This window comes from Rhamphochromis longiceps, linkage group LG9, assembly GCF_057381845.1.
Source record: "Rhamphochromis longiceps isolate RC_006_pf linkage group LG9, R_longiceps_female_GT1.1, whole genome shotgun sequence".
Lineage (NCBI taxonomy): Eukaryota > Metazoa > Chordata > Actinopteri > Cichliformes > Cichlidae > Rhamphochromis > Rhamphochromis longiceps.
Genome location: NC_140565.1, coordinates 4,249,849 through 4,538,206, shown reverse-complemented (window position 1 = coordinate 4,538,206; position 288,358 = coordinate 4,249,849). Strand labels below are relative to the sequence as shown.

The 288,358-nt window shown below is 41.9% G+C and overlaps 2 protein-coding genes and 1 pseudogene across 2 annotated transcripts; 2 read left to right on the top strand and 1 right to left on the bottom strand.

Moving 5' to 3' along the window:
• The first annotated feature begins 78,143 nt into the window (after positions 1-78,143).
• LOC146661563 (serine protease FAM111A-like) lies at positions 78,144-79,151 on the top strand (annotated as a pseudogene).
• A 196,123-nt stretch (positions 79,152-275,274) lies between these two features.
• LOC146661562 (uncharacterized) lies at positions 275,275-276,031 on the top strand. The gene has a single exon (XM_085417733.1). The coding sequence runs from the start codon at positions 275,275-275,277 to the stop codon at positions 275,881-275,883; it is 609 nt and encodes a 202-aa protein (XP_085273859.1). The 3' UTR covers positions 275,884-276,031.
• A 513-nt stretch (positions 276,032-276,544) lies between these two features.
• On the bottom strand, positions 276,545-278,123 carry LOC146661561 (uncharacterized). Its single transcript, XM_085419481.1, has 5 exons — positions 277,677-278,123; positions 277,391-277,535; positions 277,049-277,280; positions 276,814-276,951; positions 276,545-276,691 (listed from the first exon to the last, which is right to left on the bottom strand). The coding sequence occupies exons 1-5, from the start codon at positions 278,020-278,022 to the stop codon at positions 276,545-276,547; spliced, it is 1,008 nt and encodes a 335-aa protein (XP_085275607.1). The 5' UTR covers positions 278,023-278,123.
• Positions 278,124-288,358: the final 10,235 nt, after the last annotated feature.

Here is a 288,358-nt window from a genome sequence, read left to right as displayed (position 1 = left end):
ATGATAATAAAGACAACTGGGACTAAACTGGGGTCTCAGTGCAAAGAACAAAATATCCTCATCAGTTGGTTTTTGGCCAAAATCCTAACCTGTGTTTTGCGCTAACTGATAAACCACCTGCCCTGGAGGGCACAGCATGCAATGCATGGGCAGCAAGACACATGTTAGATCCATCTGGAAAAGTTTTTACAGAAAAAGCATTTTCAGAATGAACATGAAGAGCACAGAGACTTGTCGCACAGATGAGAAATACAAGGCTGGAGACAATGTGTATAACAAGCATGTGGACTCCTTAGAGTGGAAGGGTCCAGGGGTTATTGTTGGCCAAGATGCATCAGTACTGTTTGTCAGACCTGGAGGAACACACATTAGAGTGCATCATCTAAAAGTGAGAAAAGTGAAGACAGACAATGTAGCACATGTCATAGATGATGATATGGAAAATGACACATGCACTGAACAAAGGCAACCTGATGAAACACAGAGCACAGAAAAGATTACAACTGAAGTATCACAGGGGTTGGGGGAAGCTGAGCCCACAGGAAGGACTACAAGAGGGGAGAATCTAACATCTCCCCAAATGCAACGTAGACACTCACACTGAGAAAGAGCAAGAAACAGATGTCATAGTAAGAACAGGAACAATTGTGAAACACAAAAATAGAGAATAAATAATAAATAGCAGTGTCTCACTGCCCAAGGGCACAACGACCAGGACAGCGAGAGCTGGGGAATCGAACCGGCAACCTTCCGGTTACAGATGAGCTTCCCAACCCCCTGAACCACGGTCTGCTACGCTCAGCCCCATTGATGGGAATAACAGCGTTACAAGTAACGTGTTCAGCTTACCGCATCTTATATCAGTTGCACGGAAGTAGCTGTCTATGTAAGTAATCTGGGCGCTACAGCATTTAGCAGCTGCGCGCGTTCTGCGGGCAGCAATCACTTTCTGACTTCACTTTTTGGCACAACACCTGGAGCTAGGGGAGCAAAACAATTGCATGAGTGCTGCTGTTTGACTGAGGAAGAATAAAGTAGTCGTGGTAAGCCAATCACATGACCACTTCAAGATGATAAAGCAACAAGGTGATATATACCAGTTTTAATATTGTGTTGATAAGCCACGTAAAAGCAGAGTCATGATTCCTCCCACCGTCCAAAGACATGCACTTAGTGGGGATAGGTTAATTGGATAACCCAAATTGTCACTAGGTGTGAATGTGCGAATGAAAGTGAGTGCGAATGGTTGTCTGTCCCTGTATGTTGGCCCTGCGACAGACTGGCGACCTGTACAGGGTGTACCCCGCCTCTCGCCCTATGACAGCTGGGATAGGCTCCAGCGCCCCCCGCGACCCTGAAAAAGGATAAGCGGAAGCGAATGGATGGATGGATGGATGGATGATAAACAATATATACGCGGCGTTTTTTCCTGAATAGTTTTGTCACGTTTACTGCAAGCACTCTCTGCTTATGACCAAAAAACAAGAAACAAAACAAAACTCAACCCGTTCGTGTTGGTGGAAAAATGCACCATGTTGACCAATCAAAAAATGATATGGAAACATGACATTTGGTTGTTTAGGAAGAGGGGAAGTTTTAGGAGAGAGAGAGAGTTTTGAGATGTGAGAGATTTGTGACATTTAGCGTGTTTGGAGTGTGTAGTTAATGTGTTGTCTTGTGTAGTTAGTGTGTAGTGTTGTGGATAGTTTTGTGTTGTGTTCTTGCTCATTGTGTCAGATGTTTAGTTACTCCTTGGCCTCCTTTAGCAGTCATGATATCTGTAACAAATGTAGCATATTTGCAGCTCTGGAGGCCAGGATTACTGAATTGGAGACTCGGCTTCGCACCCTTCATTCACCCATAGCTAGCCAGGCCCCTGTAGCTGGTGCAGCCGAAGATAGCGTAGGCCCCGCTAGCTGTTCCCCGGCAGACCCCAAGCAGCTGGGGAAAGAGGGCGGCTGGGTCACGGTGAGGAGGAAGCATAGTCCTAAACAGAAGCCCCAGGTACACCACCAACCCGTTCATGTGTCTAACCGTTTTTCCCCACTCGGCGACACACCCGCCGGGGGTCAAACTCTGGTAATTGGTGATTCTGTTCTCAGACATGTGAAGCTAGAGACACCGGCAACCATAGTCAATTGTCTTCCAGGGGCCAGAGCAGGCGACATTGAAGGAAATTTAAAACTGCTGGCTAAGGGTAAACGTAAATTCAGTAAGATCATAATTCACGTCGGCAGTAATGACACCCGGTTACGCCAATCGGAGGTCACTAAAATCAATATTGAATCGGTGTGCAACTTTGCCAAAACAATGTCGGACTCTCTGGTCCCCTCCCCAATCAGACCAGGAGTGACATGTTTAGCCGCATGTTCTCCTTAAATTGCTGGCTGTCTGAGTGGTGTCCCAGAAATGATGTGGGCTTCATAGATAATTGGCAAACCTTCTGGAGGAAACCTGGTCTTGTGAGGAGAGACGGCATCCATCCCACTTTGGATGGAGCAGCTCTCATTTCCAGAAACATGGACAAATTTATTAAACCCCCCAAAATATGACTATCCAGAGTTGGGACCAGGAAGCAGAGTTGCAGTCTTACACGCCTCTCTGCAGCTTCTCTCCTCCTGCTACCCCCCCAAAAACCCATCTCCATAGAGACTGTGTCAGCTCCCAAACAGACAAAAAACAAACTAAAAACCAGCAACAAACAACTTACACATAAACAATTACAAAGAAAGAACAATACAGTATCCACATCTGAACCAAAGAGTAAAACAGTGAAATGTGCATTATTAAATATTAGGTCTCTCTCCTCCAAGTCTCTGTTAGTACATGACTTAATAATTGATCAACAAATTGATCTACTATGCCTTACAGAAACCTGGTTGCAGCAGGATGATTATGTTAGTTTAAATGAATCAACACCCCCGAGTCATTCTAACTACCAGAAATCTCGAAGCACAGGCCGAGGGGGCGGTGTGGCAGCAATTTTTCACACCAGCCTATTAATTAATGAAAGACCAAAACAGACTTTTAATTCATTTGAAAGCCTGATGCTTAGGCTCGTCCACCCCAGCTGTAAAACTCAGAAACCAGTCTTACTTGTTATCATCTATCGTCCACCTGGGCCTTGCACAGAGTTTCTGTCTGATTTCTCAGACTTTATATCTAATTTAGTTCTGAGCTCAGATAAAATAATTATTGTGGGTGATTTTAACGTCCATGTAGATGCTAAAATGACAGCCTCAACATGGCCTTTAATCTGTTATTAGACTCAATTGGTTTCTCTCAAAATGTAAAAGAACCCACCCACCACTTTAATCACACTCTAGATCTCGTTTTAACATATGGCATAGAAACTGAACATTTAACAGTGTTTCCTGAAAGCCCTCTCCTGTCTGATCATTTCCTGATAACATTTACATTTACAATAATTGATTACACAGCAGTGGAGAGTAGACTTTATCAAAGTAGATGTCTTTCTGAAAGCGCTGTAACTAAGTTTAAGAATATAATCCACCCACTGTTATGATCTTCAATGCCCTGTACCAACATAGAGCAGAGCAACTATCTGAATGCTACCCCAACAGAGGTCGATTATCTTGTTAATAATTTCACCTCCTCCCTACGTACGACTCTGGATACTGTAGCTCCTGTGAAAACTAAGGTCTCTAATCAGAAGTACCTGACTCCGTGGTATAATTCTCAAACACGTACCCTAAAGCAGATGACTCGTAATCTGGAGAGGAAACGGCGTGTCACAAATTTAGAGGATCATCATTTAGCCTGGAGAAATAGTTTGCTGCTTTATAAGAAAGCTCTCCGCAAAGCCAGAACATCTTACTATTCATCACTGATTGAAGAAAATAAGAACAACCCCAGGTTTCTCTTCAGCACTGTAGCCAGGCTGACAAACAGTCAGAGCTCTGTTGAGCCAACAATCCCTTTAACGTTAACTAGTAATGACTTCATGAACTTCTTCACAAATAAAATTTTTATCATTAGAGAAAAAATTACCAGTAATCATCCCACAGATGTAATATTATCTACAGCTACTCTTAGTACCATTGATGTTAAGTTAGACTCTTTTTCTCTAATTGATCTTTCTGAGTTAACTTCAATAATTACTTCCTCCAAACCATCAACGTGTCTTTTAGACCCCATTCCTACAAAACTGCTCAAAGAAGTCCTGCCATTAATTCATTCTTTGATCTTAAATATGATCAACCTATCTCTAATGATCGGCTATGTACCACAGGCCTTCAAGCTGGCTGTAGTTAAACCTTTACTCAAAAAGCCATCTCTAGACCCAGCAGTCTTAGCTAATTATAGGCCAATCTCCAACCTTCCTTTCATATCAAACATCCTTGAAAGAGTAGTTGTCAAACAGCTAACAGATCATCTGCAGAGGAATGACTTATTTGAAGAGTTTCAGTCAGATTTCAGAGCTCATCACAGCACAGAAACAGCTTTAGTGAAGGTTACAAATGATCTTCTTATGGCCTCTGACAGTGGACTCATCTCTGTGCTTGTCCTGCTAGACCTCAGTGCAGCGTTCGATACTGTCGACCATAATATCCTATTAGAGCGATTAGAACATGCTGTAGGTATTACAGGTACTGCACTGCAGTGGTTTGTATCATATCTATCTAATAGACTCCAATTTGTTCATGTAAATGGAGAGTCCTCTTCACACACTGAGGTTAATTATGGAGTTCCACAGGGTTCAGTGCTAGGACCAATTCTGTTTACATTATACATGCTTCCCTTAGGCAGCATCATTAGAAGACATAGCATACATTTTCACTGCTATGCAGATGACACCCAACTCTATCTGTCCATGAAGCCAGATAACACACACCAATTAGTTAAACTGCAGGAATGTCTTAAAGACCTGGATGGCCGCTAACTTTCTGCTTCTTAATTCAGATAAAACTGAGGTTATTGTACTCGGCCCTGAAAAGCTTAGAAATATGGTATCTAACCAGATTCTTACTCTGGATGGCATTACCTTGGCCTCCAGTAACACTGTGAGGAACCTTGGAGTCATTTTTGACCAGGACATGTCCTTCAATGCACATATTAAACAAATATGTAAGACTGCGTTCTTCCATTTGTGCAACATCTCTAAAATTAGAAATATCCTGTCTCAGAGTGACGCTGAAAAACTAGTTCATGCATTTATTACTTCCAGGCTGGACTACTGTAATTCATTATTATCAGGATGTCCAAAAAACTCACTGAAAAGCCTTCAGCTAATCCAAAATGCTGCAGCAAGAGTACTGACAGGGACTAGAAAGAGAGAGCATATTTCTCCTGTTTTGGCTTCCCTTCATTGGCTTCCTGTTAAATCCAGAATTGAATTCAAAATCCTGCTCCTCACATACAAGGTCTTAAATAATCAGGCCCCATCTTATCTTAACCCTTGTGTGGTGTTCGTATTTTTGTTACTCAGCCAGTGTTCATGGGTCTGGTGGACCCGCTAGAGTTTTGGCTTTCCAAATTAACACTATCAAACAATTTTATGTTAAATTACTCAACAGATGTTTACTTCATCCCAATTACAAGCCATATGAACAGCAAACATGGTTAATTTTTTCCCTTTACCTTTGTTAGATCACATTTATGAATTAATGTGCTTCTCGTTTTTCTTTTATATAAAATGTTATAAAAAAATCAGTTATAATCAAGTGGAGTGAGTGGAAAGACACAACACATTTACACATGAAGCAATATGTTTCACAACTAAATGGGATCAGCTGCTCATCAATGGTGACATTAGGCCTGGGGTTGTAAAACAGGGGAGGTGGTGCACACACTTATCCCACACTGTCCTGATGGCAGCCAGCTTGTCTCTCTGCCGTCGAGCTGGTCTGTCGTCTCGGTTATCAAAACGGATAATCCTGGAAATTTTGTTGAAGTTTTCCAGAAACATTGATGCACGGAAAGGTTCTTGCCGGTTTCTGCATCCCACATGGATTCTGTGGATTCCCCTTTGGACCTGAAAGCTCCTGCAAGGATAAGAAGCCCAAAGTAGGCCTTTGGGGTTCTTAGATGAATTTGGTCCATCTCCTTCCACCTCTCTCCAAAAAAAACACCTTCCTTCTAGATTACTGCAATCCAGAACAATTTTCTGGATGGAATCTGGGATGAAAAGCTCAAATGAAGACTTGATGTCCTGTCAGCCGTGTTGGCCCTGGCTTATCACAGTAGCAGCTCTGCAGGGTGGCTCATTTCTTGGGCAAGAAGACCATTCAATTTCACCAGTTATTGACATCCATATTTCTTCACTTGCTGTCTGGTGGGCTTGTTCTGGTCCTGGAGCTGGCTGCAGATGGGGTGCTCGTCTTCGTTTTGTTACTAAATGGTGCTCAACCTCATCCTCTTCTTCAAAGTCACTGTCAGACTCTGAATTTTCAGAAATGTGAAATATTCTGAAACCTCTTTCTCAACATCATCATCCGAAGCCCCTCTCTCTTCCAAAATCAATTGGATGGCCCTCGCAGCAGATAATCTTTTGCCATCTTGATCAGTTGTGATAAGGAACCACACTGGCAAAGTCTTATTTATAGTATTATGCCCCTAATTTGCAGGTGGGACAGGGTATGAGAAAATAAAATTTGGATCCCTCAAGAAAGAGGGTAAAATGTGCGGGAATGTAAGAGCAGACGTGTTGATAGTTGAATTTTCAACAATGTTGCAACTTTGTGCGGAGCAGGAGGAGAAGAAAACACTATCAGCAGCACCAGAAAGGAGGAAGACAGAGTGTGGGAACACAGGACCTTCACTTTCAACACTTTTATTAGACCTGGGTCCAGTGGACCCGAGCACCTTGTATGTAATGTAAATGCGTGGGGGGAGGTACAGTATGAGGTCATTGAAAATTTGTTCAGATTCATGTTCTTCACAGAAAATAAGCCAAAGCCAATGAATTTCAGGTTGAAAAAATAATTAATTGTTTAATTTTTCTTTTGAGAAAAACTGAAAACGGGTCTCACAGACCCGAACACTGTTAATGACCTTGTAGTACCATATCACCCTATTAGAGCACTTCGCTCTCCCTCTGCAGACTTACTTGTTGTTCCTAGAGTATTTAAAAGTAGAATGGGAGGGAGAGCCTTCAGTTTTCAGGCCCCTCTTCTGTGGAACCAGCTTCCAGTTTGGATTCAGGAGACAGACACTATCTCTACTTTCAAGATTAGGCTTAAAACTTTCCTTTTTGCTAAAGCATATAGTTAGGGCTGGACCAGGTGACCCTGAATCCTCCCTTAGTTATGCTGCAATAGACGTAGGCTGCCGGGGGATTCCCATGATGCATTGAGTTTTTCCTTTCCAGTCACCTTTCTCACTCACTATGTGTTAATAGACCTCTCTGCATTGAATCATATCTGTTATTAACCTCTGTCTCTCTTCCACAGCATGTCTTTATCCTGTCTTCCTTCGCTCACCCCAACCGGTCGCAGCAGATGGCCGCCCCTCCCTGAGCCTGGTTCTGCCGGAGGTTTCTTCCTGTTAAAAGGGAGTTTTTCCTTCCCACTGTCGCCAAAGTGCTTGCTCATAGGGGGTCATATGATTGTTGGGTTTTTCTCTGTATCTATGAAGCGCCTTGAGGCGACTTATGTTGTGATTTGGCGCTATATAAATAAAATTGAATTGAATAGAACAATGAGGTGGCACGGTGGTTAGCACTGTTGCCGCACAGCAAGAAGGTCCTGAGTTCAATTCCACCATCAGGCCGGGATCTTTCTGTGTGGAGTTTGCATGTTCTCCCCGTGTTTGCGTTCTCTCCGGGTACTCCGGCTTCCTCCCACCGTCCAAAGACATGCAGTTTGTGGGGATAGGTTAATTGGATGATCCAAATTACCACTAGGTGTGAATGTGCGAGTGAATGTGAGTGCGAATGGTTGTCTGTCCCTGTGTGTTAGCCCTGCGACAGACTGGCGACCTGTCCAGGGTGTACCCCGCCTCTCGCCCTATGACAGCTGGGATAGGCTCCAGCGCCCCCCGCGACCCTGAAAAGGATAAGCGGAAGCGAATGGATGGATGGATAGAACAATGAGGCGGCTGCTGAATGCAAACAGGAGCAGTGACACACCTGCTGCTGTCAGACCTGCAGGTATCAGGCTGTGATGTTCTCCTTTATAGTGGACAGAAATGATTTTTTGGAGTAGCACAAATAATTTGTGTGGCATCTTATTGAATGCAGAACAGCTGATTGTTATGTAAACAGTTTGAAATGGTTATTAAAAAAAAGAGGTAAAAGGTAAATGGCTGCAAATGACTTGTCAAAAAAGCAGTTAAAAACGTATCTGTTTAAACTTGCTTTTGGTTGATTTTGTTTTGTTTTAGATTTTAATGTCTGTTTTCTGTCTTTGCAAAGCACTTTCTGATTTTATCTTGAAAGGTTCTATATAAATAAAATTTTACTTTACATGTTTGCAAAACTTGTGCATAGGATTTTTAAAATTCACAGTTTATATTTGCATTTAAAGTTATGAAATATGATTCAATAAACATGTTTGTGGTTGTTACAGTAAAAAATATAACTTTTTCTACTTGGATTTTATATTTTTTGTCTGATTTTAAATCAATTGTGTTAATACAGTATGTCAAAATGAAAACATAACTGTAAATTCAGACACGTGAGGTTGTGCTGAAAACAATGATACCAAACAAGGCAAAGTAAATAGTTTTTACAGGTGAAATCTAAAGGAAACATCAAAAGTAGTTAAAAATGGCCAATTATACCCTAGACCCCATGGTTAAACTTTTTTTTTTAAAGTAACGCAATAGTTACTTTTCAAGTAATTAATTACTTTTAGAATCTTGTTACTCAGTTACTAACTCAGTTACTTTTTTTGAAGAAGTAACTAGTAACTATAATTAATTACTTTTTCAAAGTAATTTGCCCAACACTGCTCATCCCATACATGTGGGTCCATCACTCCTTTGTAAGAAGGACCTGCTTAAATTTTCTGGTTAGCAAGACAGACCAGAACAGATGTGATATTTGAAACAAGCAACTTGGCATCAGACATAAAAATGCAGCTGTGCTGACTTTGCATAAAGCTAACCGCATAGTGTGCAAACTAAAATCTAATAAGGTCATTTTAAATATTCAGCACTTAGCAGTGACAGTGCTTTGAAGTTGATTGTGTTCAGTGATGCCTCATTAAGAAACCTGTCCAACAGAAGCACTCAGGGCGGAGATCTTATTATTATAACACAGAAGTATGGAAACACTAGCAGGTGAAACACAGGAAATGGGATCAACAGTGCCAACGTTCTGTCTATGCAATAATCTCAACTGACCACTGGTAATGTAAAATGTCTTGCACCTTTAACCTGTGTCACGGATAATGGTTGATGCAATCAAGTCTACAAAGCTGGTCAGTAAAAAAGACTACATTTTAAGATGAGTAGCATCAAAGAACTTATGCAAACCAGTAAATAATTTTGACAGCAAGTATTGATTGTTTTAGGCATAAATATCATTTAGTTTTAGTCAAATTCAGGCATCTACATTTTTTTAGTTTTTGTCTAATTTTAGTAGATTACAGCAGATTATGTTACAGACTCAGTAGGAGTGTTGTTTTTGTTGGCCTCACAAGATATTGACGTTCACCAATAGAGAGAAATGAAAAAAGATTGTGTTTTATTGTTAATTAACATGAGTAATATGAACACGCTGTGGTGCTGACCATGACATTTACCTTAAAAATAGGAAAGAAGAGTCATTTTAATTAGCTTGAGGCTGCAATGTTATCTTCAAAGACAATAAAAGTTTGATATCAAATATATATAGGGTCAACTTGAATTTTCATTAGCTGGAAATTTAATTTTAGATCTCATTTTAAATCTAATTATTCAGCTGTAATCTGACAAAATGGGACAGAAACTGAAGATAAAAATACAGAGAAGTAGATAAGATGCAGCTTACTGATGGACCTTTGATATTCATTACTTAGACAGCAAAAGACTCTGGGCTTGATCTGTCCTTAGGTCAGTGATTTATTAAATGAAAAAATGTTCTTGTAATATTTTTTGATCATTTTCCTTTTGTTCATGATGGTTTTCATGATCATGTCCAGTAAACATTTAATGTATTGATATTATTATTATTATCATAATTTTAACAAAGAATTGTATTATTTCTGTCATTGCTGGTTAAAAATGCTTAAAGGCATTTGCAGCTTTAATTTACCCAATTGTAACCATTTATCATAAAATGGTAAATGGCCTGCATTTGTATAGCGCTTTTCTAGTCCCTAAGGACCCCAAAGCGCTTCACACTACATTCAGTCATTCACCCATTCACACACACATTCACACACATCATCTGATATGATATCAGGCTTCATTGATAGATGATGGGTGTCTTCGAGCCAACACTGTACAGGCCAGCTTTCCAAGTCATTAAACGCACTCACGTCATAAGATATGATGATTTTATAGATTCTTATGATTTTTAAATATTTCACTATATTTTCTGGACGATGAGTCAATTTAAATAAGGAACATAAATTGTGTTGTGATAAAAATAAGCTGCTATGAACAAATCCAAAATCAGATAAACTGGGAATAATCAAAGCTACTGGATCCAGTCCTGAATCTGTGATCTGTTGTTGATGTGATCAAACTGGACATGGTTTGTTGACACTCTTTGGAGCCCCTTGTTACTCAGAATGGGTAAACACACTGAGACTGATTTAAATGATTTTCAGTGGAAACAAGTCCAGATTCCGACTTTAAATTTCAGATACAAAATAATCAGAATACTTTATTGATCCCTAGGGGAAATTATTTTGGTTACAGTGCTCCAGTAGCAAGGCTGCCATATTGTGCCCTCTGGCCAACACCAGTACGGTAAAGTGTCTTGCACAAGGACCCAACGACCAGGACAGAGAGCCCGGGAATTGAACTGGCGACCTTCCAATTACAGATGCGCTTCCCAACCCCCTGAGCCACGGTCGCCCCGAATGACAAGGTCGAGATCACAATGAAGGCACTCGGGTGCTGAATCTGTAACCGGGCTATGGCAGAGTGGACAGTGTCACATGCAATATTTCTGTGAAGGTTCTCATGCAATATTGTTTGACATCATTTAATAACTGAATCTCAATCTGTGAACAAATTTCAACTGGAAATGTTCAGAACACATTCAGACTTCCTGATTTGAAGAGTCATTTTAAAATACATTCACTTCAGTTTTAGAGTCTGGTCTTGCATAGGCTTTGTCCATATGTTCTCCTTGTTTCCTTATTCATTCATGCTAATAATGATCAACTTTAACAAAAAAAAAAAATGAGCAATCTCAGTTACTGTCTGTGAAGGTTCTCAGTCATCCAGGTCATCGTAGTCAAAGGAGCTTGCAAAGAAAAGCGTCTGGACTTCTTTAAGTTGCTTGAAGACGTTTCACCTCTCATCCGAGAAGCTTCTTCAGTTCTAAGGTCAAATGGTGGAGAGTCCCAGATATAAACCTAGTGGGAGTGACCCCCCACAGAGGGACAAAAGGACCCCTGATGATCCTCTAATCGCCTGAGCCAAGGTGTGAAACTGGGTGTGGGTCCCAATCAGCCAGAGTTTCGGGTGAGTTCATTGTGAAACCTGGCCCCACCTTATCATGCGAATTCGTGAGGTCAGATGGCCCAGGATGTGAGTGGGCGTTAAGGCGTCTGGGAAGGGATCTCAAAACTGGATTATAGATGGCAGAGAGTTGGTGTCGTAAACCCCTGCCTCTGTTCAAAGATGGTCGCTCACAGTGGACATAGATGGCTTCTTTCACTCCTCTTTCAAACCATCTGTCCTCTCTGTCCAAAATGTGAACATTGGCATCCTCGAAAGAGTGACCTTTATCCTTTAGATGCAGATGGACTGCTGAGTCTTGTCCTGTGGAGGTGGCTCTTCTGTGTTGTGCCATGCGCTTGTGAAGTGGCTGTTTGGTTTCTCCAATGTAGAGGTCTGGGCATTCCTCGCTACACTGTACAGCATACACCACATTGTTAAGTCTGTGTTTTGGCGTTTTGTCTTTCGGGTGAACCAGTTTGTGTCTGAGCGTGTTGCTGGGTCTGAAATGCACCGGGATGTCATGCTTGGAGAAAACTCTCCTGAGTTTCTCTGATACACCGGCTACATAGGGGATGACAATGTTTGACAACATTTGTCTTTCTTATCCTCCCTCGCTGGTGTCTGGTCTTCTTTTCTGTGCCTCTTTGCTGACTTTAAGAACGCCCATTTAGGATAGCCGCACGTTTTGAGTGCTTCCTTTACATGTGTGTGTTCCTTCTTTTTTCCTTCAGGCTTAGAGGGAACATGTTCTGCCCGGTGGTGTAGGGTCCTAATTACTCCAAGTTTGTGTTCCAGAGGGTGATGGGAGTCGAACAGGAGGTACTGGTCCGTGTGTGTGGGCTTCCGGTAAACTTCGATGTTGAGGTTGCCGTTCTCTTCAATGTGCACAGCGCTGTCCAGGTAAGGCAAACAGTTGTCCACTGTCTCAGCTGAACTATGGACACACACACATACACTTACACTGATAGGCACTCACTCATCCCCCCTCCCTTTCCAACGCCTTCGATGCTTGTTTCCTGCGAGGGAACACGGCGGGTCTGTGTGCTGCGCTGGAATGGTAGCGCTGTGCAGGGCGGCTGCTGCGTTCGCTTCGGATTACTCCTCACCCCCCACCCACCCCTGTGGCTTGTCATGTCTTCATAATGTTGTGCTGTGGACATTTATGTGCTTTTTTGTGCAGAGGAGTTTTTTTGTTTCCTGTTCTCATGCTGTCCTACCATGGAAGCATAGCATGAGTAGGGGTCTCTTTTTTTCCTCTTGTACTTTCCCCATTGTAGTGTACATTTCAATGTTTTTTCTCTGATTCTACCAATCTCCAACCTGTATCCCCATGTAATGTTTGTGCTATATGTGTAAGGTCGGGGGGTCCCATTTCACTGCAGGGCAACCTGCATGTGACGAATAAAGCTTTGATTGATTGATTTGTGTCTTCCCTGGTGAACTTGATGTTTTTATCCACAGCGTTAATGTGCGCAGTGAAGGATTCCACTTCTTGTGTCTTGACTTTGACCCAGGTGTCGTCTACATATCTGTACCAGTGGCTGGGTACTCTTCCTTTGAAAGAGCCAAGAGCCTTCCTTTCCACTTCCTCCATGTAAAGGTTGGCTACAATAGGTGACACGGGGGAGCCCATGGCACAGCCATGTTTTTGTCTGTAAAAGCCTTCGTTGTATTTGAAATATGTAGTGGTGAGGCAGAGGTCTAACAGTGTGCAAATATGATCGGGTGTGAAGTTGGTCTCAGTTACTGTTATTCTGTTATGGTATAATAAGAGGAAATCAGTATTTTTGTATAAACTGCATAAAAAGCCTTAACAAAATAGAATTAACCAATTCCTCTAGTCTGTGACATGCAAGTAAAAGCCTGCCTTATAATGGAAATATGCTTCAAATATATGATTGCAAGAAAATACTCAAGAACTCATAAAATTAAATCCAAGCAACAGATAAAGAAAATACAACAACTGTATGTATCTTTTTTGCATCATAGCTGCTGTAATATTAGTGTTTTGGTTTTTGTTAGGAATTATCCTGCTAGATTATCCCTTGTCCAAAGGTGCTTAAGATATTACAAATGTAATAGATAATAAGGGAAAAAACGAAAACTACCATCAGAAACTCTAAATTTATAAACAAAGACTTGATAGATTAGTCAGACGTACTGAACGTTATGCTTAGTCAGGAACCTTGAATATTTTTTAGGAGAGGTAAATTAGAAAGTGATCTTTAGGTATTGACATTTTACAGTCATCTATCCATTCTCAAATGAGCATGCCTGGGCCAGAAGGCCTAAAGGTCTTGTTAGGTCCACTTTCCCAGGCATGCTTAGTTTGTCTAGCTTGGATTAGTTTGGATTTAGCAGATACCATGTCTGCAAATGAAGTACCCAAGACTAAATATGCCAGGGAGAATAAAAGTGGTCATGAAAGTCACATTTCAGACAGAAAAGTGCAGAATTTCGGATTTTAAAGAAAAAGGCTTAAGACTCTTTATTCACCTCTCCACTGCTCATGTTGTATTCCTGATACTCATGGCTGAATATTCAAAATGTGTGACCCAGCCTCTTTGTACTCTTACTAAGCTCTCTTTTGTTTTCTGCTACCAAGAAAAATGTAAATGGTAGACTTGTAAAACAATTACAGACTTTAATGGATCTGTGCATTAAGACTCAACAGTGAAGTTTCTGTTGGCTGAAACTGTTGACTGCAGTAAAAAATGGTGAATATTTACGCTTTCCAACAGTAAACATAATGCCATCCCTTAGCACCCTTAGTGATAGGGACATTTAGATGAGTACACTCCTTTTCATAGAAATGTCCCAAAGGATAAAGCCCAGAGGCTCTGCACTGCATGAGTGGATTTTGTTAAGCGCCTCGAAGCCTTTCTCTGACACCTGTCTATCATGTTTACTTGTGTCTGCAGAAATGTGAAGGTCAAAAAGCAGAGCTTTAGTGAAAACAGGAGAAAATACCTTTTCTGGATGAAAGGATAAAAGCAGAATATTTGTCTTAACTATAAAATGCTCCCTGGAAGAACTGCCTCAAAATTGGGGTTTTAACATCACTTGCAAAGCTATCAGGCTGCCCTTAATCAGAATCAGAATCAGAAAGGGTTTTATTGCCAAATGTTGAGCGGGTTTACAACATTAGGAAATTTCTGCGGTGCTTCAGTGCAAACATACTGTTATAAATACTGTTATAAATTACGCTTAAATAGACATTAAAATAAAAATAAGAATAAAAATTAAAAGTGCTAAGTAGATAGATAGATATATACACATGATATATACATGAGTGCAGGTGGTGATCAGTGCCAAACATGGAATGATGCAGTGACACAGCGTAGGGTCATGTGTTAGTGGTGGGAACAGTCATACGGTTATTGTTCATGTGTTCAACAGCAGAGGGGAAGAAACTGTTCTTATGGCGAGAGGTTCTGGTGCGAATGGACCGGAGCCTCCTGCCTGAGGGGAGCAGGATGATGGGGGGGAGTGGAGCTGTGTGCTTCCTGAAGTCCACAATAATCTCCACTGTCTTCTGGGCATTCAGCACCAGGTTGTTGTGGCTGCACCAGGACACCAGACGTTCAACCTCCCTCTTGTAGGCAGACTCATCCCCGTCCGAGATGAGTCCAATAACGGTGGTGTCATCTGCAAACTTGATTAGCTTGACAGACTGGTGGGTGGAGGTGCAGCAGTTGGTGTACAGGGAGAAGAGCAGAGGAGAAAGAACACAGCCCTGAGGGGAGCCGGTGCTGATGGTCTGGGAGTCCGAGACATTCTTTCCCAGCCTGTATGCAAACTGCAGGGGGTCCAGGAGGGGGGCCGTGAGGGTCTTGAGGTAGGAGAGAACCAGGCGCTCAAATGACTTCATGACCACAGATGTCAGAGCCACAGGTCTGTAGTCATTTAGTCCAGTGATCCTAGGTTTCTTGGGGACAGGGATTATGGTAGAGGACTTGAAGCAGGCAGGCACATGACATGCCTGCAGTGAGGAGTTGAAAATGCCAGAAAACACTGGGGCCAGCTCGTTTGCACAGTGTCTGAGGGTGGCAGGAGACACACCGTCTGGGCCGGGAGCTTTCCGAGCATTCAGGTTCTTAAACTGCTTCCTCACATCTGCTTCATGAATATGAAGAGTTGTGGTGGGAAGAGGTGGTGTGAAATCCTCTTTTGTGTGGGGTGAGGAGGGGGGTGTTGTAGGTGAAGTGTTTGAAGGTGGTGATGGCTCTATGGAGGGGGGAGAGGTGGGGGAATGAGTGTCCAAAGTGTCTCTATTGTTGGGGCCGTTGGAGGTGTGAAGGCTGCCTGATGGCTCGTCAAAACGGCAGTAAAAGTCGTTGAGGGTGTTGGCCAAGAGCAAGTCATCAGTGGAGTGGGGGGTTTTAGGCTTGTAGTTGGTGATATTCCTAAAACCTTTCCACACAGAGGCCGAGTCATTCTCTGAGATCTGCTGCTGCATCTTCTCAGAGTGCTGGTGTTTAGCAATGTCCACTTCTTTAGTGAACCTGTACTTGGCCTCTCTGTAGCAGTCCCTGTCTCCGCTTCTGAACGCCTTTCTCTTTTCCAGCCACAGCTTTTTGAGTTTAGGAGTAAACCAGGGTTTGTCATTGTTATAACTCACCCTGGTGTGTGATGGCACAATGCTGTCCTCACAGAAGTGGATATAGGAGGTGACAGTGTCCATAAACTCGTCCAAGCTGTTAGAAGCAGCCTTGATTGTGTCCCAGTCTGTAGACTCCAAACACGTGCGAAGCTCCTCCACAGCCTCATTGCTGCACAGTTTTTTGGTCCTCACGACAGGTTTGGAGAGCTTCAGCCTCTGTCTGTACGCGGGGATTAGGTGGATCATGACGTGGTCAGAAAGTCCGAGTGAAGCGCGGGGCACCGCACGATAGGCCCCGCTGATCGTGCTGTAACAGTGGTCTAATGTCCTCTCCTCTCTGGTCGGGCATTTAATATACTGCTTATATTTTGGAAGCTCATGGCTCAGATTGGCTTTGTTAAAGTCCCCAAGAGTAACAATGAGAGAGTCATAATGTCAAGAAGGGGATGTCTTCCCGCTCCACCACAACCACCCACACATGCAGGGCCTTGGAGTAGGGGTATGTCACCAGAGGCTACCCCCCCCCCCCGTCCCCTTCTGGCTGCCTCTGCCTCAATTTTATCCCACAATTTAGACATTCACATTACTCACACTCTGATTACACATACATATAGGATCTTGGGGGTGGGCACGATACACGGAGTCCAAATTACCATCAGGGTGTACACCCCACCCCTGGCGTCGTTGCCCACCTCTCAATTTTAAATACACGTAGACATTGAGGGCTAGCAGGAGGGACTATGTGCTTACCTGCTGCTCTCTGGCAGGTAGCTCCATGCCCTCCTGGGTTTTAATTGCACCTTAGAACACACATGCATCAACACTACAATGAGCGGGTGGAGGGAGGTTTGGAGTCTTCTCTCACCCCCATTCTCTGCGGCCTGCTGGAGCGGGGGGGCTAGGAGGAGGAGTTGGCCGTCCGACTGCGGTCTGGAGTGTGGGGCCTCCCTGCTGCTATGGAGTCGGGGCGGTCTGCCTCCCCCCACCGCAGGGTAACACCACCTGGGTCTGGGTGCAGTTCCCCCCTCCAGGGGCAAGGGTACCTAGACCCGGTTCGTAGAGTACGCTTGGGGAGTGTGATCGTGTGTACAGCGTCTCTTTATGTCTGTCTCCACGTTGGTTGAGTGTGGAGTAAGTGCATATGAGAGCATGAGGGTGGGAATGGATGTTTGTATCTGTGTGTGCCTGTATGTCTGTGTCTATATGTCAGGTTGGGTATCAGACGCCACCTCTCTGGGGACATCTCAGGCCCTCCAAGGTTTGGAGGCCTATCTCCACCCACCACCATTTCCCCTGCCAGTGGCGGACTCCCTCAGGTGTCGGTGCGTTGGTGGTTCTTTGTGTCTGGGGGTGGGCGTCCAGGTACACACCGGCTCACTCCTTGGCGGCCGCTTATCGGGGCCTGGAGCCTGGGGCTCGCTCGGGCCACTTCGGAGGTGGGGTGCCCCCGGCCTCTCGGCCTGGGGCTTGGTCACTCAGGCACAGCTGGCTGCCGGCGGAGCTCACGGGCGCGTCACTGCAACTCCCCCTGGCTTCTGCTCCTTGGCTGCTGAGTGAGCCCTCATCTGGGACTCTCCTCAGCTCTTTCTGGGACAGTGGCGCGGCTGCCCCTCTGTTGGTTTTCCTTGGTCTCTTGTGTTCTGGGGGCCTCTGGATGCCTGGAGTTTTGATCTCCTCCATACCTGCTTCATATCCTGGAGGACGGGGCTGAGGCTCCCCACACTCCCTAGCAGATCGTCACATGGAGAAACCTTTGGAATGCAAGCATGCTGATCCACACAGGTATGCACACAGGTGTACACACGGATATTCACAGACGCGGACTACAGCTTTCTTGGCTGCTGCCTCAAAGCACATTGTGCGCTGTCTATCTTGCGTGCTGCACAATATCGTTTATTATTTAGTATCTACTGATATCTACTGCTAGCTAGTTTATTGTGATGGTGCTGTTTTTTTTATTATGTTGCTCTTTGTTGTTTGCTTTCTCTTCTGTTTTTTTTCTCCATACAGGTGACCCAGGTGTTTTGTTTTTTTGTTTGTTTGTTTTTTTCTTTCTTCCCCCCCTTCTCACCGTCTCTTCTCCCCTTTGGTTTTCTTTCTCTCCCTCTCTTTCTTTCATTCTTTCTCCCTGTCCTATCCCCCAGTCATGTCTGTCCCGTTTGTAGCAACTGAAAATAAAATAAATTCATAATTATAATAAAGGTCAATCAAATGGACCAATATGGCAAGGCCATGATGATCCACTTGGTAAAATAAATCCGCTTGGCATCTTTCTTGGCCTTAAGACAACAATTCTGATGGCTAAAGATCCAAACGGGACACAGAAAAAAAAAAAAAAACCAAACAGGCTACTCCTTTGGTTGCCAAGACACAGCTCCCTCCGCCGAGAAGTGGGCCATGAACTTCTCCCTCACCAGGACAGCCTCTCTGGAGGAGTTGTTCGCTACTACACGACCCAGGCCTTGCAACGGCTCCACCACAGCAGGACGGAGCTCCATGGAGCACAGATACAACCTCCACTGTGAGGGAGAGAGGGAAGTTCCAGCGCTCCTGGAATCCCTCTGTGATGGACCGCCAGTCTGCAGTTGAAGGCAAAGCCATGAAATCATCCACTAGACAGTCCTAGATGGCCGTCGCTACCTGGGGGATGATATGGCTCACTGTGGACACACCGACTCGAAAACTGAATGCGATGGTCCTGAAGGAGTCCCCGGTGGCAAGGAACCTGGACAAAATTGTTTAAAATTAGTATTGTGTGTACTGCAGTTACAAAATACATTATTCCAATTCCAAAATACTTTTGAATCAGAATCAGAATCAGAACACTTTATTAATCCCGAAGGAAATTAGGGTAATGTCAGATTGAAATTACAAAACATAAATCTTACATAAAATATTTTATAATTATAAGGATAATTACATAATGTATATTAGATTTAATATAAAACAGTCTGCGGGGATTATATACAAATATTCAACTATCCCAGAATTAAACCAGGTTTAAATTTAAAAAATAAAAGGAGTGAGTATCTCTACAAAGATTAACCCACAGTGGTCCTCATGCCACAGTTTGATATCAGCAAACACCGAGAGCATACACTGATATGACACCACAGCCATGCTATCATTGCAAACACTGAGAACAGCATAAATCGAATTAAATCGGGACTTGATGAGACCTTTCGAGTATCACTAGAAATATTATAAACAGTCGTCTCCATACATCCATCCTAACATCCATGTTAGCAGTGTATAAACGATAGTTTAGCATATATTAGCACAGGTATCAATAAAGGACTACCGTATTAAACACTTTTACTAACCTCAGGCAGATGGACAGGCGCTCTGCAGGTGGGATTGAGCGTCTGTAGTTGGTGTCTAGGTGGGCAATGCTTGGACCAACACGGGACAGCAGCTCCTGGAGCAAGTGGTGAAACTCACCAAACTGCTCACGTGTCTGGAGGACCTGATGGACCCAGGTATGGCGAGGACGTCCTTAACGCCGCTGCTCTGCTCTCCACAGTACATAGAGAAGGGAGACTCTCTCTTCAAATGCTAGCTCAACAGCTGCCATCTAGCAAAGATACCGTCTGGCACAACTTCCTCCCACATCCCTCCCACACTGTAGAGCCGGCTCTTTGAAGTGAACGACGCAAGCCGGCTCCTTATTGGGAACCGTGTTTTTTTTTTTTGTTTTTTTTTTTTTTTTCTTTCTCTCACCCTCTCTCTCGCACTTTTTGCGCTTCACTCCGCACGTGAGCCTTGTGCTTTGCACTGAGATGAGGGGGCAGGGGCGGTAGTTACACTCGCAGTAGCACAGGAACAGAGCGGGAGGGTATAGTAATCATCCACAACTATTTTCAGTTGTGGATGATAAAGGATTCAGAAAGTTCATTCATGCAGGTCCTTCTTTTTGTTTTCATATTTTTTCATATTTATATTTAATTGTGTTGTGGTTTGCAGTGTTTTGTGTTGTTTCACTTAAAATTTGTTTAAAAGGAAAAAGCTGAAAATTTAAATAGTTAAAAGTTGAAATGTGAATAGTTGTTTTTTGTATTATATGATTTATTTATTACATTTTATGTGGAGTGAATAAATAAAAGTATATTTACGGTGGCCCCTACAGACAAAACATGTACAAACTCCAAAACACGTACAAAACACAACAGAAGTGCTCCAGGATGCTAGGGCGCAGTGTTGAGCTTTTGTTACCTAGAGGCTACACAAGCCAGCAAGTACCAACGACCGGATTTGGTGTGTGGTAGTAACAGGTGATCCAGGAAAAGAGGGGGGAAAAAAAAGGTGATGAAGCAGATTTTCATTGTCTTTTCTCTCTATCTCTTTTCTCCTTTTTCTTCCCCTCTCCTTCTGTTAACTTTCTTCTGAACTTTTCTCCTTGTTTTTCTTTCCCGTCCCCGAGTCCAGTCTGGCCTGATTACAATAACTTAGAATAAAAATAACTAATAAAGATCAAATAAACTATGACAATCAAGTGGACCAGTATAGCAAAAGGCCCACTTGGGAAAGTAAATCTGTTGAGCATTTTTCTTGGCCTTCAGACAATAATTCTGATTGCTACAGTGCCAGACAGGACACACAAAAAAAAAATGTCAAGAGGATAGTAAATGTTCCTAAATCTTCCATCTGAGTCTCCTGAGAATTCTTTCTGTGTAAAAGAACCTTGTTCATCAAAAATTACAATCCCCTGCATGCCTTTTGCAGGAACATTTTGTTTTCACCCCATCTATAGACCATTTAAATAGTCAACATCTCTTCAGTGTCAACTGTGGATCGAGTGTCTTGTGTCGTGTCTTGCCCTCTAAAGTTTTGACAATCTGCTGTTGAATAACAAATCTGCTTTGAATAAGAAACTTGTTTCAGCTCCAATATGTACATATGGTTATTGATTATTATGTGTCAAATAATCAGGACCACACACAGCATTCAGATGACAGTTTTCAGCGTTTTTATTTATATCGTATTATATTATATTTTTATTTATAATGTTCTTTCATCGTTCGGCACCGATGTCTTGTCAGGTCAGTCGGCTTTTCAGCTGCTTCCCCATTCCACGCTCCTCTCTCTTCCCCGATCCCCAGCTTCACTAAAAATGAAGGAGACCTCATCAGCACAATCACTTTCACCTGCCCCATCAGCCTCCCTGGCACCACCCCTCCACTGCCGCAGACCACACCCTCGCCACTGACTCACCCAGTTATCCTAACCCTACCTCTGTTAATTTTCTTGTTTTAGGACAATCTCTATTACAGTCCCAAGAGAGCACTTGTGGCAAATATAAATATAAATGGCAAACCATCATCCCACCTTTGTTCACAACAGAAATGACAGCAGGAATACAACGAAATGTACTGCGAGTTATCATCACCAACCAACTCTTGGCCTTACCAAAAGAGGATGGAACATTTTTGAGTTAAAAGGTTTTGGAAACAATGTTTGATTTATTTGTAGGACTAGTTATTTTGAAGTTTTAATGCCTGTTGCTCGGTCAAAGTAATTTCATCATCACTCTTTCAGGCATCTGCAGGAAAGGTTGACTTCACAGAAGCCAAAAGGCAAAGACAAGAAAAGGACTTCTAAAAGAATTTTTCACACTCTCCAACTATTAGTCCGTGTCTTTCTGAATGACAGGCATTTTTACCACGCTCACTACCTTCTATTATTTTTAGCCCATGCATCATTTAATTATAAAATGATAATTGCAAAGACATTGACCCATGTGCTCATCCAGTAAAGCCAAACAAACATGACAGTCATTCAGATCTTCAGGGAGTTTAGACTTTTTATTGTGCATTTATTTTTTATGTTATCTGATTTTTGGCTTTTTTATTTAGGGATTTTAAAGAAAAAAAGAAGAGAAAAAGAAAGCTTATCACCCCTGAAAGCTAAATCTTTATGTAACATTAAGATTAAGGATGGACTAAAAATAGGAAGGGGAAAATACAAAATGGTAAATGGCCTGTATTTGTATAGCGCTTTCCTAGTCCCTAAGGACCCCAAAGCGCTTTACACATCCAGTCATCCACCCATTCACACACACATTCACACACTGGTGATGGCAGCTACATTGTAGCCACAGCCACCCTGGGGCGCACTGACAGAGGCGAGGCTGCCGGACACTGGCGCCACCGGGCCCTCCGACCACCACCAGTAGGCAACGGGTGAAGTGTCTTGCCCAAGGACTCAACGACCGAGACTATCCGAGCCAGGGCTCAAACCGGCAACCTTCCGATTACAAGGCGAACTCCCAACTCTTGAGCCACGATCGCCCCAAAAGAATGAAATCTCAGAGGACGGGTGTCAAGTTCACCTGCCAGTGGAAGTGGAGAGCCTTGTCTACTATGTCCATCAAGGTGAGATGTAACACACCGTCAGGTGGCTGAGCTCAGGACACTACAGGATTGAACACATTTGAAGCCTTTTCTGTAAAAATACAGTATGTAAAGCAAGAGAGAGGAGGTTTTTGAAAATAAAAATAAACATGCAGGCAAGAGCCAGCTATTGGCAAACACAATAACTTAAACTAATTTAGTCTTTAAAATGGATATCAATCAATCAATCAATCAATCAATCAAAATTTATTTATATAGCACATATTAAAACAACAGTGTTGACCATAGTGCTTCACAGTCAATAAAAACATGAGACAGTTAAAACAAACAATAAAAGAGGACAACAAACAATAGGTAACAACGCAACAAGCTAAAACAGCCAACTAGACAGAATCAAAAGCCAAAGTAAAAAAATAAGTTTTAAGACATAATTTAAAAGACTGGATAGACTCGGCAATGCGAATATGAATGGGGAGGTTATTCCAGAGTCTAGGTGCCACGGATGCAAAGGCCCGGTCGCCTCTCGACTTCATTCGAGTCCTAGGTTGTGCTAGGAGCCTGTGGTTGGACGATCTAAGTGCTCTGTTGGGATTGTATGAATGGAGTAAATCAGAAAGATAACTGGGCGCTAAATTATTCAAAATATTAAAAGTGAACATAAGAATTTTAAAATCTATACGATATTTAACAGGGAGCCAATGTAATTTGGCTAAAATTGGAGTTATGTGTTCATGAATTCTCGTACCTGTTAAAAGACGCGCAACTGCATTTTGAATTAACTGGAGCCGGCAAAGAGAGGAGTGTTGGAGGCCCGAGTAGAGGGAGTTACAGTAGTCCAATCTGGATGTAATAAATGCGTGGATAAGCTTTTCAAGGTCCTTTAAAGGAAGGAACGGCTTTGCTTTGGAAATCTGACGCAACTGGTAAAAGCTGTTTTTTACCACAGTGGACACCTGTTTCTCGAGTTTAAAAGAGCCATCCAGGAACACTCCGAGGTTTCTTACAGTGGACGAAAGATGGCTAGCGAGAGGGCCTAGGGCATCAGCTAACTGGTCTAGCAGAGTGTGACTACCAAAGACTATGATTTCGGTCTTATTCTCGTTCAATGTAAGAAAATTATGTGATAACCAAATTTTAACTTCATGCAAACAGTTGAACAGAGGTTGCAAAGAAGCAGTCACATCGGATTTCAAAGGTAAATAAATCTGGATATCATCGGCATAACAGTGAAAGGAGATGTTGTATTTACTAAAAATTAATCCCAAGGGCAACATGTACAAAGAGAAGAGAGCAGGACCGAGCACGGACCCTTGAGGCACACCACAGTAAATAGGGGCAGAAGCCGAGGAGTGTTGCCCCATAGCAACAGAGAACGACCTCTCTGAGAGGTAGGATTTAAACCAAGATAAAACCGTACCTTGGAGACCAACAACATGTTCCAGTCTTGATAGAAGAATGTTGTGGTTAACCGTGTCAAAAGCAGCAGTCAAGTCAAGTAAAACTAAGACCACAGAATATCCAGAGTCAACCGTTAAAAGAAGATCATTAAAAACTCTAAGTAAGGCTGTCTCTGTGCTGTGGCGACGTTTCAAACCAGACTGAAACTTTTCATTAATACCATTTGCATCTAAAAAGGCCTGAAGTTGTTTTAGAACTACCTTTTCCAATATTTTGGAAATAAAAGGGAGTTTGGAGATCGGCCTGTAGTTGGTGAGACCAATTAGGTCAAGATTTTTCTTTTTCATAATAGGTTGCACAACAGCATGCTTAAAGACAGACGGTACACAACCTGATGACAATGATGCATTCAGCAGAGATAAGATACAAGGATCAATAACATGTAAAGCTTCCTTAAAGAAACGAGAAGGAAGAATATCGTGCGGGGAACCAGAGATTTTGAGATGATCAATTATATCTTTTAAAGCAGAATAAGACACTGGCTCAAACTGTTGAAAGACAGTCAAGCATTCAGAAGCTGGAACTGGGTCTAAAACTGATGATGGGTGAGATGGATGAGAAGCCCTTAGAGCTGAGATTTTATCAGAGAAATACTTTAAGAATTTATCACAAAGAGCAGGGGAAGCATCCCTATAAGTGGTAGTGCGAGGGTTTATCACAGAATGAAAAGTATTAAAAAGTGCTCGGGGGTTGTGGCTATTAGTCATAATAATGCTAGACAAAAAGGCAGATTTGGCAGATTTAACAGACTTTTGATACTTAGATAGACAATTATGGAGGATGTCCAGAGAGACGTGGAGTTTGTCTTTCCTCCATTTTCTTTCAGCACGACGACATTCACGCCTAAGGGCGCGAGTAGTATCATTTAGCCAGGGTTGTGAGGATTTGGCCCGTTTAATCCTCAGAGGTGCCACAGAGTTAAGGATGTCAGCGCATGTAGTATAAAAGAGGTTAGCAAGCTCATCCGCTGATAAAACCCCATTACAGTTAGCATCAGAGAGGGGAGAGTCAAGGAAAGCATCAATGAAGTGGGCGATTGACTGGGAGTTAATTGTGTGCGATTGCCGCACAGGACCATCACTGTTCAAGTCCACAGCGCTTGCTACAGTATTAAACAAAACCGGGAAGTGATCTGAAATCCCAGAGTCCTCTATGTCCGTGATGCAAATATCCAGACCATAAGATAGTACCAAATCAAGTATATGACCTTTAGTGTGAGTTGGTTCACTTACCCACTGGGTGAAATTGAGGGTGCTAATAAGAGCGAGGAAATCCTTAGCTAGCGAACTGTCCTCACAGCAAACATGAATGTTGAAGTCACCAACAATTAATATACGGTCATAACGTGGCACTAGGCTCCCCAGTAGATCAGCAAATTCTGGAAGAAAATCCTTAATAAGTTTCGGGGAACGATACACCACAGCGCAGAGGATGGAGGGGATGCAGTTCATTTCCAATAACTGCACCTCGAAACTGCGGTACAGAACAGGGCCCTGTGCTTCGTACGTCGCTTACTACATCCAAGATCAAATGAAACATCCAAGACCAAACCATCGCGCTAACCGTGAGCGCGCTAATCCGGTTCCCCGAACACACCTGCTGTTGACGATTAGTACAGCTGGACGCAGGAATGTGACATCACTGGGTGTCGTAAAAGGGGCTACGCATCGATAGTAGAAACATTGATCGGCAACCCGCTGATTGGTCGGCGAAAATGTCGAAGGGGCGTGCTCGGTATTTTCCGGCAGCAGAGCAAGAACTCATGAGTGAGGGATTTCAGGAGTTTCAGAGTTTAATTAAAACGCAAGAGAACACTGCAAAGGCTGCAAAAGCAAGGAGAGAGGGCTGGCAGAAAGTTGCTGACAAATCAAACTCGTAGGTAATTTAATAATAATAATAATAATGGATTGGATTTATATAGCGCTTTCCAAGGCACCCAAAGCGCTTTACGATACCACTATTCATTCACTCCCACATTCACACACTGGTGGAGGCAGCTACGGTTGTAGCCAGGCTGCCATATCGCGCCATCGGCCCCTCTGGCCAACACCAGTAGGCGGTAGGGTAGATCTATCATATGACACTATATTGTCCAATATCATATGGCATTATATTATATTATAATATGTTATATTATATCCCCTTTCACATTAGAGCCACAACAGGACCCACAAGAACATGGGAACAATTAAAAGTGGAATACAGGAGTATTCTACAGAATGGTAATATTTATCTCTTAGATTGCTTTGCGTCTCTTGGCAAGGTAATACTGGCCTGTAATACTCTGTTAGTTTGTTCATAACAGCAACCAAGAAAAGGGCAGAGCAAAAAAAAGACAGGTGGTGGTCCTGCACCCCCTCGTCAACAAGTTGGTTAAGTAAATAATATCCTCACGGGAAAATCGATATCTCTCTATGAGCACACTGTCGCGCTGAGCTAAAGGATCCTGTCTGTCCCGCAATATACGCTGAATTCTGAAAACTCTCCTTATCAATCTTGCACCTTCCGCAATGGGTGGCTCGCGTATACGGACAGGACATGGCTGCGACAGGCTTCCCAAATCCACCTTCGCTTTTATAGCCGTGGTCTCTCATCTTGATTACACAAAGTAATTTGCAATTGCTACTCTGAAATATGAATTACATCTGTAATAATCACATACATGTAATAGAATGTTAATAGTACATTTCCCTTTTTAAGGAAATGACCTGTATCTATCTGTGTGAAATCAATAAATGGATCAGGTGCTGCATTGTCTTTAGTTACATTGATGTTATTTATTTATGGTGAAACAGTGGTGGAATATCGCTGTTGCTTTCGTATGAATGACGCGGGCATACCTGCGTGGCCGCGATCTAATCCTGTTTACATAAAGTAAACCTGCTCCCCAGCAGGTTTACGCTTACGGCTCTGTTGCTATGACAGCAAGTCCCGGATGGGCTTCGGGGAACCGAACGATCCAGGATCACGCGAAATCGTCAACAATCTCATCCAGCTAACTCACTTAGCGCGGTACGAAGAACAGGCCCCAGGTGGCAGCTGCCGACATTGAAATTTGTTTTTAAAAACTGAAGCTAGCCCTCCACCTCTTCCAGTGGTCCGGGGTGAGCTAATAAAAGCATAGTCAGGTGGGAGCAGTTCCGAGAAGGGAAAAAGTTCACCGGGGCGAAGCCAAGTTTCCGTCAGGAATAAGAAATCCAGTCCCGACGATAGAATAAGGTCATTTAAAATAAAAGTCTTATTCGTCAGTGACCTTGTATTTAATAAGGCCATACGGAGAGTGGTCACACTGTTACTGGTAGGAGAACGCCGCAGCAGGCGAAGGTTGCAGAGATTCGCGCCTCCTCTGGAGGACTGCACCCAGCACCGACCGGGTGGAAGATCAGCTGGGAGGTCCAGGTAACCATAAGGTCCAACAGGGCGAATCCAGCGATGACAGAACAGTCTGAAGTTAGCATGGTCTCGGAGGGCAGAAATAGATGACAAAATTTTTGTAGAATAGCGATCATTTGTTGCAACATAGGACTTTAAAAGGGCCTTGATACGAACACGGATGCCGCCACGTTTACCCCGTCTCCGTGAACGTTTCCTTTGAAAGAAGGTAGATGGTAAGTGGCGGAGGTAATCAGGAAAGTCCTTCGAAAGCGGAGGAGGATTGTCAGATCTCCATTTAAAATCTTGTGTCTGGTAGTCCAGACCGGAGATTCAAAAGAGTTTGGCGATCATAGGCAAGTAGCGTGGAGACATCAGGGCAGCACATAGAGAGAAGGACAATAAACAACAAACAAAAGCGGAGGAGACGGCTTGCCGTGAACACTGGCGCCATCTTGGCTCGGATATATTATATTATAAATCTTTCTGGTTGAGTGTTTTTTAAATAAAGGCATTGTTCCTGTGGACATAAATTTCTCCATGCCAATAATAATAAAAAGAAAACGAAGACAAAAAATAAAAAATCTTTAGGGTTAGCCAACATGTCACAGGAAATAACAAAACGTCCATCGGTTTGTGAGGAAGTAAAGACAAAATAATTTACCATAATTTCACATAAACATGATTTTATATTCACAATTTGTCAAATAACGATGATGCAGAAGCTGTTGTTTGTGGATGTGTAATAAAAGCCAATAACAGGCACTTGCATAAGTGTCTTTCTGTTCGTTACTAAGACCGGGCTATATGGGGAGCCTATAGGGACATTAGTTAAATTCTTACTCGACTGAAAATAAGAGAAAACGTAGCTAACTATGTCTGCTCTAAAGCAAAGTCGGAAGAATCACTATGTGCCACTGCCACCACAGGTGCTTCTGTCTGATAAGATATCCCAGATGATTTACCTGAAACTGTTTAGGAGGGAGGAGCTCCTTTACACAAAAACGTTTTCACACATCTTGAAAACAATAAGTATCTAATTTGCATGGTATTAAACACAGCGATTATTGTTGTCCTTACAGTTTACATGAGTTCGTTCACTAGCTAAATGAGCAATCCTGGATTTTACACATTGTCAGCTGCTGATGGCAACTTTTCATGTGTCAGCATAGCTCGTTAAGCTTTATGGCTTATGAAGTATAACGGCCTACCAGCAATATTATATTTATAATGTTTGTATTTGTATATTTATTTCACACACACACACACACACGCACACACACACATGCACGCACGCACACACACACACAAATTATTCCAAGAGTAACAGTTTATTTTTACAATAGCAGCTTTTTTGTTTCATGATATAATTTTTGTTTTTGTTGATTTGTTTAAATATTAAGAGGCAATTAATTAAATGTTGCAGCTACAGATAACTGACCAAAAGGACTCAGAAGTAAATGAAAAATTCCCATATATACACCAAGTTAAAAAAACAAATACAGTTCTGGAATACAGAACATCGTTTCTCAAAATGTAATTTGAGTAAATATAAATAATAAACACAGTTATTTATATTTTTATCAGTGTATAAAAAAATGAAAAACATTCTGAACAAATATATATGTGGATATTCAGGTTAATGAAGTAATGAAAGGCCATTGTTTTACAGAGCCACCAAAGCCTTGCACTGGTAAATAAGGGCCTTTTATTACTTTTTCAAGCCTGAAGGTTTTTTTGTTTAATGACATTTTTTAATTTTTATTTCTTTAGTTTTGTTCCTTTCCATGAGTGTCAGAGATTTCAGGGACACCAGCCAAATAAGAATATTTATTGGCGTTATGTGTGCAGCATTTCCTCTTGGACCCAAAGTTTTGAGTTTTCTGAATTGTGGTCATTTCATTTTGGGTTTAGATATTTATGAATTTATTTCATTGTTTCTTTCACATGTTAGTTATTTCACAGTTCACATTTTCTTCATCATGTTTGCTTTGTTTAGAGCTGTTGCCTTCATATGAGATTTTCAAGTCTTGTTATGTTTTGTGTGTGTTCTTCATACAGCAGTTTACTTTGTCTTGTTATTAGCACTCTGTGTACTTGCTTGCTACCTGGTTTCTATTTAACGTTACTGGTAAATCCTATTTAATCCCTTGTTTTCATTTTATTCCTGGTTAACCTGTGTTCATTTTGTCCTGTTGGAAATTCTGTCTGATATTTTCATATTTTGGTTGCTTCCTGTTTTATTTTGGTAGTCCCAAAGTTTTACTTCCCTCTTGTTTTTTTTATTCTGTTTGTCTGTGCCTTGTGTTCTCTGTCCCTAATTATGTCATGTGTCTATTTAAAGCCTCTGCCTGCTTACTTTGGTTGTTGGGTTGTCTCACTGTGTGGCTGGATTTCCGTCTTTGTTCCTGGTGGTTTCTCTGGATATTCATTCAGTTTTATTTTAACTTATAGACATCATCATTATAATGGCCACTTGAGAAGTTAATTCCTTTAGATTCTTATATGAAATTTCAAAGTTTGTCAGCATTAAAATGCAATTAAAATGCATTGCACCTGTACAGTTTCTGGATGCAGGTACCTAACCGATCTTACGAGTGTCAGTTAATAACTTGCCACTCCACCCTCCACATGTTTTCACTTCTACCTCCAAAGATCCAACATAGTTTGGCCACAACTTAGGAATACATTTTAAAATGCTAAAAGAGCATGTCCCAGAACAAATTTTATGGTAATATAGGTATTTTTAAATTATATAATTTTTTTCTCCTGTGCCAAATAATTGTACCATGTATCACCAGTACCTCACAGCCTAAAGTTAAATCAGTCTATTTGGTATTCTTATTAACAGCTGAACACAGCAGGCTTCAAAGAGGTCCAGTATTTGAAGGGATATTAGATCGTGTTGTTTATTGGATTATATTTTCCAGTTTATGATTTTATTGTGTACAGGCCTGTACACAACTGTGCATTTCCTGCAGCTGTGTACTGTCTGCAGCGTTTCTTTGTTAGATGATTTGTTTGGCCAGGGGATGTCTGTTCAATTAAATGTCTTCTCTGTCATTCTCACAGTTGCACTATTGTCAAAGTTAGCAAACAATGTCTGTTTTGCCTTGGAGTTCAAGTACAAAAGGTGGACATAGGTAATAGTCCAGTGATTGCATTTGACTTTCATAATTGTACAGGAGGGATAGCGTGTGCTGTACTTTCTTTGTAGAATATTGATTTTGTGTTATATGTGCTGAGCACAAACAGAATAAATTGGTTTGCCTGGCTTTCTCCCTGCTCTCTTGTTGGAGAATAAAGGCCATTCACTGTTTTCATTAAGTTTTCTTTTTCTCACGCACCAATCTCATCTGAGCAGTACCAAGGTTAACATGCAGCCACCACAGCAGCAGGAATCTGCATGGTGAGTGTTTTTAATCTGTTAGAAAAAGTGTTGCTAAAGCACTGTGTGAGGGACCAAGCACCCAAAGCATAGAGGACACAGGCAAAAAAAATATCTTCAAAGGGTTTTCTTTATTTTAACCCTCAAAAAGTTCAAAAATGACAAAATTCAAAAACATAATTAGCAGGCCCATAAAAGAGGTCAACTAAATATAACTCTACAAAAAGTAATTTCCTGAAACTTAAACAAAGTGGACACAACTTATTTCAAAAACTGACCTAATTATAAAGACACATGTGTCATGGTCCTGGGCCATGTTGGCCCAGTATTCTTAGTTTTTGTGTGTTTTGTATTTTGTTTCCTATTTATGCCTTGGTTCCTAGGTTATTTAGTTAAGATGTTCCTTATTTGGTTACCTCCTGTGTGCCCCTGTGTATCTGTGAGCCCTTGTCTCTCCTTGTGTTTTATTCCATGTTTTCCCCAGCCCGTTATGTCTGTTCTCCCCGTGCTCTCTCTCCTCCTGTCTGAACCTCTGTGTACTTTCTGTTTTACTTTGACAGTCTCTCGTCAGTATGCGTCATGTTGTGTTCACTCCTGCCCTGTCTCGTTATGGTTCTCTGTGTCAGCTGTGTTCCCGTGTGTTCCCACTTCCCTCGTTAACCCTCTGTGTATTTATGTCTGCGTCTCCCTCAGTTTGGTGTCGCGTTCTCCCTCATGACTGTGTGCCCCTCCGTGTGTTTCCTCGTAAGTTCGTTCCTTAGTACTTCCCAGTTTAGTTTCATGTTATTTTGTATCGCTGTTATCTTTTGTCATCTTTTGTCAGCAATAAAGCTGTATTTTGAGTTCAGTCTTGTTTTCCCGTGAGTTTGCGTTTGGGTCCTATTTCCTGCCTGCCACACAGCCAGTCCATGACAACATGAGGGTAGCTCTTATAGTGGTTTGGCCAAACCATTTATACACAATAGGGGGGAAACAGTATGGGCAGAAATCTGTGCCATCAGAAACTGAATTTGAATAAGTTAAATTTGAATTTGAATTGCTCAGATTGAATCTGAATTGTAACTTGAATAAATGCTTTTGAAAACTGAATTTGAATTAGTCTAATTTGAAATTGAATTTATGGTTTGAAAATGATCATCACTAAATTGAAATTGCATTTTATATTTTGAAAATGAATTGATTTGCTTTGAAACTGCATTTTATCCTTTAAAAATTCAGCTCTCGAATAATTTCAGTTTCACTTCTCACCATTCAATTTCAGTTCCAAAATTCAGTTTTTTGGAACTTACATCCGGTTCCGGTTCAAGCGCAGATTAATAGAACTACGTTTTACTAGCGGACCGAAAGTGTTACTGACGGGAATCTACAGCGTCTTGAGCTGAATTAAGACTTCAGAAGTCATTCGTCATGTCGAATGACCAGCGGCCAAACTCTCAGGTTGGTAAAAAATGTATTACATGTATAAGAACAAGCGTCATGTTAACAAATGATAGCCGTAAGGCAGGGCTCTAGACTAACTTTTTGACATGGGCGCACCGGTACGCCTAACTTTAAAAATTTAGGCGTACCGGCACAAAAGTTAGGCGCACTCAAATTTTTCAACCGCATCGCTTAACACCGCAGTTTTACATGTGCACTTTCTTTGGGGGGGAAAGTCCATACAGACAATATTAATTTCTAAATTATTAACTAACAAACTTGTGCTTAAAGTGCTTTGTCAATATTGTAGAAAATGTTAAAAACTTAATCATCATCTTGGCCTCCTCTGACGACCTGTTTGCTGCTGTCTGCTGCTGAAAGGCCGTGGGGAGAGGGGACACTTGGGCAGTGCATTTACTGCAGCATATAATGTGTTTTCTGGATACACTGTGCTTTTTCAGCATTCAAATATTGATGGCACCGTGTCAGAGCACTGGCTATGAATTTCAGACAGATCAGGCCTTAACTTAACAAAAAAGTTATCAATAGTTCTTTTCATCTTTTCTTATTACCCACAGCTACAGTACATCCACTTCTCTCAGGCCTAGGCTGCTCACTAGGGCTGAGTATCATCACTGATTTCTATAATCCATTCAATTCCGGTTCTCAAAGTCCTGATTTGATTCAATTTAGCCTCAGACAGTCAGAAATATTATAATTCTGATCATTTATCAGTACTGATACACATGAGACTTCATCAGAATTGTGAAAATCACAGCAGATGCCTTTGTGTGAAAGTAACTGAGAATAAAACACAGGAAAACATGAAGGAGATTTTCCTGGTCTGGCTTTTTATAGCAGATAACCTTAAAAATATTCTGCAATTTTGCATAATTTTAAGAAATTTAAATTTCTTCAGTATTGAACAGCAGAAATTAGGCTTTCTTGTCCGAGGTCATTTAAGTGAAAAAAGAAAAAGCGCTGTAAACAACGCTAGACTGGTGGGTAATAAGCGAATGAATAATGCAGAAAACAGATTTGAGACGGGAAACTGTTCCTGAAGTACAGAGAGAGAGAGAGCTGTGCAGGAAGTGTGATTTTTATCGTGGTGGAAGCAAAACAGCAAAAGTCAGAGGGAATTCATGACGACATTGATCAAATGTGAAGCGCAGTTTGCTGCTTCTTTTGCTGCAGGCTCGGTGAATTTTGGTTGGAGAGAGACAAAACCTGCAGCTCAGAATCAGCGCAAAAAGACGTAAACACAGCGCGGACCCGAAGAATCGCTAAGCTCCGACAGCGTGTCCGTGTTCAGGCCGTCGGGTGAGAAAGCCGAGAAAGACGAAGCTGATTCTGATGTGTTGGGTCCGCTCCGTGTTTAGGTCTTTGTGTGGAATCCGTTAATGAATTGATATCGCTTTATTCAAGCTACTCACCTCTCTCTTCCACCTGCACTTTCAACTGGACCACGGCCAATCAGAGAGGTCCCGCCCCTGACTATCTCTGATTGGTTTAGTCCACAATAGGGGCATAATGTGTGTCTGTTGTTGACCACACGGAGACTTTCAGAGATTTTTTTTTTGTTACCGGAACAGTTGGTCGCACCTGTGCGACCAAATATTTATTTTTAGTCGCACCACTGAAAAATTTGGTCGCATTTGCGACCAAATTGGTCGCACTCTAGAGCCCTGCCGTAAGGTAACTTTTATGCTTATTGTAGCTGTTAGCTAAAAACGCTAATTTAGCATAGTTTGCCCTGAATTCAGCTTTGACAAACAAATATGATCGACTGTTTCTAGTAGAATTCCAAAGTTGTCATCTTGGACCCTCTCAGAGTACCCCCTCTGTATGCTTGCAGAGACCCCTACAGTAGGGAAACATGCAAAACGGTGTCCAAACCTTTGTATTTTAGCTTTATTTATGTCTTACACAGCATCCCAACTCTTTAGCTAACTTAATAATGTATTTTTCAACTCCAGCTTCAAGAAAAACAAGACACATTAATAAATAGAAATAAGGCATAACTTCTTGTAAATCCATCCTGTGAGAAGGAAAGGGTGAGGAGAGTTTTTTCACTTTTGTTGACCTGTAGCTAAGGCAATCTGAGAGAGGAATAAACACACAACATGATACCAGAACTTTACACTGAAACCTGAACTGAAAGCAGTGATAGAATGACCAGTGCGGCCACAGTAAATACAGTCTTTACCTGCAAATCTCCTCTGTCATTCCTCCTGGGTTAAGCAGGCTCTCCCTACCCTCATTGGCTTTCTGACATTCTTGCCGGAAGAGCTTTTTAAACAGAACCAAAGACGGAGAAGACTGGGAAGAGGAAGTAGGAGGTATGCTGCGAGATATGGTCATCTTGTGTGGCTAACTTATCTTTTATTTGCTCATTTAATGCATGAAGAAACAAACATACCATAGCTTCAGCATCTCAACCTCCCTCTACAGCCAGCGTGTGGAACTAAATTGCAATCGTTACATTGTCATTAGTTGAGCAAACATTTAGCCGCTAAGAACAAAAAACGTTATTCACATTGGCAAAAGTTATTCCTGGAAGCAGATCACAACTGTGAAATAGCAATGTGTATAGTGTTGCCTGCAAGCATCCAGCTCTTTTTGCCCCACATAGCCAAACACAATAAAAGCTGCATTTAAACAAAAACAGTTATGTGTTAAACAACGTCTTCTTTAGTACAGCTAAATTTAACCAAGAATGATGTAAAACTTCTGACGTATCTACCAAATGAAAGAAAATGTATCTCAAAACTTCTTGCTCATTGTCTCACAGTCTAAACCGTAACAAAATAGCTGTTACATCCCCACATGAAAGCTGGGCAAGGTGGGTGGGGAAAAGTTACAATTGGATCCAGGTTGGAATGAAAAGGACGCCAGGCAGAGGTCTTTAACTTATAATCAGGCTTTATCGTAACCAATTAAACCAATAACCATATAAAAAGTCACAACAGAAAGAGACAGCAATGCTGCTTTAACAGTAACTCAGACAGGCCAACCCAAAGAAATGAAGGCCACTTCAACTAAGAAAACAATTATAAGGAGTCAACAGAAAGAGACAGCAACGCTGCTTTAGCAATAAACCAGGCAGGGCAATCCAATGAAATGGAGGCCGCTTCACCTAAGAAAAACAACCACTCAGTTGAGAGCTACTCAAAAAAGTAGTACTCCCTAGGCCAGACCTAGCCCCCCCCCCCCCCCTTACATTCACACTACGCTTTGGAGTTGACGTAACGCCGCAATGCATTGTGGGAGCGCGGCACCATGTTTCTGGGCCATGAATCAAAACAAACACTGTGTTGGAAGGACGGTTGCTAGAAACATGCTTAAAAGCAACTCAAAAGAAAAAGGACGATATAGAGACAGATTGCGTCTGGATGCAAAGAGACCGTACTTGCAAAAAATAGCGTGCATTGGAAATGTGGACCCGTAAAAAATACGGCAGTGGAGTAGAAATCCTGAAGACCAACCGCTATTGACGTAGCCTGATATATTTTCGTACCTTGTCTGTGGAGTCAGCGCGTACAAGGTGAACCAGTTTCACAATTATAAATCTCTGGAGGCGCACATCCAATTCACCAATGTTTGGGTACAAGATTTGGCTATTTTTAAGCCTCCACGTTGTGAGTACGTCGTCATTCAAACAAAATTAAGTCAGCTTGAGTAATGCGAGTACAACGCGTTTGATTTCCCTCCGAACATTCAGATTAGTGCAAGCATAAATTCCAGTGGCGGCTCCTGAAAAAAATCTCAGGGGGGGCAATTTTTATGATATCGACTAAAATGACCCATTTAATGAGTACATCAAACAACACAATTTTAATTTAAATTTAAAATGAACAACCATATTCTGGCCATTTGGATCTCGTTCTGGACTGTTTTCGAGGTGCCTTTAAATACAGTAGCATTTTCAAGGTGTTGCCTCAAGTCGTGATCAATTGATGCCATCAAGTCGACTAAACCTCTAAAAATCCCTGGATTGTCTGAGGAATCACTTTCATCATGTCCCCGCATTGCTAGCTCAAAAGCACCACAAAACTTAATACAATCGATGATTTTAGATAAAATATGACGGTTTTTATCTACCTCTTCGTTGTGCCTTCTTAAAGCAATCTGATGTCCATCATCTAGCTGCGCCGCTATGCTAGTTTTCCCTAGCACAGCTAGCTTTACACTGTTGTCCATATGAACTCGTGAGCTTTCATGTTTCTTGATTCGTTCGGAGAGGTGCTTTAAGTCGGTTTGTCCAGATTGTGTCCACGTCAAATCACACTTGTCACTTTTGAACAGTATGCACGGGAAACAAAAAAGTGCATTAGCTGTTCCACAGCCTGTCAGCCACGACTTGCGCTGGAACCAACTCCGACAAAAAGTCCTGTTGTATGCTTTTGACTTCTCCTTCGTTGCCTGGGTTAGTTGAATTTCGGGCTTGTCAGGTCCCAACTCTTTAACTTGCAGTTTTTCTGCCATTGTCCTTCTGGCAAAAGGGTAGGTTAGAAGCGATCTAACCGAATTTGGGGGAGGCTGTGCCTCAACCGTTAACAATACCGCTGCCATCGTCTCTCTCTGACCTTATAGCTCACTTAGGCTACTGACTGAGGTAAAATTCTAGAACAGCAAATCTTCGCGCGTTTTCTGCAGGGGCGCAATTTTAAGCGCCCCCAAACCATTTAATTCAGCGACGCTGATAGGTCAAATATTTATTATTTTCCCCTGGCAACCATTTAATGATAGGCTATTTCGCTGCATATCAAGGGCGCTTTGACGAGCGCCCCAGAAGAAGAAAAACACCGTTTGTTGGTTGAACTTTAATGAGTCAGCTGGTGAAAATGTTAAAATACGCCTGGCTGTATATGGGCACACACATAGTAAAACTATCATTGATGAATTTTTTAAAAATATATATTTTTACTCCTCCACATTTGGGGGGGCGGAGCCCGAGCGCCCCCTATGGGCCAGCCGCCACTGATAAATTCATTCAGGAGGGGGAAATTACAGTGAGAACATGTGGAGGCTCTGTTAGATGGATAACATAGTGAGTTCAGTGCACTGATGTGACATTGTCCTGAAGGATTTAGTTATTCTCTGTGGTTAAAGAAATTGCAATTATTTATTCATATTTATTATAAATAATCCTAATTTTAAATCTTGCTTGCTTGTTTGTGTCCTGTGTCACTGAAAATACATTCTATTTTAGTTTTATAACGAGTGTCTGAAGGAAGAGCAAGTGCTAGCAGGGGAGAGCAGCAACAAGTCAAATGACCCACACACAACCAGTGTTGGGACTAACGCGTTATTAAGTAACGAGTTACAGTAACTACGTTATTATTGTGGTAACGAGCACGGTAGCTAGTTATTATGCCAAAATCAGGAACGTGTTAATCATTACTGGGATTTAGATAGGGTCGTTATTCGTTACTTCGTTTGTTGCGTTCAACTTACCTCAGAAATCGTATCACGGACCTGGGAATAATGTCACACTTGAGTAAATGGTGCTTTGGTTAGCCTCGTCGGACAAGTTGGGATTCCAATATGGCAATGCTCTGGAAATCGGTTGTTTGGTGGCAATGGTGGAGCTTCCACAGAGGCCAGCAGGTGAATGAGGGAAAGGGGAGGCAGGAAGAGGAGAGACCCGAGGCGGCCGCCGGTCCGAGTGTCAGGTGAACTGAACTTCAGGTAAGAAGTTATGACCTGCAGTCTATCTGGGTCAGATATAATCCAAGTTCAGGTGTAGGTTATTTTCGTTGTGCTGACATTTTACAGTCAGTTACAATAACTTGTACTGCGTACTAGCTAGCATGACGGAGTTTATATACTGCTGTGCTATGATGTTACTGTTGTTGAACTTTATTTTGTTCATAAGGTTAGTTAGTAGCCCAGCCATCCTGTAAAAAACGGAATCGTCCTGTATTCAGAGAAAATATTACGCGTTTCGTATTGAGGTGAAAAGGAACACAGTTTGGCCCATACTTCAGCTAGAATGGAAAAAGACACAAAGCTGAAGTTATTCGGTGTCTTTACGCTGCACAGCTGCCTCTTCTTCTCTCATTCTCTGTCAGGGCTCTGTGTGCGGGGAGGTGGAGATGTGGATCCAAGTGCAGGACTCTGAGACGGAAATATAACTGAAAACCACAGCTTTATTGCTGGCACCAACAAAACAGAAACCAAACATGAAAACACTAACTGGAACACACAGGCAGGATCTGAGGGTACGACGCAACACAGAGCATGGGAAAACACAGGGCTTAAATACACAGGGTAGTAATGAGGGAATGGGCAACAGAAGGGAGACACAGCTGGGGGAGATCAGGGCTAACGAGACGGGGGAGCTAAGCTGCACACACTAACATAAGACAAAGACTTTCACAATAAGACAGGAAACAAGAATCACTAAACAAGATGCAGACATGACACTGAGAGACAGACTAGACACTGAACAGAAACTGCAATACACATGAGAACCCAAAACCTAAGAACTGATCCCTCACCAAGAATAACAGAAACAGATCTATAATGATAATAATAAACAAAGCACCAGAACATCAGAAAACAATCCATAATGCAAAAATAAACCAAAACATAATAAACTCAAAATACCGGGTCCAACGGACCCAGAACCGTGACATTCTCTCCCCTTCCTCTCCTGTTGCTACTTCAGTCACGAAACTGATCAGTGATCAGCAATCGGCTTTTCTGTCGCAAGTCCAGTCTCTCTAGTTTGTTTATCGCCCACTTTGCACCAGAAAGACGAACCCAGCGGAGGTCACGTTAAACAACAGCAGCACGTTTAAGGTTGATCAGATCTGTTAGAATTTATTTAATATTACCTTCTAGTATCAGCTGATGTTTGCTGGAGCCACAGCTATAAAAGCTGCTGGTCATGATATCGGTTTGGATATCCTGGTGAGAGGGAAACATGACGATGAAACCATGAGATGTCATCAGAGCTGAACAGGTGAAGGGGAAACAGGTTTACCTTTTAGGTGGCACGAATGAGTTGAAGGGAAGCTATGAACTGTTTCTGAGAGACAAATAACACCAGGATCCTTTTTTTACGTAGCTGACAGCTGGTAACCGTGCAGGGGCGGGTCTAGCAAAGTTTTGCCAGGGGGCCGCATTAACAGGGAAAAGGGAGCACAAAGAAATACTTTTCTTTCCTATTCTCATTTAAAATATTTAGCTTTTAACAAATAATTATCTGAATCTTACAACAAACGTTTGATAGATTAATACATATATACCATATACCATATATTTCATCTCCTGTGTGCTTCCCGTCACCTCTTAATGGTCTTCACTGTGAGTTCATCTATATCACCTTCCTGTGGGTCTCTTTACAAAAACAGTGCCATCTTTAGCTTTTTCTAGCTTGCATTGTCTGCTATGTTCCCCATCTGCAGCCCCTTTGCATTTTTTAAAAATAGCTCTATGTTGGACTTCTGTGCTGATATCAAAAGCCTACCTTTTTGGTAGTTGGTCTTTTTGTATTCTGCTTTTGTGTGATCCGCATTAAATTCCACACATTGTGACACAGTTAGGGCGAAACGCTTTGTTTTGTTTTACTCTCTTTCTGCATTTCATCTAGAATATTCATGCATAAATCAGAATACACTTTACATGCTTGTTGTGCACAGACCTGTTTGGAAGACGTGGATGCAGATTTTTCTTGTTTTGGCAAAATATTACCAGGAATTGTTTTGAAAAATTGTTTTTGTTGCTTCCAGCTTTTTAAGTTTATTGAATTCCTGCTGATCCACATGATCCATAGGAGACTGCATACATTCAAACAACACAAATAATTATCATCACTATCAGTTCATAGCTATAGCTGCTCACAGTAAAGATACAGGACACTAACTATAAAACATGCGTTGTTTATTTAGATACTGGGGCATAAACCACTCCAACTCTGCTGCTGGCCCTTGCAAAGCAATCCCAGTAAACACTGAGCTTAAAATATAATGAAGTGCAACAACAACAAAAAACACATTGTATAGAAAGTAATCATGTAATCGAGGCACCTTTAAACATTCCTTGGTTTCAGGTACGCATACGACACAAAATTAACATAGTAGGACTACTAGGAAACTGTAGCTGAAAAGCTAGTGATTCGTTTTCATCACTTTGCATGAAGGAGTGCGCTGCTAACAAGCAGAGATGTAGCCCAACACTGCAGCAGATATTTCCAAATGAAAAATTAAGACAAACTCCTAAGTAAATGAACATTCTAACAAACGCAACATACACATAGTTTGACTGGAAAATCGCCATCTTACAAAGTATAATATTTATTTTTAAACAAAACCCATGCGGGATGCCACTGATGGTGCTTACCTTGCAAAGCAATCACAGTAAACATTGAGCCAAGATGGCGCCCGTGCGAGCAAGAAACTTGAGCTATGGTGTCCTGTAGAGGACAAATCATCATAATTGTGCAAATCTATATCGACATACCTTACATCATCTAACTTGCTGATCTTTGTTGGCAAGAATGCTTAAATAAAAAGAAATCCCAAAATAATCCAATATGATATAAACATTGATATATAAGATAACTATACACAAACCCCTATCCCATATCATGTTATGCTAATTGATGGTTACATTTGTGGAAGGTGACCGTTCTTTTATCGTATCTCGTTTCTTTAGTGGAAGCTTCCGTGAGTGCTGCTACGGGCAGGACGTTATTATCATTTTATTTGCTATGTCCATTAATGTATTTTTTCACTGAACTTTTTTTAAAAAAAAAGGGTGAGTGGAAACATAACTTGTGATTATATCTTCCAGCCAACACAAGATGATGGCACAGAGGAGCGTTTCATTTTGACTCTAGATAAGCTGAATGAGAAAGGTGATGGATGGCTGGACTCTTGTTCATAAATAGGATGTATAACCACCTAATAGAACACAAACAGGTATTTAAAGGGTACTGAAGGACAGCTTCATCATGATAAACTAAAAGGTCATTTAGAGGCATGACAAGAAAGACACGAGTGCAGAAAAACCAAAGTAATTCAAAGCAGGATAATTACTCTCTCAACACGGGCATCAACATAACCTAATTTTGCTTCATGTCCTAGCCATGAGATTTATATTTTAATGCTATTAAGGGAATATGTAATTCTGTGATGTTTGCAGCCATCTTGTAAAGTAAAAACAAATACACAGGGACTGGGGTCTTAATTGGCCAGCTCCAGTGTTTAGAGTCATTATTTTGTCCATCTGCTTTTCACCCAAACTAAACTCCCAACCACATGAATCATTAATCACTACTTATGTGTCATGTTTTGTCCCTAAATGCTTCAGCAAAACATCAAATTTTCAAAATGTTTAATGGAATTTAGAGTGAGTCAGCAGTTGGAGCAAACTGGAGGGGAGGAAGGAAAGAGAAGAAAACAGGATGGCTAAAAACACATCCCTAATGATTTCTGGGGTCTTAGCTTGCTGGTATTGACAAACCCCTATTTCTGTGATTAGAGGGCAGACAGCATTAGACTGAGAGGATTGTTGAGACTGATGGCCAGTGAATATGCATGACAGAAGATGGTTTGTCTCAGTGAGTTAGTCACAGACATATGAGGAGTGGGCCTGGTTGGGTACCACCACCATGTATTTGAACTGAACTCTGTAATGATCTATTTCCCCTTTTTCTGTAGACAATTCATTGCAAGTCAGACAAACAGGGAGACTAAGGGATCTCACCAGTGAAATGTCATTTCTGATTCTCTCCTGTTTTCTCCAAAAGCATGGTCTGTCCATATTCTGCTTTGTACTTTATTTAATTAGTTTGTCAAAGAGAGAAACACACACTGACAGCAAACACCTTGCTGGCTGTCAGTGCATTCCAAGCCAATGTATATCGCTGTTTTCCCATCGACTGAATTAACTACACTGCCACAGTCATCTGATTCAGGATAGGAAGAAAACAAAAGCCTTTTCTTATATTTTATTAAACTCATGCATGTAAACTTGATAAGAAGCCAAAGCATCAGCTTAAACCGAGCAGTACTTTGCTAACACTGCAGCAGTTAGACTCAAGAATAACACTTTTATTGCCTCCCATAATATTATACAGCCCTAAAATATATTTTAAGGAAGAACCCAGTAGTTTTTCAAAGTTAACTTGAACTGCAGTCAAAATAAATATTTTGAATCAAGATTACTGGATTAGAATTTCTTTTCTAAGCTCGTTAATCTTATCCCGCTGCACTTATAAGCCTTTCTTTACTCACAGAGTATATCTGGAGGGCGGTGCCAGGTTTAGTTCAGGAGCTGACTCGATTATGAGCTTCTGCTTTAAGTCAGCTGCTTATGCGTGAATGTTGCTACCTCAGCTTTAACGAATAACCCTGTGCCCAGTTGGTATTTTCTTTATAGAGAAAAAAAAATATCAATCAGAAGTTTTGTAACACTTTTTGTAGCAACATCAATTCTTGGAAGCTCATATCAGCATGCTAACATGCTCACAACCACACAAAAGTGACCTTTGCTGCTATGATTTGGCACTATATACATGAAATTAAAACAGTAGTCACCTCAAGTCATTTTGTAATGAATATTTTAAGGTAAAGACCCAACAATAATACAGAAAAAAACAATTATAAGATGACTCCCTGTCACCAAATCCAACCTGGAAGCTGGTTTGATATCCTTGGAATGAGGAGAATAATTTTTATCTGATTCTAGATTTAACAGCAAGCAAATGAAGAGAAGCCAATGTGGGAAAAATGCTTTTTCTTTCTAGTGCCAATACTCTCACATTAATACTGGAGGCCAAGGTAATGCCATTCAGATCTACTCTTTAAGTCAATACAATTCAATTTTATTTATATGGCCATATATCACAACAACAGTTGCCTCAATGTGCTTTATATTGTAAGGTAAAGACCCTACAATAATACAGAGAAAACCCCAACAATCAGATGACTCCCTGTGACCAAATACTTTAGTGACAGTGGGAAGGAAAAACTCCATTTTAACAGGAAACAATCTCCGTCAGAACCAGGCTTAAGGGGGGGCGGGGCCATCTGCCACGAGCAGTCGGGGTGAGGGCAGAGAAACAAAACAAAGACATGCTGTGGAAGAGCCAGAGATTAAAGATAACTAATGATTAAATGCAGAGAGGTGTATAAATGCATAGTGAGTGTCATGGTCCTGGGTCGTTGACCCAGCGTTTTGTGTTTATTCTGATTTGTATTAGTTTAGGGTTGAACCTGTAGTTTGGTGTATTGTCAGCCCTACCTGTGTCTGTCCTTGGTGATCTGTTCATGTCCCTGTGTTGTGCTGTAAAACAGTCTGGGTGTTTCCTGTTTTACTTTGTAGGTCTGTGTCTCGTTATGCCCATTAGTTCCAGCTGTGTCCCCTCCTGTGTGCCATTTCCTCATTACCTGGTGTATGTATTTATAATTGGTGTCTGCCTGTGCTCCTCGTCGGCTTGTCTGCATTCATCCGTGTGTCTCTGCATTAATCTGCATTCCTCCGCGTTCCATGGTGTCCTGTCTCTGCGTCTCTGCCCCGCACCCCTTTTGTATGGTCTCAGGTTTGCTTTTTAGTTTCTCCCAGTTTAAGTTTCTGTTTGTAATTGCTCATGCTGAGTTGCCTGTTTTTGCCACCACCACCACCTGGTAAATAAAACATCACTCGTATCATCAGTTTGCTGTATCTTGGGTCCTCCTTTTCCTCCACACCACACGGCTCCCTCCGCCAGCCGTGACAGTACAAGCCGACCAAACATGGACCCAGCAGCATCCGCACCTACCCAGGAGTTTCGGGAGGAGGTAACCGACACAGTCGCAAGGTTGGTAAACCTGTGGCTCGAGCAGGAGGGAGAAGTGTTCCACCGCGCTGTAGAAGCCAGGCTACAGCAGCTACTCTCTGCACACTCCTGGCTGCTGGACTCTCTTCACCCGCTGGCACAGGACTTCCTCCTTCATGAGCTGCACCTTCGCCCTCCAGCCGCTACCGCTTCCCAACCCAGCCCGGCGGTGAAGATTTTGCCCGGCCCGCCGGAGGTTTTGCCCGGGAGGAAACGACGATCGCGCCGTCGACGCGTCGCCCCACAGCCGGAGATTAGGACTTCGGAACTGCCGGCTGTGGTGAGTGGAAAAGACACTCCGTCTGTTTCGCCAGCTCGCATGACTGTTTATTCCGGGGCTGTGTTTGTTGAGCCAGCTGCCCAGCCGGTAGCTCGGTTAGCTGCCCTGCAGCCGCTACCTCAGTTAGCCACTCAATCGCCACCTCCATTACAGTCACAGCCAGACCTATTAGACACCTTGTTACAATCCATAGCTCAGTCAATAGCTCAGTTGGCAAGAGACTCATCAGCTTTATCAGCTCAGCCACCTATTCAGCCACCATCTTCACCAGCTCCGCCTGTACTACAAGTCCAGTCCATCCAACCGGAAAAGCACTGTTTTTCACCTGTTCATGTCAAGCAGAGAGACACACCACATAACGCAGTAGTCAGTCCGCAACAGCTGGCCAGCCCAGAGACTGTGACGCACTCCAGGGCCTCCCCAGAGGCTGGGTCCCAGCCCCCGACTGACTCTGGACCCCTGCAGGTTAAGAAGCCAGCTGAGGACTGCATCCGGCTGTCGCTGCCTGAGCTGAGTCGATGCTCTGTGCAGCTGCAGTCTGCTTTGTGTTTGCCAGAGGCCCGTGCGCCTGCTGGTTCTGATCTGTTCCTGCCAGAGGCCCGTGCGCCTGCTGGTTCTGACCCGTACCTGCCAGAGGCCCGTGCGCCTACTGGCTCTGTTCTGTTCCTGCCAGAGGCCCGTGTGCCTGCTGGTCCTGTTCTGTTCCTGCCAGAGGCCCGTGTGCCTACTGGTTCTGAACTGTGCCTGCCAGAGGCCCGTGTGCCTACTGGTTCTGAACTGTCCCCGCCAGAGGTCCCCGCGCCTGCTGGTTTTGTCCTGTGTGTTCCAGGGGCCCCTGTGCCCACTGGTTCTGAGCCTGTCTCGTCAGCTGGGGGGCCCGAGGAGCCCGTCCAGCCTCAAGACTCGTCAGCTGGAGGTTCAGGAGAACCTAGCCAGCCTCCTGCCTCGTCAGCTGGGGGGCCCGAGGAGCCCGACCAGCTTTCTGCCTCATCAGCTGGGGGGCCCGAGGAGCCCGTCCAGCTTTCTGCCTCGTCAGCTGGGGGCCCGAGGAGCCCGTCCAGCCCCAAGACCCATCATCTCCGCCAGCTGCAGCCTCTGTGTCTCCATCCTCGCCAGCTGCAGCCTCTGTGTCTTCACCCACGCCGTCGCCTGGTCCAGCTACTGCTTCACCCACGCCGTCGCCTGGTCCAGCTACTGCTTCACCCACGCCGTCGCCAGCTCCAGCTTCAGCCTCCGCTTCCGCTTCAGTCTCGTCTGGTCCAGCCTCCGCTTCCGCTTCAGTCTCGTCTGGTCCAGCCTCCGCTTCAGCTTCAGCCTCGTCTGGTCCAGCCTCCGCTTCAGCTTCAGCTTCGGCTTCGCCTGGTCCAGCCTCTGCTTCAGCCGCGCCTGGTCAAGCCTCTGCTTCGGTCTTGTCTGGTGCTGCGAAGGCCACGCCACCTTCGGGTCCCGAACTGCCGCCTCGACATCGGCAGTCATCTGCCAGGCCGCTGGTGGAGCGTCATCGTCAACATGGACGACCTCCTAGACGCCGCCGCTGCCTTCCGCGCGGTCGGCCTCCAGACTTGTGTCATCGCCGCCGTTGCTGTCCGCACGGTCGGCCTCCAGACTTGTGTCATCGCCGCCGTTGCTGTCCGCACGGTCGGCCGCCTGAACGGTTTCCTCGTCGCCGCCGTTGCTGTCCGCACGGTCGGCCGCCTGAACGGTTTTCCCGTCGCCGCCGCTGCCGTGTGCACGGTCGGCCCCCTCAACTGCCTCCACTCCGCCACCGCTGCCTCCCGCTCGGTCGGCTTTCGGATCTGTGTCGCCGACGTGGCCGGCCTCAGAAGATGAACTGTCCTGGACTTCTGAGTTGTCGGCCTCCAGGCCGGCCTCCTGAACTGTGTTTTTTGTTCTCGTCCTCCGGCATGTGTGTTTTTGTTTTGGACAATTCTCGCGGTTCGCTGGAGCTTGTTTTGTTCGGGGTTGGTTTGTAATTGCTCATGCTGAGTTGCCTGTTTTTGCCACCACCACCACCTGGTAAATAAAACATCACTCGTATCATCAGTTTGCTGTATCTTGGGTCCTCCTTTTCCTCCACACCACACGGCTCCCTCCGCCAGCCGTGACAGTGAGTGAAAAAAATGAATGAAGAAGAAACACTATGCATCATGGGAAGCCCCCAGCAACCTAGACCTATTACAGCTTAACTAGGGTCATCTGATCCAGCCCTAACTATATGCTTTGCCAAAAAGGAGTCTTAAGTGTAATATTAAAAGTAGAGAGGGTGTTTGTCTCACAAATCCAGAATAAGAAAATGCTGAAGGCTCTGCCTCCTGTTTTCCATTTAAGTATCCTAAGAACTACAAGTAAGCCACCAGTCTGAGAGTGAAGTGCTCTATTGGGTGATACGTTACTATAAGGTCTTTAAAATAAGACAGGGACAGGGACTTATTATTGAAATGACCTGTTTCTAAAATTTTTAGTCCAAAGTACAATTACCTCAGTTTTTTCTGAATTTAGAAGTAGGAAATCAGATTGGTTTAAATGTATCAAGTTTAATTAGTCCCAAGTCCAGATAAATGGGGTGGGTTGTACCAGGAAGAGTATCTAGTGTTAAATCTTGGCTAAATTTCACCATCAAGAATGAAATTTCCACTCAGGGCAAGAATGAAATTGGATGTTCTATTAATCTAGGCCCGGTCTAGATTAATAGAACATCCAATTTCATTTTTGCTGGCCAACAGGAGGTTGGTGGTAACAGCAGAGACTTTAAATGTAGAAGAGATGCCAGTAAAGGGGCAAGGCTAGCTGATACAATGGAGAGAAGGAAAGTAGGTATACTGTGTGTGCAAGCAGAAGGGAAGCAAGGCCAGGGGCATTGGAGGTGGATTGAAAATATTCTAGCATGGTGTAGATAGGCAGAGAAATGGAGGCGTATTCTTGAAGGACGACGAGTATTGTGCAGGTGAAGAGAGTGTCACACAGAACATGAATTTGAAGCTGGAAATCGAAGGAGTGATATTAAATATTGTCAGTGCATATGCCCAAAGGTTTGGATGACAGAAGAGATGAGGAAATCCTGGAGTAAGTTTCATATTAGTGATGGGTCGGTCGCGAACGAAATGGCTCTTAGAGCCGGATCTTTGAAGTGAACGATGCGAGCCAGCTCGTGTTTTTTCTTTCTTTCTCCTGCCCTCTCTCTATGAAAATGGGGGAAAAACCCAAAATGCTTGGACACTGCTAGCACGGGGCTCCCAGACAAACGCAAAGCAGGAGATGAAGCATCGCTGAATATGTTTCCAAACCAACTTCATTACAAGCCAAAGACTAGAAAATATGGTGAAGCATATCTTCCCTTTGGTTTCACCTGCAAGTGCCAAGGAAGGTCTCCCCTGCAGAATTGGTTTTCCCTGCGTCGAGAGCGGCGCTGGGCTCTTCAAATCACAGACAAACAGTATCCCACATTCTTGATTTTTAGTTCACAAACACTAGTTGTAGTGACTAACTACTCCTGACATTTTGGAGATATTAGCTCTTTATACACTAAAGTTACAGCGGGATACAAATAATATCAGGCTGAGCCTGCTGCGATTTGTTTCCCCGGTTCAAATCACAGACAAACAGTATCCTACAGCTGTTTATGTTTTTAAACCCATTTTGCACAGAGAGGCATTTTTTGAAAAATGTATTGACAGCAATGTTGAATATTATTAAAATGGCCTGCATTTGTATAGCGCTTTACTCAGTCCCTAAGGACCCCAAAGCGCTTAACACTACATTCAGTCATTCACCCATTCACACACACATTCACACACTGGCAATGGCAAGCTACATTGTAGCCACAGCTGCCCTGGGGCGCACTGACAGAGGCGAGCAATGTTGAATATTATTACACAGGAAAAAAACAACTACACGTAAAATAATTACACCATGACGCCTCTGCCTTTGTAAATGGAGGGACAGTAACTGCGTGTGTAAATGTAAGCGTGTAAAACCTGAAGATAGTCAGATTAACAGTAACAGTATTTTGTCACTATCTGCCATTCTGCAATTCATCTCATGTTACAGTAACTACGTTATTATTGTGGTAACGAGCACGGTATCTAGTTATTATGCCGAAATCAGGAACGAGTTAATTGTTACTGGGATTTAGATAGGGTCGTTATTCGTTACTTCGTATGTTGGGTTCGACTTACCTCGGAAATCGGAACACGGACCTGGGAATAATGTCACACTCGAGTAAACGAATGTTAGCCTCCTCAGAGAAATCGGGATTCCAATGTGGCAATACCCTCAAAAACGTTTTTTTTGCTAGCCCTCTACAAAAAGAAAATACTACTAAACACTATGCAGCCATAGCTGGACTCGATGGTGATTTTTCGTTTTTATGGGCCGATGTTTTTTTTTCTTTTTTTTCCCGTAATGGTATAAACAGTGAAAGGTGGTGGATTGGTCAGAGGCTGGCATATGTGTAAAAATAACTCAGTTGTTTGGTGGTGGCTATCACGGAGCTCCCACAGATTCAGTAACATTAGCAAGTGGTGAAGGCCAGCAGGTGGATGAGGGAAAGAGGAGGCAGGAGAAGGAGAGAACCGAGGCGGCCGCCGGTCCGAGTGTCAGGTGAACTGAACTTGAGGTAAGAAGTTATGACCTGCAGTCTATCTGGGTCAGAAATAAACCAAGTTCAGGTGGAGTTTATTTTCGTTGTGCTGACTTTTTACAGTCAGTTACAATAACTCGTACTGCGTAATAGCTAATATGACGGAGGTTATATACAGCTGGGTGGGTGCTATGATGTTACTGATAGTGAACTAATTCATAAGGTTAGTTAGTAGAGTTGCCAACCGTCCTGTAAAAAACGGAATTGTCTCATATTCAGAGAAAATATTACGCGTTTCATATTGAGGCGAAAAGGAACACAGTTTGTCCTGGACTTCAGGTAGAATGAAAAAGACACAAAGCTGAAGTTATTCTGCGTCTTTATGCTGCAGCTGCCTCTTCTTCTCTCATCCTCTCCCCCTCCCTCTCCTGTTGCTACTTCAATCATGAAACTGATCAATGATCAGCTGATCACCTCTCTAGTTTGTTTATCGCTCACTATCGCCCAAGGAAGAGACCAGCGGAGGTCGCACTAAACAACACCAGCACGTTTAAGCTGGTCAGCTGTTGTTAGAATTTATTTAATATTACTTTCTAGTATCAGCTGATGTTTGCTGGAGCCACAGCTGTAAAAGCTGCTGGTCATGATATCGGTTTGGATATGTGATGAGAGGGAAATATAAGAAAAGATAAGATAACCTTTATTAGTTCCACATGTGGGAAATTTGTTTTGTCACAGCAGGAAGTGGACAGTGCACAAGTTATATAGCAAAAATTAGAATACAATAAGAATAAAATATTGTACACAACTGTACAAAATAGAATAAAATACTATATACACTCAACAAAAATATAAACGCAACACCTTTGTTACTGCTCCCATTCCCCATGGGATGGATGTAGAGACCTAAAATTCATTCCAGATACACAATATAACCATCCCTCCCAAACAGTGGTCACAAATCAGTCCAAATGTGTGGTAGTGGGCACATCTGCTATATTGAGATAATCCATCCCACCTCACAGGTGTGCCACATCAGGATGCTGATCTGACATCATGAGTAGTGCACAGGTGTACCTCAGACTGCCCACAACAAAAGGCCACCCTGGAATGTGCAGTTTTGTCTCACAGCAAAATGCCACAGATGCCACAAGCAATGAGGGAGCGTGCAATTGGCATGCTGACAGCAGGAATGTCAACCAGATCTGTCGCCCGTGCATTGAATGTTCATTTCTCAACCATAAGCCGTCTCCACAGGAGTTTCAGAGAATATGGCAGCACATCCAACCGGCCTCACAACTGCAGACCTCGTGTAACCACACCAGCCCAGGACTTCCACATCCAGCAGGTTCACCTCCAAGATCGTCTGAGACCAGCCACCCAGACAGCTGCTGGAACAATTGGTTTGCACAACCAAACAATTTCTGCACAAACTGTCAGAAACCGTCTCAGGGACGCTCAACTGCATGCCTGTCGTCCTCATCGGGGTCTTGACCTGACTCCAGCTCGTTGCCGTAACAGACTTGTGTGGGCAAATGCTCACATTCGATGGCGTCTGGCACGTTGGAGAGGTGTGCGCTTCACGGATGAATCATGGTTCACATTGTTCAGGGCAGATGGCAGCTGAGAATGTCCCAGTTCTTGCATGGCCAGCATACTCACCGGACATGTCACCCATTGAGCATGTTCGGGATGTGCTTGACCGGCGTATACGACAGCGTGTACCAGTTCCCACGAATATCCAACAACCTCGCACAGCCATTGAAGTGGAGTGGACCAACATTCCACAGGCCACAATTGACAATCTGATAGACTCCATGCGACGATGTGTTGCACTGCATGAGGCAAATGGTGGTCACACCAGATACTGACCGGTTCTGGGTCCCCAGACCCCCAATAGCGCAAAAAACTGCACATTCCAGGGTGGCCTTTTGTTGTGGGCAGTCTGAGGTACACCTGTGCACTACTCATGATGTCAGATCAGCATCCTGATGTGGCACACCTGTGAGGTGGGATGGATTATCTCAATATAGCAGATGTGCCCACTACCACACATTTGGACTGATTTGTGACCACTGTTTGGGAGGGATGGTTATATTGTGTATCTGGAATGAATTTTAGGTCTCTACGTCCATCCCATGGGGAATGGGAGCAGTAACAAAGGTGTTGCATTTATATTTTTGTTGAGTGTACAATAGAATAAATAGAAAATATACAATAGGATAAAAATAGAATACAAATGCTTTATACAACTGAGTAAAAATACAACTTTGGCAGAAAAATACAACTTGAACAACACGAAGATGAAACCAGGAGATGTCCTTACTGAATCATCAGAGCTGAACAGGTGATGGAGAAACAGGTTTACCTTTTAGGTGACATGAATGAGTTGAAGGGAACTCATTCATGTTGTATGAACTGTTTCTGAGAGACAAATAACACCAGGATCCTTTTTTTACGTAGCTGACAGCTGGTAACTGTGCAAGGGCGGGTCTAGTGAAGTTCTGCCAGGGGGCCAGGCATAGCTGGACTGGCCATCGGGCATACCGGGCATTTGCCCGGTGGGCCGCTGGTGATTTTTTGTTTTTATGGGCCGATGGGTTTTTTTTTTTTTTTTTTAGGAAGGGTATATATAATGAAAGGTGTTGGATTGGCCAATTGGTCATGATCGACTCTGGGCTGGACCAATTACAGCCGAGGAGGCTGAATGCACCCGCCCCCTTGTTTAGCAATCACGTGATTTTCGCGCATTGCATGCCGGGAACTCGTGGCAAAACAATCCAAGTACCGCATCAAATGCAAGCATTTGCAGCACCGCAAAACGTCCATTCTTCGATTCCAATAAATTCTTGTTTTTTCTTTGCCGCACAAAAAAGGAATGTACAAAACAAAAGGAGAACAATGCCGGTCCGTACAAAGACAGACTTGACGAAAAGACAAAGAAAAGATACGAGGAAAAAATCAAAGGTGTGAAAGGGTCAGACCCTTAAAAGCACGCAGAGGGACAAAAGACGTTAGCGTGCTGCCCAACTTTCACCACGCTCAGATTTATAATTACACGGTTCTTTGAGTGAGTGCATACACTCATGAAGTTTAGTAACTTCAGGTCACTGCAACAAGCCCAGGTACAGTTTACCGACGGATGGGTGCAGGACCTTGAAATGCACCGTGTAGAACGAAAGACCATCATACGAACACAGGTAAGTTTACCAGTCTCACAAATCGTCGTCATAAATACACATTCGTTAACAGTTTATAAATATAACCTTTGAGCTCAAGGGTAATTAATTAGTAGTGGAAATAATTTCTGGTTCATCACAGAAATGTAGCAGTGACAATAATATTGTATTCTGTAATCGCACTGGACAATTAGTGATACAAACCAACTGTTTTATCCTGTGAATAAAAGTATATGTTTTTGTCAATGTACCATGGTAATAACAGGAGTGAAACGCAATATTGTGTCAGGACAATTCACTATTTATGCACAATAAATAAAGGAGCATAGCGCAACAATTTCTGTTCAGCGCCAGACTTGCTTGTAACCTATATCACCAATTATGTTAAGAAAAATAACGCATTAACTACTACAAAACTCTGACCTTTGTGGGAATGCTTGGAGCAGACTAACATGTGAGCTGGAGTGTTCTGAGACGTTATATTTGGTATATCCAGACCATCCGTCGGCTCTTACTTCGGAAACATGGCTTAAAAAAATTTCTCTTCAACGACGTAATCCGATAAAAAAAAAAACGATCGGCTTCCCGTGGCTGTCATGCGACCGGCTGTTGCAGTTAATAATACAACAGCTTCTTGCCATTTTTTGTGTTTCTTTTTATCGCTGTGTAACTGAGTTCAATTGAAAGCCTGCGTGCGCTAGTACCTCTTGCCACAAGTTCCCAGAATCCTTTGCGGTTTTACCCCTGAATGACGTCACATTTTCAATCTTTATCCTGGTGGGCCGGTCTCTAGTCAAAATGCCCGGGCCGATTTTTAGTCCCAGTCCAGCCTTGGGGCCAGGTAGGGCGTTAACAGGGAAAAGGGGCACAAAGAAATACTTTTCCTTCTTATTCTCATTTAAAATGTCTAGTTTTTAATAAATAATTATCTGAATCTTACAACAAACATTTTCATCTCGTGTCAAATGTATAGAAATCCATTATTGTACATAGTAATTTTTTATCAGGGTCCCATCATAATTTCTTCAGAAATAAGTATTGTATATGATGCCAGTATTTTCCCACATTTTCTAGATACTGTACCAGTACTGTGTGTAAAATGCCATCAAAAAGTCAATTAGGTTTTATTCTTTCTCACCTCTCTTTCTGTCTCCTTTCACTTTTTAAAGGTTGCCATGTTAGAAAAAATATTTTGCCCTGTCATGCTGTTAATGTATGTGGTAAATAAATATCACTAAATCTGTCATTTATTATTTTTAATATTCAGTAATGATCATGTCTAACCTCTAGTCTTCTCTGTCTTAATTTCACGTTTCCACCATATGTTGTAGATAGTTCAGGAGGCTAAATCGACCAAGCAGTCTTTGTACTGACATCTAAAGTACTGTTTAGAATACCAGAATAGGGAGGATGGTGTAGGTTTAAGTTTATTAGATTGATACATATCGTTAGCTTCATAGCATAAGTGCCTAAGTCATTGACTTAGTCAAATGACTTAGGCAATTATGCTATGAAGCTAACGATATATAACAACAAGACAGTGTGCATCACTGTCACAACAGTGTTTATTTTCATTCAAAGGCTTTATGATTTTTCCCCATAATGGTGGGCCGGTCTCTAGTTAAAATGCCTGAGCCGATTTTTTGTCCCAGTCCAGCCCTGTATGCAGATAATCTGCAGTCTGGAGTCGTCCACATCTTCCTACTCGGAAGGCAGAATTTCCAAGTTCTGAGTACAATCGAAAGCACCACGACTGCAGTTTCCCTGTTGGATGTAAATAGCGCACGTGACGCTGTGACGTAGGCTAGAATCATGGCAGCAGTTGACGATGGTCCAGGCGTGGGATTTCTCTCGTGGAAATGTGCACATTATTTTTTCCTTTCTGTTGGTAGGTGGCACAGTGCACTTGTGGCAAGATCGTGCTAACATGCAAGCAAGCTAGAAGACTGGCATCCTTGCTGGGTATCCAGTTAGGGAAGCAACACATTAATAAGAGAATTCTGAGTAAAATCAAAGTTACTTTCCCTAGTAACTAGTTACTTTGAAAGTAACGAGTAACTTGAAGTAACTGAGTTACTTTTGATAGAAGTAACTAGTAATGTAACTATGTTACTAATTTAAAGTAACTTACCCAACACTGGCAACCACACAAAACACCTGTATGCAACTTGTTGCATGTGTCTGCTAGTTAATTTTACAAACTGAAAAGCTAAATCTTAACCGTAATCCAAAACTTCAGAGTCAATTTTGAGTCATAAATTTCAAGTTGTTATACATCGATACAACTATATATCCTAAATTTTAATAATATGTATGCATTAATTCCATAGTAACTACATAAATTCCAAAATAATTTAAAAAACTACATAAATTCCAACAAACTACAAAAAAATAATAGAAAATTGTTCTATGTTTTTTTTTGTTTTTTTTTTAAAGAGGTGTGTCCCTCAAAACTGTATTTGCAAGAAAGTTGCACAAAATAGTTTCCAGCCATTGGAAATTTATTTTGAGTGTCTTCATAGTTTTATTTTTGAGATTTTTTATATACTGAAGGAAAACCAAAAATAAATATTACAGTGCAAATTTGCAAAAAAACGGCATGTGCATGAAAATAACCAATGAGGAGGGGTCATTCTGGCACGGCTCACTGTGCAGCTTTACCTTGTCAGCTCTCCTGCTCAGGCCTGAAACACATTTGGGGAGATTGTTGTGGTCTGAATTAGATTTTTTTTTTTTTTTTGCTTGGATTAGTTAGCCACACTCAGGGACTCTCTTCTCAGTTTAACTATGGGTCAGAAAAGCTAGGAACCTGCCCATTTCTCCATGTGTTCAGTCACATACTCCCCACTCTGACCTGCCCTATTGCAGCTCAAAATCCCATTCTCAGCTCAGCAGTAATTGTTCATCTAGCTAGCACTGGCTTGTGATATAGCCTTCATGCCAAAATATGTGTGCAAATGACCCATTTTACTGTAGCAGAGAAGCTACATTAATTTCTATGGGTTCAAAATTATGTCCCCAGCAAGTCGAGGTGCAAGTGGTTTCATAACTTACTTTATTATTCTTAACAATAAGGTAATCCAGTCCCAATATGGGTTGCCCACAGGACTGTCCACTTTCAGCAGTGACTCAAAAACCTGTTTTTGGGTTATCAAAATTTTTATTGAAGTAAGGACTTTAAATATATACTCTAAAAAACAGTGTTTGTAGCTACAGCTGACTGGTACGTAAACTGATGATACAGAGAAGTGGATCGCTGGATTTTTTTTCCATTTTTATCCTCTCTTGTCCTTACCTGGGAATGTCCCTTTCCAATACTTCACTGACACTTCAAATTGAGTGTCACTCAGAATGTAAGTGTAATGTAAGCTCTAACAGGATAGAGGAGGGAGTAGTGAATACTTAGGATTGCTATTTTTTTTTTAATCACATCTGTAATTCCTCACATGAATGAAGTCTGTTTCCATATTGCTCTCTGGTGAAGGTGGTATAACCTGAAAACACATGCAGACATTTACAATAAGGACATTGGAAAACAAGCTATATCTAATAAAAATGAAAGTTTGGGTTCCAGCAGGAAATGCTGGGCCTATCTTGAATCTAACAGTTGGACTGTTTTGGACCACATGAAGAGAAATACTGAGTTAAAATGACCTTTGTTCCTTTAGAGATGTGACTTTTATTTATTTGCTTCAGATCAACTTCCATCACCTTTAGTAAATTTAGTAGGATGCAGTGCTTAAGCCAGACCTTCCCAAAGTGTGGGGCCCGCCCCCTAGGGGGGATGCAGAGCCATTGCAGGGGGGCGCGATATGAAAAGGGGGGAAAAAAACCAAAACGCTTGGACACTGCTAGCACGGGGCTCCCAGACAAACGCAAAGCAGGAGATGAAGCATCGCTGAATATGTTTCCAAACCAACTTCATTCTAAGCCAAAGACTAGAAAATATGGTGAAGCCTATCTTCCCTTTGGTTTCACCTGCACCAGTGCCGATGTAGGTCTCCCCTGCAGAATTGGTTTTCCCTGCGTCGGGAGCAGTGCTGGGCTCTTCAAATCACGGGCAAACAGAATCCTACTTTCTTGATTTTTAGTTCACAAACACTTCTCATAATGACTAACTACCGTAATTGTCGGGCTATAAGCCGCTACTTTTTGCACAAGCTTTGAACCCTGCGGCTTTTAGTCAGGTGCGGCTTTTCTATGGATTGTCCATGATTTTTGTCATATCGTAAGACGATTTGTTTTGTGTGTTCCGCTGTTGTACGGCACTACGTTGCCTGGCGGAAGGATCGGGGTTCAAGAGTGGTATGTTAGTCACATGTCCGTCCGCCAGGCAACGTAGTGCCGTACGAAGTAGCGCGAAAAACAAACTTCAAAGTAGCGCTACGCGTTCAGCGGGAGTCGTGGATGATGATGATCATGATGAGCGGCGATAAACTTGCAAGTTATGCCCAAAAAGCAAGTTATGCCCAACTCCACCGGTGGATTCTGACAGCGTGGAAAAGTGTGAAAACATCCACGATCACCAACGGATTTTGAAGGGCTGGACTGCTGCATGATGGAGAGGAGGACACCGCCACGGCCCTTCTGAGGGTGTTCGACTCTGACACTGACAACGAGGATTTCTTTGGTTTTGAAAGTGACAACGAAGGAGAGAAGCGGAGAGTGGATGACGAAGCCATCCTGAGCCTGTTTGTATCCGACACTGGAGAAGAGGACTTTGGTGGTTTCAGTGTGCAGGAAGAAGAGAAAGATGGTGGTGAATGACTGACTTTTCTTCTTGTTAAAGCTGTGTCACTGCACCTGAGCCTAAAAGGTAGTCCGAATCTATTGTTCTGGTGTGCTGTAGGCTACTGTTATGTACTACATGTGCAAATATGTACCCATAACTTGTTTTTCAAAATATTAATAAAAGTGATGTCTCCAAACAGCCATCTCTTTCCTGACAATTCCCTTTGTGCATATTCTCTTACATATGATAAGTCAACATTGAAACACCTGCGGCTTTTAGTCAGGTGCGGCTAATGTATGTACAAAACAGGATTTTCCCCTGATTTTAGCTTGTGCGGCTAATATTTAGGTGCGCTTTGTAGTCCGGGAAATACGGTACTCCTGACATTTTGGAGATGTTAGCTCTTTATACACGATTTGTTCCCCCTGTCTAAATCCCGGTCAAACAATATCCCACAGCTGTTTGTTTTTAAACCCATTTTGCACAGAGAGGCATTTTTTGAAAAATGCATTGACAGCAATGTTGAATATTATTAAACAGGAAAAAAACAACTACATGTAAAATAATCACACCGTGACGCCTCTGCCTTTGTAAATGGAGGGACAGTAACTGCGTGTGTATGTAAGCCTGTAAAACCTGAAGATACTCAGATCAACAGTATTTTGTCTCTATCTGCCATTCTGCAATTCATCTCATGTAAACAATAACGTGGCGCACAGTGTGACGTGTAAAAAGGCACATACCTTTGACGTTGCGTGACGAACTCTGTATTCCTCGTCCACACGTAAACGCAAAAAAGGAGTGATTCTGTGATTTGAAACGCCGTTTACGTGTGGACGAAACAGCTGCGTTTTCAAAAATACCCGTGTAGGTGCGGACGTAGCGTAAAAGAGTTAGTAGTTTATTTTATTACTACCTGTAATTTATTGCAGATTACTTGTATTTGCTTAAATGTTTACTAAATGTTTGAGGTGTGAAAAAAAAACGCAATGGAGCAAAATGGGGGGGGGGGGGGGGGGGCAGCATTTATCTTGTAAAACAAAGGGGGGCCTAGCAAAAAAAGTTTGGGAACCACTGGCTTAAACTAGGTTCTTGGATTATTTCCCAGCATGCCACAAACTCAACAACCCAGTATCACAGCAAAACATGTAATAGACACGCCGGTCCACCATATCCATTTCATGCTTTGCCTCTCCAAAGCATGAAAAAAAAACATTGGCCGACAGCCTGTAAACAACGTTAGACTTGTGCGTAACAAGCAAGCGAATAATGCAGAAAACAGATTTCGGGGATAGATGGGAAACTGTTCTTGAAGTACACTGAGAAAGAGAGAGAGCTGTGCATGACGTGTGATTTTATCGCGTTGGAAGCAAAACAGCAAAAGTCAGAGTGAATTCATGACGATGTTTATGTGAAGCGTAGTTTGGATCTTCTTTTGCTGCTGGTTCGGTCAATATTGTTTGGAGAGAGATCAAACTAACAGCTTTAGAATCAGCGCAAAAAGGGCGTGAACACAAAGCGCGGACCCGCCGAAACATCAGAATCAGCGAGCTGTGAGAAAGGCGACATCTCACTGATTCTGATCCGCGGGTCCGCGCTTTGTGTTTACGTCTTTGTGCAGAAGCCGTGTACCTGCTCTCATTTACTGTTTTAAATGTTTGGTGGTTGTTGACATTTTGTGACCTTTCACCTGAGATTCTGGAATTTTGGGCAAAATACATTTATATAAAAAAATTAATGAATTGATATCACGTTATCCAAGCCAGAATCGATTTTAATCGATGAATCGATCATTAAAACCCACCCCTACTCCCACAGCAGTTTTCACTTATTTCAGTGTGACAGTATGTTGAAAAGGCCGTCCTTGCAAACTTTTACATTATACTTTGCATGATGTTTGGAAACCACCTAAGGTAATAATGCCATGCTTAACTTCCAACGACAGCAGACTCTAATCATTCAGAAATTTAATATTTAATAATTTGCGTGTCAAAAATGGCTTAATAAGTGACACTGAAGTTCCACCCTGGCTGTACAGTATAGGATATCCAGTATGTCATGATTTATTCAAGCTAGCCACCAGTAAGCAGGATGATGAACCAATCATGAAGGCACAAGTGCACTGCACACTCCCACTATGTGTTTTCTGATGGGCTTGCTTTGATCTCATTTTATACTGCCACATTCTCACATCACAAGTTAAAAGTTTACTGAGCATTTTAGAGTAGAGAAAGGAGTTCTTCCATATGATGAAAGTCCATCAGTCATTTTCATTGAGCCTCCAGCCACAGTGACAGCACTTCGTTTCCCTGTTTTATCTTGCATTTAATAACTTCCCAGCATCAGCATGTGGTGCTTGGTAGAGACACAGATACTAGAGTAGAGGTAGGTAGAGGGATGAAGAGGACTCTAGAGGAATGCTCAGCAGCTCTGTTCTCCTGTGTGGCGTAGGCAAGGAGGGAAGGACTCAAATGTATGTTTTTCTCTTTGAAAATTATAATTATAATAAAAAATACCTATTGATCTTCACTGCTAGAATTTCAGAAAGGATTTCAGAGGGGATGGGCGAGACACAGGCACTGGCTTCAGAGAATCATACTCCTGCTATTGAAACCTGAAGGCCCTTTTTTTGCTCTGGTCATGTGATTGAAGTCTGATCCTCTGTAGGCTAAGACTAACAATAACATTTTACCAAGTGTCCAGTTCCTCCGTTTGTTTCCGGCTGACAACAGTGGCTGTAGAGGTCGTTCATCAGTTTTCTTAAGCATCTGATGGATGGAGGCCATCCCAGCTTTTATAATGTGAGGTGTATGTGAGTATTTTGTTTTGCCTGGTTTTGTCCAGAATGCATAACAAAATGTCTCTAATCTACAGTAAGTAAGTACATTTGTTTATATATAATGCTTTAAGTGCTTTTACAGGGAAAACAATAACAACCTGCAAAAAAAAAAAAAATCCTCAGTAGAATAATTACTCGATGGTGTTTGACTGCTAGAAATTCAAAAAACATATACTGGGATTTCCTTTGTAAAGAACTACAGTAAAATCTAATTTAAGGTTAATTTAAATATCAGTTTCCTGGGAAAACACTGGCTTGGTATGTCTTTTACCACGCCTTTACTTTTTTATGAATTATCAATAAATCATTTATATTCAGTATTCTCATTTTAATAATATTGTGAATAGAAAGGATGAAACAAATATAGACAGAAATAGCCAAATTTAACAAAATATTTGTGAGGTCAAACTAAAAAGGTTTAAAGAACAAAGCTTTTTAAATATCCAAGTCTTTCAATCAGGCCTGTCCATCTTATTGGATAGCTGCTATTTTTCCAGGGTTGCTTCTTTGAAAGTCCCATTCTGCCAACTTGCATAGAGCACTATACATAGTCCAATTTCCAAGCCCAAAGGTAATTCATTAGGTGTGGACCAAAACTTGGTCATTTGTGGAGTCTGAGTATGTGAAGATTGCTTTCAAGTCTTTTTGGACCAGTTTCAAACTTTTCTTTGTGTTGTCAGCTTTGGGTTCATATGTAAATATTAAATAGGCTACTGTGTTTCTGTCTGGGGGTTGGGACTTGTGTCATTGTTAACTGGTGATTATGAGACAGTGCATTTCAGCTCATGCTAATGCAAAAATAATATATTCGTTATAGTCTAACAAATTACTTTCTCCAGCAAGTAATGCAGCATATTGCATTTAACAGTAATATCTCATGTGTAATGCACTGGTTTTCATGAGTAACCCCAACACTGGTGATCACTTATTGCTAATTGCTTATTTTAAAATGAAATAAAGTTTAACCTTTTCATGCATTTTCCACCAGTCATTTTCATTGTGCTTTGTTTGGAATATAATAACTACGATCTTGTCACTTGACAATTTAGTCTCCATGTTTCTGCTCATTGTTATACATGTCTGCTAACCTGTTTCCTCTGTCTGATGTTTCTCCAGTCTTTTGTGTTTTGCTCTGTTGGAATGTAGTAAAAACATTTGCAGAAAATTCTTTTGTAATTAAAGTCATTAAATTTCTTTGTGGATATTTTTGTGGGCAAATGTGATTTTGGAATATTTTACAGTACAGTACAGTATTTTACAGAGTCCCTTGGTAACTGTTTTTATTTCCTTTGATAAAGCTGGAGTTCTTTGTGTTAACAGCATTGTTACTTATGTCTTCTATCTGAGGTCACACATCCATGTTACATTCCCTCTGCAGTTTTCACTTACTTGTCAGCATGACAGTACATTGTGCAGGCCATGCTTACAAACCTTTACATCACCCTTCCTGCTTTGCATGAAGTGGGTTTCCATGGTGTGATGTATGTGCATTGAAAATACAGATTTCTTGCAATTTGGTTTTGTTTACATGCTGAAATAAAAAATATGACGTTAAAGAATCACCATTTTGACACACTGTATGAGATGTAGCACACAATGCAGAGGCACAAACACAAAGGGACAACATGTGCAAAAGATTTTAACCAAAGTTGAGTTAAAGTTCTCATTTGTAGGTCATTCACAGAACTTTTTAATTCGACCTCTTACAATGAAATTAAATATCTGATAATTTCAAAGAACGTGTGGGAGAAACTATGCTTTCCTTCATGAGTTTGCAGGTTTCCCTGTTCAGTTCTCTTAGAGGCATGGAACTCATGGATTTCACTTGATCTCTGGTTAGAAAATCTTCTAATCACTGGCCTGCAGTAGTTATGGACCTAGTCTCCTCCAGGTTGTTAAAAGGTTGTTCAGGCACTGGCACATTCCGGCTCACTGTTGTATTTTGTTTTGTGTATTGTTCCTAGTACAGTAACAATTCCTGTTTCTCAGATCCTCATTTCCTGCCAGCCATTCCTGCAGAAACTCATCAGCCTCCTCACACTCCATCAGTCCACCAGACCACCTCAGGCTCCAACTCCTCTGCCTCGAACTTTTCTCATTAAGTTAAAGATAAACTAAGATTGATTTACCAAGCTTAATTAATTTAACTTTAATACATATAGTGCAGAAAGACACAGTCAGCCAGGTGGGAATCGACCTGCCATGCCAAATTTGTGCCCATGTGGTATGTTCCTTAGCCCGTCAGCTTGTAGCACTGTAAATGCTTCTGCTGGCTGCAAGTTGTGTTTAACTTTTAATTATAATTAGGTTAATTTACATGTTATATTATCCTGTTTTTGCAGCCCTACTTCAATATTTAGTTTGTTCTTGCTGACAAAATCAGCAGTGTTGCTGCACTGGAAACAGACATGACTCTGAGACACCGAAATATATTATAAATGACTTGTAATTAAAAAGTAATTTCAAATTCAAATTTTACTCTCATATTTCATTCATATTCACCATAAATTTTTGAATGAGAGAGTTGGGCCACTTGTTGGTTCCGTTTCTCAGGGTTTCAGGCGATGCATCGCCCGGTCCTTCAATTAAACCAAACAGAAGCCAAAACACTGAAGGCTTCTGTCTGTCCCAGTCCATCTGTGCTTCTGTCCCGATCCTTCTCTCTCTGTTTTGGCTTTCATTCTTGTTCTCTCATCAATATAATTTGTGTTGGTAATTGCTAGAGTTGGATGTCTCGAGGCCACTTTTACGTGGTCTTGGTCTCGTCTTGGTCTCAACGGACTTTTGTCTTGGTCTTGTCTTGGTCTCGACTGACTTTGGTCTCGCTGTCTCGGTCTCGCTGTCTCGGTCTTGCGTTCTCAAATCGACATAGTGTTTGGGAGATTTGGAGTCAACCATCAGCGGAGCGGGGGGGTGGCTTACTGGGCTTAAGCCTGGGTCATTTTTTCAGAAGCATGGGGTCTTTTGGAGTGTAATTTGTTAGTTACATGCCTGACTGACAACTGTATAAAACAAAAACGACACAAGAAGCACAGAGCGCACCGTTGTAAATTCCCCCTATTTTGGTATGATCTGAGCCCAGGCACTAGGCGACTGAGCGAGGGGGGAGAAGCTGCTGCCTGCAAGTTTGCTGCAGGCAGAGGAGAGCTTAAGTTTGACCAGGTACCAAAGCAAATCATTCGTACTGTACAAATAATGTAAATATGACGGTGTATCACAAAAGATTGATATCAAACTGGTCACTTGGTTGCGTTACTTGCTCTTCGAGTGAATCAACAAATGGATAAATAAAAAGCCGAACAGCAATGCTGATTTTTAGAGAGTATTAGCTTACATTTCATATTTTCAGTTGTTTCCCTCCACGGTTAAACAAAATCTCTAAATCGGTTTCAGTTGTGTACTGATGAACACAACAATGGACATAAGGAGCTTCTTTTAAAGAAAAAACTCAGGTAGATGTTATTTTATATATTATGCTTTGGATGTTGTTCAGTATATTTCTGTGCAAAACAAGAGAAATTTCAATACACAGCAGTATATTCACAGTTTAAACCAGATATTTACATACACTTTAGGGAGAAAACATAAAAAAAACCTTTTTTTTACTGTTAAACATCAATTTAGAGTAAACTTGTTTTGATTTGGATAAATAAATATTGAAATATCTTTTGAATTAGTTAAATGTCAGAATAAAAAGAGGGAGCTGTCTATTTTAATCACTTTTATCAAATTTAGGAGTACATAAGATAAGATAGAACTTTATTAATCCCTCGGGTGGGTTCCTCTGGGAAATTCGATTTCCAAAAAAGCACAGCACCGACAGAAGTTACAGTTACAGAACTGTTATATATATATATACACACACACACACACACACACATATAAATACAGAGACAAATATAAATAAAATATACGAAGGGGATAAATAGAATAAATAGGAATAAAAAATAAAAATACAAGTGAATTGCACATTTCAAGTATTGAGTCTATTGCACTGTTGACTATTTACAAAAAGTATTGCACAAGGTATTGTACAGTGAGGTGAAGAGGCACTACAGCTTAGTTGTTCCCCTCCTTTCTCCTCCCTCTCCCCTCCAGAGAGGAGTTAAACAGTTTGATGGCGTGTGGGACAAAGGAGTTTTTAAGTCTGTTATTCTTGTCTTGGGGAGAAGCAACCTGTCACTGAACAGACTCTTCTGATTGTTTATGGCCGTGTGCAGAGGATGCCCAGCATTGTTCATAATGTCCAGCAGTTTCTTTAGTGTCCTTTTCTCTGCCACTGTCACCAGAGTGTCCAGCTTCATGCCGACCACAGAGCTAGCCTTCCTGATCAGTTTCTCCAGCCTGGATGAGTCCTTCTTTGCTGTGCTGCTCCCCCAGCACACCACAGCATAGAAAAGTACTCCAGCAACCACCAACTGGTAAAACATCCTCAGGAGCTTCCTGCAGATGTTAAAAGACCTCAGCCTCCTGAGGAAGTACAGTCGGCTTTGGGCTTTTTTATACAGGTGCTCTGTGTTGCATGACCAGTCCAGTTTGTTGTCCACCCACAGCCCGAGGTACTTGTACTTGTTGACCACCTCCACCTCCTCCCCCTCTATCTGAACCGGCAGTGGACCTTCTCTGGACCTCCCGAAGTCCACAACCAGTTCCTTAGTCTTTGAGGTTGAGTTGCAGGTGGTTTGTGTGACTCCATGCGACAAAGTTCCTCACCAGACTTCTGTACTCCTCTTCCTGATCATCCCAGATACACCCCATGATGGCCGTGTCATCTGCAAACTTCTGAATATGGCATAATTCAGAGTTGTAGCAGAAGTCAGAGGTGTACAGGGTGAGCAGAAGAGGGGACAGCACAGTTCCCTGTGGTGCTCCTGTGCTGCTGACCACAGTGTCAGACGTGATGTCCTTCAGCCTGACGTACTGTGGTCTGTCGGTGAGGTAGTCGGAGATCCAAGCCACCAGGCAGGGGTCCACCTCCATCCTGTTCAGTTTTTCCTGAAGCATACAGGGCCGGATGGTATTAAAGGCACTGGAAAAGTCAAGAAACAGGATCCTGACCGTGCCTTTTCCCCCATCCAGGTGTGAGTGGGCTCTATGTAGGAGGTACAGGAGGTACATGTACACTAAGTTTATTGTTAATTAATAAGAAAACTCCAGACGATTCCATTCTGAGCTGAAGAAGCTTCTGATAGGTTAGTAGAGTCCATGTGAGTAAATTGGTGGCACAGCTGTGGATGCATATAAGGCAAAACACACTGTCTGTTTCTTTGAAATGGGAAAAATCCAGAGATGTCAACCAAAACACCAGGAAAAGAACTGTGGAGCTCCATAAGTGTGGCTCAATTTTGAATACAATTTGGTGCCATTTACAATTAAGAAATACAGATAGTTTCTGTCTTTACTCTTAAAGTTAACAAATATGTTTTTTAAATTTATAAATCTAAAAAAATAAACATTTAGTCTGATTTGATGTTACAATTAAAAAAGTGTTTGTGTTTTTATCTGAAGAGTTTGTAAATATCTGGTTTCAACTGTATATTTGATGATTGTCAGCACAAAGAGGGAGAGAGAGGAACAGAGAGGGAGAGAGAGCAGGTGAGACACACATGTTAGTCAAACGGTTGTTTACCAAAACTCATCAGAACATGTATCTAGTGCCTAGTGTAACTTTTTAGATACCATTTGTTACTTTTCAAATTCTATATTTATTAAGTTTTGCAGGCTTGTTTGCACAACAAGGCTAAATAATTATATAAACTTTTCTCAATCTAAATAGTGGACTTTGGTAGAATTAAAAAAATAAGTGTAGTGCAGGTTTATGATGATTTTTAGTGCTGCTATCATCTAGTTCTGATTCTGGTTCTGTTTTGGTTAAGTCCTCAGTAGTCCTGATTTTGAACTGTTGTAGTCCTGTTTTAATTCTGGATCAGTTCTGGGTCTGGTTGAATTGGGGTTTAGTCCTCGTGTGTTGATACAGGCTCGACTTTGTTCTGCCTTGCTGCTTAATTAAAAAAATAGTTTAAGGTGTCCTGCATATGTGATATTTATTTTTTTCCTATATGAAGTCATTCTTTTTTGAACAAAACTCAAAACAGAGCCAAATAATCTTTCAGTCATTTCTACCCTCACTTAATTCCCCTTTGCTGCTCAGCTCTCACACAGTGGCTCAGCTATGCTCCAATCCCTCCATATTGGATAATATCATTATGTGAAAAACAGAGACGGTGAGAGACGCGACAGTCAAGTGGAGCGTGCGTCTGTCCTCTCAGTAAGTGAGTGAGACAGTAGACAGCGGTGAGGAGGGCTGTGCAAAAGCAAAAACACATAAATATGCCTGACACCCGTAAACGAAGCAGCATCTGGCTGCAGTTTAAAGACTTTTTTTGGCTCGGTCTTGGTCTCGTCTCGACTTGGTCTTGGTCTTGTCTTGGTCTCGATACCCTCTGGTCTTGGTCTTGTCTTGGTGTTGGATTAGGCGGTCTTGACTACAAGTCTAGTAATTGCATATAAATAACAATCAGCAAAACAGGTAATTTAGAAAATGTGTCCGCATGACATTTCAGAACATTTTAGCCCCTTGATAATAAAAAAAAATTCATTTAAGAAACTCAAACGAGGCTTGTAGTGTTATAGTCATAGAACTTGACCTTTGGCCTCGATTTACTTCTCCCTAAACCCAGGTTATGGTGAATACCTAATAATCTAATAACTTACTGTTGGAACTCCACAAAGATAACACTTTTCAAAGATAGCAATAAAAACTTGTCACAATGTGAAACAACAACAGTGCCCAGATTTGGTCCATGGTACATAAAATATAAACTAGGGTTACACAACTAATCACATTTTATTCCTCATCTCAACTTTAGCATCTCACACTTAAATGAACATGATCGAGAACTGTTTTAAATGCCAGTAGATAACAAAGAAACCACAAATTAAGACTATTCTTGATGAAATTATCTGTGTTTTTTCTAAACAAGTGTGGACAGAAATGTCTGATGTTGTTCCTGGGATCTGCTGGAGCCACTTGCCTAGCCTAGCCAGAACAGCAGTGGGGACGAGCCATCTTCTTGGTAAAACATGCACTTGATGGTGACTTGTGGAACTGGCTTGAAGTTGGCCTCTAGTGTTATACGCCACATTACCATGGAGTTCCTAATGAAGGCTCTTAGGGTCGATCTTTTATATTTTTAGGCCTAACATAGCAATTGTGTTGTTCCTCGTAATGATAGAGTTTTATTTTAATAGAACTACATTATATTTTCAAATGCATTCCAGTATCCTTATAATCAAAAGATAAAGATTTTGACTTTGAACATCTCTCATAATCTACAAATTTGTCAGGTTTGGGATTGACTGATTGACTTTTTTTTTATTGTTTACACAGAATTCAAGTTGGAGGTGCCACATGTTTGCTTTATGGCATGGTTGGCCTTAGTTGTAGAGGTTTCAATTATATCCTTCTATTTCTTGTCTTTTAACTAAGGTGCCACTGTAACAGGGTCATAAATCACATTGTTATAATTACACAAAATGTATTCTAAACCCCCAAACTGCTCCTATCATACCTGACTTTTAGGACCTCCAAGCCTGTAGTTATGTTCATTATCAGTTAGAGCCCCTCCTTATTCTTTTCTTCTTCTTCTTTGGTGCAATCCTATAAATACAGTGTACCCCTTTTGCCTCTCCCCTTTTCTACAATTCCCCTATGGGAGAGGTGGGTGTCATTTCTTTCCAACACTTTAACCCTTGTATGGTGTTCGGGTCTGTGAGACCCGTGTTCAGTTTTTTTCAAAAGAAAAATTAAACAATTAATTATTTTTTCACGTGTAAATGTGTTGTGTCTTTCCACTCACTCCACTTGATTATAACTGATTTATTTATAACATTTTATATAAAAGAAAAACGAGAAGCACATTAATTCATAAATGTGATCTAACAAAGGTAAAGGGAAAAAATTAACCATGTTTGCTGTTCATATGTCTTGTAATTGGGATGAAGTAAACATCTGTTGAGTAATTTAACATAGAATTGTTTGATAGTGTTAATTTGGAAAGCCAAAACTCTAGCGGGTCCACCAGACCCATGAACACTGGCTGAGTAACAAAAATACGAACACCACACAAGGGTTAAAACACACATATAATTCATATTTAGCCACCCTGATGTTTCTGATTGCGATTTTAGTTCAATTATTATCATTATTAAACCTGTTTTTGTTAGATGTTATAAGTGTGTAGTATGTGTGTATCATAAATGTGTTTTAGGCGCCATAAATGCTAGCATGAATATATACTCCTTGCTAGCTTGGAAGTTGTGGTGGGTTGAGCTAACCCTCTTCCCCACTGTTTGTATTTGGCCGTAGTAGCTGGAGTGGGCAAATTCTTTACTTGAAGGTCTTTCTTTCTTTTACCTTTTTTATCAGGTATGTCAGATTTCATGTTGATGTTTTTGTTTTATCTTATGTCAAATATGTTACGTGTAAATGCATATTTTATGTTTAATGTAAAAATAAATGCCCTTTTCTACAATTTTTTTTACAACCTTTTTTATCAGACACAATGCAGAATCACACCGGTTACACCACTTCAATACCATGGGAGTTGTTGAGTACAGGATGTATTTATAAGATATAAATTGCACTCGTACATTGTGTTGAGTGGATCTCAGGGCAGAATTAACAGGTTGCTGTGAAAAACATATGGTGGTACTTGTAGACTTCAGATGTCTGGGAATTAATGACTCATCAGTGGAAATCCCTGGAGAGGAGGTTTTTTATAGAGTTGGATATGACGTTGTCAGTGTGTGTGTGTGAGAGAGAGAGCAAAACAGCATAACTCATTGGTTCTTGTGCGCACTGGGTTGATGGTAACATGCATGCTTCACCTCAAGAGAACATCATCTAGTTCTATTATATTGTGCCCTTAAAACATAAACCTCTGCTGCCTGATCTGACTCCTGCTTGTGCTTTGAAGAGGCTGGCACTACTCAATGGAGACCAGATGAAACATTGATACTGAGATGAAACACCAGCTCTTGTGTGTGGCAGACCAGGAGAGTCACACACATTGAAATAAAGCATTTCATAATTCACTGATGAATGCATTAAAAAATACAATAATAAATTCATTTACAAATTACTTTTTATTTTACTCTTACTTGATATATTAATAAAGTAATTCATTATTTGATAATTCCATGGGCAATAAAAAAGGAATTATAGATAAACATTTCTAAATCCATTAGTAAATACTTGAAATCGAAAAGGTATTTACAGAAAAACAAACATTATCAATAACAATCTACAGGGAGTGCAGAATTATTAGGCAAGTTGTATTTTTGAGGAATAATTTTATTATTGAACAACAACCATGTTTTCAATGAACCCAAAAAACTCATTAATATCAAAGCTGAATGTTTGTGGAAGTAGTTTTTAGTTTGTTTTTAGTTTTAGCTATTTTAGGGGGATATCTGTGTGTGCAGGTGACTATTACTGTGCATAATTATTAGGCAACTTAACAAAAAACAAATTTCAATTCAATCCATTTCAATTATTTATTTTTACCAGTGACACCAATATAACATCTCCACATTCACAAATATACATTTCTGACATTCAAAAACAAAACAAAAACAAATCAGCGACCAATATAGCCACCTTTCTTTGCAAGGACACTCAAAAGCCTGCCATCCATGGATTCTGTCAGTGTTTTGATCTGTTCACCATCAACATTGCGTGCAGCAGCAACCACAGCCTCCCAGACACTGTTCAGAGAGGTGTACTGTTTTCCCTCCTTGTAAATCTCACATTTGATGATGGACCACAGGTTCTCAATGGGGTTCAGATCAGGTGAACAAGGTGGCCATGTCATTAGTTTTTCTTCTTTTATACCCTTTCTTGCCAGCCACGCTGTGGAGTACTTGGACGCGTGTGATGGAGCATTGTCCTGCATGAAAATCATGTTTTTCTTGAAGGATGCAGACTTCTTCCTGTACCACTGCTTGAAGAAGGTGTCTTCCCCAGTCCCCCAAACCCCTGACAGGCCATCACCCCCATCACCCTCCTCCCCCTCCCTTTCTCCCTCCTTCCCACACCTGAAATTCACTGAGGAGATGATGGAGCGGGTCAATGCTGGGCTCAGATCTACCCCCCGGCCCAATCCCTTTTTGTCCCCCATAAACCCCCCACCAGAGCGGCCAAAGGTTCGCCATCGAGCCCCACCCTCAACAGAGCAATCGAAGTCACATTGCCCAGCCTCGCCCCCCTTAGTTCCTCCTTACCACCTTCATGCCCTGTCTCCGCAGTCTGATGTGTGATGTGTGGAGGGTCCGGGCTGCGAGGATTATGGCAGTGGTGACTTTTCCCAGGAGAAGCTGGGACCCTGTTTACTAGAAGGTTTTAAAATCTCTGTACTTTCAGGTGACAGAAGGAGACATGTGGCCTGGTCAAAACACAGAGAGCTGCACTCTAAAAGATCTTTAAACATAGTAAACATACCTTGTGTGCCACAGACTGCTCCCAAACACGAGGGGACAAGTAATACCTCTAAAACACTTAAGTTGGCTTTATTAAACGTTAGATCTTTAGCTGGGAAAACATTTTTAATTAATGATTTAATCACTGAGCACAGCCTTGATTTTATGTTTCTAACTGAAACTTGGTTGGACCAAAGTAACAGTGGAGCTGTTCTCATCGAGACGACCCCTCCTAACTACAGTTTTATCAGTGAGGCCAGGGTGAGCAGGAGAGGAGGGGGGGGTTGCTGTCTTATTTAATGAATCATTTCAATGTAAGCAGCTATCTCCTGGAAGTTTTCAGGCTTTTGAATATGTGGCTTTACAGCTGAAGGCCCCATCCAAAGTTGTGTTTCTTAATGTTTACAGGCCTCCCAAATACTGCACATACTTTTTTAATGACCTCAGTGAACTGCTGTCTGTGATCTGTGTTGATTTCGACTGTGTAATTATTGTTGGGGATTTTAACATCCATGTGGACAACCCTCAGGACAAAGGGACTAAAGACCTGAGTAACACTCTGGGCAACTTTGGGCTGACTCAGCATGTAACAGAGGCCACACATAATAGAGGACACACTCTTGACCTACTGATCTCCAAGGGCCTGAGCATTTCAAAGGTTACTGTGTCTGATGTGGGCTTGTCTGATCATTACTGTGTTTTCTTTGAAAGTAAAATCTCAGCCCACATAAATATATCAACAACAGTGATCACAAAACGGTGTGTAACTGAACACAGTAGTGCGATTTTTAACCAGGTCTTCCCATTAACACCTGACCTGCCCAGAGGTTCAGTCAATGAGCTCGTCAATAGCTTCAATGCTAATATGTTAAATGTAATGGACACTATTGCTCCCATTAAGGTGAAGGTTATCTCTGGAAGGAAAAAGTCTCCATGGAGAAACTCCACACTAGTGAAAAATGAAAAAAGAGAGTGTAGGAAAGCTGAGCGCAGATGGAGAAAAACAAACCTCCAGGTTTATTATGACATTTATAAAGAGAAACTTCACAATTATAATTTACAACTGAAGAGTGCAAGGAGGTCTTACTTCTCTGACATCATCACTAAAAACAGCCATAATGCTTGGGTCTTATTTTCTACAGTTGACAGGCTAACAAACCCTCCTGTGTCAGTGGCAGCTGAACTTCAACCATGGCCTGCAATGACTTTGCCAAATTCTTCACAGAAAAAATCCAAAAAATTAGACAAGCAATTGGTACATCAACAGCAGATCCAGAATATGTACTGTGTCCACCAAAAAACTGTTTAAACACCATGAAACAGTTTCAACCTATTAACAGCAAAGACCTGGAGGACATCTTAGGTCAACTGAACTCCTCCTCTTGCTGTTTAGATGTCCTGCCAACAAGTTTTTTCAAAAAGGTCTCAAAGACTTTAGAGTCAGACCTGTTACAGATCGTCAACTTTTCTTTATTATCAGGTGTGTTTCCAGAACCACTAAAAACTGCTGTAATAAAACCTATACTGAAAAAGGACAATCTTGACAAGACACAAATGAACAACTACAGGCCGATCTCAAATCTCCCATTTTTAAGTAAGATCATTGAAAAAGCAGTTTCTCAACAGCTCAATTACTTCTTAACACAGAATAGCTGCTATGATGCCTTCCAGTCAGGTTTTAGACAGAACCACAGCACTGAAACCGCTCTGACCAAAGTGTTTAATGACATATGTCTGAATACAGACAGTGGAAAAATGTCAGTCTTAGTTTTGCTGGATCAGCATTTGATACAGTTGACCACAACATATTACTCAAACGACTGGAGAACTGGGCAGGTCTTTCAGGAACTGTACTAAACTGGTTCAAGACATACTTAGAAAACAGGAAATACTTTGTATCAATAGGTAACTTCACATCTGAGCAGACAAGTATCACATGTGGAGTTCCCCAAGGTTCCATCTTGGGACCCCTTCTGTTTAACATCTACATGCTCCCACTGGCACAGATTATAAAGAACAACAAAATAAACTACCACAGCTATGCAGATGACACACAAATATATATCACAATGTCACCAGGAGACATAGGCCCTGTATAGGCTCTTGGTAAATGCATTGAGGAAATTAATGACTGGCTGTGACACAATTTTCTCCAACTAAACAAAAACAAGCTAAACAAAAACAAAACTGAGGTAATAGTCTTTGGCGCCAAAGAAAAACGATTACAGGTCACCAGAGAACTTCAATCTATACACCTAAAAACCACAAACCAGGCAAGAAATTTGGGTGTAGTGATGGATGCAGACCTAAACTTAGAAAAACACATTAAGACAATAACAAAGTCAGCTTACTATCACCTCAAGAATTTCAAGGATAAAAGATCTGATGTCCCAACAGGACCTGGAAAAACTAGTCCATGCATTCATCTTTAGTAGGCTTGATTACTGTAACAGCATCTTTACAGGTCTACCTAAAAAAGCTCATTCAGAGCTCTGCTGCTCGAGTCCTCACTAAGACCAAAAAAGTGGACCACATCAGTCCAGCTCTGAGGTCTTTACACTGGCTGCCTGTCCGTCAGAGGATAGACTTTAAAGTTCTGATGCTGGTCTATAAAGCTCTGAATGGTTTAGGACCAAAATACATCAGTGACCTCCTGACCCAGTATGAACCTTCCAGATCCCTCAGGTCATCTGGATCCGGTCTTTTATCAGTTCCCAGAGTCAGAACCAGACACGGAGAAGCTGCATTCAGCTTTTATGCTCCATATATCTGGAACAAACTCCCAGAAAGCCTCAGGTCAGCTGAAACACTCAGTTTATTTAAATCCAGGTTGAAGACTCACCTGTTCTCAGCTGCATTTGAATAAAGCACCAAATCCACACTTTTAAGCTTAAATTTCAAAACTTACATTTAAGTACTGATTTTATCTACTGTTCTGATTTTATCTGTTTTGATTTTATATACTGTTTTTCTTTGTTTGTTAATTAGTTTGTTTGTTTGCTTGTTTTAATCAATTTTAAATCATGCTTTTTATTTGTTTTTGTTTCTAATGTCTCTGTAAAGCACTTTGAATCACATTGTTGTTGAATTGTGCTATACAAATAAACTTGCCTTGCCTTGCCTCTTCCAGAAACTGGCAGTAGGACTGAGAGTTGAGCTTGACTCCATCCTCAACCCGAAAAGGCCCCACAAGCTCATCTTTGATGATACCAGCCCAAACCAGTACTCCACCTCCACCTTGCTGGCGTCTGAGTCGGACTGGAGCTCTCTGCCCTTTACCAATCCAGCCACGGGCCCATCCATCTGTCCCATCAAGACTCACTCTCATTTCATCAGTCCATAAAACCTTAGAAAAACCAGTCTTGAGATATTTCTTGGCCCAGTCTTGACGTTTCAACTTGTGTGTCTTGTTCAGTGGTGGTCGTCTTTCAGCCTTTCTTACCTTGGCCATGTCTCTGAGTATTGCACACCTTGTGCTTTTGGGCACTCCAGTGATGTTGCAGCTCTGAAATATGGCCAAACTGGTGGCAAGTGGCATCTTGGCAGCTGCACGCTTGACTTTTCTCAGTTCATGGAAAGGATGTTGCCTAATAATTATGCACACCTGATATACGGTGTTGATGTCATTAGACCACACCCCTTATTACAGAGATGCACATCACCTAATATGCTTAATTGGTAGTAGGCTTTCGAGCCTATACAACTTGGAGTAAGACAACATGCATGAAGAGGATGATGTGGACAAAATACTCATTTGCCTAATAATTCTGCACTCCCTGTATTTGAAAAAAACATCTTTGAATGGCTAAAACGAGCATCACTGCATGTAGTCCCACTCGTTTAAGCTCATTTTAGCTTGTGAAAATATCACATCCCAGCAGTACTAGCTAGCTCCAGTCTTTACTAAGCTTTATTTGCTTTTCACAAGTAAAGCTTGCAGCAGCTAAAGAATTGTATTTATACACAGCCTTAAAGCAATGACTGTAAGCTAAAACCTTAAAATAATTATTAAAATGATGCCCAAACACAATCTCACCAGACCATGTTACCACATTCTTCCTGATTAGGGATGGGTACCGGTATCCGGTTCTGACATAAACGGTAGTAACCAGACCGAAAAGCAGCACACATTTCAGTGCTTTTTTTTTCCTGAGACGTCATACACTTTGGATTCTAGCCAATCATTTTACCTTTCCGAGGATAGTAGGCGGACCCAGGTTCTTCTAGAGCAGAGCTACAGAATAAAAAGTCTGGCTGTACTTCACAGCAAAAGATGCAAACTCAGCAGCCTGCAACAAGTGCTTTAAGGTGATACTGTGTAAAGGAGGTAACTCTTCGAATCTGATGAAACACCTGGCGACACATAGCGTTTTTTTAAAAGCCAAGAAATGCGCCGTATTTGATAGCTTGCTGCGAGACCTCACACCGTGCACATCTACTGCGGGTGTGGTGCCTGTTATCGGACCCGGAGTTAGCAACATCCCCCAAAAACCCGAAGAGGAGAGTCTTGGCCCCTAGCCCTGCCAGTGTAGCAGAAATGATGAGGATGATGATGCAGCAGCAGCCGTTCTTCTCTGAGTGAGTAGCTTAATGTTGTTCGTGTGTAATTTACGTTGAGTAGGCTAACCACGTTATTACATTAATGCATGTAAGGTGAACTAGCAAACATCATCATAGCTACATGCAGCTGTCTTCTTGTTTGATGGCAGATACTCCCTTCACCCTGGCCAAAAAGGCTGAAATGACCAAAGAAAAAGTGGGAAACAGCTAAACATGAGAGGTTTTTAGACAAAATTGGTGTTTTTTCCATTGATTAAGCACTGCTTCCAGCCAAGAGTGATACCATATATGCCCCATAGCTGCGGAAAAGGCTAACATTGTTATCTTTTTACAAAAAAACAGCTAAACATGAGAGGTTTTTGGACAAAGTGTGTGTTCTCCATTCTTTAAGCACTGGTTCGAGCACCGTTTAAGCACCGGCACCATTTCAAAAGTACCGGTTTGGTATCGGATAAAACCTAAACGATACCCTTCCCTATTCCTGATACTTAAACGCTGCGGCGGAGGTGTGGTCCCGGGCGCGACTGCAGGGGAGGAGTGGTGCAGTGAGCTCAACGGGGCGGTGCTGGAGAGGCAGGTGAGAACAGCTGATGGTGTTTGGGCTGATGACGGTTTCCTTCCCCATTTTTAGAGAGACGGGAGAGGAGCGGAGGGGAAGCTGGGATCAGCTGAGACTTGAGCTGTCCAGACTACGGACTGTCACAACAAATGAAAACTAAAAATAAACGTGGCATCTGGCAATAAAGAACTGTGTGTGTGTGTGTGTGTGTGTGTGTGTGTGTGTGTGTGTGTGTGTGTGTACACGTGTGTGAAGTGCATCTCACAAGCGTTAAACAAATTTTACAAAGTAGCTATGACAGCTGTCATACCTTTCGACATGTTACTGACCCCTGCCAAGGCAAATACTAGAGATAATACTATTGATTTAAGTTCATTTGTATTAAATGAGCAAGATACTAACCCCATGTTGCTCTCCGATGCATCCATCAGAGTGTGAATGTGCATGAATGGTAGACTACTTAGCACTTAGGTCAGAAAAAAGTGCTTGTGTGAATGGGTGTGATTGGGTGAATGAATTAGTTGTATATAGCGCTTTGAGTGCTCAGACAGAGTAGAAAAACACTGTATAAGAACAAGTCCATTTACCAAATACATGAGTTCACACATTTAAGTTGTAGAACTGTAGAGTTCACTAGGGTCAAGTTAAAAATCACATAAGTTTCATACTACATATGATTTAATTACATTTTATATAATGCACTAAAATAAAAAAACTCCAGTTATGGTTACTTGGGAGTTTGTTAATATATTTTTTAATGATGAAAAAAAAAAAGAGGATTCCTGTTCTTTGAATTCACGAGCACTGCAGAGGGATGTCCTTGAATATTTCCTTGGATGTCTTCTATGCTATTTTACATCACTTGGAACCTCCTTTAAAATCCGTACAAAAAGACAGACCTCAGTGTTTTATGTCCTTCTGTTCAAGAATTCCAGAAAGACAGAGAAACATCGACTCATCAAGTTCAGTCTGTTCCTTTCTACAGCTGTGGTTGACCGGAGCACAACTGTTTGTTTGACAGTCTGCTGTTCGAAATTCAAAACATCTAAACAGCAAAACCTGAAACAGTAGGCTGGGGCATGAATCGGAAAATGCAGTTTTAATTACATGTCCATGATCTGTTTTGTCATTTTTTTAATCGTTTTAATCAGTGGTCTATCACTATCAATTATGATACACATTTTCTCCTCTCTTTTTATAACTGATGGTCCCAGTGTATCTTATGCTGAAGAAGGGAATAGAGGAAGTATTAAACCTCCTTTCTGTAGTATCTGAAGAACTGGAAAAGCTCTGATTATGGTCGTTATGCAGATACTTTGTAACTAACTGTCAGGGTGCAGGCTGGAGTGGTTATGGTTTTTTCTTCCTAATTCTCAGATGGATGACTGGTCCGGCTGAGCTTGCTTTACACCTTTGCGGTGGAGCTGTGCCTTCCCTGTACTCCAGGGTCTAATCTACTTAACTGAGGGCTATGTATTTTGGTTAGTTGCCAGAAAAAAAATAACAACCCACCTTGTGTCATCAATTTGATTGATGGCCCTAGCCTTGACCTTTTGACCCTACCGGAAGTACTCCGGAAGTGACTAATCGATTCCAGATGTATGTAATATGATCCATAAGCGTGACGAATTGCATCCGGTGAGGGGAGGGGGGTACTCCGGAAGTGTCTAATCGATTCCATATGTGTGACTAATCGCATCCGGTGGGAAAAAAAGGAGGGGTGGTTCCTGGAGAGTTCATGAGTTCAACAGCAGATTTCTGTTCAGTCAGTGCTGTATAGAGAGACAGAGCGGCAGTTAGTTTTCCACAGACAAACTCATAGTTTGAATTCTGTTTAAATATTATGACAATGTGATCTTGACAACCATTTTCTCAGTAAAGAGCTATTTCTTTTTACAATAGCGGCTTTATTTTGCTATCTTACGTTAATCTTATTACAGGTGCAATAAAATAAAAACCTTTAAGATTATCTGACTAGTAACGGATTGCATTTATATATAGTGCCGGGTGGAGGCAAGCTACACCATTGCTTGTATGTGTTAAAAAAAAAAAAAGTGAAAAGAGCTCAAACAGACTCTTGAGCATATTCATATAGCAAATCCACATAACCAGTGTGCACTCTAATGTACATCTTTGAACTGTATGTTAATCAGTACATGAAGCGTACCTCTGAAAAGAGTCCATCATTTGTGAATTTACTGATTTGTTTTTTAACTGCAGTTTTCACAAACTGCGGATGATGAAATCCTCTGTATTGTAGAAAATGTCTTTAAACTATCGCTGTTCCTACTTACTGAGTTCCCGAACTACTTCTTTACTATGTGAATAAACAATTTGAACAAGAAAGGATTTAAAGACACATTGAAGCAAAGGCAAGGAGGTCAGGAGGTGTCCGGCATGAGTGCGCGTGCGGCCTGGCGTTCCATTTGGGACATCTGACAGACACATTAGTGCAACTCAGACTGTGAGCAGCAACTCCTGTATACTGAACATAAGAAAAGTAATATGTAGTGCTTCTTTTTTTTTAACCGAGATTCCAAGGCTCATGCTTATATGGTTTTATTTTATCCAAAAATAGGTTAGTTTAGCGATTGTGTAACTGTGTCCTTGACCTTTTTACCGGTTTGAGGAGTTGGTTCCCTAGTCCAAATATTTGGGATGGTTCAAATGCCGAGTCTCTATATGGAAACAACAGGATATTTTCCACGTTTTTTCTTAAATGTGTATAAATGGGATCGGATGATGTCCGATAAAAGTAATAAACATAGATCTGTTTTTTTTAAACTTTGCAGACTCATTTACCCACTCCAGTGAAAGCGATAAAAAAAGATTGTGGCTTTAAAGAGATTATGAACAAAATGCAAGACGTTTGGTTTTTTGCTACATTAACAACTTTTCCAACTCTGATTCTCTGCAGGACCAACACGGACATCAGTTCAGACGGCACAGGCAACATGTTCAAGCTTGCACGGAGGCCTTTCAGTAAATATAAGAAGATGGTTAAGGCGAGAGATTGCTATTCTGTCTTTTACATCGGTACAAAGGGAGGACTAAATGTCAAAAAAGAGAAAAGTTTTTTTAAAAATGACGCTTTAAAACAGTTCAAGTATCTTTGTGTTTACGGGGAGAAGGGAATAACTGCGGCCGAGGCTCTGAAAAGAGACGGTCACTTCACCGATGACCTGGGCTACTTTGAGCTGGTTAACATCAACGACGAATGTAAGACTGAGTGCACAGACATAATTGATTGTCTGGACAATAAGAAATTCCAGATATGTTTTCCACAGGGAGCAGATAGGGAAATAAAAGATGTAGCCATCCCAGGGCAGCAGAAACCTCCACACGCATCAAATAATGCAAAGCGCAGCGGTGGAGTGACATCAGTCTTAGATGTAGCACGGCAGAACTGATTGAGTCTAAAAACGGCAATCAAAGAAACGGGCAGCAGTACTGACCGTAAGGAGGTTTACGATCTACTTTGTCAGCAGTATCCGCGTCTGAAACGATGGATGGAGTGTAGATTCCCTAAACATTCTTTTCAGGAAGCACTGAAATACAGGAAGGAGACCTTTGGAAAGTTGCTGCTTGAACTGAGCGAGTCAGTTTGCCTCATAACTGGTTCCTTCTTAAAGCAAGGCACAGGCTTTGTGCTATTTGACAACTTTGTCTTGACCAACACCCACTTATTCGACTACTGGGTTAAATCAAACTCACCTAACTGGCGTGAATTTGTAAACGTTACCGTGGTCTTTAACTTTGAAGACCAAGAATCAGACAAGAACAACCTCAGCACTAAGGTGTTCGTCGGCAACGATAAGTTAGATTATGTCATACTTAAGCTGGAAACAGAGAAAGTGCCGCCAGGGCTCCTTAAGAGATTTGGACCTGTGCCTTCAGACGGCGAGGCCTGTGTCGTCGGACACCCAGGAGGAGTGAAAAAAATGAGTCCTACATTCATCTGACCACATGACATTCTCCCAATCCTCTGCTGTATCATCCATGTGCTCTCTGGCAAACTTCAGACGGGCCTGGACATGCACTGGCTTCAGCAGCGCAACACGTCTGGCACTGCGGGATTTGATTCCCTGCCGTTGTAGTGTGTTACTGATGGTGACCTTTGTTACTTTGGTCCCAGCTCTCTGCAGGTCATTCACCAGGTCCCCCCGTGTGGTTCTGGGATCTTTGCTCACCGTTCTCATGATCATTTTGACCCCACGGGATGAGATCTTGCGTGGAGCCCTAGATCGAGGGAGATTATCAGTGGTCTTGTATGTCTTCCATTTTCTGATGATTGCTCCCACAGTTGATTTTTTCACACCAAGCTGCTTGCCTATTGTAGATTCACTCTTCCCAGTCTGGTGCAGGTCTACAATACTTTTCCTGGTGTCCTTCGAAAGGTCTTTGGCCTTGGCCATGGCGGAGTTTGGAGTCTGACTGTTTGAGGCTGTGGACAGGTGTCTTTTATACAGATGATGAGTTCAAACAGGTACCATTCATACAGGTAACGAGTGAGGGACAGAAAAGCTTCTTACAGAAGACGTTACAGGTCTGTGAGAGCCAGAGATTTTCCTTGTTTGAGGTGACCAAATACTTATTTTCCACCCTGATTTACGAATAAATTCTTTACAAATCCTACCATGTGAATTCATGGATTTTTTTTTCACATTCTGTCTCTCACAGTTGAAGTGTACCTCTGGTGCAAATTACTGACCTCTGTCATCATTTTAAGTGGGGGAACTTGCACAATCGGTGGCTGACTAAATACTTTTTTGCCCCACTGTACAACTGATCATAGAAATTTTAGAACCAAAAAAACTTCACAAACTGACTTGTTACAATGGTGGCACTTATTTTACATTTAATTTGGTCAAGAAAATTCCTCCCAATGTCCAATCAGTTAGGCAATCAACAATAGTACTTGCTATTGTTATTATATTTCTATTGTGCACATGATTACCCTTCTGCTTTCACTACTTTCTGTCAGGTTTCGTAGATCGGACTCACGCGCAGACCACTAGTGTCTTCAAAAGGTGCATTTATTTACAGTGTTCCTCTACAGTGGAATTCATATATACATATAATGGTGTCAAGGAAAAGGGGCCGGGGTTCCAGGGTCCAGGAGCGAAAAAGGCAGGAGTCCAGGAAGGGAAGGTTTTCATTCAGCCCTCACATATCTCCTCTCCTTTCCTCTATCTCTCTTGCTTCCATTCAGTCGCCAGGCACAGGGAAAGAACAGGTCCAGAGGCGATGCTGATGGCTCAACGATCCAGCGACGAGTAGAGCAGACTCGCCCTCTTAAGAAGGGTTCCAATCTCTTCTGATCAGCAACAGAGTGCTGATCACCTCCAGGTGTGTAGGCCAGGAGCAGGAGCCCATACTGAGCTCCGCCCCGGCAGGAGAAAGAGAGAAAGGAAGAGGGCGAGAGAGAAAGGAAAACAAAAACAAATCACCTGACAGCTGTCAGCTGTCGAGGAGCGGAGACCATGACAGTACCCCCCCCTCAACGGGAGCCTCCCAGCGACCCACCAGGCTTGTCCGGATGCAGGCGGTGAAACTCCCGGAGCATGGGCACGTCCAGAACGGCCGCCCGAGGGACCCAGGAACGCTCCTCCACGCCATAGCCCTCCCAGTCAACCAGGTACTGACAGCCACGTCCCCGGCGCCGAGAGTCCATAATGCGAGAGATGGAGTAAGCCGGCAACCCATCCACGAGCCGGGCGGGAGGAGGGGGCCTGGAAGGAGGGCACAGAGGACTGGACCGGACAGGTTTGAGTTGTGAAACATGGAAAACGTCATGAATCCTCATATTGCGAGGAAGTTTCAACTTCACAGAAACTGGGTTGACCAAGGCGGAGATTTCAAAAGGGCCAATGAAGGTGGGTGTAAGTTTCTTAGATTCAGTCCTGACCGGAACAAAGCGGGTAGAGAGCCATACCTTCTGGCCGACAGAGTACTCGGGTGCTGGAGTCCGGTGCCGGTCTGCGATGCGTTTGTTGTTCTCCTTCGTGCGTAGCAGGGCCGCTCGAGTTGCCCGCCAAACTCTGCGGCACCTGCGCAGATGAGCCTGGACGGAAGGTACAGAGTGCTCACCTTCCACAGCAGGAAAAAGAGGGGGCTGATATCCCAAGGAGGCTTCGAATGGAGACCGGCCGGTGGCAGAGGCAGTCAAGCTGTTATGGGCGTACTCGATCCACGGCAACTCCTCACTCCAGATGGTTTGATTGGTGGAGGCGACACAGCGCAGGGCGGTCTCCAGTTCTTGGTTGGCCCGCTCGGACTGGCCGTTGCTCTGAGGATGATAACCCGAGGATAGACTGACCTTTGCGCCCAGGGAGTTGCAGAACTCTTTCCAGACCCGAGAAGTGAATTGAGGCCCTCTGTCGGACACTATATCTTCCGGGATCCCATGCAGGCGGAAGACGTGAGTGGCGAGCAGGCATGCGGTCTCTAGAGCTGTGGGAAGCTTAGGCAGAGCAATGAAGTGAGCCGCTTTAGAGAAACGATCGATTATGGTGAGAACGACAGTGTTACCTGCTGATGGAGGTAGTCCGGTGATGAAGTCCAGTGCTATGTGAGACCAGGGCCTGGAAGGAGTGGATAACGGATGTAGCTGACACGCCGGGGAACGGTTCGATGGTTTGTTTCGGGCACAGACCGTACAAGCAGTGACGTAATCCCGAGTGTCTTGGGTGAGTGAGGGCCACCAGAAGCACCGCTGGAGAAACTTAATGGTGCGATGTATCCCTGGGTGGCATGAGAATCGGGCCGTGTGAGCCCATTGTAAAACCTGGGATCTGACAGAGCGCGGAACATAGAGTCGGTGGGCGGGCCCCCCTCCCGGATCCGGTTCGGCTACCTGAGCCGCCCGGACGGCCGCCTCGATCTCCCAGGTGATGGCCCCGATAGTACAGGTTGCTGGCAGGATGGAATCCGGATCCGCCTTTTCATCAGCAGCGGAGAACTGACGGGAGAGAGCGTCCGGCTTGACGTTTCGGGAACCGGGTCTGTAGGTGATGGAGAAGTGGAAACGGGTGAAAAACAGGGCCCATCTGGCCTGTCGAGCGTTAAGACGTTTCGCCGTTTGAAGGTAGGCCAGGTTTTTGTGATCGGTCCAGACCACGAAGGGTTGAGTGGTGCCCTCCAGCCAATGCCGCCATTCTTCCAGGGCGAGCTTAATCGCCAAGAGCTCCCGATCGCCCACGTCGTAGTTACGTTCTGCAGGGGTGAGACGACGGGAAAAATAGGCACAAGGATGCATCTTACCCTCCCTCTGTTGGGAAAGGACGGCCCCCACCCCTGAGTCGGATGCGTCGACCTCCACCACGAACTGAAGAGTGGTGTCAGGTTGGACCAGGATGGGCGCTGAAGCAAACCGTTTCTTGAGCTCCTGAAAGGCTGATTGGGCAGCGTCACTCCACTGAAAAGCAAGCTTGGGAGAGGTTAACTGGGTTAATGGTAAGGCAATCCTGCTGAAGTCCCGTATGAATCTCCTGTAGAAGTTAGCGAAGCCAAGGAAGCGTTGCAACTGGCGACGATTGTTTGGTTCGGGCCAGTTCACTACGGCCTTGACTTTCACAGGGTCGGGTCGGAGATCTCCACGCTCGATTATGTACCCTAGGAAGGCAACTGAGGGCACATGAAACTCACATTTCTCGCTTTTGACGAACAGCCGGTTCTCCAGAAGGCGTTGCAGTACCAGCCGGACCTGGGTCTCGTGTTCAGCCTGGGAGGAAGAGAAGATCAGAATGTCGTCTAGGTAGACAAACACAAATCGGTTAATAAAGTCCCTTAGAACATCGTTGACCAGAGCCTGGAATACTGCAGGTGCGTTAGTGAGGCCGAATGGCATTACCAGATACTCGAAATGTCCAAGGTGGGTATTGAACGCCGTCTTCCATTCATCGCCATCCCGAATCCGAACCAGGTGGTAAGCGTTTCTCAAGTCCAGCTTGCTGAATATGACGGCTCCCTGGAGAAGTTCGAAAGCGGAGGTGAGCAGGGGCAGTGGATATTTATTCTTGACCGTAATGTTATTGAGTCCCCGAAAGTCAATACAGGGTCGGAGGGTCTTATCCTTCTTTTCCACAAAGAAGAAACCTGCTGCGACGGGTGAGGAGGAGGCACGGATGATGCCGGCAGCGAGGGATTCAGTTATATATTTCTCCATGGCCTCCCGCTCCGGCAGCGAGAGGCTATAGAGGCGGCTGGTCGGCAAGGGAGCTCCAGGCAGCAGGTCTATGGCGCAGTCATAGGGCCGATGGGGTGGCAGCAACTGGGCTCGGTCTTTCCGAAACACCTCAGCGAGATCGTGGTAAACAGATGGCACATCTGCCAGGTCGGAAGACCGCGGTGGCTCTGGGCCGGTGACCGATTTGTTAGGAGGAACAGCAGCCTTAAGGCAAGTCATATGACACTCCTCCCCCCAGCCCGTGATGCCTCCCTTCTGCCAATTAATCGTGGGGTTGTGTTGCTGGAGCCAGGGATGACTGAGAACTAACGGCGTCTGAGTGGAGTGAAAAACAAAAAAGCTAATCTCCTCCGAATGATTACCAGACAGTGTGAGGGTGAGCGGCTCAGTGATGTGTGTGATGTCGGGGAGGCGCTGCCCTGATAAAGCCGTGACGCGTAAGGCGTGGGGTAGTGACTCCACAGTCACACAGAGTTGTTTTGCTAGTTCAGAGTCAATGAAATTTTGTTCTGCTCCTGAATCAATAAGCACAGAAAGTGAATGACACTCGGAGTGGACCAAAAGCTTAGCCGGCAGGGCTAAACGTGGAGGAGATTTATCCTGATTCAAACCGCCCACCAGTACTCCTACCATCACTGGCGGGCACGGCCTTTTGCTCGCGACGGACAGGAGGCAATCATGTGTCCCTTATTACCACAATACAGACACTCACCGGCCGTGATGCGTCGCTGACGTTCTGCAGCAGTTAGGTGAGAGCTGCCGATTTGCATGGGCTGTACCTCTCCGTCGGCGCCCCCTGATGTCCGGGAGGACCGGTAATCGGCCGAAGCCTCCGCCCCTCGTGGCCCTGCGGCTTCCTGGGAACTAGAGTTCCGTGCTTGCCGACGAGCTCGTAGCCGCTCATCCACCTTAATACATAACGACATCAATTCGTCAAAAGCAGTGGGTAGGTCCCGCATAATCAGTTCATCTTTCAAATCTTCCCGGATGTTATTTAACAAGGTGCTCCTGAGCGCATCCGGTCCCCAGCCGGTTTCTTCTGCCAAAATCCAAAAGTCAATTGAATAGTCTGCCATACTCCGCTTACCTTGCTTAAAGTTAAGGAGGCGGAGCGCCGCAGCCTCGACTCCAGAGCCCTGATTAAACACAGTTTTAAAGTTAATCACAAACCTCTCAAAAGAGATCTCCGGGTTGGAGTTTAACACGACCTGGGCCCATTTCAAAGCCCGGTCACGAAGCACCTGTACCAAAAAAGCAATCTTTGCCCCGTCATTGTTATGAAAACGCCGCTGTTCGCGGAAAATCAATGAACACTGGGCCAGAAAGCCAGGGCACTTCTCTGTCTCCCCCGAAAAGGGCTCAGGCGAAGGCAGGGGACCGTCAGAGGATGGGGTGACTGCCGATGAGTGACCTGCCGTAGCCGCCGCGAGTGTCTCCTGCGGGGCAGGGTGAGCCGGCTGGGGAGTCCCTGGCTGTACTCCTCCTGGCGTAGTCAAACCGGAAACAGCTTGAGTTAGTGCGGCGATCTCACCTCGCAGCTGATGCAGCATTTGTTCGTGGCGAGTCAGCGCCGCTTCTTGGGCAGCCAGTGCCTGACCGATGGTATTCTGATCTGCTGAGTCCATGTTGTGGCTGGATCGTTCTGTCAGGTTTCGTAGATCGGACTCACGCGCAGACCACTAGTGTCTTCAAAAGGTGCATTTATTTACAGTGTTCCTCTACAGTGGAATTCATATATACATATAATGGTGTCAAGGAAAAGGGGCCGGGGTTCCAGGGTCCAGGAGCGAAAAAGGCAGGAGTCCAGGAAGGGAAGGTTTTCATTCAGCCCTCACATATCTCCTCTCCTTTCCTCTATCTCTCTTGCTTCCATTCAGTCGCCAGGCACAGGGAAAGAACAGGTCCAGAGGCGATGCTGATGGCTCAACGATCCAGCGACGAGTAGAGCAGACTCGCCCTCTTAAGAAGGGTTCCAATCTCTTCTGATCAGCAACAGATGTGCTGATCACCTCCAGGTGTGTAGGCCAGGAGCAGGAGCCCATACTGAGCTCCGCCCCGGCAGGAGAAAGAGAGAAAGGAAGAGGGCGAGAGAGAAAGGAAAACAAAAACAAATCACCTGACAGCTGTCAGCTGTCGAGGAGCGGAGACCATGACACTTTCCCTGTGACTTCAGAGATGAACAGGCACTACTCGTCTTGGCAGGAAAATTCACAAATGCAGCAGTTTTCATGACAATGACAATACTCTACTACTCTAATACAAATAGACACCGATGTGGCTAAACCACCATTTTCATGATTTCTTGCATTCATTTGAATCTCAAGTCACGATATCTAATCTAAATGATCCCAATAATACTCTTTCAACCGTACCATAAAAGAAAAACGGGAGCCATGGCTGCACTGAACAGGTCACCTGCACTGAGCAGATGAGCGGTGGAGCAAGCAAGAAATATCTGACACGAAGATTACAGTATGATGCAACACCCCCCACCCCACTGTGGTGGTCCCTAAGATATCAGACCAGTGCAGCTGGGGAAATAACCTCATAGCATTGCAGGAAAATGGCAGCTTACCAGTGTAACACTGCATTTAGCACCCTGTGCAACAAACAACAAACACTATGTTACCTCAAATAACCCATCAGTTATTATCAGACCAAACCTTTTTTTGTGGATTTTTATCACTGACAAAACACACAGTCCAGAAAGTACAAACTCCAGATAAACCATAAGCTTAAACAGGCATAAAGCAGGGAGTAACAAAGTTCTCTAAAGAAAGTTGAAGGAGCTCACAAGAGAAGCCAAACTGATGCCATGACAAACACTAGGTGTACGGGTTGTTCTTCAGCATATATGCAAGGTAATCAGAGGATTGCACGCAGTAAGGTTCACAGGAGAGGACACAATGGAACAGCACAGCACTGGGAATAGTACATTTCAGGTTGGCAGTATTTCCACTGTAGCACATACAGTAGGCAAGCCTGTGCATCAACATATAGAAAGAAGACTAAGTTCACTAGGTTGCCATCACTATGCCAACATTAATAAATGAGGCCCAATGTTTTTTATTGTCTAAAAAGCTCTCTTCTTGCATATTTAAAAGAAATTCCATCTTATAATATTAATAAGATTCACAGCTTTTGAGCAAAATTTCAGCACTTCAAACTAGAGATGGCACGATACCACTTTTTTATGTCCGATACCGATACCGATATCATAAATTTGGATATCTGCCGATACCGATATGAATCCGATATAGTGTTTTTTAATCAACAAAACTGTTTTTTTTAAATATCTTGCTGCATTTTGTATAAGTTCATACTCAAGTTTAAAACAACAACTACACTAAAGCTATTCTGTTATACCTGTATGCAAAAAAAAATATTTCATAGTTCAGCAATACTGATCAATCTAATAAACTTAAACCTACACCATCCTCCCTATTCTGGTATTTTAAAGAGTACTTAGCGTAAATATTAAGCAACCTAACTAATAGGGTTCCAACTCCCAGCAACAACAAAAATAAATAAATAAAAAATAGGGAACCACCCCTCACACTCCACCTCATGATGCTTAATCAACGTAATCAACCTTAATTTGATGCAGTGTGAAAAAAAATGCACAGAAATCAATTATTTTTCAAGAAATATTAAATAGATTCAACATCTTTCTTCAACAAAATTGCAGACTGCACAGATGGTACCTTCCCAAAGGAAAAAGTACTATAGCTTACTAGGGTATATATATTAGACTTAATAGTTACTATATACAGTAATTGACTTCTATTCATTTTACATCAAATTAAAACTTTGGGTGTAAGATTTGGATAATTATTTATTAAAAGTTAGACATGTTAAATGAGAATAAGAAAGAAAAGTATGTCTTTGTGCCCCCTTTTCCCTGTTCATGCCCTATCGGCCCCCCTGGCTAAACTTTGCTAGATCCGCCCCTGCACAGTTACCAGCCGTCAGCTACGTAGAAAAAGATCCTCGAGTAGAAAGTAATAATAAATAAATTCTAACAACAGCTGATCAAGCTTAAACGTGCTGCTGTTGTTCAGCCGCTGGTTTCCTCTTTCTGGTGCAAAGTGGGCCAAAAACAAACCAGAGACACGGACTCGCGACAGAAAAGCCGATCAGCTGATCATTAAGCAGTTTCATGATTGAAGTAGCAGCCAGAAGAGGCAGTCGCTCCATATATCGTTTGGTAAGCTTAACGCAGGAATGCTTTACAAACATTCAGAGATGGACTTACACACTTGCTTTACTTCTCTCGGGGATAACTTTGTCAGAGATGAAATGCCGGGTTGCCATCGAAGCTCCAAATGCTATCCAGACCACCGACAGGTCCCGCATGCCACAGCCGCTCTATCACGTGATGCATACGGCTCCGACGTGCTAACGTTCTGAGGTGAGTTACGGCGTGTTGCAAGTTTTGTGAGGTGCTTTCGTGATATTTAATGGATCGGATTACATTTTTTATTTTTCTCTGATATCCGATCCAGTAATTTAGGTCAGTATCGGACCGATACCGATACGTAATATCGGATCGGTCCATCTCTACTTCAAACCCATAGTCTCTGTTTGTTTTTTAATTGACTGCGCAGACCCTTAATAAAAAATGTCTCTGTGCTGGTACACACTACAGAAAAGAAACTGTGTTTGGAAATAAGTCTGACTTTTCCTTTCTGGGATGTTCTTCACAACAAGTGTTTGTTGGTTCCAGAAGAGTAATGCTTTTTGTCATTACTAAATGATAAATATTATGAAATGAAGGCAAAGCAATGCATACAGAGTAGGGATTAGAAGCAGTTTGTACATAAGACTGAAGTGTATTTTTGTGCTAATTGTCTCAGCCACTTCAGGGCTCTGATTACCAACTGGTCCTTCTGAGGGAGCCAAGTGCATCTTCAGGCTGATTGCATCTCGCAAGAGGTGACTGTGTCCTAAGATCATGAGACTGCTCTGAAAGTGATTTATTTGAAGGTGTTTTACTAAAAACATCAAAGGAATGGTATGCATACCTACGATCAAAACTTACCAAAGTCCCCTTTAAGATGAAAGTAAGTGAAAGTGAAAGTGACCATGGAAGAGGGCACTTCTTCAGTCAGCTACATGCCTGGGCATTTAGACGCTAAATACATGTTTGCACAGTGAGGACATTTGTACATGTGCATATCAACAGGACTGCAGTGAATATTCAGTTGTATAGCATTTTATCCGTACCTGCTACCTGTAGAGTCTGACAGTTCTAAATATCCCCTTATTGCTATAAAACAATGTGTGTTTTCATCACTGGAACAAATCAGATCAACCAATAATGCTGAGACCTAATCAACCTGAGTAGTAGTAGGGACTTTTTCCCATTTTTTATGTCCACGGTGGTTTCATCCATTTACACTTATTCTGATTCCAAACATTATCAAGTGGCCTCTGGATTTTATTTTTCTGGATTGTAGTTAGCTTTTCATTATGAATCTTTAGGATTCTATTATGCTAATCTTGTTTGATTACATTAGTTATTAATATTCAGCCTTATTTAGTGTCAGGGAGCTGGGTCTTGTCACCCAGCAATTTGAGTTTATAGTGTTTTTGTGACTTTTATTTTATAAAGATGGTTTAAGTTTAAGTTGTATAGTTTGGCCTTAAGTGTCATTCTTTCTATGTTTTGAGTTTTTCTTGTCTTTGCAGTTTATCATTTGTTCTCCATCAGGTTTCCTTTGTGTCCTTATGTCCCTCGCTCTACAGGTCCTAGTCTCCCTTTTCTCTTCCCATGTTCCCTTCATGTTTCAGTCATGTCTCCCCTGTCTGTCATGTGCATTCATGTATGTTCTCCCCAGCCCGTGATGTCTCCCTCTCTCTCTCTCCTTGTTCCTCATGCCCCAGGTCCTAGTCCTGTCGTTGTCTTTTGTCTCCTGTTTCTGATGCCATGCTTCCATGCCTGTTCCCCCCCGCCCCCCGTCCCCCAGTCCCAGTGTTGAGCTGTGTGTCTAGTCTGTTTCCTGTTTTATGTTGACAGTCTCACGTCCTGTGTTCAGTTTTGCTTCCTCCTGTGTCATAACGTTTATTCTCCCCAGCTGGGTCCCCCGTTTATTTCCACTTCCCTCGTCACCCTCATGTGTATTTATTGTGTGACATTCCTTGTGTTCATCGTCAGATCATCTCTTCATGTCCCAGTTCCGAGGTTCCATGTCTCTCGGTTCCACGTTCCATGTATAATGTTCTTAGTGTTTACTTTCTTCCCAGTTTAGTTAGCTCTCATGTTCACCTTCTGCCTTTGTTTTGTGTCTGCTCTTTAGCCTAAATAAAGCAGCTCACCCTTGCTTATATTTCACTTTGTTTCCACGGTTTGTTTCATCCTCACTTAGAAACACACGATCTGCCGCCTGCGATTGTGACAGTTTAGCCTCCCTAATGTGATAGAAGAACTTTCTTGTGATTAAGTTGCCATGTCGGTGGTAGATGTTCTATCACTTCCTGTTTTTCTCTGGTGGATTTGGTGTGACTTGTTTTGTTATTGTCTTAATTAGTTTCAGTTTTTTCCTGCTACCCTGATGTTTACACTTCAGAGACGACATGTATTCGACAGCAGTTCTCTCCATATTTAATATACACTCATATACTCAGTCATTAGGGTGCACCAGGTTGTGGCCTAGCATGTTTTGGGGCTTGAAACCATAGATTTGGTCTTTAGGGAAAATGCATCTCAGCTGTTTTAATACTCCTGACACTTAAGTGATCTCTAAAAGGATTTTGCTTTGGCAGCGGTTTCTCTCTTGGAATGCCTGGAGCATTATTTGGTGCCTTCCTAGCTTTGACAAATGTCATATTTACTCAGGGTCTCACTGATATGATGTTATTCTGCTTCGTGGCCTCTGTGTCAGTGGGGATGTGGTATGCTGTGTTTTGTAGTGTCCTGATAACACTGGATCACACTAGGTGTCATCAAGATGCTACAACACAGAGCAAACACCATCCCCACAGACAGTGTTGATATTTGAACTGTTTGAAATATTATATATAAGGGCACATGCCACTCAGAAACTAACTCAATTTATGTTTGTTCCACGCGGTGCTAAAAAGTACCACATTTTTTAATTTCATGTTTTCTTCAGTCTATGGTGGTGACTTTACTTTCAGACTTGTTGAGCAAACATCTCTGTGTTTCCTGTTCATATTGTTTTGAACTCCCTCAGCAAGTGAAGCTGCCAGAATGCAATTCTGGATGGTTCTGTGAATCGCATCATTCACAGAACAATATAATCAATACAATAGTCATAAATATCTAACTCAATTCAATTTTATTTTTATACAATCACAAGAACTGTTGCCTCAAGGTGCTTTTTATTGTAAGGTGAAGACAATAATACATAGAAAACAACAACAATTAAACAAACCCACCTGATAACAACTTAAAGGAGTGAAGAAAGACACTCAGCACATTATGTGAAGCCCACAGCAGTCCAGGCCTATTGCAGCACAACTAGGTGAGGGTTCAGAGACACCTGATCCAGCTGTAACTATATGCTTTATCAAAAAGGAAATTTTTAATCCTGATCTTAAAAGTAAAGAAGGTGTCTGTCACCTGAATCCAAACTGGGAGCTGGTTCCACAGAAGAGGGGCCTGGGAACACCGTAGGAAGTCTATGAGCAAAGTGCTCTATTGATATGATACTATGAGGTCTTTAAGAAAAGATAGGACCTGATTACTCAAGACCTTGTATGTGAGGAGCTGGTTTTCAATTCAATTCTGGGTTTAACAGGGAGCCAATGAAGGGAAGCCAGTGTTGGAGAAACTTGCTCTCTCTTTCTAGTTCCTCTCAGTTCTCTCACGGCAGCATTTTTGTTCAACTGAAGGCTTTTCAGGGAATTTTTAGAAAAGCCTGATAATAACGAATTACAGTAGTCCAGCCTAGAAGTAATAAATGCATGAACTAGTTTTTCAGCATCACTCTGAGACAGGATATTTCTAATTTTAGCCATACTGTGCAAGAAAGCAGTGTTACGTATTTGTATAATATGCATACTGAAGGACGAGTCTCCTTTCCAAGCATTAACCAGGCCCGACCCTGCTTAATTTCCGAGCTCAGACAAGGTGTGTTGAGCCTGTTATGGCCACAAGCCATACCGTACGTTAATATAAGGAATAAACTTCACTATTAAACTTAAAACATGATGATTTATTTACTTCTATCAGCACTTATTTATTTGGAAGAGCATTGCATGTTTTTTTTTCCAAAATATGAACCAATCATTTATAATCAGTTGCTAGGCTTACCCACAGTTAAATAAAGTTTGGAACTTGCAGTTATGTGTTTGCTGTTTGAGAAACAGACATGTCTGTGAAAAAATGGTTGTTGCTGTTCTTACATTAGGAATAATGAATATATCAACAGAAGAGAGGCCTAGGACTTTATCTCAGTGTGTGTGTACCTTGTTTAACTTTGATGACTGCACAGAGCGCTTCCATTTGCAAATTGGATAAGGTTATACAAAGTCTGAAATGGAGGGAAAATAATAGGAGTAAAATGAAAAGCAAGCTGATACAAGTCTCCATTTGCTTCAAGGTCGCACCTTGCTTAGACTCCACTCGAAGGGGAAGGTAAATATAACCTATAATTTCTGCTTTTTGTTCTGTTTCCCATTTCTGGTGCCATCCATCTTCAGCCAGAAATGATTCATTACAGCTTTGAGTTAAAATTGCATCTCTTCTAACTTGTTTAGGGTTAATCAGTCATTCGAGTTTTATTCCATATTCATCCCACTTTTTTTGCTTAGAGTGAGCAAAGACATTTATAATCAGTGAACAACTTGTTATCATTAGTTGCATCTTGATAATTTTTTACAAACACATCATTCTTTTTAGGGGTTTTGCTCATCAATTTGCCGTCTGTTTTCCACCACAGAGATTATGTGTGTTGCCACCACAAGGACAACCCTGGGAGAACCTATTTCAGAGCTGTTTTGGGGGTAAGTATCTACTCTGTCGGCATAAACCAGTGATGGTAATGACAATGAATTTCTTATTTGACTAAATAAGAAAGAAATTAAACTGACTAGTCTAAAATTGAGAAACACTCAGATATCAAATTAAATTTGAGAGCTGTTTAAGGTCAAAAACTCTCTAAATGAAAGCATTAATCACATTACTCAGTAACACATCATGCACTGAACTGTGCAGCACCTCACATACTGCACTGTCAACACTGCACATTATACTCCAGCAAAGAAAAAAAACACTGTTACTACAAAAATCTGTTCACATATTATTAAAACGTGACAAATTAAGATCTGAAAAACGAATAAACTGCAGCTAAAAAGTGCCATGCATCATGGAACGGTGCGTGCTGTTTGAAAATTCATGGCAACCTGTCAAGACTTCACCAAACTATCCGATAGCTATAAGCTCTCCAATGTGTCCGGGAAACTGCAGCTGAAACTGAACAACGAAAGTGGAATTTGAAAATTTATACCTGAATCAGAGAAATCAAAACAGAGATGATAACATAGGGCTACAGGTTAAAGCGTTTTGTTTTTGTGTATGTGCAATAACTAGATCACCATTGGTTCATCTTCCTGCCTTCGTTGGGGATGAGGCTGCTAGTATATTCTTTACGTCACTTCTGATTTCCCATTCAGTCAGTCAGTCTGTACAGCATACACTACCTTGTTAAATTTGTGTTTAGGAGTTTTGTCTTTGGGATGAACCAGTTTGTGTCTGAGTGTGTTGCTGGGTCTGAAGTAAACTGGGATGTCATGCTTGGAGAAGACTCTCCGGAGTATTTCCGATACACCGGCTACATAGGAGATGACAATGTTGTTGCGTTTGTCCTTCTGATCCTCCCTAGTTGGTGTCTGATCTTCTTTTCTGTGCATGTCTTGACCATTTGACCCTAGAACTGAAGAAGCTTCTCGGATGAGAGGTGAATCATCTTCAAGCAATTCAAAGAAGTCCAGATGCTTTTCTTTCCAAGCTCCTTAGACTGTCTGCTGTTCTTCTGTCATTCTGCCTTTCAGACTTTCATTCATGGAACCTGTTTCTTCCCCACCTCTTTGTGGTCACTCTGAGATCCTGATCCAAGTCCCCATCTGCTTTGTCTCTACCAGCACCAGTGTTTTGACTGGGGGTCCGGTCCTATTTCCTACCATTTTTGGGAGTCCAATCTGATATAGAGCTTTGTCTAACTCTTGTCACTAAAATATTTCTTACTCAAACTCTTTATTTCAAAGGTTTATTTTTGTTGTGGGGTTACGTTCCAGCTATATGTTAGATTAATTATCTCTACTCTTAACTCTAGACGGTTTGCCAGATCCCTGTTAGATCTGAAACAGGTTTGATTTCATGAGATTTAAAACAGCATCCTGAGTTTTACACTGAATGACTGAGGTGATTAGTGTTCACCAAAACTTTAGCAAAACTAGAGATGGACCGATCCGATATTACGTATCGGTATCGGTCCGATACTGACCTAAATTACTGGATCGGATATCGGAGAGAAATAAAAAATGTAATCCGATCCATTAAATTTCAGAAAAGCACCTCACAAAACTTGCAACACGCCGTAACTCGGCTCATAACCGTAGCATGTCGGAGCAGTTTGCTCACGTGATAGAGCGGCTGTGTCTATTTGTAGCTTCGCTACCAAACCAGCATTTCATCTCTGAAGTGATCCCCGAGAGAAGTAAAGCAAGTGTGTAAGTTCATCTCTGAATGTTTGTAAAGCATTCCAGCGTTAAGCTTAACAACCGATATATGGAGCGACTGCCTCTTCTTGCTGCTACTTCAATCATGAAACTGATCAATGATCAGCTGATCGGCTTTTCTGTCGCGAGTCCTTCTGTCTTCTTTGTTTTTGGCCCACTTTGCACCAGAAAGAGGAAACCAGCGGCTGAACAACAGCAGCACGTTTAAGCTTGATCAGCTGTTGTTAGAATTTATTTAATATTACTTTCTACACCAGGATCTTTTTCTACGTAGCTGACGGCTGTAACTGTGCAGGGGCGGATCTAGCAAAGTGTAGCCAGGGGGGCCGATAGGGCATGAACAGGGAAAAGGGGGCACAAAGACATACTTTTCTTTCTTATTCTCATTTAAAATGTCGAGCTTTTAATAAATAATTATCTGAATCTTACACCCAGAGTTTTAATCTGATGTAAAATGTATAGAAGTCCATTACTGTATATAGTAAACCCCCTGGAGGGTCTTAAGGACATTTATTGTCTTTTGAATTTTTAGTTTTAAACCATTTTCACTGTGTTGAGTGGATTAAAGCCAAATTTGTCAAAGAATCTTTTTTTAACTTTTTTTTTTTAATTGTGGTGTAAATTCATTAAATTAGCCTAAAATGGCTAAGCTACAGCGATGCATCCACCTTTATGCCTTTGGACAAAAATTGTCCCATTGAAACCCATTATAAACGCTATTTTTCACGCCAGAAAAATTAAGGTTTAAGGGATCGTCAGGTTTCCACCTTAGGTTTCGTTTTTAACTAGAGACCTTAGAGTTGTAATTTTTTTATTTGTCCACCGAGTGGCGCCCTTGCTTCACATTTGACCTCTGCTCGAAAACAGCGGGCTGCAGAACTGAACTGCGGGAAAGGAAGTCTGATTTCCGGCTTGCATCACCGGCTATGCCCGCTGATCGGGCGAGACCAATCCACCCTCTCACCGACGTGAGAGGGTGGATTTTTTTTTTTCAATCAACAGGAAATGACGTATTTGTTGTCACGTGGTATGGATGTGTCTGCTGGAGAAAGGAGTCCCACGCAACATGCCCCGGTTCTTCGTCGCAACTTACCCCGGGAAGAGGCACTAATTTCGGCCTAGAGGACCAGCATTGACCGCCTGGAGACTATTTTCGGTTCCGGAAAATTTTTTTTAAAGTAGATCGAAATTAATTTTGGTGCCGATCTTTGGACCATCTAAAGGCCTAATTATATTAACTATCAAATATTACTTCAAATGTTTTTTTTGGAAAATATTTAGTTTTTTAGGTTTTTTTTTAGTTTTTTTGTAATACAACTGGGATTTAAAGGGTTAAAACAACGAAAATATAATTAAAACTTTATATGAATATTTCAGGGAGAAGTAGTTTTAAAAGACTGACCAATTTAAAGTGAAAAAAAAAATTTAATATTTAATATTTTTATTGCACTTTTGGGGAATTTGCATTTTTCATGGATTTTTTAATGTGCTCCTGCAAAAAAAATAATGGCAGGTCAAAATTCATTTTGGTGCCAATCTTTTGTCCATCTGAAGGCCTAATTATAATAACAATCAAATATTACTTCAAATGGTTTTTTTTGAAAATATTTAGTTTTTTTGTTTTTTGGGGCTAAAAAAACAGGGTGCTCATGTAATGAAACTGGTATTTAAAGGGTTAAAACAACGAAAATATAATTAAAACTTTATATAAATATTTCAGGGAGAAATAGTTTTAAAAGACTGACCAATTTAAAGTGAAAAAAAATATGAATATATAAAGTTTTTATAGCACTTTTTGGGGAATGGACATTTATTGTCGTTAAGCACAAAGGTGGATGCATTTTTAAGACGCCTCCAGGTGGTAACTGTTAAGTCTAATATACCCTAGTAAGCTATAGTACTTTTTCCTTTGGGAAGGTACCATCTGTGCAGTCTGCAGTTCTGTTGAAGGAAGATGTTGAATCTATTTAATTATTCTTGAAAAATAATTGATTTCTGTGCATTTTTTTTTCACACTGCATCAAATTAAAGTTGATTACGTTGATTAAGCATCATGAGGTGGAGGGTGGGGGGGGTTCCCTATTTTTTTTGCTGGGAGTTTGCAACCCTATTAGTTAGGTTGCTTAATATTTCTGCTAAGTACTCTTTAAAATACCAGAATAGGGAGGATGGAGCAGGTTCAAGTTTATTAGATTGATCAGTGTTGCTGAACTATGAAATATTTTGTTGTACTTTTTACATACAGGTGTAACAGAATAGCTTTAGTGTTGTTGTTTATTTAAACTTGAGTATGAACTTATACAAAATGCAGCAAGATATTAAAAAAAACAGTTTTGTTGATTAAAAAACACTATATCGGATTCATATCGGTATCGGCAGATATCCAAATTTATGATATCGGTATCGGATATAAAAAAGTGGTATCGTGTCATTTCTAAGCAAAACTATCATTATTTATTTACACCTGACATTTGACTGTTACACCAAGGATCACTCCAAACATTGGAGTACGACTGACATAAAGATATAAATGTAGGCTGGCAATGTGCATTAAGGATGAGTGTGGGGTGTATTCCATAATAAATGAACATGAATACCTCATCAAATGCCAGGGAATCTCTTTCTTTATTTAAGAGATATCTGGTGTGCAGAGAATGTATTTCAGCCAACTGAGGAACTGGAAAAATATGTAACCCGGCCAGTTGTTTGGCAAGAGTGTCACCAGTTAAAATCCCCTGATATCTGATAGTTGAAGAAGTATTTCACAATTGTTATTCAGTTCAGTTTTGTAACCGTTGCTTTCTTGGTTAGAGCAAAACTGCAGTTGATGGGTGGCTGTGGAAATCTCTTACGCGTTAAAGCAAGCTGCAGATTATTACATAATTGGCAAGAGAAAATTAGCAGCAGAGACGAAGCACATTGAGGTTTCATGTGCTTTTGCAGTTATCAGCTTCTAGCAAATGGCAGCTGGATATTAGGTGTACATGCCAAGAATGCATTTATTTTTAATAATCAGATATAAATCCATGCAGGGATTGTTTCGAGACATATTCACTGCAGCTACAATATTATTTAATACCCCAAATCTTCTATCAAAGGCACCGTTTTTGTGTGTGTTTTCGCACAGAGGAAATCTGATAACAACGTCTGTAAATTACTCTTTTTAAAATGCTTTTCTTAATGCATTTTGTCAGCTGTATCTTTCCTGCTTTAAATTTCTTTTTCCTTTGAAAACTTGCAACTTATTTCTCTTTGGAATAGTAAAAACAACATAAAATATAGAAATTGCTATAGGAATACAGGCGACAGCACTAGTATTAATAAAAAATGTGTTTTATTACTTTTTATTACTCTGGTTTCTTTAGTGTTGCACTACAATGCCGAGGAAACCAAAACAAGGAATTAACCACATGGAAATTTGCAGGAAGCAGGAAAAGTCTTCAACTGGAATGTAGTGAATGATGCAATCAAACTAAAAAAAAGTGATCACAACTGCAGTAAACCGTTTGGACCCGACTAATAAATAATTGTAGGACAGCAGCTGATTTCTGCACTGTCATATATTTGTAGTAGGTTAGTGAAAAATGTTTTCCTTTTTCTCTGAAACTCTATAATAGTGTTAGAACGCGTCAAAAAATGAAGCATTTTTTATGAAGTACCGTATTTTCACGACCATAAGGCGCACTGTGCTAAAAGGCGCAGTCTCAGTTATGTGTGCCCTTACTGTATTTAACACACACATAAGGCGCACTGGACCATAGGGCGCATACAAGTACCGTATGCGTATTTAAAAATAAAGCGGGAGCAAACGTGAATTCGGTACCTTACTCACATTTCTATTGCCGGTAATCGTCATCATCAACAACACACAAGCATACAAGTGTGCATATTTAAAAATAAAGCAGGAGCAAAACTGAGTTTGGTACTCACATTTTTATTACCAATAATCGTCATCATCAACAACACACAAGCATACAAGTGTGCGTATTTAAAAATAAAGCAGGAGCAAAACAAAGTTTAGTACTCACATTTTTATCATCAATTAAACCCATCGAAGTCCTCATCCTCTGTGTCTGAATTGAACAGCTGCGCTAAATCTCCATCACACATGCCAGGTTCACTGTCTTCACCGTCAGAGTCACTTTCCGTGCCGTGCGGCTCCTCGGAAACGATGCCGGCTTTTGCGAAAGCTCGAACAACAGTGCCAGCAGACATGTTAGCCCAAGCATCTACAATCCATTGGCAAATTGTGGCGTAACTCGCCCGGCGCTGCCTTCCACTCTTAGTGAAACTGTGGTCTCCACCGGTCATCCATCGCTCCCAGGCCGCTCGCAGCCTTACTTTGAACGGGCGGTTCACACCGATGTCCAGCGGTTGGAGTTCCTTTGTCAGGCCTCCCGGAATGACAGCAAGCTCACAGTTCATTTGTTTCACTAGTTTTTTCACATCGGCTGTGAGATGGGCAACGCATAGAGTCACAGATTAAGAGCGATGGTGATGCGTGGAAAAAACCACCTGGTCTCCTTACATACACCTCCCTCAGCCACTCTTTCATCATTTCCTCATCCATCCAGCCCTTTTCATTTGCCTTAATGATGATTTCTGCTGGAAACTTCTCTTTAGGCAAAGTCTTTCTCTTAAAAATCACCATAGGCGGCAGTTTCTGTCCATTAGCATGGCAGCCAAGCACAACAGTAAAAGACGACTTTTCATACCCCGTTGTGCGTATCGCTACCGTGCTGGTCCCCTTCTTCTCCACAGTGTGACTCACCGGGATGTCAAAAGTGAGCGGGACCTCGTCCATGTTTGTGATGTGGCTGGGCTGGATGTGTTTGTCGCCGATGTGTTTGCTGCAGTAGGAGCGGAAGATGGCCAGCTTTTCCTTATAATCCGCTGGAAGTTGCTGCGCTACCGTAGTCCTGGTCCGGATGGAAAAATGGCACCGTTTCATAAAACGAAAGCACCAAGACGGACCTCCTTGGAAATGTTCAATGTTCATCTCTTCAGCAAGTGAAACCGCTTTTAGCCGAATGGTGACCGTCGAAACGCTTCTCCCGCTCGCTCTTTGCTCGATGATCCACCGCTCGAGTCTTTCCTCCAACTCGGGCCACCTCGCCTTATGTCCGCGGAAACTCAGCTGCGTTTTCTTGACCTGCCGGAGCTTGTTTTCCAGCTTCCTCCATTTGCGAACCATCGATTCGTTTATCTTAAATTCTCTCGCCGCTGCTCGATTTCCATGTTCCTCCGCGTAGCTGATGGCCTTCAGTTTAAACTGTGCTTCGTAAGCGTGTCTCTTTGCCATTTTCAGGGTTGTTAAAACAACGATGTCCTGCATAATGCACATACCTGTTCTTTTATACAGGTATGTGCGATTGTCCCGGTATATACGATCAACGCCCACACTTCACCCTTTAACGTTCTCATGGTGTTCTCTACTACGTCCTCCTTACAACACATAGGGCGCACTGCGCTATAGGGCGCGCCGCACTTTTTGAAGAAAATCTAAGCCTTTTAAGTGCGCCTTATGGTCGTGAAAATACGGTAGGTCCAAATCCTCTTACTGTGGTACATCAGTGGGCCAAGGTCTCAATTTATTTGCTTTAAATGACTCTGACTTTATTTTTGTAAAACACTAAAACTGACATTGAACTGTTCTGTGAGCAACAATATTTCAAGTGGAACAAACCACAATGCAGTTTCTTTGTAAAACTGACCAATGGAAATGTTTTCACTTGTCTTCTTTGTACTTATTTTTTCTGTATCTTTTAGGAAATGAGGAAATATCTAATCTGAAATAATTGTAGTAAACAAAACAGTGTGTGCAACCGGTGGTTTCCAGGTCATACAGTAATGCTTGAGAAGTGGCACTGTGCAAGAGTTTATACATCATTTTGTCATGAATGACTCTATAACAAATGGAGAGAGATGCATTCTGATTAAGCCGTCATCATGATTAACCTGATAAAACAATTAACACATCCGGAGTGCAGAATGACTCAAAATCCTTGAAATGTTTCTGTCAACACATTTCGGGCAGTTTGTCCAGCTAGAGTTACCTTCGCACATGCGCAAATGGGCAGTTGATCTGGTAGTGACGGGCAGCTGAGCCAATCAACTCAATATGGAAGATGACAACCACACATTGGCCCTCTCAATGGGAAATGTGAGTATTAAAAGAATAACAAGATGGAACAGTCGACCGACATAAAGTCTTATGCACATTGTGCAAGAAGGAATTTTCTTTTCACCGAAGCACTTCCAGCTTAAAATATCACATTGATGCGAAGCATACGTTAGTCGGGGATGCTGCTAGCACTTTGGCTACCGCGTCACCCAGCTTGCGACAAACCACTCACGGAGCATCGGGTACTCAGTAAGTCTACCTCGGACATATTGACACAATTGCCAAGTGGAATGCAACAAACTGCAGAGCTATTAATATCGTTTTTTGCTAACATGAATATTCAAGATGTTAAATGGCCTGTATTTGTATAGCACATTACTCAGTCCCTAAGGACCCCAAAGCGCTTTACACTACATTCAGTCATTCACCCATTCACTCACACACATTCACACAAACATGTTCAGTAAACATGTTAATTGTGTATGTTTTCCCTTTTTTCTCAAGTCTGTTTGCTCAGGTTAAATGAAATGTGATTAATATAGAATAAAAATGAATGATATTTAATCGTGATTAATCAAAATTAATCCACAGTAACCCTGTGATGAATCTGATTAAAAATTGTAATTGTTTGAGAGTGTATACTTACCTACTAATATATAGGTTTTTTAAAAAGATGTATTTCACAGGAGAGAACATGTGCCTAAAGACTGAAGAAAATGATTCAAATTCTCTTTGAATTTAAGCATTTAACATTCTTTGTATTTATTCTGCATTTACTTCATTATATTGCATGAATGTCTGTTACAAGCTTAAATATAAAGTTGAAAAAATGTAATTGCAGTCAGGCAATTGTGCGATTAATTAGCTAATTTTTTCTATTGACAGCACTAACTCTGACTCTTAATGTCTTAAGTTTTAGCATCAAATATATTTAAAGTACCAGTGTAAAGTGTACGTGCTCATTTTACAGAATCATATACATGACATAATTTGATCAAAATAATTCATTAATGTTAGTTTTTTTTAATGACTTAAATATTGCTGGGTAGCTTCAACTCGAATAATAATATATTTATAGATTCATAACTTTAAAACAAAATATTTCAAATTAATAGTGTGAAGCAGAATATTCCACAACTGCTCCTTGCTGCCATCCATGGTCTGAGATTATTAGTACATTTACACTGATTAACAAACAAAGCAAAGTTCCAACTATTATTATTTTTTATTATCATTTTACTTTTGCAGTTTTTATTTGATTTATTTTAATTTCTTTGGAACTTTACAGTCCATAAATGTCTCTCTTGAAAATGTGACATGCAGGCTCTTCAAGTAGCACGTCCTGTCAATGAGCCAACTCAGGCCCTTGAATGATTAAGAGATCTGGAGCTTAATACTGCATTACTTACTACATCAAAATATCTCTAAAAGAAGCTTTTTTTCTCATCTTTAGTGACACGTGCTGTTAACAGCTTTCCTCTTCCATGTTACAGCTTCACAAATGGTGGCTCTTAAGATGCCCCATTAGACTCAGGAGTGTATGGGTGTGTACAGAGTATGTCTGACTGACATCTCCCTCACGCTCCTGCAAGCTTCGCTGCATCTGTCAGGCTGGCACAAATTACACCTTTTATCATTCTTACTGGTACAAGGAGCATGGGTGTAATTAGCCAGAAAAACTAAATTCACCGGTGAGAACACCTGTGCTTTAACACGGAGGCACACTGAACAACAATCCACCTGCATGCATTTTTTATTCAGGTTAATCTTATAATTAAAGCCTAATGTCAGCAATATTTCTGCTGAAATCAGGATTAAACATTCTTTATTTATTCATTTGTGTATCATGCTGTTCGTTTCCACAGCTTTCAGCTCAGCAGGATTATGACACGGTCAGTGGTCTATAGACTATAACATTTGAATGTGCTTTACTTAAAGACATGTCCACTCAGAATCTGTCAGACTGGGGAAGAAAGGTGATTTAAATTACTTTGAACATGGCATGATTGTTAGTGTCACACGAGCTGGTCTGAGCATTTTAAAAAATGCTGATCTGCTGGGATTTTTACACAAAACTATTTCTAGTTTTTCCCAAGAATGATCATAAAAAGAAACAATTGTTAGCAGCTTTTCTCGAAAAGGCAAAAGTAGCTTATTAATGCCAGAAGTCAGACATGCCAGACTGCTTCAAGCTGACAGGAAAGTGACAGTAACTGAAATAACCGCTTGTTATAACCAAGTTATGCAAAAGAGCGTCTCTGAATGCACAACTTATTGAACCATGTAGCAGATGAGCTACGACAACAGAACAGCTGGCCTGCTCGATTTCTGCTGTGCATTTGGATGGTAGGGTCAGAATTTAGCAGAAACAACATGACACATGGATCCATCCTGTCTCGTATCAGAGGTTTAGGTTACTGGTGGTGACGTAAAACGTTGTTGGGGATAATTTCTTGACAAACTTTGGGACCCTTCATACCAGTTAAAGATTGTTTAAATTGTTGCTCAGTTTCAATCCCAGCTGACAAATCTGCAACAGCTAAGTACTGCTTTTACCTCACTGTGGGACTAAACCTCCGAGAAATGTTTCCAGCACCTTGTTGAATCTGTGCCATGAAGAATTATGGATGTTCAACAGGCAAAAGGAGGTCAGGTACTAACAAGTTTGAACTAATTAAGTGGCTGGTAAATATAAATGCATTCAAAAAACCCTCTTTGAAAATGTCAGTGTAATTTTTTTTTCAGAATTTGAAATATCAGTGCAAGCCCCATGAATTTAGATAGTTTGCTAAAAATAAAATAACTGTACTTTGACTTGAGTTTTCCTGTAATTTAGCTATTTTTATAGTAAATAAAGTTGTTTTTGCCTTCTTGGGTAGTACAAAAATGGGTTCTCAGTGTTTTCATTGCTAAGTCCTGGCAGGGACTAGAAAGAGAGAGCAGATTTCTCCTGTTTTGGCTTCCCTTCATTGTCTTCCTGTTGAATCCAGAATTGAATTCAAAATCCTGCTCCTCACATACAAGGTCTTAAATAATCAGGCCCCATCTTATCTCAATGACCTTGTAGTACCATATCACCCTATTAGAGCACTTCGCTCTGCAGGCCTACTTGTTGTTCCTAGAGTATTTATAAGTAGAATGGGAGGCAGAGCCTTCAGTTTTCAGGCCCCTCTTCTGTGGAACCAGCTTCCAGTTTGGATTCAGGAGACAGACACTATCTCTACTTTCAAGATTAGGCTTAAAACTTTCCTTTTTGCTAAAGCATATAGTTAGGGCTGGACCAGGTGACCCTGAATCCTCCCTTAGTTATGCTGCAATAGACGTAGGCTGCCGGGGATTCCCATGATGCATTGAGTTTTTCCTTTCCAGTCACCTTTCTCACTCACTATGTATTAACAGACCTCTCTGCATTGAATCATATCTGTTATTAACCTCTGTCTCTCTTCCACAGCATGTCTTTTATCCTGTCTTCCTTCTCTCACCCCAAACGGTCGCAGCAGATGGCCCCGCCCCTCCCTGAGCCTGGTTCTGCCGGAGGTTCCTTCCTGTTAAAAGGGAGTTTTTCCTTCCCACTAGTGGTGTGCGGATCGATACTGAAATATCGATTCTTCCGATACCAGCAATTTATGTTCTAGAATCGATTCTCATATTATAATATCGATATTTTAGTACTCTGGGGTAAATTTGTAGTTTTTCCATTAAAATGAACGCAGTGGAAAGAAACTATACAATTCGGATCGTCTAATTTGGAAGGAACTACTTCCTCTTACGCCTTTCATAGTCATATGCGGAATACGGCTGTATAAATGTGTCGCAGCCCCTGGCGCACACTCACAACAATGGCTGAGCGCAAACAGAGTCCTGTGTGGACACGTTGTTGTGGCAACACTACTGACCTCGTCAAACACCTCGGAGTAAATCACATCACAGAATATGATAAGCTTATGTTGAGGCGAACTGAAGAGGAGGACAGGGACAGGTGCTGCTAGGGCGAGACAGACGTCTCTCGCACAGTCCTTTAGTGCTGCAGGCAGGCAACATGCTCAAATAGCGCACGTCAGTTTTTTTATTTCTATATGAATATTCTGCATTATTAAACAATAAAAACAAGTTGTCTGTCCTCTAATCATTATGAAGCAATATGGTTATGTTATTATTACAATTACATAATACAATTATATATTGTATTATGAAATGCAATGAAACATTACGTTTTTGTACAGAGTATCGGTATCGGATCAGTATCGCCGATACCACCCTGAATTTTACTTGGTATCGGATCGGAAAGGAAATCAGTAGTATCGCACATCACTACTTCCCACTGTTGCCAAAGTGCTTGCTCACAGGGGGTCATATGATTGTTGGGTTTTTCTCTGTATCTATGAAGCTCCTTGAGGCGACTTTTGTTGTGATTTGGCGCTATATAAATAAAATTGAATTGAATTGAATTGAAGTAACGTACACTTACGAGAACTGGTTTTATTAACATGTAAACAGTTCAGAACCTATGGGCTCAAATTGTGGTCATAAATATTTTGTAAATCAGGATTTGTATGTGTAAAAAGAATTTCTGTGTGTGTAAAAAAGATTTGTGTGTGGACTTAGCCAAAAAATACGTGAGAAAGTCTGCACTCAAGTGTCAAGTTACAGTGGGGCAAAAAAGTATTTAGTCAGCCACCGATTGTGCAAGTTCCCCCACTTAAAATGATGACAGAGGTCAGTAATTTGCACCAGAGGTACACTTCAACTGTGAGAGACAGAATGTGAAAAAAAAATCCATGAATCCACATGGTAGGATTTGTAAAGAATTTATTCGTGAATCAGGGTGGAAAATAAGTATTTGGTCACCTCAAACAAGGAAAATCTCTGGCTCTCACAGACCTGTAACGTCTTCTGTAAGAAGCTTTTCTGTCCCTCACTCGTTACCTGTATGAATGGTACCTGTTTGAACTCATCATCTGTATAAAAGACACCTGTCCACAGCCTCAAACAGTCAGACTCCAAACTCCGCCATGGCCAAGGCCAAAGACCTTTCGAAGGACACCAGGAAAAGTATTGTAGACCTGCACCAGACTGGGAAGAGTGAATCTACAATAGGCAAGCAGCTTGGTGTGAAAAAATCAACTGTGGGAGCAATCATCAGAAAATGGAAGACATACAAGACCACTGATAATCTCCCTCGATCTAGGGCTCCACGCAAGATCTCATCCCGTGGGGTCAAAATGATCATGAGAACGGTGAGCAAAGATCCCAGGACCACACGGGGGGACCTGGTGAATGACCTGCAGAGAGCTGGGACCAAAGTAACAAAGGTCACCATCAGTAACACACTACAACGGCAGGGAATCAAATCCCGCAGTGCCAGACGTGTTCCGCTGCTGAAGCCAGTGCATGTCCAGGCCCGTCTGAAGTTTGCCAGAGAGCACATGGATGATACAGCAGAGGATTGGGAGAATGTCATGTGGTCAGATGAAACCAAAGTAGAACTTTTTGCTATAAACTCAACTCATCGTGTTTGGAGGAAGAAGAATACTGAGTTGCATCCCAAGAACACCATACCTACTGTGAAGCATGGGGGTGGAAACATCATGCTATGGGGCTGTTTTTCTGCCAAGGGGACAGGACGACTGATCCGTGTTAAGGACAGAATGAATGGGGCCATGTATCGTGAGATTTTGAGCCAAAACCTCCTTCCATCAGTGAGAACTTTGAAGATGAAACGAGGCTGGGTCTTCCAACATGACAATGATCCAAAACACACCGCCCGGGCAACAAAGGAGTGGCTCCGTAAGAAGCATTTGAAAGTCCTGGAGTGGCCTAGCCAGTCTCCAGACCTCAACCCCATAGAAAATCTGTGGCGGGAGTTGAAAGTCCGTGTTGCTCGGCGACAGCCCCAAAACATCACTGCTCTCGAGAAGATCTGCATGGAGGAATGAGCCAAAATACCAGCTACTGTGTGTGCAAACCTGGTAAAGACCTATAGTAAACGTTTGACCTCTGTTATTGCCAACAAAGGTTATGTTACAAAGTATTGAGTTGTATTTTTGTTATTGACCAAATACTTATTTTCCACCCTGATTCACGAATAAATTCTTTACAAATCCTACCATGTGGATTCATGGATTTTTTTTTCACATTCTGTCTCTCACAGTTGAAGTGTACCTCTGGTGCAAATTACTGACCTCTGTCATCATTTTAGGTGGGGGAACTTGCACAATCGGTGGCTGACTAAATACTTTTTTGCCCCACTGTACAAGTACGAATTTTGACCCTATTTTTCTTCCTTTCATCTGATTGGCCAATGTCATGTCAATCACAAATTTAACTATCCAATCAGAGAACAGACGGGTTTGGCTGTCGGAGGGGTGATGCCCAACAATATTTTCACGGATCGGCCTTTAAGGTGTCGCAGATAAATACAACAAAATAAAACTAGTACCGGTACCAAAAAAAAGAAGATTTATTCATAACACACGTGAAAAGACCCAGGAAAACAGAGTCAACAATAAAAACAGAACAAAATAACGCTGAAAACCGATAAAAACCCTGAAAACTATACATTTCACACCTGAGCCTCAACTCTCGCTGCCCGGTACCAAACGACTCACGAACCGGTACCGGTCCGAGGCCCGGGGGTTGGGGACCGCTGATTAAGAGGACCGGTTCCCAGTAGTGCAGTTACTTTGAATTGTGAGTCTGCTTGCCTCCCGATCCCACTCACCAGTTCCACTTGCAGCCGATTTCAGTTCTTGTGTCACAGAAAGAAAATGGCAGCACAGTCAAAGCCATGCTGTCAGCTTTGTGTTCCTACATGAATACTAAGAGAAGAATCACATGTGAGTCCTCATTAGATTAGGGATTTATGCTGGTGTGTAGGACTGTAGGTTTATATTGTTAATTAACACACAATGACTTTCAGGTCACTTTAAAGAGTAACAAGAAGGCAATGCAACAAGTAATTAAGTACTTTTAAGAAACAAGTTCTGTGTAATAGATTACTTTTTTTGAGTAACGACCCCAAATTGATCACAAAGAGAGGAAAACCAGCATGCATGAACATTTCACCACACAGCTTGAAATTAATTTGAATAAATATAAAGTCTTTGATATGCTGCTTGGAGATGGTGGCGAGTCTCAAAGCGGGGCCAATGAGAATCGATAATGGAATCAGAATCATTAAATTCTTATCAATTCCCATCCCTACTTACTATGTATACAAACAGTACAGATAATCCAGTTTATGTGAGTGAACTTCCAAAGCGGGTATAAATTAAGCAGTGCCCTTTCCAAAGCCCTTTTTCTTGTTTACTTGATAAAATAGGCACTTGTATTGCTTGTTTTTATTTTATTTTTAGTTACGTAAAATAAAGCAATCAATGTATTTATATTATTATATTTGCAGAGATGCGCCATTTAATTCCAAAAAACACTTTACAATGTGTTTCTAGTTTAGCCATTCAGAGCAAACATGGTGATGATGAAGCTGCCCTGCAAGGTGCTTGATTGACATTAGAAGCAACTTAAGGTGCCCTGCCTATCCCAAGGATTTGATTTAGGATGCGGACGGGCTCGGGGTTGATAGCCAATTAATCAGGCATAATTTAAACCAGTTTTTATTACAATATTATAAAGTTTAGGTATAAAAATGAGTGCAAAACTTAATAAAAAAGATTTGGACACTGTGTTCCCTCAGTTTGCTCGTTAAGTCAGTACAGGCTTTCCAAACCTTTAACTCCCATCAATTTACTTTAATTCCAGTTCTAACAGAGTTGCCATGTTGCTTTAACACTCTCCACCTATAACAGCCTCAGCCACCCAGCAAGCTTCTACAATTGTTTAAATAAACAAACATATTTGTACACACCATATTTTAACTTATTTGACGTATTTGCATTCCTGATTTTTTTCACATTTTAATCGTGTTCCATGTGTTTCAGTTAAATATTTTGCAATATTTTACCTTTTTGCCTCCAGGTGCTTGCAAATACTACTGATGAATTCCGGCAAGTGCAGGCTGCCAAGTGTAGCTGTTTGCCTCAGCTATAAACATGCCAGGTGAGAAGCGTCCACATCTATTTACTGTGGAGGAGGCTGTAAAACCTTGTGAAAGGAATTCAATACAGGTCGATGAGTCAATGAAGCTCATTCTGACCGTCAGTGATGCTGAGGTGAGCTGTTGAAGATACCTTGAACATTTCTATCGGTAAGCACTGTTGTTTTTTCCTGCTGTTAGCTGCCAGTTGGCAAATAAGCTCCCGTACCATGTGAGGATGTAATCAAACTTTTTATCAATGGGAAGTGTGATTTTTAGGAACTCAGAAAAACTTTAGCTGGCATAATGCTAACTTATTACTAGCTGTTGTTGTTATAGCTGTCTCACAGTACTGAGAATAAATAAGAGCCCTGATTTCAGTTCCGGTGAAGAACAAGAGGCTGAGGTGAATACGAGGGAGGTGAGATCATTTAAAGCCAACCTATAATTAACCTTTTTATATATTTTTCAAAGTTAAATTTGGGTGTTGTAGATTATTCATCACATTTCCCACAATATCGCAAAAATGCTGCTCTATTAGAGTGCAGAGAATAACCCTATTAATAAATGAATGATGCTGTTTGTAGCACTGTTTGATATTGTAAAAGTGTGTGTTAACTGCACCAGACTTGCACTCGAGAAACTAAAATCCTGGGGTGATGAGCTGACCCTCGGACAACAACAGACCCGAGTTCACTGAGGTTCATCCTCTCTTCGAGATCACAGTGAAGATTCCTCACTGGAGCATATCATTTTGAAACCCAGGCTGCAGCAAAAGAGAGCACAGCCATCATTAGTCATCTGTTCTTTCTTTATTTTCATGTTTTGTAGGTCTGTTTACGTTTGATGGCAGATTGGATCCCTGTGGGCTCCAATGTCTGTCAAATATGTCGAGAGCTGTTTCTTCTAACTGGAAGACTTCTTTTTGGTTACACCTGTAAATGTCATCAGCTCCCCATCTGCTCTCATGCAGCATCATATTTCTCACATCTGTAACAGCCAGCATTATGCAGGCATTTAATAGTTTTGGTCATGTGATGCAAAATGCTATATTTATTAAACAAAGTTCACACTGTCCATGAAGACTGATTGCCATCCTAATTAGATAAGACACCATCTTTCAAAGATAATCACAATGATAACAACAAACAACATATGCTTAAATTTGCCACTTCCTGTACATTTCCTGTGTCTGTGTACACATTTTCTAATTTAGACAAAACACACACACTCAAACACGAACAAAAGTAATGCTGTTTGGATAACCAATATCAGGGCTGGGCTATATGGAAATAGAATCTCATCACAATGTTTTTTTATTATTATATTATTATTATTATTATTATATTATTAATTCAATCACAGCTTAATGTTCCTTTTTTGTCCTATAATTTTAAGTATCGTTCATTTCTGTCAGCACCTGCACAACATGATACAACTGCTTTTAAAGGAAATAACAGCGGAATATGTAATGAACTTAAATCCTAATTGTGACCATTCAAAGGCTTCACATGTTACAGACAAACACAAGTAAAACGGAAAACCAAATGATTTGTCAGTTCCAGATCAATAACACATACATGTGTTGTATTTGATACAACACACACTAAAACCAAGCAAGCTGTTTATTCTTTTATCATTTTACTCACGAGATCAGCCTTCATTGAAAATTACATCTGTTGTCACTTTAGCTGAAGTGGTTACAGCTAAACTGAGACAAGGTGATTCCAGAACATGTGGTTTATTTGCATAGCTTTTCCAGCACAATATGTGATTTTAGACACAAACACTACTTAGCCGTGTGCTGCTAAGACTAAACAAAATCTGACTTAGGAATAACAACAGGCCTGGCCAGAGTATGGACAGTAACAACAGCAACCACCACTGTGAAAGGGTCCTCATTTCTGGATCAGGTAATAGGACAGGTTATTACAGCACTTGGTAATATAGCCAAAGGTTGCCTACTCTACATCAACCCAGTGTTGCCAACTCCTCAGTAAGGAAAATCGCTATTGGCTGTCCTAAAAGTCGCTAGAAGTCGCTAAATGACGTCATCACCTAATTTGCATAATTGGCCATGCTAATATAATTGTAACCTACGTTGTTGGAGAGAGAAATAACATCGTGGAAGACACATAAAGTGAGTAAAAAACGTCCTAAATGCATTTAGAGTTTATTTAGAACTACGAATTAAATTTATTTTAGCAATTATTGTTTTTTGTAATATCACAATTCCAACCCTGCACCTTTATCCAGGCTTGGACCGGCAAAAGTGACCCGAAATAGGCACTCTGGTGGAGTTACTTTGTGTGTGTGTTTGTTTATAAGTAGTTTTAAACCTGATCCACAAAACAGCATAAGAGTAAAAGAAGAACTGACTGTTTTACAGTCAGTGCGGGAGCAGCGGCTTCGCTCATGCGCGATTCATTTACAGTTTGGATGCATAGGTGTGAACGTCTCCTGCAGCTGGGGGAGGACTATCCTCCGCCTGTGAGCGCTTTGGCACGGGTGAGGTGCCCACGGCAGCACCGCTGCTTGTTGAGAGTAAAAGCGATACGCGCTTTCATGTCAAAAAGTCGTCATAAATAAGGCTCCAATTATACCAGAAAAAGTCGCCAGATTTGTTGCTAGTCGCTTTTTAGAAAAAAAGTCGCTAAGGGGGTCTGAAAACTCACTAAATACAGTGACAAAGTCGCTAAGTTGCCAACACTGCATCAACCTCTGAGGGCACGGGCTTTACTTCATCGCACAGGGATTTGATATTGGTCCCTTCACCTCCACCACATAACCAGCAAAGAATTGTCAATTTCTGCATTTCATGCAGTTTTGGACCTACAGCACTGACAGCACCTCTTCTTCAACAGGCATGACCACCAGTTTTACAGGGTTGTGCTTGCCTTGCTTCTTGAACGCGTAGAGTTCCTTAGCAGTTCCTTCGAGTGATAGAAATGGGTATTTAAATTAAATCCGATGTGCTCTCCTTAATGCTGTATGCCGGCAGTGATACAGTGTGCAGGTAGAATGCTGACTGGTTAAGAGCCAAAAAGCTAATTGGTTGAAAAAGGAGTGAAAGGAGGAAGACGTGTGATGCAGTAACGGGAGATCCAAGATGCTGTTGGTTTGTTATGATTCTGGTCTAGGCTAAAGGAACAGCAACAGCACAAACACAAGCAAGAGTAGCCAAAAGACTGGTTGGTCCACATATTTTGTGACAGTGCCCCTGGTGGTAGCACATAGCAGCAACATCTAGATGATTATCTGCAAAACTTTGCGTGGAACATCTCACTAGCAATACAGAACCATACCAGTTCCTTTTATGAAATCCTTGGATCCTTTACATAACAAAGTTTTGCGTCTGACGCTCTTTGGGATTTTGCATTTTTGTTTGAGCTCAACGTCATATTTTATAAAAAATACACAAAAACCTTAATAATAATTAGGATTATTTGACAGGTAATATAAACATCATAAATGCTTCATGAGGTCAGTTTACAATAAGAACCCGTGACATGGAAGAATGATGAATTAGAAAAAGGAAAGCAGAGTCACGTTTGCATGAAATGTATGCTCCAAATAATTTCAGATATGTATTTTTTTAATGGCACATAAAAAATGGCAGGCTAATTTGAAAATTATACATTTTTTGTCAGCTGGATTATTATCCAGCTGAGATATGATTACGGTGCCTCAGCGTAATTGTTTTATTCTTTGTGAAGAGTGCTGTAATGACAGGAAATGCAAGTGGGGTGGGGAGGTGAGTGTGCTTGCAAATACACTATACAGTAGAGTTCTATTAATCACTGTGGATTATGTGAAAATGAATTATACTGTGTTGTCTCTGTGCTTGGCAGCAATCAAACCCTGGGAGTTTCCTTGCCACCTGCATTGGTACACTTGAATGGCAAGCCCACTGCCGCCATCAATAACACAATAGTTTAGCCTCAGATAAAAATGATAAATGCAGTTGCTCTCCTTCAGACCCTGATTCAGCCGGCCATTTATTTTAATATTTCAGCAACTACCAGGCTCTATCGTTAATCACTGCTAGACTGCAGATAGGCAGGGAGGAATCGGAGAGTGGAGGAGCTGAGATGGGGTGACAGACGAGGGAGGCGGAGGGCGGATGAGGAGGAATGGGTTCGGGGAATGCCACTTCTCATTGGGGAAGCTGTTGCTCATCTGTCCCCGGCTTGTTGGGGCATGGCTAAAGGCTTCTGCTCAGTCAAACTCCTCTCCTGTACGCATGACATTTCAATTACACAGTGAGCTCTCATAGCTCTCTCTTCAGCCAGATAAGCCAAGACACCAAATGCCACACACAGCATGGACACACACACTTGCACACATGGTGCGAGCACATCCTGCAGAGCTTGCTTGAATGGATGTCATTCACACTTGTGACAGGTGAGTGTACTGTATGAAGACATTACCTCACAGCTGCCTCAAATAGATCTTTGAATAACGACTTCATTTATTTCAATTACTTTTTATGTGAAATCTATGCATAGCCGAACAAATAGAGCAGTCAGACTAATAATAGGTATAGTCTGCAGGAAAGGATGGATGTCCGCATAATGAGGCTGTAGGAAAAGACAGGGCAGGACAGATTATGATGGTGGGGTGAAGTTCAGAGAATACAAGTGTTGAGATGAGTGTATCGCTGCTTCCGGATCCAATTTAATCTGTTTCATAACCTGCTAGTATTACACAAGCAAGCAATAATGCATGATGAGATGTGCAGATAGAAGACGACGATGTGTGCGTGGGAAGCTTAGGTGAAAACTGTCACAAAATGAAGCTAACCATTTCTGTGCGGTTAATGGTAGGTGCAGTGTGTTCACACACAAAACAATCCCCATCCAGATGATATTCGCTTTAATTCTGTTCAGTTTCTTTTAACCTGACTTTTACCTGAAGGCATGGACTCTTCATCAGGCACCATTTTTGATTTAATGGCCAAGTCATCACATCACCGTTATCAGGGAATGCTGCTACCATCACTGCTTGCCAAAGTAGCATGCTTATGAATGCCAGGACACAAGCTTTCTGAGCAGAATATTCACTGGAGCGCTGGGTTTCTTTTTGTGCCCAAGGCAGACTAAAGGCAATAAACAAAACCAATAAAATATTATTTCTTTTCTTGGTATTAAACAGCTTGCTGTCAATCAGGTCTTCTGATCTGAGCCTATGAACGAAGGGGGGAAATGTGGGTTTTTAAAGTTAACAGTTCATTCATAACTTTTATGTAGTTTGGACATTGTTACAAAGTTCCACGTTGTTTCATCATAAACCAGTTGGTCTCATGGCAGGATACACTTGGTTCCCATATGGCATAAAAATGTTATCGACACCAATACAGGGACGGATATAACTGCAAAGAAAAATTGATTCTACTATTGCTCTTTGATCTATTTCTGATGCTCACATGCGGACTGTCTGCAGCTAAACTGACATGATGCCTCTTTGTCATAACCATGTTCTGTTTCGTACTAATTTGTGCGACAGCAGCGCTTTCATTGATCAGACAAGATGAGTCAGCCTGGAAATTGCTACATTTTAACAATCTAAGTTTATATATCTATAATTAAGTTTGCATAGAATGTATGGAAGAAGAAAAAGACATTCATGGCCTTCAGGCTCATCCTGAGCTTGGGAATTAGTTACATACAACTATATATATTTATTCTTTTTGTTTTTTATTTGCTTTGCTTTTTTAGGTGTTCATAATTTTCTTGAATCAATTCATGATGTTTGGCTACAGTCAGCTCACATGTATTAATGTCCAATTTAAACACATTTGCTATGCAAGACAAAGATTTAACAATGTTAATATTAGATGTACACTCTTTGCATTTTACTTTAGCAACAAGCTACTTTAAAAGCATAACACATACTTGACCCCTTAATTGACCTCTAACTCCTTCAATTATCTATGATAATTGAATATGTCACACAGTGGAAATCTGTATTTATCTCGTAGATTGGTTTTATTCTAATTTTTAGTGTCTATTTATGAGTGCATTTTTTATTTGCATGATTTTATTGTTTCTATTGCATGTTTGTATGCTGATATTTATATTGCATGGTTTTAATCCACTGTGGACTGGCTGCACATGGGACAAATTAGCTAATAGGGATCACCTGCTGAGGCATGGGTGTGTCCAGAGGTGGCCTATCAGCTGTGCAAAGACCTTTCAAAAGCAGGCTAGCTGAGCACTGGGAGGGGAAAGGCCCCAGATATGAGGAGGAATGTGCGGAGGCCACGTGAAAAGAGGGACCCACAGCCTGATTGTGGGGGTGTGACGCCTAACCTGGAGACAGATCGGCCGACGTGACGTGACGTGACGTGACGTGACGTGGCGACCCAGTCCTGACAGCAAGGAACGGCGACAGTAGGAGACAACTCGTGTGATTGGCAACAGAGGTGGGGTATACCTCTGCCTGCATTTGTGAGTAGGGTCTCCACTGTCGTTTACTGGGTGCAGCCAGGTTGGCAGAGGGTCGCCATGGCTATGAGCCAGGGCCGCTTCTGGGACCATTGTTCTGGCCCCTATTTGTTATTTTACAGGGCACCAACGCAAGGGGAGCTGTGGTGGCATCGCATGAGGGACTCGGGTGCAGAACGCAAGCTGGGCAGGGATGTAATGGGACCAGTGGAAGGACAAGAGGATAGGAGGCTCCTCCTCATCTGCCGAAGACGAGGCTGGCATGGACTCCACTCTAAAGAAGGAATTCCTGGCCTGTTGGTGGACCCATAATGAACATGTGGTATACTTACATTAGGGGGATTTTAGTGAATGTAGAAAATAGTATTTTTACTAGTTTTAGCATTGGGTTTGTTTATTCCTGGGGGGTTTTAGCTATTGATAACATTTTTATCGAGTACGTTTTTAAGGGTGGTTTTTATTTGTGCTCCCTGGCCTGGAGCGAGAACATCACCACAGCCTGGCAGCACCTGGAAATTGGAGTAATGGCAGGCTGCACAATTTCCCCTCTGGCATTTATCATGGCAATGCAGTTGGTCATGCGGGCATCCCGGTGGGTAGTGGGAGGTGAGAGACTCAAGAGTGACCGTCATCTTCCTCCCATTAGGGCCTACATGGATGACATGACCATCATTACAACAACAAAACCATGTACTAGGCGATTGCTACAGAAGCTCCAGGAAAACATAGAATGGGCAAGAATGGAGTTTAAGCCAAGTAAATCTCGCAGCATCTCCATCATAGAAGGAAAACTTACAGCCGAGCAATTCTATATCAGTGGAGAACCAATTCCAACAGTCTTAGAGAAGCCCATAAAGAGCCTGGGATGGTGGTATAATGCAGACCTCAATGATACTTGGCAACTAGAACAACTAAGGCAGAACTTGGCTGATGACCTTCAGCGGATTAACAACATTGCACTCCCAGGGAAACTGAAGGTCTGGTGCTTCCAGTTTGGGTTATTACCCAGACTACTGTGGCCGTTGACAATGTACGAGGTCTCACTCAATCATGCCAATCGACTAGATAAGATAAGATAAGATAAGATAGAACTTTATTAATCCCTCGGGTGGGTTCCTCTGGGAAATTCGGTTTCCAAATAGCACAGCACCAACAGAAGTTACAGAATGTGAGCAGAATACCATATATACACATATATAAATACAGAGACATATATAAATACAGAGTATACAAAAGGGATAAATAGAATAAATAGGAATAAGAATACAAGGGAATTGCACATTTCAAGTATTGAAGTCTATTGCACCGTTGGATATTAACAAAAGTATTGACAAATGTATTGCACAGTGAAAGGCACTACAGCTTAGTTGTTCCCCCCTCCTTTGTCCTTCTGTTTCCCCTCCCTCTCCCCTCCAGAGAGGAGTTAAACAGTCTGATGGCGTGTGGGACAAAGGAGTTTTTAAGTCTGTTAGTTCTTGTCTTTGGGAGAAGCAACCTGTCACTGAACAGACTCTTCTGGTTGTTAATGGCCGTGTGCAGAGGATGCCCAGCATTGTTCATAATGTCCATCAGTTTCTTTAGTGTCCTTTTCTCTGCCACTGTCACCAGAGTGTCCAGCTTCATGCCGACCACAGAGCTAGCCTTCCTGATCAGTTTCTCCAGCCTGGATGAGTCCTTCTTTGCTGTGCTGCTCCCCCAGCACACCACAGCATAGAAAAGTACTCCAGCAACCACCAACTGGTAAAACATCCTCAGGAGCTTCCTGCAGATGTTAAAAGACCTCAGCCTCCTGAGGAAGTACAGTCGGCTTTGGGCTTTTTTATACAGGTGCTCTGTGTTGCATGACCAGTCCAGTTTGTTGTCCACCCACAGCCCGAGGTACTTGTACTTGTTGACCACCTCCACCTCCTCCCCCTCTATCTGAACCGGCAGTGGACCTGCTCTGGACCTCCCGAAGTCCACAACCAGTTCCTTAGTCTTTGAGGTGTTGAGTTGCAGGTGGTTTGTGTGACTCCATGCGACAAAGTTCCTCACCAGACTTCAGATACACCCCATGATGGCCGTGTCATCTGCAAACTTCTGAATATGGCATAATTCAGAGTTGTAGCAGAAGTCAGAGGTGTACAGGGTGAGCAGAAGAGGGGACAGCACAGTTCCCTGTGGTGCTCCTTCAGCCTGACGTACTGTGGTCTGTCGGTGAGGTAGTCGGAGATCCAAGCCACCAGGCAGGGGTCCACCGGCATCCTGTTTAGTTTTTCCTGAAGCATACAGGGCCAGATGGTATTAAAGGCACTGGAAAAGTCAAGAAACAGGATCCTGACCGTGCCTTTTCCCCTGTCCAGGTGTGGGTGGGCTCTATGTAGGAGGTACAGGATGGCATCCTCCACTCCGACATCTGCCTTGTAGGCGAACTGTAGTGGGTCCTGAGCATGTTGTACCTGTGGTCGGAGGAGGTTCAGGAAGAGCCGCTCTAGAGTCTTCATAAGATGTGACTTCAGTGCCACCGGTCGGAAGTCATTCAGCTCATTGGGCCGAGAATGTGTGTGCGTGTGTAGGTGCCCGTGAGTGTGTGTGTTTGGGGGTGCATTTGTGTGATCTCCTGCTCACCAAAGGGTCATAAAGGCAGGAAGTTTACTAAGCAAGAAAACAGAACCACATAGGATATGTCCCTATAATAAAACACTATAGCCTCCCCCAACATTCAACAGGCTGGGGAGGGGGTCAGAAACAAAGGAATGTCTTTGATCACATAGTTTGAATCAAGACTTACAAATTTAAGTACAATAATGTCAACATTTAACAATTTGACTCCAACATATATGATGTAGCAGTAAGACATGGGACCGCTTGTTTTTATAGATCTTAAACATACTACACGTTTGAATGTCTGTTCAGAAGCTCTTTACGTTACAAATTGAATCTGTTCAATTGCGGTGTATGTGATGGATTACCTCACACTTTTCTAACCCTTTGTTTCTAAGTAGCATCATCTCCTGTGTCCAAATACAATTTAGAAAATATGCTATTGTAAAGGGATCCATTTGAAATCAAACTATGATTTTCTCTAAAGCAAATCAAGTTTCTTGCTGTGTCTAAATCAAACTAGCAAATAGGAGTAAAATCCAAGTGAAAAGTATAAAAACAACAAGTGTAAAAGAGTGAGATAACCACAGTCATGTTGCTGACAAAACTGAAACGGCAATCTGGTCTTTAAGTGATCATGTATAGACCCCCGCTTCCGGGTCCTCATCTGAGTATGGGCTTTGTAGTTTTCTAAAACACAGCTAGCTGTACTCAGTACACTGTCACTGGAAGCAAAGGTGAGGACCCAAATGCAGGATGTAAGAAACAAAATGAGTCTCTGATGGAAAACTTTCATACACAAAATCAGAAATTAATTGAAACGTAAAAATCAAAACACTCAAGAGACTGTGAAACATAGAAAACACTTGGAATAATGACAGCAATGAGATAAACCCGGTATAAACAACACATGGGATTAGAAACATTGAGATTACCCTAAAATTTGTTTCATATGAAAGGCAAAGGCACATGGAAGCAAAAGAGGGAGCACAAACAGGAAAACTACAGCGGCCACAAAATTAAACCAGGAAATGAGCGCAACTTATCACAGAAACTTCTCATTGCTGCAATATGAAAAATGAAATATGACCAGAAACTCAAAAATATACTAAATCAGAAGCACAACATAATAAACCCAAGACTATGACATGGCACAACAATTCCATGATGTGTGACATGCATTTTCATGTGAAACGGAATTGAATTAGTAAAAAACTGTATTATATTTTGCCTCTGGGATGTGTCAGTAAATGCCATCTCTGAGTCATTCTCTTTAGGTAATGCATTGGGATAGATAGATCTCTTTTTTTCTTCACTTCTTTTACTGTGGTTACTTTCAATTTAAGCTATTTTAGGCCACTTGGTAACAGTTTCTGGGTTTTTACCCGAATGTTCCAGCTCTCCCTTTGCCTTCCATATCGTGACGCCATCCTGGCATGCGATATGTACTTTGTCTGAATGGAACTGTGAAAGGAAATGTTTGTACAGAGTGCTCCAATGCTGTACAATCATGCCAAGTGATCCACCTACTTATGCTATGCATCCAGAGCAGAAGCCAGTTTGTCAGTCATTTTTTTGTTTATCCTGCATTGTGGTTGTCAAAATGATTTATCCCAGAGAAAATATAGAATGTTTCCAGTGGCAGAGCTCCACTAAAAAGGAAAGCTGTCATTCACTGAATCTCACTGCAGTGGCTTTGATTGTGGTTCTGCAGACTGCTGCTACAGTCATCACTCTCATAAATTCGACTTGTAGAATCATCTACTGTCTCCAACCATACCACTGTACCGCAATCAGCTTCACCTCTGAGTTGGAATTCCCAGTATTGTTTTCTCAAGTTGTAATTTGTTTGATAGAATCTAAAGCATCAGTGGCGCTACAAAATCGTTAAAATGTAATTACTCTGAAAAGTGAGTTTGATCTTTGGGGTGAAGTTAGAGAACATTTTGTGTTACCTCATGGAATAGAAAATTCATCTCCAAGACTTCAGGTAATGTGTTGTTATAGAAGCTGTAATGGAGTGGCATTTTTATGGGGATTTTTTAGCGCTACTAACCACTCAAGGTGCTCTAGACTACAGGCCATGTGTAACCATACATTCGTACAGTGCTTTATATACACTTTAAGACTTTATCACACCCATTTTAGAATAATAAATTAAAATAACATGCTTCCTTCCTGCATGCAAGTCCTAACCTACATTATCGTTTCACCCGAGCCACTAATCACTACACCGAAATGCTGCTCAAGCCACTAATCACTGTGCTGCAGGAACAGGCAAAACAAATAAAAGGAGGCATCACATCGTCTTAGTTTTCTGTCCTTTTTCTTTTTTGTCAAAACAAAAACACTGAAAATGTAGTTCAATAAGATGTTTCTATAAAACCATACGTCCTGGGGCTGCCTTATTAAGACTGCATTATATCCCAGCCCAGGTGAAATCCTTAGAAGATCTTGAGCCATGATTAATTTCAACACTTAGATCCACCATTTTCCACAAAGAAACACATCAACTTTACCTGAATACATGAGTAGCTTCTGGGCTGTAAATTGAGGGGAGACACCAGATTAAACAACACAGCATGAAAGAGCATGAAAACCCACACAGAAAGACACCACCCAGGGCATGAATCAGGAACCTTCTTAAAAGCAGTGTTAACCTGCATTACCATGCTGTAACCTGTAACAGTTACCGGCTGGTACATGTTGGCGTACATAAATATACTCCAAAGAGCTAATTATTAAACATTAAGGTAAGTTCGAAAGCAATAAAAGTTACATATTCACACAATTTCTTCTACACTTTAAGGTTCAGTGTTCAGTATCAGGAAACACTGTATCCCTGCGAGTTAGCGGTCGTGATTTAACCTCCTAAGACCCGAACTCTTCCACGGTGTGCATCTTTAATTTCTCTTTGATATTTGGGCTGATTGGGGCCCGATGAATGTAAAAACAAAGAATTACCAGATTCTTTTTTTTTTTACCTTATTTTTGTTTTTAAGAACGAACAATAAGAGCCAAATATGACGATATTCATTTAACATTTTGATAGAACAGTAGCAGTGTAATGTCCTCATAAGTGGATATCAGGCCCTTGTAGAGCAAAATTGAGTATTTTGGTCTAAATAACCCAAACTGTGATGTCCACATATGTGGACGCCAGGTCCTAGGAGGTTAAAGCTGGGATAGGATAGTCATAAAATAGCCCTTAGATATACTTAACTGTGCTGTAATATATGTATTAAGTGGTTTTACCTGCAATGCTCTAAAAAACATCTGTTGCTGGCTGAATTATGCTTCATGGTTCCCCCTTTTCTGGACAGTTAAGATAGTGACCATTTACAGTTTTTCTTGATTGCTTTGACCTGCCTAAAGAAACTGGCATCCACTCAGTTTTCAACACCACTATCTCTGCAGAGCAGAAGAAACTTCTTGCAAATGTGTTAACCCTTTCTCATTGGATTGACACATTTCCCCACCTTTTTGCAAAATAGTTAACACAGATGACATTCAAGCAGTCCAAACCTCACTGTTTTAGCTCTGGTAACCAAACAGAAATCACCTATTCCTAACTATTAGAAACTGCGTAGATCAGTATTAAATCACTGAGAAACCAGTTTGACACTCCCTCACAATAATCTTCACTAGCAATCAGTCTGCAGGCTGAAGGTGCCCCGTCTATCTTCTTCTTTACCAGCATGGATGGAGGAGGTCTAAGGCATATAAGAGTGACAGTAAGAGCTAGAGGGGTCCGAGGAAGAGGAGTCCATGTGCGAGGTGGAGGTGTAGTTGGAAAGGCTCAAGTTTCAGAAGAAATTCGGGCAAAGAGTGCCACCTGTTCTAAACAGAAACACTGTCAATTTTATCATCAGCATTCTTCAACAGGAGAACAGGTAATGTTGCTGTGCAGTACATACAGAAATATCTTCAATGATACACTTTATGTAATTGTTTCCTCATTCCCATTACATGTGTTCTTTATAGAATCCAAAGGCTGCCATTCTCTGGGGTAGAGGGAAAATGTTTAGTGCTGAGCAGGAGGCAGCTGTTGTGAACATCGTTGTTGCAAACAATGCCGTAAGGGTGCGTGAAATCAGGCCATCTTTAGCAACATCAACAACTTGAGTCTGGCCACCACTGGCTGTGTCTTAAGAAGTAACCATATGGCCATGAAGCAGCTCTACAGAGTTCCATTTCAAAGGAACTCTGATGTTGTGAAGGAGGCCAGATGCCAATATGTGGAAACATTACTATACTGTAATGCCTTGTCATATTATACAGTTAGAGTCAACTGGATACACTTTTCATTGTAATTTTACCCTTTTTTACTTAGAGAATAATGGAGCTTGAAGCTCAGGGGGCACATAATGTCTTCATTTATGTTGATGAAGCCAGCCTCGCTCTCTGTAAAAGCAGAGACGTGGAAAGAATCTCATTGGGTACAGGGCCACTTTCACAGTTTCAAGACAGACGTGCACCAACATAACCATGTGTACTGCCATCTCAAATGATGGTGTCTTATGCCATATCCCCACTATTGGCCCATACAACAGCGAACGCCTCATAACCTTCCTGAACACACTTCACGAAAGGCTGATCCCACCTGAGGAGAGACGGCTGTCGAGGCCTAGCATGCCACTCTTTTCATTATCTGGGATAATGTGGCGTCGCATCACTCTTGCCTTGTCAATAAGTGGTTTGCAGTACTCCCTCATATGATGGTGCAGTTCCTCCCAGCATATTTCCCATTTTTGAATCAAAGCATTTCTGATTCTGGATCCAGTTCCTTGTAAGAAGGCAGATTTGATCCACCCTATGTAGAAAGATAACAAATGGCATACGTATGAAGGCTATGTAATGAGCTACAGTGCCAAGGAATGGTGCACTGATTCACACTGAGGACTGTATTTTTTTGTCCATTGTGTAATGATTGATTGGAAGAGCTCATACAAGTTGTAGTGTTTGAAGGCAAAATTTGCTTTTGTTTCATATTTTAAATGTTTTGGGAAAAAAAATGTGTCACTCTATTTTTGTCTAAAATTAATATTGTTGTTAACAAACTTGCGAAAAAACACCCAATGTATTAAATGTGATACAAAAATAAATAATAAATGTTTAATAAAAATATATCATACACAACATGATATAGCAAAAAAAATGTGGATTTTGTTATAATGGTGTATGAATGTCTCAGTTGCAAAACTGAATTTTCTGGCTATTTTTTGATGGGTTGGGTCTGTCAGGGTTAAGACTCCTCCTTACCTATGATGATAGTCACATGCCGTGATGCCCTTTAAGGTGTTTTTCAATAAGCAACTTTAGACCTGGATCACCTGATCCAGTTACCTACTCTTTTCCAGATGGCAGGTTTTATATGAGCTAACTGCCTTCCCTTAAAGGCCACTGTTACTATTTAACATACTGCCTTACCCTTTTTTAGTTTTTGAGACTTCATGCACAACATATTTTTAAGGAATGAACCAGAAAAAAGCCCGATGTAGCAAAAACCCATACATACAAATTGATATTAATTCTTTTTTTTTTTTTAATTTGCCAGCTTAACTAAATACTAAATTTAAAAAAAAATGTTATGGCAATTTTTCAGGCTTTAAAGAGTTAAAAACAAGCACACTCCTACTCTGCAAGACTGTTTTCTGTGTAAGAACTCCTGTTAAAACATAGATGTCCAATTATTACAATGTCAACACAACACCTAAAAGGACAAAAAAAGCATGCAACAAAAACATACCACCGTCATTAAATATCTAGACGTAAAATGGAAAGCCTGGCTAAATACTGAAAATGAACACAGTCTATTCTTTTTCTATACAATCTAACTATTGTGAATGTTTTCCCAGATTTCAGACAGCATCTTTACCATAATGTTGTTTAGAAGCTGTTATCATCATGTTCTAGCAATAACCTGCCCTACAGGTGGTTTTTACCAGGCACATTTTCACTTTGCTTATGTATGGCACAGACATGTATGATTAATTTAAATTGATATTTAAACAAGGAGATAGAGTACATACAGACATTCCTACTTATATACACTATGAGATTACTATTTGTGTATATTTTGGACATGCACTGCTCTACAAGATATCCTGTCTTTCTTTTTTCTTTGAGTCCTTTGGGCCATCACCCAGAAATTCAGCAAGGTCTGGCATGACTGTGAATATCTCAATCATTGAAATGCAGGGCAAGAGATGAGTAGAGAAGCTCCCACAGGAAAGCAGAGTGAGGAACCACATCTTCAATCTAAGGATACCAAGTGGTCGTTTTTACTGGACAGCAGCTTCCTGCAAATAACCCCCTTATTGATTGGCCAGTTAATCTAATGGGAAATTCAAGCTAAGATTGGCTGCTGTGAAATGAGAGAATGATTAATAACACTGTAGGAAAATTACCTGTATAAACGGACACCTACTGCTTCTCTACAGTATATCTATTCATGACACAAAAACACTGTGTAGAATCAGAATCTTAAACCACTCATTACAATGTGTTCATTTTTGTTACAAATCAAAAGGTGTTCATATTTTTTCACTATGTTACTATGTTCTTTCTTGGTTCATATTGAGGAAACATACAGCTGCATTCCTACAAAGAGCACATTCCCAGTTACCACCATTAGGCCCATAATACCACCTATACCAGAGTGTGACAAGGACAGGAGGCTGAGTATATCTTTGCTTTCACACACACTAATAGGCCACAGTTTTTATTTACAGTAAATGTTTTGCTCAGTACTTCCTATTACCATGTTATTCATCCCTCGTGAAAAATACATATTAAAGGCTACCTGATCTGTTGACAGAAAAAAAACACAGTTGCTAATACTGGACGGCGCTCAGGAGAGCGAATTGGCTGCCAATTGGAATATTGGTGGTTTGATCCCTGGCTTCTCCAGTCCACATGCTGAGGTGTCCTAGGGGAAGATAAGGCACCCAGTATTGCCCCATATGAATCCATTGGAGTGTGACGGTGTGTATGACAGGTGGAAAACAGTGTATGAATGTGTGTGAGAATGGGTCAATGTTTTTTGTAGAAGTGGGAAAGCGGAATACAGTGTAAATATCACTCGGCTTAATTGTCTTAAAGGTTAAAGTGGCTGTCTTGTGTGATTGTTTGAATTACAGGAAACTATGATGCTACCTGGGGTGGCTGTAGATAGAGCAGGTTGAGCCCACACTGCTTCAGTCATGGCAGATATCATTGGGCAAGATACTAACCCCAAGTTGCTCTGTAATGCAGCCATCACAGTGTGAATGTCAGATAGAAAGCACCTAAGCTTAAAGCATGTTGTATAAAGTGCTTTGCATGCTCAGGTAGAGTAGAAAAGCAAAACAAAGAGTGAGGACATTTAAAAAATAAAACAACCTTGCAAAAACGACAAACTCCCATGTCCTTGCTAAAGTTCTAGTGATAAATGTAACCAAGATCCTTACACCATCATACTCACCCATCCTTTATTTTTGTCTTTATTGGTGTTTCTCATGTGAGATCATGTGCACATTACTTGTAGGATGCGATAAAACTGTTGGTTGAAGGGAAGGCTCTGTATTCCCGAGCTGGCTGGCAGTGGTTCCTCGAGGTTGTTGGCTTTTCCTTGGTTAAATCAGATGCCAAGAAGGTGCTACACCGAAAAACCTTCTAGTAATGTCTTTTGGTTGGTAGCTGATTGTTACCTGCCGATTTTTGGCTTTTTCACCAATCACGAAAAACTGACAAGCAGTTATACAACTTGAAAGAATGCAATGCAAATGGGAAATGGAGATGGTTCACTTTCAAAGTAAAAGTTGTTCTTTATGAAATTTGTTGACTGCAGCACTAAGGCCCAAATTTTTCAGTTTGTGCCAGTTTCACTGCAGCTTGGAGAATAGCTGGCCAGTGTTTGTAGACAAGTCCATCTTTTCCACACCAATACCAATATGGAAGGGGAATACTCATTTTTCCCTCACAAATAGCAGTTGCCAGATGGTTGTGGGCTGGTCTGTAGGCCTGGGTGACTGGCAGATGTCCAAAATAGGGGACTAGTTAATGTCATGTGGTTAATGGTCATGTGTCTACAAAACATGTTAGTATCAAGTATCTTCCTTTAACACTATCATGTAATTATAGCTAAACATCTGAAACAATGTGCATTTTAAATAGTTGCTCCCTTCTCAAAATAAGGACAATATCTCATCTGGTACACGACCAACTATGCCTCACATCCTAGTTTAAAGGAATTATGATTCAGAGGCTCAGTAATCAAGTTTCACTTTATTCTGTTTCCATATATTGTTTTAAAGAGAAAGAGCTGTGCTATTACTCAGGTTCTCAACAATTATGTTATACCTAATCTCTGTGTGGGACCATACTGAGACCCTGTGCTTCAGCGGTAGGGCGAGCAGGGTGGGGATACCTTTCCCCTTAAGCATTTCCGCTGTACAACAGGAGTGTCATTCTTTTTATGATTCATATTGTGTTAAATCGTGTCGGCAGTGTCCTCTGTTTCATATCATGTTTCCTTATAATAGCCTCACAGGCAGTTTTCTGTGCACATGGAAATATGCACTGAAAATACTGAGCTCTTTGTACTATGGCAACACTAGAGATGGGAATTAATAAAAACTTATTGATTCCATTGTTGATATCATTTATTGATTTGATTCCTACCTCTAGGCAACATTCTGGTTTGTGCTGTCAGTTATGCTACCCTCAATGCCAGTCAATCATTTGACCCTTAAGGCCAATTTGTCCTCAAAGGCACAAATCCGAACTCCTTGGCATTTTTTTACACAGAAACCCAGCAATTAAAAAAAGATCAAGGCAAGCTGTTAGACAAAGCTGAATATTTCTAAATGTATTTTTAAAGTTTTTTTTTTTTTTTTTACTAAAGATGCTTTCACATTCATTGTTCATTGTTCATCTGTCTATAGTAGCATAGATGCACTTATTTTTCTAAAGAAACATAATTTTTCTTATCTTTGTAAGCTTTAAACTGCATTTTACGTCTCCAGTTTGATTAAAATTGGTTACACTTTATTCTAGACAGATTAAAGGAGATACAGTATCTTGTCTTTCCATTTGCAAACAAAACATTTGTGAAAGCGAAAGAAGTTCTGAAAAAATCATATACAGTGTTTTTTTTTCTTTGCATATAAAAGAACAACTAGAAAGTACAATAGAGGTAAAATGATTTACTTTTTTTCATATAGATCATATAGGAATCCACCAGCCTGCACATTAATGCAAACTGCTATTAATATCACCAGAAATCCACCCTCCAAAAAATAAAATAAAAACTTTAGTCTGACACCATGTGTTGGATGTAACCTCTTCCCTTTTATTACACTGGCCATAAAATCATCAAATGCCAATGCCAAATGCCACCAGACAAGGTGATGGTGCTGTGATGACTGATAAAAAGAGCAAAAATGCAGTGGCTGCATTGTTTTAAGTCTTTTTGAACTGATTTCATAAAAAACAGTTCTCACATCTTCAAAATTAGTCTTAAAATTGTGCAACATGGCTTGTGTAAACAGACCACACCATCCTTCTAAAAGGATAGTCAATTTATTGCATGCAGGTACATTCTGAATACTAGTCTGCATACAAACACACACACAAATATTATATTGTCCTGTGTCATATTCCTGCCATTTTCTGTTTATGTATACTTGGAAAGTATTCTATCAGCAGCGCATAAAGCAATATTGAAAGAGCATTTAGCTGATGCTCGAGAGGTTTCAATGCAGCAACTCAACAATGGAATACTGATTTGCTTTCCTTCTCCTTAATAATCAGATGATGTTGAGATGTGTGAATTGCTTGAACTCTGGGGAAGCATCAGTGTGGGCTTTAATCTGCAGATCTATGAGCTGCCCCATACGGTAAAACAATATATTTTAAAATGTATTTCGAAATATATTTCAAAATATACAAAAAATGGCCAAAAATATATGCGCTAAAATACATTTTAAAATATATTTACCACCCACTACAATGCATCATCACCTACTTGTGCATTTTTTTTAGTGGTTGCAAAGTAAGTTTGTGCTGTATGCAATTTTAGATACACAGAAAGTCTTCACTTACCAGTTCATCACTCTGCGCTGATCTCAGTTTTGCTCTGTCCTCCTATAAAAAGCATGAACATTTGAGTATCTGACTAGTTTTAGATTTCCAAAAATTTGATATTTGTACAACTAAACATTTGAACTACAATGATATGCTATTGAGAGATACTTTTATGGGTACTTTTTGGTAAAGAAACTGGTGACAGAGAAGTAGGCTTTTTAGAATACTATTAGCTAACCGTTTGAACTTACTTTCAAAGCTGTTTACCTTTTAAATTGCTGTGGATCAAAACCTCCAGTGGGGAGGCAGCCATTGGAAGAACACACACCACTGAACCTGAAAATAACAAAAACAAACAAACAAACAAAAAACAGAACAATATATAAGAGGGTAATAAATCTCTTCTGAAGCAATATAGTTCATTTTGGGTGAAAAACAAAACATTCCTCTAAAATATATATACTGACATCAGCAATCCACATCATGATTGTAATTATTTCCGTCCTAGTCCATCTACTGCTCTGTGCATGTGTCAAGCACTACGACTGTATCTATGCATATAAATTCACCATATATATCCTGCAAAAATGTCTTGTTATGGTCAAAAAAGGCCAACGAAAAAGGCATTCAAAATAAATAAATAATAATAAAAATAACATGATGTAATTAAAATGCACAACTTACATTAAGGACATCTGCATTTGTATCCACAGGCTAAAAGTAAAACAGTAAATGTGTTAGTAATAGTCCGGGTGTTTGTAAAAAACAAAAAAACAAAAACGAGGCAGTAACTGTGACTCTTCTAGTCGGATGCAAAATGCAGAGATTTAAATTTACATTACAGTACTGCATGTACAGGTAGCTGTGTTGTGAACTGTAACTGAATATCAGAGAATCTCAGAGAAATTAAATGTATTTATTTTTTGAATTTATCAATCATAAAATGTTTTGTAGACCTGTTACGATAACAACTTTTTGTTGGTCTGTATATTGCCCCATAAACAATTGCAACAAGTTATGTCATTGTCATTTTAAGATGATTTTATGTCTTTGAATGTACAATCATAATATAACACCATAATAATGCAAGATCTACACACTTTCAATTGACAAACCAAAATCTAATTCTTAAAGTATTTAGATCATTGAAATTAGGAATCAAAATATTAGATACCTTAAAAACTTGTATAAATAGTAAATTTTCTAACAAATAGAAAACAATGTTATTTGATATTATGGTTTTGTTATTATTATATTTCATTTTTGTAACAAATACTTACTTTAGGAGGATGGGAGAGGGCAGCATGTGCTGACTGATGTTTGCTAGGTTTATATGATTGTAAACTGCACAAAAACAACAACAGCAACAACATTAATGATAACGACAAACAAAATTACTTAGATTTATGTAAATCTCACATCAGGAAAATCTGCATTCGATTTCATGGGCTGAAATAAATAGGCAGGAACATTACTGCTAAACAACCAAAAAAACTCCAAAAAGCCTAAAAATGATTAAAAAAGGGAGGAAATGTGGAACATTGTAATTAGTGAATATTAATAAAGCATAACTGTGCTTTGTTTCTAACCTTGGTAAGTACTCTGTAGCCAGAAGGAGAGGTGGGATTTCTGTGAAAGTCAAATTAAATGTGAATAGGTTTTGACAGTTATTGTATATAACAAGTGTAAACAGTTTTATTTGTAATTTTTTTCCCTTTCTGAGAAGGCAGAATAATAAGAAAAGGCAAAAGTACATCACTATATAATTAATTAAGTTACATATTTTGATTACCAAATTATGGAAGCGTGGAGCTGCCACCCAGGCAAAAGAAAAATAGAGCTATATCACGTTATAACGTGAAATGTTTATTATCCTTTTCATGTCTGTGAAGGTTCTCAGTCATCCAGGTCATCGTAGTCAAAGGAGCTTGCAAAGAAAAGCGTCTGGACTTCTTTAAGTTGCTTGAAGACTAAAGCAACTTAAAAAACAAATTCTCAGAACTGAAGAAGCTTCTCAGATGAGAGGTGAAACGTCTTCAAGCAACTTAAAGAAGTCCAGACGCTTTTCTTTGCAAGCTCCTTTGATTATCCTTTTCATGTTTGTATAATATAATATCACGGTATTACAATATACATAATTATCACGTTCGCACAATATTGTACGAACGTGAAAATTATGTATATTGTAATAACGTGATATTACATTGTTCAAACGTGAAAAGTATATTGTACAAACATGATATTATATTGTTAGCACGATATACTTTTCACGTTATAACGTGATATACTTATATTTCTCTTTTGCCTGGGTGGCAGCTCTACGCTTCCGTGCCAAATAAGCGAGAAAAAGTAATATTACATTTGAGAAAAGGCACCTGCTATCTTGATGATGGAGGCTTCGTAGACCGGCCACCCGCCTTTTGGCTCCTTTTCGCCACTCCACGAAATAAAGGTCCGTTTCCTCCATGCCGGCTAATGTTACAAAAAACATCTTAAAAAAACGGTAATATTCTGGCAGCTGGGGCGCCAAAATACTACCGTAAAATAACAGAAAATAACTTCCTCATAAAAATACAGTTATTTCCAGTAATGAAAATACAGTTTGTTGCCCTAATTTGACATGGGATTCTGCCTTTTCCAAGTGCTTTTAGACATTAAATTAGGAACATTTTAACGTGATCAAACAATGAAATTACCTATAAACAAGGTCAATGAATGTGGCAATATGAATCATAATACGTAAATGTACAGCAATATACAGTTAACAGTTGGTTTAAATAATAAGGGATTGCATGCCCTGGGACAGACTGACAGAGGCAAGGCTGCCATATCGCACCATCTGCCCCTCACCAGTAGGTGAAGAGTCTTGACCACGGACACAATACCGAGAGTGTCCGAGCCGGGGCTCGAACCGGCAACCTTCTGATCACAAGGCGAACTGCCAACTCTTGAGCCACGATCGCCCTAACTAGCAATGATAATAATACTTATGTGATGTAACACAAGCTTATAGGAATCATGTTATATATTTTTCCATAGTATTACATTTGGATTTAACAGATCATTCTCTCACATAACAGACAAATATTTGTGAAATCATGATACATTTCTGAATGTATTTTTACAATCTAAATATGCATATGCACCAAAAAATATATTTAAAAACAAGTAAATTGTGTTTTACTATATTTACAGTGATGTTATGTTATTTTACCTTTGACATGTAAAATCACAGTCTACTTATGTACATTTAATGATACTCTAGAAAGACGGTACAAAACTGTATACTTTGACATTACTATTTTTTGGAACAGTGCAGTGCTTCAGTGCTTGAGAATCTTTCAAAATATATGTGAATGGTTTTCGTTCTGTCACTTGTCTTCTTTCCTCTGCAGGAACTTTAAACTTCATAAAGTCTAAATGCATTTGTTCTTTCAAAATCACTGAAAGGTATCTAGCATTGTCATAGGTGGCAGCCACATTTAGACAAGCGTTATGTTGTAGCACTGCTGAAATTGTAATGGAAATGTCTCCACCAGACAACCTCAGTTAGACCATTCACAGTTGAACCTACGATAATCCCATGAGAGTGATGCTCAACATGAGATACAAAAGAGGTTTGGCTTTAGAAGGTGATCGTTGAAATGTTTGTAAAACTGTTTGTAACTTTGTTTAAATGTGTTTTTATATAAGCATCTCCTATAGTTATGTGGCCCAAAAATGCTGGAAAAAAGTATGAAATTTCAATCCACATCTATGTAAGTATATAGCATACATGTTCGAAATAAACTCTTTTATCTTATATATCTTTTATCTTTATCTTATCTTTTCATCTTGAAATGATATTTAGACCATCTGTTATTTCAGCCTTGCTTTTTTTTTTTTAAACACTTTGGAAAGCTATGATCTTTCTGTCTTCCTCCTCAGACACTACTGTTTCAATTTATTTATGTGATTTCCTTCTTCTTTCTAGCGTTAGAGGAAGTTTCTCTCTTACAACACTGTCAGCTTCATCTGGGGATAAACACGTTTGCTTACTGTATATATAGGAATGTACATGGTAGAATGCAAATAATATTAATAATAATACATTTTATTTGAGGGTGCCTTTTTAAAACCCAAAGTCACCTTACAAAGAAAAAAAGATATCAATAAAACAATAGATTAAAATACAAAACAAAAAACAAATACAAAAAATAAAACAAACAAATAAATAAACAAGATTTGACAGCAAGCCAGTTTTGTATGTACAATGTATATTGGTTGCACAAGACTGTTGGTTTAGATTGAGTTAGATTCAAGAACATTGTGGTAAGAGCAGAATAGGCTGGTCCTCATCTGTTTCCAATTTTGCACATACAGTGGTTTTTTGCACAGGGTAACAAAATTTCTGCTCAAATATTAGTAAATCCAGGTGCCTATAATATTTTTCTACTATAAATTACAAATAGGTTTGTCTGTTTCAGTATATGAAAATGTAGCTGTTAAAGCTGAAGTATGTAACACAATGTCAGAACTGTCAGCAAAAGTCTATCATTTTTACAGTGACATTTACCGTACACACAATCACTGTCAAACAAAGCAGTCATTCACATCCGTGCATTGCCTATGTTTTTTCACAGTGGCTTTAAAATTTCCATTTGCTGGAGGAAAATATACATTATCACTGCTTGAATTAGCTGCCAGGGGGTAAGTGGGTACCACAGTGGTGATGGAGGTCAGCACTGAGGCATAAATTACATATGGATTTCTTGGGTTTGCCCATAAACTTTTCGCATCCAGTGCCCCAGGGGGAAGAATGTATGGATAAAACTAATTGTACTGTGCTCCTTCCTGTCAGCTGATGAATTAATTTCCACCTGCTGATGCTCAGCTAGAACAGCTAAACACTTGAGCAACTCATTATGTTGCCATGCACCCTGGGGACAGAATCATTTTGCATCCAGTCAAAATAAAGCTAATGCGATAAAATGAAAGACAGCTATGAAAATCTTGCATGTTAGTACGGAGGATCTTCTGAAGTACCAGAAATTTCCAAGTATTTAGTTTGTTGTCTCAAAGTTAATGAACCAAACGCAGGATTAGAATTAGAAGATCAAAAGAGTGAGTGAGCAAATGATATATAGACATTAGTATGAGTTAATAACAAGGCCTAGGATATCTTTGACAGGATGTGAACAGATCATTTTGTAGTCAGTGAGTGAGGTGGAAGAAAACTGCAATCTGACCTGATTGAGAGTAGATCTGAACAGTGTTTAGAACAGCGAGGTTTGTGGGGTCATCAAGAGTGATTGAAGGACAGTAAAACCATCAACCACCACTAATGGTGACTGTCTTTGTCATCGACTGAAAGGAGCCTTGTTGCAGAACAATAGATTTTAATATTTTCACTGAAAAGAGGCAAATGTTTGTCTCCACTGCTGATCCACTGATGGTAGTTCAACCACATTGACTTTAACAGTAACTTGAACTTAATTTGCATTTGGTGCTAAAGCATCCCTCTGTGCTCTCTGCTATGTGTCTGAATACGTTTCTGCAAAGCCCACAGCTACCACTTAGCCTGTCCAGAGGAGCCGAATATCTATCAGCATTATGAAACCAAACGTTTGATCAAAGGATTTGGGATTATCAAGAACTTGCAATTTAGAGTGTAAAAGAAGCAGCTGATAGGTTGAACTGCTAAAACTGTTTCGGCTGACAAAGTAGATAAGACTCAAGAAGAGTGCAGGGGAGAAACCCACAATACCATTTCCATAGTATTAGAGTGTGTGTGGGTGTGTTTGCATGCACGAATATCTTTGTGAATGCCTTGAGCATTTTCTGCAATAAGACAGACTATCTCTGCCCCATTTAACATTCCGATGTTTTCAAGCAAACAGGTAAAATGACTAATTTCCTTGAAGCAAAGTGTAATTTGTTGGAAACCTTATTAAGATCCAAATGATTTGTCTTTTTTTATTTAGTTATTGCCCAAACTTAACCTCTTGATGAGCTTTTATAAATATCCACAGAGATCAAAGCAACAGCCTGAAGAGCTCTGTGCGACTTGCGCTGCACTCTCACTTTTCTGAAAGCCAAATTTTAAAGAGTGTCAGTGGAGAAGAGCTTGACACCTTTTGTCAAAGGGGAATAGAAGCGTGAAGAAGTGGTAATTTTACTAAATGATTGTTTCAAAGTGTTCAATCTTAGAGGGAAAAAATGCACAATGTGAAGCAGGTGAAGCAGGGATGTCATCCAGAATGTTAAATGGGACCTTTTGTTGCTCATTTCCTACTCCATGTTTTTATTCAAGGACTCTGCTGGAGTAGTTTTGAATAAAAACTAAAATATCCCTATGTATCTTATGCTGGGTTTTGCTGCTCTTTAGCTCATCCACTGTGTAGCCTCATATATATGAGGGGATCTGCTGGAGCCACTCGCCAAGCTTGGGGGTCACTGCAACAAATGCTTCGATTACCACTGGGACCACTGTTACCTTCACCCTCCACATCTTCTCGAGCTCTTCTCTGAGCACTTGGTACTTCTCCAGCTTCTAGTGTTGCTGTCACTCATTATGGCTACATCGATCACTACGGCCGTCTTCTTCTGTTTATCTACCACCACTATGTCCGGTTTGTTAGCCATCATCATTTTGTCCGTCTGTATCTGGAAGTCCCACAGGATCTTAGCTCGGTCATTCTCCACCATCCTGGGGGCATCTCCCATTTTGACTTCGGGACTTCCAGGTTATACTCGGCACAGATCCTTCTGTATGCTATGCCGGCCACTTGGTTATGGCAAGTGGTTATGCTATGGTTATGCTAGCATCTTGCACCCTGCTGTTATGTGCTGGATTGTCTCAGGGGCATCTTTACACAGCCTGCACCTGGGGTCTTGCCTGGTGTGATTGCTCCTCCTTCTTGGGTTTCTGCTGCCTGAGGTATTCACAGAGCATGCGGTTGGTCGTGGCCTGATGTTCCTGATATATTCATGAATGTTTGGTGTCTCATCCTACTGACCCGCCCTCCTTCCTTCCACTTAGCGTACAGTCTCAGTGTGCTGAACTTGGGGTGAAACCCTCCATGCATGGTCAGGAGCTTCCTGGTCTTGATGTCAGTGGCTTCTGTCTCCTGTGGCCAGCTTATTATCCCAGCAGGGTACCTGATCACAGGCAGGGTGTAGGTGTTGATAGCCTGAATCTTGTTCTCACTATTCCGCTGACTCCTCAGGACTTGTCTGACCCTCTGCAGGTACTTGGTGGTTGTAGCTTTCCTAGCGGCCTCTTCCTGGTTCCCATTTGCACTTGCTCATGATACTTGTATATATGGCAGATATGGTTCTAAGGCTTACATGTACATACCCAGTTTTCACTGAAAATCACCTTTGTAACATCCATCCATCTGCTTATCAAATTTGGGGTGTTGGTGGCGCTTCTATAAATTATTATATGCCAAAAATAATGAGATAATAACACTCAACTAAAAAAATTGATTGTATGATGCTGTAATACTTTTATCTTCAATGACCTTTTATAAAGCAATAAGAGCTGGTGTACAGTTGTTAACACTATAACATAACTGTCATCATATTTAATGATCTACAGTATAACTTCAATGTGATGTGACACAACTGGTCAAACAGCGATAAGTGGAAGAGCGATTTCATCCTGACTTCTTAAATGTTTAAGAGCATCTTAAGTGCATATTAATTTAATTCAAAAAAAATTTAATTATTATTTTAAGTGCTGTGATTATATTTTAAGCTCTGAACTCAGTTAAAGTTCATTAATGTTATACTGACAGCAGTACAGGCTTCAAAGTATATTGAATCTCTGGTTCTTTCGTTATTTTTATGGATACAATAAAATTGTACCATGTGTATAATAATAAATGCTTTACAGAAAATATGTGCTCAGCTATATTAAGATATTTATGGGATATGGATGAGGAAAAGTCATGGCCACCTTAGGTTTGGGTGAAAGTGGCCCGAAGCACACACATGAATCAAATGCAAAATGATTGAAAAAGAAGAAAAGTTTTGTTTTTGAATGACAAAGGGTCTGACAATCTAACCAAGATACAGTGGAAGGACCTGAGGAATCATCCAGTCGGGTGATGGATACTGATGGAGCAAAACTAGTTTTGGACAGAAGAATAGTTCAGTTGTCTTCATCGTCATGCAGATCACATGAGCACCTGGTGAGAATTTCTGATAGAGATTGCTGCTGCAGAAGGAGGCCTTACAAGTTCATTCATTTTTTTCACACCTGCAGTCTGAGTAATTATGGACAGGAACAGCACAGGTGTTATAAGTTCAGTTTTTTTATCTTTAGTGCAAAATCACAACAAAAATCACTTCAAGACATTTTATATTGTAAGGTAAAGACCTCCAACAGTAAAGGCTCATAGAGCGACCCCCTATATCACCCGATGAGCAAGCACTTGGCGACACTGGGAAGGGAAGACTCCCTTTTAACAGGAAGAAATGTGAGAGCAACGCTCAGGGATAGGCAGCCAACTGCCACGCGTAGATCAGACCTCATTGGGTGAGTAATAATTTACTGAGTAACCCCAGAGACTTAATAAGTATCCTTGGCGAGTCTAAATGGACTGCTTCTTATATTTTATACATCATGCCTCTTTCATACAATGACTTCTTACTACTCAGAAGTGCTTTCTATCTAGCATTCACATTCTGACAAAAGCATTGGAGATCAACATGTGGTTCAGAATGGCATGCAGACTACAGCAGCCAGGGACTGAACCACCAACCTTCCAAATACTAGAGGACTCAGCACCAACTCCTGAGCCACAGCCACAGATACAGATACAGTCATCACTGAGGCAGAAATGATATTTCAACAATTAGAGCAGGCTAGATGGACCGCGTTTGTTTACTTCATGCACTCAGCTACAGCATCCCGATATCATCACAGGAAAGTGAGAGCATCAACTCCTTCCTTGGCTCCCCAGTGGAGCATGGTAATGAAAACCATAATGCAGAACCTTAAAACACAGGATACGGCAGTTGAACCTGCAACAGCCACATATGCCTCTGGCTGGGATCTCTTTCCAAGATGTGTACACTGATGATCAAGCTTTGAATGTGTACATGATGAAGCCTGTTTCAACATAGAGCAAGGAATGCCTGTTGTCTTTTAGCCAGACTAGTGATGATATGGATTAGCTGTCCCTGTGTCTATGCCCAGTGTTCTCTTTCTTCCTATCTTCTTGCTCGCCCAAACATACACACACACAAAACTCTGTTTCTGCTGCTTGCTTTCTTCACAGCGCATGCAGCCCTCTGGCTCAGCTCGCCAGTGTGGATTATGGCCCTCTCACGGCTATCATGATCTTACACAAACAACATTTGTCAGCTCATTTATCACTGTTCCCCCCCAGTTGTCCACTCTTGTCTATTCATCTATGCTCTATTTCTGCATCCCTGCCTCCAGGGTGAAAATGCACGCTACCTCCACAACTGAAAATAACCCCCAAAAGTCCCCTTTGATATTTACGCAAATCTGCAAACGTCAACAGGGATAAGTGATGCTTGAGTGACTTGCTAACACCCATTGTGTTTTTTGTAACAAGACATGATGCAAGCACCTAGTGGAAATTTGCCATCATATCATCATTTGCATTGTCACTTTAGGGAAGGATTATCCATCTCTGAGTAAAAGTTATTCCAGGGATTTTGCACTCAGAGATGGGCTGTCTGAGGCTCACTGGGTCAGGTGCTGAGGTGTGAGCTATATACTCACACTTTGATAAACGTCAGTGCTCACAATGGAATGAAAAATCTCTTACTGTCAGCCAGCAAGTGCAGACTTTGCAGCTTTAAAAGGTAAGGTTGGTTACTTTCAATAAATGACCTGACTGACCTTGGGGTTGCACCCTCTCTGATCCTCTGACAGCTGGACATGAATGTAAGGTGGGGGAGTGTAGCCTCCAAGTCAAAGTCTTGGCTGAATACCCTTTATCATACTAACAGACCTGGTAAGCACTTTCTACTGTTATGAATGAGTGCATGCATTCTCTATAACCAAACCCCTGGTTATAGAGAATGCATGCACTCATTCATAACAGTAGAAATATACATGGACCTAAAGTGCCTTTAGGTCCATGTATGGCTGTGTAGCCATACATGGACCTAAAGACACTTTGTTGTCGGAAAGCAGGGGGATAATTCATGTAATCCAATTAGTAATTGCTGATATATCTGCATGGACATCAAGCATGTTACTTTAACCAATGATAATATATAATGAAGGGAAAAGGCAATTCAACTGTAAATAGAAACCTAGGATAAAATTGTGCTGATTGTGTAAATGGTGTAATTTGTGGTGGCTGTAGCTCGGGGTGTAGAGCAGGGCTTCTACTAATTGGAAGGTTGGCCTTTGGATCCCTGGCTGCTCCAGTCTTGAGCAAGATATTGAACCCTAAGTTGCTCTCTGAATACACCCACAGAGTTTGAGTTAGACAGAAAGCACTTAGGAGTGGAACCAAATGCACGTATGAAAGAGTGAATGAGGCATGTTGTATAAAGTGTTTTAAGTGTTCCAGTTGAGTAGAGAACCAGTTCCTTTACTTGTGGAGGACAAAGAGCAAGAACTAATCTTGGTACAGTTTGCCAAACTTTAAATCCCTCTTCCCAGTGTTTTTATTAGAATTGACTGACTATTCTACAGATATGTTTCTTTTTCTTTTATCCCTTTGGTCACTGAGATTAGAGTTATGGCTGCCTTCCCGTTCAGAGGCTTCTAAGATTGCTGCCGCTGTTAGGATACCTGCTTCTTGAAGGACTTTGCATCAGCTCATGGATTAACCAATTAACCTCTGCACCATCTTTTTGCCTTTTTTTTATTCCAAAAGCATTGAAAGTGGTGATTTGTAGCTCACTATTTTATAAATAGTGTTGCAACTGGAAAGGAAGCTTAGACTGTTCTATTATTTGTTTATGAAGTTCTTGAAGAATTTTATGTTAATATTTGAGTCACTGCAAATCAGTCTGAGGGTCACTTGAGCCAGAATCTGGAATATAGGAAGCATCCAAAGTTTCAGAGCAGAACAAAGACTATGTTGAGAGCTGTGCTCCAAGGCACCTGGATTTACCTCACTGAAGAGGCACTGCCACTGAGGGCTGCCATAATAATGATCTGTTCCTTTTAAAGGAAATAATCAGTTATTTTATAGATACAATTTATTTGCTAAAATGACAAACCAAACCTCTTTTTCTAAATTATTTATTTGTTAACCTTTAGCATATTATTGGTGTAATCACACACCAACCAAAATAAAACATTTTAAAAATGTTTTGGTTTTTATAATAACTTTGCTCTCTCAATCAGCTTCGCGAGGTTGTCTCATGGACAAGACTTTTTCCAGTCCTGCTCATAGACTTCCCATGTGGCTGCTGTCCTCTTACTTGTTTAGTTTCTGTCCTAATTTTTCTTTGTTTTTGTTATAAAAACAAAACAAAAAACAATCAACTTAATGTTTCCTTCTTTAGCAGGTATATATGTATATGTAATACATTCATCTTACTGAATTATAAACCTTCACCTGTACCTCCCTGTGGTTGGTTTATTTCAGCCCAATTTAAATAGCCTCTTCCATATGGTTGATAATGAGATGCGTCTGCTTCTTAAACTCTGGAAAGCATTGATGTGGGCTTCAATTTGAGGTGCCATTAATGTTTGATTTCTGTGACTGGTAATTCTAATGAACTCTTCCTCTGCAGCAGAGGGACCGCTGGGTCTCAGGTGGTCCTCACAAGAGCCTTTTTCATCAGTCTTTGATGGTTTTCTGAAGAAACTTTGACAAGTTCTTGAACTTTTCCGGACTGACTGACCTTCTTGTCAGGGTTCTCAAAGTGTAGCGTGACAGTCTTTGGTAACTTTTTAAGTAGCCCATGGGTGTGGCGAAGCAAAGGATGTACGACGGTACATTGCTTCCATCCATAGATGAGCTCAGAAGAAGTGAACCTTTTCTTCCTCTCAGTTATTCTGTCCTTGTCAACATAGTAGATTTTTACCTTACTACCACTGAAAATCATGAAATGCCACCTCACTGTCACAAATTGGCTTTGACTGTACTAATTTTTACATATCTATATAAGGACCATTTCAAACTGATCAGCCACGTGCTTCAAAAACCACATTGTATTTTAAATATCACCAAAATGACAGCAGTAATTAATTGCATACTCAATGGCATGCAGAGATTACTATTGTAGTGCATTTTTCCCAAAACTAGCAAACAGTCAGTCAAAGCTTAAAGAATTTCAGCCTCAGAGAAATGCTGCTGTTTCTCTTGCTTCGTTAAGAAGTTCCTCAAACAATATGGAGTGCAACAGTGACAATAGTCACTTCAAGGTACTTTACATGGTAAGACCCTACCATAACAGAGAGAATAACACAGCCTGCACAGTGGTACAGCCTGAACAACTAGTTTATTAATTCAATACATTGCACTAATTAGCAGAGAAGTGTGTCATGCATTACATGAGTTTAAGGATTCAGCTTTCTAACCAAGCTCGTTAACATTAGTTGATAACCTAACACACTACCCCTTGACTAAATATGATTGTTCCAAGCTCACAACAATGATGCTGAGGTTCTGAAATCTGATGACTGTGGCTCAGGAGATAGAGCAGGTCATCTGCTAATCGGAAGGATAGCTGATTGATCCCTGGCTGCTCCAGTCTGCATGCCAAAGTCTGCTTGGGCAAGATACTGAAGCTCAAATTGTTGTGTTCAGGAGAGTGTAGATGTGTTTTGATGGTTAGACAGAAAAAAGTGCTCGTGTGAACGGGTCCAAAACCAATTTGTAATGGCATGCTTGCTATTCCCCGCATACATGAGCCTTTATTAGCTCATATTTTGTTTTGAACATACATTTTGTAATTTTGTAATGTGTTACAAAATTTAAGTCTAGTCAGGATTTCTTACACTGTAATAACACTTGTGGAAGCCAAATGTGAACATTTGGATTTCATGATTTAAATAACACACAACACACAGTATGAATCTTCAGCTCAAAGTGACAATGCTTTTTCAACATGTACTCGTGTTCTCATACTGATATCAACAAAACCTGAGCATTCTCACACTGGAAGAAAGTGAAAAGGCTACTATTTCAGAGACCACTGGTCTAATCTCCTGAAAGAAGGTTTAATAGCTCTTTCACACATCAAACTGACGCAGTGGTTTATAGATGGGGTGCATCTCATTTGTCCTTCCCACCTGAAGCGATCAAACAAATATTACAGTTCCCTTTAGAGAATTTCTGTCCTGCATTGTGAGACAGCTGCTAAGATGACCGAACACTCTTGATACCTAGATAGGAGAGATGAAACTTTATTGATCCCTGTGGGGAAATTGGATCATCACAGCAGCAAAACAGGGTTAGGATGCAGCATGGGAATAAGATAAGTGGACTTCAGCACACAGACAGAATACAGAAGAGGCAGTACCAAAGTAGAATTCCTCTCTCTCTGCTTCTATAGATAAATAGATAGATAGAATGTATTGATTGAAAAAAGACAAAAATAGAACATGAACTGACTTTTATTTTTGGGCTGCTGTATACTGCAGTGGAATTCAATTCAACTCTGTCGCTAACACTACCTTTATATACCTACCTACATAACATATATACTACAGTATAGTACTTTAAATATGGTTGCTTTCTCCTACTTATATTTGAAAATATGATTAATGCAGTTAAACCACTTTCAGAAAAGAAAGCGACTATAGCTTTGGTGGTGTGTGAGTGCTGTGTGCATGCTCCTTTGCTTGCAGTTCGACTTGCCACTGTGCAGCGAAGCAGTTGAGAGTCACTGGGCAGACACTGCTGGTCCAAATCTCAGTGGTGAAGCTGAAGACCAAAATATCCTGAAACAGGCTGTCAGTGTGCTTTCTCACAAAGTCAAACACCCTTGGGATGACAGCCTCTGTGATGGTAACGGTTGGGAATCTCATATTCAGCCCCTAGCACACTGAAAGGGAATGAAATCTTGTATTATAAACAACCTACTACTCCTGGCCGTTATTTTTACAGCTTTGGACATTTTCCTCAGTATTCAGCTTTCAATTTGACAGTTCATTTGACAAAAAATGAGTGTTTCTTACGGCTGAGCAGAGCAGAACTTGCAGTTTGCCTCACTTTAATTGGTGTTGCTTATCTTAGGCCTGTGAAGTGTCACTACCCATAGCCCTTACCATGTAATATAATAATATATAATAAATAATAATAACATAGTTTGTTGAACCATATACTATAATAATATGTAGTTCTTAGTTGCTTTCCCAATCCTAGCCATCAGGGAAGATGAGGTCTTGTAACAGAAACAGATGAGGAATACATATATTAAAACATTTTGTTTTTCCTCAAACCTTAGAGTTATTTCTCATAACTGAGGGAAATGTGTCACAGAACTAACCTCCTGACAGTAACATGGAACAGAAAGCTCCAGTACATGTCTTAAACATAAATATCGTTTAGTTTCTGAAACTATGACTGTTTAGCCTGACTGTGTTTCTGACACTGAAAGGAAAAAAGAGAATAGAGAGTGTGAGAGACATGCTTGGTGATAGCGATCTATGTGTGTGAAGGACAGCAAAAGGTCCCCACATAGTAGCAGTGATGGCACGTTACAACATGGAGCAGAGTAGACACACAGGCTAAGAACAGCAGAGCTGAGATTCTGTCAGGCTTCGACTTCTATACAGACAAGCAGCTGGTGGCTAGCCAACCAGAAATAGTGATGGCTGACAAGGAGCAGAAGAGGGCAGCTGTGATAGATGTGGCAATCTGAGCTGACAGTTACATCGGGAAGCAGGAGCATGTCCGATAGAGAAGGAGTAGTGGCTGATGGAACAAATGTCTTTGGGTTTCCGTTTAATCAGACCGCTGCAACTCGCCACATCATCGTTCAAGGGTTCAAGGTTCTTTATTTGTCACATGCATAGTTATACAAGTGTAACACACAGTGAAATGTAGCCTGACACGCTCCTCGACTTGTGCAAAAATGGGGGGGGGATAGAAGCTCCTCTTGGAATTAACTCAGTACTGTGCTGAGCTCAGTTAATGGTGCTGGGGTTTTTTTTTGTTTTTTTGGGGGGGGTTTTGCCTGTCCCGTTTGGCTCTTGTTGTCTAAAGGCGAAGAAAGATGCCCAACGGATTTACTTTACCAAATGGACCATCCCAGCCTTGCCGTAATGGTCTATTGGATTCACCCTTTATTGTTTATTTTATTTTCATTTGCTGAACACGGGACAGACATGACTGGGGAAAAGAAAAGGGAGAAAGAAAGAGGGAAAGGAAAAGAGCGGGGAAGAGGGACGGTGATGAAGGGCAAAAACCAACAAAACAAACAGACAACAAAATCCATATATCAATCACCTGGATCACCTGTTGAGAAAGAAAAAAGAGGAAAACAAGCAAAGAAAGAGAGCAATATAATAAACAACATCATGGCGATGATCTATGGGAATATAACAGTAAATACTAAATATTAAATATTATTGTGCAGCACGTAAGATCGACAGGTAGGAGCCAAAAAGGGTGTAGTTTGTGTGTGTGAGCACCCGTGTGTACACCTGTAAGCATGGACGCGCTTGTATTTTAAAGGTTCCTTCATGTAATGATCTGCTAGAGGGTGTGTGGGGGGGGGGGGGGGGGGGGGGGGGGCACAGCCCCGTCCACCAGGGTATGAAGCAGGTATGGAGGAGATCAAAACTCCAGACATCCAGAGGCCCCCAGAACACAAGAGACCAAGGAAGACCAACAGAGGGGCAGCCGCACCCCTGTCCCAGAAAGAGCTGAGGAGAGTCCCAGATGAGGGCTCACTCAGCAGCCGCGGAGCAGAAGCCAGGGGGGGTTGCAGTGCCGCGCCCGTGAGCTCCGCCGGCAGCCAGCCGTGCCTGAGTGACCGAGCCCCAGGCCGAGAGGCCGGGGGCACCCCACCCCCGAAGTGGCCCGAGCGAGCCCCAGGCTCCAGGCCCCGATAAGCGGCCGCCAAGGAGTGAGCCGGTGTGTACCTGGACGCCCATCCCCGGACACAAAGAACCACCAATGCACCGATGTCTGAGGACGTCTGCCACTGGCAGGGGAAGTGGTGGTGGGTGGAGATAGGCCTCCAAACCTTGGAGGGCCTGAGATGTCCCCAGAGAGGTGGCGTCTGATACCCAACCTGACATATAGACACAGACACCCATTCCCACCCTCATGCTCTCATATGCAATTACTCAGCACTCACCCAACGTGGAGACAGACATAAAGAGACGCTGTACACACGATCACACTCCCCAAGCATACTCTAAGCCCCAGGTCTAAGTACCCTTGCCCCTGGAGGGGGGAACTGCACCCAGACCTAGGTGGTGTTGCCCTTTTCCTTGGCGTGGGGAGAAGCAGACCGCCCCGACTCCGCAGCAGCAGGGAGGCCCCACACTCCTGACCCCAATCGGATGGCCAACTCCTCCTCCCAGCCCCATGCCCCAACAGGCAACAGAGATTGAACTAACCCGACCCCACCACAGAGAAAACTGCACCCACCCCGTCATCCACTCATCTTCCAGACTACATAAGACAATAGACGCCCAGGCTGAGATCTTCGTCGTCCTCTCCCCACCTGCAGAGTGAGTTCCTGAAGAGACCTCCTGCAAGATGTAACAATCTTTAGGATGTCAGAGGATGAATAATATAGCAGGAAGATAGATATCATGCATCCTAATCACTGGCCAGGCCTACTGGCAAGAGTACTTAAGTTTCTGAAGCGCCCCGCGATATTAAGAAGTCACAGATGGAATAATTTCATTTGCAATGCCCGCTCCAAGTTTGGAAGCTTTTTCATTACAGAGTGGCTAAGTGTTGTGGGAGACCAATTCATTTTCACACTGTTAAATTACTCTGAAGTTTAAAGGTATGCCAGAGCTAAACTAAAACAAACAAACAAACAAACAAAAAACTATTCTCCCTTGTGTGGCTGTGTGTGTGTGTGTGTGTGTGTGTGTGTGTGTGTGTGTGTGTGTGTGTGTGTGTGTGTGTGTGTGTGTGTGTGTGTGTGTGTGTGTGTGTGTATAACATGCATATATTGCTATTTCACCTCTATTCCTTCTTTTCTTCTGTGTTAGTATAAAAGAGAACAACTATAGGATCGACCCCCACACATTCAGTGAGAGTACACTCATTCTGTGTGTGTCTCGTCCTTTATGTTCTACACATAGTTGCTATAAAAGAGGACACCTATAGGAGCTATCCTGTGTGTGTGTCCCAGTTCAAATAGGCAAACAGTAGGTTGCAGCTGTCTGTAGAGGTACTGTTCCTCCAATGAGTGAATGAGAAGCACGCAAGTAATTCAAATCAAATAAAAATAAGCCCAAGCAATAAAATAAAGAAATAAAATAAATTAAAACAATAAAGAAATTAAAACATGTCCACCTGGACCGTGGAACATCAGAGTAATAAGAATGTTGTCAAAGTCGGGATTTTGTGCTTGTCTCACTTTTCCACACTTCGTCAATGGTTTCTTTGAGGGTTCAAATTTAGTTTTAAGGTTAAAGCTTGAATCAGGTTTAGGTTTATAGCCCTGTTCATACACAGAGTGTAGTAGGTAGCAGATCACTGTAGCGGGAACAGTGGCAACCAAGAACAACTTTCAGCTAGCATGTGTGAACCAGCATCCCGACAACTTTCTTATAAACCGGCCCCAGACTGTAAGACTCGGCCCTCATCTCTCCTCCACTCGCACACTGAGCACCGGCTCCCCAGGGGGCTACATTCTGAGCCCCCTCCTGTATTCTCTCTATACCACGACTGCAGTTCAACCAACAACAACAATCTCATCATCAAGTTTGCTGACGACACCATAGTAGTTGGACTCATCTGAAAGGGAGACGAGGCAGCCTACAGAGAGGAAGTCCTGAAGCAGGCAGCATGGCAGAGAACAACCTGGCACTGAACACTAAGAAAACCAAAGAGGTCATTGTCGACTTCAGGAGGCACAGCACTGACTTAGCCCCCCTATACATAAACAGGGAGTGAGTGGAGAGGGTCCACACCTTCCGTTTTCTTGGTGTCCTCATCTCTGCTGACATCTCCTGGACAGACAACACCACAGTGGTCATCAAGAAGGTCCAACAGCGGCGGCAGCAGGTTGGAGTACAACCTGAACTCCAACCTGCTGCTGACCTTCTACTGCTCCATTGAGAGCCTGCTGACATACTGCATCACAGTATGGTACAGCAGTTAGACTAAGGCGGACAGAGAGAGACTTTAGAGTGTAGTCAAGGCAGCACAGAAGGTCATTGGCTGCCCCCCCCTGCGCACGTGCTTGCACACACTCACACACACACACACACACACACACACACACACACAGAGCATCTCCTATTCAGTGCAAACATGTGTGTATCTCATTGTACATCTATATAGTGACGATAAAGGCTTTCTATTCTATTCTACTCTACTCTATTCTATTCTATTCTATTCTATTCTATTCTATTCTATTCTATTCTAACAATATACTGCACTTCTTCAGTCCCCAGCAATAGCTACGTCAACTTTAAAACAGCTTGGATGAATGATTGTTGGGATGAGTATTTGTGAGTATACCACAGATATAGACATAGTTGAAGTATAGAAGACAGGATGCACCAGTCTGTGTTATGCTGTGTTATATTAGGAAATAGTAGTAACTTGTCAATCGCAAGATAGGCCTCCTCTAAAGCACATCTTCCTTTCACTCGAACTTAAGAAATTAGCTTAACATTAGTTTTACAAAGATTTCACCTTTCAGACCCAGAAAGTATTTCATTGTTATATATATATATATATATATATATATATATATATATATATATATATATATTTACATACATATTCTATGAGTCAAATGCAGTATGACTCTATGAGTTCAATCATCAAACAAGCAGTTAAGTGGGCAAAAGTCTTCTATCCACATGAACACAAATGTTTACCAAACTGCCTGCCCACTGTGGGTAAGCACACTCTAAACACCATCTCTGGTTTGTTCTTCCTCTTGCTGAACAGCCTCCCGTGGCTACCTTGTCTGTGGCTCCAGGTGTAGATGCTACTGCTAAAATCTGAGAAACCCTTCCTCCTCCAGCTGAGCAAAAACCTCAGTTCACTGCCACAACCTGATATTTTATGAATGATGAATGATTGATTGATTGAATCTTTATTTTGAACATGTTGAAAAAGTATAAAAAAAAAAAAATAGAATTAAAAGAGACAAATGAACAAAGCAAACAAAAGGAAAACGAGCAACCACAACTCCAAATAACGTCCATGTTCAAAAAGGAGCAGGAAGAAGCATAAGCTTATTTAATCCCACCCCTTTTCCACTATCTAGTATCAATAGACTACAGAAATACCTCCTTGTAATTACATTATATGTTATGTGTATTTTTTTTTTTTTTTTTTTTAATATATACACATATATGTTTCTATCTATCCATACCTACGTATATACACACATACGCACATATACACATTTTCAATAACCCCATTAACACCTGAAGGATACACAACCTACAATTTTATATATATTTAATATATATATATATATATATATATATACACATATACACACATACATACACACACATACACACATATATATATATATATATATATATATATATAGCAGCTGGATAGCGTAGTGGTTAAACTACACGCCTTTGGAACAGAGGATCGCAAGTTCGATTCCTGCCTGGGGCGTCTGTATCCAGTAAGGGTCCTAAGGCTAGACCCCCTATGCTAAGCAAGCCTACCGCAGACATGAGCGAGACAGATAAATATGAAGGCATGCCGGCTCGGACGTCGCCCGGATCAACAAGGTCCGCGTCAGGTGTTGAGGAACCAGGGCACCCTGACGAAAAGTGGGCTACTGGAACAAGAAGGCATCGGTGGGCAAGGGATGAAAACAGGGCGTTGTTGGAATGCTACTACGCAAGTAACCCCGGCGGAAGGGGCTACATGAATAGGATGAGGGACCTATGGATTCTTCGATACCCAACATCCACAATGACGGCGAAACAACTAGTAGCTCAGTGTTCCAACATTCGAAAGAAGGGACTGCTCTCACAGCTAGAGATTGACGAGGTACAACACAAATGCTACGGCAAGGAGGAGTCAGGACGCCAGGTCAGGGGGGAGATATCATCACCCCCACCCGAGATTGGGTACATAGCCCCAAGTGCGATAGGAGAGTTGAGTGCGAGAGGAACTGACCTGAAAAATAGGATCATGGCCAAGCTTGAAACCTGGATCCCCCGTAGCCGGTTACCAAGATTACGTGAAGTACCCTCAGAAGGTCTGCTAGATGATGTTAATGCAGCACTACGGGCAATACCTACAACCACGATTACCGACACTAACAAGCTGATCTACAATACGGCAGCAGTGATCAGTGAGATGCTTGGCTACAAGTTGAACAGCCACAAGGGGCAGTACCCTCCATGGAGAAGGAGGCTAGAGGGCAAGATCAAAGTAGCACGGAAGGAGGTTAGCCAACTAACAGAGTTGCAGAAAGGTGCGACAAATAAGGTGCCTAAGAAATACAGCAAGCTGTCCATACCTGAGGCCTTGGAAACTGCCAAGCAAAGACTCACAGCCTTGGCCAGCCGCTTGAGGAGGTACACCAGAGAGATAGAAGGCAGGAGAATAAACCAGCTGTTCTCCACAGAACCAGCAAAGGTGTACTCTCAGTGGCAAGGGAACAATAAGAGAACAGCACCACCAAGGCTGGAGACGGAGCAATACTGGAAGAGCATATGGGAGAAGGATGCAACCCATAACGGCAATGCTCAGTGGCTAGTGGATCTGAGGGCAGACCACAGCGACCTCCCTGAACAGGGTCCAGTAACCATCACAGTGGCAGATATCCAAGAAAGGGTCTCCAGTATGAAGAGTTGGACAGCACCAGGGCCCGACATGGTTCACGCCTACTGGCTGAAGAAGCTGACTGCACTCCACGAGCGTCTGGCAGCACAAATGAACCAGCTGCTAGTTAACGAGAGACACCCGGAATGGCTAACCGAAGGTCGGACGGTCCTGATCCCCAAGGACCCCAAGAAGGGAGCGGTCCCCTCCAACTACCGACCAATAACCTGCCTCAGTACTACATGGAAGCTCCTGTCAGGCATCATATCGGCTAAGATGAACAGGCACATGGGTCAATACATGAGCGGGACACAGAAAGGAATTGGCAAGAATACCAGAGGTGCAAAACACCAGCTACTGGTAGACAGAACAGTCAGCCGAGACTGCAAGACCAGACTGACCAACCTGTGCACTGCCTGGATTGATTACAAGAAGGCCTATGACTCAATGCCCCACAGCTGGATACTGGAATGCCTAGAATTGTACAAGATCAATGGGACCCTAAGAGCCTTCATCAGGAACTCAATGGGGATGTGGCGTACAACACTAGAGGCCAACTCCAAGCCCATAGCACAAGTTACCATCAAGTGCGGGATCTACCAAGGAGATGCTCTGTCCCCACTGCTGTTCTGCATAGGCCTGAACCCCCTCAGTGAGATCATTAACAAGACTGGCTACGGATACCGACTACGGAACGGAGCAGTTGTCAGCCACCTCCTGTACATGGATGACATCAAGCTGTATGCCAAGAGTGAACGAGACATCGATTCACTGATCCACACTACCAGGCTATACAGCAATGACATTGGAATGTCGTTCGGACTGGAGAAGTGTAGTCGGATGGTAACAAAGAGAGGGAAGGTAGTCAGAACTGAGGGGATTGAACTACCAGAAGGCAACATTGCAGACATAGAGGACAGTTACAAGTACCTGGGGATCCCGCAGGCAAATGGGAACCATGAAGAGGCCGCTAGAAAGGCTGCAACCACCAAGTACCTGCAGAGGGTCAGGCAAGTCCTGAGGAGTCAGCTGAATGGTAAGAACAAGATCCGGGCCATCAACACATACGCCCTGCCCGTGATCAGGTACCCTGCTGGGGTAATAGGCTGGCCAAAGGAGGAGATAGAAGCCACTGACATAAAGACAAGAAAGCTCCTTACCATGCATGGAGGGTTTCACCCCAAGTCCAGCACCCTGAGGCTGTACGCTAAGCGGAAGGAAGGGGGCCGGGGACTGGTGAGTGTCAGCACCACAGTCCAGGATGAGACAAGGAACATCCAAGAATACATTGGGAAGATGGCCCCAACTGACCGAGTGCTCAGTGAATACCTCAGGCAGCAGAAACCCAAGAAAGAGGAGGGAGACGAGGAACCATCATGGAAGGACAGGCCCCTGCACGGTATGTACCACCGGCAGATAGAGGAGGTGGCTGATATCCAGAAATCCTACCAGTGGCTGGACAAAGCTGGACTGAAAGACAGCACAGAGGCACTAATCATGGCAGCACAAGAACAAGCTCTGAGTACAAGATCCATAGAGGCTGGGGTCTATCACACCAGGCAAGACCCCAGGTGCAGGCTGTGTAAAGATGCCCCAGAGACAATCCAGCACATAACAGCAGGGTGCAAGATGCTAGCAGGCAAGGCATACATGGAACGCCATAACCAAGTGGCCGGCATAGTGTACAGGAACATCTGTGCCGAGTATAACCTAGAAGTCCCGAGGTCAAAATGGGAGATGCCCCCAAGGGTGGTGGAGAATGACCGAGCTAAGATCCTGTGGGACTTCCAGATACAGACGGACAAAATGGTGGTGGCTAACCAACCGGACATAGTGGTGGTAGACAAACAGAAGAAGACGGCCGTAGTGATCGATGTAGCGGTTCCCAATGACAGCAATATCAGGAAGAAGGAACACGAGAAGCTGGAGAAATACCAAGGGCTCAGAGAAGAGCTCGAGAGGATGTGGAGGGTGAAGGTAACGGTGGTCCCCGTGGTAATCGGAGCACTAGGTGCGGTGACTCCCAAGCTAGGCGAGTGGCTCCAGCAGATCCCGGGAATAACATCGGAGATCTCTGTCCAGAAGAGCGCAGTCCTGGGAACAGCTAAGATACTGCGCAGGACCCTCAAGCTCCCAGGCCTCTGGTAGAGGACCCGAGCTTGAAGGATAAACCGCCCGCAGGGGCGTGCTGGGTGTTTATATATATATATACACATATATATACACATATACACATATACATATACACACATATATATATACATACATACATACATACACATACACATACATATATACCCATACCAACAAACCCGTGCATGCGCACACACATGAAAATATTAGACAAGAACACCCTATCAAATCTCTACCTTTTCCCTGTACCCTGTAAAAACCATATCCTTAAACCGCTTTTTAAACTGCGCCATGCTTGGACATTGCTTCATATCTTTACTTAGTCTGTTCCACAGCTTCACTCCACACACAGAGATGCAAAAACTTTTTAATGTTGTACGGATACGAGGATGTTTTAAATTTAATTCCCCCCTCAAATTGTATCCCCGTTCCCTTTTAGAAAACATTTTTAGAATATTGTCAGGAAGCAGGTTATTTATTGCTTTATATATAATTTGTGCTGTGAGAAAATGAACCAGATCTGTGAATTTTAGAATTTTTGATTTTAAGAATAGTGGATTTGTATGATCTCTGTAACCAGTTTTATGGATTATCCTTATGGCCCTTTTTTGTAATATAAAGATTGATGATAGCGAATATTTGTAAGTATTGCCCCAAACCTCTGCACAGTAATTCAAATACGGTGCAATCAGGGAACAATAGAGAATGTGGAATGATTTGTGGTCCAGAATGTGTTTTACTTTACTCAAGATTGAGACACTTCTTGAAATTTTGTTATGTATATGATTTATATGAGACTTCCAGTTTAATTTATCATCTATAATCACACCAAGAAACTTATGTTCAAGTACTCTTTCAATTTCCACACCATCTACATGAATCTGCACTTGTGCATTTCTAAGGGAATTCCCAAATAAGATAATTTTAGTTTTACTTAGATTTAGCGATAGTTTGTTCCTGTTAAACCATTTTTTAATTTTGCACATTTCTGAAGTAATTGTATCCAGCAGCTCCTTTAGATTCCCCCCAGAACAAAACATATTTGTGTCATCTGCAAATAATACTAATTTTAATATATCAGATGCCTTACAAATATCATTTATATAAATAATAAATAATTTTGGACCCAGTACAGAGCCTTGTGGAACACCACAAGCAATGTCCAAGCATGATGAGGAATGGACACCCAGCTTCACAAATTGTTTCCGGTCACTTAAATAATTTTTCACCCATTGCAGTACAACCCCCCTAATCCCATACCGTTCCAGTTTATTAATTAATATGTCATGATTGATTGTGTCGAATGCTTTCTTGAGATCCAGAAATACTCCAGCTGCATACTGTTTCTGATCTATAGCATTCGTAATCTCCTCAATTGATTCGATTAATGCCAGAGATGTTGATCTTTTTGATCTGAATCCATATTGACTGTCAGAGAGTAATTTATATTTATCTAAGAATTTGTCTAATCGTTTATTAAACAGGTTTTCTAGGATTTTGGAGAATTGTGGTAGTAAAGAAACAGGCCTGTAATTTGTGAAGTGGCGTCTATCCCCGGTTTTATACAGCGGCACAACTTTAGCTATTTTCATTTTGTTTGGCACTTTTCCCGTCTGAAATGATAAGTTGCAAATATATGTTAGAGGTCCTACAATTCCTTCAATGACCTTCTTGACGATTTTCATGTCAATATCATTACAATCAGTGGATGTTTTATATTTACACATGTGTACAATGTCAATTATTTCTTTTTCCTCCACTGATGTGAGGAACATTGAGTTAGGGTTCCTATCAATCAGGTTTTCACTACATTCTACTGATGGCAGTGACTCAGGAATTTGTTCTGCCAGTTTTGGTCCAATATTTACAAAATAATGATTAAAGCTGTTGACCTTATCAGCAGTGTTTTCCATAATATTGCCATTATCGATAAAGTATTGTGGATAACTTTGTTGTCCAGAATTATTTTTAATGATACCGTTTAAAACATCCCATATTCCTTTCATATTATGTTTATTGTTGTTCAATATTTTACTATAATACTCCTTTCTACATACACGTATAATATTGGTCAATAATATTGGTCACAATGAAATTATTAGATATGGTGTTAGCTCTCTTTAAACTTAAGGACTGGGACCTTTCTGAACATGTTGCACAGGAGAAGAAAAGCACACAAATCTTCAGTCTTCATCTGCAGTCAACAGTGGTCCGCCTTCTTGGATCCATTCCACCTGTCCGTGGACTCAAACTGTTCAGTTCAGTTGTATCAAGTCGTGGTGGGTTTTGCTTTACTAACATGCACCTTGGGTATAGGTAAATGGGCTCCTTGGCTATAATTTCTGACTAAGTATTACAGCAAAATGACCTGGGAAGAAGAATTGGACAGAAGAGCGGTAATAAGACTTTTAATTAATTTGAAACATGTAAACACATTTTTTAAAATGACTATTATGGTTATTGGTATTAATCTTATTTTGTAGCTCTTCCCCAGTGGGGTTGATTGTTAATTGAGTCAATTAACTGATAGCACATTATGCTGCTGTCGGTGTTTCTGTTGTTTTCATGCTCAGGTCACATTTCATATCTGCCTATTTTTGTATTGGGTGTCTGTTATTTTTCTGCAGTAAATGCAGCAAAGTAAATCCTTGATAAGAAAAACTAAAAACTAACAAACTATTATAAATTTAAAGTAAAGTAACTTGATGTATGCATCAGCCCATCCAGAAAAATAATCTGGATGGGCTGTATCGCACCACAAGAGCACAGGATGGTGAGATCTGGTTGGCAGGGCCGGAGCCCAATTTGAGATCAAAAAAATCGCTTTAATTATAAATATGAAATAGTACGTATTTGTCCTGCCAATTTATGGAGAATGTTAATGCAAGGATTACCACAGTCAATTCACAGTAACAAAGTTCCTGAGTGTATTGTCCTGATTTGCTGGGGCTTCCAGGTATTCACCCACAGTCCAAAGACATTCCCGTTACTCTAATCCTAGTGATTGTAAATTAGCCGTAGGTCCAAATGTGATAGTGTGCAGTTGGTTGTTTCTCGGTGTTAGTTCTGCGATAAAATGGCAACATGCCCAGAGTGTTGTCTCTACTCTTGCCCCGTGACAGCTGGGATAAGCTCCAGCCCCAAAGCTACCTGACTCGGATATGTGGTTAAGACAATTAGCTGAATTTTTCATCCTTTTGCTCTTCTTGACATTTATTTAATGCTGACACTGCAGACACATTTGATTTTATTTGTGGTTTTTGCTGTTACTTATACTCATAAAATGACAATTATAAGTATCATAGAACATCATTTTTAAAAGCACGTTACAAAATACTAATAATATAATACTAATAATACAGTTAATAAACCTAATGGGGTTATACTTAAAGATGAGCTGCTTTTAAAGTAACCAAATACAATTGTCACTCATTTACATAAATTGCAACAAATGTTGCACAGTGGGCATAGTTGGTTTTTGCTCTTCACAAAATACAGCAGAGTTGGGCCTGCAGCGAGCACTGGTGTGGTGACTGGGTGCTGGTAGGGAAGTGTTGGTAATAATTGCATCCATCTATCAAACCCCAGGTCAGTGTCACCACTTTAAATGACAGCATCCTATGGTGCAGCTGCTGACTGGGCATTGTCAGCAATGTTATCATGCAGTACTTTTGGAGCACTGTGTTGGAAATTGGCAACAGCAAAGAAAGAGGCCAGCAGCAGAGGTGTGGAGCTTGACCCGATGCTGTCACCAGACTAGAGACTGCAAAATAGCAGCTATAGGGTCAGAGATAATGCAATTCCTCCTGGAGGTGTAAACTCCCGAGATGGAAAACATTACAGGTGTCACATAGGCTAAAGGAGATTTTGAAATAGTATTTCAAAGCTAATTACTAACATATAAGCCTATAGGACATTTTATCTGGAAATTGCAGAAATACAACAGAATTAATTTAATCTCAGCAAAGTTGGTGATTTTGAATCAAAGTATGTATATTACAAAGACATTGTTGTTGGTGGGGACTTCTTATATCATGACACTGACGAGTTGTACTCATAATTTAATGAAATGTTATTTCACATGCTTCCCTGAATCACTGTGGCTTTGTTGCTCTTTGTGCACTCGTTAATTACAGGGAGTGCAGAATTATTAGGCAAATGAGTATTTTGTCCACATCATCCTCTTCATGCATGTTGTCTTACTCCAAGCTGTATAGGCTCGAAAGCCTACTACCAATTAAGCATATTAGGTGATGTGCATCTCTGTAATGAGAAGGGGTGTGGTCTAATGACATCAACACCCTATATCAGGTGTGCATAATTATTAGGCAACGTCCTTTCCTTTGGCAAAATGGGTCAAAAGAAGGACTTGACAGGCTCAGAAAAGTCAAAAATAGTGAGATATCTTGCAGAGGGATGCAGCAGTCTCAAAATTGCAAAGCTTCTGAAGCGTGATCATCGAACAATCAAGCGTTTCATTCAAAATAGTCAACAGGGTCGCAAAAAGCGTGTGGAAAAACCAAGGCGCAAAATAACTGCCCATGAACTGAGAAAAGTCAAGCGTGCAGCTGCCAAGATGCCACTTGCCACCAGTTTGGCCATATTTCAGAGCTGCAACATCACTGGAGTGCCCAAAAGCACAAGGTGTGCAATACTCAGAGACATGGCCAAGGTAAGAAAGGCTGAAAGACGACCACCACTGAACAAGACACACAAGCTGAAACGTCAAGACTGGGCCAAGAAATATCTCAAGACTGGTTTTTCTAAGGTTTTATGGACTGATGAAATGAGAGTGAGTCTTGATGGGCCAGATGGATGGGCCCGTGGCTAGATTGGTAAAGGGCAGAGAGCTCCAGTTCGACTCAGACGCCAGCAAGGTGGAGGTGGAGTACTGGTTTGGGCTGGTATCATCAAAGATGAGCTTGTGGGGCCTTTTCGGGTTGAGGATGGAGTCAAGCTCAACTCCCAGTCCTACTGCCAGTTTCTGGAAGACACCTTCTTCAAGCAGTGGTACAGGAAGAAGTCTGCATCCTTCAAGAAAAACATGATTTTCATGCAGGACAATGCTCCATCACACGCGTCCAAGTACTCCACAGCGTGGCTGGCAAGAAAGGGTATAAAAGAAGAAAAACTAATGACATGGCCTCCTTGTTCACCTGATCTGAACCCCATTGAGAACCTGTGGTCCATCATCAAATGTGAGATTTACAAGGAGGGAAAACAGTACACCTCTCTGAACAGTGTCTGGGAGGCTGTGGTTGCTGCTGCACGCAATGTTGATGGTGAACAGATCAAAACACTGACAGAATCCATGGATGGCAGGCTTTTGAGTGTCCTTGCAAAGAAAGGTGGCTAAGTTGGTCGCTGATTTGTTTTTGTTTTGTTTTTGAATGTCAGAAATGTATATTTGTGAATGTGGAGATGTTATATTGGTGTCACTGGTAAAAATAAATAATTGAAATGGGTATATATGTTTTTTGTTAAGTTGCCTAATAATTATGCACAGTAATAGTCACCTGCACACACAGATATCCCCCTAAAATAGCTAAAACTAAAAACAAACTAAAAACGACTTCAAAAACATTCAGCTTTGATATTAATGAGTTTTTTGGGTTCATTGAGAACATGGTTGTTGTTCAATAATAAAATTATTCCTCAAAAATACAACTTGCCTAATAATTCTGCACTCCCTGTACTTCTTGTCTGTTGTGATAAATCAGAAAAACTATAATTTCTACTAATGGGTTTTTCACATGAGAAGTGACACCTGCTAGCATCCAATTCCTTTTTGGTGAGAAGTGAGCAGGTAGCGGGGGACTAGGTAGCAGCTTAGGTGGCAGTTTGGTGGGTGGGTGCAATCCCAAGAGACTGCTTTTTTGCATGAATTTAGAAAATGCTTGCCTTCCAAAATAAAGCTGTTAAATAATAATTTAATTGAGGTCACCCTTTACTTAAAAGTAAAAAGATGCAGGAAAATTAAATTCTGGAGGCTGCATACATGTTCAAATTTACAGGAGCATAGACTTGAAGGTGTGTGTTCAGAAATGGACAGAAATTATGCTTATCTTGGAGCTGAGTACAACAATGGTCTTACCCTAGTCCACAGACTTTTGCATCCATGCACAATGTTCAAGAAACAGAAACATTCCCATCATATTGTCCTGTGATGTCTGGTTTATTGTGCAGCTCTCATAGTTAGTTCACTACAGGACATATCACTTCAAACACTCTGACCTTTCTGTTGTCTTTCACATGAGATGGCAGAGGGAGGTGTGGGACAAACAGCAGGACATTGCTTACATGTAGACTTTAGTAGCCCAGATGGCACAATAATGGAGCGTTACGGTTAATTATTGTGAAACAAGAGTCTCCCATTCACTCTGTCTTAACTCTGGGACTTGTGTTTGTGTATTTTCTATAAATCTGAAGCACCGATCTACCTTCTAACAGGTAAACTTTTGACAGCACATTCTTTGACTTTATCAGGAAAAATATTTGCTTTTGTACTGACATTTTGTGCAAAATAAGGATAATCGATTAAAACCATGAAGACACTCAAAATAAATCTCCTGTGGTGGGAAACTATTGTTACACCCCGGCCTAGGCAACCGGCGTGCAACGCAGGAAAATAAAAATAAGGAAAAAACACACGACAAAAAAACCCACAAAGGCTCTCCACCAAATTCCCAAAACGGAAGTGTCTCAAAACGAAAGTATTGACAAAACCCATTTACAGCTATTTACAACAAACTATTTATTTACAACACGGGGGGAGATCGCGACCATGACATACTGAAACACAAGGCTTAAATACATAGAAGGAGCAATCAGGGAATGGACCACAGGAGGGAAACACAGCTGGGGCAAATTAGACCTGACGAGACAAGGAAACGTAAACTGAACACACTAAGATAACACAGACTTTCAAAGTAAAGCAGGAAATACATGACAGTCACGCAAAAAAACAAAAAACTGACAACACCGAAACGTATCACTATTTTGTGCAACTTTTTTGTATTTACAGTTTTGAGGGATAAACCTCTAACTAAAAATATATGTTAAAAAAACAAAAACGATTTTCAATTTTCTTGTAGTTTATTGCACTTTTTTGTAATTTATGTAATTACTATGCACTTAATGCATACATATTATTAAAATCTGGGCTATAATGGTTGTATTGATGTATAGCAACTTGAAATGCTCCCAAAAATGGCTCTACAGCATGTAAAAATATAATATAATCTCTGGCGGATGTGGTAGGTCTTAAAGAGTTAAAGTGTCTATATTCACCTGGAAATTGTTGATTTTACACAAAAGAAATTTTAAATGTATTCCAACTTGTTATTAATATACATTTTTAGCCCACATTAGTTTTATTAGTTGAGTATTTAATGAACACTTGATGATTTTCGGCTGTCAACAACCAAGGAAGACAGAAAAGCTGATGAAACAGAAAGTCCAGAGGTTTAGTACGAAGGAAGTGAAGACAGATATCAAAAGGACAAAGAGTGAAAAGGCAGTTTGTCCAGATGACATACAGTGGGGCAAAAAAGTATTTAGTCAGCCACCGATTGTGCAAGTTCCCCCACTTAAAATGATGACAGAGGTCAGTAATTTGCACCAGAGGTACACTTCAGCTGTGAGAGACAGAATGTGAAAAAAAAATCCATGAATCCATATGGTAGGATTTGTAAAGAATTTATTCGTAAATCAGGGTGGAAAATAAGTATTTGGTCAATAATAAAAATACAACTCAATACTTTGTAACATAACCTTTGTTGGCAATAACAGATGTCAAACGTTTACTATAGGTCTTTACCAGGTTTGCACACACAGTAGCTGGTATTTTGGCCCATTCCTCCATGCAGATCTTCTCGAGGGCAGTGATGTTTTGGGGCTGTCACCAGCCTATTAATCAACAAAAGACCCAGACAGACTTTTAATTCATTTGAAAGCCTGATGCTTAGCCTCGTCCACCCCAGCTGTGAAACTCAGAAACCAGTCTTACTTGTTATCATCTATCGTCCACCCAGGCCTTACACAGAGTTTCTGTCTGATTTCTCAGGCTTTTTATCTGATTTAGTTCTGAGCTCAGATAAAATAATTATTGTGCGTGATTTTAACATTCATGTAGATGCTAAAAGTGACAGCCTCAACATGGCATTTAATCTGTTATTAGACTCAATTGGCTTCTGTCGAAATGTAAAAGAACCCACCCACCACTTTAATCACACTCTAGATCTTGTTTTAACATATGGCATAGAAACTGAACATTTAACAGTGTTTCCTGAAAGCCCTCTCCTGTCTGATCATTTCCTGATGACATTTACATTTACAATAATTGATTACACAGCAGTGGAGAGTAGACTTTATCACAGTAGACGTTTTTCTGAAAGCGCCATAACTAAGTTTAAGAATATAATCCACCCACTGTTATCATCTTCAATGCCCTGTACCAACACAGAGCAGAGCAGCTACCTGAACGCTACTCCAACAGAGGTCAATTATCTTGTTAATAATTTTACCTCCTCACTACGTACGACTCTGGATACTGTAGCATATTTCTCCTGTTTCGGCTTCCCTTCACTGGCTCCCTGTTAAATCCAGAATTTAATTCAAAATCCTGCTCCTCACATACAAGGTCTCAAATAATCAGGCCCCATCTTATCTTAATGGTAAATGGCCTGTATTTGTATAGCGCTTTTCTAGTCCCTAAGGACCCCAAAGGACTTTACACATTCAGTCATCCACCCATTCACACACTGGTGATGGCAGCTACATTGTAGCCACAGCTGCCCTGGGGCGCACTGACTGAGGCGAGGCTGCCGGACACTGGTGCCACCAGGCCCTCTGACCACCACCTGTAGGCAACGGGTGAAGTGTCTTGCCCGGGGGGACCCGGAGGGGCTGACCAAGGACAAGTTTAGCCAAGGAAACCCAGAGGTCTTCTTTAACCGCGCAGCGCAACCCCAGTAAAACCCACGGAAGGCGGTCAACCCAGTTGCAATCTGTGAGAGAAGCACGGAGCACGGCCTTAAGCAACCAGTGGAAACGCTCGCACATCCCGTTGGTCTGCGGGTGGTACGCAGTGGTTCGGTAGACCTTGACCCCCAGGCCGTCAGCCATGGCAGACCAAAGCTCTGAAACGAACTGGGGGTTCCTGTCTGAGGTGATGTCGGCAGGGGGGCCAAAACGCGAAACCCACGTTGACAAAAATGTCACTTCACGGGTCAGAGAAATCTCAAACGTCAAGGGTTTATGATCGACGTATGCGGTAAAGCTATGACCCTCGAGAAAAAAACGAAAATGCCACGTTGTGAGGTGCAGGGCCAGCAACTCCCTGTCAAAAACACTATATTCGCGCTCACTGTGCCTGAACGTGCGACTGAAAAAGGCGAGTGGTTGCCAGACCGGAGACCCGCTGTCCTAACACTGCGCCCACCGCCACTTCTGACGTGTCACTGGTCAATGCAATCTCTGCCAACGGAAACGGGTGCGCCAGCAGGGCAGCGTTAGCCAGCGCGGCCTTGGCCCCAGAAAATGCCTGATGCGTTCAGGGAGCCAATCAACCAAGTCCTTAGCTGTTTTACCCTTCAAGGCAGCATAGAGTGGCTGCAGCAGGTCCGCAGCTCTGGGGAGAAAGCGGCTGTAGAAATTGATCATCCCCAAGAACTCCTGCAGCACTTTAACCGACGTGGGATGCTGAAAAGCCGAAACAGCCCGGACCTTGTCTGGCAAAGGAGCCACACCGTCAGCGGAAATGTGGTGGCCCAAGAAATCCAGAACCGGCAACCCGAACTGGCAGGCTGGTTTTTTTTACGTGGTAGAAATCTGCTGCAAGGACCGAGCGGTGCCATCTAAGGACTGGATGCCACTGGAGGTGCCTAGAAAGGACGTTCTCAATCTGAAGGCCACCTGTTTCCTTGGAGGGTGGTAGGATACAACGATTTGCAATTTTTTTTTTGGATTAATGCTTTTTCTGAGATCTCAGGACACTTTATGTTGTTACTTTTTTTGGGTCAGATCTGATTCCACTTAACACAAAAAACTGATGCATCAAAAAAGCAAACCAGTGACTAAAGACAATTAACACTTACTAAGAACACTGAATACTAAGTGCACTGAACTGAAATGGACAGCCTACCTAATACATTTACGGACGCTTTAAGTGATATATTGTACATTGTTGAGATTTACATGTTTGAAATGGTCTAAATGTTTTGTTCATGTCTATGTTTTGGAGCATTTAAATATTGAATACACTCAAATCACTTTTCTCCCTTTAAGTTGTTGTCAGTGTCTCATTCTGAGTGGAGGGATATTCCTTCTTTAAGTTGAGTTACCACTGCCAGTCTCCTTATGATCCTAACTGAACCCAACAAGAGTAGATTCTCAAATATTGTTTTTTTTTCCTTGACTTTGTATGACAGATTACTGTGGATTTGACTGATTTTGGACTACTCAGTTAAAAAGGGTGACAACTAGTGGCGAGCCAGCCAGGAGATTGGCATAGTGGTTTTACCTCCAACTCATATGACACACTGAGTGATACGTTTATTTTCGAAAATGGCACTTGAGCTTTGTGAACGCTTTAGAGTTGATAGCCAGAAAACCCTGCTTATTACAGGTATTGAAAGACATCGCAGTGAACATGATATAACTAATGTTTTTGAAGTCAATGGTAAGATCTCTAACATTGTCAGGGTCCCTGATGAGCCACATCAGCCCGAAGGCAGAACACTTATAGTGTATGAGTCTGAACAGGCTATCTTAAAGATAGACCCTTCCACCTTAGGGGAAGTTGTCAGCCCTGTATTCCCTACAGTGAAATGGGTTTCCAAAACCGTCAGAGATATCACCCAAGAAGAAATGGGCAAGGAAGTGGCCCATAGATACCTGAAGGAACTTGAGTTTATGGGGGGCAGTGGGAGGGCAGGCTTCCTCAGTATTTTCCAAGGCGAGTTGCAGGCCAGCCCTACCCCCCAGACTGAGACACGATCACCCGTTGACCATAACGTTAATACGACAGCTGACATCATTCCCAATACTGATTCAAGTGAACCCATAGAACCCACAAGTGCTTTCAGCCCACATACTGACACTTTTGCTGGTCCAGTACATGTAGACGAGAGCATCTACAACCCTTCGCATATTCAGAAAGTAGTGGTTGAACATGTTATTCGTAATGAGCCAAGTCACGCACCCCTTGCTCATGCTAAGATACGTACCTTCTCAGGCCGACTTCCACGGCCCAACGGTGAAGTCGACTATGAGACATGGCGTACCCAAGTCGATCTTCTAGTCAGTGACCCTTTTCTGACTGATGCCCTCAAAGTGAGGAAGATACTTGAGAGCTTACTTAGCCCTGCATCTGAAATTGTAAAGCCTCTGGGGGTCACTGCGACACCAAGCACTTATGTCACTCAGCTTGATTCAGCCTTTGGAGTTGTTGAGGACGGTGAAGAGCTTTACATTGCCTTTCTTGGCTCGAATCAAAACAGCGGAGAAAACCCATCTGCCTTCTTGAACCGTCTTCAAAGCCTTCTCACACGAGTCATTTCTAGAGGGGGAGCCCCTCCTACAAATGTAAATGAACTGCTTCTTAAGCAATTCATTAGAGGTTGCTGGGACCAAAGCTTGATAATAAGTCTCCAGCTTGAAGCAAAAAAGAGCTTTCCACCCTCATTTTCGGAGCTTCTCCTCATGTTAAGGACTGAGGAAGAGCGTTGTTTCACCAAGTTGGACCGCATGAAGAAACATTTGGGTGCAACAAAAGCTGCTGCACATGCACACTCAGTTTTTAGTATGCCCACCTTTGGCCAAAGCGCCACTTGCGACTCCTACTCCAACCGACAGTGAAGCTGTGAAACTCGAACAAAAAGTTAATGAGCTCACAAAGCAAGTTGAACAGTTAACTTTAACTCAAAGGCCAAGGAGCACTGCCCCAAGTACTGAACCTCTTGTAAGCGCTAAATCCAAATCTGTGGACCCAAAACCGAATGAAACTGCCAAGCTTGAAAGTCAAATAGCCGAGTTGACCAAACAAGTCCAAATGCTTGCCCAAAGCCAAAGACATTCAACCAAACCTGAGAAATATGAGCCCAAAAATTCTCTAGCTGTCAACACCAGAAACTCACAGGCATTTGCTAAAGTTCCTGGCACACCTAGGGCATGGTTTTGCTTTAAGTGTGGGGAAGACAATCATATTGCAGTAAGCTGCACAAATGACGCTAATCCCACACTTGTCCGAGAAAAGCATGCAGAGTTAAGAAAGAAACAGGCTGATTTTGCTGCACGACAGGCCACAGCCCCATTTGCTTTAAACTAGTGGCAGCTCCTGTCGTGGGACAACCAGGAGCTGAAACCCTTGATTCCCCCAGTCCCGAGACATTAGCTTGTGGTCCTGAAGTGCAAATCACAGAACCCACTCAACCCATAGACAGCCTAGATCCTAACTTCCTCTTCCCTCAAGGTCTCATAGGCCCACGCTGTGCAGCCTCAGTACTTGTTGACGGGGTACCCTGTGAATCCATAATGGACTCAGGCTCACAGGTTACGACCATTTCTGAGTCTTTTCACAAGATGCACCTTTCCCACCTTCCCATCCAGCCAATACATGCTCTTCTTGAAATTGAAGGAGCAGGAGGGCAAAACGTGCCATACTTAGGTTATGTTCAGACTTGCATTACATTTCCCGAAAACATTGCAGGCAAAGAACAACAATTAGCTGTCTTGGCCCTTGTTGTTCCTGAGTGTCACTTTAACAGTAGAATTCTGCTGTTGATAGGGACAAATGTGCTTTTACGGGTTTATGGACAGTTAGTACATCAAGATGGTCCCAAGTTCATTCGTAAGCTACACTCTAAGCAGTTTGCAACGATCCTTCAACATGTTGCCCAAGTACAAAGAAATGATACTCATTCCTGCCCTGTCATGTTGCATAGCAAAGGGGCAGTGACAATCCCTCCAAGACACAAACAATGCCTAATGGGAAATGTGAGGTTAAGAAAGAACAACCGGAACACAAGTTTTGTTCTTGAGTCGCATGAGCAGTACAAGTTACCAGGTGGATTACTTCTTGAATCGGCTTTAGTAGACATTCCTTTTAATTCCAGCAGTAAAGTGCCTGTCATTGTACACAATGTTAGTGAACATGCTGTTACGTTGCAGTCAAATAGCATTGTCGCTCAAGCTTGTGCAGCCCAATACGTTTCCCCACTAGCATCGAGTCAAACTCGGAATCCTCCAAGTCAAAATGAACCAGACAGCGACAACCTCACATTCAACCTTGATGATTCTCCAATCCCAGAGCAATGGAAAGAGCGAATTCTGGGAAAACTGAGATCCATCCCTGAAGTTTTTGCTCTCGATGACATGTCCCATGGCCACACCACAGCTGTGAAGCACCAAATCAAATTGAACAATGAAACACCTTTCAAAGAGCGGCCAAGGCCCATACACCCAAGTGACAGAGAAGCTGTCAAACAACATTTAAGAGAATTACTGGATGCAGGCATCATTCGAGAGTCACAAAGTCCTTTCGCCTCACCAATTGTTTTGGTAAGGAAAAAGAATGGCTCGATAAGGCTATGCATAGATTACCGTAAACTAAATCTAAGAACTATTCGAGATGCATATGCCCTGCCAAATATTGAGGAGACATTCACAGCTCTGAGTGGAGCTAAATGGTTTTCGGTCATGGACCTTAAGTCCGGTTACTATCAGGTGGAGGTAGCTGAGGAGGACAAGCCTAAGACAGCCTTTGTGTGTCCTCTTGGCTTCTATGAATTTAATAGGATGCCACAGGGTGTTACAAATGCCCCAAGCACCTTCCAACGCCTGATGGAGAGGTGTGTGGGTGACCTCCACCTCACCGAAGTGCTTGTCTTTTTAGACGACCTGATTGTGTTCTCAGACACATTAGAAGAGCACGAATCCAGGCTAATGAAAGTTCTTACTCGCTTGAGAGACTACGGTCTTAAATTATCCCCAGAAAAATGCCACTTCTTCAAAACATCTGTGAAGTATTTAGGGCATGTTGTGGATGCTCACGGAGTCCACACCGATCCCGAAAAGATCTCTGCTCTGAAATGTTGGCCGCGTCCATCTAATTTCAAAGAGCTTAAATGTGTTTTAGGCTTCGCTGGATACTATAGGCGTTTCGTTGAAGGGTACTCCAAGATAGCCAAACCGTTGAATCGTCTCACTGCCGGTTACCGGCCACCGAAGAAGAGAGGCAAGATTTACAAGAGAGAACCACCCAGACTTTCTTACAGTCCCACTCAGCCTCTCGGGGAACAATGGACTCATGAGTGTGAAACCTCCTTCCGAACAATAATCGAAAAGCTGACTTCTGCACCAGTTCTTGCTTTTGCTAACCCACAACTCCCCTATGTATTGCACACGGATGCTTGTCGGGATGGGTTGGGAGCTGCGCTCTATCAGGAGCAAGAGGGGAGGCTGAGAGCAGTTGCTTACGCTAGCAGAGGGCTTTCTAAGAGTGAACAGAACTATCCCACACACAAACTTGAATTCTTAGCCCTCAAGTGGGCTGTGTGTGAAAAGTTCAATGACTACCTTTACGGTTCTAGCTTCACAGTCCTGACCGACAATAATCCGCTAACTTGTGTTTTGACAACTGCGAAATTAGATGCGGCAGGACACAGGTGGCTGGCTGCCTTGTCTACTTACAATTTCAATATTAAGTACAGGGCAGGTCAAGCAAACAAAGATGCTGATGGGTTGTCACGGCGGCCTCAAGAGCCTCCTCATGAAGATGAGGCATTTGTCAAAGAAAAAGCTCGCATTGATGACATGAAAGAACGTCTCATTAACATGCCAAACAATCTTGACCATGAAACGTTTTCTGCCTTGTGTCAGCGTCACTCAGTGTCATGCCATTCAGAAACCCTCTCAGTTGTCGAGAGTCTTGCTATTGACCCCAGCTCAGTCACTGAGGTTTATGGAGAAGACATCTTACCCTCAATGACAGATGCTGATTGGTGCGCTGCACAAAAGGATGATCCTTCTCTCGCTCGTGTTATAGCCCTGTTGAGAAGAGGCTTGAAACCCAGCCCCAAAGAAACAAATCTTGAATCGTCAGATGTTAAACTCCTTCTGAAACAATGGAACAAACTCGAGCTCAGTAATGGCGTGCTTTACAGGAAATTCAATGACAAGAGATTCCCTTGTGTACCAGTTAGTACTGCCCCAAAAGTACCGTGACAGAGCCCTGAAAGGTGTACATGACGAGGTTGGTCACCTCGGGGTTGAGCGTGCCTTACATCTCGCTCGGGCAAGGTTCTACTGGCCACGAATGGCTCAGTCCATTGAAGAGAAGTGTAAGAAATGCTCACGTTGTCTCATGAGGAAGGCCCTTCCCCAAAAGGCTGCTCCACTACAGATATCCAGGCAACTTACCCTCTTGAGCTAGTGTGCATTGATTACTTGTGTATTGAGCCCGATAGTCGAGACACCAGAAATGTGTTAGTATTGACGGACCATTTCACAAAATTTGCAGTCGCGGTCCCGACAAAAGATCAAAAGGCTAAGACAATAGCCAGGGCTCTTTGGGATCACCTTATCATCCCCTATGGTATCCCTAGCTGTCTGCTTAGTGACCAAGGCAAAGATTTTGAATCTAAGCTTGTTAAAGAGCTCTGCACATTGATTGGGACAAGCAAAATTCGCACAATGCCCTATCATCCACGAGGAAACCCGGTGGAAAGGTACAATAGGACTCTCTTAGACATGTTAGGCACACTGGAGGACAAAGACAAGTACCATTGGAGAGACTTTGTTAGGCCATTAACACATGCCTACAACTGTACACGAAATGACACAACAGGGTACTGTCCATACGAACTTATGTTCGGCAGACAGCCGAGGTTGCCTATTGATCTTGTCCTTGGTACTCACCCGGGCAAAACCAGTCCAAAGTCTTACTCTGACTATGTTAAAGGCCTTCGCCAAAACCTCCAAGAGAGTTACACCCTTGCCAGCGAACATTCACAAAAGATGGGTGAGAAGAATAAAATGAGGTTTGATAAAAAGATCAAAGCTGCAGAACTGTTTCCAGGTGACAGAGTTTTAGTAAGGAACGTGAATGTTAGAGGGAAGCACAAACTTGCTAACCGTTGGGAACAAAATATTCACATTGTTGTCAAATGGGTCAAAGACAGCCCAGTGTATGTTGTCAAACCGGAAAACGGAGACGGCCCCCAGCGTACATTGCACAGGGATTTGCTTCTCCCTTGCGGGTTCTTACCTGTTGAAGATCAGGTTGGATCGGACTCTCAAAATGGGAATCAGAGGAAAAAAAGGACCAGGAGTAAACCAAACTGCACAAAAGGCAACGACAAGGATAATGGAGGAGAGTACAGTGATGAGGATGAGATGAGTGATGAAGAGGAATTATGTATTGGCACATGGAATCCACAAATCATCACAAAAGCTCCTTACATTCAAACTGAGGCAGCTCATCCTAAAGCCCAACAGCAATTGGACAGTCATCCCCCCCTGTATCATCCCCTGACACTGCTGTACCGGAAACATCCTTACCTGATATTGGAAAACCTGCCTTGACACAACCTGAAGTCTCTAACACAAGTCATGTGGACTATGTTCCTTCCGATGCTAGGTCTTCAGACCATGTGATTGACATTCCCGAACCCAACTTGACACCTACCATGACTGATGCAGATCTCACTCCACCTGAGCCTGCAGTCATTAATGATGATGTTGTTAGTACTGATGCTGGCGCTACAGAACCAGTGAGGTTGAGGCACTCTGACAGAGAAAGACGCCCACCTCAGAAGTTCACTTATGATGAGTTAGGAGAGCCGCTGACCTTGGCTATTAGCTCCTTTTTCCAAACCTTAGGTGTTGCATTCTCCAAAACTGTCATGTCACCTTTACCAGGCCCCAGTTGGTCAACGATGCATGAAGGGACTCATGCCGGTTAGAGGGGGAGAGTGTAACCCATGGTTATTTTATTGCCAATTGTATTCTGTTTTTATTCTAATTTGAAGTGTTACTGTTTTGTTAAATGCTGAGTTTTCCCATGTACCGTGAATGCACCATAGCGCGTGCGTGGTGACTTTCTTTCACTGCATCCGCCTGCACGGAGCTAGATGTGCAAAGCTGTGTGGATATTCAGTCCTGTAACGTGTTGCGCTACGGAATTAATGTTTCTTTGAAGAATATCCTGGTGAGTCTCACAGTTGCAGTTTCAGTTGTGATTCATAGTCTAGTTTTTGAACATAAAACCAGTCAGGATACAATGCTTGTCGGAAATGTGATATTTGTCTTAGAACCTGCTAACGATTGCTTAGCTGTGTTAGCCTGTGGAAAGTATGCTAGCGTACCCACATGTGCTCCCTGGGCTAATGCGCTTACATGTGAAGTTTTAGCTAACACACCACGGAGACAATTCTCATGCTTCATGATTTGCAGTGAAATGTATTTTTGTTGTTGATAAATTGTTATTGGCCAATAAGAACTGTATAGATGTGTGAGGAACAAAAGGGATAACACTAGAGAAACACATGTTTTATTTTACAAGTGAGTGATTGCACTGCAAGTTGTGTGCAGTGCAATCACTTTTTTTTTTACGTGGTAGAAATCTGCTGCAAGGACCGAGCGGTGCCATCTAAGGACTGGATGCCACTGGAGGTGCCTAGAAAGGACGTTCTCAATCTGAAGGCCACCTGTTTCCTTGGAGGATGGTAGGATACAACGATTTGCAATTTTTTTTTTAGATTAACGCTTTCCTGAGATCTCAGGACACTTTATGTTGTTACTTTTTTTTCTTTTTTGGGGTCAGATCTGATTCCACTTAACACAAAAAACTGATGCATCAAAAAAGCAAACCAGTGACTAAAGACAATTAACACTTACTAAGAACACTGAATACTAAGTGCACTGAACTGAAATGGACAGCCTACCTAATACATTTACGGACGCTTTAAGTGATATATTGTACATTGTTGAGATTTACATGTTTGAAATGGTCTAAATGTTTTGTTCATGTCTATGTTTTGGAGCATTTAAATATTGAATACACTCAAATCACTTTTCTCCCTTTAAGTTGTTGTCAGTGTCTCATTCTGAGTGGAGGGATATTCCTTCTTTAAGTTGAGTTACCACTGCCAATCTCCTTATGATCCTAACTGAACCCAACAAGAGTAGATTCTCAAATATTGTTTTTTTTCCTTGACTTTGTATGACAGATTACTGTGGATTTGACTGATTTTGGACTACTCAGTTAAAAAGGGTGACACCCGCACCAAGTCAATTTTAGAAAAAATCGAGGTGCCGGCAAGGTGGGCGGAAAAATCCTGGATGTGGGGAATGGGGTAACGGTCGTTCTCCGTGATATTATTCAAACGGCGGAAATCCCCACACGGCGGCCACCATCTGATTTGGGCATCATGTGTAGCGGAGAGGCCCAAGCACTATTCGAGCGCTATACAATGCTGAGGCGCTCCATAGCGGCAAACTCTTCCCGAGCGATGGAGAGTTTCGCAGGGTCGAGGCGGTGTGCGCGAGCAAACACCGGGGGACCGACCGTCGAGATATAATGTTCAACGGGGGACTGTGTAGAAAGGGTGGCAAGCTTCCGCTTCCTGGGAGTCAATATAGAGGAGAACCTTTCCTGGAGTGTGAACACCTCCGAGCTGCTGAAAAAGGCCCAACAGAGACTGTACTTCCTGAGAATTCTCAGGAGGAATAACATCACACAGAAACTGCTGGTGTCCTCCTACAGAGCCACCATTGAGAGTGTTCTAACTTACTGCATATGTATTTGGTACACTAGCTGCACAGGGGCTCAGAGGAAAGCACTCCAAGGGATCATTAACACCGCCCAAAAGATCACTGGCTGCCCTCTCCCCACACTGGAAGTTCTACACAATGCCCACTGTTTTAAAAAGGCCCAAAACATCATAAAAGACACCTCACATCCTGGCCACTCCCTGTTTGAACTGTTGCCCTCAGGCAGACGGTACAGGGCAATCAGAGCAAGGACTAATAGACTCAAACACAGCTGTTATCCAACTGCAATAACACATCTGAATACTACAAAAAAATGTCCATCACGCCACTCTTGTGTTAATCTATGCACGGCCTGAAGCATGTGTGTGGGAATGTATGTGAATGTTTTACTGTTACATCTTATTAGTATTTTAAGTATTCTATCTATTTTATTTATTGAATTTTATTGTTTTATTTATATTTTGATATTGCTAGGGATGATGCAATGATCGGGGACCATTCTTCATTTCGTTGTTCTCGTGACAATGACAATAAAGTTTCTGATTCTGATTCTGATTCTGAACCCTGTGCTTCATTGCCGTGTTCCAGAAATTAGGAACAGTCAGTGAAGGGAACTCCAAGAGAAAACGCTGAAAAACATTCCCCGAAGTCACTAAATTAGCCAGATTCAGGGGCTCGATGGCCCAAGTTAAACAGGGTATTGAAGAAAAGGACAGGGCATCGATTAAGCATCTGTTAGCGACATCGACCAGCAGTCCGTGGGCATAAAGAAAATTGGTGCCCAAAATAGGCACAGAGCTAGCGGCAACAACAAAGTTCCACTGGAAATCCCGACCACGAAAACAAGCCAACATTTCCCCAAACGTAACGATGGGAGAGCCATTAGCTGCAATAAGCGGTTTGCAGCCCGCTGCTAAACTGTTGGGGGAAGAAGGCTCTTCTGGGAGCGGGAGTCGACCAGGAAACGTCTCCCGGAGTGCGTGTCTTCTATGAAGAACAGTTTTTCTTTGTCACCAGCGGTCGCGGCCGCTTCTGCGCGCTGGCGGGGCTGTGTCCCAGGGCCAGAAAAGCACAAGGCAGCAGGCAGCGCCGTGCTCGGGCGCCAAAACACTTATGGTAGAAACAGAGGTCCTGTGCTGCTGTGCCGCTGTGCTGGGATCTTTGCCATCAGTGAAGGATGGGATACTTCGGGGCAGGTCGGCGGGGAAGTGGAAGGTGCCGCCGGCAAGGCTGGAACTAGGTCGTAATCATGGAAAGTGAGGGTAGCCAAGAGAATACGATCGCTTCCTCAACCAGGGAGCGATAATCCTCCGCGTCTAGAAGCGGAGAGTTGGCGAGGCCAGCTCTCACGACCGCCGGCAGCTGTTGGAGGATGATGTGGACGAACAGAATCCCCCGTCGTCCGGTCTGAGGAAGGATAGCAAGTGCTCCATCACTTCGAGAGGCGTACTGCCACCCAGGCCTGAGAGGGAGAGGAGCTTTTCGGCTCGCTCTGCGTCGGAGAGGGCATAGCACCGAAGAAGCAGCTTCTTAAGGGCGACGTATTTCCCTTGGGTGGGTGGGTCCCGGAGAAGAGTCAACGCACGACGGGTGGCTAGCGGATCAAGAGAGGCCACCACATGGTGATATTTCGTGTCGTCAGCCGAGATGCCGCGAAGGGCGAACTGAGCCTCCACATGCAAGAACCACGATGGGGGATCGTGAATCGTGAAAAGTCCGGCAGCTCAAGTGCCACAGCAAACACAGCTGCAGCAGGAGGCAGAGGGCTGGCAGCCGCTGATGCATCCAGAGCGGAGCCGGTGCCACCATCGGACTGCACCATGTTCGAGTCAGGGTTCACCAATGTGGAGGTAAACACAGACGACACGAGAGCTCTCGATTAACTATCCTCGTTTATTACTCATCACGACACAACTGAATACTTTTCCCTCCACAACACAGCAATAACGCTTCCTGAGAACTGGGTGTGAGTGGAGCCCTCCAGTGGTCCACCACAACAGAACACAAAACATTTATAGAGCTCATCTCGTGACAATACCACAGCGAAGAGTGTAACAGATAAGCTGTCCACCATGTCCACTTCACGCTTTGCTGCTATAAGGCATGAAATGGACCCGTATGCAGAGGTTGCAGTACCGCCTGCAGAAGTTGCAGTACTGCCTGCAGAGGTTGCAATACCAGCAGATGGAGATAATATATTTATAGCCAAGAAGTTGGTACTAACCAAGGAAGGTATGAAGTACATTCCAGGTTCCTTCTATACCACAAATGATTATTCTAGGTGGCTCTTTAATTGCTTTCTCGTAATTATTTTCATGTTTGGCTTGAAATAAAATATCTCCCTCTGCTGGTACTCCAGATTACTGCAACTTCTGCATGTGTGACCATTTCACGCTTCGGAGAGGCAAAGTATGAAATGGACACGGTGGACTGGTGATACTGGGCAGTAATAGCACTGTCAAGACACCCTTAACAATTTTGACTTTTGTTACGACAGAGACTGCTCTACATAAACCACTCTAGTCTTTCTCTCCTGCTCTGAATAAAACTAAGAACTTATCATTAAATTCATTGCAGTGCAGCTTAACTGAACATTAATTGTATTAAAGAGCATGAAGAGGTGTGATACTTTATTTCCCATAAGCTATAAGCCTTTTGTTTCAAAGACAAATGATTACAAATGACCATGCAGAGACTCATAATGAGCACATATCATTCATGAGCTCAGTTCACAAAATGACAAATATTGAATTCATGTGCAAACTGACTGCTCTTCTTTTCCTCTTTATGTAATATGTATTGCTGAAATTAAATTTGCAGGTTATTTAATAAGGTGAGATATAACCTCATTCAGGTACTGACACTGAAACAAATTCTTCTTGGCACATCAACGTTTCTAAGCTTAAACATATTCAGTGTGTTTAATCACGGAGCAGTGAATATTATTAACTTTTGGGCACTTATATATTACAGTGGTGTGTGTGTGTGTGTGTGTGTGTGCGTTTGTGTGTGTGTGTACAGCTTGTGTATCCCCCTCTCACTTTTCCTTCTCCTTTGTTTGATTAATAAGGAAAAGCATGTCCCTCTGCAGCCAGCATTTTTTCTTTGTCTTCCTTTAATGCTTTACATTTACATAAAGTCATTAAAGTCATTAAAACAATGACTGTGATTAGAAATTAAAGGAGCAAATGACCTCTGGCATACACTTTTTGGTTGAATTGAGACAGGAAACTGCAAATTGCTCATTCAAATAATTGCTCAACTACAGTTTTATTATTTAGCATTTCCACAGAACAGTAGTCAGACAAACACCTTTTTCCGGTTCAAAGAGCAAGAAGAGGAAGTTAGAAAAACATCCAACTAGCTGATAAAAACGAAGTTGTCTTCCATGTTGGTTCGATTCAGTCACAGCGTTTTGTTATGCCTGCCTCTGATTGTGAGCTATAACAAAATATTACACTGTTAGAGAAGAAAGTAAAATGTGAATTGTTTGTTGAATGAATAATACAGCCATGCGGTGTGAATTTTGATTCCAATTGCAATGTTAGCACAATGAGAACTGGCTGGTCTGCTTTCCATTTGATTTATTCTTATTGTGTATCCAGTTCCATTCAGAGACTGCTGATTGAAAAGTTGCTGCATCCTTTCGAAACCCAAGAAACTTCATGAGTGACTTAAATGAGCTCCCCTGTAGAAATCCAGGTTAACCCAAACCTGTATCGACTCATCGAACATTAGTTCAGAGCAGTCACACACCCAAGTGTATTTGCCATCTGAGCAGATGAGCAGATCTCAGTGCCTTCCCACATCAGCTGTTGGCTCATCTGATGTTGCAAATCTCACATATGGTAAGCTATTAAAATTGCTTTAATAACTTACAGTTGATGAACATGTGCTGCTTTGCAACCTGCCTCCATTCTTTTTTCATGCTATGACGAACTTAATCAGTCCCATGTCTACTGTTACTGATGCCTGTTTTGTTCTGTGATGGATCTTGCTGTTGCGCTCCCTGCTAATGGATTTGGACATCACCACTCTTGTCTGTAAGCACATGGGTGAGCGGTGAGGTCCCAGAACAAAGCAATCACACCAAATTACCTTTGATGATCTTTAGATAACAGATGATCTGTGCTGTGCTTATAATTTTGTATTTATAATACAAATAAATCTGTTCAATGGAAACATAAATCACAATCCTGACTGAATACTACACACCGGCTGGGCACATGGACTAAAGGCAGATTTCATAATGTGGATACCATTTTATCTAACCGTTTATGCCAATGACCAAGAATAAGGTAACCCTCAATAGGGTGTTCTTTAAAGCATCTGTAGTCTCTGCAAAACATTAGGTTTTTAGCACTGAATGACACTTTAATTTTAACAATATAATGGACGCATGATATAGCAGAGAGAATTTTTAAAACATGTAAAATTGGGGAAAAAAGGATTTCATCCGCATCATTGATGCACCTCCAGCTGTGTTACTGCCTGGCCTGTCTTCTCCTAAAACTGCCCTGAATGAATCACTTCTGTAGTGGATATGTGGAACATTTGGGAAGGCCATGACAAACCACACGTTGAGAAAACATTGAGCAAAATAGTGACACCAGCAGAGACAGTTACTCTCTGGTATTCTGTTATAAATCATTCTGAAATCTTAATTGTTTTCAGCCTTTAATCTTGTTTGAATGCATTTTTGCCTATCAAGTGATTTAGTCAATCTTTTTCCTTAAAGGATGATGATCTGGAAAGCAAAGGCAATGCAGAAGTGCCGAACACCTATATTCTTTTGGATCTACTTACAAAATGACTTAGTCCATAGAAATCTTTCATGATGAATTTATGGTCTTAGTTGTGTCAAATCTTACAGCTCATGACATAAAACTGAACTGGGACCTTATTTGACCAAAAACAGTCAGAAAGTAGGACACCTCACCTAATGCTCATCGAGTGGGAGAAGATACGCGAGAGAAGAGAGAGAGGAGCAGAAAAGTGAAAGAAAAAAAAAGAAGCAAACAAACGGGAGAGCATATAACGAGGATAAAGGAGACTATCCATTAGAGAGGGGGCTGATCATTATGGCAAAAGCCATAATCGCAATTATTTTATTGTAATCTCAGTTATTAACATGATTAGTCATTAACTTTACCAGCATCACACATTTATAGAAGACAAAAAAAGACTTTCTTCAGGGGATTTCCTTTAACTTCACACTGGGTAGTCTAGTAGTGAGTTAGACCTAGATTAGAGGATGTTTTTGACCATAAAGCTTGCAAGGGCAACCGCTCCACAGCAGGACACATTAGGAAACAAAGAGAGGCCAAGACTCCTACTCTGTGGTAGCAGCATGAGATTAGTAATGGGGAGTATGCCACCAAAAGGGACCAGGTGAGAGATTCTCAGAGAATGTCTGTTCAGGAAATGTTAATTATCCTTTCACATGTTCAGCTGATTGTTATTTCTACTAAAACAGTTTTGCAAGAAAAGACTTGGGTGTCTTAGCTTAGTCTTAGCTTAAGATGAATTTACATGTGAGTGGGTTTGGGCTTTATTTCTGTTGTGCAGCCCAGAATGGTGTGCTGCTGAAACCACCTGACAGGTTCTCACATGTCTGCTGAGGGCTTTGGGCATCCCTGTGTGTCTATAGTAAAGCTCCTGTTGGTTGCATAATAGTTTTTCTTTTCAGAATTATTGAGGCCAATGTGATCCTGGGATCACTCTGTAGTTATAAAATCATTTACAAAATCAATTCATTTTGCCACAGATGAACTTCCATTAAGAACTTGACATCTATCTTGTATAAGTAACACAGATAAGTTCCAACTTAGTATAGTGGATGGTGTCCAGGGGGATCGCCTCCCAGATCTAAACCACAGCATCACTTAGCACCTGGTCAGTCTTAGGTGAAACCTGGCAGCGTCGGATGGACAAAAGATAATGTCACTGAGGTGTTTTACTAGATTTAGGTCAGATGAGGTATCGATTCCTTCATCCTTCGGGAGCTGCTGCATACTTTCGTCACATGAGACTGGATATTCTTGAGCACATGGAGGAGGCCAGGACCCACTGCATCAGTGGTGAGTCTGACAGTGGCTCCAAGGATTCATCCGAACATCTATTGGTAGTCAGGGTGCCGTTGCCTAGCCTGTAGAGGTCCTCCTTGCACAAAGGAGCAGATATTGGTCCCGCTGCTGGGTTAACGATCTTCTGTGGCTCTGTCCGGCTTTCCTACAGCTCTCTTGTCTCTTGGATTCTCCTTCATGCACTTAAGACTGTAAGACTGTGCTGAGAGACACAGCAAACCTTTTGGAGATAGCATGTATTCATTTGCCATCCTAGAGGAGTAGGACTACCTGTGCAACCTCTGTAGGGTCCAGGTATCATCTCGTGCTATGAATAGCAATAACACTGACCCTAGCCAAATCCAAGCTAATGGGAAAAAAGTGTCAGGAAAAATGAGGAGGGAAAAATTAACAAAATAGTCTGGGTATGGCTCTGAACTGTGGTCCACCTATGGGTGACTGAAGATCTACAGAAAGCATATGATAGATGCCCAAGGTCAAACTTTAGTACTGTATGGGGAAATCAGAAGTGGCAAAGAAGTATGTGAGGCTGGTCCAGGACATGTATGAGGACAGCAAAACATGGTGAGGTCTGTGGTAGGAGTTGTAGATGGGTTCAAGAAGGGGGTGGGAATACATCAGGGATTGGTTCAGAGCCAATCTTTTGTGCTATGGTCAATCACAGGCTGACAGATGAGATGAGCCAGGAGTCTATGTGGACTATCCGGATTATTCGTCCAGAATTGCTGTGCGTTGCTGACCTACAGCAGACAAGAGCTTCTGGACATCTGGACTCATAACTCCAACAGTTTTATCGCCGATCTCCGACTCATCCCAGAGATCTCCAGAACACCGGAGGCTGCCCACTCTCCCCGGCCAGGCGGAAGTGCACGCAGACGGCGCCGAGATCGTAAACAAAGGCGAGGTAGGCGCGGAGGGCTACGGGCTAAGCTAAAGCTAACACCACACCGGCTGCCTTTACCCAGTATTTTCCTCGCCAATGTCCGTTCTCTGGCAAACAAAATGGATGAGATACGGCTCTCCATCACTAACAACAGACGGATTATGGACTCAAATGTCATGTTTTTCACCGAAACATGGTTGAACAACAGCTGCCCGGACAATGCTATCGAGTTAGCAGGACACACACCGAGCCGACAGGCTAGCAGATGACTCCGGCAAGACCAGAGGTGGAGGTTTGTGCATTTATATTAACAATGCTTGGTGTATGAACTCCACTACTACTGAGAGTCACTGCTCACCTAATGCGGAGTTTTTATGGTTAAATGCAGACCTTATTATCTCCCCAGAGAACCCACTTCGATCATACTCACTGCCGTGTATATACCCCCGACGCTAATGCTAGGTTGGCCATGAAAGAACTTTCTGCAGCCATTAACAAACACCAGAATAAACACCCCGAGGCTGCTTTTATTGTTGCTGGCGACTTCAACCACACCAACTTAAAGACAGTCCTCCCCAGATTCCACCAACATGTCTCCTGCCACACCAGAGGAGACAAGACTTTAGACCATGTGTATTCCAACGTGGCTGGAGCCTACAAAGCCACACCCCTCCCCCACATTGGACAATCGGACCATCTCTCCCTGTTCCTCACACCTAGGTATTCACCACTAATCCAACGTGTGAAACCTGCTGTGAGGACAATTAAAGTGTGGCCATAGATGCACACGCCTACAGCACAGCCAGGGCTAATCTAAAGAAGGGCATCAAAAAAGCCAAACACCATTACAAAAAGAAGGTAGAAGAACACTTCTCCAACTCCAACCCCCGACGCATGTGGCAAAGACTCCAGACCATTACAGACTACAGGACCACCAAACCCTCCCCCGCATCCTCTGATGTCTCCTTCCTCAACGAGCTCAACAACTTTTATGCTCGTTTTGAGCGAGGGAACCCCACAACCACAACCAAAGCAGACGTGACACCAGACCACCAACCTCTGACTCTCTCCCCCACCGATGTAGGAGCGGTGCTGAGCAGGATCAATGTCCACAAGGCTGCAGGTCCTGATGGCATCCCCGGGCGTGTTCTCAGAGCATGTTCTGGGGAGCTTGCAGGAGTGCTCACAGACATATTCAATCTGTCCTTGGCCCACATTGTGGTACCGGCCTGCTTCAAATCCACCTCCATCGTCCCGATACCCAAAAACTCCAACCCATCTTGCCTCAATGACTACCGCCCAGTAGTACTCACCCCCATCATCACTAAGTGCTTAGAGCAGCTGGTCCTAGCACACTTCAAATCCTGTCTCCCCCCCACCCTGGACCCCCACCAATTCGCATACCGCCAGAACAGGAGCACAGAGGATGCAGTCTCCATCGCACTGCACTCTGTCCTCTCACACCTGGACAACAACAACACCTACGCTAGAATGCTGTTTATAGACTTCAGTTCAGCATTCAATACAATCCTCCCCTCACAACTCATCAGGAAACTGACAGACCTGGGCATCAGTTCCCTCATCTGCAAATGGTTACTGGACTTCCTGACCAACCGCCCCCAACATGTCCGGCTGGATAACCACTGTTCATCTACAATCACGATGAACACCGGTGTACCACAAGGCTGTGTGATGAGCCCTTTCCTCTACTCCCTCTTCACCCACGACTGCAGACCTGCTGATGGTTCCAACACCATCATTAAGTTTGCAGATGACACCACGGTGATTGGCCTCATCAGTGACAACGATGAGGCCGCCTACAGGGAGGAGGTGGATCGTCTGGCTGAGTGGTGCGACAGAAACAACCTGCTGCTTAACACCGAGAAGACCAAGGAGCTCATCGTGGACTACAGGAGGAATGCTGACCCACATCCACCCATCCACATTAAGGGGACGGCTGTGGAGCGTGTGAGCAGCTTCAAGTTCCTGGGAGTCCACATCTCCGAGGATCTCACCTGGACGACCAACTGCTCCAAGCTGGTCAAGAAGGCTCACCAGCGCCTCTTCTTCTTGAGGACTCTGAGGAAGAACCACCTGTCCTCAGACATCCTGGTGAACTTCTATCGTTGCACCATCGAGAGCATCCTGACCAACTGTATAACAGTCTGGTACGGGAACTGCTCTGCCTCGGACCGGAAGGCGTTGCAGAGGGTCGTGAAAACTGCCCAGCGCATCGCCGGAGCACCACTTCCTGCCATAAAAGACATCTACAGGAAGCAGTGTCTGAAAAGGGCTGGGAAATCATCAAAGACCCCAGTCACCCATCACATGGACTCTTCACCCTCCTGCCCTCTGGGAGGCGCTACAGGAGCCTCCGGACTAAGACCACCAGGTACCGGAACAGCTTCTTCCCCACAGCTGTCAGACTCCTGAACTCTGCCTCCTGACATCTGACCCACGTTAACACATGGACTGAACATTGTTACGTTCTGGTCCCGGCAAGCAATCAAACGCAACAAAAGTTTCGCCCCACTCACTTCCCACCCACGCACAAACCCCAACAAAGACACCTTTGTCAAGTATTTAAGCAGCCATTTATTTTCATCGGCAGTGAGCAATGCCAAAACAATAAACAAAACCCCCTAAAACCCACTCCCTACACTTCCCTAGAAAAAAAGAAAAACAAAAACAAAAGACAAGTCTCTTACCTAATTACCTAACGAAAAACAGGAGAAAACTTGTTCAACAAAAGAAACGGCTTCTCACGCCTACTAGGCTGCGACAGTGAAAGTTATACAGCAAAGATACAAAAAAAAAGTGACCGCCACTTGTTAACCTATTTACAATTATTTACATGGCAAGGCTAGAGGTACACGTGAATACTCCAGCCTGCACTACAATAACCACACACACAACTCCGTGATCGAGTCAACGGGGTTCCCCCAAAAAACACTGCCAGGTGTCTGTCATCCGGACGTTAAGTACTGGAGGTGGTCCATCAATTATCCAGTCCGAGGATAGGTAAAGACTCCACCCGGATACTTAGCAGCCACGCCTAGGTGTCCACCTTCTAGGAGAGGGAAAAAGAAAGAAAAGGGAAAATACCACCAACCATCCTCCGGTGGGATGCACAATACCAACAAACACATCACTGGATCATAACAGTTTCCCCCACCCAAAAAAAATCAAACATCCAACCCCACACAAAGATGTTTGATTTAAGCCCTAGAGAGGGCATCAGCCATAACGTTCTCTAAGCCCTTTTTATATCGGATCTCAATGTTGAAGTCCTGAAGGAGTAGGGACCAACGCATAAGGCGCTGGTTGCTGTTTTGCATCCGAGATAGAAACTGGAGAGGGTTATGGTCAGAGAACACAATGGTTGGAACAGGACTAGACCCCAGGTACACTTCAAAGTGCTGCAAGGCCAATAGCAAGGCTAAGGCTTCCTTTTCAATCGTGCTGTAATGCAGTTGGTGTTTTAGAAATTTTCTAGAAAAGAAGCAGACTGGGTGGTCAATGCCATTGTCATCCTCCTGCACGAGCACTGCACCTGCCCCCAAAACACTGGCGTCCACCTCAAGCTTGAACGGATGTGTAAAATCAGGGGCGGCCAACACCGGAGCACTACAAAGGAGAGCTTTAGCAGCTTCGAAAGCGAACTGACATTTCTCTGTCCACACAAATGGCGATTTTGGACTGGCAAGACTGGTTAACGGGGCTACTACCTCAGAGAAGTTTTTGCAGAACCCACGGTAATAACCTGCCATGCCCAAAAAACGCCGCAGCTCCCGGCGAGTCTGTGGAACTGGAAAGTCTACTATTGCCTGCACTTTCACAGCAACAGGGAGGACTCTACCTTGTCCTACTTGTTTCCCTAGATAAGTTACAACCGCCTTTCCAAATTCACACTTAGCCAGATTCAGTGTCAGAGAGGCATCATGCAACCGGTCAAATATTTCCCTGAGAATCTTGAGGTGTTCAGTCCAGGTGGAGGAATAGGCCACTATATCGTCCAGATACACTTCGCAATTTACGACTCCCTGTAACACAGTGTTCATCAGTCGTTGAAATGTGGCGGGGGCATTTCTCAACCCGAACGGCATGACGGTATATTGCAAAAAATGATCGGGTGTAACAAAGGCACTGATTTCTGATGCGCGTTGAGTTAAGGGGACCTGCCAGTACCCTTTTAAGAGGTCAAGTTTGGTTACAAAGTTTGCCGAACCCACACGATCGACCAGATCATCCATACGTGGGAGAGGAAACGAATCGGGTTTCGTAACAGCATTTACTTTTCGGAAATCATTACAGAAACGGGGAGTTTGATCGGGTTTTGGAACGAGAAGTGATGGTGAGCTCCAAGAGCTATTACTGGGGAAAGCAAAACCGTGGTCAAGAAGATACTGGACTTCTTGCTGCATAATGGCCCGCTTAGTGGGATTTACCCGGTATGCATGCTGCTTTATGGGCTTATGGTCACCCACATCAATATCATGACTTAATACATGCGTTTGAGTGGGGATGTCACCGAAAAGAGCAGAGTAGTTTGTAATGAGCTCACGGACATCAGAATTAGCGGGATCAGACAGGGGCGCCAAATAGGCATCCAAGTCAGCCAAGATTTCAGAGTTCCCAAGACGCGCACCCGAAACAGAGGTGTGCCTGTCATCCAACCCGTCATCGCCGGGACTATACAAGGGTTGAGAAACGGATACCGACACAATAGGTGACACAACAGGTGCCAAACTAGAGCGGTCACGATCAATGTATTCCTTTAGCATGTTGATGTGACAGACGCGACTTTTCCTCTTACGATCAGGGGTTAACACCACATAGTCCGTCTCACTTAGTTTGCACTCAATGACATACGGACCGGAAAACTTTGCTTGCAGGGGAGAACCAACAACCGGCAAGAAAACCAACACGCGGTCACCTGACTGGAACATCCGTACTGCAGACTTCTTATCAAAATGTGTTTTCATTCTAACCTGAGCCTTTGCTAGCATGTCACGAGCCAAAGCACAGGCATTATGTAGCCTCTCCTTAAACAAACTAACATAGTCCAGAATATTTTCTTTCGGCCGATGACTATCTGAGAGAAATTTCTCTTTCAGGAGACGTAACGGACCGCGCACCGTGTGGCCAAAAACCAAATCAGCTGGACTGAACCCCAAAGACTCCTGACATGTCTCCCTGACGGCAAACAACAGTAGTGGCACCCCCTCATCCCACTCACGGCCAGACTCCGTGCAAAATTTGCGAAGCATGTTTTTTAGGGTTTGATGGAACCTTTCTAATGCACCCTGACTCTCCGGATGGTATGCGCTCGAAGTGTGATGAGTGACACCGAGCTCTGTCATGACCTGGGCAAAGATTTTAGACATAAAGTTTGTGCCCTGATCAGTTTGGATGCGTTTAGGCAACCCGAAAGTGGAAAAAAACTTAACTAATGCTTTCACAATCCCACGGGTTTTTAATGAGCGTAGTGGAATGGCCTCCGGATAACGAGTGGTAATACACATCATGGTAAGTAGGTATTGATTTCCGGACTGTGTTTTAGGAAGAGGACCCACACAGTCAACAATGACATGTTCAAAAGGTTCCCCAACAACCGGGATGGGTTGTAGCGGAGCAGCGGGAATCGCCTGATTTGGTTTACCGGCAAGCTGACACGTGTGACACGAGCGGCAGAATCTTACCACATCAGATTTGAGACCAGGCCAAAAGAAATAACGGAGGACACGGTTATAGGTTTTTGTGATTCCCAAGTGACCGGACATAATGTGGTCATGTGCCAAGCTTAGGACCTGGGAACGAAGCGACTGCGGAACAACAATCTGCTGCACTCCCTCATGGGTGCAGCCAGAACTGGGAGTCCAGTAGCGCATCAGCACCCCATCCTCAATAAGGTAGGACGCAGATCTCCCACTCTTAGGCTCGGTCACATACGCCCAACAAGATGACAAGCTCTCATCATTTTTTTGAATTTCTATAAGCTTGTCTTTATCTACTGACAGAGTCATAGTCTCCTCATCCGGCTGAAGTGATACAGAGACAGGGGTACCTTCACAGGCGGGTCGCAAGCTCAGTGTGTCTGAAGCGCTTAAGAAAAAGTCGCTAAGACCCACCACGTCACCCTGTTTGCGTGCCTGCGCACGTGTCACAGCACACACGGGAAACAAAGGAACAGCATTTGATGTAGCACAAGCGAAACCACTATTATCTGTAAGTGGTATATCAACTACTTCTGGCGACGGAAAAACTGTGCAGCCAGCTAGATCGTTTCCCAAAATGATGTCAATACCTGCAACCGGTAACTGGGGTCGCACCCCAAGCTTAACCTCACCAGACAAAAACTGAGACGAAAGCTGCACCAAATGTAAAGGAACCCGTATTACACACATCCTAACTCCCCAGGCTAACACATCAGCCCCACAATAGGATTGAGCTGAAAACGGTAAAACCCCCTCACGAATGAGCGACTGTTTCGCACCAGTGTCTCGCAAAATACTGACAGGAGCCCGCCGATCTTCCCCTATCAAGGAAACAAAACCGTGTGACACAAATGGCTTAAACTCCTCATCTACCTTATCATTTTCGGGTACCATCACCTCCCCCAAAGGAGGAGGGTTTATCTGTAGAAGGTTTATTGGGGAAGGAGATGCACCCTTCCTGGTCATTTCTTTTCTTTTCAGAGCAGGGCAAACCGCAATAAGGTGTCCCTGCTCATGGCAAAAAAAACACACGCGGTTCTCAACGGATGAGGGGATGGCACGGCGGGTGCCCCTTGGAGACCATCGGGGCGGGGGGCCACCGGAAGACGAAAAACTGTGAGCAGGAGCCGAAAACACCACTTTATGTGTCAACACAAACTCATCAGCCCGTATAGCAGCAGCGGCGAGAGTCGTAACCTTCTGTTCGTTTAAGTAGGTTACCACAGTGTCTGGTAGTTGATTTTTAAACTCTTCTAACGTCACCAACTCACGCAGGTCTTCCAAGGTTTTTACTTCTGTAGCATGACACCACTTATCAAACAGAGTTTTCTTTTCTCTGGCAAACTCCACATAGGTCTGGTTGGCGGATTTTTTCCCATCCCTAAATCTCTGCCTGTAAGCCTCTGGCACAAGCTCGTAAGCGCGTAGGACAGCAGCCTTCACCGTATCATAGTCAAAACTGTCCTCCAGAGAAAGAGCGGTGCATACCTCTTGAGCTTTCCCCACCAATCTACATTGGAGTAAAAGAGACCACACATCCTTTGGCCAGTGCAGCGCACCTGCGATACGTTCAAACACTGTGAAATACGAATCCACCTCAGTTTCCCGAAACGCCGGCACCATTTTGATGTGTTTACTCACATCAAAGCCACCACCTGGCATCGGGGCCGGTGGCTGCGGAGATGGCGACTGCGGGGATGATGACTCCGGGGAGGGTACCTGCGGGGATGGTGACTGCGGGGCTAACCGAGGTACAGGAGGGCTGGCAGACACAGAGGCTCCCCTCTCTACCTCCAGAGCCCTGATCCTCAAGTGCATAGCGTCCACCTCCAACTGCTGTTTCTTTAGCTCCACCTCCTTAATGCGCAGCGTTAACCGCAGCTCCTCCACAGAAGGGCTAGGTGGAAAAGGGAGATTTTTCAGTGGGGCAGAAACACCAGCAACAGCCCCCAGCTCAACCCCCCCTGCAGGACCCGGCTCACCAAACAACCCCCTGTCCGTCAACTGGACACACAGGAGCTCCCTAAGCTCTTTCTTCTTCGCAGTCAACGGCACAGTCACATCAAAGAATTCAGCAACAAGCAAGAGGTCAGCCTTTTTACACCTGTCCAACTTCTCCGCAGACGGACTCAGAGTGAAGTCCTCCAACTTAAACTCCATCCCAACACACACCCCCCACACAAGAAAAAACCGCCAACCAAGAAAACAAGCCACAAAAAGAACCACCAAAGGGACGAGCCCCCAATATGTTACGTTCTGGTCCCGGCAAGCAATCAAACGCAACAAAAGTTTCGCCCCACTCACTTCCCACCCACGCACAAACCCCAACAAAGACACCTTTGTCAAGTATTTAAGCAGCCATTTATTTTCATCGGCAGTGAGCAATGCCAAAACAATAAACAAAACCCCCTAAAACCCACTCCCTACACTTCCCTAGAAAAAAAGAAAAACAAAAACAAAAGACAAGTCTCTTACCTAATTACCTAACGAAAAACAGGAGAAAACTTGTTCAACAAAAGAAACGGCTTCTCACGCCTACTAGGCTGCGACAGTGAAAGTTATACAGCAAAGATACAAAAAAAAAGTGACCGCCACTTGTTAACCTATTTACAATTATTTACATGGCAAGGCTAGAGGTACACGTGAATACTCCAGCCTGCACTACAATAACCACACACACAACTCCGTGATCGAGTCAACGGGGTTCCCCCAAAAAACACTGCCAGGTGTCTGTCATCCGGACGTTAAGTACTGGAGGTGGTCCATCAATTATCCAGTCCGAGGATAGGTAAAGACTCCACCCGGATACTTAGCAGCCACGCCTAGGTGTCCACCTTCTAGGAGAGGGAAAAAGAAAGAAAAGGGAAAATACCACCAACCATCCTCCGGTGGGATGCACAATACCAACAAACACATCACTGGATCATAACAACATACACACACCCACAATGGACAACTGTACCCTCAAACACACAATAATAACATGGACTGAACCACCACTCACAACCACCAGCACTTTATATAGCCTCTGTAGGAATTATATCTCACTTATCTTAACTGCACTACTGTATAGCTCTGTGTAAATAATCATTCTGTACATTTGATAATTTTTAATCCTACAACTGTTTACAACTTGCATAGTTCCCATTTCTGTATAGCTGTATATCTCAGATTCTGTAAAGTTATTTATTTCATATTCTGTATAGTTTTTCATATTTATATCCTGTTCATATCCTGTACATAGCTTGTACTCACTACAGCCTGTACATACTTATAGTTATAGAATATTCACAACATACTTCATACCGTGTACATTATAACATACCATAATAGACCCATTTCTGTAATATACTCACATATCTATATTATTGCTAATATATATTTTAACACTAGGAAGGCCCAGGCTTCTACCTTTCTACCTTTAAAACCCGCCACCAGCCAAATGGCTGGTAGGCTTTTAGCTAAGCTTTAGCTTCAGGCAAGTGGAAGCTAAATTGGCTAGTCATTCATATGTAAATTGGGTTGTTACCTGGGAATTCTGGAGGGAGGGGAGTGGGGGTGTGTGGATGAGGGGGTGGGGGAGCTGCTAAAAGCGGTGAGCTTCCTTTTGTTTCATCTTGATGCATTCTCAATCATCCAGGGAAACAAATCTCCAAAAGTCACCAACTTGGAGTGTTTCAGTTTGCCATCTTAGGGAGAAATCAACACACATGGGTGTATGTCCTTTGTTGCTGAGATTTATTGATAAAAACAGTACAAAAAATCAACCATTTGTACACATTTTTACAAATAATTATAAAAAGTGAGTGAGTACATTTCAACATTTTCAGCAATCACTCACAATCCTGGCACTGCCATGGTATCTGTAGTCTGCATTTACCTTGGCTTGGCTTCCTGATCAATTGTCCACTACCAAAAGGAAGCCAAGCCCTGTGATCACACCTTGTTTTGTTGTAAAGGGTGGCAGGGCTTGGCTTCCTTTTGGTAGTGGAGCATTGATCAGTCGTCCATTGTGGCATCAATGTGATCACACCTTGTTTTGTTGTAAAGGGTGGCAGGGCTTGGCTTCCTTTTGGTAGTGGAGCATTGATCAGTCGTCCATTGTGGCATCAATGTGATCACACCTTGTTTTGTTGTAAAGGGTGGCAGGGCTTGGCTTCCTTTTGGTAGTGGAGCATTGATCAGTCGTCCATTGTGGCATCAATGTGATCACACCTTGTTTTGTTGTAAAGGGTGGCAGGGCTTGGCTTCCTTTTGGTAGTGGAGCATTGATCAGTCGTCCATTGTGGCATCAATGTGATCACACCTTGTTTTGTTGTAAAGGGTGGCAGGGCTTGGCTTCCTTTTGGTAGTGGAGCATTGATCAGTCGTCCATTGTGGCATCAATGTGATCACACCTTGTTTTGTTGTAAAGGGTGGCAGGGCTTGGCTTCCTTTTGGTAGTGGAGCATTGATCAGTCGTCCATTGTGGCATCAATGTGATCACACCTTGTTTTGTTGTAAAGGGTGGCAGGGCTTGGCTTCCTTTTGGTAGTGGAGCATTGATCAGTCGTCCATTGTGGCATCAATGTGATCACACCTTGTTTTGTTGTAAAGGGTGGCAGGGCTTGGCTTCCTTTTGGTAGTGGAGCATTGATCAGTCGTCCATTGTGGCATCAATGTGATCACACCTTGTTTTGTTGTAAAGGGTGGCAGGGCTTGGCTTCCTTTTGGTAGTGGACAATTGATCAGGAAGCCAAGCCAAGGTAAATGCAGACTACAGATACCATGGCAGTGCCAGGATTGTGAGTGATTGCTGAAAATGTTGAAATGTACTCACTCACTTTTTATAATTATTTGTAAAAATGTGTACAAATGGTTGATTTTTTGTACTGTTTTTATCAATAAATCTCAGCAACAAAGGACATACACCCATGTGTGTTGAATTCTCCCTAAGATGGCAAACTGAAACACTCCAAGTTGGTGACTTTTGGAGATTTGTTTCCCTGGATGATTGAGAATGCATCAAGATGAAACAAAAGGAAGCTCACCGCTTTTAGCAGCTCCCCCACCCCCTCATCCACACACCCCCACTCCCCTCCCTCCAGAATTCCCAGGTAACAACCCAATTTACATATGAATGACTAGCCAATTTAGCTTCCACTTGCCTGAAGCTAAAGCTTAGCTAAAAGCCTACCAGCCATTTGGCTGCTCTCCGGGTTTTAAAGGTAGAAAAGCCAAATGGCTGGGCTCTGGGCCTTCCTAGTGTTAATATATATATATATATATATATATATATATATATATATATCACTAAAGCACTTCTGGATGGATGCAAACTGCATTTCATTGCCCTGTACCTGTGCATGTGCAATGACAATAAAGTTGAATTTTATTCTATTCTATTCTATTCTATTCTATTCTATTCTATTCTATTCTATTCTATGATGTTTGCAGACAATATTGTGATCTGCAGTTAGAGTAGTGAGCAAGTGGAAGAGAGCCTGGAGAGTTGGTGTTATGCTCCAGAGAAAACTGAAAGTTAGGAGAACGGCCAGACAGACAAGACTAGCAAGACACAATACATGTTTGTGAATGAGAAATCAAATCAAATCAAATCAAATCACTTTTTATTGTCACATCACATGTGCAGGCACACTGGCACAGCACATGCGAGTGAAATTCTTGTGTGCGAGCCCCACAAGCAACAGAGATGTGCAAACACAACAACACAAACGAGCAAAATACAAGAATGGCCAACCTGAAACTAATAAATATATGTACAATATATAATAGTGTATGCATTTCTGGATGTGTATACTAAATATTTTCCTACGTGTGTGTGTGTGTGTGTGTGTGTATACACATTTTTACAAATTAAATAGTAAAAAAATAAAATAAAATAATAATAATAATAATAATAATAATAAAATATATAAAATATACAGAGTTGAATATGTGCAAAACAAGTGGCATTTATATACAGTGTGGAGTGCATAATGTTGAAGTTCCAGTAGTGAAGCTGAGGTGTCTATGACGTGTTCAGCAGTCTGATGGCCTGATGGAAGAAGCTGTCTCTCAGTCTGCTGGTTCAGGACCGGATGCTGCAGAACCTCCTTCCTGATGGAAGCAGTCTGAACAGTTTATGGCTGGGGTGACTGGAGTCCTTGATGATCCTCCCCGCTTTCCTCAGGCACCGCTTCCTGTAGATGTCTTGGAGGGAGGGAAGCTCACCTCCAATTATCCGTTCAGAGCACCGCACTACTCGCTGGAGAGCTTTGCAGTTGTAGGCGGTGCTGTTGCCATACCAGGTGGTGATGCATCCAGTGAGGATGCTCTCAGAAGGTGTCAGGTGTAACAATGAAGCTGGAAGAAGCACAGATAGTAACGGTAGATGAGTTTAAATACCTGGGGTCAACCATCCGAAGCTGAAGAAGAGATTGCAAGCAGAGTGGAGTTGGTGGAGACGAGTGTCAGGGGTAAGTTGTGACAGAAGAATACCAGCAAGACAGAAAGACAAGGTTTACAAGATAGTTATGAGACCTGCTATGATGTATGGTTTGGAGATGGTGGAACTGGCAAAAAGGCAGGAGGGTGGCAAAGTTGAACCTCCTACAACTTTCACTGAAAGTGACCACGAAGTATAAGGTTAGAAATGAATACATTAGAGGGACAGCTCAAGCTGAGCAGTTTGGAGACAAAGTTACAGAGGCAAGGCTGGCATGACTTGGACACGTGCAGAGGAGGATAGTGGAAATATTGGATAAAGGATTTTAAATAGGGAGCTGCAAGGAAGAAAAAAGGAAGACCACAAAGAAGACGTATGGAAATATGTGGAGGGCTGGCATGACAGAGGACAATGCTACGGACAAGGTAAGATGGAGTTACCTATCTATCTGTTTATTTCTAAAAGTGGGGTTCATCGGCTCCTCTATGTAGCCTTTTTAATAAATATCTAGTGAAAAGCTGTCTTTTCACGAGGCCCTGAGACCTATTACATACTCCTGTGACAGTCAATTAGCCTGCCTCTCTCTGCCAGTGTTTCTTCCCACAGACACATCCATGGATGGGCTTCTGAAATGCACACACCTCGGGCAATGTTGACATGATATAATCAAAAGATTTTCAAGATATAAATACACTTCAGCAGACATCACCTTATAGCTATAAGGTAAAAAACATAAATAAATAAAATAATTCTGTGTCAGTAAATAGCAGGGCTGCATTTGTAATTGACACATGTGATGAGACTAATAAGCTCCCCTGTGAACTCATCAAAGAACAAGAGGAAGATAATGAGACTGTTTCTCTTTTTTTATAGCTCAATCAGTTTGCCTTTTTATGTATTTTTTCCCTTTTGTTCTGTAACCTTCAGGCTCTCCTTTCATTTTCTTTGTAGGCACAGGTGCATCAAACATGTTGACTAAAAAATTACTCATAGTTTCTATATTTGTGTAGTTCATACATGCAAGTCTTTTATGTGACTGCCTTGCTCACCAGTGACCTGCTTAGGATTATGTTCTGATCTATACCTTTATAAGTTTTAATCATTTGGCAAACCCAGAGGGAATTGTTATAACAAAAGGTCAGTAGGGATAAAATGCATGTAAGCTGGTCACTTTAACAGGTAGTGAAGCCATGCTTGTGTTGTGGCTAAAATGGAACAAAACCACAACTCTATTTAAATTTAACACTTCACAGTCCCAGAAATCAGCCAGGAGGTAAATGGTCCACTTTCTGTGCAACAAACCAAGCCGAGTTCAGGTGACCAACTCCCTGAAGAAAAGCAAAAAATATTTTTCATAGACAGTATCTGTGGCTTCAAGTGGCTTGGCTTCAACTATCTGTGCAATGAAAATAAAGAGGCACTTGGGAATCAAACATCACTTTGGAAACCATTTCCGGAGAGTGAATGTTCTAGACCAAAGGAGGCAAGACTGCTGGATTGTTTTAAAGTGTTAATAAGATGGTGGAGTCAAGTTCTGTAGTAGTGAAGTTGACTCGAAGCTAGAAGAAACTTCACAAGATAGTGATGTCTCTTGACTTTTTCAAATTCAATGACAATAGACTGAGGTGATGGTTTTTGGTAGCCCCACAGAGACCCCCAATGTGCATTTAGATACCTTGGCACAGTATAATAAGCCAAGTTTTGCAAAGCTGGGGTTCAAAGTGGACTCTGAACTGAAGCTTGACAGTCATAAAATCAAGTTTCTTTCAGCTCAGGCAGTTGGCTAATGTAGCTGGTCTGGCTTGAAACTCTGATTGCCGTGTTCTCTGCGTTGTGTTGTGTGAATGATAAGAGGAGTTGACTCTCGCTTTGCCAGCTGGGGGCGTGTTTATTCTCCCAAAATTGTTCAAAAATAAAAATAAATTCAGTACAGCAACTGCATATTACTGGGCTTCTGCATGAACACCTCTCCTCAGCAGGGCCTTTAGGCGACTAAGGTGCAACACAGTAACAAATCTCATCATCAAATCGAGCTACTAAAATACTCTAAAATATCTATAAATATATATAAGAAATTCAAATGCTATTGCAAAAAAACTTCCAGGTGTTAAAAAATACTTTTGTCTTATAACGCCATGGCCCTCCAGTGCTTACCCATTTTCTTTCTCTCTCTTCTTCATGCTGTGTCTAAGGTGAGCAGCTTGGTCTTCAAAAGCTACAAACATTATTAGCTATAGCCTCTGTAGTTTGTATACAGTGGTCCCTCGTTTATCGCGGGGATAAGTTCCAAAAATAACCCGCTATAAGTTGCCAACTATATTTTGTACAGTTATTTTAGATGTTTTAAGGCCGTAAAAACCCTTCCTAGACGCTTTATACACTTTTCTCAGACATGCACGAACATTTTCACACTTTTCTCTCTTGTTTAAACTCTCAAAGTTCAAACCTTCATAGAAAAATAAGTCCAGTATTATAGAATGAAACCAAAGACACCCGCGGTTGCCTTTGACGGTGCAAAACGTTTCGTCGCCATTGTTGTGTTTGTTGGGGAGAAAACAAACATACATGTGGCACGGCTGCAGGAGAAGCTTGTTGTTGTGGGTGATGTGTGCGGCTGGTAGCAGGAGGGCTGCAGCCGAGTGTGTGGTGAAATAATAAAGTATGCTGAAAAGCATTAAAATATTGTCGGGTCTGCCGTGGATGTGTTGCAGTACAGTACAGCACTTCCGAGTCACTGCTAGCGATCAAAGATTTATGTAAATTTGACAAGCCGAAATCATTCTGTACTGTACAGGAGACACGGCACGAGATTAATTGACACTGGTCTGCAGCCAATCAGGACGCAGAACACAATGCACTGTTTAAAAAAAAAAAAAGCATGCAAAATTGCACCCCAAAAAAAATCCGCGAAAGAGCGAGGCCAGAAAAGTGAACCACGATTTAGCAAGGGACCACTGTACAAGAAAACGTGGTGCCAAATGCGAGCCATATGGTGCAATAGGGCATGCTGCTTTGGAGAGAAGACACGTTGTTCTCACTTTAGCAAAAATAAATTAATTTAAAAAAATCATCAGTTTCTTTGAAAACTCAGTAGAGAAATGAAATATTGCTATTGCCCTATTTTGTTTATCCTGGTTGATCAACACTGAGGAAAGCAGCTATAATAGAATTGATTATTATCAGGTATATACACAATCTACAAATGGCTGCAGTCCCACGTTCCTGACGTAACCCTGAAGGAAATGTGTCTATCTGGCTGGAATTGAAACAGCGCTTGCCAAGTGAATGTGTAAACCACTACACTATGATATCACCACAAATTTTTCCCTTTATGATGTTTTTTTCTCCGAGCACACCACAGCATGTCATTTACAAAGCAGATGTGTCTGTAGTTGTCTTAAAATGCAGTTTGATTTCAGCTCTGTAGTTTGATTGGTTTTCAGATCCAGTCACTGTCAAACAGGAACACTTGACTGCTTTCTTTGACAAAGAGCAGACTGCTGTGATGTTTTCCTACCTGTTTGAGTCAAACGGAAACGCTTAGAATGATTCAAACAGAGACTCTGGTACCAACATGGTGGATACTCCATTTCAGAATGTTTGAACAGAAAACTAAGAGAAAATAACAAACTGCTAACTGCAATGCAGTTGCATAAGGCTAGCTGCTAAATAGGGCTTTCTTAAATTTTGTGCAGTCAAATCTTAAATATAGTGTTACCTTGGCTAAACTCTGTGCTGCGGCAACCCACTCTAAAGACACTCATTTTTAGTTGCATTAATTTCTTTTCATTTCATATGGTTGTCATTTGATTTATTTAAATAAAAAAAAAACACAAGAGTGTCTGCTTTGCGAGTACTGTTGCAGTTTCATGCTTTCACAGGCAGCTCTCTGTGCTTGGAGGTGAATCCTGCACATGCAAGGTCAAAAGTCGAAACTGACTTTTGATGCTTAAGAATTCTTTAAAATTGGAGGATTTTATCCTGAAGCCTCTACACTCCTGCCCCAATAATCTGTTGCACAAAATTACACAACTTTTATTATTTAAAAAAACAAACAAACAAACAAAAACCCATCAACTAGGAAAGAAAGCGTGCATTAAACTTGCCAATAAAAAGTTGCTCAGTCTGCAGCAAACTCATGTAACACCACAAACCAAGACTGGATGGGAGTGCTTCAAATTCTGTTGTTTTTAAGATTTTTTCAGTATCAAAGTGAAGCCAGTGATAAATCAGTGCATTCACTGGTACACGGTAAAAACAGCTGCAGTTAAACTGGCAAATTTCCCTTTCAATAAATACAAAATACTCAAATTAACTCTTTCATGAAGAACATAATGATTATTCATGAAAAGAAAAACCAAGGCAAATATTTTACTTTTTCACTCCATTAAATCTCCTATCCTATATAAGAAAATCAGATTAATAAAATATGTATTAAATATATATTAGAATATAAATAAACAATAAATTGTGATGTGATTTAGCTAAAGTGAATTAGCGCTGTCTGTGGTGTTCACTTTAATGATTGGACAATTATATAGAGTTTGAAGTATATTTTAATGCACAACATTAATACTATTACTCTAATAAAAGTTTCTGTGTGCAGAATGTAAATATACAATATAATGTATTAGTAATTTCATATCAGTATAGGACTTAGGACAGGGAACTTTTTCCATATTTGCAAAAAGTTGAAAGGCAACATTTAATCAGAGCATTTTTTTCACTGTTTATCAAAACAGTCAAATTGGCCTAAAATTTAAAAGCACGCATTTATCACTCTATTTTTCACCTTGGCTATTTCCATTTGTTCAAAATTTTCAACCATAAGTAACAGATTACATATGTAGATAAAAGCAGAGACCCCGATTTACATCAGAATCCGTGTGGTCACATGACACACAGACTTCAAATGGTTGTGGCAGCGCTTAGCAGCAAATTTAAATTAAGAGAGAGACCGTCACTTTTTGCTAAGTAATTAATCTATAAATGCATTGATTTACAATATTTTAGAATTGTGTGGTTAAAACTATTTATTCATTTCATCAGTAATATATATGAGTATTTGTCTGAAAAGTTACTGTTACCGAGCCATTGAATGGAATGTATTTACCAAATTTTAAAATAAAAGAATATTCAAACAAGAGACTGTGACTGTAGTCGTGTCCTGTTAACAGGATCCTAATCTATATATTTTTAAAGCAGCTAAATCTCTATGATCTATTGGTAGATAACCTACCAATACATTAGGCATGCGTTACAGTTAATTTTATCTGGGTGTACTGATAGCATAGTTTAAGCTTAAATACCTTACTTTAAAAAGTTCTCCCAATCTCAGTCTTCTGTGATGCTATATCTCTATAGCACAGTTAGCGTATGCTCACATGTTCGTATTGCTAACTTTGAGATCTATTGTGAGTTTCCATGATCTGAGCATTATATTATTATAAACGGCATCAGGATCAATGTGAACTTGACTTAGCTATTATTTTCCCCATGTTCACAAACTATTGATTAAACTTAACCAGAAATGTGTGATTCTTTCATATGCTACTGAGGCCCGTGTTAATATACAAATTGTTAAGTCGCAAATATGCCTTGTTTCTTTTGAGCTCAAACATCCAATCCAATAAACAACGTCAAACATTTTCTAACACCCGTCAGTGTTATTTTTTTCACTCCAATTCTTTTGTATGCTTTATGACACACTCAACTTTGATATATACTGTGTAAAGCTAACTTTTGCAGGGCTTTAAATAAGCACTTTTCTACACATACAGTGGGGCAAAAAAGTATTTAGTCAGCCACCGATTGTGCAAGTTCCCCCACCTAAAATGATGACAGAGGTCAGTAATTTGCACCAGAAGTACACTTCAACTGTGAGAGACAGAATGTGAAAAAAAATCCATGAATCCACATGGTAGGATTTGTAAAGAATTTATTCGTAAATCAGGGTGGAAAATAAGTATTTGGTCAAAAACAGAAATACAACTCAATACTTTGTAACATAACCTTTGTTGGCAATAACAGAGGTCAAACGTTTACTATAGGTCTTTACCAGGTTTGCACACACAGTAGCTGGTATTTTGGCCCATTCCTCCATGCAGATCTTCTCGAGAGCAGTGATGTTTTGGGGCTGTCGCCGAGCAACGCGGACTTTCAACTCCCGCCACAGATTTTCTATGGGGTTGAGGTCTGGAGACTGGCTAGGCCACTCCAGGACTTTCAAATGCTTCTTACGGAGCCACTCCTTTGTTGCCCGGGCGGTGTGTTTTGGATCATTGTCATGTTGGAAGACCCAGCCTCGTTTCATCTTCAAAGTTCTCACTGATGGAAGGAGGTTTTGGCTCAAAATCTCACGATACATGGCCCCATTCATTCTGTCCTTAACACGGATCAGTCGTCCTGTCCCCTTGGCAGAAAAACAGCCCCATAGCATGATGTTTCCACCCCCATGCTTCACAGTAGGTATGGTGTTCTTGGGATGCAACTCAGTATTCTTCTTCCTCCAAACACGACGAGTTGAGTTTATACCAAAAAGTTCTACTTTGGTTTCATCTGACCACATGACATTCTCCCAATCCTCTGCTGTATCATCCATGTGCTCTCTGGCAAACTTCAGACGGGCCTGGACATGCACTGGCTTCAGCAGCGGAACACGTCTGGCACTGCGGGATTTGATTCCCTGCCGTTGTAGTGTGTTACTGATGGTGACCTTTGTTACTTTGGTCCCAGCTCTCTGCAGGTCATTCACCAGGTCCCCCCGTGTGGTTCTGGGATCTTTGCTCACCGTTCTCATGATCATTTTGACCCCACGGGATGAGATCTTGCGTGGAGCCCCAGATCGAGGGAGATTATCAGTGGTCTTGTATGTCTTCCATTTTCTGATGATTGCTCCCACAGTTGATTTTTTCACACCAAGCTGCTTGCCTATTGTAGATTCACTCTTCCCAGTCTGGTGCAGGTCTACAATACTTTTCCTGGTGTCCTTCGAAAGCTCTTTGGTCTTGGCCATGGCGGAGTTTGGAGTCTGACTGTTTGAGGCTGTGGACAGGTGTCTTTTATACAGATGATGAGTTCAAACAGGTGCCATTCATACAGGTAACGAGTGGGGGACAGAAAAGCTTCTTACAGAAGACGTTACAGGTCTGTGAGAGCCAGAGATTTTCCTTGTTTGAGGTGACCAAATACTTATTTTCCACCCTAATTTACGAATAAATTCTTTACAAATCCTACCATGTGAATTCATGGATTTTTTTTTTCACATTCTGTCTCTCACAGTTGAAGTGTACTTCTGGTGCAAATTACTGACCTCTGTCATCATTTTAGGTGGGGGAACTTGCACAATCGGTGGCTGACTAAATACTTTTTTTGCCCCACTGTACAGTATATTAATACTTAGGGCAGGGAAGCCGAAGTCTTCAGTTTACCAAACAGTCTGTTCCACACTGTTAAACCTAAACACAGTTCTAACAGTCTGAAAAGGTTACAGCCTCTTTTACTTGAAGGAGCTATAAAGCTGCTTTGGTGTCTTAAAGTGCAGGTATAATCACTACAGATTCAGAACAGTACATGCAAAGTAGCAAATAGTTTGTCAGTTACCATTTTATGTGGAAAAAAAAACCCCTTACATCTTTGTGCTTTTTAACATGTTTTAAATTCATAATGCTTCCAGGTCCAGAGATGTGGTCTGATATTTAGTGTTGGAGTTTGCTTCTACTTTGTTCTTACTTTTAATTCCCTCTTGCTGACACTCTCTCTGTGCCTTATTTTCCCTCTCTCTGGGCTTGGTCTGTGGGGTTTAGGCCTTTCTAGCCTGTTAAAAATTGAATCGTTTCCAAGGAGGCACTTGGCTCTCTGGTGAACCACAACTTTGCAGTGAAAGAAGAAATAGGACTTAAAAATGTGTACTGGGTGCCTCCAAAGACACATCTATAAACATGATGCAGTCTCATGTTGCCCAAATTTTCTTGCTTCAATGTTTTTGGGAGTGATGGTAGAAAAAAAACTGCTGCTTCTGTAAAATCCAATGGAGGCTTCTGTTCTGCAATGCGCTACAAGTCCAGTGTGAAACAATGATGAATATTTAGTAAAGAAGTTTGCATTCAAACTGTCTTTTCTGCGAAAACAACAATTTCATGCCATTTTGAACACTTCTTGATAAAGGTTGCTTATCAGTTACAACACCTTAGCAATTTACTCGTTTCTGTAACTTCATTTGACAAAATAACCTGATTGAACATGAAGCAGAAAAGGACATCTTCAGCCTGTTTAGCATTCCATGGTTATTTTGTTTCAGCACTCCTTCCATCATGCTGATCCTTGCAGACAACTTGTAGGGTTAATATGTTAACCAGTACCTATAAATTTAATACCCTTCTCATAATCATAATAGTCCTATCCATCAATTCTCTTCAGCTTATCCCTACCAGGGTTCGCTGGGGGATTGAGCCTATCTCAACTGCCATAGGGCAAGAGGTGGGGTTACCCTGGACAGGTCACCAGTCTGTCGCAGGGCTCACTAATCCCATTAACTGCATGTCTTTGGACTGTGGGAATCCAGAGTACCAGGACAGAACATGCAAACTCCACACAGAAAGGCCGCGGCCAGGTGATGGAAGTCAGACTCAGGACCTTCTTGCTCTGAGGTGCAACAAGGCCTTGTAATTTTCAGCCATTGTTTTCTTTTGTGAAACATTTTGTCAGTACACATCTGCTGTATACAAACAGGACTGTATTCACATCACTGCCCTAGAGCGTTACCAGTGCTTTGAATAAACGATCTGTTCAAAGATCAAGGTGTGCTTCCAAATGCAAAGGAATAACAGCACAAAGGAGATCCAGACATGAGGCTGCCCAACACTGAAAGGATATTTTGGAAAATTAGGTCACGTTGTGTCGCATAATAACAACAACAACTAGTAGACAAATGGGAACTCTTCAACATTAAAATCCATAATACCTGTGGAAGAGAGCCTCCCTAAAGAATAAGTGTTTCTCAGTTAACATAAGTCTGATGATAAGGAGGAAGAAACTGGGGCCACTTCATGAGACGTATCAGAGAGACATCAAGGAATTCTGCCGGGTCTACAAAAGGTCATGAAGGTGATCAACATAATAAAGGTCATTGGTATAAAGGTCAGAACACAGTCTCTTATCATATCAGCAGAAGATCAGGTCCTGAACACAATTAAAAAATTATTTTAGGAGTATTAAAAAGAATATTGTTAAAATTTGGTTTAAATGTAAACACCTATCTACCCTGCACTGATTTGTTGTAGCCAACATGATTTTTTCTCATATTAAGTTGGTGATAAATAGAGCAACAAATTATACTAACAGGACCTTTGTTTCAATCAGACGTCTTTGATGTGATGGTGCTTGCATTCATGCTGCGACCCTCAACCTGGTGAAGCTATAAAGGCTGTTTGCTATGACCGGTTTAGTCAAATCCTATAAAAGGACAAGTAACCAGGTGCCTCACAGTATAAATATAAAAAGCACATAAGCCACTTTGCGGCAAATTAAGGAAGAAACTGTGACTTTTGTTCTACGCAGCTACATACTGCAAACTCAAACAAACTATGAGAAAGTCAAATATTTGAAGAGAGGGTCCCTACTGAGGAGACTTAACTACAAAGCTCCAAGTTAACAGAGTCATTATTAATATTCGGGTATGTTTTATCAGGATTCCCCCTCCTACGCACTGTGTTCACTGATATCATATTATGCTGCAAGTTGTTATGCTTCAACATTCACCAGTTAGATGATCAGACAAAGTGTTGGATAAGGACAAAATGGAAAACATAACAATACTAGCCCAATCAGAACTTATGTTCTATACACTAGCTACAGACACAGTTAAATTTATAAGTATTTGTTTAATGATAACTTTTGTAATTTTGCCTTAAAGTAAAAATACCAAAAGTATTGCATTGACTTCTTTAGGAAGGATGACCAGTTCATACACAGTGGTATGAAAACATGTTTGCCCAATTCCTGATTTCCTCATTTTTTTTGTATGTTTGTCACACATGTGTGGGGATCAAAAGTAATTAGAAAGAAATTTAATTCTAAATATAAAGATTATTTTTAAAATTTGCACTTAAATATTTTTCAGTGAATATGTGCTAAAGTCCAGAACCCATGGCCATTATCATATGCTGTGTCTCTCCCTTGAGATGCTCTACCTTTCACATACACCTTCAGCTGCCTTCAGTGTTGTCTGAACTACATCCAGTTTATTTGCATTGAGAAACTCTTGGGTTGCTTTTGGTTCGTTACCAAGTTCCACTATGAAGGGCTGTCTGATCAGTTTTGCACTTGGTTGTACTTGACTGGAGCTCTTTGCTGCATTAATGCCGTTGTGGTACTGCAGAGGTTTTATGTATTTTTATGTCAGGTGGCTTCCTCTTGACCTGAGGAGACACTTGAGAAACTGGGATGATTGGAAAGGGCTGCAGCTAAAGTCTACTCTGATCAGTAAAAGTTGTCTTGATGCATCTTCAATCATCCAGGTAAGAAAGTCCCTAAAGGTTGATTGAAGAAGTCCCTTGGATGAGTGACGAAATGTTTCTCCCACTGAAAACGCTACGTCCAGATAAACAGAATCAACCTTTTGGAGTATTTACAAGTTCATTCATATCTATTCAATTCAATTCAATTCAATTCAATTTTATTTACTGTATATAGCGCCAAATCACAACAAAAGTCGCCTCAAGGTGCTTCATAGGCACAGAGAAAAACCCAACAATCATATGACCCCCTATGAGCAAGCACTTTGGCAACAGTGGGAAGGAAAAACTCCCTTTTAACAGGAAGAAACCTCCGGCAGAACCAGGCTCAGGGAGGGTTGGGGTGAGAGAAGGAAGACAGGATAAAAGACATGCTGTGGAAGAGAGACAGAGGTTAATAACAGATATGATTCAATGCAGAGAGGTCTATTAATACATAGTGAGTGAGAAAGGTGACTGGAAAGGAAAAACTCAATGCATCATGGGAATCCCCCGGCAGCCTACGTCTATTGCAGCATAACTAAGGGAGGATTCAGGGTCACCTGGTCCAGCCCTAACTATATGCTTTAGCAAAAAGGGAAGTTTTAAGCTTAATCTTAAAAGTAGAGATAGTGTCTGTCTCCTGAATCCAAACTGGAAGCTGGTTCCACAGAAGAGGGGCCTGAAAACTGAAGGCTCTGCCTCCCATTCTACTTTTAAATACTCTAGGAACAACAAGTAGGCCTGCAGAGCGAGAGCGAAGTGCTCTAATAGGGTGATATGGTACTACAAGGTCATTAAGATAAGATGGGGCCTGATTATTTAAGACCTTGTATGTGAGGAGCAGGATTTTGAATTCAATTCTGGATTTAACAGGAAGCCAATGAAGGGAAGCCAAAACAGGAGAAATCTGCTCTCTCTTTCTAGTCCCTGTCAGGACTCTTGCTGCAGCATTTTGGATTAGCTGAAGGCTTTTCAGTGAGTTTTTTGGACATCCTGATAATAATGAATTACAGTCGTCCAGCCTGGAAGTAATAAATGCATGAACTAGTTTTTCAGCATCACTCTGAGACAGGATATTTCTAATTTTAGAGATGTTGCGCAAATGGAAGAACGCAGTCTTACATATTTGTTTAATATGTGCGTTGAAGGACATGTCCTGGACAAAAATGACTCCAAGGTTCCTCACAGCATTACTGGAGGCCAAGGTAATGCCATCCAGAGTAAGAATCTGGTTAGATACCATATTTCTAAGCTTTTCAGGGCCGAGTACAATAACCTCAGTTTTTTTTTTGTTTTTTTTTGTTTTGTTTTTTTTTGGCCTGTCCCGTTTGGCTCTTTTGCCATCAGAATTGTTGTCTAAAGGCAAAGAAAGATGCCCAACGGATTTACTTTACCAAACTGACCATCCCAGCCTTGCCGTAATGGTCCATTTGATTCACCTTTTATTGTTTATTTTATTTTCACTTACTGAATACGGGACAGACTTGACTGGGGGAAAGAAGGGGAGAAAGAAAGAGGGAAAGAGAAACAGCTGAGAAGAGGGACGGGGGAGAAGGGCAAAAGACAAAAACCAACAGAACGGGCAGAAAAAAAAATGCATATATCGATCACCTGGATCACCTGCTGAGAAAGAAAAAAGAAAGCAAGCAGAAGAGAACAGGAGTAATAGAATAAACAACATCACAATGATATATGGGAATATGACAGTAAATACTAAATGTTAAACATTATTGTGCAGCACATAAGATCAACAGAACACAGTGTGCTTTGAGGTAGGAGCCAAAAAGGGTGTAGTTTGTGGGTGTGATCACCCGTGTGTACACCTGTGAGCATGGACGCGCTTGTTTTTTGTTTTTTAAAAGGTTCCTTCATGTAATAATCTGCTAGAGGGTGTGGGGGGGCCACAGCCCCGTCCTCCAGGGCGTGAAGCAGGTGTGGAGGAGATCAAAACTCCAGACATCCAGAGGCCCCCAGAACACAAGAGACCAAGGAAGACCAACAGAGGGGCAGCCGCGCCACTGTCCCAGAAAGAGCTGAGGAGAGTCCCAGATGAGGGCTCACTCAGCAGCCGCGGAGCAGAAGCCAGGGGGAGTTGCAGTGACGCGCCCGTGAGCTCCGCCGGCAGCCAGCTGCGCCTGAGTGACCGAGCCCCAGGCCGAGAGGCCGGGGGCACCCCACCTCCGAAGTGGCCCGAGCGAGCCCCAGGCTCCAGGCCCCGATAAGCGGCCACCAAGGAGTGAGCCGGTGTGTACCTGGACGCCCATCCCCGGACACAAAGAACCACCAACGCACCGATGTCTGAGGGAGTCCGCCACTGGCAGGGGAAGTGGTGGTAGGGGGAGATAGGCCTCCAAACCTTGGAGGGCCTGAGATGTCCCCAGAGAGGTGGCGCCTGACACCCAACCTGACATATAGACACAGACATACAGGCACACACAGACACAAACATCCATTCCCACCCTCATGCTCTCATATGCACTTACTCCACACTCAACCAACGTGGAGACAGACATAAAGAGACGTTGTACACACGATCACACTCCCCAAGCGTACTCTACAAACCGGGTCTAGGTGCCCCCGCCCCTGGAGGGGGGAACTGCACCCAGACCCAGGTGGTGTTTCCCTTTTCCCTGCGGTGGGGGGAGGCAGACCGCCCCGACTCCGCAGCAGCAGGAAGGCTCCACACTCCAGACCGCAGTCGGACGGCCAACTCCTCCTCCTAGTCCTAGCCCCCCTGCTCCAGCAGGTCGCAGAGAATGGGGGTGAGAGAAGACTCCAAACCTCCCTCCACCCGCTCATTGTAATGTTGATGCATGTGTGTTCTAAGGTGCATTTAAAACACAGGAGGGCTTGGAGCTACCTGCCAGAGAGCAGCAGGTAAGCGCATGGTCCCTCCTGCTAGCCCTCAATGTCTACGTGTATTTAAAATTGAGAGGTGGGCAACGGTGCCAGGGGTGGGGTGTACACCCTGATGGTACTTTGGACTCCGTGTATCGTGCCCACCCCCCAAGATCCTCAGTTTTATCTGAATTAAGAAGCAGAAAGTTAGCGGCCATCCAGGTCTTTATGTCTTTAAGACATTCCTGCAGTTTAACTCATTGGTGTGTGTTATCTGGCTTCATGGACATATAGAGCTGACTGTCATCAGCATAGCAGTGTAAATGTATGCTATGTCTTCTAATGATGCTGCCTAAGTGAAGCATGTATAATGTAAACAGAAATGGTCCTAGCACTGAACCCTGTGGAACTCCATAATTAACCTCAGTGTGTGAAGAGGACTCTCCATTTACATGAACAAATTGGAGTCTATTAGATAGATATGATACAAACCACTGCAGTGCAGTACCTGTAATACCTACAGCATGTTCTAATCGCTCTAATAGGATATTATGGTCAACAGTATCGAATGCTGCACTAAGGTCTAGCAGGACAAGCACAGAGATGAGTCCACTGTCAGAGGCCATAAGAAGATCATTTGTAACCTTCACTAAAGCTGTTTCTGTGCTGTGATGAGCTCTGAAACCTGACTGAAACTCTTCAAATAAACCTCTGCAGATGATCTGTTAGCTGTTTGACAACTACTCTTTCAAGGATTTTTGATATGAAAGGAAGGTTGGAGATTGGCCTATAATTAGCTAAGACTGCTGGGTCTAGAGATGCTTTTAGAGTAAAGGTTTAACTACAGCCAGCTTGAAGGCCTGTGGTACATAGCCGATCATTAGAGATAGGTTGATCATATTTAAGATCAAAGAATGAATTAATGGCAGGACTTCTTTGAGCAGTTTTGTAGGAATGGGGTCTAAAAGACACGTTGATGGTTTGGAGGAAGTAATTATTGAAGTTAACTCAGAAAGATCAATTAGAGAAAAAGAGTCTAACTTAACATCAATGGTACTAAGAGTAGCTGTAGATAATATTACATCTGTGGGATGATTACTGGTCATTTTTTCTCTAATGATAAAAATTTTATTTGTGAAGAAGTTCATGAAGTCATTACTAGTTAACGTTAAAGGGATGGTTGGCTCAACAGAGCTCTGACTGTTTGTCAGCCTGGCTACAGTGCTGAAGAGAAACCTGGGGTTGTTCTTATTTTCTTCAATCAGTGATGAATAGTAAGATGTTCTGGCTTTGCGGAGGGCTTTCTTATAAAGCAGCAAACTATTTCTCCAGGCTAAATGATGATCCTCTAAATTTGTGACACGCCATTTCCTCTCCTAAAGTCATCTGCTTTAGGGTACGTGTTTGAGAATTATACCACGGAGTCAGGTACTTCTGATTAGAGACCTTAGTTTTCACAGGAGCTACAGTATCCAGAGTCGTACGTAGTGAGGAGGTGAAATTATTAACAAGATAATCGACCTCTGTTGGGGTAGCGTTCAGATAGCTGCTCTGCTCTATGTTGGTACAGGGCATTGAAGATGATAACAGTGGGTGGATTATATTCTTAAACTTAGTTACAGCGCTTTCAGAAAGACATCTACTTTGATAAAGTCTACTCTCCACTGCTGTGTAATCAATTATTGTAAATGTAAATGTTATCAGGAAATGATCAGACAGGAGAGGGCTTTCAGGAAACACTGTTAAATGTTCAGTTTCTATGCCATATGTTAAAACAAGATCTAGAGTGTGATTAAAGTGGTGGGTGGGTTCTTTTACATTTTGAGAGAAACCAATTGAGTCTAATAACAGATTAAATGCCAGGTTGAGGCTGTCATTTTTAGCATCTACATGGATGTTAAAATCACCCACAATAATTATTTTATCTGAGCTCAGAACTAAATTAGATATAAAGTCTGAGAAATCAGACAGAAACTCTGTGTAAGGCCCAGGTGGACGATAGATGATAACAAGTAAGACTGGTTTCTGAGTTTCACAGCTGGGGTGGACGAGGCTAAGCATCAGGCTTTCAAATCAATTAAAAGTCTGTCTTGGTCTTTCATTAATTAATAGGCTGGTGTGAAAAATTGCTGCCACACCGCCCCCTCGGCCTGTGCTTCGTGATTTCTGGTAGTTAGAATGACTCGGGGGTGTTGATTCATTTAAACTAACATAATCATCCTGCTGCAACCAGGTTTCTGTAAGACAGAGTAAATCAATTTGTTGATCAATTATTAAGTCATGTACTAACAGAGACTTGGAGGAGAGAGACCTAATATTTAATAATCCACATTTCACTGTTTTACTCTTTGGTTCAGATGTGGATACTTTATTGTTCTTTCTTTGTAATTGTTTATGTTTAAGTTGTTTGTTGCTGGTTTTTAGTTTGTTATTTGTCTTTTTTGAAGCTGACACAGTCTCTATCACTACTTTGCCAAATTGTCACTCTTACATGAAAGGATATTGGCTAGGATATTCAAGAACAGCCCAAGAACTACTAATTTGCCAACACAGAATACAGATAAACCAAATACCTTCTGGATGCTTCAACAGAACACTGATCCCAAACACATATTAAAACTGGTTTTGATAAAGCAAGCTAACATTAAGCTTCTGAAATGGCATTCCCAAAGCCCTGACCAAAATCCTTTATGTTTAAACCTGGGTCTGTGCCAGAAACCAGCTAATTTCAATGAACTCTACTAGGTCTGCCAAAGAACAGTAGTCCAACATCCAGCCACAATTATGCCATAAAAGTTTTGATATTGGTGGTTACCAATAATCTTCTGGCGTCATCAAGATGCAATCTCATAACTTGCAATTTACTTTAATAGCTCAAAGAAATCAATAAAAGTCCAAATGACCATATCACTCATGTCCATGTAAATGTCTGACTACAAATGTATAGCTTCTTCTTCCTTTGTTGGTTTATAGGGATATTTCCTGCATCACTCGCTGCCACAACGTTTGGATAATGACTTTTTGATGATGTGGTAGGTACAGTTTCCCCTCATTCCATGAATACACAGCTTATGTGTTGCATAGCTGATCCTTTTTGTACTCCTTAAAAGTCATTGGAATTTTGTCATGGTCTGGTTGAGTGCCTGTATTTTTCCATAGAGTCGGTGGTTCCACCTCTGGGAGGAGCCACCGCATTCCTGCGTGCTGTCCACACCAAGCAGTTGGCGTATAAGTGCAGCGCTCTCAATGACTCTTCCCCAGATCTTCAGCTAACCTGTTTAGTGTAGGCCGTCATAGCTCTTGCTAGATTAATCATAGTGTATTATTGCTACTCACCTGGTGCTCTCTTTGTTCTCAGTTACCCACCTGAGCATCATGCTAGAGGTCTGCGCGGGAATGTTTTTTTAGTCCCGCTCCCGCCCGCTCCCGCAAGGTTTTGTACCGCACCCGACCGCTCCCGCTGTATATTCAGTCTTTGTTCACCCGCTGCCCGCTTAGAATAATTTTCTACCCGACCCGACCGTTCCCGCTAAATTTAGATCTGGTTTCCAAAATCTCACATTTAAATGGGGTACCACCAAAAAATAGAGATAACAGATAAAACTGCAGGTTGTGCAATGATTGTATTTATTTTTCTTAAACAAGATGCATTTATCTGTCAACATGCAACATTTATCTTTTAACATGGAAAACGTGTTGCAAAAATAAAATAAATAAAAACGAATACAGCATTGTGGCCTACTTGTTATTTTTATGTAAAATACAAACGTAACATTTTTCTGTCAACACAGTAGGGAAAGTGTCGCGAAAAAAAAAAAAAGTCACTTAAAATTGTAAACAAAAGAACAAAATAGTTGGCCACTGCGAAATTAAATGGTTGTTTAAACTATCAGTTTAACGAAAAAATGTCCCAATGTCGAATTCAAGGTCTCTCCTACAAAAGAAAATATGCATATATAAATACAACAATAAACGACATCTCAAAATTATAAACTATTAATCAAATGAACGAAACTTACTTAAAAAATCCAAATTATTTTAAATTTCCATGCAGGAAAAGAATGTCACTGACTGATGAGGGTTTCAGTACTGAACGTCTCTCCTCCAAAATCCGACCACAAAGGCTGAATGCTCTCTCGGAAGGTGCACTCGTTGCCGGGATGCAGAGGACAAATCTTGCAAGGTTGCTCAGGGCAGGGAACTGGGAACTGTTGGAATTCCACCACTGCAAAATGTTTTGTTGACTTGATAATTCAAGTTTCATGGTCCTGTACTCCTGAATCTGAACATCTAGTGATTTTGATCCACATGATTCTTCCTCTTCCTCCCAATCTGAAAATTTATGAAGAACAGTAGGCCTTTTGGCAGGTGTTGGTTCAACATCCTCATCATGTGCATGATCAAACTTTAAATCTTCGATCATCTCCTTGACTCCCTGTATCACATTCTGTCGCCCTCTTTCATCTAACATTCTCAGACCTCGCAGATTTGGTGTCAGAAAGGTTGCTATTTTATAAAGCATGTGAACAGAATGGGATGAAGTGCTGTCTGCTGACAGTAATTCTTTCAGCCGTGTTACACAGACGGTTGCAATTTCAGAGAGCAGAGGGTCTTTTGTGGCTGATGTACAGTGCTCAATTAATCGCACAGACCACGGAAGAACAAGTGAGGCACTGGGAGCTGTGTTATCAGTTTCCAAGTCGTCAGTTGCCTCTTTGAAGGGTTTTAGGAATGATACTAGTAACTTAAGAGTACTGATGCTAATGCGTCCGATCTTGTCATAATTATTGCTCTCAGTCAGCACAGATGCAATGTCTTCGTACTGTTCCAAGACAGAATTTAACATGTCAAAGTTAGAGTTCCATCGTGTCTCTATGGATTGTTTCAGTGACTTTTTAAGCTTGCCCTGCTGTCCTGAGTGTTTGAAATATGTAACCAACTTTTTAACATCAGTCAGAAGGCTAGCGATCTCTGGAGACTTTTCGATTATGGCAGTACCAAACGCACTGGAGAGAGTCACGTTTAGTATGTGCGCTGTGCAGTTTAGCCTCGTGTATTCTCGTAAGGCACTGATCATGTTGGCTCCACGATCTGTGACAAAAATAATCTTTTTGCCCATGTCTGTCGCATCAATGCCAAACACTCTGAGATTCTGCAGCAGGTGCCTTCGAATGTTTTCACCTGTCTTTGAGGTGCTTGGGTCAAAAGGGGCAGCAAAAAGCACTCTTGAATGTAGCTCAGATTGCTCATTAACGTAATGGAAGGTTGCAGACAAAAAGGACGTTTTTCGATATGTTTCTGTCCATATGTCTGCTGTAACAGCGCATCCAAACTTCGATATTGTTGCAGTGATTTCCTCCACAACATGTTTACGTAGACTCTGAGCCCTCATTTCAACATTTCTTGACACCGTTGTGGGGTGTGGTAGTATCTCACAGACATCGAATTTTCCTATTCTTGCTGCTGTGTCGACCAAATGTTGGGCCAGCTGTGTGAAGCCTTTTCCAGAGATGGTATCATACGGTCGAATGTCTTGGCAAACAAACTGAACACATTTGTCTCTGGTTTCTTTTTTAAACTTCTCTGGCACCAGCAAAGATTTAGTAAATGCCAGTTTTGTTTGCCCCTTTGTGATGGGACATGAGTGCCGCCTTAAACCTGAGGTTCCAGTCTTGTGACTGCAAAAGGGTAAAACTTTGAGGCATTTATCGCATTGTACAAAGGGTAATTTTTTTCCATTTGCGTCTATGACGCATGAAAAAGACTCCCATACATCAGACTTGCCTGATGTGGGTTTCCTTAAAGTAAACTGACCGTTGTCTAATCCCAGCTGAACGTCCTTCAAGGAAATTGCATCTTCAGTTTGCTCTGCCATGTTGGTAAAGCGCGCTCTGATGCAGGTGATGCGCGCACAGAGTCACAGACTGTGCAAGTAAAATGCACGTGCAAAAAGCACTGATCCATGCGCTCAGTGCATGTAACAGGCGTGAGCACTGGCTGTACCAGTGCTCAATTAGAATGAGGAAATCACAGATATGCTGTTCCGAAAAAATGTCGGGCATGCTATATTTTCAGACCGCCCGCTCCCGTTCAAATTACACCAGAGTTACCGACCGCTACCGCATTTTATTTGGAAATTTATTCCCGCGCCGCAAGAAATCTGGTCGGGTCCCGCGGCTCCCGCGGGACAGCCGCGGGAATGCAGACCTCTACATCATGCTCCAACAGTAATCACCTTCATTAGGATGCTGGACCCCTCGACAGCTACTCAGCCACAGCTCTTGTTCACTCTACTCACCTGCCTGCCTCCCTGCCTCAATATTTGGATACCTTGGATCACCACTGCTTGGATTCACCTCCGCTCACCCTGACCACCTACCCCTCCACCCCATTATTCCACCTGCAGCAATGACCCTGAATCTACCCGTCCTGTCTGTCTACCCCTTTGCCTCCACGTCACAAAGTTTTTTAGTTTCACTGAGGAAGGAATACCCTTCCTCTCGACCTCCGCGCATCTGATTCCATTGCACTGTTCAAATCACGATTACAAACCCACTTATTCAATCTTGCCTTTCCCTCTAGTTAATATTTCTTTTATGATTTTATATCACGCACTTTTATGCTCATTTAAATTCTTGTTTGCTCTGTACCTGTTGCTTTCCTATGTATCAGTGACAGTTATCTGCTTGCATACTTAGTACTTGCTTTGGTCCTATTTCTATTATCCTTCTCCTATTCTCTATCTTACTTGTTAAGCACCTTGGCATACCCTTGGTTTTTAAGTGTGCTTTATAAATAAAGTTTATTATTATTATTATTATTATTATTATTATTATTATCATTTAAGGTCACGAATATAAGAAAAACATATACAGTATGAAAATGATTAAAGGCTATCAAATCTATGCTCAGCTTGAAGTGAAAATAAATAGTTGCTTGATACATCATGCATGCAGGTGCACACCTCTTTTAGATACAAGATTAATGTGTTCCTGACTTCTGCAGTGTTAACATGTGTTGCAAATCCCTCTCGACTCGGTATTTGGCTGCACTAGGCTAAAATCAATGCTTTTATATTGTCAGTTGTGTTGTGAAGAAACTATGTGTTTAGCTGTGTTTGTTTTGTCTTCAGAGGCTGAGTTTGAGTAAAGCATAAACATTGTGCCAGTGTCTTGCCTTTAAAGGTCATCCTGCAGAGATGGCGTGCAGCAACTCTTACATCTACAACAATCTGCAGTGATATTGTAGAGAAAATCTATTTTTCTCTTTTTTCTATTATTAAATTAGTGTTCTAAGGGGAAAAAATCACAGAAATAGTTTTAGAAGCTCACAGCGGACAATTAATTGTTTACAATGTTTTCTGGTCAAGTAGACCATTCCCTAGAATGTCATAGGACGATATTACAAGACTTGCTTTGCTTATCTGACTGTTTCTCTCCCAGAAAAGGTTTAGACCATTTGGCTAACCACAGCACAAAAGCATCAGACTATCCATATAACAAATTATTAACTAGATGGCAAAAGATGAAAAATTGTTTGTAAGGACTCCTCTCTGCAACTGAACCAAGGGAGCAAAAATAAATGGGGCAATAACAATAGTGGAAAGGCCAAAGGCATCATGGTTTACACCGGAGACTTTAATCAGCTACTGGCAATGTGTACTTTATTAACAACTTGACAGTATCTTGTTGGACCCCCTTAAGGGGTCATTTTGCCTTCAAAACTGATTTAATTTTTCATGGCTGTTACATCCTGTGAGGCTGTGGGAGTGTGTGGGCGTGGTGTTGTCTTCTCCCTCTCCTCCTCCTTCTTTCTTGCCCCTCCCCTTGTCTCTCTCTGCCCCTGCCTTCTCCTTTAGGACACACCTGCTGCTCATCTGCCCTCGTTTACCACCAATTACCCTCAGAGGTGATATAAGCTGGAGAAGAGCAGTGTGGAGGTAGGAGAGGCTTCTGGTGGATGTCCTCTGTGCTGGTCAGTGTGTGATACTGGTTTAGGTATGGAAACGGCCTGCTGCGTGTGACCAGCCCCACTGTGTGTGGCTCTTTGTGAGTAGTAGCAGCGGTGGTTTCCCATAAGTGACGGCGGCCTCCATTAGTTTGCTAATGAGGTAGCACGTTGCCAGCGATCCCTACACGTCTTCACAAAATCTGCCACGTTAGTTTTTGGAACACCCCCACTAAGGAACCTCTCTTTCAACATCTTTAGCGGGCCCCGCACCTCGCGGCCAAACACAAGGGTAGCTGGGCTGAACCCTAAGGACTCCTGCTTAACATTGCGTGTCGCAAATAGTACAAAGGGGACACCCTCATCCCAACTTCTGCCTGTGTCATGGCAGTACTTTTTCAGCATGGCCTTAAGTGTTTGGTGCCAACGCTCAAGTGCACCCTGCGACTCTGGGTGATAAGCACTGGACACAGAATGAGAAATGCCAAGGGAAGTTAAAGTCTGTTTAAATGCTCGGGATAAGAAATTAGTTCCCTGGTCTGTTTGCACTGTTTTTGGGAGACTAAAGGTGGTAAAAAATTTGATTAGCGCCTTAGTAATGTTTGCAGTGGTGATCCTCCGCAGAGGAATTGCTTCGGGGAACCGCGTGGACAAGCACATTATGGTCAATAAAAACTGATTACCTGCTCGTATTCTTGGCAACGGACCAACACAATCGACCAAAACATGCTCAAATGGCTCACCAACAGCAGGTATTGGACATAGTGGGGCGGGGGGCACAGTTTGGTTTGGTTTGCCCACCAGTTGACACGTATGACAAGTATTACAATTCTTTACAACATCTGCCTTCATTGCCGGCCAGAAGAAGTGCTGCAGAATACGGTCATATGTTTTGGTTATCCCCAAATGTCCTGACCATGAATGGTCATGGGCTAATTGTAGAGGCCAGTGCTGACGACGATCTGCATACAGTATGCTTTCTGAGGGACAACAGTGTGGTTGGCGGTTGGCGAATTCAGCTTACTTAGCTGAGGTAACGGCCCACTTGTCTCATCTGTCCCCTTCACAATGCGAAGATGTGCTTAGCCTACTGCACTCTTACCCTTCCCTCTTTGGTGATGTGCCCTCGCGTACTAGTGTTTGTGAACATGATATCAATGTTGGTGACGCAACCCCAATCAAACAGCACGCGTACCGCTGCCCCATGGGAAAGCGCGAGGTGATGAGGAAGGAAGTCAGTTATTTAGTAGAGAATGGTTTGGCCACAGCCCTTGGAGCTCCCCATGTTTGCTTACGCCCAAGTCTGATGGCACCCCACGTTTCTGCACCGACTACCGAAAGGTTTATGCAGTGACTGTCTCCGATTCTTTTCCACTTCCTCGTATGGAGGATTGCGTTGATAATATAGGTCCTGCCACATTTATTTCCAAACTGGACCTTCTTAAAGGGTATTGGCAGGTGCCTTTGACCCCCAGAGCCTCTGACATTTCTGCATTTGTCACACCCGACCATTTCATGCAGTACACCGTGATGGCGTTTGGCATGAAAAACGCTCCGGCCACATTTCAGCGTTTGATGCAGCTGGTGTTGGGAGATGTGCCTCAGTGTAATGTGTACTTTGTTAAGATTTGTTAGAGATTTTGTTGTGTGGGAAAATCCAAATAGATTAGCACTTTCTGCAAAACTTTGACCAGCCCATCTAGAACAAAGGAATCAGGCCAAGTCACATCTAAATGCATTGAGTTTCTGTCATGATTACCTAATAAAGTGGCTGGTGATAAGCATTTGCAACAGTTTTGGTTTTTCAGTTTTGCCCAGTTCAGTTCGATAGTATAAAGGTGCTTTGTACTGCAAGGTAAGGACCCTACAATGTAAGAGAGAAAACACCAACAATAAGGAAATAATATGGAAAAGGAGCCTTTTAACAGGAAGAGAACTCCAGCAGAAGCAGGCTCAGAGATGGGTAGCCATGACATGGCAGTGGGGAGTGGAAAGATGCAAGTGGAGTGGAAATACTCAGCAGCCTGAGCAGCATCATTAAGAGATAGGCACGGATTAGCCCTTTATTGTCATTGTACATGTACAACAAAATTATGACACCAAAGATGTGACAGAACAGGGCATTACACAGTCATGTCTTCTAGACTGAAACATTCATCTTAATATAAGGTTATAATCTCCACCCTGCATCAGTGTTGTTTGACCTATGCATGTGAAGGCACGTGTTGAATTTTGCATGTAGATGCTGCACATCAGATGCAGCGTTCATATATGCTCAGTGTCCTACACCAAAAATCATGCTACTAAAATGCTGTTTTGGAAAGAAGGATTTTTTTTTATTCATTCATTGTTTGTGTGGCTCGTACATTTGTCACTGTCCACGCTCTCCCTCGCAGTCATTTTTAAGCGAGGTTGTATGTTATGATTAGACTGTAATCACACTGGCAGGGAATTCATTACGGCCTCTCAAGTAAACAATTGTTACTTCAGAATCCAATTAACTAAAGCAAACACACTGCACCAGTTACCATCAGCATGCTGTCTCTGCTCAGTCCACACTCTGAGAAATAATGCGCGCTCCACATGGAGGAGGCTAAAAAGAGCAGTGTGTGACAAGCACTTCAGCACCAATCACATGGGCTGACTCTGCTTTGATGTTTATGCTGCATGCGTGCAAAAGCCTCCATGCAGAGAGAGATACAAGGGAGGGAGTTAAGGATGAGTTTATTTGGCAATCATCCCATTTACTCATAAACAGTAACAATTTTTTCGACTTTGGTTCCTCCGAGACGAGTCTCATGTTGCTCTCAGGGAGTTCATTTGAAATAAGATTTGATTTTAGAATTGACTGTGCAGTCAGAATAAACAAAACATTCACAAAGGTCATCCTGCTTTAACATTTCCTGGTGTGACTGTACACCGGGTAACCCGTGGGGTGCCGTAAATTATAACAATAATAACTGTATAAGATCAAGGTGTGTAAATGTCTCTTACTTTTCTCACAGAATGTATATTTGATAATATGTTTTTCATTTTCCTGTTTTAGTATAACATTTGTTTTTAAATAGTATTTTCTTGCTTATTTTCACCTTGGAATTGCAGAGGGGGGCGGGTTTGTGCACAGTGGAGTAGTGGAGGCTTTAACTGGCTGTGGACTCAAACAGTTTTCTTACCGTGTCTGGCAAAACCAGGGACATTCAGGCTGATTCTGTGAATTCAGCATTGTGGAAATAAATGATGTTTTTAACTACAAGCGGACAAGTGGATTTTTTCAACTGCACAAGGATGCGTGTACGGCCAGACTACCAGCTAGTACTTCCACTGTAACAATAATTATAATATTAATAATAAAATGTGCATTTGAGTTCTCTTCTTGTGGCAATCAGAAGTAATGTTTACCGATTTAAATGACCATAAATAACCATATTTATGGTTCTAATGCTTGATTTTAAAACTTTTTAGCTCAGTTAGCACACTTATCCCATCATGACCTAGTTTATAAATTGGTGTGGTGAATATATTTACTGGTGACAAAAAGGGAAAAAATTTCAGCATATCTGCCTTGCATTTTTCCACCTATTCAACATGTCAACTGCTTTTCCTTTTAGCCAGGCCTGTTGAAGTGCTTAAGGATGGAGGAACTGTCACTTTACAGCCCTGGATGACCAGCTCGTCTCTGTAGTTGTGGACAATGGCTTCGGGGTTCGTTACCTTATGCTTACGCCTTATGCCTACCTTATGCTTCATTACATACTGCCTAGCAGGTGTCACTTCACTGACATTTGCCAATTGGAGAAACAGTCTAACAGTACTGCACTCACACACCTCTCGAAAAAAAAAAAAAAAAAAACTAGAAGTGTCACAAATTATATGGAATTAAAGTTATGCTGTCTGAGACCAGCTGACTTATTTCTTCCCCATCTGGGGTTCAGCAGCGCAGGCTGTAAACACAACACTGGCACACTGCCCTTAAATAAAGTTGGGGTGGCTAAACAGTAAGCAATATGTTGCTAATTTTTAAATTTGACTCACAATTTTGGACTCCAGTCATTATGGAAATAAGATAAAATTGATAAAAACTACTTTATTTTCTACAGTATTTAGTTGGGCTGAGCTTCTTTGGTTAACACGATCTGCTTAGAGAGATTAAAAGGCTTCAGCAGGTAAAATTTTGGAGGGATCATCAGCTATTGCAGGTGCTTTCAATGGGTTCTCACCCAGTTTTCCCCTTGTGGGACAATTAAAGGATTATTCTATTCTATTCTTGTTTACAGTGACCAAGTTTTCAATCAGATGTTGTCACACCGTTGCTTTCTGTGTGGCTACTGTGTGGGGTACAGTAGTGCTGTTCTGGACCTCTCATCAACCCTGTCTGCCACTGCAGATATCCTGCAGGGGAAGCTGCAGAGTGGTAAAAACTACTAGTTAGGCTAGCGAGACCAGCAAGGATATCTAGGGTTACACCCCTACCAGATGAATCTGTGCTCTCTGTGTATCCCTTTTCCACTCTATTTTATTTTATTTTTTTAAATTTATACTTTATTAACGTTGAAGAAAACAAAAAAGTTGTATAAAGTTCAATTAATGCATGTTTGTTATTAATCATTAACTATTACAATATTCAAGATTATATTTATTGAGCAAAGGTATTTTGATAATGCTTTTTTCCCCATAACATGGTCCAATTTTGAATCCTTGAATCTTAACACTGTAAAGCAATAGCCATATCATGTTCTGGAGCTATTCTACAGCGTGGGCCATTTATATGGATACACCATAATAACATGGGAATGGTTGGTGATATTAAAGTCCTGTTTGTGGCACATTAGTATATGTGAGGGGGCAAACTCCTCAAGATGGGTGGTGACCATGGTGGCCATTCAGAAGTGGGCCATCCTGGATACAACTTTTGTTTTTTCAATAGGAAGAGGGCTATGTGACACATTACCATCACCTTATTTTTTTTGTTTTACTGGAGTCCTCTTCAGTATGAGGGGATCTTGGGTGTTTTTTGTTGTTGTTTTTTTGGTTTTCCAGTAGCTACATACAGCAATCAACCCTCAGAACTGCAAACACAACTATATATGGACTGTTTTGGAAATATTTTTTGCATTAGATTTTCTTGCTGTTCTTTCATTTCTTGATGGAAAAGCAAACACAGTCCTCTCCAGAGCTGCAGATTTGAGACAGATAAGTCCTATAAGTTGCATGCGCTTGCACCTTCTTACACTCCATCACTTACCAGATGATGTCAGTTAAATCTGTGAAGGCTTAAGCTACGTCCACACTAGCCTGTATAAATTTGAAAACGGCACTTTCATCTGAAAACACTTCACGTCCACACTATCTTTTTCAGTATTGAAATGGCCAAAAACGCTTACGTTCCAGTACTGCACATGCGTGAAACACAAGACGATTCAACCTGCCTCATTTCTGTCTGCCACTTATTTACTTTCCGGCTCTTTGAAACATTGCGGCAAAATGTCGAGGAAAAGCACCAAGTTTTTTAAATGGACTAACAATGACGTGGAGTTGTTGCTGCGAGTAACACAAAAGTACAAAGTTGCAAAAGCGAGTGAGAATTAAAGAATTTGAAGAAAAGCTATCTGGAGCATGTACAGACTGATATTAATCTTTAATAGGGCTGTCAAAATTGAGCGCAAACAAAACAACTGCTGTGTAATGCTCTCCGCTATCTTAGTTTAATTGGTCACATGAGTGCATCACATGACTAAAATGTGTCATTGTTTTTGAAAAGTCTCCAGGTTCGCTGTCCACACTGCACACGAAAACGGCATTTTCAAATGTATCCGAAAACGCCGTCTCGAAGGCCAAAACGGAGAGAAAGCGATGTGTTTTCAAAAGAAAACGTATTAGTATGGACGTAGCCTTAGTCATTCAGGGTTGACAGTTGGACTGGGTCTGTAACACATCTTTGTTTAGGCATTAAAATAGTAAGACATCACTGCTCAGCAGGGCTATATTGAGGCCTACAATGCCCACTACTTCTTGTATCTAGCATACAAACCCTTACATCTATACAAGGAAGATTAAGATTTGATTGGTATTGAGCACATCCTTCCTGCCAAAAGAAAAAAATAGTTTTCATTCCAAAACTTAGTATTGCATTCTCAAAGGGTTACGGTAGGAGCTTACAGCTTACGATAGGAGCAATGCAATGCCTTTTTAGTAGCGAGGTTGAAACTTTCTGTCTGCTGTTGTAGCCCTTAGTGTGGAAGAGTGCTCTAAGTATGTCAAGTTGATACATCTTCCACTCTATGAAGCAATGTGAAGCTTAAGCTACTCTTCATATATATATAATGGCATTTCATTTATGGCAGGTCCTTTATTGGTGTAGATTATTTGCTTTTTGCCATTTCATCCCATGAACAATAACCATTACATTAACCCTACATTGTGATGTGTCATTTAATGTGTTATAAATACACAATTCTGTGATTTTCAGAAACTGTTGGAATTTTGCGATTGCGGCAATGGTTCAAGAGTTCGAGTAGTTTGAGCTAAAAGTTTGGCCTAAAACACGAGTGCAGACGAACAATAGTCTCAGCTGTTTGCCGACTGACATATCTACACATAACAAGAACAGCTATTACGGGAGCCAATTCCCTCAATTTCTTATGAGTGGGGTTGTTTGTCTAATCACATGTTCAAGTTAACCACATTATTATTAACACCATCTGTAATATGCTTGCTTCTAGATGGATTTTGTTTTTAGGACTTCATCTACAATTAGGTGGTTTGGTTTTGTCAATACAATTATCAGGGTTGAAACCATGGTCACAAGTTCAAATCAAAGGTCAATTAATAAATACACTTTGGTCTCTTTGGTCTCTTGTGTTCTGGGGGCCTCTGGATGTCTGGAGTTTTGATCTCCTCCATACCTGCTTCATGCCCTGGAGGACGGGGCTGTGGCCCCCCCACACCCTCTAGCAGATCATTACATGAAGGAACCTTTTAAAAAAACAAGCGCGTCCATGCTCACAGGTGTACACACGGGTGATCACACCCACAAACTACACCTTTTTGGCTCCTACCTCAAAGCACACTGTGTTCTGTTGATCTTATGTGCTGCACAATAATGTTTAATATTTAGTATTTACTGTCATATTCCCATATAGCATTGTGATGTTGTTTATTCTATTACTCTTGTTCTCTTCTGCTTGTTTTCTTTTTTCTTTCTCAGCAGGTGATCCAGGTGATTGATATATGCATTTTTTTTTCTTTTTCTAAAAAATAAAAAATAAATATAAAAAAATAAAATAAATGCGCAATGTTAGCAACCAGCGTTTGAATGATGTGTGATGTTAAAAATACCTTTGGAGTATTTGTAGGGCAGCCTTAAATGGAAATATTCACATACATCTATTCTCTTTCAGTTGTCCTTGTCAGGGTCGAGGACAGAGGCGATATATAATTATAATAATTATTATAGACTGGAGTGTATGTATTGGAATTTAATTTGAAAAATCCAAGTGAAATAGAAAAGTATTTTACTAAATAATAGCCTTTTTAGGCATGTGCACTCTCACAATTCATGCCATTCTGCAATGTGTTTGCCGCCTTGGAAGCAAAGCAGGTTTTGACCCTCTTAATCTGGCTGTTTCATGAGGGTTTGTCTCCTCTGAATAAATTATTCTGACTGAAAACATTAAGAAAAAAAATAATGACAAAGGGTTTTATTGCGTTTGTTCGAGATGTTATATATCTCTCTTGTGTATCCATTGTGTTGCTCTTCATTTCCTCCTGAAAAAACAACAGCGCACGCATCTGAGTTCACTTTAATTAGATTTAACATGTGTTCGGACAAAGAACAATAGATCTTACAACATTTGCATGACAATGCCCTCTAATTGTTCTTTTGCTTAATTTCTTTTTAATAGCTAAAGCAGCAGTTCCTGATTATATTCAAAATGGATCACTGTCACCAAGCACACTCCTCTCTCCTTCCTGTCTCTTTTCTTTCCCAGTCTCCCTGAAAATTCAACCCCAAATGGCCCACATAGAGAGTTATTCACAAGTATCATTAACCCTCCTGACTCTTCATTGTGTTGTTTTCCCTTGGGGAAATCGAATCCGTACTTGTTTTGATGAAGAACTGCAGCGGTTCCTTTGTTTGGGCCCCAGATGGAGAGAAGCCGATACTTGATTGTGTGAATTTGGTTGTGCCCTGAACTCTGAAGTAAATAGCACTGGATAATGGTCACTTCTCTTCAGCTCTCTAAAGCCTTCTTCTCTCTCCTTTTGCCACTAAACCTAAATAAGGAGCACCAATTTATTGTGGAGTGAGGAACTTGACACAAACTTGATGCTTGTGGCTGAAGGACTGAACCTAAACCCTTCAGCCCGCTGATAGCTGTAGACTAACAGCCACTTCTGCTGTGGACGTGTACTTAGTTTTATGCCCCCAAAAGCTGTTGTAACTTCTAACATGTTCATTTTGTGCAGTTAATGGTGAGGTGTGCAATGGTGTGAGAGTACACACAGCTACTCCCAAGAGCTTGGGTTATGACTGTTATGAAGTTTGCAATGTTTTAAGAACAAAGAAGGAAGGAAGGTAGTGAGTGAGAACTTGCCAGTCTGTTCTACTTCATTATTAATGCCTGTAGAGACAGGAGTGCTCATGTAATGGATGCTGTGAGAACAGTTGATCTCTGGTATTATTTTGGTGTTTTTTTGGAGTCAGATGGCACCATATCGCAGCGATGCTACAGTCACACTTAAAATAGTCAGAGGCCGATAATTATTGCAGCTTGTTGGCAGTGCAATGAATTAGATGGAAATTATTTGCAAATGTTTGCCATTCTGTCTGAGACTGATAGCAGTCAGCTTGTAGACAGGTTGCCTCCGACCACGTGACCTGTGCAATCCTGTTGTGATCAAAAGTGGTCACTGCACCTGCCGTTCACCACAAAATAAAGAAATCAGTGCAATCACTGGGAAACCACCAATTTTCCTTAGTCACATAGAAGTTTGTATCTCATTTTTCTCTACTGTGAATGAGCCACGAGAGAGCAAAGCATCCAGCTATCAGCTAATACAAGCCAGTTTGGTTAGCAGGCCCTACGTATAACTTTACAAGTATTCAATTCAATTCAATTTTATTTATATAGCGCCAAATCACAACATAAGTCACCTCAAGACGCTTCATAGATACAGAGAAAAACCCAACAATCATATGACCACCTATGAGCAAGCACTTTGGCGACAGTGGGAAGGAAAAACTCCCTTTTAGCAGGAAGAAACCTCCGGCAGAACCAGGCTCAGGGAGGGGCGGGGCCATCTGCTGCAACCGGTTGGGGTGAGAGAAGGAAGACAGGATAAAAGACATGCTGTGGAAGAGAGACAGAGGTTAATAACAGATATGATTCAATGCAGAGAGGTCTGTTAATACATAGTGAGTGAGAAAGGTGACTGGAAAGGAAAAACTCAATGCATCAGGGGAATCCCCGGCAGCCTACGTCTATTGCAGCATAACTAAGGGAGGATTCAGGGTCACCTGGTCCAGCCCTAACTATATGCTTTAGCAAAAAGGAAAGTTTGAAGCCTAATCTTGAAAGTAGAGATAGTGTCTGTCTCCTGAATCCAAACTGGAAGCTGGTTCCACAGAAGAGGGGCCTGAAAACTGAAGGCTCTGCCTCCCATTCTACTTTTAAATACTCTAGGAACAACAAGTAGGCCTGCAGAGCGAGAGCGAAGTGCTCTAATAGGGTGATATGGTACTACAAGGTCATTGAGATAAGATGGGGCCTGATTATTTAAGACCTTGTATGTGAGGAGCAGGATTTTGAATTCAATTCTGGATTTAACAGGAAGCCAATGAAGGGAAGCCAAAACAGGAGAAATCTGCTCTCTCTTTCTAGTCCCTGTCAGGACTCTTGCTGCAGCATTTTGGATTAGCTGAAGGCTTTTCAGTGAGTTTTTTGGACATCCTGATAATAATGAATTACAGTCGTCCAGCCTGGAAGTAATAAATGCATGAACTAGTTTTTCAGCGTCACTCTGAGACAGGATATTTCTAATTTTAGAGATGTTGCGCAAATGGAAGAACGCAGTCTTACATATTTGTTTAATATGTGCATCGAAGGACATATCCTGGTGAAAAATGACTCCAATTTTCCTCACAGCGTTACTGGAGGCCAAGGTAATGCCGAGTACAATAACCTCAGTTTGATCTGAATTAAGAAGTAGAAAGTTAGCGGCCATTCAGTTCTTTACAGTGGGGCAAAAAAGTATTTAGTCAGCCACCGATTGTGCAAGTTCCCCCACCTAAAATGATGACAGAGGTCAGTAATTTGCACCAGAGGTACACTTCAGCTGTGAGAGACAGAATGTGAAATAAAAATCCATGAATCCACATGGTAGGATTTGTAAAGAATTTATTCGTAAATCAGGGTGGAAAATAAGTATTTGGTCAATAACAAAAATACAACTCAATACTTTGTAACATAACCTTTGTTGGCAATAACAGAGGTCAAACGTTTACTATAGGTCTTTACCAGGTTTGCACACACAGTAGCTGGTATTTTGGCCCATTCCTCCATGCAGATCTTCTCGAGAGCAGTGATGTTTTGGGGCTGTCGCCGAGCAACACGGACTTTCAACTCCCGCCACAGATTTTCTATGGGGTTGAGGTCTGGAGACTGGCTAGGCCACTCCAGGACTTTCAAATGCTTCTTACGGAGCCACTCCTTTGTTGCCCGGGCGGTGTGTTTTGGATCATTGTCATGTTGGAAGACCCAGCCTCGTTTCATCTTCAAAGTTCTCACTGATGGAAGGAGGTTTTGGCTCAAAATCTCATGATACATGGCCCCATTCATTCTGTCCTTAACACGGATCAGTCGTCCTGTCCCCTTGGCAGAAAAACAGCCCCATAGCATGATGTTTCCACCCCCATGCTTCACAGTAGGTATGGTGTTCTTGGGATGCAACTCCGTATTCTTCTTCCTCCAAACACGACGAGTTGAGTTTATACCAAAAAGTTCTACTTTGGTTTCATCTGACCACATGACATTCTCCCAATCCTCTGCTGTATCATCCATGTGCTCTCTGGCAAACTTCAGACGGGCCTGGACATGCACTGGCTTCAGCAGCGGAACACGTCTGGCACTGCGGGATTTGATTCCCTGCCGTTGTAGTGTGTTACTGATGGTGACCTTTGTTACTTTGGTCCCAGCTCTCTGCAGGTCATTCACCAGGTCCCCCCGTGTGGTTCTGGGATCTTTGCTCACCGTTCTCATGATCATTTTGACCCCACGGGATGAGATCTTGCGTGGAGCCCCAGATCGAGGGAGATTATCAGTGGTCTTGTATGTCTTCCATTTTCTGATGATTGCTCCCACAGTTGATTTTTTCACACCAAGCTGCTTGCCTATTGTAGATTCACTCTTCCCAGTCTGGTGCAGGTCTACAATACTTTTCCTGGTGTCCTTCGAAAGCTCTTTGGTCTTGGCCATGGCGGAGTTTGGAGTCTGACTGTTTGAGGCTGTGGACAGGTGTCTTTTATACAGATGATGAGTTCAAACAGGTGCCATTCATACAGGTAACGAGTGGGGGACAGAAAAGCTTCTTACAGAAGACGTTACAGGTCTGTGAGAGCCAGAGATTTTCCTTGTTTGAGGTGACCAAATACTTATTTTCCACCCTGATTTACGAATAAATTCTTTACAAATCCTACCATGTGAATTCATGGATTTTTTTTCACATTCTGTCTCTCACAGTTGAAGTGTACCTCTGGTGCAAATTACTGACCTCTGTCATCATTTTAAGTGGGGGAACTTGCACAATCGGTGGCTGACTAAATACTTTTTTGCCCCACAGTATGTCTTGAAGACATTGTGTGTGTTATCTGGCTTCATGTACAGATAGAGCTGGGTGTCATCTGCATAGCAGTGAAAATGTATGCTATGTCTTCTAATGATGCTGCCTAAGGGAAGCATGTATAATGTAAACAGAATTGGTCCTAGCACTGAACCCTGTGGAACTCCATAATTAACCTCAGTGTGTGAAGAGGACTCTCTATTTACATGCACAAATTGGAGTCTATTAGATAGATATGATACAAACCACTGCAGCACAGTACCTGTAATACCTACAGCATGTTCTAATCGCTCTAATAGGATATTATGGTCGACAGTATCGAACGCTGCACTGAGGTCTAGCAGGATAAGCACAGAGATGAGTCCACTGTCAGAGGCCATAAGAAGATCATTTGTAACCTTCACTAAAGCTGTTTCTGTGCTGTGATGAGCTCTGAAACCTGACTGAAACTCTTCAAATAAACCATTCCTCTGCAGATGATCTGTTAGCTGTTTGACAACTACTCTTTCAAGGATTTTTGATATGAAAGGAAGGTTGGAGATTGGCCTATAATTAGCTAAGACTGCTGGGTCTAGAGATGCTTTTTGAGTAAAGGTTTAACTACAGCCAGCTTGAAGGCCTGTGGTACATAGCCGATCATTAGAGATAGGTTGATCATATTTATGATCAAAGAATGAATTAATGGCAGGACTTCTTTGAGCAGTTTTGTAGGAATGGGGTCTAAAAGACACGTTGATGGCTTGGAGGAAGTAATTATTGAAGTTAACTCAGAAAGATCAATTAGAGAAAAAGAGTCTAACTTAACATCAATGGTACTAAGAGTAGCTGTAGATAATATTACATCTGTGGGATGATTGTTGGTAATTTTTTCTCTAATGATAAAAATTTTATTTGTGAAGAAGTTCATGAAGTCATTACTAGTTAACGTTAAAGGGATTGTTGGCTCAAAAGAGCTCTGACTTTTTGTCAGCCTGGCTACAGTGCTGAAGAGAAACCTGGGGTTGTTCTTATTTTCTTCAATCAGTGATGAATAGTAAGATGTTCTGGCTTTGCGGAGGGCTTTCTTATAAAGCAGCAAACTATTTCTCCAGGCTAAATGATGATCCTCTAGATTTGTGACACGCCATTTCCTCTCCAGATTACGAGTCATCTGCTTTAGGGTACGTGTTTGAGAATTATACCACGGAGTCAGGTACTTCTGATTAGAGACCTTAGTTTTCACAGGAGCTACAGTATCCAGAGTATTACGTAGTGAGGAGGTGAAATTATTAACAAGATAATCGACCTCTGTTGGGGTAGCGTTCAGTGGGTGGATTATATTCTTAAACTTAGTTACAGCGCTTTCAGAAAGACATCTACTTTGATAAAGTCTACTCTCCACTGCTGTGTAATCAATTATTGTAAATGTAAATGTTATCAGGAAATGATCAGACAGGAGAGGGCTTTCAGGAAACACTGTTAAATGTTCAGTTTCTATGCCATATGTTAAAACAAGATCTAGAGTGTGATTAAAGTGGTGGGTGGGTTCTTTTACATTTTGAGAGAAACCAATTGAGTCTAATAACAGATTAAATGCCATGTTGTGGCTGTCATTTTTAGCATCTACATGGATGTTAAAATCACCCACAACAATTATTTTATCTGAGCTCAGAACTAAATTAGATATAAAGTCTGAGAAATCAGACAGAAACTCTGTGTAAGGCCCAGGTGGACGATAGATGATAACAAGTAAGACTGGATTCTGAGTTTCACAGCTGGGGTGGACGAGGCTAAGCATCAGGCTTTCAAATGAATTAAAAGTCTGTCTTGGTCTTTCATTAATTAATAGGCTGGTGTGAAAAATTGCTGCCACACCGCCCCCTCGGCCTGTGCTTCGTGATTTCTGGTAGTTAGAATGACTCGGGGGTGTTGATTCATTTAAACTAACATAATCATCCTGCTGCAACCAGGTTTCTGTAAGACAGAGTAAATCAATTTGTTGATCAATTATTAAGTCATGTACTAACAGAGACTTGGAGGAGAGAGACCTAATATTTAATAATCCACATTTCACTGTTTTACTCTTTGGTTCAGATGTGGATACTTTATTGTTCTTTCTTTGTAATTGTTTATGTTTAAGTTGTTTGTTGCTGGTTTTTAGTTTGTTTTTTGTCTGTTTGGGAGCTGACACAGTCTCTGTGGAGATGGGTTTTTGGGGGGGTAGCAGGAGGAGAGAAGCTGCAGAAAGGCGAGGTAACTCTGCAACTCTGCTTCCTGGTCCCAACTCTGGATAGTCATATTTTGGGGGGTTTAATAAATTTGTCAATATTTCTAGAAATGAGAGCTGCTCCATCCAAAGTGGGATGGATGCCATCTCTCCTAACAAGACCAGGTTTCCTCCAGAAGGTTTGCCAATTATCTATGAAGCCCACATCGTTTCTGGGACACCACTCAGACAGCCAGCAATTTAAGGAGAACATGCGGCTAAACATGTCACTCCTGGTCTGATTGGGGAGGGGACCAGAGAAAACTACAGAGTCCGACATTGTTTTGGCAAAGTTGCACACCGATTCAATATTGATTTTAGTGACCTCCGATTGGTGTAACCGGGTGTCATTACTGCCGACGTGAATTATGATCTTACTGAATTTACGTTTACCCTTAGCCAGCAGTTTTAAATTTCCTTCAATGTCGCCTGCTCTGGCCCCTGGAAGACAATTGAATATGGTTGCCGGTGTCTCTAGCTTCACATGTCTGAGAACAGAATCACCAATTGCCAGAGTTTGACCCCCCGCGGGTGTGTCGCCGAGTGGGGAAAAACGGTTAGACACATGAACGGGTTGGTGGTGTACCTGGGGCTTCTGTTTAGGACTATGCTTCCTCCTCACCGTGACCCAGCCGCCCTCTTTCCCCAGCTGCTTGGGGTCTGCCGGGGAACAGCTAGCGGGGCCTACGCTATCTTCGGCTGCACCAGCTACAGGGGCCTGGCTAGCTATGGGTGAATGAAGGGTGCGAAGCCGAGTCTCCAATTCAGTAATCCTGGCCTCCAGCGCTGCAAATATGCTACATTTGTTACAGATATCATTATTGCTAAAGGAGGCCGAGGAGTAACTAAACATCTGACACAATGAGTAAGAAAGTGCAGGAGGGACAGGTGAAGTAGCCATGGTGCTAACGAGTCGGCTACGAGCTAAGCTAAGCTAGCGAAACAGTACAGAGACAGTGAGTGAATACTTTGGCTATAACTTAGGTAGTGAGTACACAGAAAGTGTGCTTCGGATGAAGCACGTGAAGATTATACTATAAAAAAGAATGTATTTAAAAGTTGTTAATTAAATTGCTAAGCAAATAAGCTACTCAGAAACACCACTGTGTTTGAGCAGGAACAGGAAGTGATACTCTACCGGAGAGCGAGCGAACACCAAGTGACAGCGCCACCAAGAGTCAGGAGTCTGTCTTGGTCTTTCATTAATTAACAGGTATTTCTGTCAGTGTGTTGTACTGACAGAAAGTGTTAAAAAAAACCAACTAATGCAATAATAGAATTGATTTTACCAACACTGAAGCAAAAACGTCTTTCAGATAATTCCATTTATAATGATTTAAATGGCATCAGATTCAAATTAGCTTAGGGAAAACCTAGCAGATAATGAATGGTTACAACTGCCTCTGTCAAAGCGCCCAGACTCCTCAAACCTTACTGGTATCCAAATAGATGAGTTTTGTACCAGGCTGTAAACATGCTTTCTAATATTGATAAGATGACATGAGTCAGCAGAGACTGACTTATTTTAGGACCCAGATGCAAGAGACTGTTTGAGGAACTGCAGCTTGTCTGTGATGGCTTCATTCACCTTGAAAAAGTAGTTAACATTAAAGATTTAAAGTTTAGAATCCTTATTCACCATTTAACATTTTGTTAATCTTTAACAACTTCTCATATGGCTCTTCAGAGCCTCTCTCTATCGACTGGGTCTGCTTATATTCATTTATTTTCTGTTGCATCTACACAAAAGTACAGGAGCCAGTGCAGATGATGGCAGGTTAAGTTGCACAGGCACTATCATTGCAAACGAAAGAAATAACACAATATGAAAGGCCTTGTACAGAGACTGATAGTGCTGACAGATTTAATCTCCGTATCCAAGGCTTCTTAACACTATAGTCAAGAATTAACCAAGAAAATTACATTTTGAGTTTTTAAATGTCATTAATTATGTTTCTTTCCAGGAAGGGCAACGCTTCAGGCAGTAACTAGGTGTTTGAAAGTTTAGTGAACTTTCCAAATTTCCAGCAAATTATGTAAAGTGATGTGATAACCATACTTTTTTACAACCCTTTTCTGAGACTGACAGCAGCATAAGAGGATCCTACAGGAGTGCAATTGTCCTTTTTTGCTCTTGTTCAGTAAATGGTCATTATCAGCTGTTATCACACCCGTGGATATCACCATTAAATATCTCTTACACCAAGTAGTAGTAGGCTCTGTAGGCACTTATCAACTCATTTAAAAGTAGTTGCTGAGGCATACAGTATGGTTTGAGTGTTTTCAGACTGAAAGGGCAACAAAAGTCTGCATGAAGAGGGTGGGGGGACATAAATCAGATTCACCCACCAAAATAGATTTGAGTCAGAATAAGGGATGCTCCTGGCAACTCATTTCCTATCTAATTAAACTGTAGGGAAAAAATAACTCTGTAAAAGTCAAAGAACACTCAGGAAATTATGAAAACTGAGCACAATCTAATGCATGACATTGTCCATACAAATGTTTCATGTGTGTTTAAGACTTGCCCTTTGAAACTGTTAATCACGTTATTCGCTAATCAAACCCTATTTTGCACACTTTGCACCATGGATAACATTACCCACACAATGTCAGATAAGTGCTCTGACTGTGGGTAACCAGCAGTTTAATGAAGCTTTGGCCACCAGCTTTTTTGTCAAGGATAACTTGTGTTAAGAATTTGGTTGCACACTGCTGTGGTCTAGCCATTGTGCATCAGTTTATTATGTCAGAGCTTAGATACAGCTGGTGTCTAGATCAAAATCCTGCTGGATTGGGATGGTTTGCGAGGCTATCATTTCTCTTATGTTCCACATTGCTTGTTTACAACTTCCAATCACAGAGACAGAGGGAGGTCCTGCTGTCTGCTAGGACGGCACATTGAATAGCGGTGGGTGGGTTGCTGTGTAATAATATTTCTGTTCCTGACAAGTTTGTTTTTCTCTATCTGTTTGATTAGGTTTAGCGTTATATCCCAGGTCATAATTTTATCCCAGGTCTTTGTTTTCAACTGATTCTCACTATCGTGCTCCTCTGGTTCTTTCACGTTCAGGCTTTTTTTACTATTTGAAGCTGTGTTGCATTAGACAGAGCTGTGCTGTTCACACATCCAGTTCCTACCCTCTTAGGGAAAAGAAGATTTCACTGGAAAGGTCACTATTGCAACAAGGCTATATACTAGTTATTTTGCATTAAGGCTGGACTTTGGGGCATGCACTTTAATTTTAGGTGTCATGAAAACGGGCATGCAGTTGGCAGAGACTGGACCCTGAATGAAAGATTCGGGTGAAAGACTAGCTTGTTTCACACCTGCAGTGTTTAGCCCATTTACCCTTGGCATGGCTTGTTCGTGCTGATGTGAACACAGTAATCGCACTTGGGTGAGGACCAAAACAACTGCACAGAGACCCTTTGGAGGACGAATAATTATAATTCTGTTAGCAGGTCAAACGTTTAGTTTGTAGGAGCTAGAAATTCATTGAATATTACCAACCCCAGGGAAACCACCGTGTCCAAGCATGTCCGAAGTGCCTCAGCAGTTTTATATCTTTCCAGGAATAATTTTATGCTGAATATTTCCATCATTTAGTGGTAAAATAACACATATCTAATGTATTTCAATGTACAAGGGAGGGATAAACTGATCAAAATGTTTTTGAAGGTGCCTGGGTGCAGCTATTCACCCTCTGTTCTAACAAGTCAAATGTTCTTTATTTTATTTTTGTGACATCCTAAAAGGTTTTTATTCATCGTGTGTGGGATGATATTAGTCAGTAGTTAAAGCAAAGTCTGTGTTATAGAAAAAAAGTCATTAAAGGAAGAATTTACTCTTCCATGTCTGAAGAATTACTGATAATTACTGAAGCACAGGCAGAAGTTTTAGTAGTTAAAACATGAGTAAAAATATTTCGTGGTTTATTTTTTTAATATTGTAATTTCAGTGAGGTTCTGTTTGTCCATTAACAATAGTACCTCAAAGATGGAGTAAGGCTTGAGACTGCTGCTGCACGCTAGTACCACATTTGTCCTTTTATTGATGCATCTTCAAATGTTTAGACTTTGGCAATCGTGGGCGATCGTGGCTCAAGAGTTGGGAGTTCGCCTTGTAATCGGAAGGTTGCCGGTTTGAGCCCCGGCTTGGACAGTCTTGGTCGTTGTGTCCTTGGGCAAGACACTTCACCCGTTGCCTACTGGTGGTGGTCAGAGGGCCCGGTGGCGCCAGTGTCCGGCAGCCTCGCCTCTGTCAGTGCGCCCCAGGGTGGCTGTGGCTACAATATGTGTGAATGTGTGTGTGAATGGGTGGATGACTGGATATGTAAAGCGCTTTGGGGTCCTTAGGGACTAGTAAAGCGCTATATAAATACAGGCCATTTACCAATATTTGTACAGTATTAAAGTACAGCAGTGGTTGGACTTGTGATGCCATCACCTGTGCCATTTATTTATTTAGTGTGTGTGTGTGTGTGTGTGTGTGTGCGCGTGTGTGTGTGTGTGTGTGTGTTTTAATGTTTGTTCACTTGGTTGATCTTGGTTTCCATAGCAACAGACACAACACAAATGTTGAAACATCTTGAGAGTAGCAGTGATAATGTTTCTGTCTACTGATAAGAGTGGATTAGGGATAGCAATTTGTAATGTCACTGATCTTTTAAAAAATGCCACATGACAGGAAATCAAGTAAAACTCAAACTGTATCTCATCCCATTCTTTTGAGCTTAATTTTTTTTCAACCGTTTCCATTATTAAAATGTAGATTCTTAAAGTTGCATGGATCGAATTTATGTTGCTGACAGAGAAACTAACTCAAGTTATTATTCATAATCTATTATACATTAGAGGTTTATTTTAGCACACTAATTTAGGCTAAACAGGTCAGTCGTGGCCTGTTAGAGTTTTTTGTTTAAATTAGTTTTAATCCCATTTCAATTTTTAGTGTTACGGTTCAAATAAAGTCTTGTAGAATCCAGCAGCTCTTTTTTCAGTTATCTTTGTGGATGTCAGAAGGACTTGGATAACAAGAGTGAAACTTCAGGCGATGAGTTATTAGGGTATTAACAATTAAATTATATTTATGTTCAAATAAATAGAACCAAGAACATGTTTAAAGAACTTTCACAGCAGCTGTTTAACATGGGGATTCAGTCAAGAGTAAATCTGATTTAAATGAAGAACTCTGTGTCATTGAGTTGATGTGACCATAGAGCAGACCTGGTACCAACTAAAAGGTTACGGCTTAGGAGCTCGTGGGTATCCCTGTAGTTGAACTGTCGACAATGGCTGAGGACAGTAACTGTCACGGGCTGCAGAGAATGAAAACCAAGCACTATAAGATATATAAGATAATTTCACAAGTTTATTATCCAGGTAAGCTGGCAGCTGAGCAAAAACAAAAAACAGGATCAAACAGCAGGAGTTGCAGTGACTGGGCAAGCAGATCTTCAGAGGTGATGGAGAGGTTCGTCCACAGATGAGTCCACAGTGGGATACTCTCTACAAGGAAGGACACAAGCTTTAGACAGGTCGTCACTGGACTCTGTGCAATGAAATGGTGTTGACTAGCGGATGCTGACAGCCTTAAGAATGCTTGGAGAAAGGTACGGTAACTGATTAATCACAAGCAGTGTTGGTCAAGTTACTTGAAAAAAGTAATCAGTAACTAATTACTGATTACTTCCCCAAAAAAGTAATCCCGTTACTTTACTGATTACTTATTTTCAAAAGTAATTAATTACTTAATTACTTAGTTACTTTTTAAAAACACGATTTACAACCTGAAGAGGTGATAAAGCGATATATCTTTCAGCCCAATTCTACTTTTTCTGCATAATCCATCATACAAAATGTAATCAAATGGAAAAGTCTCTTTTTTTTAACTTGTTTTATCAGTTTTAATCTTTTAACTTTATGCATCAAGCAAAAATTTAATTATATGCAACATTCTCTGAGTTGAATAAATGAGTTTAACATTTAAATCTATTTTCTGCACATTCCAGCACATAAAATAAAATATTTTTTTGTTTACACTCAGTCTTTCAAATAGATGCAAGTAAAACACAGCAGAAAATAAATAAAGTCAAAGACTCAGCGGTCCTGTTGCTCTATTTTCACCTGTAAAGCAGGACTGCGGTAGGCGGAGGTTTACCCTGGTGCAGGTGTGCAGCGGTCAGTGGAAGGATACGGCAGTGTCTCTGTGAGTTTCCCATCACGTCGTAGCTACTCGGTGCTTGTTGGAAGTTTAGGGGTTTTTTTCGCTGTAAAAAGAAGTTTTCTTCCCACACACGATGGACGCTAATGTTTTTGTCACTTTTTATGGAATCAAACTCAAAGTAAGGTCAGTACTTCCACGCTTTAAATGCTGCACGCTCATACTCTCTCCCACAGTCGATATGTTATCCATTGTTGATATGCACACAGCTGTTGTCACTAACGGCGCACTCGCTTACCACCTGGAGTCCCAGGCTTCTACCGTTCTACCTTTAAAAGCCGGAGAGCAGTCAAACGCTGGAAGTGGAAGATACGTATATTAGGTTGTTACCTAGGAATTCTGGAGGGAGGGGAGTGGGGGTGTGTGATTGAGGGGGTGGGGGAGCTGCTAAAAGCTGTGAACTTCCCTTTTGTGTTTCATCTTGATGCATTCTCAATCATCCAGGGAAATAAATCTCCAAAAGTCACCAACTTGGAGTGTTTCAGTTTGCCATCTTAGGGAGAAATCAACACACATGGGTGTATGTCCTTTGTTGCTGAGATTTTTTGATAAAAACAGTACAAAAAACCAACCATTTGTACACATATTTACAAATAATAATAAAAAGCGAGTGAGTACATTACAACATTTTCAGCAATCACTCACAATCCTGGCATCCATCACATCCACGCCACACTTTGTTTTGTTGTAAAGGGTGACAGTGTTTGGCTTCCTTTTGGTAGTGTTATCAGTCTGAACCACGCTGTGCATGCTGCTTGACCTTCCCATTGCTCACAATTTGAATTTGTTCACACTGCAGATGAGGAGACTGCTTCTCCACCGAAAAAGAGAGCTTGTTTGGGGACTGAGACAGCGAAAGATGGCACAGTGTGGCGTGACTGTCACTGTCGTAAGACATTCTCGCAAAAAATCACGGTTTTAGTAACGCAGTAACGCAGCGTTCCTACGGGAAAGTAACGGTAATCTAATTACCACTTTTGCAATAGTAATCCCTTACTTTACTCGTTACTCGAAAAAAGTAATCAGATTACAGTAACGCGTTACAAGTAACGCGTTACTGTAATCTCTGATCACAAGTCAGTCAATCAGAGATCGGCTACCAGGTATGTCCGATAAAGGTGAAGACAGCAGATTATGAGGAACTGCCTCCTGAGATGGCTAAACAAAGACAAACACAATAAAAGCCAAAGCTCGGCAGGGCCGTTCAGGAGGACAGAGGGACTTTGACAGTAACATCTGCTCAGACTGCTACCCTGGCAAATCAAACGAGGTTAGTCACAGAAATTGGATAGATGCATAATATTGATTATGAGGCATAAATCAAAGTTCCCAGGAGCACAGTAGCCTCAGTAATGGCAAGATAAACAAATGAAAAGCAAGACTGTAAACTCATTGTTGACTCTAGCAAAGTTTCAGAAGACATCTGCTAGGCTGGGAGACCCTGTCAAAAGCCACAACATTGCAGAAGCAGCATATTAATTAGTGCTTCATATCAGAGCAGCTAAAAGTTTCCCAAACCGGATTTAAAAGATTCTGGCCTCATGAGAGAAAACTTGAACTCTCTTGGCAGAACTCACAATATCTGATGAGATCCATTTAATATTTCTCAGTCCTTGCATGGCTCAACTTAATTATCAGACTTAATTATCATACAACATCTGTATGCAATCTGAAGACAGCAGCTCACAGATGTTGCCCATGTGATCTTGAAAGTGTCTGTCAGAGAAAAATGGGATACACTTCCAAAATCCAGCGCCTGTGCAAAAATCATACTTTGCAACTGGGATGTGAATGAGAGTTCCATATTTTTCCAGGTTTTAGAAATTTGCAGAAAGATGTTAATACCTGCTGTCACTTTGACTCATTTTCACTACTGCTTGGTGTGGACTGATGTGAAAAATATGTAAACACAAACTAAAGAAAGAGAAATCCATGACAAAAAAGCTCTTAGATTATATTTTTCCCCTCCCTTTTTTAATTTCTAATTTCAGTTTCATGGTATTTATTTTTACTAAACCATAGCAAACAGTTTCAGTGAAGTCTCGTCACAGCATGAATGGCTATCAAGGTTTTCTGTTGTGGTTTTAAACTGCAGCAACTGCTGATAACTTATCATTCATATTAAGCAGGTTAGAAACTTGGGATTATCCAAATCATCACTAAGATCACTGTAACAAATTTTGAATGCAGCAGCCAGAATCCTTACACATAAACAAACTGTATTACTCCAATACTGAAGACACTTCTTTGACTTCCACGTCAATACAGAAATTACTTTTAATATCAACCAGTTTGTTCATCAAGCTCTCAATTATTTGGCCCCTAATACATTTCTCACTGACTCACTGTCTATAACCTAGTCAGACTTCTTAGGTCATCAGATGCGTATCTTTGAACTATTCCCAGATTTAGATCTAAGTGTAGTGAGGCTGTTTTCAGTTACTGTGGTCTTTGGAAAAGGCTGCCTGTTGACCTGAGATCAGTTGCATCTGTGCATACATATAGAAACACACAAAAAATGTGTGTGTGCTCTACTACACTCTACACCTATACAGGTTTTAATGTTTTAAATGTTTTTCCATATTGATTTATAGTATAATTAAATATGCTGTATAAATAAAATTGATATTCAGCGCTGCAATGAAGCTCTTTGTGATGCCTAAATGAACAGACCCAAACCTTAGTCTGAGTCTCAGAGAAGTGGGGATTGGGTTGATATGGGCAGGTACAATGCTGCTTAATGTGCTGATCTGAATGACTGGTTTCCCTGTGAATCCGCCACATGGCTCCAGGAATAATGCTTTATTTCCTGATCTCCAATCACTGTTCTCAGCCATAAAAACATATGAGCAGCAATCAAGGACCAAATAGCATGAGTGGAATAATGATAACACCCATACTAACACAGCAATTAAACTTGGGCTTTTAAAGGCCCTTAAATCTTTGTGCTCTCTGGAGCAAAACTGTGTACAGCCCAAACCAACAACAATACATTGTCTGATTCATCTTCTTTATCAGCTGTTTCCCTGACAGGAAAGATGATGTAACTCTTTAGTTTGAAATATTTATGGCAGTTGCCAGCAATTATATTATTATTTAAAATGAATGGGGGTATTTAGGGGATTGTGTCAACATGCGCTCTATATATAACTACATATCAAATTTATTTGTGAGAATAGTAAAAAAAAGTTTATTGTAATTTGTAAACTACATTGGTACACATGTAGTATGTTGTATCACAATGATGGTACAGGGATTGCATAAATAATAAGGCATTTGTTCATCTTACGGTTAATCTGATTAGGAAGAGCTCTGCTGTACAAATAACCAAAGCACTGTCACTAATTCAGAAGGTGTTACATATAGTGCGTAAGCTACTTAATTAGCTGAATACACTTTACCTTTAACAAACTGAATAATTACTCAGATTGTAATTTCTTACTGGTATTATGTGGAAAGGCTGGGGATTTTTCCATGTTTTTCCCACTTCCCTGTGGTTCTCAACCCAGGAAGTGCAAAACATATTTTCTGCCCTTGGGTGGAGTCTTCTTCTCCCAGGTTTCCCCCCTCCACCCGTTTCTCTCCATCTAATGGGTTCATGATGTTAAAGGTCCTTACAGCTATTATGTTGCTACCAGCCAAATTATAACGACTATTGATCTTCTACCTGGAACCATTACCAATACAAACCAGCCACCTGTATAACCGCTCTCAACCAGATAGGGAGGCCATAGAGAAATAAATAAAAGACTCACTCAAGATTTCCTGAACACTTTGTGTATGTTTATCTAGATGAAATCCTGATCTTCTCCAAGAGCTTAGAACAAGATTGTATATGTCAGCGTTATGTGAAAACTGAGAAATATTAATTCCATGCCTCATCAGTGTCCTTATTGAGCTACATTCTTGAGAATGAATGAAGCCCAATGGGCTTTGCAAACTTGTATCAGAGAATCATTTAAATTACTGTCAAGTTGCAGCATTTTTTACAAACTTGCATCCAGAGCTTTTGCGCCATCTCCAGAAGCAGATCATATCTTCTAGAAAAAAAACCGTTGGTTTGGTTCAGCCAGGTTAGGTGGTCAGTATTCTTCAGCTAGTTTAACTTCACTATATCTAACAATTGATGGTCACAAAATGTAAGACCTTCATCAGTTTCATCAAACTGAGCCACTTGGAGCTCCCATCTGCCCTGAATCGAGTATGCACATGATAGCAACTGGTTCTCTAACCTTTTAATATTTCTCTTTGGTTGCCAACAAAAAACAGCTACAATCTGGGTTTGGAGTTTTGTTGCTGTTCCTTTTTTTCTTTGTCTCTTTTTTTCTTAGGCCTGCTTTTCCAGGCCTAAGAATCTCTGCACCATCAGTCTAACACTATCTATGCCACTGCCACCATGTGTGGAAGCAGGCTAAGGTAGGTAGTCAGAACTGTCAGAATCGACATTTGGTTAAACTTTCATTCCACTTTTGCAATAAACCGTTTAACAGTTGTGTCATTGGCTCCAGTTTGCAGTTAGCTATGACACTTACCAGCTCATCTGTATCTGTAGAGAATGTTCCTGTGTGGCCGCTGCATACACAATCATTGTGATCACATACCTTTATGTTATCAGAACAACAATGATGGATCAAGTAGAACTATTTATACAGATAAATTAAATATTCTGCCTATGTTAGCTTCATTTTCTTGCAACAGTGTAACCTATACAAGCTATAACAACAATTAACATCACCTTTTGCATACTACTTCAGAAAAGAATGGTATCATAATTTGATTTAATTTAATCATAGTGGATTTAGATCTATAGTACTTGATAGGGGAACAGAATGTGAAGTACTTTGTAATTACAATCTGCCTACAACTTCATATGGCGACAACAGAAAAGAGTAAGTTGGGATCAGATCTAATAAGAAGCAAAGCCTCTGAGTATTGCACACTGGCTATCACAACCATATGGCGTGTGTGTGAATTATCACAGGTCAACCGGGAGTCGAGAGCCTCATGAAGTCAGTAATAAGTGAATCCACCAGATGCTCTCAAAAACCTAGCTGAGCATGTCCGCTTCAGTCAACAGATATATCCCACAGCTTGGGCTTTGGCTGGTGCATGTGAAAGTGGTCGATGCACACTTTCCTGTTCTTGAAATACTTGTACCCAGTTTGTTGTTCAGACACATTGCCCTCATAAACTCAGAGTAAAATTCAGTGGCTAGTGCAAGACTTTCGTTGACAGAAGACGCATGTAGCGAAAATCCCTTGGTTATATCAGAATTATATTTTTGGTAATATTTTTAAAGGAAGGTGGTATTTGAAGCCCTGTGAGTATTGGCAAAGCCCAGCATTTTTCCTTTATTACATTACATCTCCTCGTATTGATCCTGTAAAACAACTTGAGCTCCTTGACCTTATTTCGCAAACATACGCTGTGACATTGTGCTGGCAAATTAAAATTCAAATCAATCTCCTCGGTGTAAAAAAGAAAAGAGCCGAGAGAGAATGGGAGACCTTAAATAAAAGGTGTCATCTTACCCTGTGAATTTTAATGAAGTGAATTCATCGTCTCTTTCCACAGGGAAAGAAACAAATAGCAGCTGCAATTTATCAGCAAACCTGAATCAAATGTCCCCGGCGAGAGGACGAGGCCTCTCATCAGCACCTTTAAAAACAGCAGCAGCAGGCCGCATGGTGGTGGTGCAGCAGTTGGCACTGTTGCTTCACAAAGGTACTGGGTTTGACTCCATCTGTGCTCTTTCTGTGTGGCGTTAGCATGCTTGGTTTCCCTCTGGATTATTTTCAGTGTTCTGAGGTTAGGCTCAAGCCCCCCGTGATGTTCATTTGGAAGCAAAAGCCTGGATGGATGGGTATATGAAAGAAGGGTTTTATTTACTTATTTTCTTATTTATTAGGAAAGCTGTAGCCCAGGCCTTGAGTGACTATGGCAAATGAGTAAAAAGCTAAAAGCTAATTAAATATTTAATGTTTTAACTTTTAACATATTTTCAGGTGAGAATGTAGCTGTGTAAACTTCAAATATCTGCTCGGTTTATCAAGGTATCGCATATTTGCAAAAGTGCTTCGACATTTTCGGAGATGTCTGTTACCCACCAGCTCGATAGCTATCCGAGAGCTCGAGGGTCACTGAAGCCGCCGAGAACGGCACAACTCCCGGCACAACTCCCGGCACATCATTTTCAGATCACCGCGGACTTTCGCTACTCAGGTTAAACATAATATATAAGCCACTTAGACAACCTAAAAATGTTATTGTTGGGCTTTTTTCAGTGTTTTGTTTGTTCGTGAGTAAATCGGTTTGGCTGAGATTAAAGTTGTTAGATTAGATTAGATAAAATAAAACTTTGTTAATCCTCCGGGTGGGTTCCTTCTTGGTTTTCACACAGCTGAATAAACGTCAAACAGAAAACCGATTAAACAGAAGTGTGAGATGGTCGAGAATTTACGCCAGTGTCCTGTTATATTTTAGATAGCAAGGAGCAGATGGCCGAGTTTATTAAACTCCAACGAGACAGCGGTGACGCTAATCAGAAGGCTAGAGCGTCCAATTTCACAGCCGTTTACTTCCGGCCTACACGAACTTCTGAGGACCCGGCCCACGTAGACCGCGAAGGCCGGGTCCTCAGGAGGATGCTCCCCATGAATTTGGACACGACCACTCACTCACCCCCTCCCTCCTGGCTCACAGCTGCTTCTTCTTCTTGGTTGGCAGCCAGTGTTAAGAAGCATTACTGCCCCCTGGCTCACAGCTCAGTGGACATTTAGATGAGAAAATATATATTTGACACATTTGAGGAAAATCCTAATAAAATAAAATAAAAATAAATAAAATAAATGTTCCCTTTAGAAATCTTTTTTTTTGCTCTTTTTTGCTCTATAAAATAGTTGTTGTTGTTTTTTCTCAATCACTCATCTTAGCAGCAGGATTTGCATGAAAAGAGAAACAAATTAAGTTTGAGTGAAAATGTACATTTTTTGCACTCTCTGGTCAACTGACTAAGTGACTCAAATGACTCAAAAAAACCGATTCACTTTGGTGAGTGACTCATTCAAACTCGATTCAGTAAAAAGAATCGAATTTACCATCACTAGTTAAAACAGTAGTTGACAAGATGATTTGTTACACGTTAATAAAATGGAATAAAATGTACTTGAGAATGACGCGCACAGCAAAGTCTACTACCCACCCTGCTGAGCATCAGACTGTCAGCCTTGATTTTTTTGTTTGGCATTGGTTGTCAGTGAATTTTGGACCAATCAAGGAATTATGAGGGTGGTGTTTGAGGTTGACCTCCTAGAGAGGTAGATATGGAGAGAGAGCAAACGCGCAGGGTGCCAACTGATAACAATACCAAAGAATAAGTTCTTATTACCTTGGTGAATGCAGAGTTTGCTGTTAGGTTAAGAACTTTGAAGATATCTAGAGGTAAATAATCTGAAATTTGTTTTGAACTGTTTTATCTGTTTGTTCTGCTAATAGCAGATAGCATATTAGCAGCTCACAGTGTGTAATTTGTGTGAGTTACTATGTTAATGTGTAATTTGTGTGAGTTACTATGTTAATGTGTATACAGGGTGGGCCATTTATATGGATACACCATAATAACATGGGAATGGTTGGTGATATTAAAGTCCTGTTTGTGGCACATTAGTATATGTGAGGGGGCAAACTCCTCAGGATGGGTGGTGACCATGGTGGCCATTTAGAAGTCGGCCATCTAGGATACAACTTTTGTTTTTTCAATAGGAAGAGGGCCATGTGACACATCAAACATATTGGTAATGTCACAAGAAAAACAATGGTGTGCTTGGTTTCAACGTAACTTTATTCTTTCATGAGTTATTTACAAGTTTCTGACCACTTATAAAATGTGTTCAATGTGCTGCCCATTGTGTTGGATTGTCAATGCAACCCTCTTCTCCCACTCTTCACACACTGATAGCAACACCGCAGAAGAAATGCCAGCACAGGCATCCAATATCTGTAGTTTCAGGTGCTGCACATCTCGTATCTTCACACCATAGACAATTGCCTTCAGATGACCCCAAAGATAAAAGTCTAAGGGGGTCAGATCGGGAGACCTTGGGGGCCATTCAACTGGCCCATGGCGACCAATCCACTTTCCAGGAAATTGTTTATCTAGGAATGCTTGGACCTGGCACCCATAATGTGGTGGTGCACCATCTTGCTGGAAAAACTCAGGGAACGTGCCAGCTTCAGTGCATAAAGAGGGAAACACATCATCATGTAGCAATTTCAAATATCCAGTGGCCTTGAGGTTTCCATTGATGAAGAATGGACCCACTATCGTTGTACCCCATATACCACACCAAACCATCACTTTTGTTGGTCCAACAGTCTTGGAGGGATCCATCCAATGTGGGTTAGTGTCAGACCAATAGCGGTGGTTTTGTTTGTTAACGTCACCATTCACATAAAAGTTTGCCTCATCACTGAACAAAATCTTCTGCGTGAACTGAGGGTCCTGTTCCAATTTTTGTTTTGCCCATTCTGCAAATTCTGTGCGCCGATCTGGGTCATCCTCGTTGAGATGCTGCAGTAGCTGGAGTTTGTAAGGGTGCCATTTGTGAGTAGCTAATATCCACCGAAGGCATGTTCGACTAATGCCACTCTCCAGTGACATGTGGCGAGTGCTACGCTGTGGGCTCTTGCTGAATGAAGCTAGGACAGCCACTGATGTTTCTTCATTAGTGACAGTTTTCTTGTGTCCACATTTTGGCAAATCCAACACTGAACCAGTTTCACGAAACTTAGCAAGCAGTTTGCTAACTGTAGCATGGGAGATGGGTGGTCTCGTAGGGTGTCTTGCATTGAAATCTGCTGCAATGACCCGGTTACTGCATTCACCAGATATCAACACAATTTCGATCCTCATGAAAGAATAAAGTTACGTTGAAACCAACTCTTTTACCATGTTCAGTTCGGGCAAATGGAACAGAAAGCAACAAGTAGCCATGCGGACGAAGAGAATACCGACCAGCATGTTTCATTACAAGCAGGGAACATATATAAGAAGGCAGCAACCCAAGTATTGCCTTGTATATAAAACTGTATAAATGAGAGTTCCTCCGAATTACCAAAGCAGGCCATCCTACCTGAGAGTATAACTCACAGTGGTGAGTCTGAAATTTACAGTTAGTGATGAACCTCAGAGAAATCAAATCACAGAAGAAAGCCGTTGCTTGGGGGAGCTCGCGACGAGGCTGCCATACTCGGCGCCATCTTGATCACAACATGATACACAGAATTAACTATTCGAAGACATTGAGCAGAAGCATTCATATATAGAATATCACCATAATCCAGCACAGGCAAGAATGTTGCAGCAACAAGCCGCTTCTTTGTATTAAAAGAGAAACACAACTTATTTTGAAAATAAAATCTCAATTTTAACTTCAGGTTTTTCACAAGATTCTCTACATGTGGTTTGAAGGTAAGCGAGTCATCAATTAAGATTCCCAGATATTTATAGGTGTGAACCAACTCTATTTTATTACCTTCAAGAGTGGTTACTGATGGGATTGTTTGGGCTCGTCTCCTTGATTTAGAAAACAACACGAGCTTTGTTTTGTCTGCGTTGAGAACAAGTTTAAGCTGAAGTAATGAGTGCTGGACAGCAGAAAAGGCTTTCTGCAAGGAGTCAATGGCTTGGACAAGAGTTGAACCACAGCTGTAAATAACTATCATCAGCATAGAAGTGCAAGTTTGCATCTGGCACATGTAGACTAAGATTGTTTACGTAAATGCTGCTGTCCTACTATGGAAGCATAGCATGAGTAGGGATCTCTTTTTTTCCTCTTGTACTTTCCCCATTGTAGTGTACATTTCAGTGTTTTTTTTTTTCTCTAATGATACCAATCTCCGACCTGTATCCCCATGTAATGTCTGTGCTATATGTGTAAGGTCGGGGGGGGGGGGTGTCCCATTTCTCTGCAGGGCAACCTGCATGTGACGAATAAAGCTTTGATTGATTGATTGATTGATAAATGATAAATAGAAGGGGACCTAATACAGAACCCTGTGGCACTCCGTTGTGCACTGTAAGAAAGTCAGAAGCACACCATTGTTTTTCTTGTGACATTACATGCATGCTCAATCACCCAGGTAAGTAAGTCCCAAAAGGCTGATTCTGTTTCATAATTCACCCAAGTGACTTCTTCAGTCTCAGCTGACTGCAGGTTCCCCCACCTTATAAACAATACATTTGCACAATAACTGAACTGATGAGTGACAAAATGTTTCTCCCACTGAAAACGCTACGTCCAGATGAACAGCCTTTCGGGAGGTACCCTTTCATCATTATGTTCAATGGTTTCCATCATCAATTCACTATCAGGCTGTGACAACAGACTGCTCTGAAGGTTGTGAGTAAAACTACTGCATGTGCTGACTCTCATTTTGTTTTCCTGCTTGCTTTGCAAGTGAAATTAGTTGGGTGCTACAAAGCTATTAAAGCACCCAAAATCTGGTTTGGCTTTTTTTTCATGTGGTAGAAAATTTATGAAAGGATAAGACAAACATAGCCACTCTATTCATTAATTAATTCTAATCCATTAATTTCTGACTTTGCATTTTGGACAATTTATAATAATACAATTTATACATCAAAAATGACCAAAGGCACAAATGGCTCAAACATAACAGTCATTAGCAGTGCAGTGCCTCAAGTTAGCAGAGGTGAGGCCTAGCAGACAGATGCGCCAGTGAAGGAGGAAACTATCCACAGTGACCATAAATTCTTTTTTTCTTTTTTAAATTTTTAAATGCTCACAAGATGGACATTTTTGAACAGGAAAAACACATTTTTATAGCTGTGGAGGAATCTTTGGTTCTTCCATGTTGGCGTTAATTTTGAGTCAAAGAGAGAGAGAGATACAGTAAGCAGTTTTCAAAAACTGTCAAACTCAGAGTGAATATGGAGACGTGACAAAAAGCCCTTCAGAAATTACTGATTCTTCCTGTTTATTTAATGTGTGCTTGCAATATTGGAAAAAATAAAATGACTTAAAAAAAAATCCCACCTCATCGTTCAGTTAAAGTATCCAACTTGGTTCTCATTAATGACAAGACAACTTGACTAATTAATAAGGAATTAAGGTATCCTGTGAGTGTTATCACTGTATGAGTGTGTGTGTGTGTGTGTGTGTGTGTGTGTGTGTGTGTGTGTCCCTAGCCAGTTCCTCTAGCACTCCTGCACACGTTTGGACTTTATACAAGCTTGTCTGACAAAATACGGCCCATTTATTAGGTGCTAAGGCTCAACTCTGCCAGCCTAAAATATTTGCACACAATACGAAGTATATTATTACCCACCTGTGCCAAAAGTGAGTGTGTTAGGACTGAAAGTGGCCCAGACATATATCTGGGAGAAGTATAAGCAGCATAGTTCAAAAAACAGAAAGATAAAGAAATGGTAACAAACTGACACACAGGGTCAAATGTAAATGGGTTGAAAAGATTAATAGAGTGAGAGGGGTTAGGCATTTGGTCACTGCAGTGAATACTGAAACTGAAGCAAAAGTGATTTCCAGTCAGCGCTCAGGAGGTCTCCTACCACATGCTGACTCCATCACACCCCCCAACAACACATTGATCATTTCGTACTGAAAATGTGTATAGACTTGGTGTTGAATGAGAATAATCTAGTTTTCTTTTTAATGATCCATATAATGTACACTGAACCAAACATTTCCTACTTGTTTGTATTATAGACAAATTTTGTCCAATAAACAGCAGGTACAGCAGATAGAGCAGTATCTCAAATACACCCCAGAAGCAGTAGACAGATGGCAGCATGTTTGTTTTTTACAACTGGTTGTAATTGAGGAGGAAAACTTTCACAAACTCTTTTGGTTTGTTGCCTTGTGAGGCTTGAAAATACTTGGAGAGTGAAAACCTTAAGGCCTGACAACCCAATTAATGATACAAAGTGATGGAAAAGTTACCATTAAAGTCTAAATCATCATCACCTGATATAATGTTCACTGTATCAAATTAGGGAGTTATAGACCAGTAATTGTGAGGAGGGAACCTGTGACCACCAGGACTGTTAGGAGGTGGTCAGAGGAGGCAATAGCGGAACTACAGGGCTGTTTCGAGGTGACCAACTGGGAAACACTCTGTGAGCCTCACGCCGAGGACATCAATGAGCTTACTGAGTGTATCACAGGCTACATAACTTTCTGCACCGACTCCATTGTTCCAGCTCAGACTGTTCATTGTTTCCCAAATAACAAGCCGTGGGTGACTAAGGACATCAAAGCCCTCCTCAACAACAAGAAGAGGGCTTTCAGAGGGGGCAATAAAGAGGAGGTGAGGAAGGTCCAGGTGTTACTAAAGGACAAGATCAGAGAGGCTAAGGACAATTACAGGAGGAAGCTGGAGTGGAAACTCCAGCAGAACAGCATGAGAGAGGTGTGGAGGGGCATGAAGACCATCACTGGATTCAGGCCAACCAACAGCAGGGGAGCTGAGGGAGGTGAGAATAGAGCCGACGAGTTGAATCTGTTTTTCAATAGATTCGACACTACAGTGTCTGCTCCCACCCCCACAACCTCACCTGTAGTCAGCCTGGAATCCAGAGCCACACCACTGTGCCAGCCTCTCTCTTCTCTTGGCGCTGTTGCTTCCTGTGAGATTCCTGACACCCCTCCCCCACCCATCACCTTCACTCAATAGAGATTGAAAATGTGACGTCACTCAGGGGTAAAACCGCAAAGAATTCTGGGAACTCGTGGCAAGAGGTACTAGCGCACGCAGGCTTTCAATTGAAATCAGTTATACAGCGATAAAAAGAAACCCAAAAAATGGCAAGAAGCTGTTGTATTATTAACTGCAATAGCCGGTCGCATGACAGCCACGGAAAGCCGACGGGTAAAGACGTAATCCGATAACAACCGGATTACGTCGTTGAAGAGAAATTGTTCGAGCCATGTTTCCGAAGTAACAAAGAGGCGACGGGTGGCCTGGATTGCAGCCATTCAAAGACAAAATATAACGTCCCAGAACACTCCAGCTCACAGGTTAGTCTGCTCCAAGCATTTACACGAAGATCAGTCTGCTGTTGTAGTTAATGCGTCATTTTTCTTAACATAATTGGTGAAATAGGTTACAAGCAAGTCTGGCGCTGAACAGAAATTGTCGCGCTATGCTCCTTTGTTTATTGTGCATAAATAGTGAATTGTCCTGACACAATATTGTGTTTCGCTTCTGTTATTACCATGGTACACTGACAAAAACATATACTTTTATTCACAGGATAAAACAGTTGTTTTCTATCACTAATTGCCCAGTACGATTACAGCATACAATATTATTGTCACTGCTACATTTCTGTGATGCGTACCAGAAATTATTTCCACTACTAATTAATTACCGTTGAGCTTAAAGGTCCTATTAATAAACGGTTAACGAATGTGTATTTATGAAGACGATTTGTGAGACTGGTAAACTTATGATACGTACGATGGTCTTTACTTTCTACACGGTGCATTTCAAGGTCCTGTACCCATCCGTCGGTAAACTGTACCTGGGCTTGTTGCAGTGACCTGAAGTTACCAAACTTCACGAGTGTATGCACTCACTCCAAGAACCGTATGGTTATAAATATGAGCGTGGTGAAGTTGGGCAGCACGCTAACGTATTTTGTCCCTCTGTGTGCTCGTAAGGATCTAACACTTTCACTGGTTTGACTTTTCATTAAGTCTGTCTTTGTACGGACCGGCATTGTTCTCCTTCGTTTTGTACATACCTTTTTGGGGGGCAAAGAAAAAGCAAGAATTTATTGGAACTGAAGAATGAACGTTTTGCGGTGCTGAAAATGCTTGCATTTGATGCAGGTACTTGGATTGTTTTGCCACGAGTTACCGGCATGCAATGCGCGAAAGTTACGTGGTCTGTCAATCTCTATACCAGGTTGAGATGCAAATGAGGAGACTTCACTCAGGCAAGTCTGCTGGACCAGACGGAGTGAGTCCCCTCGTCCTCAGCTGTGTGGAGTCTTTCATAAACTGTTTATGCTGAGTCCGAGTCTGCAGAGGGTCCCAGTGATGTGGAAGACATCATGCCTCGTCCCTGTACCAAAGACGCCACGTCCCAGTGGCCCCCAGGATTACAGGCCCGTGGCACTGACCTCCCACATCATGAAGACCCTGGAAAGGCTCATCCTGAACCAGCTGCGACCCATAGTAAGACCACACCTGGATCCCCTTCAGTTCGCTTATCAGCCTCGTCTTGGAACTGAGGACGCCATCATCTACCTGCTCAATCGTGTCTACACCCATCTGGACCAGCCGGCGAGCACTGTGAGGGTCATGTTTTTTGACTTTTCCAGTGCTTTCAACACCATCAGGCCGACCCTCCTGGGTGATAAGTTAGCAGCGATGCAGGTGGATGCTTCTCTGGTGTCCTGGATTGTTGATTACCTGACAGGAAGACCACAATATGTACGTCTCCCACAGTGTGTGTCTGACAAGGTGATCAGCAACACAGGGGCACCACACGGGACTGTCCTCTCCCCCTTCCTCTTCACCCTCTACACCACAGACTTCAGCCACTGCACAGAGACCTCCATCTTCAGAAGTTCTCTGATGACTCTGCGGTGGTTGGATGCATCAGCAGGGATGATGAGACAGAGTACCGGGCTGTGGTCGACTCCTTTGTCACGTGGTGTGAGCAGAATCATCTGCAGCTCAACGTGGCAAAGACCAAGGAACTGATCGTGGACTTCAGGAAGACCAGGAAACACTTGACCCCTGTTTCAATCCAGGGGGTCAGTGTGGACATTGTGGAGGACTATAAATACACATTGACAATAAACTGGACTGAGCTAAAAACACCACAGCACTTTACAGGAAGGGCCAGAGTCGTCTCTATTTTTTGAGGCGACTGAGGTCCTTCAACATCTGCCAGAAAATGCTGAGGATTTTCTATGAGTCTGTTGTGGCCAGTGCGATCCTCTATGCTGTTGCATGCTGGGGGAGCAGGCTGAGGGTCGCAGATGCCAACAGACTTAATAAACTAATCCGTAAGGCCAGTAATGTTGTGGGGATGGAGCTGGACTCCCTCAAGGTGGTGTCGGAGAGGCGGATGCTGTCCAAGATAAAGATAATGTTGGATAACACCTCCCACCCACTCCATGACATGCTGGTCAGTCACAGGAGCACGTTCAGTGAGAGACTGAGATCACCGAAAAGCACCACTGAACGACACAGGAAATCTTTCCTGCCTGTGGCTCCCTGTACAACGCATCCACTTAACACACTGGTTACTGCTACAACTACACGTTTCTTTTCCAGCTATTTATTAATGAGTGACTTATGTATGTATATATATGTATATATTGTACTATTCGTAGTTAGCGTATTGTCTGTCTTGTCTTAATGTTGGTTTATGTTGGTTTATAATGGAGCACTATAACAAAAAATAATTTCCCCCAGGGATCAATAAAGTATTCTGATTCTGATTAATAGCTTTCCATCTTTTAATGAAGCTTATGAAAAAGTTCAGTCAGGAAGATCTGCCATCAGTCATCTGTCTGCTTCCCCAGGTGTTTGGTTGCTAGTCTATTAATTGCATCTGTGGCACACCCAAAATGCATGGCCACTTTTGTGTTAATCATTTAATTTAATTTATTTAATTTGTTTATCAGTTATTTTCTGTGGCAATTAATATTCAAAATGACTTTGGTAACATGACCAATTTAACCAGTATATTATTTTGTCGCATGAACTGTACAGAAGGTACAAAAAATGGTGCAACACCTCAGGTGGAACTATTATTTCAAGGCAGGTGCAACCCAGTTGCTTTAGGGGGATGGACTTCCGCCCACTATTCAGATGCAATCTGAGAGGCAAACCGAGTGCACTGTCTTCATTGCTCCTGAACTTTACCTGTATTTGCAGGTTAGTACCTGGTAAAAAATACTACCACTGTTTGTTACATAGCAATGTTTCATCTCCATGCTAAGTTGTAAAGAAGTAAGACAGTACCTGTAACACTTATGGGCACAGCCGCACGTTTGACCCGCATCAGTCTGAGACAGCGGGGTCAGGCTGCGCAGGCCGCTAGCAGAAACGTCGCGGTAATGTTTTGTATTGTGGGTCGTAGCACCCAGAGCATTGTCTTGTAGGAAGGTCATTGTTACATCCTGGGAGGCTGTGGGAGTGTGTGGGCGTGGTGTTGTCTTCTCTCTCTCCTCCTCCTTCATTCTGGCCCCTCCCCTTGTCTCTCTCTGCCCCTGCCCTCTCCTTTAGGTCACACCTGCTGCTCATCTGCTCTCGTTACAACCAATTACCCTCAGGGGTGATATAAGCTGGAGAAGAGCAGTGTGGAAGAGGAAGGGAGAGGTTTCTGGTGGTTTTCCTCTGTGCTGGTCAGAGTGTGCTACTGACTTAGGTGTGGAACAGCCTGCTGCGTGTGACCAGCCTTCTGGTGTGTGGCTCTGGTGTGTGAGTAGTGCTTAACTGAGCAGTGATTGCCCATGAGTGACGGCGGCCTTCATTAGTTTGTGTGGCCTGCCTGGATATTGTTTGTTAGCAGCGTTGCTGTCTCTTTCTGTTGAAGCCTTATTGTTGCTTTCTTTGTTGAGAGGTCATTACCTTACATCATACAGATTTATTTTCTTTTCATTATGAAGGTTGGTACTCCCGCACACTACTATTTTATATAAAGTTTATGATACAAAGATGTTTTATTGTTAAAGTGTCATTGAGGGTTTGGAAAGTATAAAGCTGTTTAATATGTGAGTGTTAATGACATGTGAAATAGAAAGAAGTTGCCCATGTTATGCAAAAGTGAGTTTCATCTTCAGTGTGCTGTAAATGATGTGTGTTTATTTTTGCTCAATTTCAGTATTCAGAACCGGTACAGTTGTCCACTTTAATTTCAACCAGATAAGAGTGTGGTTTGCTTTAAATACAGTTGTATATTGCTGTAAATTCATTGTAGAGTACAGTGGCTTTCAATTGCTTAAGCAAGAGCAGGTGTGTACTTTTGTTTTGCTTTGACTGAGCGATCACATGAAGCACATGTAAAATAGTGGAAAGTGTAGAGTGTGAATCCATTTATTTTTCTACTTGTGACTTTGGAAAAATGGACAGATATGGACACTGTGACTGGAAGAGTCATGCACACATGGATATTGTTAATGCTGTTCATGTTTATTGAAACTTGAATAAGAGATGCAATCTGAGAGGCAAACCGAGTGCACTGCTTCATTGCTCCTGAACTTTACCTGTATTTGCAGGGATTTCTTCTTTGTTATTGTGGCACCATTCCTGGGGCCCGTAACACATCACTTCCACTTTCCAACACTAAACAACTCAATGCCTACATAAATGCTAAGTCCAGTCATTTCTGCCCACCTTCTTGAACCCAATCAGCCTCAACTCTGCATACTTTAAATCGCAAAGCTCATTTTTCATTCCCCTTGCAGCATTCTTTCATGTAACCCATCTCCTCTGCATCTTCTTCATCTGAGCTGCCATTTTTTCTTCACCTCCACCAGCAGCAAGACTCCAGGGGATCCTGCCCTAATTCCTTGTTTTTTTTTTTTTTTGCCTGTCCCGTTTGGCTCTTTTGCCATCAGAATTGTTGTCTAAAGGCAAAGAAAGATGCCCAACGGATTTACTTTACCAAATTGACCATCCCAGCCTTGCCATAATGGTCCATTTGATTCACCTTTTATTGTTTATTTTATTTTCACTTACTGAATACGGGACAGACTTGACTGGGGGAAAGAAGGGGAGAAAGAAAGAGGGAAAGAGAAACAGCTGAGAAGAGGGACGGGGGAGAGGGGCAAAAAACAAAAACCAACAGAATGAGCAGAAAAAGAAAACAAAGAAGAAAAAAAGAAAAAAAATGCATATATCAATCACCTGGGTCACCTGCTGAGAAAGAAAAAAGAAAACAAGCAGAAGAGAACAAGAGTAATAGAATAAACAACATCACAATGATATATGGGAATATGACAGTAAATACTAAATATTAAACATTATTGTGCAGCACATAAGATCAACAGAACACAGTGTGCTTTGAGGTAGGAGCCAAAAAGGGTGTAGTTTGTGGGTGTGATCACCCGTGTGTACACCTGTGAGCATGGACGCGTTTGTTTTTTGTTTTTTAAAAGGTTCCTTCATGTAATGATCTGCTAGAGGGTGGGGGGGGGGGGGGCACAGCCCCGTCCTCCAGGGCATGAAGCAGGTATGGAGGAGATCAAAACTCCAGACATCCAGAGGCCCCCAGAACACAAGAGACCAAGGAAGACCAACAGAGGGGCAGCCGCGCCACTGTCCCAGAAAGAGCTGAGGAGAGTCCCAGATGAGGGCTCACTCAGCAGCCGCGGAGCAGAAACCAGGGGGAGTTGCAGTGACGCGCCCGTGAGCTCCGCCGGCAGCCAGCCGTGCCTGAGTGACCGAGCCCCAGGCCGAGAGGCCGGGGGCACCCCACCTCCGAAGTGGCCCGAGCGAGCCCCAGGCTCCAGGCCCCGATAAGCGGCCGCCAAGGAGTGAGCCAGTGTGTACCCGGACGCCCATCCCCGGACACAAAGAACCACCAACGCACCGATGTCTGAGGGAGTCCGCCACTGGCAGGGGAAGTGGTGGTAGGGGGAGATAGGCCTCCATACCTTGGAGGGCCTAAGATGTCCCCAGAGAGGTGGCGCCTGACACCCAACCTGACATATAGACACAGAAATACAGGCACACACATATACAAACATCCATTCCCACCCTCATGCTCTCATATACACTTACTCCACACTCAACCAACGTGGAGACAGACATAAAGAGACGCTGTACACACGATCACACTCCCCAAGCGTACTCTAAGCCCCGGGTCTAGGTACCCTTGCCCCTGGAGGGGGCGAACTGCACCCAGACCCAGGTGGTGTTACCCTTTTCCCTGCGGTGGGGGGAGGCAGACCGCCCCGACTCCGCAGCAGCAGGGAGGCCCCACACTCCAGACCGCAGTCGGACGGCCAACTCCTCCTCCTAGCCCCCCCGGTCCAGCAGGTCGCAGAGAATGGGGGTGAGAGAAGACTCCAAACCTCCCTCCACCCGCTCATTGTAATGTTGATGCATGTGTGTTCTAAGGTGCATTTAAACCCAGGAGGGCATGGAGCTACCTGCCAGAGAGCAGCAGGTAAGCGCATGGTCCCTCCTGCTGGCCCTCAATGTCTACGTGTATTTAACATTGAGAGGTGGGCAACGACGCCAGGGGTGGGGTGTACACCCTGATGGTACTTTGGATTCCGTGTATCGTGCCCTAATTCCTAACACCGCTGGGATTTTATTCTGCTGTGATGGGCCATCGCAGTGTAATCTCCAAATAGCAGAATTCTGTATCTCAATAAATCAGTTACCTCTAATGATCTCTCCTTATTGAATTACCCATGTAGTGTAGTTGATAACAAAGTACCAAAAAACAACCACCAGAAATGAGAAAGAAAACATACAATGCATTAGAGATCATTTTGGTCATTTTGTTATATATCCACGAGGCAATACCAGAAACATGCAAGAGATAAAGTGTTTAAATCTCATTCCCAGATCCCATTTCATCTCCATTACTCTGTTAACTCAAGATAATACTTGGCTACTTGGTTGAACCTGACATAAGAAGTGATCAGGGGAGTTTGGATGTATTAAACACCTTTGGCCACACAGTACCCACATGTAGTAAGATAAAGCTGTCCTTGAACTGACAAAGTTCAACTAGAGAAAATCTGTATCCTCTCTAAAACAAAAGCTTTTCAAGCAATGCCCAATTTTGCCACATTCAATACATATGTCCCAAATAATAACTACAGCGTGGAATGGTGTTGAAGAGACTTAACAAGACTGTATTTAAGGCTTCCTGTTGTACAGCTTCTCTACGATGTTGTTAGCATTGTTCAAGTACACTGGCCATATTAGTTTTGTTGGTTAAACCTAAACAAGCTGGAACCGAAAGATGGTTTGAAAGAGGTGTGAAAGAAGCAATCTATGTCCACTGTGAACAACCATCTTTGAACAGTTCTGAGATCCTTCAGACGCCTTAACGCCCACTCACATCTTGGGCCATCTGACCTCAGGAAATCACTGATAGTGGGGCTAGGTTTCACAGCAGGTTCACCCAAAACCTTAGGTGATCGTGACCTACACCCGTTTTCACACGTTGGCTCGTATGATTAGGTTGAGGATCAATAGGAGGTTCACATCCCTCTTGGGGGGACACTACAAAGAAGCACGAGAGGCAGTCTGTGTGATGTTTCATGTCTGTGCATGCGTTTGGACTTGTGTTTTAATTTATCCTCAAATGTTGCCAGGTCTGACCCAGTAAAACTGCAGTCACGACTTACAATGTTGCTAGGGTGCTTTATGAATGACTTTAAAATATCTAACTTTAATACAACTTTAGAATATATACGCCTGCAGTAAAACCTTTCAGATGTTTTCCTTTTCCTATACACAATTTCTTTTTGTTTACGCACATGTCATCTCTGTAAATTCTAACTTTGCATCAGAACGGATGAAAAGCAACCAGGTCATTTAAATTCTCCTCTCATTATAGTCTGGGAGACACAGATAGAGAGGTCCAATTTACATTTAGATTGTTTCAGCAGAAGTAAATTAATCAACACGGCAACCCAGCCAATTCACTTGTACAGAATACCTATAAGAATGGCACGCATGCATATGTGTGTATATATACATTTTCATCTTTTTGTATCATGTACTGTATTTTCACATGTACATGATACAAAATGAGGTGAATCATATACTTTGACTCATCTCTGTTGATCAGGATAAACCAATGACAAAATCGATTGAATCAGCTGTGAACACCACGCTGTGAATTCTTCGCACAGCAGCGTGGTCAGTTATTTGTAACATTAAAAAAAAGGCTTTTATCTGTCATTACCATGGCATGGTCAGGGCTTCAGCGTGAGTGCTTCAGAGTTTCAATTTGCTGTGCTTGATAAAAGACTTGTACACCTCTATGACTGATCATTCAACACGGACATCCTGAAAAAGCACACCAAGGCCAGTGTGGTTTTTTTTGGGTACTGATCTTGTGCAGAGGACCAGTGCAGTCCTCCTTTTTAACAATTCCCCATGGTGTTAATCTGAACGCTGCCAAAGTGCTAGCTGTCTTTCAGTCTCATGTTGGCCTCCTTCACTTGCATGGTAAATGGTAAATGGCCTGTATTTATATAGCGCTTTACTTAGTCCCTAAGGACCCCAAAGCGCTTTACACTACATTCAGTCATCCACCCATTCACACACACATTCACACACTGGTGATGGCAGCTACATTGTAGCTACATTGTAGCCACAGCTGCTCTGGGGCGCACTGACAGAGGCGAGGCTGCCGGACACTGGTGCCACCGGGCCCTCTGACCACCACCAGTAGGCAACGGGTGAAGTGTCTTGCCCAAGGACACAACAACTGAGACTGTCGGAGCCGGGGCTCGAACCGGGAACCTTCCGATTACAAGACAAACTGCCAACTCTTGAGCCACGATTGCCCAAACACTGTCTAAGTACACTTTTGTCATATTGCTTGGTCTTGTAATTATCCATTAAAAACAGTTCATGCTTTATACAGAGAAAGTCCTTTAATAAATGTCCGGCAGCTGGCTGTAGATATTTCTGGATTACATATTGAGAGTTCAGTTACCAAATGCAAAACTTGGGATTCTTTTATCTGCTTAATTTGTTATGAAATAACAAGGAAAAGGTCAAAATGGGGACTATGTGAAAAAATGTCCCTAATTTCTCCAGATTTAATCAAATGCATTTGTTTGTCCACTGTGATGGTTTACAGAGAGAAAAATTAAAAAAATAAAAGGTGTTACTATCCACTGCAATAGATGTGACTTACAACACCGAACTACAGAGCTCATTTTGCAATCTTTGGTGCTTACATGTGTGACTATTTTGTCTTGTGTAAAGAATTGGATGGAAATTAATGGTGACACCATGTCTTAACGATATGAAGACAAACATGTTTTGATGGACGAGCATCATTCCAAGATCTACGTACTAGGGGAGCAACGATACACAAAATTCACGGTTCGGTTCGATACTTTGGTGTCACGGTTCGATAGTTTTTCGATACAAAAAATGTTCATGGTTTTTTAATTTGTCATTTATTAAAATTATAAATATATATTTTAACTCAAAAGTACAGTTTTTAAATTTAATGTTGCTGAAACAACAAAGTAATAAAAAAATAAATCTATCTGATGGAGGAATCACTCATCTTTGGAAAAGAGAGTTTATTACAGAGAAATGTCTCTTTCCAAAATAAAAGCTCTACTATACGCTTCTTCTGGGCTATATTCTCAGCAGCATATTAAACATATCAGGTCCCCATAAGGAGAATCATGTGCTAACGGCTGTCTAAATGACTCGGGTAAAGTTTGTAGCATGCGTGCTTGTTGTTTTTGTCTGCTTCCACTTGTCTTTGCACTAGGATGCTGTCGGAGTAAATGTGCAGTCATATTTGTTGTGTTCCCACTAGTGCTTTCAGGTTAATCTGAAATGACGTTAACGCCACAACACGGCAAATCTCCGTTAACGAGCTACCGCGGATCGCCCGTGCGTGGGGCTGGACGGCGTCAACACGTTAACGAGCTAACTGTGCTAACACACTAGCTCCCACCCATGTAATTGAGCATTGCGTGGCACATCCAACATACTGTTTTACTTTAGTCCATGACGCGCTTACCTTCAGAGTCATACTTCACATGAAAACCAAAATAGTTCCAAAGGCCAGATCTGAATGAGGGTGGGGGGGGGTTCAATTTGCCATCTTTTTTTCCTTTTTCTTTTTTTTTTTTTGGCCTGTCCCATTTGGTTCTTTAGCCATCAGAATTGTTGTCTGAAGACCAACAAGGATACCCAATGGATTTACTTTGCCAAATGGATCATCGTGGCATTGCCGTATTGGTCCACGAGCGATCGTGGCTCAAGAGTTGGGCGTTCGCCTTGTAATCGGAAGGTTGCCGGTTCAAGCCCCAGCTCGGGCAGTCTCGGTCGTTGTGTCCTTGGGCAAGACACTTCACCCGTTGCCTACTGGTGGTGGTCAGAGGGCCTGGTGGCGCCAGTGTCGGGCAGCCTCGCCTCTGTCAGTGTGCCCCAGGGTGGCTGTGGCTACAATGTAGCTTGCCATCACCAGTGTGTGAATGTGCGTGAATGGGTGGATGACTGGATATGTAAAGCGCTTTGGGGTCCTTAGAGACTAGTAAAGCGCTATATAAATACAGGCCATTTACCATTACCATTTGATTGATCTTTGTTTTTATTATTTATTATATTTTATTTTCAGATGTTACAGACGGGACAGACATGAGTGAGGGATAGGAAAGGGAGAAAGAAAGAGGAAGGAAAAGAAAAACAGAAGGGGAGAGGGAGAGTGAGAAAGGGGGGAGGAAAAAAAAAAACCTCCTGGATCACCTGTTGAGAGAAGAAGAATAGAAAACAAGCAAAAAAAAAAAAAAAACCAAAGCAACATACTAAACACAACACCATCGCATTAATCTAGCTAAGTGTAAACAGGAGTAAATACTAAATATTCAATGTTGTTGTGCGGCACGCAGGACAAGACAGCGCACAATGTGCTTTGAAGTAGCAGCCAAGAAAGGTGTAATTTAAGTCTATGAGCAGTGAACACCCGTGTGCACACCTGTGTGGATCAGCGCGCTTGTATTCAAATGGTTTCCCCATGTAATGGTCTGCAAGAGGATGTAGCGAGCCATAACCCCGTCCCCCAGGGCATGAAGCAGGCATGGAGGAGATCCAGGCCCCAGACATCCAGAGGCCCCAGAGTGCGAGAGCCCAAAGAGGACCACCGGAGGGGCATCGTGCCACCCTCATGGGAAGGGCTGAGGATCCCTAGACGAGGCGTCACCCAGTAGCCACCGAGCAGAAGCTAGAGGGGGCTGCACCGGCATGCCCACCGGCTCTGCCGGCAGCCAGCTGTGGCAGAGTGAACCGAGCCGCAGGCCCAGAGGCCGGAGGCCCGAGGGCCCCCTGCACCCCGGAGGAGGCCTGACCGAGCAACAGGCGCCAGGCCCCACCAGGTAGCCACCGGGAGTGAGCCGGTACATACCTGAGTGCCCAGCCCCGGACACCAAGAACCACCAATGCACCGACCCCTAAGGGCATCAGTCACCGGCAGGGAGTGTGGTGAGGGGAGATAGGCCTTGGAGGGCCTGGGAGTTCCCAGAGAGGTGGAGTCTAAGACCCGACCTGACATATAGACACAGACAAACAGGCACACACAGACACAAACATGCATTCCCATCCTCATGCACACATATACAAACACTCAGCACTCACCCAACGTAAGGATTGACATAAATGGACATGTACACACAATCACACTCCCCAAACATACTCTAAACCCCGGGTCCAGGTACCCTCGCCCCCAGAGGGGGAAACAGAACCCAGACCCAAGAGATGTTACCCTTCCCCCCGGGGTGGAGGCAAGCAGACCGTCCCAGGCTCCGCAGCAGCAGGGAGGCCAATCGGACAGCCAACATCTCCTCACAGCCCCCCCGCCCCGATGGCTAGCAGAGAACGGGGGTGTGTGAACACCCCATACCTCCCTCCTCCTGCTCATGTGGGAGGAGGGAGGTATGGGGTCTTCACACACCCATGTTGCAATTTGCCATGTTTGCCATGAGCTTAGCTTCTGTCTTGCTAGCTTGCGCTGCGCTCAGTGGATCTGCGCTCGACAGTGCAGCCTAGGCGGAGTAGTCGAACGCAGATCCGCTGAGCTCTCAACACAGACAGCATCGTCAGAAGGAAAGTTGATAAAATGAATTAAAAAATTTGTATTGTTCGATACATATGCATACCAAACCGAAAGCACTGTATCGAACGGTACAATATCGATACGAGTATCGTTGCACCCCTACTACATACACGTGACAATGTAATGGGATACATTTTACTAATACTTTAATATTATCACAGGATGACTTTTGGTGGGACTGAATACAGAAGTGTGGGCTTTGTTTCGAGGACATATAAGCAGCCTCTAGAGAATAAGGAACCTAAGCTGAGCCAAGCCACTAATAACACTCACAGTAGTGCTGCTTCACTGGGGGCACATAATGCACACAAAGACCCAGGGAATCTAGAAGATTATTTCTGTCCTGTGCAGTTATTCATTCATAAGTCAACTCCAGCTCTGACGCCACTATATTTCAAAGCCAACAGAATCCTGCTGCTGTGAAGTGCATTAATTGATTAATCCAAATTGTCACTAGGTGTGAATGTGAGTGTGAATGGTTGTCTGTCCCTGTGTGTTAGCCCTGCGACAGACTGGCGACCTGTCCAGGGTGTACCCCGCCTTTCGCCCTATGACAGCTGGGATAGGCTCCAGCGCCCCCCGCGCCCCTGAAAAGGATAAGCGGAAGCGAATGAATGGATGGATGTTATTTTAATGTTAGTCCTGCAGACTTACACCCAGGAGCACTGCAGCACATATGCCACTGATCCTGGGGTCATTTTGGCATGCCATAAATGGCCAACTGATAATTTAGGAATCAGGAATGTGTTGATGAACCTCATGTGCCAATCTTAATCCATTTCTCTTTGACTATCACCAGCAAAAAGGTACATTCAGCCACATTTCCATATATAGTATTGTTTGATTAATATTGCTTAGGTAATGTACAGGATGGGCACAAACATACAATATGTGATTATTTTATGCTGTTTAAGCTGAAAAGAGATCACTTTTATTTTGGTCTAATTTTAATCAGGGTTGAATTTTTATCTCATTTCCAATGACTAAGCTTTACTGGGTCAACAACATGGGTCAGACCAATATGACCAATGTACCTGTAGTGTCAGATTTATAATCAATTTCTCTGATTTTGCAACAACGTGCACAATGATTTGTAAAGCATTTCCGAAGTGTGACTTTCATTGCTTTTTTCTTAGCATGTATATACTCCATGATACTAAAAATCCAGCGGCATATCACCTACCTACCTAAATTGCCAGTGCATCTGCCAAAGGTTGTGATTAATGTGACCTAAATGTCTTCTGAACTTTGATCTTTTGGGCTGATTAGCAGAGGCTCCTCCAACTCCTCCACAGAAATCTGAAGTACATCAGGACTTTAAAAGATCCATCTGCATACTCCAAACTTAAATTATGCATCAACACCAATGAATTTTTTAGTCACAGGCTCATCATGTTTCACTCTGTCTTTCATGATGTGAGGAGCCTTTTGGTATACAGACAGCAGGCAGAGGGCCTCTGTCGGTTGCACAAATTAAAGTGCAAATGTATCTTTTGTATATTCAGACTGTCACAGGGTGCCACAGCAGGGTTTTAGATTTGTATGCACAATTCAGTATGTATGGTACAGCTTCTTTAAGTTTTCTTTAAAACTGCTAAAGCAAAGGAATGTTCCAACTGGATTTATGCAAATGCTCACAAACTGCTCTAGATGTATGGAAAATAAACAGTGCTTTTTTTTTTCATCAAAGTGCAGCACGTCCATTTATGGTTTGCATTTTGAAGGGCAACTGTTTAAAACGCTAGTGAAAGCTGGAATACTGAATTCTGTGCCGATGGACCCCCGAGTGCCAAAAACAAAAGTGAAGAACATGACTTGCTGACAGCAATGCAAAGTATCGAGGTATGCTTAGCTAGCTGTGCTCAGGAATCCCAAGTTTATGATAGGGCTGTGCGATATGACCAAAATTCTTATATCCCGATATAAGACGTTTATTGTCCCGACAATGATATAACAATATATATAAAAAAAATCTTATATTTTCTGTAAATTCTGCAAATCTCGGGAAACTCAACTTGCGTGAAGTGTTCTTAGCTGGGCGTCGTGTACCTGGAATAGAGTTTTTTGACCGATGCATGAAACTATACATTTTCAGACATAAGTTGTAACAGCCGCCATTTTCTTTGTGAGTATTTATTACATGGCGTTCTAATGTTTGAGTCTAAGGTTGATTTTGAGCCCTTGCTGACTCTTTTTTTTGCTTCTCCTCCCTAAACTCTCTTTGATTACTCTTTCACGTGATCCTTGCGTAGGTGGTAGAAGAGGTTTGTCGTGTTTGAGTCTGGGGTGGGGACCGGTTTCCTGCATAATTTCCACAGTTTTCTGGTCCGTGTCAGACTTTTCATAACCAAACCATGTCCATGCCCGTCATTTAGAAATAAGGTCCTCGATTTGTTTTGACTGGTCCTTCTGTTTGTCATCATTTCAGTTTATTTTGAAAAATTTCAACAGGATCTTCAGCTTTATTGTGAAAGGTTTATGTGGAAAATAAAGAAGCGGACGGTGGCTGGTTTACCACCGTTGTCACTAACGACAACGAGTAAAAACCGAACTTTAAGAAAGTAATATAGCCACTACAGTGACCATCAAAACACTGAAAAAATATTGCCGTAAACATTGTTATTTGCAACACCACGAAACAAACGACAGTGTAATAATAGACATTTTCATATTGAATCGTTATATCGAACAGCCCTACTTTATGCTGTTATTACAAATAAAGGATTGATATCCAAATCCACCATTTGGATAAATGAGAAAAAAACGGTTTTCATTTATTCTAAATGTTGTTGTTTGATTTTCTAAGGATACAGTTCGTTTATAATGCATCCTGTTGATTAAGGAAATAAAATAGAATAGAAATAGAAAACCCAAATTTAAAAAAAAAAACAAAATATGAAATGTTCAGATCATCATGTTTTATCAATTGTTCGTTTTTGATGATATAATCTATAGTATGACTTTTACTTTAACTTCATATAAACTAAAATTATATACTGAAGAAGGCTTATAATACTGCTGTAACACAGGATTTCAAGATTTTGATTTACAATGTTTATATTTTGAAATAAAAAATAAATAAAATTAGTTTTACATTGACAACTCTTAAACACTTTGGAGACATTTGCTTCCTCTTCTCAACATTTAATTCTGTTAACAAACAGACCATGACAGAAAACAATTGCCCCTGTTGTACTTGCGTTACATTGTAAAATAATTAAACTCGCTGAATATCATTATTTAATTTCAACAATTTGTCTTCTAAACGTAGAAGTAAACTCTGCCGCTTTAACATCGCTGTAGTGCAGCTGCGCATCATTTCGCGTAAGTTTTCAGCACAGTCGTATTCTACAGCGGAAGATGTCGGACTCGGCTGAAGCGAGTGGCTGTTTTATGAAGTGGAAATATTCCCGTCTCTTCACTTTTCTGAAACAAGCAGACAAGAACATTACAGTAATATGTAAGCTATGTCCTGGGGAGAAAAAACTATCGGCCGCTGTTAATAGCACGAGTAATCTACTGAAGCGCCTGACACGAGAGCATAGACAAACACTTCTGAGCGATCCTTGTTCATCATCCATGGATAACACCGCGGCAACTCCTGCTAAGCAGGCAAAACCTGATTTTACTTCAGCAGCACAGAAAGTGTCTGAAGGTGAGCTTAAAGAATGATTGCAGGCTACAATGTGGAAGAGATGCTACCTCTGCATACTGTAGAGTCTCCGTCTTTTAAAAAAATGATTTATTATCTAAAGAGTTTAATTTCTATTGTTTGCCCACTCTAGGTTTATAGGGATTTTAAAAAGTATTTAGTTAAATTACTTATTGAGTAATTAAGTTACTTTTCTGACACAGTAATTAGATAAGTATTTTAAATACAATATTGACTAAGTAATTAGTAATTAGTTATGAATTACTTTTTTGAAGTAACTTACCCAAAACTGATCGACTGGCACTTTCCAGAGAACAGCAGAACTGGCAGGCCCACCGCTGGCGCCCCGTTCTCTGCACAGATGAGGGCGGGTTCACAATTTCTTTTTGTCAGCTGCTTGCTGGTAACATTCTTGTCTTTCTTTTCATCTTTTGCTGGGATTTATCTTGAAAAGTATCTGGTGAATTAAAAACAACAACACAGTAATTTATAATCAAATAAAAGTTTTTATAACTTAAAAATAAAACAAAAAAAACACTGGGAAATTGAAAAGAACAAGATGGTGGTCTGAACGTTCTTTCTGTACCACAATAGCGTGTTTAGCCCAGCAGGGTTGGGTTTGGGTTTTCTTTTCCTTTATTTCTCTCTCCTCTCCAACTCTTGTCAAGTGGAGTTATTGGGTTGGATCTGCCGCTCGCAGGCAGTCTTCTTGCTCAGGCCAACCTTTCTGCACCTGTACTGAATGAAGTGATCAAGTCTGGTGTATTTTAAAGGTATAGTCAGTTGTTTGGTTCTCGTGTTTTCTAAGATTTGCTTCCAACATTCTCCAGTATCCCACTGTAATTTAATTTACACCATAAAACCTAAAACGATATATTACAAGAAAGATGTGTATAGTTGAATCGGATCATTTTCAAAAAGCGGTAAACTGAAGAGAGTTCTTGAACTAATCATGACGTACAGACTGATACACTGCTTCTTATCCCACTGCACTGCTTTGATTGGTAAATCTGCACAAACTGAATCCTGACTCGATGTCCTGGCATGTTAGTTATACATACTTTTGGACATTTTTAACACTGTGCTTTAGTAAAATGTTGCTAATTTTTGTGCTATATTTGGTAGCAAACACAACAAGTAATTACAGATTAGTTCATTTTTATCCACTGTGTGAAAGTAGCTGTTTTAGCTGTTCTCCCTTTAAGCTACCCTTCTGTTGATATACATGCATCCATCCATCCATAAGGCTGCTGGTCCATTGCAGTGCTAACAGAGGGAGACGGGCCAGCATTCACTCGCTCACAGCAGTTTATGTGTAAAGTAACATTTCACATAAAAAGCTGTGCATAACCACAACTATGTTTGTCACAAGGGGAATTTGGTTTTTGCTTAATCTCAATATTATGACCTTCTACTGCAAATGGAGATATTCACCTTTAACTTTTATTGGATGGTTTGAATTGTTGGTTTCACTATAGAGTGTTTTTCCCCAATGATATCATAATATTAGTCAAGACACTAAAGGCAACATGCTATTATAAAACAAACAAAAACCCATCCCATGCAGGTTCTCAATGTTTCTCACACCAAATAGGTTTGGAATATTCTATCCATGTGAAAGTAATGATCCACCTTGATATTGCAATTCTATTACGATTCACACAAAAGCCCCATTATCGGCCACAACAAGATGTGATGGAACAGTGTGTGTTCAGCTTGCAAAATGATGTCTGGAACAAACTGGGACTGTGTTCGACCAGCTAGGAACAGAGTGATAATGCTCCCCCGTTGTGCGGGGTGAACACAGATAGGTGGTACATCTGAGACACCATTCATCACACCTAACTCCACACACGCAGGGAGAATTTGTAAGCAGCCTCCAAAGTTTCTTTTTCAGCCTAACTGGTAGAAAGGGTATTTAATGCCAAGCCTCTGTGAGTGGAGCCAAGCAAGTTGTGCTCTCAGAAGTGTGAAAACCAAAATCAATCAACTATTCCAAAATGGTGTACAACAGCACAAGAAAACAATTACTGTCGTATCTATCTCTCAATCCAGAAAAAGAAAGAAGTTTGTGAGGGATACTGTCTCCAACAGTATTAAATACTGAAGACAGTGTGTGTGTGGACATGAGATATATATATATTTATATATATATATATATATATATATATATATATATATATATATATATATATATATATACAGTCATTTCTAATTGATCACATATTGATAAAAGTGTGATTAGCAATCTAATTACTTGACCAGCTGCAAACTGGTAGTCTTCTAGTTTTATACCTATATAAATGCAAAGTTGAGTGCCTTTATCATTTTGAGGTAAACTGCCATCCTGTAGCAACTACATCACTATTTGTGGAGGAATTTGAAAAATTCTGTTTCACATCTAAGAGGTTTTGGGTGGACTCTGAATGTAAATAATGTTTCTCTTTAATGTAAACTTGAATACTTGAATTTTGGTTTAATATCTGTGCAATTAAACAACAACTGGTTTGCAGATTATCACAATTAATTGGCACATTATCCCAGACATAATACATGTAACTGCAAACTTGAACTAACAGCAGACTCGATCGTATTAGTGTCTAACAGTCCTGATGTTGCTTTGAAGACAGCAACTGATTTCAAGTGGTTGCAGATCAAAGACAACTAAACTGCAAATTCATTGAACACACTCTCAGTGATGTTGGTTGGGTAATTGTCTCCAACCACCATGTGGTAGGGCGTGGTCTGTGATGCTGCTGCAGGTGAGATGGACGCACCTGCGCGGCACCTGCAATCACGCCTCGCCGGCATAAAAAGCTGTTCTTGCCTGTGGTTGTTGTTAGCGTGTATTTTGTTCACGTATAGCAGCAACCGAACAAGTAGTGTGTGGAAGAAAGATGCCGTAAAGCAGTAAAATGTCATCAGGTCTGTCGTGGTCGTTCACACACCGTTTTGGATAATGTGACTGTAGCATCAGCAACGATGCTAAACGTTTAAGATCTTGTTTGCAAGCAGTAGTTGTTAACATTACTGGCAATATCACTGATGGGATTACAGACAATAAACACGTTCGTTTGTGTTTGAAAAGGTTAAAGAAGATATAGTTGAGTGAATTTTGCCTATCAGTGGATGATTACTTTCACACAGATTATCTGCTATTCACCTGGACACATTTTTAACAGATGTTTACCTGGCAGTGTTTTGAAACGTGTCTAAAATTATAGCTTTACCTAAAAAGGCAAAAAAACCCCTGATTTTTTTAAATAGTAAATTGTACACCTCAGACCTTATGGTTTCACAGACGTAACTTTTCATCGAGACAGGAGCTATCTTTATCTTTATGGCAGATTATAATGTTTTTAATGGTAGCTTTTCTGAGAATATAAAAATAACTTTTTGTGCTTCACTATGGAGTTGTGGTTTCAGTAATTATGTATTCTGATCATTTGACTTGCATTGTCAAGGTGACCTGTTAACAGGGAGGACTCATACGCAGGGCTCCAAGTGAATACGGTGCATTTATTTACAGTGAACTACAGTGAAACATAATTCTGATGGTCAGAGCAGTTTGAGGGTCCAGTCTCCTCGAGTCTGGATCCAAACAGTGACACTATTCTCCCAGAACACACTGCCCTGTCTGCTCACCACTCGGCGTCCTGCACAAAGGAACAAAAAGGTGAATAAACTTTGCAGAACATCCAAAGAGTTGGAGAGGAGCTTCACTAACTGCTGCTAGTACAATAATCCTGCGAAGCAGCTAGAGTCGATCACCCGTTGCGTTGGGTGTGTTTGCTTCGCAAGGCAGGGAACTCCTCCGAATCAATCAGCATATGTCCACACACATACACACACAAAAGGGGAAGGACAGAGAATGAAGACACAACTGGGGAGACTGGAAATAGAAAGGAAACACAAACATTGCCTAACCTAATAAGGAACACAGTGTAGAAACAAAGGAAAGCTAACATAATAGAGCAAGAAACCATGAACCAGAAATGGAGATTGTCACATTATTACTGATTACACTGTCTTTAAGATGGCAAAGGGCAACGGCTGTTTTAAGGAAATGCTCCGCATATGTTCCTACTTCAGTTTTGACTGATGCTTTCTCGCTTGTTCTGTCACATCTGGAGTCCTGCACGATTATTTGATATGTGCTGCATAAAATGATCTTAAAAAACAACACTTAGAAAAAATACAAATAAAAAATGTCAAGTTATGCAGAAGAAGAAGCCCGATTAGTTCTTAATTCAGTGGATGATAAACTAAAACGAGTGTTCTGCTATTCATGCAAGCATACTAATAGAGTGAAAGTTATGTCACAGTTCCAGGGTTTTTTGTGATAAATTCTTAAATATATGGGTGAATGTGAACCCCAAGGAGACTAGGTGTGCTCTGTATTGTACAGCGAACTGAAATATGAATTAAATTAACTATGTTAGATGCTGACCATATGTTTGCTAAAGAGTCGCTTATAAATACAACAAAACTGAATTGTCCTCTAGGTTTCAGAGCAGTGATACAGTGAACTGTATCACAAGAGTCCAGAGAGCAGATGTAGAAGAGAGACGAGTGCAAGAAGGAATGAAAAACTCCAAGGAAACGATAGCAGCAGCAGCAGCAGCACTCGGGGCTTTGCCTGTTTTCTATGCAGACAGCTGCACTCTGAACATATGCTCCAACAGATGGAGGTCCCAAGGTGACTTTGCCTCTGAGATATAGCCACCCGCCTCTGGTATTCTTAGCATTTCTGATTACCTGTTGAACAGAAGAGACTTTTGCATGTGCCGAGTGATAAAGTGCGTTCCAAATCAAGCGGTGCCTCTCACCTTCCGCAGAGACAGACTGCTTGCCCTCAGCATTTTTTGCAAAATGCCAGATATTCTAGAGCGGTAAATTAAACAGGAGCCATTTAAAATTCATAACATTGTGGAGGGGAAAAATGAACAAACGCAGCCATTAAGACATTTGTCGCAGCCTTTGCTGGTCCACAGGGGGCAAAGAAGGAGGGGAGGAGAAAAAAAATAAGAGCTGGATGCCAAATGCTCAATATGAGAGTGGGATAACCATTTAAGAATGACAGATAAGTGATTTCTGCAGAATGCTTCTGCTCAGTTGAAAGAGAAATTTATCTGTTGGGAAATTGTTTCTGCAAGGGGAGAGAAAAACATTAACTGAAGAGCCCTGCTGTTAAACGACAAGTACGCAGAGCTTTTGTTTTAACTTTCATGATTGACGAGACACAGCAAAGCTGAAAGTGGAATGTCATTAAGAGATCCCAGAGAAGCTGGAGTGGATGGAGAGGGAAGCGTGAGGTGAGAAAAAGGTGCAGAGAAATGCATGCTTGCACACACATACACACACACACACACACACACACACACACACACTTTCTTCTCTCTGACAGGAAATCTTTTGCTTCGCTCACCGTGTGGTTTTTGAGTGCCAGCGTAGGGAACAGGCTGTGTTAAAGCTTGGAGACAGCCACTGCAAGTCTCTGCCTGGGTGGGAGGGAAGTTCATGTGTTCTGTCAATGCCAAATGTTTTTCTTCGGCCTGTCGCTTAGATTAAAGTGGGCCAGCACCTTCAGTCAGTTTCAGACGACCTTACTCATACTGCATCATTGCCAGCTGAGAGCAGGCTTTAGCCATTTTAACATACACGCGCACACACACACACACACACGGCAGCCGTGAACTTTTCTCAACATACCCAACCATTAGAGGTGAATGTAAGAACACAAATATATGGCACAGTCAAATTGAACGTTTTAGTGGTTTTACTTTGTCAGTACCTTGTCTAATTGTGCCAGCAAATGTGTGCTTGGCGTGGCCCCTACACACCTTACTCGGGCAGCTGCCTGACTCTACCAGTTTTTTTTCTTGAGTTCTTTGTGGGTGCATAAACTGTTTCCCTGAGAATGATTAAAAGCATACGTTAAAGTACTTTATTTTTCAGACCATAAGGTGCACCGGATTATAAGGCGCATTTTGTGAAACAAAACAGTCAGATAAGTCAAACTTTACTCAACTCATTCTGCTTTCTTTATGAATTCTCCCCCTGCTGCTCTATTTCCACGTTGTTGCAGTACATTAATGACTAACCTCGTATTGTGGATGGATTATCTCAGTTGTTCTCCTGACTGGAGTTTGGTCCGTTTACAGCATCCTGCCATGCGATTGCATTTGTCCCTAACCATCGGGAACCCTCACATTAGTGAGTGAAAAAATTTAGCATTCATCCTCCTGCTTCACTGTGTTTATGTTATGCTAACATAGCTGTGTCGCTAGCGATCACATAGCACATCATTATATAGCAGCTAGCCCAACTTCAGTAACCCTACAAACGTCACTGCTGTTTAGTTTTCTGTCTTCATTTATGTTGGAAGTGATAGCAGAGCTGTACGTTTGAATTGTTCAGAAATCTCTCAGTCAGAACATGCTATATCATGCTTAGGTGGAAACTAGCAAGCTAACTTCCTGCTAACTTCTAACTCTGTTAAATTTAATAAATTCTGTTTTCATGGATGCCTGGATGTTAAACTTAATTGTTACACCTGGTAAAGCAGCAACACTGATCATTTTATTAAAGATGAAAGAATTTAGACAGTTTGACTTTGGGACCTGAAGCGGACGGAGTTAAGGACCCAGATTACTCCGTGAGGCTCCTGACTATGGCAGTCGTAATCCTCAGACAATCCATCAAGCGGTGCGGCTTCCTAGCTTACCAAAGTCGTACTAAAACATAAAATCGGTTTGAGGTCAGTAAGCACAACCAGAATTCATCATAAGGCACACTGTCGATTTTTGAGAAAATTAAAGGATTTTAAGTGCACCTTATAGTGGCCTGGAAGTCTTACTGTCAAAGTAGGATATGTCTCAATGTCTCAAATATGACACAGTGGGAATTAAGGCGTTAAGATTTAAGATTCACATTTGTCAGAGGGTTTGAGAAGCACACTCATACAGAGACCTACCCGTTTCTAGCTCGGACTCTGTTTCCACTCACAGGTTCACTTCTCTCTCTCCGTCTTCCTTCACCTCTACCAGAGTGTGATTTGAGCACGAGCCAGTGGAACCATACCTTCCAGGCTGTCTCTCCTTATCTTACATACACAGTATGAATTGTGTTATCAACTTGTGTTTGTGCTTGTGTAGTGTCCACACATATATTGTAGCCTGCAATTATTCTAACTAATTGAGGTGGAGTGACAGCAACCAGAATTCCATTCTTTTCTATGTAACTCAGTCATTTAGCACTTAGCCTGAACGGCGTTCTGCAACTCCAGCCAAAGGCAGCATAGCACAGATTCCTATCTTTGTCAACAAAAAGCACTGATTGTCTCACAGAGAGAAAGATGTAGAGAGAGTGAACATGACAGAGTGAGCATGCTTGCAGTTTCTGGTTGATTTTAGATTTGCTGGAGTGAAGATAATCAGCTTTCATTCCCCCCCATCTCCTCTTCCACACAGAGAATTAGAGGATGGGAAATTGGGAGAAAACAGGTAGAGGTTGTAATTATTTGCCTCACTGTCAAAGACATTAACCATGGCTGAGAAAACAATGCAGCTTCAGTATTGGAGCAGAATAGGAAGCAGCGATTTAGTCGCACACTCATTTTCAGTTGCAGAAAGCTGCGCTCTGCATCACGTCACGCTGTTCAGCAACTTCACAGAGCTGATTAGTGTCACGACGAGGCAGCAAGGCTGATGCAACTATCATTACCTCTCTGGTTGATCTCTAAAGCTTTATTCAGCTTTTCAGCTTAAACACAAAGGCTGGTTTGGGGTCAGTATGTTCTACATTTGCTGTGACAAGAAAAATGCATTATGTACTAAACAACATTAAAAATAGGATTACAAGTGGCACAGTGACAGTGGTTAGCACTGTGGTTAGCACTTAACTAACAGCAATGTTCCTGGTTTGAACAGCGTCGTCGGTCTCCTCGGGCCTCTCTGAGTGGAATGAACAAATACCTGTGTGAGTGTCTCCTGTAGTGTGATGTCATACATGTTGTAGGGATGGTTGTAAATGTGTGTGACTGTGTGTTCGTGTGTGGATTAATCAGGTAATGACTTGCAGGGTGTATAGTGGGCAAAATGATGCATAACAGCAACCTTAAATGAATGAGTAATTAAGTCCTAGACATAGTTTAATATAATAATATAATAATACAGTATATGGGTCCTCCGGACAACTTGGTAAGCTATACCAAAGTCCTCTGTTCAGCTTTGTTTATGTAGCACTTTACATTGTAAGGTAAATGCACTACCATAGTGAGAAAACCATAACAATTATACAGTCCTCTATGAGCAAGCACTTGGCAATCTTTGTAAGGAAAAGACTTGAACATGTAGAAACATCTAGCAGAGCCAGGTTCAGGGATTGACAGCCTGTCATGACCAGATGGGGTGAAGGGAAAGGGTGAAAATGGAAACAACACAAAAGACACACCATGGGAGAGAGAGAGATGGAGTTTATTGGTATATAAACACCTGGGGAGTAAAAAGAGCTGAGTGGAAAAACTGGAGACGTACTAAGTGCATCATGGGAAGCCCCCGAGCAGCCTAAGCCTATTGCAGCATAACTAAGGGCTCTAACTATGACCTTTACCAACAAGAAAAGTTTTAAGGCTGTTTTTAAGAGTACAGAGGATGCCTTTGTTCCGAATTCAAAATTATGCAATATCTTTAAAAACAAATTAATTTCTAATAGTTTTGTGTTATTCGCATAAGTAAACTTAACGATATTCTTGCAGATTTCACATTAATGAACTATGTTTTGCTGATGCAGAGCAGGCTGTGGCGTCCATGCTTACTGTTAGGTTAGGTCAGTGGTCGAAATCATGAATTTAAATATGACCGCTTGCCATTATACCACCTTTATATAGTTAGGAGTTAGAAAGCACCCATAATAGCTCCAGTGACGCCTGGACTAAATGGTAAATGAACTCTTATATAGCACTTTTCTACTCTACCTCAGCACTCAAAGTGCTTTATACAACATGCCCCATTCACCCATTCATGCAAGCACTTTTTTCTATGCTTATGTACTTTATGTCTAACATCCAGACACATTCACATGATATTTGGCATGCAGACTGGACCAGCAAGCAATCGAACCACCAATCTTCCAATTAATAAATGACCTACTCTATCTCCTGAGCATGGCCGCTGATAAACTCTGTATTGATCATGTGTATAAACTCTGTTCTTGACACTCAAAACATAATTATTTGCTTACAACCCAGAAAACAGATGTGTGATTAATGATGTGATAGGATATGCTTCAGTCCAGACCGTGACCACCTCTTGTAGTAAATTTGATGAGGTCATTAGAAGCAAATAGTTACAGGGGACTACATCTTGTATCACCTAAGTAATATTCATACATAAAAATTCAAATCCACGCACTGCATTGTACATTAAAACAGGTAGTTTTGATTGTCTTTTTCAGAAGAAATTAAAGAATATTTTGTCTCATTTAGTTTAAAACATGAAAATCCTGCAGCTGTGTCAGTTAGCTTGGTTTGATGGAGGATTGATTTGATAAATACTGACAGAAGTAAAAGTTTACTCTCGGCATAAATTATGATACGGTTTTCTACGTTCCCTATTTCTTCACTAGAAATTCACTAATGAGATCATATGCTATTATACAGCTATACAGCTAGCACAAAGAGCAGTGGTGAAAGTGGGCACCCCTGGCATGTGTCGCTCAAAAGCATCAATGCTAGTGACATCAGATTATTAGTGGAAACCTGGCTTATGGGGTTGTGTAAATTATCTGTAGCCCTCAAATGGCTTTTCAACATCTGAAACTTCAGTGTCTTCAAACACTCAATAACCATCTAACATGATGAGGCACATTTTTACAAAACCGTCCTGATCTAGATTCATCATTGCCAGAAGGACAGGATACAGTCTTCTCGCAAGGAAGCAATAATCTTAGTAACTATTACGTAGTGAAACAACCTTTATGATTGTGAGTGATAACCATGTCAGAAAGCTTCTTCACATAGCAAACAATTTTGTTAGGATAAGTTAATCAATATATCACAAAAAAAAAGAACTTATGATAATTCACAAAAAAAAAAAAAAATCAAAAACAATTCACAAATTACTTATTACTTAAAAAAAAACATCTGTGTCTTCATTATTTTGTTTCTTTTTGCTCCACGACCATGTGTACATAATTTCGTTCCACCTCATGTTAACATGTGATGTGAATGACAATAAAGCTCCTTGAATCCTTGAATAGGTTTAAATGCTTTACATATTGTAACAGTTTCTTCCTGCTCTGAGTGTGAGAAAGGTCCATTTTAGATGATCAGTCTAATTTAGGATCTGTGCTCTAATTGAATTCCCCAACCTTGAGGATTTTCTTGGGTGAAGAAAGAATTAATGAAAAACACTTTAGAAAAAAAAATCAGGACTGTCATGGTTATAAATTGTGTTTAGAAACTCTGCTGTTTGGAGGGCTCTGAATTAGTGGCTAGCGTGTTTTCTCCTGCCTCTATTCCTGCCATTCATTCTGTGTCTTATGGGCCTTTTTCTAGTTACCAGTTTGTGTCCAATGGCAATGTTTGCCAGAAAGTTGGGGATTTCTGCACACTATTCACTCCACTCTGTGATTTTATGCAGCCTACTTTTTCATGGCTAAGATGCTGTGGTTGTGGCCAATGATTTGGATGGGCGGATGAATACCTTTGGAAATATATTGTAGGAAGCTGAAATGTTCCATGTTTTGATAGCATGCTCTTCTAAGTGCTGTGTAGATTGGGCTAATGCCTTTGGGCACTGACAGCAACATTTAGTTGTGGTAACTGCTGCTTGCTTGTTAATCTTTGCTTAATAGGTATAAGATGTGCAAATCAAGACATGACAAGGTGAAAATGAAACGAGATAGTATGGATGATTAGAAAATTAAATTAAAACCGTTTTCATTAAGGTGAAAGCTGAAGGAAAGCTGCACTCTACAAACACTTATAGAAGCTCTATGCTCATTTTCTCTCACTTCTGTTCCATTTCCTCCTGTCACCACACTACTTTGTATGTACTTAAGGTGGTGTTTTGATGGAAATCTTGATTACTTAGAAGGAAACTTTTCATCTTCAGTTTCAAGCTAAGAAACATCTCTCTAGGTTTGGATTGCAATCAGTGAGCGATTGTCTGACAAGGCTGTAAAGTGAATACTAAACAACTTTCTGTCATTGTTAACCATATTAGAGATGGACCTGGACAGGGATACGACAAAAAATATCTCAGGGGCTGCTGATGTTCCCAAACAATAGCCAAGAGCCTTGTTTGTTGTTCGACTCAAGACTTTAACAAGAGATTTGTTTAAAATGATTCGTTAAATTCTGCTAGCGGCCTCTACAGGTTTCAGAAATAAGTACACGCACAACATCAGACAAAATGAGAGTGTATGTGTGTAAAACAATGTCATTAAAATCAATTGGTGATGTCAGAAACTGTGATGTAATTCATAGTTAATCGTTTTCAATTCATTTTTGACAGGTGTGGGTTCTCCCTAATCCATCCCAAAACACTTGTCTAAATAGATGTTGAATGTACAGGATGTATCCATATTTGCCCGTTTGAAATTTTAAACTACACAATTTAAATTTAAGTTTCACATACAAAACTTACAATGCTGACAAATGCTCAATGTGTCCCCCCTCCCGACCCACATCCGTGCACGGGTCGTAACAGCTCTTTCTTTTTTCTTTTCTTTTTTTGTTTTTTGCCTGTCCAATTTGGTTCTTTAGCCGTCAGAATTGTTGTCTGAAGACCAACAAGGATACACAATGGATTTACTTTGCCAAATGGATCGTCACGGCCTTGCCGTATTGGTCCATTTGATCAACCTTTGTTGTTATTATTTATTTTATTTTATTTTCAGTTGTTACAGACGGGACAGACATGACTGAGGGATAGGAAAGGGAGAAAGAAAGAGGAAGGGAAAAACAGAAGGGAAGAGGGACAGTGAGAAAGGAAACTTAAAAAGAGAAAGAAGAGAAAAAAAATATCCTGGATCGCCTGTTGAGAGAAAAAGAAAAGAAAACAAGCAAAAAAAAAAAACCCAGAGCAACATACTAAACACAACACCATCACGTTAATCTAGCTAAGTGTAAACAGCAGTAATTACTAAATATTGAATGTTTTTGTGTAGCAAGCAGGACCAACAGCGCACAATGTGCTTGGAAATAGCAGCCAATAAAGGTGTAGTTTACGTCTATGAACAGTGAACACCCGTGTGCACATCTGTGTGGATCAGCGCGCTTGTATTCAAAAGGTTTCCCCATGTAATGGTCTGCAAGAGGATGTAGAGAGCCATAGCCCCGTCCCCCAGGGCATGAAGCAGGCATGGAGGAGATCCAGGCTCCAGACATCCAGAGGCCCCCAGAGTGCGAGAGCCCAAGGAAGACCACCAGAGGGGCATCTGTGCCACCCTCCTGGGAAGAGCTGAGGAGAGCCACAGATGAGGGGTCACCCAGTAGCCACGGAGCAGAAGCCAGAGGGGGCTGCAGTGGTGTGCCCGCTGGCTCTGCCGGCAGCCAGCTGTGCCAGAGTGAACCAAGCTGCAGGCCCAGAGGCTGGAGGCCTGAGGGCCCCCTTTGCCCCGGAAGAGGCCTGACCAGGCAACAGGCACCAGGCCCCGCCAAGTAGTCACCGGGAGTGAGCTGGTACATACCTGAGCACCCAGCCCCGGACACCAAGAACCACCAATGCAACAACCCCTGAGGGCATCAGTTACCGGCAGGGAGTGTGGTGAAGGGAGACAGGCCTTGGAGGGCCTGGGAGTTCCCAGAGAGGTGGAGTCTAAGACCCGACCTGACATATAAACACAGACAAACAGGCACACACAGACACAAACATGCATTCCCACCCTCATGCACACATATACAAACGTAGGGATGGACATATATGGATGATGGACACAAAATCACACTCCCCAAACAAACTCTATACCCCAGGTCCAGGTACCCTCGCCCCTGGAGGGGGAAACAGCACCTAGACCCAGGAGATGTTACCCTTTCCCCCGGGGTGGAGGCAAGCAGACCGCCCCAGGCTCCACAGCAGCAGGGAGGCCCGGATCCCGGACCCCAATTGGACGGCCGAACTCTCCTCCCAGCCCCCCCGCCCCGATGGCCAGCAGACCTCCCTCCTCTCGCTCATGTGTAGTGTTGCTGCGTGTTATTCTAAGGTGCATTTAAAACACGGGAGAGCATGGTGCTGCTGCCAGAGAGCAGCAGGTGTTAGCACGGCCCCTCCCAAGAACCCTCAATGTCTACATGGATTTAAAATTCAGAGGTGGGCACCGGCGCCAGAGGTGGAGTTGAATACACAGACCGTCCACTGGACACCGTTAACGTGCCCACCCTCAAGGCCCTATATGTATGTGTTATGAGAGTGTGAGTAATGTGGAAGTTGTGGAATAAAATTGAGGCACAGGTGGCCAGAAGGGAACAGAGGGAGGGGGGGAATGCCTCCCCTGCACCCTGGTGACACACCCGCACCCAAAGGCCCTACTTGTGTGGGTGGGTGTGTTGGAGCGGGAAGAGGGAGGCAGCTGGGGATGGGGAGGAAAAGAAGGGCCAGCTCCCCCGCTGACCCCAGTAGGCACCCCCGTCCTTCGGCACCCACCAAGGCAAGGGAGCCCAGGCCCATTCAGACCAGGGCCTACAGCAGCAGGACCGCCCAGCCCCACAGGACCCGGGGTAGCCCACCCGACCCCACCGCAGAGGAAACTGTACCCACCCTAACATTCAATCATCTCCCAGACTGCACAAGATGGTAGACACCCAGGTTAAGTTTATTCTCCACCCCTCCTATGACTCTCCCCCACTTGCAGAGTGGACTCCTGCAAGGATGGAACAAACTCCCTGTCAGTTGAAGAGCCCCCTAGTTAGGCCGATGCGCCAGAGGCCCCCTGCACCAGGGCTGAGCCCCCGTGCACCCACCCGCCCTCAACCTCGGCGACACACCAACAAGGACCCCAAGGCCCAGCCAGAGCCCTAGCACGGAGGCGAAGCACCCCCGGACCCCAAGCCCCCACACCTGCCCCAGATCCACTCAGGGGCAGCCAGGCTACCAGGCCAGTAACCTATATCCGCCAGCACAGACTTTCCCCCAGCCCTGCTGCATGCAGCCACAAGGAGAACACCCTCTAAGAGCAACCAGAGCCACTAACCAGGTTATGACCACAACCCCCCACCCCCGCTAGGTGATGGAGCCGATCAAAGGAGCCCAGAGGGATTGATCTAATGTGGTGGCAGAGGCTGTCTCAAGAATAACGAGATCTATTAGATGGTTTCTATATTGGCTAAAATTAAGATTATTTTTATTTAGAGAGTGGGAATTAATAAGAAAAGAGTGTAGCGGGTTCTTGTCTGGAGTGCAGTCAACATAACCACGGTGTGGTGCCGGGGTCGTGGTAGAGCTGTCCGTCCATGTAGAGCGGCGACGACAGCGCGGGAGCCTCTCTGGATGATGCTACGTCGAACTGGGAACAGGACCTTGTGTCGTTCCAGGATCTCTTTGGGGAACTGGTCGTTCACGCTGAAGTCCGTTCCTTTCAGCTCCCTGCTGCGACTCTTCACCTGTTCCTTCTGTTTGAATTGGCCAAATTTGGCCACAATTGGACGTGACCTCATGGCTCCCAAGCGATGCACTCTTTCGAAGGCGATGTGCTTTATGGTGTCCTCCGGCAGCTCCAGGTGGGTTTTAATGAAGCTTTTCACCGTTGCCTCTGCGTCCTCTCCAGCAGATTCTGGAATACCAGAAAACACAAGGTTGTCTCGCATGCTACGGGCTTGTAGATCGATAACGGATTCTTTTATTTTTTTTATTTTCTATGTTTAACTGGGTCACGTTATCGGTGAGAGATTTGACCGACTCCCGTAAGCATGGCATTTTCAGCAGCGAGCGTTTCCACCTGCTGCTGGCTGAACTCTAGGGATTCTCGCAAGGATTTAAATTCCCAGGGACAGCCTCGCATCGAAACTGGACAATCACTTGTCGATTGACTCCAGGATGTCTGCAATATCTTTGCCGGCAGGCGATGTTGTGCCGGGGGAGTCTGCCGGGCGACATCTCTTCGATGACGGTGTCTCAATTTTGGCCGGGGAAGATGCACTCTGAACCTTCTTCATTACTAAATCTTGAAAACAGCGGTTGATGTAATCTTGGAGAGGGTCTAAACTCTCCCCGTTGTCTTCCAGGGTGTTAGAGATGATAGGACAGATGTTGTTAGTTATATGACAATTGGTTAATATATTTGGTAATACTGAAGCTTAAAGAAACTTTGTTAAATTCTACGCTACCATTGGCTTTTTTTTCCGCCAAATCTCCGGCGTCTGACGTCACCTACAACATGGGTTGCTTACCTTTTCCCGTCACTTCTGTCACTTCTGTTTCTCACAGCTCTTTCTGACAATATGTGTTTGGATCATTAAAAGCTAACAGCTGCAAAATTAATTGGATGATTCTTTCGAAAACTCTGGTGCTGTGTGAAAAATGTAAGCACTCAGTATCGATAAGTTAATGCTGTGATGTTTTTGGCTGTGACACTTATCGGATAGTGCATAAATGTTATGGGACGATGGTCATAGTTGACATGAACAATGAAAAACATTTCAGCCATAGACTCCATAGTGTAGTGGTTAACACACTGCCTAAACATGAAGTAGGTCATGAGGATGCACTAAAGGATGCAAAAAAGTTCCAGCAAACTAAAACCAACATACAACCCTTCCCTCACAGTACAGGTTATCCTTAATAAACACAGATTATGAGACATTTTATAACCACGTGTTATTTTATAAGTACCCCCTGAAAGCAGCTCTGAGCCACTGGGGCAGGACTAGGGATGGGTATTGATAAGATTTTCACAATTCCGATTCCATTTTCGATTCTGTTTAACGATTCGATTCTTTATCAATTCTCTTATCGATTCTTATTTTTAAAAAGAGGAGAACACACAGGTCGATTAGCTTTGAACTTTGTTTTATATCTTATCTTTGAACAAGACAGAAATGTAGGAGTAGCATGACCTTACAAACCCAACAGTGAGATCTTAAGCGATCCACAGCCTACTGCTCCTCGATGGGGGGCCACAAGGACCCCAGAAAAAAAGAAGTTGCAAATAATAATGAAATAAATATTCTGTTATAGCAATAACAAAGTATAACATAAATTATTCAGTGGCAATTACACAAGAAAGTCCAGTAACATTCACACTCTCCTTTTTAAAAGTATATATGAGCTGGGCACTCAAAAATAAAACTATATCAGCCAGCAAAAAATACAATCAACTCAAGTCCAATGGAACTGTGCACTGTGCAATTCTGCATCCATCAACTATGGAGAATTAAAAATTATTTTGCAGAAATATAAGCATATCTGCTTTTTCAGGAAGGATACGTGATCTTTCTGGACTTATGGTCTCTCCAGCTGTGGAGAACACCCTCTCAGATGGGGTGGAGGATGCCTGCACACACGGAAACCTTCCAGCCAGTGCTGACAGCAGGGGCAGAGTCTTTCTCTTGCTCCACCACCATAGGGCGGCGTTATCCTTGCAGGGGATGGGGGTTAGGCTTCTATACAGCTGGATCTCCTGATCCACTCTCTGGGCCAGGGAAAGAACGGGCTGTCGTTGTTGGAATGACTGCAGCTCATTGTCCTCTTCTTCAAAGAGTTCCTCCAAGGCCGTTTTTTTTTTTTTTTTTTTGCTTTACTGGTGGCGCCTGAAATTAAATGGACATGATAAAAAATTAAGCAAAAAATGAGCAATCCGTTTGGCTCTTGGCGAAGGCGGTCGCACTTTTCTCCTCCTCCTTCCCCTTATCTTCCCTGCTTAGCCTCTTGTGTCCTTGTCTTGTCTCGTGTGTATTACTTTCCCTCGAACAGTCTCTCACTGTCGTTCTCTAAAACCTAAAAGAGAATTATGGATTTGATCAACTGGTCTCTGAATGCTATTGACACCCTTTTCTCAACGAGAAGTCTGGGTTCGGGAGAGCCCGAGTGCCCTGGAGGGACTTTCCCTGCTGGATACACGATGGACGGGTGGCAGAACTGGAGGATCATGTGCCTGGCGGGATTGTCGATTGAGGACGCTGAAGATATCTATCTATTCGGAACCATGATAACAGGGTTCTTGCTGATCGGAGCTGGCTTGGCCCTGGCTTATCGGAGAATTAAGAGAGCGGAACCGGCTGTTCAAACCCCCCCAAGGCTGCCCGCTGGAATTGAAGCGATGGGACGAGGCGCGACCTCTCACAACGAACGCAGCATGGTTAACACCTTGGAGACGCTTACAGCTGCCGTGAAGACTCAAAATAACACCATTGAGCATATGATGGGATACATCAGAGAGAGGCCTGCTCAAAATGAGACCCTTGAGCGAAAGTTGGATCACATCACCGAACGGCTCACTGCAGTTGTGGGGTCTCAGAATCAGAAGAATGACAACACCACGGACCAGAAGTTTGATGCCATCATGGGGAGGCTCGCGGCTCTACAACGGGAAATTGAGAGACCAGTGTCGGAGTGTTAAAGATCAGCTTTGAAATTCTCCTGAGCTGCTCACATAAAAGAAAAATCAACAACATCAACATGCGAACACCACGGCGCCAGCTGCACGGCCCAAGGCTGGAGCCGAACAAAAACTCCCTGATAACGACTGTGTGATGACTATTCTTCCCATTCCATGCAACGCCACCTGGGTTGGCTAGCAGACTGTTTACTTAGCCTGATAGGGCGAAGGACACTGTCTCAGCTGAACTATGGACACGCACACACATACACTTACACTGATAAGCACTCACACATCCCCCCTCCCCTTCCAATGCCTTCGATGCTTGTCCCCTCCTGGGAACACGGCGGGTCTGAGCCCGTGCTGGTGAGTCAGCGCAGTGGCAGGATGGCTGCTGTGTTGCCTGGGATTACTCCTTTTCCCTACCCAACCCTGTTGCTGGTCACGTGCTCTATAATGTTGTGCTGTGGCCATTTATGTGCTTTTTTTGTGCAGAGGAGTTTTTTTGTTTCCTGTTCTCATGCTGTCCTCCTGTAGCCCAGCATGAGTAGAGGTCTCTGTTTTTTCCTCTTGTACTTTCCCATTGTAGTGTACATTTCAGTGGTTTTTCTGTAATGCAACCACTCTCTGACTTGTATCCGCATGTGATGTCTGTGTTGTGTGTGTAAGGTCGGGGGCGGGTTCATTTCACTGCATGTGGTGAATAAAAGTTGATGATGATGATGATGATGATGACTTTTAAATTATCATCACAATGAACTAAACTTACACAGTCTTCTTCATCCTCGTCTTTGAACAGCTCTCCCTGTGTGTCTCCTTGCTCCAGGTGCTTGAGTAGAAAGTGGCAAATAAACAAACAAATCAAACTAAGTACCACAGATCCATAGATGAAAGGTCTCACTCTCACAATGGAAATGTGCTACAGTGACAGACACCGTCATATTGAAATACCTCATCTGCTCCTGCCTCTGTCTTTGCTGCAGTTGCTGCTTCCCTGATCCTGTACCAGACTTCATCCTTATCCACTTTGGATTTAAATCGGGGGTCCAAGATTGTGGCCTCCTCCAGGAAGCTCTTGATATCAGCATTCTTAAATTTTTAAGAGGGAGGAAAATGTGACATCATGACAATCCTTCAGTATTTATAACTGTTATTTTATTTATGATAAATAAATCATCAATTGTACCTGGTATCGTTTGGAAAGATCTTTCCAAATGTTGTACTTTATGCTCCTTGTGAAGGCAGAGTCATCTTCTTGTACGGTGTAGTGTTGCTGTAGCTTTTGCAGGATGGGCAAAATCTCACCACAGGTCGGACTTTTGTCACTGGACACTGCTAGTGTGGAGGTGTAGTGCTTCCGCAAGAGTACCACAAACTCCTCTGATTTTCTTAAGTCATCATTGCCCATTGTAGCCAGTCTGCAATATCAACAAAGCAAAAATACAACAGATATGTTGCATAAAACAAACAAAAATAAAACCTGAGTCCAAATTAAGCCATATTATGATTATTTTTCAATACCACTCACCTTTCCTTTTCTATGGACTTTCTTATCCGTGGATCGATGGCTCCAGCCTGGATGGCAGGAAACTGCTCGCAGAATCTCTCCATCATCAAATACAAAGAGTTCCATCTGGTCTTTACATCTAGGAGCAGCATATGCTTGGGCAGCTCTGAGGGGTAACGCGTTCTCAACTTAAATGCTAATGTAAGGCCCCAAAGGATCTCACATATCTTAGTTTATAAATTTAATTTGATCATGATCTAATGATTATAATATACACAATCTTAAAAAAAATATTCATTATGCTTACTGAGCAAGTCTTGCTTCTCCTTCAGGACCACTTTTGCCATGTGGGACCTCTTCATCCATACAATCACAGAGCGAATTCTTGCCGCCCAGTTGGAAATGGCAGCACAGTTGTAGAGCTTCTGAGCTCCAAGGTTCAGGGTGTGTGCAAAGTATGGAAACTTGAGAATTTGTAGCTTTTTGACAGCTACATCCATGTTGGCCGCATTATCAACAGTGGCTGCCACAACCTTGTCTTTGATACCATACTCCTCCAAGATCTCATCAATCTCCTCTGCTACAGCTGTCCCTGTCTGTGCCCGGTGGTTTGGTTTTGAGGACTTTTTCATGAGTCTGGCCATTCCTGACATAATGCAGCGTTACTGTGAGGTAATGATCTTGACAAAAACTTGTCCATCCATCTGCAGTGATGGCTGCCTTCAACGTGTTTCAGCAGAGAAATCAGATTTGCCTTTTTGACTGCATACCAAGCAGGGATCAAGTGGTTGGTTAAACTGTCTCTGTTTGGGGTTTTGTACTTAGGGTTCAGAGTCTTTATCATTTCTCTAAAAGATATAGAAATGGAAACGGATGAAACATCTGGTAAGAGGATAAAATGCAACTTTGACATTCCCTGACTTAGCCTACAATTAAACACATTCACTTACCGAAACTCGGGGGCATCTACTGTGGCAAAAGGGTGCAAGCCTTTTACAACAAACTTAGTCAGTGCTCGGTGACATTCGTCTATCCTGGCCTGTGTCATTTTACTTTTCCCTGCCTCTGTGAAAGGAGAAGCCACCCGTAGACTGCAGCGAGAACTGCCAGCATCTGAGCCAGACAGACTCGTCATGGTTATCTAAATGCAACGCAAAGTAACCCATATGGAAAAGAAATAGTAAAAACATATATGATTTACTCATGAAAGTGGCCACTTTCATGAGTAAATCATATATAAATCATATAAGGCTTACATGATTTACTCATGAAAGTGGCCACTTTCTCATTACATTCATATATTTTTTAGTAAGTATACTCTTAGGTTTTGTATTGTTGATTGTCATTTATGCTTAGAAATATTTAACCATATATGCTTAGAGGTGTATAATCAATTGTGTAGTGATAGTCTGCAAACTTTGTGTGTATTAGAGAGCACTCTGGGAGCACGAGAGAGGTCGTACCTTGTCTTATTGTTTTATGGTAGGATTAACGTAGCTACGTCTGTTCTAGTCTAAGTGCTTTAACTGCTGGACTTCCTCACCATGTTATCTAGGGTGAACCATCTAGGGTGAGGGGGAGGCTACCCTCTTCCTGACCAAGGATGTTTGCGTTTGTGCTTTTATGTTATAGGACCCTTTGATCAGCAGTACACACACACACACACACACACACACACACACGGTACTCTTTGTGTGTATGTAGACGTCATATGTTAATGAACCTATGCATATTCATGTAACCTCAATAAAAGAGCGGTGTTACGGGAGAACGGTCGAGAGCAACTGGGGTCAAGCGAAGGAACGGCGTCTGTCCGGTTCTCTCCCGTGCACGAGAAACATGAAGAACTTTGCCTACTTCGTGTCTTGCTTGCGGTGTAATTATATTGTCTTCAACGTTCCAGCGAATAGGTTCAAGCTACAAACCTATCATTAATTGGTCCTTCGATGCCGGAGCCCTGGAATCTGCATTCACCGAGGGGAGGAGGGACACGTTGAAAGACTGACGTCAGCCAGGAAGTTCCTGTGGATTAACTGTCTGTCTTTTCTCCTTGATGAGTGACGATCGGCGGGATCCGAGGCTGATATTACACGCTAAGCAACACCAAGTAAGTTGAGAGAGCGAATCTATAACCGCAGAACTGGGTTAGTGTCCCGAAAAAGAGTTTTTGGTAAAATCGCCCAAAGGCCTAAGCGTCCGGTGTGTGTCCGGTTTTGAAATCACCCTGGGTGTGTGTCCCGAGCGTCCCTTCATTGGGTTTTGTCGCGCGACTGGGTGAGGGTCCCAAAATTGGGTGAGGGTCTCAGAACTGGGTGAGGGTCTCAGAACTGGGTGAGGGTCCCAGAATTGGGTGAGGGTCCCGAAAGATTGGGTTAGTGTCCCGAGCGGTCCGGTGCGAGTCCGGATTAGGCCTATTTTGTGTTGTTGTTGTTGTTGTGTGAGTGTGTGCGGAGCAGAACACGTGGTCTGTGACGTCAGCAGCTGTTGTTGTTGTCTGTTGTTATCATGGGTTCCTAAGCAACCAAGAGTGAGTCGGAGGGAGACAGACGTTGCTGGACTTTGCTCCTGGCAGCACAAAGTATTTAAATAAAAACGAAAGAGAGCGATGGCTCCTTAGCTGCGCGCGTTCACGCGAGCACGGTCGCGCGGGTTTCACGCGGACCTGAGCCGTGCGGTTAATCGCAGGCTTATAAATGGAAGAGATTCAAATGTTAGAAGTTTTCAGAAAACACACCAGCCTTGAAGAGCGTGCGGAGAAGGCCAGCCCACATCAGCAGCACTTGAGATGTGCTTTGGTGAATGGCTTTCCCCCCACCCCCTTGCTGACACAATGTTTATTCTTTAGCTTGCCCTGATCGACAACAGCCTGTGTGCCAGACCATAGATTTAATTGAGGTGGATAATTGCTAAAAGTAATCTGCATTAAGCTTAGGGGTTGCTCAAATTCAGTATAATGACATATGAGGTGAAGCGATATAGGCAAATATTTAAACTAATAATGTGCATAGAGGCACTTGACCTGTGTGAAAGCCTGTCGTCTTATTATGAGCCATTGTTGAGATATAGAGCACACCTGTGAAAACAACTAATATGCTGAACCCTGTATGAAACATCTAAAAGTACATGATGGAGAAGCTGAATTGAATATGAAAGTGCAAGACTTTGCCACTGTGTGGCAAAGCATGCGACCACTGTGAGGTTGCGTTGCGGTTTTTTTTTTCTGAGCTGATGAGCAAGCTACACATTATCAGATCGAGAGCTGTCTGAGAACTCCTCGAAGAGAGAGAAATAGAACTATGATAACTATGATAAGTAAACATACAAGTTTCATTATATAATTTTTCAAGGGATATTATATGTGTTTTCACTCTTGTATGCTTTTCATACAAGTTTCATACAAGACAGATAAAAACTTTATAAGATTTATATATATCTTTTCCATATGGGAATAGCAGGTTTTGTAATAAGGTAAATCGCGCTAACATAATATGCAATGCTAGTTGATTAGTTACCTGCAGTATTAACGGGAGAGGACGTAGAAACGCTACCGCTGCTGTTGCGTTGAGCTTCGCTAGTCCGGAGCGGATCAAAAACACAACATTCGTTAAAAGCAATCGCATGTTTTTTGAGCAAATGCTTTTGCATATTCGTAGTGTTTCCTCCCTTTGATGAAATCTGTACTTTGCAAGTATTGCCCTGTTGTCATCCTGTCTCATAAAGTATAACCAAACTTTTGAGCCTTTGAGCTGCTTAGGCGCCATGTTTCCTACTGGGTAAAAGACGCTACTCAACGTGATGATGTCATTCGGGGCAACTGGAATCGATAAGGGAATCGTTTTTAAATATGGCAAACGATTCCAAGGAATTGAAACAGTGGGAACGGGTTCTCAACAAGAACCGGTTTTCGATACCCATCCCTAGGCAGGACTGAGATTTTGGTAGCTGTTCTGTAGTTTCTGGCACGTCTTCGGGTAGTGTGTCTCAAAGTAACATGAATAATGGTTGAGCTTTCATTGTAACTAACGGGCTTATCACGTACTGTAACTGGATTATCAGTATATACACTTCTCAAAGTTGTTCCCATTCATTTTTTTCCCCTTTCATTCCGTTCTAATGCTGCAGCACACTTTACATGTATTCAAATACCAATGTATGTATCCAGGTCTTCAAAATGTTCTTTTTCTTTCTGGATTGTTATGAAGAGTTAACAGTGCTTCAGCTGAATGTCACTCAGCTCCATTTTGAGTACTCAGTAAGAAGGACTAGATGTTACAGTCCCCGATAATGCATTGTGCATTGCTTTAGATGGAGAGACTCTTGAGGGATGGCTGTTATGAGGAATGGCAGCCCAGAAACTTTGTCGGCAGCATGCATCGTTGTGTGCCTCAACTTTCGGTCTTTTATCCAAGGTATATGCCATTTTCCTTCCTTGGTTAGGTTTAGGGATTAGAGATCTGATCTAGCTTATCATTTTAAAATTTGGGACACATCGTCAATAGTGGACCTTGGATTCAGTGAACATCATTAGGACTGGTATTGGTATTCCTGCTTTGTGATGTACTTTCACCAGGTATAAAATAACTGTGAAAGTAATTTTATAAACAAGATTATATATCCCACATCAGTACTGGCACTTGATCAGCTCACAGTCAGACTTTAAAGGAATGTTTTTATTCACATCACTGTTAGTATGTGTTGCTGCATAAGAGTCTAATTTAGCTAGATGGATTCATTTATTCCCATTGCGCATTTTTGTACAACTGAGCTCTTTTCGACTGCAGTCTTTTTCACAGCAGCATGTAGAACAAATAAAACTAGAAAAATTTGCATTTCCCGCGAAAATGCTGTGTGGATGCCTTAACATTGAAGATGTCGGCTGAAAAAAGCTGAAAAAGCAAAAAACATTGCCCTGAGCAGGATTCGAACCTGGCCCTTCTGGTCTAAAGGCGGCAACTCACCTCACTGCACCAAACTCATTCACACAAAAAAGAGGTGGAGAGACTGACAATTCTTGTGAAATTAGCAGAAGCTGCTTAGAATTGTGCTGATAAGAGGTGAAATGGCTAAACATTTGGCAGAAAAGAGGTGAATCAGAAGAATTTCTGCTGAAAAGAGGCAAAGAAGCAAAAAGATGAGCTGAAAAGAGGTGTAGAAGCAGAAGTGCTTGCTGAAGATGGCTGTATGTGTAATGACACACTGGAGAGTGTCAAGAAAGCAGAGCGCATGCAAGCAGGGAACATGTGTAGCAACTGTCACAGGTAGGATTCAAACCTCTGCCACCGGGTCTCACGGCAGCTGCCCTATCCTCTGAGCCAAATGAGTTCTGGTCACAAGCAAAGATATGATGAGAGGGAAAATGTGCACTGTGGGGCAGAAGCTCAAATTAGCAGAAAAGAGGTGAAGAGGAAGAACTTTGTTGTGAAATGAGGTAAAGAAACTGAAATTTGTGCTTAATACAAGTGAAAAAGCTGAACTCTGAAATCCTGCTAAAACAGCAGAAGAGGCTGATATTTTTCAGCTACTCATTGAGCCAAACTGGTTCTCACGTAACTGAACAAAAAACTCTTCTGAAAAGAGTTCAATCAGCAGAATTTTGCTGAAAATAGTTTTTTTTCTGAAAACAGCAGAAAAAACTGAAAATTTTGCTGAAAAGAGTTGAATGAGCAGAATTTCTGCTGAAAAGAGGTTTTTGCTGAAAACAGCTGAAAAGCTGGTATTTGTGCTGAAAAGGGGTGAAAAAACTGAAAATTGTGTTGAAAAGGGGTGAAAAAGCTGAAATTTGTGTTGAAAAGAGTTAACAAAGTTTAACTGTTGACTGAAAGAAATGTTGCCATAAGCGGGATTTGAACCCAGGCCTCCCAGTCTGAGAACGGACGCTTATCTCACTGAGCTAAAACACAGCTCAGTCCAGCATGCAAAATCAGTGAGGCCATTGATAATGTGTTCCATTCATTTCAATGGTCAAAAGTGATAACACACATCAGCAGAAATAGCAGAATTTTTTAAAGTTTAAACATAGTATTTCTGCTAAAACTTAGTATTTATACTAAATAATATTTTTTTCCTGCCAAATCATAGCATTTGTGCTGGAACACAGAAAATTCTGCCAAATCCTACAATTTGTGCTAAAACATTATTTATGATTTAGCAGAAACACTGGGACTCGGTAGAAATAGTATGATTTACATGAAATACTTTGACTTAGGAGAAGTACTACAATCTAGGAAAAAAGTACTATAGCATAGCAGAAATTCTATCATTGAGCAGAATTACTAGGATTTAGAAGAAATACTAAGATTTGGCACAAACACTGATGTGGCTCAAGAACCTTTATTGTGCAGTTATACTGTGATTTGGAAGAAATACTATGCTTTGGCACAAATACTATGATTTGGAAGAAATACTATGTTTTAGCACAAACACTGATGTGGCTCAAGAACCTATATTGTGCAGTTATATTGTTATTTGGAAGAAATACTATGCTTTGGCACAAATACTATGATTTGGAAGAAATACTATGTTTTAGCACAAATACTATGATTTGGCTCAAATACTATGATTTACCAGTAATACTATGTTTTGGTACAAATACTACACTTTGTCACAAATATTATAATTGAGTACACGTACTATACGTTTACAGAAATACTATGATTTAGCAGAAATGCAATGTTTTTGCAGAAACACTGTAATTTCGCTTAAATATTATGAAATAGCAGTAATACTATGATTTGGCAGAAATACTACTTTTTAGCACAAATACTATTGTACAGAATGGTGTACGTCAGTTTAATGCTGGGTGGTGCTGCAATAGTAACTATCCTCGGTCAGAAGGAGAGGCTGACATCCAGGGATTAGATTACCACAGGTGGAGTTTATTGGCGGTCAGATGGATGGTACAGGGAGGTATGGCATACAGTAGGAGGATGTGGAGAGGTGATATGGTGTGGTTTCTATGATTAAGAAAACTGGCAACAAATTCCTCCACTACAAATCAGTCTGATACCACTTCTTACAGGGTTCACGTTTATTACTAAGGCACTACCCAAAAGGCGCCACAAGAGGGCACTCCAACACAAGAGATGACCTATTTACACTGTAAACACCCCCTACTTAGCCACTACATACTACAGTGATATTACAGTATACAAATTCACACAAATACTATGATTTGGCAGTAATACTATGACTTAGTAGTAATACTATAACATAACAGTTCAATGTTCTTGCACAAATGCCACAATATGGCAGAAATACTATGTTTTAGCACAAATACTGTGATTTGGTATAAATACTACGATTTGGCACAAATACTATATTCCGCAGATACACTATAACATAACAGATATTCTACGACTTAGTAGTAATACTATATCATAACAGAATTATTAATTGGGCACAAATACCACAATTTGGCAAAAATACTATGATTGGGTACAAATACTATGATTTGGCAATAATACTGCATTTTAACACAACTACTGAGATTTGATTGAAATACTATGATTTTGAAGAAATACTATTACTCCATACAAATACAATGCTTTGGGACAAATACTATGTTTTGGTTCCAATACTATGATGTGCAACAAATACTATGAATTGGCACAAGTACTATGATTTAGTACAAATACTATGATTTGGCAGAAATACTATGCCTTAGTAGTAATACTATAACATAAGAGATATACTATGGTTTTGCAGACATACTATGTTTTTGCACAAATACCATGATTTGGCACAAATGCTATGATTTAGCAGAAATACTATGAATGGGTACAAATACTATGATTTGGCAATAATACTCCGTTTTAACAACAACTACTGAGATTTGATTGAAATACTATGACTCCATACAAATACGATGCTTTGGCACAAATACTATGTTTTGGCAGAAATACTATGACTTAGTAGTAATACTATAACATAACAGATTTCCTAAAAAAAACTATTAAATTGCAGTAATTCTATGACTTGGCAGAGATACTACGTTTTAGCACAAATACTATAACAACGCAGAAATACTATGACTTAGTAGTAATACTATAACATAACAGTTCAATGTTCTTGCACAAATAAAACAATATGGCAGAAATACTATGTTTTAGCACAAATACTGTGATTTGGTATAAATACTATGATTTGGCACACATACTATATTCCGCAGATACACTATAACATAACAGATATTCTACGACTTAGTAGTAATACTATAACATAACAGAATTATTAATTGGGCACAAATACCACGATTTGGCAAAAATGCCATGATTCAGCACAAATACGATGACATGGCAAAAATACTATGATTGGGTACAAATACTATGATTTGGCAATAATACTGCATTTTAACACAACTACTGAGATTTGATTGAAATACTATGATTTAGAAGAAATACTATTACTCCATACAAATACGATGCTTTGGGACAAATACTATGTTTTGGTTCCAATACTATGATGTGCAACAAATACTACGATTTGGCACAAGTACTATGCCTTAGTAGTAATACTATAACATAAGAGATATACTATGGTTTTTCAGACATACTATGTTTTTGCACAAATACCATGATTTGGCACAAATGCTATGATTTAGCAGAAATACTATGATTGGGTACAAATACTATGATTTGGCAATAATTCTGCGTTTTAACAACAACTACTGAGATTTGTTTGAAATACTATGATTTAGAAGAAATACTATGACTCCATACAAATACAATGCTTTGGAACAAATACTATGATTTGGCACAAGTACTATCATTCAGTACAAATACTATGATTGGGCAGAAGTACTATGTTTCAGTAGAAATACTATGATTTGGCAGGAATACTCTGATTTAGCAGAAATACTATGTTTTAACATAAATACTATCTTTTGGCAGAAATTCCTGCTAAAAAGGACTATTTCTGCTTTTTAGCAGAAATACTGTAATTTGGCATAAATACTATAATTTGGGATAAATACTATGATTTGGCACATATAATATATTCAGCACATATATTATAAAATAACAGAAATATTATGATTTGGCCTCAAAACCATGATTTTGCACAAATACCATGATTTTGCAAAAATACTATGATTTAGCAAAAATACTATGATTTAGCAGAAGTACTAAGATGTAGCAGAAGTACTTTGTTTTAGCAGAAATACTATGATTGAGGAGTAATACCTAAACATTGGAGAAATATTGATACACAGACACACATACACAGAGAATAAAGGGAACAGGAGCTGTTGAGAGTCTGGGCTTGGTATATGTAGGTCAGTTAAATTAGCTGCACCTGCTGTAGTCAGCCCTTACACACGCAGGCACAGAGAGAGGTGTGAGTTTTCTTCAGTGTATTTCTGACATTCAGGATTCCCCTCGAACAAATGGCCATAATTTCCTAACCGTAGAGGCTAGAATGGTCATTCAGACATTGTTTTGTTCAGAAGAGATGGGGGAATCTTCAGGTCTTCATAATTCAGAGATAAAATATAAATTATTAAAGATATATGACTTGTAATACACTGTAACTCAGTAGAGGCGAAGCAAAAACTGCCTTGACTTGCCCTCAAACAACGCTTTGTAACTCGAAATCTATTTGGAGTATCGATATCATTCTTTCACCATAAGAGACAGCAGGCTTTGGTGAACAGTCATGGACATTTTCAGGTCTCTGTGGAAATCCAAAAAAAAGTTATGACGAGAGAAAAAAGTGGTTCATTTCCAGGGTTTGAAATCTGAAGAAATCTGAGCGAAGGACAAATTTCCTACCCTCAAACAAGTCCAACTCATTTCAGAACGGTAATAGGTGAGAAAGAAATTCTTGAATTGTGAGCGTCAGGGGTGTCTGAAGATATTCGGGGACAAGCCTCATGTCTTAACTTTGCTTCGTTAAGGAGATATGACGATTCGAATATGCCTCTCATTACAGAAATCCAGCCGTGATTTTGAACAAACTCTCCATTGACTTTATATGGAGAGTTTTCCGACATTGTGTTGGTCTGAGGAGATTTGCCAAAATTCTATAAATCCCACAACAATGATAGTGACATTTTCTGAAAGCCAGCAAAAATACCTACGTTTTGATGTATAATTTGTGGAAGTTGAGTGAAAATTGAGCAAGTAGCAAGAAGTTGTTTGGATATGAAGAGAAAATTCAAACAGTTTCACTGTCCCCTCTGAGTTAATTGCATAGCAACCATAGCAACGCATGTATTTTCTGAAAAATCACAATTTTGCAACTGAAAACTCAAAGAGGGATAAGATTAAAACGGTAGAAGATCTGAAAAAGCTGAATCATACAGGAATAGCCAAATCATTTGAGAACATTTTAAAGTTTGAATGGAGTTTCTAGGTGAAAGTATGAGGCAGTAGTTAAGTTTCAAAGACAAGAAAGTTTTAGCAGAATTGTGGAAGTTTCCCATTCATTTCAATGGGACAAATTAAAGGAAAAAAGTGTAATATTTTAAAAAGTATAATAGTAATAAACACCAAAAGTCATAGCCGGCATTAGCAGAAAGAGCAGAACAGTTTAAAGTTTGAACGGTGAAAATAGCACAAAAATTGTGGAAGTAGATCCACGGCGAAAAGTGTACGGAAACACCCGGAATAATAAAGAATAAAGAGAAACAGGAACTCAATAGTGTGGATGCCCATTGAGGGCATCCACACAATAAAAAAGGATTAAAAAGGACATAGAAGGTGTTAAATTGGGAATTGCGAATTTGTTTCATTTGGATAGTGCAATTATGAATAAATAAATAATAATAAATAACACTCAAATTACAGACAAATTATGACAGTGAGTAGCTCTTGACATAAAAGAAATATTCAGAACAAGCACAGCTGTTAGTTATTGACCTTGGCTGTGACTTCAGGATTGCCTCAGCGTTTCAAAAATAGATCTAATCAATCACAGTTAAACCAGGTCTGGCAATTAGGCTGTTTTTTCAGTGTCTTTTTGATCTAACAATGATATGTCATACTAAAACTC

Excerpts from the sequence above, each read along its gene's own strand:
- LOC146661562 (XM_085417733.1), top strand. The coding sequence starts at position 275,275 with ATGGATTTGATCAACTGGTCTCTGAATGCTATTGACACCCTTTTCTCA.
- LOC146661561 (XM_085419481.1), bottom strand. The coding sequence starts at position 278,022 with ATGTCAGGAATGGCCAGACTCATGAAAAAGTCCTCAAAACCAAACCAC. Across the intron at positions 277,281-277,390 it reads AAGTCCATAGAAAAGGAAAG|ACTGGCTACAATGGGCAATG; the intron begins GTGAGTGGTATT and ends TTGATATTGCAG. Across the intron at positions 276,952-277,048 it reads ATCTTTCCAAACGATACCAG|AATGCTGATATCAAGAGCTT; the intron begins GTACAATTGATG and ends TAAAAATTTAAG.